We start from the raw sequence: 273617 nt of genomic DNA, 5'->3' as shown, positions 1-273617 counted from the left end.
ACCGATAGGTTAAATATAGGCCAGTGAAACATAAATCCCATGACCTATGCGCAGAAAGCCTGGGCGGGGCAGCGAGGTAAAGTGGGGGCCAGGCAGCGAGATTTTGCTGAGGGAACAACGCGAGACGGAGCGTTCTTTTCCCAAAACGCAGGCACTGATGATTTTTCCAAATAATGTGGCGCAATACCAACGAGATGTCTAATTTACCACCGACCAACTGCTTGGACTTATATTTGCACAGCAGGACAGGTGTGGGTCTGTTCTGAATGATTGAGAGGGGGGCAGTGGATGGGAGGCGGTGTGTGGAAATATCTTAAATATTGAAAAATGTTTTAAACCTATTTAGCATGTTTCTTATTAAATACATTGTTATGAATATATTACTAATGTCCCAGATTTCCAGCTTTCCTTTAGAATGTGCAAAAGCATAAAATTATCATTCTGATCAAAACATGATTCATGTTTTTGAAAATGTGTCTACTACAGTCCAGTGTCATTATAATTGTAAACTGTTGCAAAACCAGTTATGGCAAAGAATGGGAATGGGAGTATGTATATGGAATCTTCTACAAATAAACACAGGACAAAAAGTTAAGAGATAAAGAGTGGGGGCGGCACAGTGGTGCAGTAGATATCACTGTCACCTCACAGCAAGAGGGTCCCAGTTTCGTCTCGTATCCATGTGGGTTTCCTCTGGGTGCTCTGTTTTCCTCCCACAGTCCAAAGACATGCAGGATTGTCTAATTGGAGACTTTAAATGGCCTGTGGGTCTGAGTGTGCAAGTGAAAGGTGTGTGTCCTCTGTGTTTGATTGGCGACCTGCCCAGAGTGTATTCTTGCCTCTCACCCAACACACAGTGGGATAGGCTCCAGTACAGTTCCTAAATGTACAAAAACAGTGTTTTAATATTCAGCAGTGGAAAAACATACAGTGCCCTACAGAAGTATGGGATCAGTAGAGTGAAATTTGTTTTTTTTTAATATATACTTAAAGTATTTGGATTTGAGATCAAAAGCTGAGTATGAGACCAAGTACAGACAAACAGCTTTCATGTCATGGTATTTACATTTGTATAATTTTCACAGAAACAGCTGTCTTTGTGTTGAGTCCCCCCGTTTACTATCCCAAGTTCTCAAACTTTCTCTCCCCTTTGTTGTCTCTCATTTCCACACACCCCTAATACATTGCATGACTCATTTGGGTATCCTTTGATTCAACATACAAATTAACATCAGGAAGACTTCTTTAGCCATATGGGACAAATATAATTAGAAGCATATCAACTTACATTTGAGGCATATCAACCCAATTTATTTTGTAAACTGAGATTTAACATTTTAACCAAGAGCACTGGATCCAATGAAGATTATGCTTAAACAAGCCATTCCGTGAAAAGCATCTTTTTAAAATCCTGAAAGAAATTAACTAGTTGTGGCCAGGCTCCTGGTCCATAGTTTCAACTAGGTTTTATTAATGTGTGTGTGTGTGAGTGTGTGTGTTGTCAGGTTGTCATGGTGACAAAAACAATATAACAAAATAAGACAAAGTATGACAGGCATTCGGTGAGACAAGTGTGAATTAGTACTGACAGCAAGAAGAGCTTTGAATTGCTGTCAGAATTGGAAGGGAGATTTGGGAAGGGAATTGGACGTACATTAAAAGCAGAGATTCTTATCACCTCTTTTCTCTTTCTTTTTTTCTCTTTTTCAGGGACAATCATTTCATTTTTTATTTCAATGCTTATTCCATCACAATTTGATATATCGCAGTGGCTTTGGCCCAAGATTTTTCACCCATTTTTATTCTGGATGCTGGTATTTGACATGTCACCTCCTAAAAAGCCATAACTCTTGACCTATTATATACTGGAGCTTCTTGTGTACACTTCACATCATATCACTTTAATTCAGTAAATCAATTCCCAGATGAACAAGATTTATTTAAAGGGTTTTCTACTGACAAACAGCTATTGTCTGATTTGTCAGCTCCCATGTAAAATTTCTGCTCTCGGCCCTCTAGTGGCTGGACCCAGTATAACATTCCCTCCACTTTTCTGTTGGCCAACTTTCATCAGATTAAACTAAAAGTAGCCTTGATCCCACCCATATCTATAGACTAGTAGGCCTGGGATTCGTCCCTGTTATGTTGCAAGATATCTGACATTATCCATCAGGACTGAGTATTCCTTCCTGTCATGGGTGATGACTTCTTGGCTGATGGGGGTGGGATTGCTGATGGATTTTTGATGGTGTGATTAATTATGTGATGTGTCATGAAATGCATTGAACATAAATTTTATTGTGCACAACAAATGACTATTTTTTATTTATTGCTCATTTAATGCCCACTTTCCCCTCGAATATGCTTTCAATATACAAAATGCATTTTAAAACATGGCATAATATGGCTCTCAGGCATTTCTCTCACAAGCCCACATTTGTGAATCCCCATGATACAGTAATATTAATGCAAAACATTGTACATACCCTGATCCCCAGTCAGCAGTTCACTTCAGGAGATGCCGGTGGCTAGCCTGTTAAAGAAATTTATTTTTGCTATATACCTAAGGCATTTGCATTGTAGATCAAAAGATGGATTCAAGACAAAAATACAGACAACCAGCTTTTGTTTCATGGTATTTACTGTACATGCGTATATGTTTTGCCATTTTACAGAAACTATTGTTTTTTGTGTTGAGTCCCCCCATTCTCAGCTGTGGAAAAAGTAAGTTAAAGGATGACTGATAGGTATTAACTATTGCACAGGTGTTCCCTATGGCTGAAAACAACTCATATGTAAGCGAAGAGGACAGAATAATTCATTAAGAATGATAACACAGAACCTGCATATGTCAAGTACATCAGTTTGGAAAGTCTTGAAGAAAGAAACCACTGGTTGACTCAAAAATGAACCCTGTACAGGTTGGCCAAGGAAGACAACTGCACTTGCCCCCGACGCTGTAATGAAATAGTAAAATATTTTTTGATGGAAAATTTAGCCAATTAAATCGTAAATGACCGACTACAAAATATTCAGTCACACCTTATTGACATAATGTACGATTTAATTTTAATCGACCGCTTTTTAATTTGAAAATACGATGTCACGTTTCATTGTTCCTGGTTGGAAGGAGTCGACGGTCACGTGACAAAACTTAATAACTCCTCCCTCTTATCCGGTCAGTTTTCGGGGAATCCCCAAAGCGTGGTTATTCATCCAGCAGGTCTGTGTATTTACCCTTTAACGAAATCAAAACATTCGACGTTCTTCCATCGGACGATCGTGAAATAACTCCACGGAAGACGAGGTAGCCTCCCGCATCTGAAAGTCAACTGAATTTTCTGTTAGATATTTTACAATAACGTTAGTTAACATTTCACAAACTAGAAGTTGAATTAGCTGACATTACCTGGCCCACATTTTTAGTAAGCGGCCTTGAGTGAGGGTTAGTACCGTTTTATTACCCATGAAAACCTGGTTGGTCTACTTCTTGGTTAGTGAACTTATGGGGTGGGGGGAATCATATTTGTTTGGTAGTCAACGTTAGCCAGCAACATCTACGTTAGTTAGTTTAATGTAAACTTGCTGGTTAGATTAGCTTGTTAGCTAACGGCTACTTTTATTGGCCGTTAGTCTTTTGTATTAGGAGTAACGTTGGTGTAGTTCTGTTTGTAGCCTATCTGAAGTGATTTTAGCTAACGTTATCTAAATGATGCAATGTTAAATGGGTATGTTTGGCTTTGTATGTCTTGTCTCCTCGAGTCGTGGACGTTTAGGTGACGTTAGTAAGCTTCGACAACAGCAATTTCAAGAGCTGCGGTTGCTAATCTGTAATGTTAGCGTACTTTAACTAGTAAAGTTTGATTAACCAAGATATCGTTAGATAAAACCGTTTTCACAGTAAATGTTTTGGATTTATTAGCTTTTGGATACTAACGACCCCTTATGATCGCAGGTATAACAGGCCTCAAAACAAACTAGCGAAAATTATCACTTGTATGGGTTGATGCTAGTTTGCTAATTTAGCTCACGTTAAGAGACGACGTTTTACTCTGATAATTTAGGTCTCTTTATAGTTAGCCATTGGTATAGTTATGGGTTCGGCCTAATTTGTTGTAGTCAACTAGTTGGCCCTTTCACGTTTTTCTCTTCTATCTAATCAAATTGTTTTATAACATAAAACTGATGGCAGTGTGGAACAGGCACCCTACTTCTAAACAACGTTATCAAATAATCGTTCACCTTTGTTTTGATTATCTTTGCTGCTATTTCTCCTTAGTAGTGCAAGCCAGGAAACTTTGAAAACAGGATTGCCTGTTAGTGTTTTCGGTCTCTTAATTTTTTTTCCATGTTTGGTGATTCACACCAAATTTGACATCATGTAACATCCAGTTGCATTAATATTTTAAATCTGTTACATATTCGATTTGGTTGGTACAGCATGATGAGGGTGAAAATTTAGACAACTGCATTGTTCCCCGGTTTAAAATTTTGCAAGGTTGGGGACTGGCCAGTTATTGGTTCTGAGGATGCATGCTGGTTTGGCCAACATCAGAAAGCACCAATCCTGTCTGCTTTGAGCTAACACTCCTTACACTGAAGCTACGTTCAGCCAATCGCAAAACAAAACGGAGAATAAGAAGTCTTTAGAAAATCAGCACAAAATTTTAAACGAAACTTTTTGCAAGCGATTAAGATGTGCGACACCCAGTTGGTAACATTGGCTGGAAAGCTACGTAATATTAAGTCAACACGCTCGGTTATTTAGGTTGGCTAATTGGTTAACATGGCTAGAGTATTGAACAGCTTTGCAAGGGATACTAATTTAGATTCACCGAATCATACGTAGCTAGTCGTTAAGTAGTTTCCAATGCATGCAGGTGGCATGCTAACTAGCCGGCTAACTTTAGTTTATAGTTTATTAGTGTACAGCTGACGTTAGCTACCACAACTCACTGCTGAAGATTCTAGCTAAAACCAGCTGGGATTCTAAAAAAAAAAAAAATCTAAGATGGTTTATGCTGTGTTTTCGACACTTATAGCTGGTCAAAGCTGGTCTCTACCTGGACAAAGCTGGTAGAGTAAACTAGTGGACTAGCTGACTATATAGGCTGGTCAGCTGGGGAACATCTGGGTCATCCAGCTAGTAGTGTCACAAACACAGCTTTAGCCAGCTTGACCAGTTTAGGCTGGTTTCAGCAGGGCTGTTAGGTGTTGTATCAGGTAGATGCATGTTATCGCTATTCTACATTTGGATTTTGCGTGCAAACTACAGTAAAGCAATAGAAATGTTATGTGCTTAAATCTCTTTACATTGACAGCTCTCCCCTCCAAGTTTTCCCTGCTCTAACTGTATACTCTCACTAGCTTGGCGCTGCCTGCCTGGCTTGTGTGCTTCTGCGGTCAAGCACACGTGAGTGGAAGCCAACATGACTGAGCAGGAGGGGACTGGGGCCCTGGAGTACAGCCTGAGCCAGGACGAGACTTTTCAGGCCCTGTGGAACACTGTGTATGTAGCTCACCATGGATGTCCTCCCTCCTGCATGGCACAAATGCACACAATCGCATATCTGCCTGAAGGTGTTTGGTGGTCCCTTTTAGCCAAACTGACTTGCAAAAGGTGCATTTAATATAAGATGACCAGCACTAGAGCTGCAGTCACATTAGTTCCACTGTAGATGTGTCTGCTGCAAAACCTGGCACCGACTTGCATGGCTGGGAATTATGGGAGTTTCCCATCCCCAGTGGCAGGGATGTGGTCATTCCTGATTAATCAGGAAATACAAATAGTCAGGCCATGAATGTCTATAGGGCCCACTACTAGTTTTTGGCATTACTGCTGAAGGTTCTGCTATCAGCAGTGAGAGAGTGCTGCTCTTGCTGTGTGTGCTTATTGCATACCTTAATCCAAAGTGTCTGTCTGAAGATTTCCTGAAATACTGGGAAAATGACATCCCTGAGTGAATCGAGAGAAATCGCATCCCTTAGTGTTTAGGGCAGTGGTGCCCAATCATGTGTCATGGAGGGCCGAGAGTGGTTGGAAAGAAATCCTGAAAAATCACTTCACCTGTTGATTACACTACTGAATTCCCTCCTCTCTGATTGAAGGTGTGTTAATTGGTGAAATCAGCAGGTGTTGTAATTGGCTGGAACGAAAACCTGCGTACTTTCAAGTTTCGACCCTCTATGGCATATGATTGGGCACCACTGCTATCGGGTGTGTGAAGCAGGTTTTGCTCTCAGTCATGGTTTTATTTTTATTTTTTTATTAATTTCTTTCTAGGACTGTTCCCACTGAAGATGAGGGCTGGGGAAGTCTGGATAATGTAAGTGTGCCTGATGCACTGAATTGTGACCATTTGCAGTTCCAGGTGAAGTATATATCTGGAAAATGAATCTATTTTTGTATTGTGTAGAAATAGTCTCAAACCGTCTGCTGAAATATGAATGTATCAGCACAGAATCAGTTCTTTTGTTCAGCTTTGTTTGATTAAATATTGGTGGGTTGGTTATGTGTTACTTCTGAATGCAGTACAACTACAAAAGCAAACCCCACCATAACCTTGCATAAAGTGATATTGTACTCCGAGATATTGAGTGAATATTCAATTTAAAACTCTTCATTGGCTAGAAAATGTGTATTTATAAAAGCCTGACATCAAGATTTTAACCTTGTGATATACATGAGATTCTAGCGACATGGTCATATAGATGGTCTTATGTACGTAAACATTTGGAAAGCTATTGGCAAAACGATGCATCTTTGATCATATTCTCATAATTTATGACATTTGTACCGTCTTTGTCATGCTCTCGTAAAAAAAACATTTTGGAGCTTTTTTTGGATTCTGAAATCGCACCAATGTGTGAATTCTCACATCTATTCAAGAGCATATATACCAAACTGCCTTTTGCTGCAGAGATGGTCTATGTGATGCTTACCAATCATCGTAAAGTATATGTTGTGGGTCCTCAATCTTATCCAGAAAGGGCCGGTGTGGGTACAGGCTTTTGTTCCAACCAAGCAGTTACACACCTCATTCTACTAGTCAATCACTACTGTCTTTACTTTTGCTACTGTCTTTACCTTGAACAACAACCTGCATCCACAATGGCCCTTTCTGGATAAAATTGAGGACCCCTGGTATAAGTAAACGCTAGAAATGACCGCTGAGCACTACTGTTTGCAGATTCTGCTAAAACAACCGGGAAATGTGCCCACATTCCTAGTTGGTGTACATATATTTTACATCAGCTTACAGTATATAGATTTATTTGTCTGCAAATTGCTACATTATTACAGGACATAGATTTTACTTCACAATTATCAAATGAGTTCATTTGTAAGCCATCTAACTAGCTGAAACAATGTTGGATTTTCATGTACGTGACTTCCATGTGTGCAGTTCAAATTGTAAATGTATAATGTGGACATACCCCTAGGTGGCAGAAGCGGTACAGATTCATACATGTATATGACTTCACTTGGAAGAAAGTTTATTTAATCCATTCCCAAACCATGTAAGGGGTGCTTGAACCTGCACTAACACTATCCTGCAAAACCGGATGTTGTCACAGAGCATTTAAGTACAAGGAACTGTATCAAGGATGGCTCACTAGGCCCACATTTGTCCACATTCCTCCATGCCTCATTATACCCATTCTCCGGAGTTAGGAAATGCAGGGTTCCTAAGTGACTGCTTGTTGGTTAATAGATATGAGAGTTATGCTAACGCTAACATTGGAGGGGGACCCTATCTTTGAAAAGCAGTACCTGGTGGGGAGCCCTCTGCAGGACGGGTTTGATGAGAAGCTGTTTGACGTCCCAGCGACCCCGGCCCCCCCTCAGCCCTCGGGCTCCGCCCTGGACAGCGGGGCCCCCCCTGCCTCCACCGTCCCAACCACCACGGACTACCCCGGCGAGTTTGGGTTCCTGCTGCGCTTTCAAAAGTCAAGTACTGCCAAGTCTGTGACGTGCACCGTGAGTCCCCACACCTCTGTCTTGCAGATACGTGGACACCTGAATTGTGTGCACGCGCACGCGTGTGTCTGTGCGCGCTCATGTATGTGTGTGTCTGCGTGCGCACGTGTGTATATGTGAGTCACGATAGTAGTGTTTTATTCATTATTCAACACCAGTTTTATTTCTTTCCTTCAGTTGTCACACAAAAAAATGCAAAAAAAAAGAGACTTTGCATGCTACTCCAAATGGAGAGTAAATACATCTAATTGTATGTTTCAAAACTAAATTGCAGCAAAGTTCAGAATTCTGTAATGGAGCATAAATATAAACTTGGTGTATGGCAGAGTTAACCATTCATTTTTTTCCTTCCTATTGTTTTATCATTTTGTACGGTTGATTTTTTTTTATTTTTTAGAATCACTTAAAATAAATATTTGAATAATATTGGAAAGGAACATTTAGACTAATGGTTTGCCAAATGTGTTAGACATGTGTAATTCCCATTACTGCAATATTTCTAAACATGTACATTAAGTGTAGGACCATAATTCATGTCATCTGAATCAAGCATCATTCATTGTGGTTTCCTATGCCACGTATTTAATTTGATCTTTTTCTTAAACCAGTTCTATGTGTGAAGTAAATAGGAAATAATGATAGAATTTCCCGTAATACTTTATTGAAAATATGTTCACTACAAATCTCATCATAATTTAAAAAATAGTTTTAGGTCATAAATTTACTAAGCTGCACTATTGATTTTTTACTTTCTTTTTTTGACTATTAGCATTAACTAGTTGATTTTGTTAAAAAACCACTCGCACAGACCCCCACACATCCCGCATGGTCTCCATACAAAATTAAAAGATGGAAATCAAAAGGAAATACCTGTTTGAAGGCAGAAGTCCAATGGCGATACGGTCCTGTTCTGTCCATTGTCTGTGTGCCGTAGCATAGCCAAAGTCCATGATACGTGGCTTTGGATTGCGTTAACATCTCCATGGCGATTGAAGGGTTATAGGTGGGCGATAATGGGACATTGATTATTTGGAGGATGGACGGTATTGCCAGGGAAGGTCCCGTCCAGCCCCCCCGCCGTTTCGTTAACAGCCTATGGCGTTTAGCAAAGCATGGCGCAGACATGACGGGGCATGTCCTGCAGTTGCAAATTTTTTTTTTGTCTTTTTCCGGCAAGGAGGGGGTTAATAAAGTGCCACGCCCCCTCCCCCCTCCACGCCTTTGCCAATGCAGTTTCTCCATGTGCGTTCCATTGTCTCTCTCTTTCGGTTAATTTCCTTGTCGCATTTGTCATTTCTAAATTTTCTTTACTCATCGAAATGGAGAGATTAATATTTTATTCGCAAAGTTGCAGATATGTCTGTTTGGAGATGAAACTGCGCAGACGCAGACGCACACGCAGTGGTGGGATGTTTGGCGCCGTCCGCAGGGCAGCCCCCCTCTCAGCCATATGCAGTTTCCTCTTTGTGAGGGGAGGGGCGTGATTCTCCACTATGGCACTCGGCTGTGGGTCCTTCTCTGGCTGTCTGAATAAGGCAAAAATAAAACAACAAAAAGAGGGCAGACCATTCCATAAGAAAGGATAAATAAAAATGCAGGTGTGTGTGCATGCATACATGCTAGTTTATATTTCAGCGCAAGTGACAGGGACAGCGTGGGTCCAAACTGACTGATAGGAAACAGGAAATTCCTTTTAAAATAAATGTAGATCAATAAGCACAATCAGTTTTAGTTGCTTGAACAATAAGCAGTATTTAACAGTACATTTAAAAATAATTTATTGTAATTACAGTAGTGATACTTTGTCCATCTTGAATTATTTGTAGGTTGTGATTATCACGTTTTATTTTGTAGTTCTGTGTAGCCAATGGGAATATAAAATTCAGAACGTGATACATTCCTAAAGAATGCTGAAGGTAAAAAAAAAATGTAAAAAAAAGGTTTTGTATCAATTGGACTAAATGTATTTTTTGTTTTAGCAGCAGAAGTAATTGTAAAGTTAAATGGTTATCTATTTTCTAATGTGTGCAAACTGTGTTTGAGTCTTGGGGGGGAGGTCTAAGTATTGTACTGTCTAAATTACAATTGGGTATGCTCACAAATATGCATAATTTGAGTGAAAATTGAGACTTATGATATTTACAAGACATGCCCCACTAAAGCATTAAGATCACACAATAAGGGAATAATAACTGAAATATTGGAGAATAATGTATTTATATGTACAAAACAAGTTCCTGTTGTTGTAATTCCTTATTTCAACACATGACAAATCATTCATTAGCTAGCCTGTGACTCGGCTGGTTTTAAAGGAGCCCTGCTATAAGGCATGCCAGGACTTGTTTGAATGTGATGGGGGAGGGACTTCCCAGAAGAGAACATACATGTCCAGTTTGAGCGCTGGGATTGGAGCAGGGGTGTTTAAAAGATCATAATCCTGGGATGTCCTTACAGGAAAGATGGTAAAGGAAGTGGGATAAGAATAGGATATGACCAAAAGGAACCTTCAGATGAAAGTGTACAAGGGACTGCCCTGTTGATGTGGAATAAGTAGAGATGACAGTTTTGCATGCAGATAAGAGCTGGGCTATGGTGCCTACCTGTTGCTTTACCGAAGTCTGCGTGGTGCGCTGGCTAATGCATATATTGAGGCTTTTTCAGAAGGTAAGCAGTGGTTGGCTTGGCTGCTGTACACTGGTTTCTCTTCATATAATGCTTGTATTTCACTGATACATTTTCAGGTGTCTATGAGCGGGTGCAGTGAGGCTGAACAGTTCGGAGATGAGATTTGTCTTAAGCGTTCTGGAAGTCTAAAATAAAAGTGCTGAAGTCAAGCTGAATGTAACAAGCAGATTTGGGGGCTCCTGTCTTCTAGCTGCCATTTTCCTTTGCTCTTTGTGTCCAGGCAGTAAGATTTAGGGTGGAAATGATTGGAGAGTTGAGGCCAATTTTCAGGCCATTTGAATGCGCTGGTTATGTCTAAAGAAGTTTACTAATTTTTCTGCTGCGTGGGTGGGAGTGGGGGCTCAGGGGTGTTTCATTCATGTATAATGAATAAAGTGCAGTGCTTACTAATCATCTCAGAACAAATTCTTCAATATTGAACAGGCTGTTCTGCTGTCGTCCCGTCCCCCCCCCCTTGCCCCCAGTATTCGCCGGAGCTGAATAAGCTGTTCTGTCAGCTAGCGAAGACGTGCCCGGTGCAGATGCAGGTGACCCACACCCCTCCCCCCGGGGCCGTCCTGCGCGCCACCGCCGTCTACAAGAAATCCGAGCACGTGGCCGAGGTGGTGCGCCGCTGCCCCCACCACGAGAGGACCTCCGAAAACAATGACGGTAAAGTTGGTGAGAGGGAGACAAGCACACATGCATGCGCACGCGTTCGTTGTGAAGACCAGCGAATTGCAGACCCTCACCATCTTCAGCAGTCCTCGGTAGCCATTTTGTGGCAATGCAACTTCAGTGCAGCAGTGGCTGAGATGGCCGTTAATCTCATAGGAGTTTTAATTAAATGACTTGATTAAATAAGCCTGAATTAGGACTTTGACCAGCACAATAGGGTAACATCATTATTATAAGTGTCTGTTCTTTTTGGTAATCGTGGTAAGGAGATGCTGGGGTGAGTTTACTGCTGTAAGAAATTATGAGTGCCCTTTGCAGTTTCTGGACGTGGGAAGCTATACGAGTAATGAACATTGACTAGCAGAAGTGAATGCTGTGTTTCTGAACAGTTTGTTGACAGATTTATGATTGCTTTTTTACATTTGAAACCAAGAGCTGAAGGATATTTTACATGGTTTAATGTACAATAAATACTTTTTTTTTCTCTCAAAATTTGAATGCCCAGACATGCTGACACTAATGCTCATTGTTGTTGGTTGGTGAAGAGTGCAGTTGAGTACATGTTGTCCCTATTGGATACATAAATGTTAGTCAGTTTAACACTGTACATAGAGTGCATAGACGGAGGTGGAGAAAGCAACATGTCCCAATGTCATTTGGAAGGAGAATGGGAGAAACTCATAATGGAATCATTCAACACTTGCCTGAAATGCGCTCCTTTCCCCCTCCTCCCTGCCAGATTCCACCCCTCGTAGTCACCTGATTCGGGTGGAGGGCAGCCAGCGCGCCTGGTACACTGAGGACAGCAACACCCTCAGACACAGCGTCCTGGTGCCCTATGAGCCTCCACAGGTATCCCCCCACATCTGTGTGAATCTATGCCAGATCTGAGTGAACACCTTGGTGGAGGTGTTTGACTGTCTAAGATGTTGAACTTTAGTGTTGAGTGAACACTTGGAGAAGTTGCCTGACTGTTCAAGATGTTCAACTTATACAGTCAGCCATCCTTATTGTTACAAGCGGAAATTTGCTTTGGCAAATTGTGTCAAGTTAGGGGTGGGACCCTTTACTTTACTCAAACAAGCTCTTGCCAGCAGATCCGTATGTAAGCTGTAAGCTTTTTTAAAGAAATAACTGGCAAAGGGATAGGTCAAAGTGTGTACTGCCTACATGTTGAGGTTATTCCAACCCCCCAACCCCCCCTACAGACAGGCTAGAGCCATGCCAGAAACTTCAAAACACCTCCATTTTGTGTTGGAGGCTTTGAATTTCTACCATGAATATCTAGTGCAATGTGTGGTTGGACATGCTGTCTGCTGCTGGAATTGTAATCAAAAGGGCAGTTTTGATAGGACCTTTTTGCATTTGTGGGGCCTCAAAAAAGTAATGTGCACATTTGCTTCACTCCACAGCTGGGTTCAGAGTGCACCACTGTCCTCTACAACTTCATGTGCAACAGCAGCTGCATGGGCGGGATGAATCGCAGGCCCATCCTCACCATCATCACTTTGGAGACACAGGAGTGAGTTTGTAATGATGTATTTTCAGCTAGAGTTCTGTATGTCTGTCATGGACGCTCATCCCCTTTAGTGTGCAGCGTTGCCAAATGTTTTTCCATTGTATGTAATTATTGGTGGATATGACGCTAGAAATCGCTAGATGATGTAATGCTGTATAAGTTGTCGGCACATTGTGAAAATTTGGTTATATGCGTGTATGCATACTCCAGTTTACAACTTTTAAGCAGAGCACAGTACAATTAAAAAATGTATTATTAATACCTATCCGGGTCTACGTTTTTTAACCAATGCAAATGTCTTGATGCACAGTTCAGAAAGTTCTCCCTTTCTCCCTCCCACCTCTGTCGTCCCGTAGAGGTCAGGTGTTGGGCCGGCGCAGTTTTGAGGTCCGTGTTTGCGCCTGTCCGGGTCGCGACAGGAAGACCGAGGAGGACAACCACAGGAAGCAGCAGGAGAAGAGCGGCACCAAGACCGGCGGCGGCGCCAAGCGCAGTAAGAGAGGGACGGGGCTGCTTGATGGGGCACGGGTGGAGTCACAGCACCGCATTCCTTTACTCTGGGCTCATGCTTTAGTGACACTGAGTGAAGTCTGACAACCTAGTTTGGTTTTGTTCTCTTTGTTCTCTATCTTTTGTTGTTCTTCTTTTGAATGGTTTATATATTGAAATACGAATTAATAACACAGTATGTGAAAGTCAACATAGTTTGAAAAACAGAAGTGTGGGGAAAAAAATCACTGGGCTTGTTAGGTTATGGGTTTCAGTCTCCGGTTGGATGCTGCTGGTTTACCCTTGACCAAGGCAGTTAACCTGAATTGCTTCAGTAAATATTCAGCTGTATAAATTGATTTTATGTAAAATAATGTTATCTGTACAATTTGGTCTTGATAAGAGCTTCTGCTGAATGCCTCACTCACTCACATTTAGCAGGCTGAAGATTCTCCACAAGGGGGCATTCAAGTTGCTGAAATTTGGGGTGCTGCATAAGAGTGGTGCTTAACATTAATGACACTGTGTGTCCTTGTATTTACAATGTTCTAACTTAATATTCTTCTATTTGTTCTGTCCCAGGTGTGACTTTGAACACTAACCCTCAGTTTTCCTTCCTGTCTTCCCAGCATTCAAGGAGTCTTCCCTGCCATCTTCACAGCCGGAAGACAGCAAAAAAACCAAGACCACCTCCAGCAATGAGGAAGAGATCTTCACCCTACAGGTTAGAGGAAATTCACGCTGTGTCCTACTGTGCATGTCTGAAGGAATTTGAAGTGTGTGTGGGCATGTTTGTGTGTGCATGCATGTGTGTTTATGTGCGTATAATTGAACTTCTCCTGATGTAGGTTCGTGGGAAGAAGAGGTTTGAGATGTTAAAGATGATTAACGACTCTCTGGAGCTGAAAGACCTGGTGCCAGCTGCTGATCAGGACAAGTACCGGCAGAAGCTGTAAGTGCTAGTCTTCCTCTTCCTCTGTGTCAAATGTCCAATTAGCACAGGCACTCACACTGACGCACATGCACAAACATTTTATCTTTTCCACTTTGTCAATTCAGTAGAATAAGTTTAATCTGAAATGGGATTTTATCAAGACACTGTGCACCACCTGAATATTTTCTGATTTTCTGTTTTTCTGAATATATTCTTGTGATGGAACCACAACTGGTCCTGAGGACAAGGCTGTTAACTTCCCCAGTACGGAGAAGACAGATTGAAACAGAATTAAAGTGGAGATGAGTTGGGGAGAGATGGTGGATTTGGGAATAAAAATACGTTGTGAGTTCTACCTCAAGGGAAAACCTGTGTTGCAGGTTAAGTAATAGGCTAACCCCTCGTTCACACAGCGAGTGATTTGGTTGAGCAGTTGCTGGAAGTCCATTCATTCTCTGTAGATGAGTGATTGCCAGAAACCCAACTGGACTACTTGTGACAAAATCAGTGACAAATCAGTTTCGGGCTTCCTTTTTCTCCTACCAGTATGATACCATTTCCTGAATAATCGTTCTGCCTGACTTCACTCATTGCAGCTAAAAACTTAAAAAAGGACAGGCAGCAGTCTATATGGTAATTATGTGACTTGTTTTACCAAAATCAGTCACATTGACAACAAAATACAGAGTTTTATACACCACTAGAGAGCTGGCTATTTTTAGCAATCTATCTATCTATATCTCATTAGCTAGCCAGATAATAGTAAGTATTGAGAGAGATAGTGATCGCTAACTGGGTAGCTAGCTAGTGAGAGCGATTGAGAGATGCAATATCGCTAGCTAGCTAGCGAGATTGCAGTAACAAATAATTATCAGTCTCACGACGTAATTATAGAAACTAACACACAGCCTATATGGCAAGTATACATCTGATACACTCTGTGGTGCCAATATCTCTTCAAAACTGTGTCACTGCGTGAGACCACTAAGAGGGTACAACGGGAAGGTCTTGCCCCTCCCTCTGCCTAGTACACTTGAGTGATCCATCACAGAGTTGCTTGCTGTATGAACACGGGGTAAGGGGTTATACTGTGCGAAAGGTTCTCTCTCAAATCTTTATTTAATATTCCCAGTTTATATAGCTGGCAGAAGCTGGTTTTCAGGTGCCTGATCTGGCGTCCCCTCCGGACTGGCGTGAATTTTCCAGCGATCGCAGAGCTGCCTCGCCATGCCCCGCCCGCTGATCTGACACTCTGGGAAATGGTCTTTTCACAAATACCCCATGCCCCCCTCTCTCAGGCACTCCAAGAGTACCAGCAAGCGAGAGAGGGAACGCGAAGGAGTGGAGCCCAAGAAAGGGAAAAGGCTTCTTGTGAAGGAGGAGAAGAGCGACTCTGATTGAAGGGGGGAAGAAATGGAAACTGGGAAAGGGGGAGAGGATTCTGTTCCACTGCCTCTGATTTCTAAAGAACAACTTTGACTTGCTATTCTGGGTTGGGGTCAGTTCCATGTCAATTCAGTCATTTCCGAAGATTAATTGAAATTCAGCTAATTGACTGAACAATTCTCATTGAGCAAGGTGGGCATGTTTTTGAATTTGTGAACAGAATTTCCTGATCTGACCTAGTTGAAACTGAGTTGACTCCAACCCAGTTTGATATGTAGGGTGTAGGGTTGTGGGACACAGATTACTTTTTAGTGCGTTATTCGTAAGTCTGAATTAGCATACTTTTTAGTTCCCTTCTGTATTGTAGTCTGCAAAATATCCTTGGAGTATTATGAGAACTTTCCCAGCTCTTCAGAGTAAGGCTAATCAAGTGTACTGTTTCACTGCCATATTTTCCCAGATCTAGACATTTCTTTCATATGGTGTATCTGGATCAAATGTGTCCCGTCTTCTAATGACACAAGCTATTTTTTTTTTTTTTTTCTTTGGTGGGGGATTCGGGTATATTGCTTGCTGGACCAATCGTTTTGTGGCATTTTGATTTTCGTCAACACTTTGTTCCCCCCCAAACACTTCTCCAGCATTATGTAATACATTTACCCTCAGAATTACTATTGGGCATCTGTCTTTGAAAATATGCCGTACTGTACACTGCCATTTGTATACGATTAGTAAATAGTTGCTAACTTTCAACAGTATAGCTATAGTTACGCATACTAACAGTTCCTCTTAGATATCCTCAGATAAACATTTGCATGTTTTTTATTATTGTGGTCAAGTTTTACAACTCAGGACAAAGTCTGTGTTCACCTTGAGAAAGGCTTTGATTTGATCGTTTAAGGATGTTGCCTGTCTGTTTATTGTACAAAATGATATCCTCATATACCAAATCAAAGCTAAGACATTGTTCTTCTCCCTTTTGTGAAGATCTGTCATTTTTAAAATCTGCTGTATTGTCCAGGAGTGACTGTCTTCAGATTCACCTAGTCTTAATATACCAGTGAATCTCACAGTCTGTTAATATACACAGATACTGACCAGACATACAGCACTGTGGTCTTAGCAATGTAGTCGTCAGTGGAGGACCACAGACCAGGAACTGCAGAGGATAGAGGACGAGTAGTTGTCCTTCAACCGAATATGTTGTCAGAGCATAGATCATCTTTGCTGTTGCTCTTATCAGCGTTTATGCCGATTGAGAGATGACTGAACTCTCTCTTGTAGTACAGTTTTTTTTTCCCTACATTTAAAAAAAAAAAACTTTAGTTTGTAGATTTTTTAAAGATTTTTTCCCCCCCATTATAAAATGTTCTTGCCCACACACACACACACACACCACACCACACAGACATACAGATGGTGCACACAAGCTCATTTTATTTTCGTATTTTTTTATAAGTATACACTGCTATATGCGCAGGCGCACTAACAAAACATTTACACATGCGCACACACTTTTTTTCCTTCATTGCGGTAACACTGTTGTCTTTTTCAAGAAATAGAAAAACTAGAAATAAAATTTATGAAAAAAATATGTGGCTCTTTGTGTGTTTTCAACCAGTGACCAATGATTTGGGAAAATGTTTTTTAACAATGTTTTTTGTAAGTATATTTTGCAATGTCTTAAATTAGTATATTTCCCATATGTTGAAATGTATAGTATTTATATTGTAGTATATTTCATTTAAAAAAGGGACTGAGCCGTTACAACCATCGTGGCCACAGTCTAACAGTGCTTTAGAAATCTCTTGCCATTTTGCAGAAGGGTTGAAATGTCTCTGTTCTAATGGTGCCCCTGGCCTCAATTGCCTACTAAAGCTAGTCGGGTACCAGTAACAGAACCTGGGTTTCAAATATAGCAGATAACCTGTGGCTTCTTCCTTCTTTCACCCCGGGTTGCAACTTGTTGCATTGCTGTAATATCATTTGTACATTCAGGAGAGCGCCAGACTGCATGCTGAATTGCAGAGAGCTTGCATACTCTGCAAGCTGAACCACTGCACCACTGGTTGGTGCTGTGGCCAGTAGTGTTGACCCACACGAGTACTGGCTACAGCTGGTACCTTTTTATTCTCTTATACTTTGTGTAAACAGTGTGTCCTTGTGATATCCCTCATGAAAAATATGGAATGACCGTGTAGAAAAATATCCTTTTTAGTTTGCATTGCTGTTTATGCCAGTGTCAACTTTTTAACTTGCAATATTTGAACACAATACATGAAAGCAATGCTGCTTACTGTGTGAACTGGACTTAATGTGTTCATGGCTGTGGATAACCTTTACATAATGAGTATTGTACTTTATCGGACCTGTGTTTTGTAGTTGTTCCAATGACCTTCGGCATTCACTTATTGTGCGTCGCTTTGGATGAAAGCGTCTGCAAAATAAATGTGATGTAATATAATGCAATAATTCACCTCCCAAAAATGCATTGGAGCCCTCAAGTAATGAATATTTTTTCTTTTATACAATCCTTCCTTCCTACAATATTTTCTCATAGCTTTCCATGATTGTTAAATATCCTTTCAGTCAACCATTCATATTGATGCCAGTAAGAGATAGCAGTGTCAGCATTTCAGCTTTTGTGCCTGTTGTGCGCTGTGCCCCATCGGTCTTGCTCCGCCCCATGCGGCTGTTGGCTCTGCCATAGATAACCAACTTTATTGCAAGATATGGTGAACCCACTTGTCTGTGTGAGCCCAGCTGAGAAAGAGATTCAGATTATTCAAACAAAGTATATGCAAATGATATGATCAGAAGTACGTTTTTCTCCTGCAAAAAATCATCAGTATTAGATAGAAATGGAGTTATAGTAATATAGCTATGAAATGTCTGTTTAGTACAGTGAAGTTTAGGCGTACAGTATGTTCAACTTATGCTACAAACGCTAGTTATAGCACAAACATTCTACATTAAATTCTTGCTTGGGTCTGACCAATAATTCTGATGAGCTGATTTTATTTGTCTTTGTTGCTCATTTGATAATGAGGCCTTGCTGGTGTTTCCAGAAGTACACAAGTGCAAAGGTGCAAAATACAGACAGTGGATGGAGCCATGCATTCTACCCAGTCAGCATATTTCATCAGATAACAGTAGGACAGTTGTTCCACTAGAGGGTTTTCCAGGTTCATTAAATTGGTTCATTAAAGTTCATTAAAAAATAAACAATATAATTTCAGTTAAGCAGAACTTCTAATCTATAAATTTCTATTTTCTCAGATAAGAAAAAAAATAATTTGCCATATATAATATAAGACCAAAAATATACACCTCTGAATGGAAAGAAAACACAACGTCAACTCAAATAATGATCTCAGAGACGATGTATTCCTTTTATTTATTTTAGTTTTGCTCTATAGTCGTAGAGCTTTAGTTTTGCTCTGTACTCTGTTTTAACAAGAAGTGGGGATTGAAAATGATTGCATGTACAATCAGCTATAAAGGGAGAGATTTTATTTGGAAGGCAAACCAGCAGTATTTGGAATTTTACCAGGGTAGAAGGGCATCCTTTCCACCTCAGTTAACTGCTGAGGGACCTTTGCTGACTGCAGTGAATCACAATCTTGGTCTCCCATTAGAAACAGGTAATTTCCTCTAGTACTATCACAGACCATTGGTTTTACTTGGTTTGGGTTTCAGAGTACTCAGAGTTCTCATTCTCGTGCGTGGATGACCCTCCACGGTCCAGGATTGAATCCAGATTAGGCTGGAGTATGCAGAATTGGCGCTGGCGTCGTTCGCACATCACCTGCTTTGCAGTAAGACAATACATTATTTAACCCCATGGGGTAATTTGTCCTCTGCATTGAACCCAGTACTTAGGAGCAGTGGGCAGCCACAGTGCAGTGGTCTGGGACCAACTCCAGTTCTGAGGCCAGTGCTTTGGACAAGAGCAATGGCAGGAGTATACCTATCCTGACATCCATGTCATTTGGTGTGGGAGAAAACCATAGTATCTGGCAGAATCACATGCAAACATGCAAACTCCACACAGATGGATTCGGCCAGCCGAAACTTATACCCTTCTTGCAAGGCAACAGTGCTAACTACTATGCCGATCTGTGCACTGAGTCATAGTAATTGTTTGATGGCATATGAAAGTTACAGGTAATAGGAAAACATTGAACAAAGGCCTTGTAAACGGCGATTATAATCCCAATTCCAACCCAAACCCCATCACATTCCACCCTGTAGGGGAAAACCCAAACCCCATCCACTGCATGAATAAAGTTAACAATGGCCCCATGGTTAAGGATCAAAATGCACCTACGCCTGTTCTTTGCATCGAGACAGTGTTTGGTAATGTGGCTTGTGTTTGAAACTATGATAGCGCGAGAACATTACACTTTCACTTTGCTGTGCCTTCTGCTAGGCATACTGATAGAGGGTAGGAATGTTTTTAGTGCAAAAGAATTTAAATTTAGGTGGGGGTTTCACAACCTTAAACCTTGTTCTCTGGTGATTACGCACATGAATAGATGTGCACCGCCTCTCTCTGGGTGTGACTGTACCCTCTGACCACATGACATACATCTCACTGTTGCACACATTTGCACTGCTGCCTGGTTCAGCAAGGGAGTTTCCTTGAAGTTGCATGCACCACTAATTAAAAATCATTATAACCAGTTGCTTAAATGAATGCTAATGTGAATATGATGCAAGAGTACATTTCCATTCTTACACAGCCTGACGAAAATAGGTTGACTGAAAGGTTGCCATTATTTTTTGTTTGCTCATATGAAATCATGATTTCTGAAATGTCATGGCTGCTCCTTTTCTTTGGTTTTACATGGAGCCAGAGGGAGGGGTGCATCAAGACACAACATGAGAGGTTGTGGGGTTATGGGCTTCAGGCCATTGGGTTATGAGAGAGAGCGATCCAAACTGGGTGAAGAGACCGTGATGAGGGTACGCCCATCCAGCGGGGCGAAGAGCGGATAGAGCTTCTCGCGGAAGTTGTCAGTGAACGTAAAGATGTGCGACTTGTCATCCATGTTGTAGAAGGATATCTGGCCCTCCTCGTAGTCCAGGTAAACTCCCAACTTACGTGACACCTGATTCAGGGGGAGTGGGGTCTCAGGCTTGGTGCAGGCATAGAACTGACGAGTGCTTCGCCACAGGGTCCAGTAGCCCTCGCTGGGGATCATGGGAAAGCGACCTTGCCTCTTGGAGGACCCTGTGGTTAGCCCCACCCTCCAGTAGCCGTTGTTGGCCAGGTCTACTTCCCAGTAGTGCCGGCCGCTGGAGTAGCCCTCCCAGCCAAGGACGCATGGCCAGCTGTCGAAGCGTTGCTTGCTGTAGGTCACCTCTGCCTCGGCCAGGGCCTCCTGGACCTTCTTACAGTCATCAGAGAGCAACAGCCAGGGGTGGTTGGTCATGGGGTCCAGAGTTACATTCGCTACACAGAAGGAAAATGCATATATGTTTTGTTTTGTATTTAAGTATGTAGTAGATGCTCTTGTTCAGAGGGACTTACAGGTATAACTTTATTTTATATTTGTATTTATTTATACAATCTATTTTAAAGAACTTCTAATGCCCTCATTCACCTCCATTAAACATTCCTGGATTTCTCACCATTGTACCATTGCAGAGTTGAGGATTTTTCACAAAGACATTTATATTAGCAGAGTAGGGTAGCATAGACATTACATATCTCATAAAGCACATGCAATTAGTATTCCTGCATTTAAATGTCCTCACACTGGCAAAACTGAAAAAGTCATTGAGTGGGAGGAGCCTCAATGATCATGGTAAAAAAAGAACAAAATAGCTGTTTTTCTTCTGCAAACAAGAGGGAAATTAATTACCTTTGGCGCTGTAGATCCAGCACCAGACTGGGGACAAAGCAAAATAAGAATAATGTTTAAAAAATTAAGTATTTTACACCAAAATATATATTATATATAAGGTTGTATATAATATAATTATATGCTATATGTATTATAAATTTCATTAATAAATTAAACTGATAATCTATTAACTATATATTTATAATATTTATAACAAAATCATTAAACAGGGAGAAAAAAATAATTACCTGAATTTGGGATGTATTTTGGCATTCCTGTTAGGAATAAAAACCAAAAGTTTTTTGAATTAGATTGTCTTTTAGGGGCAGTTTAAATCAATAAATATATATATATACATACATATTTAAAAGGATAAAAATATTTCAAATAAACAGGTTCAACAAAAAAATATGAAAAATAAATATACAAATGGAATACAAAAGGTAAACATAGAAACAAAACAGTGAAATATTCCATCTATCCATTATTTAATAACCCACTTATTGCTGATCAGGGTCACCAGAACCCATCCTAGCATCCATTATACTCTCCAGTTAACCTAACCTGCATTTTGGGCTCTGGGAGGACACCGATGCACCCAGAGGAAACCCATCCGCACACAGGGAGAACATACAAACTCCACATAGAAAGGCCCCAGCCGAGATTTGAACCAGGACCTTCTTGCTATGAGGCCACAGTGCTACCCACTGTACTGTGCTGCCAAGCGTGAAATATAAAGTATCTTAATCACATTTAAATTGCAAGAAAGGTTGAGTTGGTCTGTATACATTAAAATTAAACTTAAAAAATGAATAAATTTGACTTTTGGTAAGATACCTTAGAACTGTGCAGGTGGTGTTTTGAGGTTAGACGATTAAGTAAAAGCATTGGAGTGAATTCAACTACATAGAATTGAATTGAAAGAGACCAGTCAGTCCAAAACATTTTCTAAGAAAAAAGAAAGTATTTACCTAATTTCCATGAGCGCTGCTTTGTTAACAACCATAGCTGGGGTACAACACCCTTAATGACAAAAAGAGATTCATGACAACCAGAAATAAGGAAATGTTTACAAGTCAGAGCACATCTACAGTATGCAATTCAGTATTAATCTTTCCTGCAAATATCATACTTGACAGTACTTTGTTAGAATTGCACGTATGAATGAGACTTTGAAAGACAAAGACCATCTTTTTAATAAATAGCACTCATAGTCAGAATACTTGCTTTGCACTAACGTGTAAGAATGTTAATATGGCTATATAAATTTAGCATAAAATGAACTGACAATTCATTTTATATTCACAGTTACTAAATTAATTAACATGGAAATACACATCAAAGGTATTGTATCATATAATAAAATCACAAACAAGATCATATTTTTCCCTAAAGATATTTATTTCACTTAAACAGTTTATTATACAAGGACAGTGCATATTAATCAGCTTTTAAATTGCAATGTCAATGTAAATGTGTTGCACTAATTATCTGATATGGATGTAAACACCTTCAAATTAAACTATATCCATTTCAAATCTTATTTCAAATCTAATCTAAACAACTGCATGAAAACAATAAAAATCGTGTCACTGGCCAAGTCCTTTTGCATTTACCTATTTAGTTTTTATTTTTGTTTTATTCATTTTATTATTTTTCCTTTAACTCGCATGACACATACTTCACTGCTTACAGCAATGCATTTGGACATTGGTCAGCCAACGCATTACACTGAAAGTAGCTGAAACAGGCCTTCCCACTAGCCATTGTGGTGGCAGTTAAATCCTTGCAATTGCGTTAAGAACAGCAGGGATCGAAGCAGGCCAGGGCTTCAGGTATCACCATCTTGTGACATAATCACCACCCACTGCTAAATTATTTACCGGGTCAAGAACTGAAACTAAAAGCAATTCATGAAAAACTTTATTTTATTTTCAGTTTGGCTTCAGTTTAGTTTCAGCTTTCCCCCACATCCTCTCTTTCTCATTTTTTATTCCAATGTACAAAATATCACTGTGCTAAGGTGTGGTTGAGGTAATTTTGTGAGGAAAATTACCTTATTGTCATCCTTCAGCAAGGACCATGTGATGAACTCCAGGAAGGGAAGAAGGTTTGCCAGTTTCCTCTTTCTCACTTCTAGCTGGTGCAGCATCAGACCCAGATCCTCCCTTGTCACACCGTTGACCTATGTGCCCACAAGCAAACACACACCTACATGTGCATGCACGCAATGCATGTGAGCATACATGCAAACACATGCACGTGTGCTGTACATGCACTCACAGGTGCACACACACACACAAACATAAATATGCAGACAGCACCACCCCTTACCTTGGATAGGCTCTGTAACTCTTTGGCCCACTCCATGATCCTCAGTTGCCCCTGTTGGTTGGGGTCCATGCCCTCAGCCTTGCTCTCCTGCTCCTCTGCTGCAACGGTCTCCTGTCTCCATGGACTCTGCTGAAACAGCTGCCACACAGTGTGAGAGATCACCAAAGCCACTGTAACTGTCAGCAAGATAATGCAGCATCAAAATCCAATTGTCTGCTCAATGAATTCTGCCATTACTGAACAGTGTTACTCTCTAAACCCCCACCCCTCTCTCTCTCTCTCTCTCTGTCTCTCTCTGAAGCTTCCCAGCATGCTCACCATGTCCACATTGTTGAGCTCGTCTGCCCACTTCAGGATGAGTTTTCGGCAGTCCTCCTTGCTGTGCTCAGTATGAGGGTCTGTTTTCTCTGCCTTCTTACTGCCTTTTCCTGTGTTACTGCCAGGCTTTCAACATAGCATTCCACATGTTGGTATAAAATTACACAGCCCCACAATAACCACAAGAAAGTCACTTAACAGTAAACAGGTAACACAAATCAAACCAGCCAAACAATGGCCTAACAATGGTATAAAAAAAATAGACTGGGGCAATTTCCCTTCGTGCTCCTTTTTAATTACCCCAATAATTTATTTGACATTTTCGCTGCAGGCTATACCCATGGGTACAAATGTATTGTTGTGGTTCAATGTACAAGCAAACACACTGGCCCTCCAAGACCAGAGTTATGCACCACTGGTTTAATTTGTGCCAGTCCTACTGCAAAATCATATCAGCCAGTATAATGCCCTGCTTTAAAAGTAATACATCTTATCACTTGATCCTGAGCTGGGACGGTGATATTTGTATGAACGATTTTGTGCCATCTGACTTACACGGATGTTTATAGCTTGGGCACTCATGACCCAGGGTCCATTGCACATAAAATAAAATGTTTCTATTAAAAACAGTAGTTTTCTCAGAGTGGGTTACCATGACAGTGCCCAGAGAGGTCCATAAATATTAAGAAGAGAGCCAGAATTATTTTTGATAAATGTTAATCATTTCATGATTCTTTTACCTGGGAACCTTAAGCTGAGATAGAATTTCAAGTAGTAATAAGCTGCACGAAAAATACAATAAAAAGCCATATTAATTCCTCCCAACTCCAAGCCAGGTGTTTAAAGGCTACTTGTTATTACAGGTCAAATAAGTTGATACACCCATCGTACAAAGAGCAATATGTAGATTCCTTGATAACCAAGAGGCAACAGTGTCAACTCAAAGGTCCTGTGTTGGATACTTACTGTAGCATCTGATATAATTGTCATATTTATGACATGCTTGAACTGTTGCCCAGTGCTTACCAAGCTAAAATGTAATTGGAAGCAATAAACAAAACTGTAATTCAGTCATAGAAGAGATAAAATCCTTATTCTACTGTATGTGGACTTCCATTCCACCCAATATATTGTAATGACAGTTTCTGTTTCTTTAAAATTCCCTCCACAGACTTGGCTAGTTTTAAACAGTAGAACCACCACATCTTGTCTTAGCTTTCAAATGAAAATAATCCACATCACTGAAACGTTGAAACATTAACTCAAAATGCATCCATCCATCCATCCATTTTCTAAAACACCTTTTTTCTACTCTGGGTCTCATCCCAGCATGCAGTGGGCGAGATGCAGGAATGAATTCTGGACAGGTCACCAGTCGATCACTGGGCCTCACACCATTAACTAACAAACTCATGGCTACGGACAATTTAGACTCCCTGATTAGTCTACTGCATGTCTGTGGCCTATAACCAGCGGGAACACAGTGAAGACATAGAACATTTAAGTTATTGGCTAAAAAATACACACACCTTGTGCTCAAGCCCTTAATTGAAGATTGAAAGAAAACCACAAAAACATAAAGTAACTCTGATGTACAGGATATATGTACAGAATAATTTTATAGCATTTATTCCCAATTATAAACATTCATTTTTATACTATTCCTTCCTTGAGTGCAGCGATCTCAGTTTGCAAGATAATTTAGAGTTGCTGCTATTTTTGCCTATAAACCAGCCATTATAAAGTCAGCAGATTTTAAGAAAGTGAACTATTTCTGTAAAATAATACCCCCTGATACTGAGAATGGTCAACACCCCTTAAATATTAATGCCTGAAGTTATTGAAATTATTTTTTGAACTTGAATTACAAAGTTGAATGAAGTTCTAAGACTATTCCTGTGATGTTCCTTGAGACTTAAAGATACAATTCAAGGAAAGTCCAGGAAAACTGATCAAATGGAACGGGAATATTTATCCCAGCTTTCCTAATATTCCAGGACCAAAATTTCCCTCCAAATCTGTGCTCTCTGTCCAAACTCAACAACACCCCAACTGGAATACTTTCTCGATAACCCCCTCACTCACATCGCTTTGCTGAAACCCAAAAAGGTTTCCTGTGACCCTGCCCACTCCTGGCCTTTAACCCCTGTCCCACCTTGCAAAGCTGGTCCACCTCCTTCTTCCACTGATGAATGAACTGAACACACTCCTGCAGATTGCGCAGGTCTCTCAGATCCTGTGTTTTACAGACATAGACAAAAGAGGTGCACTTATATTTACATTTAGTAATTTAGGAGAAGCTCAAATCCCAAGGCACTTACTGTAAATACAGTAAGTGCAAACCCAAAGGTTTAGGCAATGAGCAGAGCCCATTCCAAATCATCAGTGCCACACGTGATAAGCCAACATAAGCAGCATCATGGCTGTGACTACTGACCTGCACCTCAAAGATTGATATTAAGTCCATTTCTATTATTGTCCATTTTTAAGAAAATTCCTTCTGTGAGATTGACATGTATGGTACCATGATGTTTGGGACTAAGTCATATTTTTTTTCTTGATTTGGTTCTGTACTCCACAGTTTTAGATTTGTAATCAAACTATTCACATGTGGTTAAAGTGCAGAATCTCAGTTTATAGGGGGTTTTTGTTTCACTATGTAGAAATGACAGCATATTTTATACATAGCCCCCATTTTAGGGTAACATCTTTCACATTTTACAGCCCTGTCTTTCACATCTTTCTTCTTTCCTTCCCTTTTCACCATTTTACTCTACCCTTTGTGTAAATACAGATAATCTCTGTTCATTGACGCCCTGTACTATCCTCACTGCGTCACATTGTCCCGTGCTCGATCTCCTTCCCCCCTTCACACTGGCACCTTAGTCTTAGAGGCAGAGCTGCTGGTGCTGGGGACGCTGCTGTGTGCCTGTAGGTCATCCTCCAGGAGTGTCCAGCGCACGGCCCCAATGGAGTGGCTTTGGCCAGCGGTCTCCACATTCACCCGCATGCGGGGGTCCTCTGGGGAAAGCAAGCTAGTGCATAAACAGGCATGCAGCTATGCACAAATATCACACACGCACACGCATGCACACACATCACACACACGAACACACTTACACATGCGAGAACACACACGGTCATTCATTTGGACACATGCACACATCTGAATCCAATCGGGGGTGATGTGTGCGTACGTGCACACGTGTCTACAAATAGTATATATAAATTATTTTATTGAAACATTTGATTTAAATCGGTGTGCATTTTTATTTTAAACTGGAACCACAATACTCACTGATGTTTTTGTCTTTCAGAATACTCTTCATTGTAAACAGTGTAGTCAGTCCTCAATGTCTTTCATGAAGTATCTGCAAACAGCACAAGTAAAGCTATATATATATATATATAGTCATATATAAACATGTTGAAATGCATAAATACCTAAATACATACACTATTCTTTCTTTTTAAAATGTTTCAGTAAGAAGTTACTGCGAAACAGGTGTTTAAATGAATAAGCAACAAATAAGTAGCGTGTAGTTAAGAACACAAACTAATTTTCATATAGTAGTTTAGAAACCAGTCAAATCAAGTTCCCCCCCAAAAGAATTCTTCAACACAGCTTTCTAAATGAATGAGAACAACTTTCCTGGCTTTTTAAGTAAATAAATTACACTCACCACAGCTGAGGGATGAAAAGACAGACCCGTGTGCTGGAGAGCAGGGTAGAAGGAAATTACCAGCGAGATATTCGTGTGCAGTGATTCTTCTAGTGGTATGATATCACCATGATCTTTAGACTGTTTTATGACTTTAGCAACTGTCCTGTATAAACACGTGATTATATGATGCTCTTGCTCAGACCCTGGGGATATATTATACACTGGCATGAGATCAGTGCCCAGATTTACTAATACAAAAGAAATATGGCGCAACTTGGGCTGTTCGAACACTTGTTTCGCGTCGACTGGGGTCTCCACATGCTATGTTATTCCTGTGTTTGCTATTTAGTGTGGTTGCCTTAGGCAATCACACTACTATTATCCCACATATTATTATTATTCTTTCTTTCCACCCATTTTTTGGACCGCTACTCCTCCCAGAGTTTTCACACCACATACACATGTGCCATATGTCAAATTGACCGGCTTCTTTGGGAATCGTGTGCTATTACTTTGTGGAAAGTTTCGCTGCACAGTGTTTGATAAATATGACTTTTTATGGCCAATTTTTTCCCATAGAGATGAATGGGGAACGTGACGTCATACATATGTGAGCGGTGAAGTTACAGCATTGGTCGGCTAAGCACACTACGTTCTCACCAGCCACCAGAAAGGATATAGCTGAATGCGGAAGTGAACGCGATAAAACGGCATTCCAAATGCAAAATTAAAAATGAAAACGCTGTCAGCTAGGTATATCAACAAACATATGGCTTAGGCATACCCAGAAGTCCTCAATAATAATAGTATTTCACAATATATTACGCAAATTCGTTGACGACTTTTAGTCAAGTGCAGCGTCTTTGAATGCTAGTGCTAACAAAGAGCGAATGCATTTAATGCGATGATGAGAAAACTTTCGATTGATCTAAAACCGATATTCCAAAACCAGAAATAGACGTGTTATACATGGTTAGAAAGCTTATACTCTCACCTACTGAATAGATGAATTCTCAATCAAGCCAGACTGTACTAAAAAGGGCAACAATGCTGTCAACAACACGTGTGCAGCAGCTTCTGGTCCGGTCTTACTCCAGAAAACGATGTCATCTTGTAATACCACACATGTTGCTTTGGGTGTTCTCGAACTTTGTAGTACAATCTGGCTTGATCACTTGATCGATCCAATAGGTGACAGAATAAGCTTTCTAACTGTGTATAATATGTCAAATTTTTACTTTTGTAATACCGTTTTATATCCCCTCGTATGGGAAGTTTGGTCTCATTATAACTGCATTACGCCTTCAGTCTGTGATAGCATTGAAAGCAATGCTTTCTCACCCCAACGCGTTTGCTACAGTACACATCTCCACTTGCCTGTTGATGCACCCCTCGTTACAACAGAGGCTAGTAGTGCTGCCTACCGATACTTATTCACAGATGCTGTATTTAAATGAGTTAAAATGCAACTATTTTAACACATATTTCTCGCCTCATTTTCGTTCTTGGAAATTCGGCTTGGCTAACACGTAATAGGCTACTCTGTCTATGAGTTGGTCTCAGAGATAACAGATTAGACTCTGAATTACAGCCCAATTAAATGTTTTTAGTTGTGTGGTAAAAATGAGCTGAAATTCACGCAAAACCATAAGTCAATCAAATTAATCTCCCTAGCCCCGTCTTGCTTTTTTTAAAATGGTGCGATCACACAGTGTAGATATAGGGTTTTTCCAAGACCCTCTGAACATGCCAGCTAGCTTTATGATTCGCCGTCACTCGTCACCGCATACCACGAGTAAAACACTGAGATCTCAAGTTTTGATGAAAGGATCAATTAGCTCTGAATATATGTGTCGCAAATAAACTCGTTGCCGTGATGTTATAGCATGTACACAATACTCTGTCTCTGCTTATACTACAGAAACTGTTCGCTCTGTTCAGCACAAAGTCGACGTTGCGTTGGCGGCAACCACACTTCACAATTTCTGCAGGAATTGTCTAGTTGTTTGTTACTTTTTGAACCAACCTTGTCCTTGCCATTCTGTGTTGGCACAAACCTTAATGTTCAAGATGAAATTGTCAAAGTTTCTGCTTTTATATACAGGTGCAAGTGCTTCTGATAAATGTACACTTGATCATCAGCACCAGGTTCAAATTACCATCTTAATTGATATGGAAGCAGTAAGCTTCACACATGGCTTTTGCATGTTGGCATATTTTGAGGTTGAAAAAAGATGTCAAAACCGAGCATGTATGCGTAATGGTGAAGACTAGAAAAGGGTTATGTAATAAAAGTTATATAAAAGTTATGTCCTATTGAGTAAAACCATAGAATTGAAAGCGGGTGTACTTTTCACACCACAGCTTTAAAAATAACTATATAGTGAATACACAAATTATAAGTCAGATGTTCCCCTTTGAAAGAGGAAGTGTGCTGCTTCATTAAAGGCCAGTTGTAAAAAGATAAAAGGTCTGTTAAAAAAAAGCCATGAATTATGAATCTCTCTGAGGAACTGAAACTTCTTGAGAAAAGGCTCTGACCAAACTTCACCAAAAATCACAGACAGTTCTGTAGCAAGACAATGAGCTCTACATTTATTGTACCTGTTATATTTATACAGGTATTTTGCTCCATTTGTGCTTTCCTTGAATTTGAAAAAAAATCTTGTGAATGTTGGACTGTCAAACTGAGGGTGCCAGCATTGCTAAAATAACCCAACAAATCACCATGAGGACGTCATCTTAATGCTGGACTGTCAATACAGTCAGGACAACAATGATATGCTATGTCTGTGTGTGCATGTATCTACTGTTAGGACTAGGCAAGACAATGAGTTCTGCATTGAGTGTTGCTGTTATATTTAATGTGGCTTTAACATGGTTTTCTTGAATTTGCACCATCCAACAATATCACTGTACCTTACTGCCCTTACATTGCTATGATACCATATGATGTCATTTTACTGTAATGTTACAGTTGAAATACCATTATTTACCATATTTACTTTCCAACCTTGCCCTCTTTTGCCCAGATAAAGTTCATATGTTTATATACACACACACACCACACCCTTATTTAATCAATCCTCCCTCTATACCTGACCCACTGTATGAACCCAGCCCTGTCATAATATAATATAAATCTTATATTTGTCTCAACACCATTATCTATGCATAGTTGGCTAACTGGATGATACCCAGTTTTATATACCAGCCATCTCTTCTCTACGTTATCATTCCATTACGTAAGAGTTTAGTTTGTTTAAGTTTATTTACACACATGCCTATATCCAGGGAGACTTACAGTGTTTGATTCGTGCATGTTGTCACCTGTCAAAACAGACTAATTTGTTGCACTATGTTGAACTACTAAACTCTGGAGGCCATTCTTAATCAGTTCTCGAAGGTATGAGTATTACATTGCAAAATATTGTATGAAACCAGCAACTTTTTTTCTGGTGTCTTATTATTATTATTATTATTATTATTATTATTATTATTACTTGCAGTGGCACTTGCAGTAATGTGGAAAGTGACCATTTTACTTGCATTTTATTACTTTAATTAGATTTTACAATGATAAACCTTAGGATTACAGTATGCAAAGTATGCTGTTTGTTGAGGTAGACATACAATGTCTCCAGGTCAGCCATTGAGTAATCTTGACCTCTGAAGTAAGGTTAGTCCCAGTCTTTGAAGAACTGCTTGAATATCATTGTCTCTCGTCCTTGGGGGAAAATCTTCACCTGCAACAGCAGAGTTACACAGGTCACCCACAGGTGAGGTGTATAGGGAGTCCACCCAGGTGAGTCACACAGGAGAGTTTCATAGGTGGGGTGAAGAACACTCCCACACTGATTTCCTGGATCCTTCCCACAAATTCACAGCACCAATAAATAAGGATTTTATTAAATTAAACCAAGCCCTGCCCAATTTATGGCATAGACTGAAGACCCAGCTTTTCAGACTGCAAATCTGCTCCTCTTCAGTTATTGTCTGTCAATTTTTTGGATTTCCTTTTGAGATGTTACATGTGAATGTAATAGATACAGTTGTGCAAAGATAGGTTATCTATATAGTGATATTTACTTTTGTTTTAAAAATAATTGTTGCTTTGTTCTGTTAACTTTACACTTTTTGTGCCTCCAGAGCCTTCTTGGTGATACTGCACTTTTGTATTCCTGAGGCTAACAATGATGTTCTCTTCTTGTAAGTTGCTCTGGATAAGAGTGTCTGCTAACTTGTGAAATAAAATCACTGCTATGTAATATCACACTCAGGATAGCACTCTCCACCTAACAAGGCTGTTACATACTCTGCATAGGAAATAATGCCGTTTTACTACACACTACCACATGAAGATGTTATCATTCAATTCAGTGCTGTACAGATTGGCAGCGAGTCAGGACAAATCAAACGTATTTAACGACAATATACCAATTAACACAAATCTGATTCCTTCATTGTGGAGAATTTATGGAGTATTGTGTTGCGTTTCACACAGGAGTTTTCAGTGGTTTAAAATCAGTACACATTGACTCGCAGTATTACAATGTTTCATCAGTGATGGAGTATTATAAGAGTAATATTCTGCTGTGTGTGTGTGTACATGTGTGCATGGGTGTGCTTGTGTATGTGCGTGTGTGTGTGCACATCAGACACCTGTGTCTTCATTCTGGGGTAGTTCATCTGCTCGATAAAGTTTTCTGCCATCTTTAGTGCCTCTTTCTTCTCCTCTGGATTGGCTCCGCTCCCTGTCAATCAATATTGTTACCCAATCCGTGCATGAATATTCATCTGAACAAACTTAACGTTGATAATCAGTCTGTTCTTGGCTCATTCTTTAAATGCTAGAGATTTGAACAGAAGATAATATAACACAACAGGTGCTTAAACAGTGGCATAATTTTTTTCCATAAATCCTTAAACAAATATACCTTTCTCCTCATTTGCCCAATTTGAGCTCTTCCCTTCAATGCCTCTTTTTGAATCTTGCCCCTTTTACTCAAAGATTTCCCTCCTTTTGCCCATTACATTCTCCTTGACCTTCTGCTTCTCCATTTCCCGCCCATATCCTCTCTCACTCCTCTGGCCCCTCCAGCCTCTCACCTTTCCACACAAAGATCTGGCCGTTAGCCCCGTTGTCCAGGATAAAGCAGTCATCCCGGACCAAGAGGTCCTTCCCAAACGGACTCTTCTCTGACACTTTGGTCAGAGTCATTCTGCCCGTGGCATCAGACACCTGTGGACCGAATCACAATGCCAGTCAGTTTGTTGTGCATGTGAGTATTCTGCCTAACAGAGTAACCCAAATAATAATAACTAGACAATTCTTGCAGAAATTGCGAAGTGTGGTTGCCGCCAACGCAAAGTCGACTTTGTGCTGAACGGAGTGAACAGTTTCTGTAGTATAAGCAGAGACAGATGTATATTAACATCGGCAGAGTTATTGCACCACATCAGCTAATAACCTTCATCATCTGGATCAGTGTTACTCACGAGTTGTGACCATGACGGCGAATCATAAGCACTACTTCAGAGGTCTTGAAAACCTAACTCACTTTCGACATTTAAGCAGACAGGGCTAGAGATTATTGAGTTAGTTACGTTAAGTTCAGCTCATTTTTACAATTCAACTAAAAACATTTAACTGGGCTGCAATTCAGAGTTTAATCTGTTACCTTAGATACCAACTCATAGACAGAGGATAGCCTATTACGTGTTAGCCGACCCAAATTTCTAAGAAAGAAAATGAGGCGAGAAATATGTGTTAAAATAGTTGCATACAGCTTCTGTGAATAAGCATCGGCTGGTAGCCAGTACTAGTAACTTCTGTTATAACGAGGGGTGCATCAACAAGCAAGTGGAGTTGTGTACTGTAGCAAACGCGTTGGGGTGAGAAAGCGTTGCTTTCACCAGCTGAATGCGTAATGCAGTTATAAAGAGACCAAAGTTTCCAACTCGCTGGAATATAAAACGGTATTACAAAAGTAAAATTTGACATATTATACATTGTTAGAAAGTTTATTCTGTCACCTATTAGATTGATGATGTGTAGATCAAGCCGGTTTGTACTACAAAGTTAGAGAACACCCAAAGCAACATGTGTGGTATTACAAGCTGACGTCTTTTTCTGGAGTAAGACCGGACCAGAAGCTGCTGCACACGTTTTGTTGACGGCGTTGTTGCCCTTTTTAGTACCGTCTGGCTTGTCTGAGAATTTGTTTCATAAGCTTTCTAACCAGGTATAACAGCACGTCTAATTTTGGTTTTGGAATATCGTTTTTTTAGGTCAACCGAAAGTTTTCTCATCATCGCATTAAATGCATGCACTCTTTGTTAGCACTAGCATTCAAAGACGCTGGACCTGACGAAACGTCGTCAACGAATTTGCGTAATATCTCGTGAAATACTATTATTATTGAGGACTTGTGGGTATGCCTAAGCCATATGTTTGTTGATATACCTAGCTGACAGCGTTTTCATTTGTATTTGGAATACCGTTTTATCGCGTTCACTTCCGCATTCAGCTATATCCTTTCTGGTGGCTGGTGAGGACGTACAGCGGACCGCATCACGTGTGCAAAGCCGACCAATGCTGTAACTTTATAATTCACATTTTTATGACGTCAGAGCCCCATTCATTTTCAATGGGAAAAATTGGCCCTAAAAAGTCATATTTCTCAAAAACCGTGCAGCGAAACTTTCCACAAAGTAATAGCCTTCGATTCCCAAAGAAGCGGGTCAATTTGACATATGGCACGTGTATGTGGTGCGAAAACTCTGGGAGGAGTAGCGGTCCAAAAAATGGGTGGAATAATAATAATAAATATGTGCGATAATAATAGTGTGATTGCCTAAGGCAACCACACTAATAACAATAATAATAACAGCAACAACAACAACAACAATAATAATAATTTTATTATTATTACTATTATTATTGTTATTATTATTATTATCATTAGTGTGGTTGCCTTAGACAGCCACACTACTATTATCTCACATATTATTATTAGTGTGGTTGCCTTAGGGCAACTACACTATTATTATTGCACATATTATTTATTTATTAGTGTGGTTGCCTTAGGGCAACTACACTATTATTATTAGTGTGGTTGCCTTAGGGCAACTACACTATTATTATTGCACATATTATTATTATTATTATTCATATATTTTATTCTTTCCACCCATTTTTTGGACCGCTACTCCTCCCAGAGTTTTCCCACCACATCCACGTGCAATATGTCAAATCGAGCGGCTTGATCGGGAATGGTGTGCTATTACTTTGTGGAAAGATTGGTTGCACGGTTTTTGAAAAGTTTGAATTTTTGTGGGCAATTTTTTCCCATAGGGAATGAATGGCGGAATGTTCACCCTTGTGATGTCACAATGCTCGGTCTTCTCACCCTTGTGATGTCACAATGCTCTGTCTTCTAGCAGCAGTACTCTGGTCTCTCTCTAGATTTGAACATTCTGCCATTCATCTCTATAGGGAAAAATTGCCCACAAATTGTACAATGCCTCATTGGACATGGTAGAGAGTCCTTTGTCCATTGGTGTAGAACAGCCTTGCCCCCCTCCTGATTGGCCGATGTTTGATATTTCATAACTTTTGAACCGTTTGTCATAAAGAACTATGGGTCGCGTCATTGGACTCAGTAAAGACCTAGCAACCGTCTAGAACTCAATAGCAACTCCCTAGCAACACCCTAGCAACCACCTAGAACACCCTAGCAACGGCCTAGAACTCCATAGCAACCACCTATCAACACACTAGCAAACACTTGGAACACCATAGCAAATGCCGGGCAACACCCTAGCAACCGGCTATAACGCCATAGCAACCACCTAGCAACACCATAGCAACCACCTAGAACACCATAGCAACCACCTAGCAACACCCTAGCAACCACCTGGAACACCATAGCAACCACCTAGCAACACCCTAGCAACAATCTGGAACACCATAACAACTGTCCAGCAACACCCTAGCAACCACATGTTACACCATAGCAACAACATAGCAACACCCTAGCAACCACCTGGAACACCATAACAACTGCCTAGCAACACCCTGGCAACCGCCTAAAACTCCATAGCAACCACCTAGCAACATCCTAGCAACCACTTAAAATACCCTAGCAACCACCTAGCAACACCCTAGCAACCACCTGGAACACCATAGCAACCACCTAGCAACACCCTAGCAACATTTAGGAATACCATAACAACTGCCCAGCAACACTCTAGCAACCACATGGAACACCATAGCAACGACCTAGCAACACCCTAGCAACCACCTAGAACTCCATAGCAACCACCTAGCAACACCCTAGCAACCACTTGGAACACCATAACAACAGCCTAGCAACACCCTAGCAACCGCCTATAACTCCATAGCAACCACCTAGCAACATCCTAGCAACCACTTAGAATACCCTAGCAACCACCTAGAACTCCATAGCAACCACCTAGCAACACCCTAGCAACCACCTGGAACACCATAACAACTGCCTAGCAACACCCTAGCAACCGCCTAGAACTCCATAGCAACCACCTAGCAACATCCTACCAACCACTTAGAATACCCTAGCAACCACCCAGCAATGCCCTAGCAACCACCTGGAGCTCAATAGCAACCACCTGAAACTCCATAGCAACCACCTAGCACCACCCTAGCGACAGCCTAGAATTCCATGAAACCACCTAGAACTCCTTAGAACCACCTAGCAACACCCTAGCAACTGCCTCAGACATCATAGCAACTACCTACCACTGTTCACTCTGTTCAGCACAAAGTCGACTGCGTTAGCGGCAACCACACTTCACAATTTCTGCAGGAATTGTCTAGTTGCACATATTATTATTATTATTTCTTTCCACCCATTTTTTGGACCGCTACTCCTCCCAGAGTTTTCGCACCACATACACGTGCAATATGTCAAATCGAGCGGCTTGATCGGGAATGGTGTGCTATTACTTTGTGGAAAGATTGGTTGCACGGTTTTTGAAAAATTTGAATTTTTGTGGGCAATTTTTCCCATAGAGAATGAATGGCGGAATGTTCACCTTTGTGATGTCACAATGCTCTGTCTTCTCACCCTTGTGATGTCACAATGGTCTGTCTTCTAGCAGCAGTACTCTGGTCTCTCTCTAGATTTGAACATTCTGCCATTCATCTCTATAGGGAACAAATTCCCGCAAACTGTGCAATGCCTCATTGGCCATGGTAGAGAGTCCCTTGTCCATTGGTGTAGATCAGCCTCGCCCCCCTTCCTGATTGGCCGATGTTTGATATTCCATAACTTTTGAACCGTTTGTCATAGAGAACTATGGGTGGCGACATTGGACTCAGTAAAGACCTAGCAACCGCCTAGAACTCCATAGCAACCCCTAGCAACATCCTAGCAACCGGCTCTAACTCCATAGCAACAACCTAGCAACACCCTAGCAACCGGCTATTACTCCATAGCAACCACCTAGCAACACCATAGCAACCACCTAGAACTCCATAGCAACCACCTAGCAACACCCTAGCAACCACCTGGAACACCATAGCAACCACCTAGCAACACCCTAGCAACGACCACAACAACTGCCTAGCAACACCCTAGCAACCACATGGAACACCATAGCAACGACCTAGCAACACCCTAGCAACCACCTAGAACTCCATAGCAACCACCTTGAAACACCCTAGCAACCGCCTCAAACTCCATAGCAACCACCTAGCAACACCATAGCAACCGCCTAGAACTCCATAGCAACCACCTAGCAACACCCTAGCAACCGTCTAGAACTCCATAGCAACCACCTAGCAACACCATAGCAACCGCCTAGAACTCCATAGCAACCACCTAGCAACACCCTAGCAACCACCTGGAACACCATAGCAACCACCTAGCAACACCATAGCAACCGCCTAGAACTCCATAGCAACCACCTAGCAACACCCTAGCAACCACCTAGAACTCCATAGCAACCACCTAGCAACACCCTAGCAACCACCTAGCAACACCATAGCAACTACCTAGAACTCCATAGCAACCACCTAGCAACACCCTAGCAACCACTTGGAACACCATAACAACTGCCTAGCAACCCCCAAGCAACCACCTGTAACTCCATAGCAACCACCCAAAAACACACTAGCAACCGCCTGGAACACCATAGCAAATGCCTAGCAACACCCTAGCAACCAGCTATAACCCCAAAGCAACCACCTAGCAACACTATAGCAACCACCTAGAACTCCATAGCAACCACCTAGCAACACCCTAGCAACCACCTGGAACACCATAGCAACCACCTAGCAACACCCTAGCAACCACCTGTAACACCATAACAACTGCCTAGCAACACTATAGCAACAACCTAGCAACATGCTAGCAACCACCTAGCAACACCCTAGCAACACCCTAGCAACCACCTATAACTCCATAGCAACCACCTAGCAACATCATAGCAGCCACCTATAATACCCTAGCAACACCCTAGCAACTGCCTATAACTCCATAGCAAATGCCTAGCAACACCCTAGCAACCGGCTATAACTCCATAGCAACCACCTAGCAAAACCCTAGCAACCACCTGGAACACCATAACAACTGCCTAGCAACACCCTAGCAACCGCCTAGAACTCCATAGCAACCACCTACCAACCACTTAGCATACCCTAGCAACCACCTAGCAATGCCCTAGCAACCACCTGGAGCTCAATAGCAACCACCTGAAACTCCATAGCAACCACCTAGCACAACCCTAGCGACCGCCTAGAATTCCATGAAACCACTTAGAACTCCATAGAACCACCTAGCAACACCCTAGCAACTGCCTCAGACATCATAGCAACTACCTACCACTGTTCACTCCGTTCAGCACAAAGTCGACTTTGCGTTGGCGGCAACCACACTTCACAATTTCTGCAGGAATTGTCTAGTTATTATTATTATTTATTCCGCCCGTTTTTTGGACCGCAACTCCTCCCACAGTTTTCGCGCTACATACACGTACAATAGGTCAAATCGAGCGGCTTGATCGGGAATGGTGTGCTATTACTTTTTGGAAAGATTGAGGGGACGGTTTTGGAAAAATTTGAATTTTTGCGGGCAATTTTTCCCATAGAGAATGAATGGCGGAATGTTCACCTTTGTGATGTCACAATGCTCTGTCTTCTCACCCTTGTGATGTCACAATGGTTTCTTCTAGCAGCAGTACTCTGGTCTCTCTCTAGATTTGAACATTCTGCCATTCATCTCTATAGGGAAAAAATTCCCGCAAATTGTGCAATGCCTCATTGGCCATGGTAGAGAGTCCCTTGTCCATTGGTGTAGATCAGCCTCGCCCCCCTTCCTGATTGGCCGATGTTTGATATTTCATAACTTTTGAACCGTTTGTCATAGAGAACTATGGGTGGCGACATTGGACTCAGTAAAGACCTAGCAACCGCCTAGAACTCCATAGCAACCCCTAGCAACATCCTAGCAACCGACTCTAACTCCATAGCAACAACCTAGCAACACCCTAGCAACCGGCTATTACTCCATAGCAACCACCTAGCAACACCATAGCAACCACCTAGAACTCCATAGCAACCACCTAGCAACACCCTAGCAACCACCTGGAACACCATAGCAACCACCTAGCAACACCCTAGCAACGACCTGGAACACCATAGCAACCAGCTAGCAACACCTTAGCAACCACCTGGAACACCATAGCAACCACCTAGCAACACCATAGCAACCGCCTAGAACTCCATAGCAACCACCTAGCAACACCCTAGCAACCACCTAGAACTCCATAGCAACAACCTAACAACACACTAGCAACCACCTGGAACACCATAGCAAATGCCTGGCTACACCCTAGCAACCACCTAGAACTCCATAGCAACCACCTAGCAACACCATAGCAACCACCTAGCAACCACCTGGAACACCATAACAACAGCCTAGCAACACCCTAGCAACCGCTTATAACTCCATAGCAACCACCTAGCAACATCCTAGCAACCACTTAGAATACCCTAGCAACCCCCTAGCAACACCCTAGCAACCACCTAGAACTCCATAGCAACCACCTAACAACACACTAGCAACCACCTGGATCACCATTGCAAATGCCTGGCTACACCCTAGCAACCACCTAGAAATGCATAGCAACCACCTAGCAACACCATAGCAACCACCTAGCAACACCCTAGCAACCACCTGGAACACCATAACTGCCTAGCAACACGCTAGCAACCGCCTATAACTCCAAAGCAACCACCTAGCAACATCCTAGCAACCACCTAGAATACCCTAGCAACACCCTAGCAACCGCCTAGAACTCCATAGCAACCACCTAGCAACATCCTAGCAACCACCTAGAATACCCTAGCAACACCCTTGCAACCACCTAGAACTCCATAGCAACCACCTAGCAACACCCTAGCAACTGCCTAGAACTCCATAGCAACCACCTAGCAACACCATAGCAACCGCCTAGAACTCCATAGCAACCACCTAGCAACACTTTAGCAACACCCTAGCAACCACCTAGAACTCCATAGCAACGACCTAGCAACACCCTAGCAACCACCTAGAACTCCATAGCAACCACCTAGCAACACCATAGCAACCGCCTAGAACTCAATAGCAACCACCCAGCAACACCCTAGCAACCACCTAGCAACACCATAGCAACCGCCTAGAACTCCATAGCAACCACCTAGCAACACTCTAGCAACCACCTGGAACACCATAGCAACCACCTAGCTACACCCTAGCAACTGCCTATAACTCCATAGCAAATGCCTAGCAACACCCTAGCAACTGGCTATAACTCCATAGCAACCACCTAGCAACACCCTAGCAACCACCTGGAACACCATAACAACTGCCTAGCAACACCCTAGCAACCGCCTAGAACTCCATAGCGACCACCTAGCAATATCCTAGCAACCACTTTGAATACCCTAGCAACCACCTAGCAATGCCCTAGCAACCACCTGGAGCTCAATAGTAACCTCCTGAAACTCCATAGCAACCACCTAGCAGCACCCTAGCAACTGCCTCAGACATCATAGCAACTACCTACCACTGTTCACTCCGTTCAGCACAAAGTCGACTTTGCGTTGGCGGCAACCACACTTCACAATTTCTGCAGGAATTGTCTAGTTATTTTTATTTCTTTCTTTCCACCCATTTTTTTGGACCGCTACTCCTCCCAGAGTTTTCACACCACATACACGTGCCATATGTCAAATTGACCGGCTTCTTTGGGAATCGAAGGCTATTACTTTGTGGAAAGTTTCGCTGCACGGGTTTTGAGAAATATGACTTTTTATGGACATTTTTTTTCCCATAGAGATGAATGGGGAATGTGACCTCATACATATGTGAGCAGTGAAGTTACAGCATTGGTCGGCTTAGCACACGTGATGCAGTAGGTTTTAACCGGCTTCATCTACAGGAAATGTAGAATCCAGATGCGGTGCATATCTCCATTTTCGTCGTAATTACAGAAAACACACATTCGTAAACGTCAAATGATTTATACCACAATGTAGATAAAACCTTGACGAAGACGTACATGCACGGATTGTGTTGTTCAACCGAGGTTTCCTGGCGAATTAGCCACCAGAGTGGATATAGCTGAATGCAGAAGTGAACGCGATAAAAACGGTATTCCAAATGAAAAATTACAAATGAAAACGCTGTCAGCTAGGTATATCAACAAACATATGGCTTAGGCATACCCAGAAGTCCTCAATAATAATAGTATTTCACAACATATTACGCAAAATCGTTGACAACATTTCGTCAGGTGCAGCGTCTATGCTAGTGCTAACAAAGAGTGCATGCATTGAACGCAACGATGAAAAAACTTTTGGTTGACCTATAAAACGATATTCCAAAACCAAAATTAGACCTGCTATACATGGTTAGAAAGCTTATACTCTCACCTACTGAATGAATGAATTCTCAATCAAGCCAGACTGTACTAAAAAGGGCAACAACGCCTTCAACAAAACGTGTGCAGCAGCTTCTGGTCCGGTCTTACTCCAGAAAAAGACGTCAGCTTGTAATACCACCCATGTTGCTTTGGGTGTTCTCGAACTTTGTAGTACAAACTGGCTTGGTCTACACTTCATCGATCCAACAGGTGATAGAATAAGCTTTCTAACTATGTATAATATGTCAAATTTTACTTTTGTAATACCGTGTAATATCCCATCGTATTCGAAAGGTTCGTCTCATTATAGATGCATTGCGCATTCTTTGGAACAGTGACAGCAACATTTTCTCACCCCAACGCTACAGTACACAACTCCGCTTGTCTGTTGATGCACCCCTCGTTACAACAGAAGCTAGTACTACTGGCTACCAGCCGATACTTATTCACAGAAGCTGTATTTAAAATGAATAGAATAAGCTTTCTAACTATGTATAATATGTCAAATTTTACTTTTGTAACACTGTTTAATATCCCGGCGTATTGGAAACTTTGGTCTCATTAGAGCTGCATTACGCATTCAGTCTGTTGTAGCAGGGAAAGCAACGCTTTCTCACCCCAACGCGTTTGCTAAAGTACACAACTCCACTTGCATGTTGTTGATGCACCCCTTGCTGCTACAGAAGCTAGTAGTACTGGCTACCAGCCGATACTTATTCACAGAAGCTGTATTTAAAATGAAATGCAAATCTTTTAACACATATTTCTCGCCTCATTTTCATTCTTGGAAATTCAGCTTGGCTAACACGTAATAGGCTACTCGAGTTGGTCTCAGAGATAACAGATTAAACTCTGAATTACAGCCCAATTAAATGTTTTTAGTTGTGTGGTAAAAATGAGCTGAAATTCACGCAAAACCATAAATCAATCAAATTAATCTCCCTAGCCCCGTCTTGCTTTTTTTAAATGGTGCGATCACGCAGTGTAGACGTAGGGTTTTTCCAAGACCCTCTGAACATGCCAGCTAGCTTTATGATTCGCCGTCACTCGTCACCGCATACCGCAAGTAAAACACTGAGATCTCAAGTTTTGATGAAAGGATCAATTAGCTCTGAATATATGTGTCGCAAATAAACTCGTTGCCGTGATGTTATAGCATGTACACAATACTCTGTCTCTGCTTATACTACAGAAACTGTTCGCTCTGTTCAGCACAAAGTCGACGTTGCGTTGGCGGCAACCATACCACTACTATAAGAAGAATAAAAAATATTGAATCTCTCTCACTCTCCCTCTCTCTCTCTCTCACTATTTATGTGTGTGGAGCGCTCACCTTGAATAAAGAGGCACAATTAGAGACATCAGCTTGGGTGTCCTCCTCTGGGATGCTCTCTTTCAATTCTGGCATAGGGCCCAGAACCTGTCAGAGTAGTGAGACGTGACAATGACTAACAAACAATAACTATGTTTAAAAAAAAATGTATTTCTGCTTTATTCTGGTTTGTCTGACAACATCGCCACAATTAATTTTAGTGTGGTGTTCAGCAATTTGGACTTGGAAGAAATCAATGCTAAGCCAAATGAATTCAGTATTTAATGTAAACTACTTCAGTAGAAAATAAATACAGCAGTTAAGCCCTGTTACAGATGGAGCTTGTAGCTATACAGTGGAGTTGGTATGGTGGGCCAAGTCTGCCCTGGTTTCTGTCCCTGTGCCAGGTGTTTTTACCTGAAGCATCTCGGGCGTCTCTTCTCCCTCGCTCACGTCAAAGATGCGGGCCTTGCCATGTTTGTCCGCGTCCCGAATAAGCATGGAAATCTCCCGTGCCTTCTGTTTCTCAAACATATTGGCCTTGGAACCGACCCAGGACAATATTGTCTGAACCGGGAGAAACACTTGTGGTTATTACACTGGGCTTGTACTGAAGTAAAACATAATAATAATCTGGAGTGGTCTGTATTAAAACAACCAAAACAGAGTTTCAAAAGGCCAGGTTTTCTGAGCATCAATATATAGATTTGGAAAGTGGCTAAGGATTGTGGCTGGTTAAATAATTGAAAACATTAAGATATACACATCAGCTTTGCAAATCGCATTCACAGAATACAGAACAACATGTGGAGGTCCAAACACAAACCCTTTCCTGTTTCTCCTCTTTGTCCCCTTGTTCACACCTTCACCCCCTTACCTCTCCCAGGTCCAGTATGAAACAGTCGCCCTTGTTGAAACTCTTCCAGCTGAGTTCTACCTCCCTGGCTCGGATGTTTCTTTTGCCTTTGACCTGGTATAACCGGTGGATTGGAGCAGAACCAGACTGAACCTTCCTAAACCCTGACTCCACACCACCCTCCTGAGAGAGAGAGAGAGAGAGAGAGAGAGCTTTTTTAGCTGAATGGAAGCTGTAGAGGGAGAGAGAGAGGTTCTCTCATCAACAAAAAGGGAAAAGCTGCACCAACATATTCAAGCTTCTTATTTTCTGGCAGTTTTGGGGAAGCAATGTAACTGAATGAGAGATAAGAGATGAACAAATGAAAAGATTCTGACATTCCTCTCCCTCATGGCACCCCCCTGTGGGGATAAAATAAGGAAACAAATGTCACCTTACTGATATAGAAGAACAGAGGAGCTCCACCAAACACAAATCATGTTTGCAACAATAGAAAATGGCAATGGTGACTGATGGATAGTTTCTGGTAATTCCCAAATGAATCACCAAAGCATAGCCAGAAAGTGTCTGTCACCAGGTGGAAGATAGCATCACTGGCAGTTTCCCTGTTTAAGAAACCCTGCCCCCTCTAAACCTTGTTTCTCCACCCACCTTATAGCTGACTCCCCTGGGGAAGAGGCTCATAAACTCAGGGGACTCATAGCCCTGCACCTGTCGGTGATGCACGGGGTCTGTGCGCAGGAAGTGATCCAGCTGTGTGGCCAACATGGCACAGGCCACCTGCTCGTCTCGAGAGGACTTCTCACCTGTACAAAAACAGGCGGGGCAGCGAGGGACGGAGAGGGTAGGTGCAGGCATGAGGGGTGACAGTGTAGTAAAATGGTTAGGAAACTGGTCTTATAACTGGTTGCAGGTTCAAATTAATATTTTTTTCACCTGACAGCCATGCCAAAAGATTTGACCAAGGGATACTGGCAGATTCCCTTGTCTCAGGAATCTAAGGAAAAAAAGTCCTTCTCTTCTCTGTATGGTTTATGCCAATTTGTGATCTTTTTTGCTGTTTGGGGCTCCTGACACATTCCAGCACCTCGTAGACCAGGCACATTGCCCCACCTATGCATATGCTGCTGCCTAATCAGAAGATCTCGAAGCAGTACACAGAGCTCACTGCCAACCAAAAAAAGTGTGAGGTTGGACGGAGAGCCATTATGTGGGCAGTCAGCGCACTCCACTATTATCTCCTTACAGGAGCATGGGTCAGAGTCAACACAATCACCCTGATATACCCCCTGTGATCATTACCACACTGTTGGATGGAACAAGCAGCAAGGTCTCTGCTAAGAAGACAGCCTTGAAAAAGGTGCAGGGCTAGGAGTACAGTGCAAACTGCAGTTCAATACAGTTCAGTACTTCTCCTTTTTTGCACAAACTGTCAATAGTGTTGATGCTTCAGTTGTCACATTCTCCACCCAGTATAGGTCAACACTTAACATAACATAACATAACATAACATAACATAACATAACATAACATAACATAACATAACATAACGTAAGACGAGAACAGGCCATTCAGCACAACACTGCTCGTCTATTCCTACCACTAAACTGAAGTGAAGTGGCTCACACATGCACCAAGCAAACTTGTTTGGGCAGACTTATAGCTCTGCTCCATACAGACACTTCTTCTCAGAACACGTGCACAGTTTGAACAAGCAAAGGTTCACCACCTAGAACCTCTGGAGTAAACTAAGCCCGTATAAATCTACGAAAACTGGCACACAAACATGTAGCATTTACCATCGCTAATGAATTAAGGAACTGAGAGAATTGGCCAATCACCTAATGCAAACTTCCCACTCATTGATTCTCTGCTTTCAAAGGACCAAGTGATGTAAGTCACTTGTGAAATACAGGATATTGCTCTGAAAGAAAATAAGCATACTTATTTCAGACTAATTCTGATACCATATACTCATCTGTTTAAAGAAAAGCTGTGTATAGTATTTGTGAAACAAATAACAGACCAGAGTATACAAGTGGACCAGTCATGTAGACATAGAAGAGGCTGATTACAGTGTTACCAGGTCAGATAAATATTTCATAAATGATATGTTCTCTCAAAATCCACCCAAAAAGCAAAATTGTTGGCTGGGGATTATGTAGATGAGGTGCAAACAGACTTTTATGGAGGGGTGGGGCTGAGGTTTGAATTGAATTTTCTATACCTACTATACAAGTGTCTGATATGATTTTCACAGGTAGACCCACAATGTTCTGTATCATACTGTCTGATCATGCCCGCTTTGTTTTTTAAAAATAATACAAAAATCCAGTCTTTCTAAGGGGTGGGGCCAGGCTCTATGGCAAATTTGATGGATAATTGTCTAGCTAGTCAAGTGATTTCACATGGGATATCCTAGCCCTCAGCGGGCCATTCCGAAATGAGTTAAATACGTTTAGTTGTTCTGCAATGCCATCATACAAGGCATCATACCTACCGATCCACATGTGTAGGTCAGCTCCTTCGTCTCCACGGTTACTCAGAATCAGGTAGGAATCCCCGGTGAAGAAAGCCCCCAGGTCCGAGGGGTCCAATGAAACGGCCTTCATCTTCTCCACCCTCCAGCCTTTGAGACCCAGCTCCCGAGCCTCCGGACCAAACTGTCCCGGTACTACTGGGAAATGCAGCATTCTGCAGGACAGGGGCGGAAATTCATTATACTACACTATATATGCATATGTATGCAGTGATCCATCTGGACTGCTCTCTTGGGGGAAAAAACACCACTTCTGCAAACCAATGTGTGGTTTAACAGTGAATCACCAAGACAGTGATGGGTTAGTCATGCATCACGGGTCTTGCACCGTGAACACATCCATAAACTCACTAAATCATGCTTCTGTCTAAAGAGGCCAGGAGTGTTCTCGAATTCAAACTTATGAATGCCAGTAAGAACTTGTAAAGGAGGCACTGTTTTCATGACACAGACACACTAAACTGCTGGAGTTATGCTTCATGGAAATATGAACAATTGCTTTCAAAATTTCAACTTCGTCAGCAGCAGAGCCTTTATTTGCTCTTGAACACTGGCTCTGATCATAAAATTAGAAATCTAGAGAGCTAAATTAGACAGTGGTTTTAATGCACTAACACAAGGAGCTCAAAGCTGAATCAATGTCTACGACAACCCAATCAGTTGTAATATGTTGGAATCTGTATGTATGTATACATAACTAACATGTATGAGTATGTAGTAAACAAACAGCAGGTTAATTAGGAAAGTTAATTCTAGATATCAATCTTGATCGGAGAGCTGGATTGGGGAAAAATACATTTTTGCCTGCTTTTTCAACAATCAATTTGCCCACATATTCAGAACTAATAGATCCATTTCAAACAGTATTTACGTTAACTAAAACATAACTCCACACTCACATAGACGATGTATGTCTTAATACAGAGAACGCTACTGTAATACTCAGACACACTGTGTAACTCCAATAATGGTGAAATTAATTGTAGTCCTAAGAATGAGGTCAGCAGTAATTTTTTAATACATTCAAACACAGATTTGTTCAGTTTGTAAAAATGTTTTGAATTAAAAAATTCAAAATATGCATTTGAACAGGGAAGGAAACATTTTCAGAGGAAAAGGAAAATAGTGTCATTCTTACCTTTTACTTTTGCTTGTGCACCAAATCTGTGTGACAAATTTATCTGTGAGAGAAAGGAACTGATGGCGGAAAAGCTTCTAACTGTCCTTATGATAAGCTTCCTATCTTGGCCACAAGTCATACCACAGCCCCAACCCCCGCCCCCCCCTCCCCCATACAACATTTTTTAAAATTTCAATACAAGCTTGTGCAGTGTCCTGCGAACTTTTGAAGTAATAAGATAATCAATATCTATACTATGTAAATATGTTTTGTTACTTAGCCTGAATAGTTTAAATTGAACCAACCAGTTACATTACACCACAGAAGCTAATTGTGTTCTCTGCTTCACTGGCAGAGTGTCTGTAAAGTGGAAAATCTCAGTAGTTTCTGAAATACTCAAACCAGCCCATCTGGCACCAACAACCATGTCACGTTCAAAGTCATTTAAATCACCTTTCTACCCCATTCTGATGCTTGGTTTGAACCTTAGCAGATCGTCTTGACCATGTGTACATGCCTAAATGCATTGAGTTGCTGCCACGTGATTGGCTGATTAGATATTTGTGTTAACGAGCAATTGAACAGGTGTACATAATGAAGTGGCCGGTGAGTGTGTGTGTGTATATATATATATATATATATATATATATATATATATATATATATATATATATATATATATATAAATTTCCCATCTGTAGGTAGCACAGTTGGGTGGATTAAACCACTGACATGGCGATGCTGAAAGTAATCATCGCTCCCTGATCACAGACTGGGTTCCTGAGGGGTCCTGTAGCCAGGAAGCAACTGAAATTTCTTTCACATTTTTAAAGTTTCGTTTTACTTTTAAACCCCTTGATTTCAGATATTTTCATTTTGCAGTACATTTACTTTTTTTATTTATTTACCTAATAACAATTGTAAAACAGTCAAGAGGATATACAACAAGTGAAAGAATTTTACAAATGGTCAAGTAGTATTTTTACTTAATAAAAATTCAAAGCTATGAAATAAAATATTTTTAAAACCTTTTTTAAGAGTCTGGCTTTAGAAGTATATTTCAATTAATGGGAGGGGAAAAGCTATGTGCAAAGAAATTGACAAATTACCATAAATGCCCTGAAATTCCTGTTAGTTTCCATAAATACCCATTAGTTTTATGGAAAATTTCCCATTTTGAATATTCATGGAATTTTGCAACCCTCCTCTCAACAGCATGCACACACATCACACATGTATAATAACTTCATATTTGGATAATTGCCTCACAGCAAGAAGGTCCTTGATTAAAATCCTAGCTAGGGCCTTTCTGTGTGGAGTTATGCATGTTCTCCCCATGTCCGCAGGTCCTCCAAGTACTCCAGTTTCCTCCAACAGTCCAAAGACATGCAGGTTAGGCTAATTGGAGAGTCTAAATTGGCCCTGGATATGAATGAGTGAATGGTGTGTGCGCCCGGCGATGGACTGCCAAACTGTCCAGGGTGTATTCTTGCCTTTCGCCCAATGCATGCTGCGAGCCCGACCAGGAATAAGGACGGATGGATATGAGGACGAATAAGGATGGACGGATGGATATTTGGATGGACGGATGGATATTTGGATATATACACATGTATCTGTAATTCAGCTGTTGGAAGGTACTGGGGAAATATATTTGGTAAAATCACTTAGCAGCTTCTGTAAAACTACTGCTATGTTGAAAGGCAGTTACAGTTAAATGAAAATTTGAGCACTGCCTTTGAGTGCCCAGTCACAGGTCTGTGACAAGAGCTACATCTAGTGGCCAGACTTTAAATTGCATCTCAAGAAGCAGAAAATATTTCTACCAAGTTTCTGCATGGATTGATGTGTCACCATGATATCGTTGAGCTTGTGGGTTATAGATCCTGGAGTGTAAATATGAAACCATTTCACAGCAATGTCCTCATGTCTGAGGGCTGATTTGCCTGCTGGACTGCTTCTTTTGGAACCCATTTCCATCCTGTTGAAAATGTGGATGCAGAATCTCTTACCGTGGTGTCTCTCGACTCCATTACTGTTATTTTGAGCCTTGCTCTGGTACATTTGAGCATTTATATTTCCCATAGAGAGCTAGAGAGCTGCTCACTCATTGATGTGGCCTCTGCACTCCTTCATTCAAGCACTTCTTCCTTTGCCTATTTTGAGGCCATTCTTACTTAAATCTTATTGCTGTTAGCTATTGTAGCTGTTACCTTCTTATGAGACACAGGTGCAGACATGGAGCTGCTTTCCTTCTGATGATGATGATGTGCAAGTCTCCGGTGTGGTACTTTTTCTTCTTAATCATCTTTTCCATGCTAGGGTCCTTAGCTACGTAATCCATCCATTAGTCATCTTTTTCTCCCACTCTCACAGTTTAGGGGTGTGCATTTTGTAGTTCTCTTTGTAGCCTTTACGTTGGTGTATCAAACATACTTATTCAGCACTGGATACTGTAAACATGACTTAAATATACAGTCATAGGTTATTAAATATCTCCCTGGTGGAAATTCCAGCTACCAGCCTAAGATGGAGTCCAGCTGGAACCAGCTACCGCTCCAGCTGAATACCATCTGGTTGTCTGTACCAAGCTGCTCCACCAGCTGGAATGGTCTTGCTGGCATGGTTGCTATCTCATCCATCTTGTTGCCAGCTTGTCCATCTCCAAACCATCTGAACCAGCTTAAAACTAGGCTGGAACCAAGCTTCTAGTCTAGTTTTTCCATCAGGACTTGCAATAATATTTGATCTAGGTTATCTGTATCTCAACAAAAGGTATACATTTATAGAAACCTTGTTGTAACTAGGTAGCTGTTTTGTAGGTGACTTAGTTAATGCACTCGTCTTAACTAGTGCTTGTATTTTTGCATAGACTGCGTTGTTGCTGTTCTCGTTTGTGTTAGTGTTAATCAGTTTAACCTACAGGGTCCAAGTTGAATTATGCGGTTGTTCCCTGCACTTGGAACGATACTTCTCTCTAGGGTTTTCAACACACTTCCTGGTTCCTGGTTATGGTTATACACTTTGTTGTACGTCACTCTGGATAACAGCGTCTGCCAAATGCCTGTAATGTAATGTAATGCAATAGAAACCGGCAGTAGCAATGGGAGTGTTTCACAAACCCCATAATTGGTGGTTACATAGAGCTCTCAATCATCAACTTGTTAGAATCAACCAAAGTCATTTTTTCTTCCATATCAGAATATTGTGGCTGGCTCAAAATAAATGATCAGATCAAAGCACTTCCCATTTTTGGCTTTGTGAAGACTCAATTTCCCATCACTGTCTGACAAACATTTGCAGTACTGAGTTACTAAGAAGTTACCAAAACTGACTTCTTTACCTCAGGCTTACTAGGAATCTTCCATCTGCAGGCATTAAGTGGCTTACCTTGTAACAAACGCAATTCCCAGTATATTGGAAAAACTCCCTTATGATGTAAGGTTCATTACAAGGGGGAAGCCTGGCTTTTTTTCAGGGCCTAATGGTGTTCTTGTCCGGAACACAAGTTGTGTTGCAGAGCTCAGAGCTATCTCACAAAATAAAATCATCCTGTATGCAGGAGTGGTGAAAACAGCAACTAGCAAAACTGAGGTTTCATCTAAAATATTTTAATATTTTTAAGAATCAAAGCCTTTTTTAAGAGTCTCTCTTTACGAGTATATTTTAATTAATGGCAAAGAAAATAAAACAACCAAATCTTCTACAGAATGCACACACACATGCACGCCAAAAACTTTCCTCAAGCCTAAGTCTTTAGTTAGCTTCACACATCTGTTTCCTGCAGCACTACTTTTTAAACACATCCCTGAATCACAGGGATTTTTGGTTTTTAGTAACACACAGAAATTTAAGTGCACAACCTTTGCTCACATTTTTGCATTCAAAGGTCTGTAACCCTTCTCTTTTTTATTTATTTATAAAGAAATCATTTTCAGTTGGACAGGAAGGGGGGCGTATTTGAGGAGTAAGTGAATGTGGAAAACCTGAGAGACGCTTCAGCCCCCCTTCTCAGTGAAATCAGACCAGCTGGAATGTAGGTCACTCCTGTTCAAAGGGGTACTCTGTTTTGCAACTTACCCCATTAAAAATTCTCCTCAGGCCTATGCTTCAAAATTAAGAATTTTTGCATTTCCTATTCAATACATCGGAAACTTCAAATAAAATCACATGAAGTTAAACTTATACACCTATTTTTAGATCACCTGGCAAGTAAAATGTGTCAGCCGAGTTTAGTCTGCACGATAGGCTACTAGCATGCCACGTTTTCTGTCACCACAGGCGATAGGATGGCTGTCAATGTACATTCTTTACGGAAGGATTTGAACTGTTATTCATTCTAAAAATATCTAAAACAATCTCTCTCCATGTTCTTCATGAAGCGACAGCACAGTACCCAGCTGTTTCTGTGGGCTGGGGGACACGCTTCCTTGGAACTGAGCACTCTTTCTTCAACCCCAAAGCCGAACTCATGAATCATGTTGCGAGTTTAGAGAAATGCCCTTTGGGGATAGTCTGACAGCAAGCACCCCTCCCTATTCGAGTACAGCATTATGCCTCTAAATTTCATCTGACTGTAGCCTTCTTTGAAGCTAACTAGCCAACAGTTGCATTGATATGCATTCACTAAACCATTTCAGATTGAATTTAATAATTTACTTATTAACTAATGGATGGATAAACTAATGCAAAAGATGTAGTGATACAGTAATTCATTTATAAATACCAGAATCTACAATACAGTACTGAGGATATGTTTTATATTAATGCTTTCGTGGCTGGATCATTTTATTCTATCGACTATTCAAAACATATCCTACATTTGAAAATAAATTCAAGTTACGACCACGTTTCGTAACATTTTTGTGACATTGTCCTGTTGGAACAGGTTGGCCTATAAACTTCGCAACAAAAGCGCATGCAAACCCCACCCATTATTATTCTCCTCCCGTCCAATCAAATGGAGCACGACAAAGGATGAGCTACACTCAACAATTTGATTGGACAAGTCTGCCGGCTGCAGTGTGGGAGGTGTTCTATTTGACGCTGCACACGCAATTTGTTCGCGCTGACCGTACATGTGTGATGTAAAAAGACTAGGGGACAGCAACGGGACCATAGAGGACATAATTTGAATGAGAAAAAAACCTATTTCGATGAAGTGGAGCTAGATTGAAGTGATGATCGTTATTGCTTGTTGCAGTGTGGATATTTTTCTAGTCCCATTTTCTTGGGGTTGGTGTTCGATGTATGTTCATTCAGATGAAATTAGAATTGGAGAACAGATCGTCCTGTGATAGTTGAATCAGCACATACTGAGAATTAGGTAAGCGTTGTCTGGAAACAGCAGCCATGGATTTCATTCTCAGCGGAACGGCTGCTTGTGGGGCTTGCCTTTTCACGAACCCACTTGAAGTTGTGAAGACTCGTATGCAATTGCAAGGCGAGCTGAAAAGCCGGGGCTCATACCAAGTGTATTATCGCAATGTATTCCATGCCTTCTACACTATTGGTAAAGTTGACGGAATCGCCGGGCTACAGAAGGGGCTGGCCCCGGGGTTACTGTATCAGTTTTTCATGAATGGTGTCCGGCTAGGCTCGTACGCATTCATTGAGTCTTCAGGCTACATCCACACGGACGGAAGAGTCAGTGCAGCCAAGAGTACCGTGGCTGGAGCAGTCGCCGGCGTAGTGGGAGCAGTCATGGGAAGTCCGATCTATTTGGTGAGTAGCTATTAATCCTGCTTGCGAAATTACAGAATTTTTTATACATAACCCCGATTTGCTCTGCCAGGCCTGTATTGCAGCCATCTTCAGCTGTTTGTTTCGGGGCCGAGTTGCCTTACACTTTCTCTTCAGTATTAAACACATTTTCAATTGGATTTAGATCAAGTGACTGACTTGACTGACTAGTCCAGAATTTTCCAGTTTTTGGCTTCAAAAAAATCCTTGCAGTTTGATTGGAATCATTGTCTTGCTGTAGGACGAAGTGCCGTCCAATGAGTTTGATGGCATTTGCTTTAACTTGAACAAATAAGATGCTTCTGTACACTTCATAATCAATTCTGCTGCTATTAGCAGTTACATCAATGAAGACAAGTGAGCCAGTACCTGTAGCAGCCAATCATGCCATACATAACACCCCCACCACCATTTCTTACAGATGAGGGGGGTTCATTGGCTCTTGAGCAGTTCCTTTTGAGCTCCCTTTGCTTTGGCCATCACTCTAATAAAAAGTGAATCTTGGTCTCATCTGTCCAAAAGACCTATTTCCAGAACTCTGCAGGTTCTTTTAAGTACTTCTTAGGAAACTGTATCCTGGCCATCCTGTTCTTGCAGCTAATTAGTGGTTTGTATCTTGCAATCTAGCCTCTGTAGTTCTGTTCATGAAGTCTACCGCAGACAGTAGCCACTGACACATCCATGCCTGCCTCCTGAACCTGGTCTGTTGGACAGGTATTTGGGGGTTTTCTTCATTATGGTGAGAATTCTTCAGTCATCAACTGTAGAGGTCTTCCATAGCTTACCAGGCGCTTTCCATTTACTGAGATCACCAATGCTGTCTTTCTTCTTAATAATGATCCAAACAGTTGATTTTGGTAAGCCTAAGGTTTGGCCTATTTCTCGGACTGTTTTTTTCTTATTGCTCAGCCTTATAATGGCTTACTTGACTTTCACTGGTACAACTGTGGTTCTAATTTAAAACCAACCTCTTGTTGGTAGGGTACTAAAGTGAAGACAAACCAGTAGCCCTAGCTATGGCACATGAATGACTTCACCTTATATTCCACCTCGAAAAGCCACATAAAGGGCCGGTTTCACAAACACAGATTAAGCTCAGTCCTGGACTAAATTGAGTTTTGTATGGATAATCACCATTTAAAATTGAATTTAGGACTAGGCTTAATCTGTGTCCATAAAACTGACCCAAAATGTATTAAATACATACTGTTATTGTTGTGTATAAAAGACACTACATATGTTTTACTTTCAACTGCATATTAAATGTGAAAACTGAGCGAATCAGTTGTATTTAGTTAGAAAATGAAAATATTGACCTGGAATACAGATTGATTTAATGTTGTGCTTTGTCAGGTTTAATGTGCCCCCCAATATTAACATACCGATCTAGCCCAAGCATGTTTTATCAAGGAAAGCAATTAGGCTGTTAACCAAACTAAACTGAATAGGAACTTTTGTAAGCTGCTGTAAAGCTTTAATCCCTTTTTAAGTGTTATTCTTCACTTAAATAAGGTCAGTTTTGGTGTAATGCTATGCTGGAGAAAGAAAGGGAGATGTTACTTCACAGTACTACGAGTGTGTATAAATGGTCTTTCTGTGCTTTACAGGTAAAGACTCACCTTCAGAGCCAGGCCACCTCTTCCATTGCAGTAGGACACCAGTACAAACACCGGGTAAGGGTTTTTTCTTCTTCTGTCTCCTATAAGATAATAGCTGATAAATTAATCAGCCTTTCTCTCTCACACATTAAAACCCCGTCCATTCCCGCCATAGGGGATGTTCCACGCCTTCGCGGGCATCCACCGGGAGCACGGCATTCTGGGGCTGTGGAGGGGTTCGAGTGCAGCAGTGCCCAGGGTCAGCGTGGGGTCAGCCGCCCAGCTCTGTACCTTCTCTTCTTCCAAAGAATTAATCACTGACCTGCAGGTAAGGGAGAGACAGGATGTGGGATGGTTTTGACACATTGGTTTTGAGATGCTCAAAACTAGTTTTTAAAAGAAAAACTTTTTACTTTTAAAAGTGTTTTATTTGCTTTATATTAAACGAAGGGCGCGGTGGAATAGCAACCTGTTTGCATACTATACTATGTGTCAACCAAAACCAACGAACAACCAACGCATTTATGCCTGCATGGAAAATACATTACAATTCATTTGGGAAGCAGATGTTTTAAAGCAGTTTCTGGGATGGTAAACTATTGGGTGCAGCCTCCATCTAATGTCAGGGCCATTTGCTTGCTCACTGAAAGAAGATATTAGTGTGTATAGTGTCCTTTCCCCAGCAGTTTAACAACTTAATGCTTTCAGGCCTCCCTGTGTCAGCAAAACCTCTTGGTCTGTACAGTTTAAGGTTAACGTAGGATCAATGGTTAAAGCCAGAAAGCTTCTCTCCTGCATGGGAGACTGGCTTCCACACAAAGTGCAAAGAACCATCATACTGATTTACCTTATCAACCAGAACCCAATGATGGTCCGACCACAGCCCCCTACATTTCTAAGCAGTGCACATGTTTGACTGTACCTGCTGCAAAGCTGCCATTCTACTAATTAGATGCATGACAAAATGAACTGGTCATTGGGTGAATACAGGCGCCAGCCAATGGTGATCTTTCCAGAAAAAAAAAAGATTTTTGGATGCCCGCCAACATGCCTTAAGGAGGATCTAGAACCGGTGGCACAACGTTGAGGCAACAAGATTAATATTCAGCGACTCTGTTCTCCTGTAAAAGGCCTGAGGCAATAGACACTCCTACCTGTGGAGCCTGCCTTTCTCCTGTCTGTTTGGAGGCTTTCAGCCAGGCACAGTCACTGCTGTGACAGAGGGAGAGGAAAACTGATTCAGGGTTTGCGCACAACATACTTGAAGGGTGACTGGTGTGGGATTCCCGGTCAGCTCAGGAGCACCTCCATCTTCGCAGGTGTTTGCAGAGGGCAGCTGGCTTATAGCGCTGAGCGCTGGAATGATGAGCAGTGTGGTGGTGGTGCTGGCTATGACGCCCTTCGACGTGGTCAGCACGCGTCTGTACAACCAGCCGGTGGATCAGCTGGGCCAGGTAATTCTTTGTAAAAAACCCTAAAATCTCTTCATTGTCTCGGGGGGAGGGGGGGAATTATGTTTTTGAATAGCTGACGTTACCTTGATTTTGTGTGAATGGTTAGAAATTGGACGGGGGTGGCAGGGCTGGGGACAGAGGGGTTAATTAATACAGCTCCTCTAACGGGCGCACACACCACGCACATACTCGCATGCATCTCCCTTTGGCTGACTGTGTTACTTGTATCCACAGGGGAAGATTTATAGGGGATTTTCAGACTGCTTCTCCAAGACCCTGAAGAAAGAAGGATTGACTGGGCTATATAAGGGCATTGGGGCCTCCTACTTTCGTTTGGGGCCCCACACCATCCTGTCTTTACTGTTTTGGAATGAGCTGCGCAAGCTCTACCAGCCTTACAGGTAGCACAGACATGCAAAACTGCTCAGATTGGAATGCAAGCTATTTTCCAAGGCCCATGTTGAAAATCCAGAATATCAAGTATGAGGATAAAAAAATAATGGTTAAGATAATCAACCAATCATGCCCTCAAAGACTGGAGTTTTGTACAAAATCTTTAGAGTTTTATATTTGGCTAGCTTAACAGAAACTAGAAACTTGGAACTTTCAGGATTAAAAAAAAATATTATTTGGTTTATGTTTTTTTCTCATCCTTTTTTAATTGGCTCACCACCACCCTCCCTTGATGGAGGAGTTTTATTTATATAATGACAATATTTTGCATATACTGTATGTACGTATCAAAGGGGTGAAGCTGCTGCTCAGAACATCAAGATATCAACATTTACAGTCAACAAAAAAAAACAGAAACACTATTGTCTTTTTATGGAGCCCAACAACAAGGGTTTCCGTAAACAATGTTTTTTGTTTTTGACTGGTTCAGACAGTGCAATGAAGTTTATTTTAGATATTTATAGAAGCTTCTGATGACCTGCCAGATTTAAAATGGCTGATATATGGGGCTATTGGTGATTTTTTTTACAGGACTTTCAGAAATCAGCATTTTTTAATTGCAGCCCATTACATTTTGTGTTTTACAATTTTATTAGTGTGTAAAAAAGCTGACATTTTAATTGTTTATTATTATTATTATTATTATTATTATTATAATAATAATAATAATAATAATAATAATTTATTAATAGAATTTATAAAATTGACAGTCAAACACACTCCACTAATATTTGCTGTTTATCTCTGCAACCGATGTAGCTCCTGCTTTATTGCTCAATAGCTCGACATTTTCTGGAAATAGGAAACACTTACTCAGTAATGTTACCACAACTCTCTGGTTCTTGGAAATTGAATGCTTGTGCCACTTGAGAATTCAGAATAAACTACTTGTATGATATAAATATGTATATTTATACTTCATAACTGTGAACTAAATTGAATCACTTAAACTGAAATAATGTTTAAAAACTCCAAAAAATGAACTAAGATATAATTGTAAGCCATGGAGTGTAGCTGTTAGAGCTCTTACATGACACCTTTGATATACAACAGAGGTAATAAAATGGGGATGACAGCTGTCGTTTCTCTAATCAAAAACAGTTATACATGAGAAAAGTCACTATCACAGCTAAAGGATTAAAATATGAAGGACTAATTCTATTTAACTGAAAATATTCTGATTGTACAGGGGTTTCCGAGTGAATCAAACATTTTTTCCCTCAAAAATGTGCAGTATTGGCTGTTTCCAGTTGTTTCCTTGACTTCACTGCGTTGTCCTTTCCAAATTCCTTGTTGTGCTCCCTGGTATCCTCTGGGGAATTAAAACCAGGGATGATAAAACATAGATCTTGGAGCATGCATTGGACGAGATTCAGGAATACACCTTGGACAGGCTGCTGATCTATCATAGGGCACACACACCATTCACTCACACACTCATACCTATGGGCAATTTAGAGTTTTCAGTTAGCCACCTGCATGTCTTTGTACTGTGGGACGAAACCGGAGTACCCAGAGGAAACCCACGCAGACATGAGGAGAACATGAAAATTCCACACAGAAAGGCCCCAGTCAGAATTTGAACCCAGTGCTACCCACTGCACAGCTGTCTTATCCCTATTTTATTATTCCTTTGCAATCTATGTACAACAGAGATACTTTTCTGCAGTTTATACCAATTGAGCCACAATGAAAAGTGATTTCCTCTGGTCACAATATTATTTACGTTACTGTTCAGGTAAAATATTTATATGCTATAAATATTTATTTTATTATTAAATAGAGATTGCCCACAAATGCAAAATTACTTAAAATAATTAAAATGATTATCACAAAAGACATAATTTATTATTAAAATATTAATACATTTAATAAAAATATATTTAAAATTCTGAAATAAGGTAGTTCAAAAATATTTGAGTCTTTACAATTTTAAACTCAAATCAGTCAGAATGAATCCTACCGTAAATGACACTCCAGAATGTTTGGCCTCATGTTATATATTTAAACTAAATCTTCTTTTCTAAATAAAGAGCTTCTAGTATAGCTAGACGTCCCTGGTGCTAAGAAGTATGTGTAAAATCATTTGATTTGTATTCTTGCATTTAATAAATTTATCTTATTTGATTTGATCACAGCTTTTTATTTCACTACGCTTCAACTTCACTCAGATATTTGACATCAACATCCACAGTTACTTTTCATATTATTTGTGAAAGTAACTATTTTTACTATTATTATTACTTTACCTGTACTGTTGGCAACATTTTCACATATCATTTTTAGAACTGTTTATTCCAGGTCTTATATTGATGATGAACTGCAACGCATTTTTCCCTTGTTAGTATTTCCAGATGTTACAGAAGGCATACTTGTACTATGAACACGTATTTCAAGGAACTGCCATGCAGTATTAATTGGCTTATTGCATTGTATTTTTTTGAGAACAGTTCAGAAAGAAAGGGATGATTCAAGAATGAAGTATTAAGAGACCACTCATTTATCTGTGTAACTGTACATTATTTCAATTCTTTTTAACCATGTATCTTTGCTGTACTTTTAACTTGTTTTGACTTGTTGACATGCAAAAATCATGATCATTCCAATAATGTTTTTGGAACAACTTCAAATTGTACAAAATGTATTCCAGAGAAGGCTAGGTCTGACCTGTATTCTCAAAGCAGCCACCATTTTCTGTTAAACATCCAATGAAGTAGGTTAAATTTTGAACTAAACGAGTCACTCATCAGTCACGAAATGAGGGTGGTGACTTTCACTAAAAGTGAAAATATTTCAAAGCATTGTATCCATTGCCTTACCCCCTCCAAATGATTTACACAAATGTATGCCTGCACATTACTTAAAACAAATAGCTAATTTTTTTTACTTTTAAGCTTAAATGGGTTTTACAAGTGTTACTATTATGTACACCAAAATGGAATATAGTTTTGATTTAAAACAATTAATAATAAATGAATAATTAATGTTTTTGTTCTTGGAACAGAGTTTATTTTATTGCTTATTTATTTTATGCCTCACTAAGAATGCATGAGTTGGATACACATTCCTTAAGTGTAAACATTAGTTGGATCATATGACCAAACTGTACTTCTCTGAAGCAAAAGGGTAGATCGTGCAGGTTAGCATATGAGTGGGAGAAGTTCATCTATGAAGTCCAGTGTTGTGACCAAATTTTGCCAGTATGCCACATATCTGGCAAACCATGGGTAGAATCAGTAATAGGTTTATCAACCTAAACATGCCCGACTCATTTAATTATTTGCTCTGATAGATTTACCGTTACATTTCTGTAACCATTCATTATATCTTTACTATTACACAGGGGTTCAGGCCTTGTTTGGCCTAATGTTCCTTTCTGTGTCCTCTATGAAGCATCTTTGTGTCAATATCTCTGTAAAAAAAGGTGCTGTACAAATAAAATTGAATTGAACTGAATTAAATAGTCAAAGCTGTTACTGAACTTGTATCCATATCAACTTAAGTATACCAACTGTTAGTTTTATAATGCATAAAATAAATTACTTAAGGGGGCGAATGTTGGGGTGTATGAACATTATACCTAGTCAGGTCCAGAAATACTGGCATCCTTCTTATCACTGGAATTTGGGGGGGGGAGTGTCAGAAAATTTGACAGCTCCTATCTTAATGAAGAGTTGAAGTTTATTAGAAGTATACAAGCAATAACAGCAAGGTAGTGATATGATCTAGCAAAACCTTCACACACAACTGTCTCAATGGGTTCAGAGTCAATCAAATGCCATTATCAGGACTGAATGGCTTTAAATACCCTTTTTTTAGACATTGGTTTCTGAGGTGGGGAACAGAAATGTATATTCAAAATAATGCGATTTGATTTCAGAAAGCCAGTATCTGGCCTCTCTCAATAGGTCTGCCTATCAATATGGGGTCTGATATTCCTGTATCCTGAGGCCTAGCTAGGAAGCAGTCTATTGTAGTGTTAATCAAATCTCCTTGTTTAGAGTGGTTCTTGATCACCCACTCGCAATCACTATTCTATAACTGAGTACTATGCTGATCAGTGGTGACAAGTCCTTATAACCTGCATTGTTCTTATGATAAGTTGACCGAAACTATCTGGGCGGTAGACATGGTAGATTTGCCAGGGTTTGAGACTTGAATAGATAATCCTACCAAAGGTGTAAAATAAACCACATTATAATAAACCACATATATACCTTACACAAAAAACATATGGGAATACTTTACTTTTTTCCTTATAAAATAATTCTTTAATAAACTTAAATATTCATTTTCATTGACAGTTATACTATAGATGTTTTCCCCCCAGAAACACAAGAGAAAATATTATTGGGGCCCTAAAGATTATTTCAAATACAATCACAAGTTACATATCCAATAAACTGCTACATTACATTACATTACAGGCATTTAGCAGACGCTCTTATCCAGAGCGACGTACAACAAGTGCATTAGTTCAAGGTGCAGAGGTGCAAAAGAAACACACTAGAGTGAAGTAAAGATCGTAGTGACAGAAGTGACCACATAGATCAGGACTCCAACCCTGTAGAGTAACCTGTTCAGCAAACAACAATCCTGCCAAGTACAAACTATCACTGAAATCACATTTGCCTAATCAGAATCAGACAAAAACAATCCTGCCAAATAAAAACTAACGTAATCGTATTAGCCTAACTACGTACATTAGTTCACATATAGTGCTACATATGTTCACCTCCATAGCAACAAGCTATTTTTGAAGGGTTGCACAAAGAAAGCTCTTACTGAGATTAACAAAATCAGGCATTTTGGAAATCAAAATTAAACTTTTTGGCTGTGTACACAGTTGTGCCAACTGAACAGTTGTTTGAACAGTTTGTTCAAAAGAGGGATGCATATAAACACCTACCTTCAAATATGGTGGTAGATCACTGATGGTCTTCTTTCCTTCCAGTCACCCAGGGGCTAATTTTCAGATCAAGGGCATAATGAATTCCACCCAGTAACAGGGCACCTAAGCCAAAAAAAATCTTAGCCTTTTTTAAGGGGGGATTTATTTTGAATGAATTTGAAATGTGTGTTATTTTGATCGTTGTGATTTAATCATTAAGAGAAAATTACCATATCAGTAATGGTGTTATTTGTTTTCTACATTTTGTATCTTTATCAAGGGTGCCTATAATCCTGGATATAATTTACATGTTGTAAATTATAGACAAATAATTCATTTTAAAATCTAAAGGAATAATATGGCACACTGTGAAAGATCAGCAGTATAAACATGTGATGGGAGGTTTACAACCAGCTGCACATACTGTACCTAGTTTATTACAGAAACAATGGCCCATAGTGGCATATAACTTTGTGAAGCACACAGCTTTGTGCGTTCTCCCACATTTGGAAGTTAATACTCTCATCATTCTTTTCTGCATGGGGGGTGTCTTTCAAGATTACACTGCTGTGTCCACAGAGCAAGAGGACTGTCACAGTGATTTGAGGGGCATGAAACTGGTGTCATGTCACAGCTTTCTCAGTCGCCAGATCTGATGCCCCAGGCCAGTGGTAACCAGTCCTGTTCCTGGAGTTTTGCCATCCAGCCGATTTTCATTTCAACCATAATTTTGCACACCTGACTACTAATTAGCAGCTCAACAAGATATCAAACTGTTGAATGAGGTGTGTCAGGACAATAGATCTCCAGCAACAGGGTTTGTTACCACTGCCACTGAGTTGACTGACTTGCTTTCTGTGTGGTGTTGAATTTCTCCAAGACTCCCAGACAATGGCAGACTTTATGCAATGATTAAGTTAAAAAGATAAATTATTTTTCCTTTATTTCAAATTCTGGGATGTACAATCTTACTAGAAAAGGGCCACTGTGGGCACAGGCTTTTGCTGTAGCCTAGCGCTAAAAGACCAAATTCAACGAAACAATGAAGACCGTGATTAGTTGTTCAGTTGAATCAGATGTTCACACATTTCTCAGATTACACTGGACACCCCCACTCAGAAAGAACACTTTTCATTCATTGGATCCGTTTCTTTCCAACACAATGGCACAATTGAACGGACAGAGAGCACTGCATTAGCCAAGCAGCCACAAGCAATACACACAGACCTTATCTTCAGTTTTCATACGAGTGACCCACCCGTACCACACTGTACATGGTGTAACACATCGAAATTAAACACTACCAGTAAAAGTGTGACTGGAATAAAAGAGCTTGGACTCACAGCATCAGTCGCTTATCTTGATAGGTCTCACACACACACACGCATTGCATGAGAGGGACTTTATCAAATCAAACTACAGCTGGTCACCTGACAATGATATACAATGTTTGTGTACAAAGGAATGCCCCCCAATCAACACACGGGTGGCACTGACCGTAACTCTCAGTTCAGTCTGTACTTTTCAGTTTGTAAAGGATGTCAGTAGTCTGGGCTGTGAGCATGTAGCTGCAGGGTTTATAAAATAGGGGTGAAACAGTTGTAATATTATAAAATAGGGGCAAAACAGTTGTAATATCACCTTAGTGGATGAAAACAGAGGAGCTCTATAGAAAGGAAGTATGTCGGTAGCACACAATAATACACTCCCGACTATGATTTCTGCTTACAGTACATTACATGTATTTCGCAGACGCTCTTATATAGAGCGACTTACACAACTTTTTACATAGCATAGCATCCATGTATACAGCTTGATACATACTGAAGCAATGCAGGTTAAGTACCTTGCTCAAGGGTACGGCAGTGTCAAACCCGCTTATCAAACCTGTGACCTTTAAGCTACAAGTCCTTACCTATTATACTACACTGCCACCCACTGCCAGAAAGTATCCTCCAATCACCATCACTATTGTTCTATTTATTGTTAGCAACACGTTCTGTGATTGGTGGAGCTCTTCTCTATTTTCTAACATGAAGGTGAAGTCACAACTATTATATCCCTACTTCACGATCACAGGTTGATTGTCTCCTATCCAAACACGCCAGCGTCCAGGAGCCGGAGGGACTGCAGCAACTGTAGGAAGTCCTGCACCGTCCAGGGGGCTGCGATTACCACACCGTCCCCTGCTGCACTGCTGCTGAGAGGACTGGGAGAGACAGAGACCTCCATCACACACCCAACCCAGGGATGTGAACGGCTTCACAATTTTCCTGATTAAAATGAACCAACAAAAAAATTGGGAAAGCCCTCAATCCTGCCTGAAGAAGAGATTATGGCCTCGAAACGCGTTGTGGTGTCAGCACATACAGTGTACAGCAGTGCAGTTAGCCTTTCTTGCTCCTACGGCTATTTACTTGTTTCGTGCGGTTTAAGCCCAATAAATGTATTTCTTCAGCACTCAAGGGTTTTCCCAGTTTTTTTGTTGATTAGTTTTGATTGCCATTTAGGGAAATCTTGACTTTACTCCACTTCCTTATATAACTTTGATTAAACCAACAGCTGATTACAGGAAAGAGTGTTTGGCACTAAAACAAAATACTTGTGGGCCCAACCCATTTAGGGTTAGGGATTCAACCAATCACCTTATGCTCTTCAGTCAAAATACTGATTAGTTGAATTCGGTGTTGTAGTGCTGGGTAACAACAAAAGACTCCAGCCACACCAGCCCTTCTCAGATAAGATAGGAGACCCTTGACGTAGACCATTGGTTAAACTTACCTAATGCTTGAAGGGTCATTGAAGGTCACCAGAATGTCGGTAGAGAACTGTGGCAGGCGGAGAAGTCCCAGGTGGATATTTACTGTGTTTTTAGCCTGGGGGGGGGGTAAAATGGGAATACTGTAATAAAGCTGAGTAAACCATTCATTATTCAGACTGGCTAAAATGGTGTCCAGGAGACACAGGGGCAAAGAGAAGTACTTTTGGAAAGGAAGGATTGTGGTGAAAGGAATAAGATTTCAGGAAGTGGTGTCCTATCCAATAGGTTTACCACAATAGGAGGATTAAATGAAGGAAATTTTCCCCTCATTTGTCAAACTAAGGATACATTGTGCGGACTGAAAGGTAGCTGGGAAAACTAGTGACAAGGTAACTAGCTCGCTCCATCTTTTATTTGGTTACCTTTCTGTCCAAATGATTTATCCTTAGTTTGGCAAACATAAAAACTTTCCTCCTGGGAGGAGGAATATTTTAAAGGTGCAGTGCGTAGAATTGTGGCATCTAGCGAAATTGACTTGGCAGAAATGGAATATAATATTCATATGTATGTTTTAATTAGTGTATAATCCCATGAAAATAAGAATCGTTGTGTTTTTGTTAACTTAGAATGAGCTCTTTATATCTCCATAGGGAGTGGGTCCTCTTCCACAGAGGCCGCCATTGTTGTACCGCCATGTTTCTACAGTAGCCCAGAACGGACAAACGTCTCTAGAGAGGGCCTTTCGCGTTTTTTTTTCTTCACGTTTTTAATTTTGGTGAGTGACGCGAATGCACCGGTTGGAAGACAAAGAAGATGAAAGAAGAGACTGAGTGGTCATATATTGTCTTGGACAATCCGTTTGTGAAATATACGCGCATTTGTGATGCCTGGGTACCTTCCAAAATAGCTGTGCGTAATACCACACGTGTTGTTTACGGCTTTGTTGCCCTTTTAAGTACAGTCTGGCTTGATTGACAATCCACTTATTCAGTAGGTAAGTATAAGCTTTCTAACGATGTATAACATGTATAATTTTGCTTTTGGAATAGCATTTTATTGGTCAGCATAATCGAAAGTTTTATCATCATCACATTCACTTACGCATTCACTCTGGTAGCAGTAAAAGATACTGCACCTAACGAAACACTGTCAACGATTTTTCATAATTTCTTGGAAAATGCTATTATTATTGGGGACTTCTGGGCATAGTTAAGCCATATGTTTGCTGATAGACCTAGCTGACATTGTTTTCTGGTGTAAGACAGAAGCAGATAGAAATATATCATTGATTTACTGTCTCTGTCTCTATCTATTGAAAACAGATAAGATTTCATCATTGCTATGTAAGTATTACTACTCAAAATATTTCGGCTATATATGTTTTTTTTAAATTGAGTGCCTTTAAATAGGTTAGTGGTATTTTATAATGAGGATATGTCACACTGTAATGTAAGTGTTAGTTAGTAGTGTAATAGTTTTTGTGACGCATCATGTCTTTCTATGATTTACCATGCAAAGCAGCTAATGTTAGCAATAAAACGCTACCACAATGCAGAACAATTAACATTCATAATCGCTATCTACTTGTAAGCTATGACCTATAGTTTTACAGACTAAATAACTAAATACAATTTCTAAATCTATCAAGGAACATCACTTGACACTTGGCTACTCAATGCTGTTGTAGACGATTACATAATTTTTGGAACTTACAGGCCACCGTAGCTTCTCCTACGTCATTGGACAGGGAGGGGTGAGGGGAGGTGAGGGGGGGGTATTCAGTTAGTTGCAATCTGCAACCTCACCGCTAGATGCCACTAAATCCTACACACTATATCTTTAATTCTTAAATTGTGGCAAACCTATTGGATAGGTCACCCCTTCCTGAAATCTATCCCATCTAGACACAGCCTGGTACGGGGCTGTACAGAGATGAGGTGAACAGGAAAATTAGATTGAAGTCTGCCCCCGCCCGATCAACTGTGATACAGCCACCCACATGATATCTGGATGGGCCAAGTGCAGACAGAGGAAGGTCTGCAAACTTGCAAACTGCTTGCGAACAGTCCACGCTGGGGGCTAGTACACACTGCGCTGTACAAACTCAAAACACTATGTCTTTTTGTTTGTCTCCGCTTCGTTTTGAGTATACTGGCACCTTTAGACAGACTGACCTCTTCGTTGAATTTGGATACGCGCTGTGTGCCGGTTAGGAGAAAAGCACAGCTGCACTCCTGCAGGGAAAGCTGAGATTTGCTGAGGGGCTCCACATGAACCACCTCTGAGGACCCTGGACTCGATGCCTCATTGCTGCCGGCCAAGTCTTCGAAGTGGTACCTGGGAGACAGAATGAGGTGTTGAACCACAAAACTTCCTCTGGGGTCTCTGGTGAGACCAACAAGTGAATACAGCAACAATATGTTTGTTATTAAATTCAATACTGTTTATAATCCCTTAACACCTTTCTTACCTTACAAATCTGGTTCATGAATTTTTTTTAGATTTTAGAAGTCTGGGCTTGGGCACATTTCATAAGCCAGGTCAAAATAAATCAGAATAAGGTGCTACCTTTTTGGTACAAGAAAGCCAAAAGAGAAATATTTCATAGCAGACAAATGGTAGATCTCCAATTAGCTTTTATAAATTTGTTTTATTTTACTCCTGCAAAGACACACCTATCCATCTCTGACTGTGACCTCAGCAGTACCACATACATACGCACACGCACCTCATATAAAGTACCATGATAATCTCTGTTGTTCCTATCCCATGTACCTGGCAGCTTCAATGTCCTGCACATGAGCCTGGTACTCCAGCAGATCCACCATGATGCTTTGATCTGTCTGCTTATGGACAAACACTTCCTGGTTGTCTGGGATCTCCCTCACCTCACTATTGCCTCACAGTGCAGTCAGAGAAACAGAGGAAAAGACAACTTTATTAAAATATGCACTTTTTGAATAAATTACATATTCCGCCACATATTTTGATATCTCTGCTTTACAGTATTATCATCAAAGTTTCCATCCAAAGACCCTGTCTGAACATGTCCAATACCAAAATGTTTGTCAGAATATTTAATTTATTCTGAATATTTATGTTTACCATTGGGGATTTCAATCCCAGGACACACACACCACATAAAAGGAGACCTATACTAAATGTGGTGGGGACGGAAAATACAGAGATTGTAAAAATCACTCGTCAATATAACAGATTTTTTAATGTGATCTACTCCATAGTGAGGAGGACAAAGAGACAGCGTTTTGTACAAATTCAGTGCTTGCAATTTAACTTCGGCGCTTGAAAAAAAGAATCAATCACCTGATGTCGCTAGCACTGTGCGGAACGACAGCAGACAGTGCACCCCCGAATAGAGGTCGGGCTTCAGTTCCGTTATCGCTGATGCTCTGCATCTTGTGCGAACAGCAGGAATTACGACTTGCCCTGGCACAACATGGGAGAAATAAAACACTATATTAAATTATAAAAGCAATAAACGTTTTACTTTTAGTACTGCCGAGCCAGTCTTATTAATATGCCTATTAAGTTTTCCATATTACAGCACTGAGTGTTAACTTTAGGCCTCGGTGTCTCCTTATCATCAGCGCTCAGTCTCCACGCATGACTAGTGAGACCCTCGGAAATGGACACGTAGAAATTACATTAATTCTATTTAGCGCTTATTTTTGCGCCGTCATACCTATAGACATATATACGTCCATAGTCATACTGCGCAATATTCTCATAATGGTAGGGTGGTTATGACAGCAAGTTAGCCAGCCAATACAAATTTCTGAAGCGCATAGCAACATGGAGCCACTTGACTTCGTTTGCTAACTTGCGATGGCTAAAGCTAGCTAGCCAGCCCACGCAGTGGCATGCAATACTTTTTTTTCTTACACGTTTTTTAGAAATAACGTATAAGAAAATATCCTTAGTGGCCGACGTCACTCACCTCTATCCTGTGACAATGTACACTTAAATCACGAATATTCACAAACTACCCGGCTATCTGAATTACTGTCACCTAGAAGAGCGCGCGTCCAACTTAATTCTTCTCTTAAGAATGAAACTAGGGGTAGAGAATCGACTCACAAGGTTCGAATCAGTGTCAGTGTCGATGCAGGAATGCTTTCAATGTAGGGCTACGGTCCAGTACATTAATAGATGCAGGAATGATTTCAATGTAGGGCTACGGTCCAGTACATTAATAAATGCTATCGTGCAGTTATTGACTTATATGTGCAATGGTGAGCACTACAACTGTGCTAGGCAGACGAGAATCTGCAAGCTCCCAACATGTAGCTTCCGACTTTAGTGCTGCAGTAACCGGAAGAATTCCGCCCCTAAAGGCTGGACCCAGTATGACTTCAGCACGATTTCCCCTTTGGGATTGAATCATAACTGGGCAGTTTTTGATGCCTAATATAAATATTTCCTCTCATATTCTGATACTCAGTCTGCAATCATAATTTTATTCGGATACCGTTTTAAATGTACTTTTTGGTATTTTCATTGCCAAGATAAAAAACATTCTTAATGTTCCATCTTTCAACACAAATGTCTGCTTAGCTGACATCACCTCTCAGTTTCACTGTGTGCATGATATAGGTGTTTGTGTACCAGAAAGTCTAAGTATGTGAGAAGCAAAGATACCTGCACCAGGAACTTGAAGCTATGTTCTGGCTTTGACTAATATTTTTATGGACATTTCCACAATGAAATTCCAGTGGATATAGAAATATACAAACGTTTTATGCCTATCAACCGTGTCAAAGAAATGTCAAATAACCTATGATGCTGATGTTGTTGATTACAGTGGTGAATACGGTAAAGAGAAACCTATTGTTGAAATGGTTCTTGTTAATGAAATAATTTTTTTAAATTTTTTTAATTTTTATTTTTTTAATGGAGCACTTTTTAACAAGGAATACCCCATTGTGATCTACATTGTTTCACATATTAACAATATGCAGGGGTGCAAATAAAAGGTTAATCATACTTTCTAGTTAACTTTACACAGATACAAATTGAAGCCTGCTAAATGAAAATAAATAAATGCAAATCTGCATAAAATGCAAACAGGTATTCAACAACTATGTTTAACAGATTCCAATTTTTGAGTGGACACTTATCATAATTGCAGTGCTATGAACATTCCACAAAGTAATTCCAGAATTGTACTGTGATGGTAATACTGAATTCCAAAATTCTTTTAATAATGTATTGGACTCTGTATTCAAAAGAGGTTAATCTCAATTCCAAGAAAGTGCTCTCTGACGCATGCTTTATGAATAGGGTTGAGCTGACCATGGTGCTAAAACAATCCCATGTTCATAGTGTCTTGAGGTAGTAGAGCTGATCTAGGATCAGTTCTGCATTCATAATCTGTTTGAGTTAGATCAGCATATTTTGAATACCGGCAGTGATTTTGGATAAGTTTTGCCTTTTTATGACAATGACCCAGTGCGGATCAAAACATAGATGATGTTTTTTGTTGTGAATAATAAACCATTTATTTAGAAAGCAGCAATTGTGCTGTGATTCCCTTCTCAAGTATGATAGATAACAACATTATTATGTTTAACAATATTAAATTCCTGAGAAATGGGGACACTAATCTGACAAAGATTTCACCTGTTGTTGTCAATATTAAAAACATTCTGAACAGTCTTAGGTGATGATGGCAACTTCTGGTTATAATAATGATAATGATAATATTAATATGAAACACATTCATTAATTCAATACAAACCTATACAAACAAACAACAACTATATCTAAACATAGTGGGACAGCAAAACAGGATCAGAAAATGAAGAACTGAGACACCTCACAGGCCCATGCACGAAAGGTAGAAAGCAGGAACTGCAAGCTATATAGGGCACCAATAGATGTTGTGCAGTGCCTGGTGATTATGAGATTGGTCACATGAACCGAGCTCTTTTTGTTCCAGTTGAGAAATACATTTATAGTGAATCACTCTCACAACAGTAAGCCTACTTCTGTTTGGATTACATTTTTTTTCAATTTTTCTTTTTTGACTGCTATGTGTAGATTGGGACAGCGATTGACTCGCATGCACAAGGCTACAAAACTGGAGATACCGTAAGTTGATCGCTGTAAGAGAGTTGCAAGCTTGGGTGCATAGTTTCTAACTTGGAGATACAAAAGTGACAATAGCATAATTAAACAATTGAACTAAGAGGGCAATGGATTAATCAGCTCACCAATGAAAATACAGAGTAAACACATAGGAATAAGTTAAACACTAAATGCACTGTCAACACTGAACTATGTTCATCTGACATTAAAACAGTCTTAGGTTGTAGATTTTCTCTTTCTAGTAAATTGTTTGAAGTAAAGTGTTATGAAGTTAAAGCTTCAGGTGTTATGCATGTACTATCTACAGGCATATGCAAATAATATTTCCGGGGGATAATTTGTATTTGTTACTGCATATTTTGTGTTTGTTACTGTTATATTATTAGCATATCTGCAATAATATTGATTTCCACAGGAGATACACTTTTCTAGTGCTAAATATAGGGATTAACACTTACCTGTTCAAACCTAATTTAATATGCTGTACAATTACAATTCCAAAACTAAAACTCTACACTGTGAGCTCCAAGTCAGACATGAAAGCAAAGGCAATTGCATGTTTGTCTGGTTTGATTGACATTTACTGACTGGTGCACAGAGTGAGCAGTAAACTGCCAGACTACATGTATTGTCCAAAAATAAAAATAAAAACCTCCCTGAAATAATTTCAAATTCACATTATCTTTAAAAAGTTCACCATTCACACATAAATGTTGTAATGATATTGATAAATAAAAGCAGAAAACTTCACTATAACATGCTCTTATGGCAGTGTGACACACTGAGAGACATGTAATGGGGCTTAGTGTAAATGAGAGTAAACTTTCTATAAAGCAAATGTGTAAGTCTAAACATCTGTATCACAGCCATGGATTTGTTACAGGTTTTACTCGTATATAACTGCCTATTGCAGTCACCTGATGTTTACTTTCATGTTGCCACTGTTGAAAGTATCACAAGGGGAAAGACAAAAACAGCCTTCATTGTGCAAAATTCAGTTGGGAACCGAGAGTGCTGTAATTTCCTGTCTCGTCTGAGAATACCAGGCAAGATCAGACTATTGTCTTTAATAAAAAATGTGAGAAAATTTTTTTTTAGAAAAAATGTACGCTCATTTAAATTTGTAACACACAATTAATTGTGAGCCAAATTTCATTGACTACGTTGACCATTAAAAAGAGCATGGCACTTCTAATGACAGCAGAACCAGGTGTGTCACAGCACAAGAGGAACGCGTGTGTTCCTCTTTGAAATTGAGGTCGAGAGCGATGCTGAGAGTTAACAAATGGCTGTGGTTATTTAATTATTCATATTTTGTTTGTCCTTACACTTTTTCATCTTTACAATGATAAATCTTCATGGTGGATATATAGTTCTTCTTTGTCTTTTGTACAGGTAGTGAAGCCCAGCTGTTTTACCGTACAATCTGATTTGAGGGCAGACAAATAGAATTAATTTTTAAAATCCCGTTAAATATGATGTCCACCGAACGCCTGTTTTCCCCCAAACCCCCAAAACCAAGAAAACCTCCACATCTCAAAAAATCGCACTGCCCCCTGCCAGTAGGGAGGGGTACTACTGCTGTCACATCAGGCAGCCAAGTGAAGAAGATTGTGGAACATTTAAACCAGCAGGACAGCATAGTGGTTAGCCCGAAGGCTGAAGAGAGAAGTCAACCCCTCAGGGAGCCAAAAACAACCCCTAACACCAAACACAGACCCCCACAGCTATCCCAGAAGAACAGTCTCTCACAGAGGGAGAGAGAACAGAAGGTCAAGCAGAAAGAAGATGGAAAAGGGCACAGCATCCCATCTATGAATAGGCAAGGGGGACGGTCAGGTAGCTCCATTAAATTTTCTTGCATCACTGTGTATATCTACATTATGTTTCTTATACTTGTGTGATTATTTCCCATGGTTCCTAAGAGGACATAATACTAAGGATGTTGGGCGTTGTTATATTTCACTTTCAGAATTAGTGATATAGAGAAGTGGAAATCTGACCTAGTTCATGCACAGGAAAAGCATGCCAGTCATCTATTTCACTTTTTCCTTTCAATTCCCTTGCTACTTGCTGCTGCTTTCCACTACTTTCACTCTTCACCCCCCTTCTCTGTGCTGCCACAGTGTCAGGAGACAGTCTAGGTCAGAAAATCAGTTCGGAAAGAGGAAGTTTTAAGAAAAAGCAGAAAGCCTGAGTTATGTTTTCTAATGGTGGCAGACTAGCCATAGGGTCACTTCCACATGGCTAGTGGATTGTGGAAATTCAATGAGGAACAGAGAGAGGCTCAAGCACCACCAGAGTTCCAGTCATGAATAAAAGCATTTCCAGACCAGTAGTTTACAACTGGGCCCCTTGACTGATAATTCTATGGGGCCCTTGACAGAGGTTTAAAGTTTTAAAATCCTGAACTCGATTAAACATGAAAAACTAATTAACATCTGTAAAAAAAATCCCTTTGTTCTTGGTCTCTCTTTTTCTGCAAGCTCCAGATGGCATGGAGGTGGAGGCAGAGGTTCAAACACAGAACAAAGATGAAACCGCTCAGGGCTCAGCAGCAACCCCTAGCCTGCTCTGTGAGAACAGCTGCACCTGCTTCTGCCACCAACAGCGACCCAGCATGCAGTTGGTGTGGGTCCCTAAGGAAGAGGAGGAGAAAGAGAAAGAAGAAAGAGACACAGGAAGTGAAGGAGGGAGGCAGAGAAAAATGGAGAGAGTACCCTTAAGTGGAGAGCACATGGAGCAGAGCAACCAGGTAGAGAGGATGAAGGTCCAGCAAGTTCCGGATGCGACCACGACGGATGATAAGTGTCAGTACTCCAAGGCATTCTCCCAGATAACCACCCTGTATCCCACTAAATTCTATCACCGGTCTCATTGGTCTACTCCCATCTCTGGCAAAAGCATACACGTCCAGCTGGGTCCCAAGGTTACACAGGACACTCCGCCTCCTGTCCCTCCGAGAACCCCCCACCAATCAGACAACCTGAATCAAGGCTCTTCCTCTACGTCTCCCACGGCCAAGTTGGACCCCCCCACTAAAGACAACCTGTGTCACAGCCAGCTGCCGCCCCCGCCACCCAATCACCCCCAGCCCCAACACCACAGCGAGATCCTCAGTAGCCGCTGCAGTCCACAGTCAGGTAAGCACGGAGAAAGGTGCATTTTGTTATTCCCTATGTTTGTGCAATCATCAATTAATTCCATATACTTGTGCAATTCTAATTGCTTTCCCCATGCTTGTGGACACTCATTTCCTTTCCTGTGCTTATGCATAGCAAGTTCCTCTAGTGACCTTAATAGTCTTTGCTCATGTGGGTGTCAGAACAAAAAGCATTTTAAATAAAATAAATATATGTGCAGCTTATTTACAAGAACTTGATGGACATTTTATGTGCATCATTAACTCCGCTGTTATATTTACTCCAAAATATTACATATTACATTCCAGTTCATATTTCAGCTGTCTTCTTTCAACTTTCACTGCTATAAAGCTCTACAGTTCATTTAGTTAAAAAAAAAAAATGATTTTGGTTCACTGATTTCTCAGAACAACTTAGATTAGAGTACAGAATAGAGGGTGGGATCTGAAAATTTGCAGTTTTGGAGTATTGGAATGCAATATATTTAATGATAACTGTCCAAGAAGATAGTGATTATAATTAAAATGCAGTCATTCTGAATTTATTGGACGTGAGTGTATCATTACCAAACTCTTTTTCTCCAGAGAACGATGACAATGATTTGGATGGCTGGGAAAAAGTGGACCCAATCAGAGAAGAAGAGTAAGACTAGCTCTTTCTGTTGTCACTGTAAGGCACAAGGCACACACAAACACAAACATGCAGCACACACACAGAAGTACAAACAACATCCATCCCATTACAAACAAGTGGACACAACCAAAACAGACAAACAACCAGTGCAAGACACAGAAATAAGACCTATGCACACAGTTAAATATTGACACTTCCAAAAGTAAGACACATTGGCCCTACATTGTTTGACTTGAACAAAGCTGTCTCACTTTGAAATGTCGAACATTGTTCCTTTTTTTCTCTTTCCCAGGCCTCCCACATTGTTAGCTCAGAGTTTATCCACTGACTTGGAGTCTTGCCTCAATGATGGTAAAACTTGGTGTGATCATTCATTAGGAATCTAGTCATAGACAATTGTATCTGAATACATGAAAATTTTGTCTTCAGATGCAGACTATGTGTCAATTACAGATGCATAGTTGACACATCCAGCACTTCTTCTTCCATCTCTTCACTCCTCCCACTTTCACTCCTATCTCAGAACCTCTGTATCAGGAGTACCGCGCCACTGTCATCAACAAGGAAATCCAACATCAGGCAAAATCTGCCAGCATCGGTAGCACAAGTTCGAGTGACCAGGAATGGGGGGCAGGGGACCTTGGAAACAGTTTGAAGCTCAAGAAGGGCCCCACACAGAGCATTCTGTGGCAGGAGCTGCCATCCGTGAGGAACAGCGGGGTTCTGCCGTCCCTCAGCCCGGCTGATCGCAAACGGCAGGAGGTAAGACCGTTATGTGAAAGAGAAGACGAGAGAAATAATAATATATTAAATTGCATTTATGTAGCGCATTTCTGTAATGCTTTACATTGAAGGCAGGAAATCACCTCACCCACCCAGGTGAGTGATGCACTGCAGCCTTTTTACAACAGAATGCCCACTCCATTTCAGATATGGTGGAGAGGTTTATTGGTGTTATTGAACCAATGAAAATCGTTTGGGTGGCAGGCTGAGGGAGAAGGTCTGTGAATTTTTCCAGGACACCAGTGATCTCCCTTATCTTTGCAAAAAGTGTCATGGGGGTATTGTTTAACATACTAATCAAAACATAGCAGCAGCTGCAGTGAAGTATTCTTGCCACTGCATTGGGGTTTTGGGGCTATATTAATTCTGAGGGAAGATTGCCCCATAATCCACAGACACAACTTCCTGCAGCAATTTAGTTTTCTCACATTTCCCATCCAAATAATAACCCACCCCATACTTGCTTAGCTCCAGCCAATCAGCAGGAGCAGGGTACATGGAGACGTGGCTGAGAGGAGCAAGGGAAAGCTTCAGAACAATAATGCACTGTTGTGACGGTGTCTTAGGCCACACATTTGTGTTTGCTTTCTCTCTCCGACATCTCCCATCACCACCACCACCTCAGAGCATGTTTGAGGTGCTGACGTCAGAGGTGTCGTACCTACGCTCCCTCAGAGTGCTCACTGATCACTTCTTGGACTCACGTGACCTGGATGAGACACTCATCATTCGAGACAAGAAGACCCTCTTCTCCAACATCCTTAGCGTGCGTGAGGTCAGCGAGAGGTAAGAGACGGAGGAGAGTGAGGGAAGGGAGGAAGGGACAGAGGAGAGGAAGGGAGGAGGGCAAGGTGACCCGGGTAGGAAAGGTAGGCACAGGGCATTGCTGCCTTTACTGTTTCACCCGATTTCACTCACTTCAGTACGCAAAAATATACATGTGCACCAGTGGAAGAAAATATATTTGAAAAAGCAGCTGGAAATGCTCAGGTCAGTTCTGCGTTTCAGGTATTTGTTGGCGCCGCAGATGGCTGCCTCGGTGTGTTGACCAAAGCAAATTCCTCGTATGTGTAAATGTACTTGGCAATAAAATACGATTCTGATTCTGATTCTGATTCTGATTCCTCTTCAGGCCTTCTGGACCACATATCTCACCGAACATTACTACATGACCAAAAAATGTGCACTATGCAAGGAGCGTGCTATGAATAAAAAAATTTATGTACAAATGTACACAATTTAATCTTGAATCTTTATTGTGACCCTACTAAAACCAGAGTGCAGTTTCTGATTTTTCACAAACTGTTTCTCTGCTGCTGTCATTAACTGTAATAATTTTTCCTTCATCAAGAGAGAAGTGTGCCTTACAGTGAACATACATTCCTGGAGGAAGGGATGGAAATGGAAATAAGAAGTGAAAGGGAGAGTGTAGAGTGGTAGAGAGGAAATAAGCAGAAAGGGAGAAAATTGAAGGGAGACAGCGTGAAGTCAGTATTGCCAGTAACCTGTACCCGGCTCCTTCCCCTCTGTCCCACTCACAGGTTCCTGAAGGATCTGGAACAGCGTGTAAGCGAGGGCCCTGTGATCTCAGACATCTGTGACATCATCCACCACCATGCCCAGCACAGCTTCTCCCCTTACATCGAGTACATCCGCAACCAGGTCTATCAGGAGAAGACCTACAGCTCCCTCATGTGAGCACAATGGCTGAATAGTATAATGGAACAGGGCTGTGTTGCAAAACAAACACCTGAATCAACTAATCAATTTACAGTCTTACATCAAGACTTGAGTGAGTAATTTACTCAAGTATTTTAATGCTGGTTGGAATAACTGCAAAAATATGGCCCTTCTTGGATGAGAGTGGAGACCTCTGGGTTGAAGGAATCACACCATTACATGCTATATTTTGTCTATTGTTTTTTTTTTTTCAATGATGCCTGTAAAATCCTCAAGATGCAATGATTCATTGACATGACTGCGCTGTACCTCCGAATCCACTCCGCAGGCAGAAGAATGTGCAGTTTGTGACGGTGATTACTCGCCTGCAGGGGTCGCCAATGTGCCAGCGTCTGCCCTTCACCTCCTTCCTGCTGCTGCCCTTCCAGCGAATCACGCGCATAAAGATGCTCATCGAGGTGGGAGGGGCAAAGGGTTTTGATTAGGGAAATGGACAAGGAAATCAAACGTGACTCTGGGCCATTACTGTGGCCCAAATAGCAAAAAATAAATTACACACCAGTAAAATATTTTAAACTTTTGATTGAGATCTTTAGCTTCATCCATGCATGTAAACAAGGTCCTCTAATGTGATGAATATTGTTACATGACATAGTGTGATAAGGTACCAACTGCATCATAATATCTTATTGTGATGATTTCAGATTTATCAAGATTCCTGTCAATTGATATAAGTCATTCTGGATGATGTTTGCTCATTAGCATTTACATTTAGGCACTTAACAGATGCTCTGGTCTGGAGTGTTTTATACAAGCACGTGCATATCGATTTAGGCAAGGAGCATAGCTGGTGTCACCAGTGTCTCAGCCAAAGGTATCCGTTAATACATAAACCTACAGCATAAAGTTACTATTAGTTACTAGTAGTTGCACATTTACTTTACTGTGCAACTACTGTGGCAGACTAAAGGGATTTTGCGAAAGTATCACTTTAAGCAGCAAAAAGATTGAGGGTATAGTGTTATATATAGCATAGGCTGGGATGGTAAACTGATAATAAATGCAGTTTAGTGCTTGATGCTTTCAATCTATGGTGGGACACAGAGTGGCTTCTGACAACAGTAGTGAGCATACAGTATAACATGAGCTCATAATGTAAGATGCAATCTCATTGTGTTACCAGAATATCCTGAAGAAGACTCAGGAAGGGACCAAGGAAGAGCAGACTGCCTCCCAAGCGCTGGCCGCAGTATCTCAAGTGAGACCGTCTGCCTCACTGTTTCTGTGACTGCGGGGCTAAAGCACCAAATGAGACAGGCCACCTTGTTACCTCTGTGTCTTCTACACATGAAAATGTCCAGAGTTAATTCAACTTTAACAGTGTTCATTTGGCTAGTCCAGAGTGGGACCAAATGTTATCTGTTAGAGTTCAATTAACTCTGGACATTTTACTGTGTTGTACATACATAATTACACAAGTTAGTTTTAGCTTATGTAATTATGTACTGAAGGTCAGTGGTCTGAGTTGGCTTGAACGGTAGCCACCAATTTTAGCCTCAAATACATGAGACTGTGATTAATCAGAAGCAGTAACTGGCCATGGGTTTATTAGCAAAGCATGTCCCTGGAATTTGAGCGTCATGTTGTCAACCTGGGCAGGCACATTTTACAAGGCTATGAGCCTGACAAGTGAGGCTACAAATACCTGAATACAGAATAAAAACCACCCTAAAAATCTCAAAGTGGAGTGCTCTCTGTTTGAGATCTGGTGTCCATACACATAATAAAAATGTCTGAAAAGAAACATGAAAATTTGGTGTGGTAAGAAACATCCCTTGAGCTCATCAGAGCAATGTCTTTCCCAAAAGACATCAAAAGTAACTTGTCGGCATAGTTGGATGGCACATTAATACCATCATATCTGGGGGCAGTCTGAGTACCATTACGATACACTACCAAGAGATGTGACATGAAAATCTAGGGTTTCAGTGACTTCCAAACACCCCACCCCCACCCTCCATCGCAGATCATCGAGGAGTGCAATGCTCAGGTGGGGAAGATGAAGCAGATGGAGGAGCTGCTACACATTGCTCAGATGCTGGAGTTCCACAAGCTCAAGGCAAGCACAGCTTCATCCTCCCTTGTAGACTATAGAAGTGATTTTTTTCATTATATTTATTATATTTTCAGAATGTCCATATATTTACACCAGCGGTGGGTGATTCTGGTCCTGGAGGGCTGGTGTTGTCTGTAGGTTTTTGTTTCCACAAATTACCCTGGCTAAATGAGCTAATTGGCTGTCGGTTGTCGCCAGTGTTTGTTCACTTGTATATTAGATCACAATAAAATGTTTCTTATAGGGACACAAGGACAGACTTTGGCTGTCACTCATGCACTTATCAAGAAATGTCAGATGGTGTAAATGCCAAGGCTAATTAAGCAATTAAAGGAAGAAGTTGTCACGAAAACCAGAAACAGATACCGCCTATCTCATTATTTTATTTTCTAATGTATAAACAAATGAAAATGAACAAAACCCCTCCTATCCCCAGGCCATACCCATTGTCTCTCAGAGGCGTTTCCTCGAGAAACGTGGCGAGCTACAGGAGATGACCAAAGGGGGTGCCCTGTTCAACCTCCGCCCCAAATTTACCCCCATCTACCTCTTCCTCTTCAACGATCTCCTCATCTTCACCTACAAAAAGAGGTTAGCCTGCCGTTATTTCGCTTGTGGTGTTTTGGACAATTATGAATTTGACAAGGAGTATGTTAGCAGTGGACTATGTTCCCTCATAGACAGAGATGACCCAAAAAACAATGTTGTTATGACCCCAAAGTGCTCTAGCAGGGATCAAGCTCATCACTTAAACTTTAAATGTGTGGACCAGAGATGCTTGTAGCCCTAAAGAACTGCATAGATTGTTTACACCAGTGGCCAGAACTGTTAATAGGCATTGGTGTTGAATGATTTCATAATGAAGGTTATATTTTGATCAGCAATGTTCATTTAATATTTCTAATTTCTAAAACCACTTTATGGAATTACTAATGCAGCTACCCGTTATGAAATAAGCTGACAGAACCTTCTCCCGCGCCAGTTCGGATCGTTACATCGTGACTGATCATGCCCACCGATCACTGGTCCACGTGCAGGCCATTAGTAAAGAAAAGCAGGGCTCGGGGTTCGATCGCTGCTTCTGTCTGATGCTGTTGGAGAACCACCAAGGCTGCACCTATGAGCGTCTGCTCAAGGCTCCCACAGAGTAAGAACAACCCTGCAGTCTTAATAGCACCGTATGTAGAGACTGACATTCAGTGAGAGAACTGCCCTACAGTCTTCTCATGACTGTACACCGCACTTTATTCAGTCTCTCAGTTGTTTCTATTCCTGTGCATGCAGGTCTGATATGCACAGGTGGATGGCAGCATTTCCTAATCTCACTGGCCCCGGGAGAGATGAGGATGAAGTAGTGTATGAAGACTGGGGTGAGTAAGGATCACAAACATCAATGTTGCATGTGTGGGAGTGTAGTGTTTATTGGCTTTGCCCATATGCATGTAACGCATATGCATGGGCAGCTCTATTGATGTGTAAGTGTAACATGCTTGTGAATGCTTATGTCATGTTAGTTTATAACATTCATGCATGCATATACATGTGTGCACTGTCCCAGACTGCCCACAGGTTCACTGTTTGGAGCAGTATGTCGCTCAGCAAACTGATGAACTTGACCTGGAACCGACTGACATCATCAACGTCTTGAGAAAGACCAATGAGGGTGAGCGGAGCAAGACAAAAGAAAAAATTCTTAATATGGTTGTTTATCACACTTCCCACCAATATCATCTGCATCTGCTCTCTTTTTCTTTATTCTGCCAATCACATCTCTATTTGCAACTACATTATTCTTCCAACTCCTTCCCCCCATACCACCACACAAACATGAACCACCCCCCTGACTCACTCACACTTCCTCTCTCTCTTTCAGGTTGGTACGAGGGAATCCGTCTCTCTGATGGAAAGAAAGGATGGTTCCCAGCTAGCAACGTGCAGGAGATCACCAATGAGCATGTGCGGAGACGCAACCTCCGTGAACAGTACCATATCATCCGGGTCGCAGCGCAGACGAGGCCTACACAGGCCCACAAGCCTGAACCGACCCCAGGAGCGCTGTTCTACGCGACAAATAGCGAGGTGGCGACGCAGAAGGGACAGTAACGCCCCCTGGTGGCTATGTTAAGCATGCACATCAAGGCACTTGCGGGCCTGAAAAATCATCCATTACGGTGTTCCTGGATTCCTGCGATGACAGCCAAATTAACATTCTCTCTAGCCGGGATGTAGAAGAATGTGACTATATCGCTACATGTAAAATTCAGTATTAACGGTATTAAGTATGAATGCGTGAATAGGTCCCCCCATCTGAAACAGTGCCGTTTGTAGTTATACTGATTTTATACCGAGTGATGTTGCTTGGTCTTTGACCATTATATGCAGTATGTCCTGAAAATCCACAGAAACTGCGGAGTTGTACACAACTGAAAAGTTTTTGGCTCTGTTGTCGTGCTGCGGGGCCACAGTGATGTCGCATTGAGCTTATTACGGACAAACAGAGAAGGCACAAACATGCACATTTGTGAATTGAGGTAGGTTTATTATTCTCCGGAGGATCGCAGACGTCAGGCGGGGCGGAGCCAGGGCCCATGAGGGGCGGAGTCGGGACCTCCGCGTGTCACCATGGTCACCTCCGAGGACAGGAGGCCTTCTCTAACAGGCAGGACAAGGGGAGAGCTGTTATGTGCCAGCTCTGAGGCTTGTATTTGTGTCTAATAATCCCATTTTATTATTACTTTGTTGCATTACTCATACAATAAACATACCTTAACTATTCATCACTTTCAGTTGAGCATTATAACAATGCAGATAGAAATAATTTAAATCATTGTCATCATAATCATTTAGATATCCAATCACATTCAGTTGTGTTGTACTGATAATAATAATAATAATAATAATAAGCACATACTAGAAAATCTAAGAAAGTACCTTTTGCAGATCTGGCCTTCCGGTAGACCTTTCCTGGCCTTCTACCTTTAAGAAAGCAATGAAAAGATTAGACATACTGAAACCGTGTGGAGTAACAGCACCTTCCTTAAATTTGGACAGTGGAGCTAATGAAAGCACTGGCCACAGCCACGCCACCTCCTCTGCTAGCAGGGCGTCGCTGCGACCCCTCTCTGCGGGACCTGACGGTTCGTCTGTGGGATGAGGGGACCACAGAGACAGCCGGCCTGAGATGGTAGACTGCCCGACTGCGTTCATCATTCACCGGGTAGCGGCAGCTAACGGGAAGCCTGAAAAAAGGGGACATTTTAGCAGTGAAGAAGAAAGTTAAATTGCAGTGTCGCAACAGCAAATGGTTCTGGTGCTTCTGTAATGGTGTGTGTGTATTTTCCTTGGCTTGGGTGCACTCAAACTCTTGGAAGTCAAGGTCAAAATCAATTATCAAAGCCAAACATCCTAATGAGTGACTTTACATTGGTGTTTTCATTGTTGTAGTTTAAGGAGTGTAGTGAACAGATAATTGTCGTTTCACAACATAATTCCCAAGGCTTTTTGAAAAACTCTGGCCAAAGCTGCTTTGTGGAAGGGATCCTTCTAATATCACAACCAAGAAAGCATTATCAGTCCCATCCCTACCTACAGTATCATTAATCATAAAAAAAGAAGAAAAAGTTAATCAGTAGCATGAAGCTTGGATGAGTTTCACACCAAAAAGCCTTATTTTTTAATTGTAGGTGTGGGTGAAATGAAAAAGGTTGTAGCTCTCACCTGTAGTGGAAGTGAGGGTGGGTGAGAGGGTTCCCTGTGGGGTACAGGGCTGGGCTGTATCTCACTTCGTTCACATACACCACGTGATTCCCTTCAAGCTGGGGTGCAGGGAGGACGGAAGGTTGAATGAACACATGGAAGAAAGGAGGAGTTGGATTCAAAGATCTGTGCTGTAGCTGAGTCAGCCATTCTTTTTTGCTCTTAATGACTGAATCAGCCCAATCATTTGCATGATCTGACTTTTCTAGCAAAGTCAGGAGGTACAGTTGAAATGTTTTACTGTGGTCTGAACCAACATTATGCATTCAACTCTTAATAAACTTAAGCAAGAACAATTGGTTGGAACAAATACCAGGGTACTCCTGTGCCCCCCAAGACTGGGGCTGTGCACTCCAAAGTTATGGCCTTCAATTATGAATACAGCCCATCTTCTCAATTTCCAAAAGGCCCAGAGGGGCTTTGCTGACCCTGCCACTTAACACCAGCAAGTAGGAAATAGACAAAAGCTTCTAAATCTATATTCTACTTTCAAGCATAAATTCACTAACCCAGGGGTGGGGCACTATTCCTAGAAGGCTAATGTGCATGTAGGCTTTTATTTCCATCAATTACCCTGGCTCAATAAACTAATCATCTGTATACACCAATGCTGATGCACTAGACCAGGTGTGGCCAACCCAGGTCCTGGAGAGCCGCAGGGTCTTCTGGCTTTTGTTTCTACTCGCCACTTAATTGATCAATTAAAGCAGCTGATTACAGTTAACTCACCTCACCTGGTTTCATTTGTCTCAGTGGTTATTGTATTGCAGGTGAAAACAAAAACCAGCAGACCCTGCGGCTCCCCAGGACCGGGGTTGGCCACCCCAGTAACTAGACCATGGTAAAACATTCCTCCCGCCTGTTGTTCAAATTTCCTTCAGCTTAAAGGGGTCCACTCACGGTTCTGATGGTACCACAGGAGTCCAGAGGGAAGCTGAAGAGTACCCTGGTGTGGTCTGTCTCTCTGGGCCCACAGCTGGGGTCCAGCAAGGTGGTGTGTCTGGGTTCGACAGGCAGGGTGATGTGGGATGTGTCAACCACCAGAACCATCCACCTGTCTGGCAGGCACACTGTGGAGAGAGGATGGGGGTACAGCACTGAGCTAGATTACACCTGTGTACGGCTTTTGTTTGGTCAGTACCCCTTAATATCTTTACAGCCTAAAGAGACATACAGTTAAATAGATATTCAGACTAAGACAGAGACAGAGAGATCACATTAATAGCACAGCAATAGCAGTGATCACATGACACCTGCACTTATATGAATACATGGTAAAGTGGTGCAGTATGCAAACTAAGCACAAATGCATAAACATAACACATAAAAGAACAGTAAAACAAATACAAAGCAGTCATCTCTCTCAAGTCCCTAATAGCAGTGGGAAATGAAATGTCTACAGCTTTAGATCTGATATACTGACAGGATTTTTAATAATGTTTTTAATGTAATGCAACAATGTATATTACCCAGAAGCTCTCTGATGGGAAAGCAGCAGCGCTGGACAAAGGTGCTCTCCACGCTCCCCGTCTCCCTGTCCATGAGATTCACCTGCACACTGACTACCAGCCCACGCAGCGTAAGGTCCTGAGAGACAGAGAGAGAGAGAATGGGGAGAGAAAGAGGAATGAGCCTCCATATGGACTAGCTACAGCACTCGTCCAGAACTGTCATTAGACAAGTGGCTCCAAACAATAACATTAAAATATATACAGTATGTGCCCACACGCAAACAAGTTTAACCGAGCGCAAGTGTGCATGCGTCTATGAATAAACAGGGCTTACAAGATGCAAACTAAGAGAAGTCTAAAAATTTGCTTTGGAAAGACTGTCTGTTTGGTACGAGACAAAGTGGATGTCATATTCGTTATATACCATGGGTTCTTGTGCTCCATCACTTTAAAGGTCTGCTTGTCATTTCCCAATTCCAAGCAATTGGAGAGTGCAGCACTAATCATTGTTTATCACTGTGAAATGTTCCTAAGCTTGTAGCGTCGCCATTTGTAGCAGCGCTATGGCCCAACACTGATCTTAAGAACAGCCCCCCATTGCCAACAAATGACAACTCCAGAAAGCCAGTATAATAGCTGTCGATATGAGGAAAATATACTTTAGATGGTCTGTTGGGACATGATTCTGCTCACCTCATAAACCATGCCTATGCTGTAGAGGGGCAGCTCTAGGCTGTAGTAATCTTTCTGGGTCTCCAGCACATAGCCGCCCTGTTCCACTAGCTCCCAGTCCAGCTTGTGACCTCCAAGGTACACTGCCCACTGGGAGTCCAGGTTCCCATGATGCACCAGGATCTGTACACCTCTGTTTGTGCAGTTACCCTCCAGCCTAGGAAAAACTGGCAAGTGCAGTGGGAGAGGGGTGGTGGAGGGGTACAGGACAAGAAAGGAGGATAGGCACAGAACCATAATTGCAGCCAGGCTCAAATTGTTCTCAATTGTCTTGTGTTTTTTTGGGGGAGCACTGCCCAGAGATAAGCAAATGTACACTATAAAGTGTCCTGTTAGAAAATACCGCTAAAATAAAAGCGGTGTATAAACATGGCAAAAAAGATGGAGGTAAAGTTTTCTTTGCAGGTAGATATAAACCATACAGAAAAAGCCAGGAGATCATATTACATGTAAAATACACATCACAAATACATGTGTATTACACACTGCAGTACTGCTTACCAACATCTTGCAGATCACACGCCACAGCAGCAGGGTGATTATAAATGTCTCCGTGTGGTGAGATGAGCAAAGTGAAGGTTACTGCGAGCATGTACCTTCGGTACCTCCCACCTACATACTGAATAACAGTGAGGAATGGCTCAGTAACTGGGCAGCCTGTTATGTAACCCCCTACACCAGGAGTGTCAAACTCCTGTCCTGAAGGGTTTAAATGCAGATTTTTGTGACATATTTTCAATTAGCAGCCAATATACACCTTGGGATCGAGTTGTACGGACAAACAGTGACCTAAATGAAGTGCCTATGTTCTGAAAACACACAAGAAACCAGCAGACATTGTGGCTCTCCAGGAGTTTGAAATCCCAGTCAAATACTGCAAGAGATGCTGAATTAAGTAAGGAGGGGGTCTAACCACAGAGAAAAGTATATCCTGGTGTGTTGCGAGTACTGGGATGTACTATGTGACAATTCATTGAAAAAAATCAAACATTCACAGTTGCTGAGCAGGAAATGTTTTCAAAAGCACATGTTTTAAGCACATGTTTTTAAAATTAAAATACCAAGGAAACATAGGTGTGTCTGCACGGTTGTGTCTTCACCTTTTTGGAGATGAGGGGGTGGGAGAACGGGGCCTCCAGTTGGTAGGCGTGGGTGCCGTTTGGGAAGGACATGAGGGAGACCTTGAGTCCCAACCGCTCGGCTTTTACCCAGGACACTGTCTCACCCCCCACAGTGATGTTATGCAAGGAAACATCAGGGGCAAACGCACCCAGGGTAACCGAAAATACCCTTTCTGATGGAACAGTGTCTGGGGAAGGGACATAAAATCCAGGTGTTTCTTATAAAACATACTACAGGCAAAATGAATCAATGAACATTCATTATTTAACCTTGCATCTGTTATAAACAAAAATACTCATCATCATAAAATGTATATTTAATAGACTCACTATTGAGAAGCATGGGGGTCCAGGGAATGGGCGGGGTCCACAGGGGCCTGAAGGAGCGATGTTGGGTCAGAACCCAGCGGCTGTCCTCCCACTGGTGCATATAGAGCAGGTCTATGGAGTAGGACTGGAAGTACTGTCCATCAACCACATGACTCTAGTGGGGGGGAAATGACAGCCAAATTAATTACCACTGTGCATTTAAAAGAGCCAGTGAAACATTTAGTTCTCATTTTTATGGATGCAAGTTAACATACAGTACCTTCAGTTACTATCGGCACTATGTGCTGACAGATCTATTTGAATGAAGATAACTGACATGCTCCTCTGAGCTTGTCCAGGGAAGTGGCATTAGGATTACTAGATTTTGGGAGTAGGGCCAGTATTTCAGATAACATCTCAGAGAAGGAGTGCTGATCTAGGATCAGCTTTGTCGTTTTGTTCATAACATAAGGTCAGGCTATAGCCTGGGGAATACTTATCCAAGACCAGGACTCCTACTCTTAATGAATATGGGCCCTGATCTTTCAGAGGATGACCCAGTAGCTGCAGCACTGAGATGCAATAAACATTACCCTGTAAATATAAATAGCCTTTAACAAATGCCTGGTAATTCTATTGTTGTACCTTGACGTACCCCCCCTCAGCTCCGAATGGAATCCTGATCTCCACGATTCCGTCCCGTAGCCTGATCTCATAGCCTCTCCGCTGGATGACACAGTCACTCAGAAGGTGACCCTCTACCCCCACGCTTGCGCTCCAAGCGCTGTACCCAGCATGCACTAGAGGGGGCAGGATCTTTGGGAAAGTCCACAGAACATGTCCATCATCCATGACAGCTTGATCTTCAGAAACAGATAAACAGAAAAAAAATAAGACCGGGGAGGGTAGGCAAAATAATCTGAGGTTAATACCACAGCATGAGGTTGACAATCATTTGTCCTTATTTTACTAACACAGAAACCAAAATGTTTACTGAACATCAAGGTGGTGGGGAGGGAGGATGACTTGGGAAATTTTACAATTATTTTTGGTCTTTTGCTAAGGACTTGGCTTCAAGTCACACATTCTAAGTAGTTTGTGCCTTTTCTGTCTTTGTTCTCATTTAGTCGGTTCCACAAATAACTGCCTCCAATTTGTCTAAGCTTGTCAGATTCTTGAAATCAGCTACAGCATACGAGAAAAAAAACATACTTATAGGACAGGCCACTGAGATGTCCACCGTGTGAAGAGTCCAGAGGTGGCTGTAGAATATGGTTGCACTGACAGCCTCCACCTCATCTCCCCTCTCCTGGGAATGGAGATATGGATTTTGAGGAGAGAGTGGATAAAGTTCAAAATTCTCCAAAGGAGGTGAACCAAGGTTTACACAGGGTAGACGAGACTGGATGCAGAGTTAGAGTATGAGCTGCTAGACATGGATGAGCATTAACTTTTAAACACACGGGTCTCACAGAAACACAGCACTCCAGTACGGGTGCTCATCTCATCTCTAGAGGCCTGCAGGATATGCTGGACCTTTCACCTCAAAAATCTTAGGTGAAATATTGTTGTCTCATTGGCTCAAACTAATCAAATCATAGTCATTAAGAGTATGATTGGTTGAAATGTACAGTATTGTACTAAATAGTAATGATTGTCATTCTCCTCTGAATGTTGTGTGTTTATGATATATACAATCCCTCTGCATCTGGCTGACATTCAGGATATAAAAAAACAAATCAGGATTTCATAATTAATCAGAGGGGAAAAACATGCATCCCCAAAGACTGGAACCCCCTGCTCTACAGTGACAGAGACACAGAGACAGTGAATCTCAGGTGGAGACTGGGGGCCGATTGTATCCTGACCTGCAGTGTGTAAGATAAGACAGAGGAGTAGTTACAGCGCAGCAGGATTCGGTTTTCGGTGGCACTGATGTGGTACCCTTGAAGGTTTGCCTCAGCCACTGTTAGCGCCTTTTCCCTAGAGGGGAGGTCCCCCTCCCCCTGGGCATGGCCTGGCATGCGGAACAGCACCCGCCCCTCCTTCAGCCCCTCCTCCTCTGACCCCTGGAGGAAGTGACATCAGTCCACAAGAGCATGGGGTATGGATTGGGACAAGAGTGAAAAGGTTTTACTGTGGTCTGATGTTGCAGTGGATCTGCATTTGCGTATACAGCTGTTTATTAAATTAAGCCAGAATAATTTGTTTTAGGCTAGCAACAGGGGCATGTATATTGAATGATGTGTGCATAGGTTTACATGCAAATGTGAACAATCAGATGTTAGCAATAAGAACATTGTCCAACAATAGCTTGTCATTCGGTGGGGTGAGAGGACGGCACATACTGTAGAGGATGATGTCATCCCCTCCAGGCCCATTTGAGAATCAGGCAGTATCTGCTTCTCAACAGACACCTGCAAGACAAATTATGACACCAATACCCTGATTACTGATGTCAATAACAAGACAAAAAAAAGTTAAACTCAGTTTAAACTCCTATTCAAATTCAAATACAGAATGTTTTTTTGGCGTTAAAAGTAATCTTGCTGAAGTATTAAAATATATTGGTAACAACCTACCAACTGCCCCCCCCGCCCAACAGCCAAAAGGGTAAAGAGTAACCCTCTGTACCCCTTCTAACAAACACAAACATTCTAACCACATTGTGAACACGAAAAACAGAATTTAAACCAAACAAGACACCTGTGCTTCAGAATGCATGGGGACTGCAACTGATATAAATTTAAATGATTTATGATTGATTATGAATATGAATAAACGCATAACAGCAAGCATCTGTGGTACGAAGAAAATGTAAGGAAAAATGTATTATTAAATGCATATTAAGCAATGGGCCTGGAATCGATCAGAAAACAGGCTCATAAATGCTTACAGCATGGCCAAGTGTGACCTCACCTCCATGTAGTCCTCCTCACAGACAATCTCACGGGGGCTCCAGTGCTGCTGAAGGGGGCAGGTTAAAGCCAAAGGGTAGGAGGTCTCCTCGTCGTTGGCATTCTTGTTAACAAACCACACAAGCAGACGGAACTCCATGTCTTTCTGGAACCAGAGAGAAGAGCAACACTCTTCCATCTGTACTTTTTGGGGGCAGTAGCCAATAGTTAAAATGAATAAAGCACCTCACACATTATAGCCAGGCTGGGGAACCCTGTACCTGGAGCACTGGATCTATTTATTTTCTGACAATTATCTTTGTTCAATTAGCCATTATACAGCACTATACAACTATGCTGAGTTTTGGAACCATTAAGTAAACCACAGTGAATCGGTGCATAAAGGGACACAAGAATAGGCTTCAGCTGTCATTCATGAGCAGCTCATCAGTAAATACAGCTCAAATGCCAGGACATGCAGTAGACTGGGTGAATTAAATGATCAAGAGCAGAAGTTGGCATGAAATCCACGAACTGATTTGGGCCTCCTTGCCCAACAGATATTTACAGAAGTGCCTGCAGGGGAAAAGAAAGTGTCTGCAGGGAAACATCAAATAAGCAGCACTATAAATATGACAGAATCATCGATTCCTCCTCATGTTCTGGCAACATCCCCACAGCATTGAGCACTCAAAGCTATTTAGATTTAAATTAGCGCGCATATCATAAAAGTGAAGTACGGAACCCTGCTCTTGGCGGGACCTCAGGGCTTCATAACAATGTTGTGCACTAATATGGAACAAAATGGCTGGTCATCCCAGAGCAACACTCACATGAAGATCCACATAGCAGGCGAGGTATGACACTCGAAGCACCAGGTCTCCTTGCGAGTCCAACACCATGGAGTAACCGCACTCTGCGGCCTGCTGGCTGGTCAGGGAGTGCATGCCGCTACCATCTGAGGTGGAATGTGGATGGTAGAACATGCAAAAAATGCATTAGTTCAGGGGTGTCCAAACTCCAGTCCAGAGGTCTGCAGTGCCTGCTGGGTTTCAGAGTGTGTCAGCAAAAGGGATTAAGTGACTGATTGACTAAAACACATGTTGCCCACACGCATTGTTCTCAAGGCCTTAATTGGCTGCTGATTGAAACAAAACCACAAATACCTGCAGACACTTCTGTGTTAAATCATGAAGTACACAACTCCAGCCCTGAAGGGCTTGTGTGTATCCTGGCACAAATCAAGGTGCCCTGTTATGATAATTAAACCACACCCATCCCCTAAAGTAGTGAATGAGTATGCCTTGTCATGTGTCAACAGTTTTTACTGACCCCCTTAAAATGATTGAACATTTATAATGATTTCCCCCCAATTCAGGTCATTCTGTAGTATTCCAAAACACCAGATGTGCACTTCTGTAAGCACACAAACACACACACAGTGTCTCACCTTCAATGTCAAATCGAAACACTTGTCCAAGAAAGCTGGATTTGACAGTCAGTGAGAAATGGCGATCTTGGCACTCTGACCTGAACATCTCTTGCCAAAGGAAATAATTTAGAATTAACATTAACATTTACAATTGTTTAAAACTCAGAGTTCAATTGAACATAATTAGGGCCTGTATGTATAAAGTTTAAACAGGTGCTTTGTGTTTTACAGCTTGTACAGTTTTACCGCTCTCCCCCCACATGGCCATTGCCTGGGTTAACTTACCAGAGAAAACAGGGTCTGGTACAAAGGTAGATAAGACACACAGCAGGAGTATGCTGGGAGAAAGAATGAGTAATGAATTAAACAAAACAATAATAACTGTGCTTTATTTATTTCAGACCATTGATTGAAATTGATCTACAATGGCACAAATAATAATACAAAAGTAAAGAATTAAGATTTATCGATAAGATTTAAGTTTTAAGATTTGCAACAAAAAATAAATAAAGATATAAAATAAAACAAAAACATTTCTGAAAGACAGTAGGCCAGTTCGCCTATTTATTTAGAATTTCTACAGCAGTTGAGCAGCATTTCAGCCGCAGGGCATTTTTGAGCTTACAGTCAGAAAACATAATGCGACATTTAAACCAAATGTGACAACCAGTGTTTTATATAGATCATTTAATCATAACCATTAGCCTGAAGCTTTACGTTAGGTAGTATATTTCTGCGGTTTACTTACAAAAAAGCAAACTAAATAAATATGAATAAAATATTACAAAAATAAGATAAGTAACGACCAATTAGCGTTAATATTTCTGTTCTAAAGTTTTCTGAAAATATAATTAAAATATGAAATGAAAATGTAATTTGCACTAATAACTGTGCCTCAATTCTATCGATTACAATGAAAGCTAGGTAAGCCAAGCGCTTAAAAAGTAGCTTACCTGATGAGCCTTTCGTGGACGTTTTCAGTGCATTGATACATAATTTCACTGTTGTCAAAGTATTTCGAAAAGTTTCTTAACTTTCTTGTTAATTTTCTTCTTTTTTGAAATTAAATTTCGAACATGTAAATTAAAACGTTCTGTCGTGGGCTTAATTTCGACTGAACAAAAACACCTGACACGCAGCCTAATTGATGGTAGTGATTGTGCACGTGGTCTTGATTTTTCTCTTTGCTGTATTCCGAAAAAACGTCTCAGAAACTTCTCTTCACCAAAAGATCGACTAAACGTAATGAACATATTTATTTAGCCTACTACCGTTGTCTCTGTACAAGTTTTTTGTTCAACACCTGCAGAAGCTCCAAAATGGACACGTTTCTGTAAATTCCGGTAATAACTAAAATTTTGGTCAAATTAAGTGGCCAGCTGGAAACCCTTTAGCATGCTGAAAAGTCTTGCGCGTAGTTACCTGTCATACTTGTTAGCTTATGATACATTTGTAATAGTTACAGCCTTCTCGAGATGGAAAGAAACCGAAACTATATGTGGTACTAGGACCTCCAGTGGAGGTAATGCCAAGCGATGTACTTCTGCCCTGTGGTCCAAAGAGGGCAGTGAAGGTTTCGATTGAAGCCATAATTACCAAATGCCAATATCTAAAATACATGCGCAGCGATAAGGCACGACTGTGGTTCCTTCAAATGTGAAGTTGCTAGATGGGTATAAGAACCCAATACACATGTTATCAACGATTACATTCACATTACTGCTTCAGTGTAGCCATATTGTATATACATATGTAATTGTGTCCACATTTACGTCAAATACAATCATTTTAAATTACTGCATGCAAATACAGCAACGCCAGAAATATTTAAGGTATCGTTTCGTATAGCTACTTCTGATCCTCTGTTCTGATATGATTCACGAGAATTCAACAAAAATTCATTCCTGAACCAGATTTAAACGAGAGCAAACGAGAGGAAAATAAGCCTATGCGCAAATACGCAACAGGCAAGACAAATTAGAGAGTAATTTGAAAGTCTGTGTTCTACACAGGCTAAAGCCATTTAACAACCGTGCGTGGCACTGCTCCTCGCCCTCTTCTGTGTATTTGTACATATTTAAGTGTCATTAATAGCGACAGAATTTTCCATTATGACAGTGCTGAGATTGTGCTTACATTGGAATGATATTTCCAGAGGTGGAAAATCCACGTTCAGATCTAAATGGATTTGCTAACTGACATAATTCTTTAGCCCGGAGGTAGAACTAATTGGTGATATCAGCTGGCGGAGTTGATGGGTGGAAAAAACCCAGTGAGCACAAGTCAGAATCTAGACGTCTAGAGGGGTTAAAATCTAGGCTGAGAGATGTTTTTACATATAAACGGGCCAGGCTAGCTCAGGTTTTACCCGGATATAGATGGCTATGTCCTAGCAGGCTAGAAAACTTTCACTTTTCACAGGTCTAGCTTTTCACAGTTTTCTAGCCGACTAGGACATAGCCAGGCAATATATATAAATTGGCGCAAAACATGGTCCATTTATGTCAAAACATCTCTCTCCACCCCTCTAGAAGTCTATAGATTCCGTCTGTATTCAGGCTTGCGCTCACTGGGACATTGCCCTTCATACTTTCTGACTTCTGATCTTTCCACCTCTGGATATTTATTTTTGAAGCCTGAGTGGCGTGTTATTGGCACCAGCTGTTAGAGCAGTTAAGCGCATTTATTTATTATTTTTTGTAGGGGGGTTGTAATTGTAATCCATTGTCCACATATTTCCTGGCCTCATTTATTTCACCGTTAGATGCAATATCATCACTTTAAATGGCGAGATGTGCCACTTTACATTTTTATAGATAATTAGTGCATGGTATCAGATTTATTTTTGGTGGACCTGCATGAGTTTTCATTTGAAGTCATGAGATTAGCTAAAAGTGTAATAGATTTAAGTCTCGTTAAATCTTGCTTTGCTCATGGTCTATGACAACGGAAAGGCACCTACTATGTATCAATGTGCGATAGATGTTTTTATTTTCTTCATTGTCATATGAGAAATACCTTGACACGTACTTAGTTATAGATCTTTGAATCACGTTAGCTAAACTTGCCTACAGAATACTCAAAATATTGTATGAAAAAAATCAATAGTGATTAAGACGTTGCGGGCTTTGGGATTAAGTTTTTATGCTCCACTGTGTTCTACTTAAAAACATTAGGGGGCTCAGCTGTCAAAGCTTCAGTGCGAAGTCTTTGATGGAACAGCGTACATTTGTTTGCATTTGTTTTTGTTTTTGTATTTTATTAATTTATTTACACACTTTAGCTCGCTTTTAATATTGAATATATTTAAAGGCCTGTAATACAAAATGAAGGATTTTTTGTTATAATTCAGTGAATTGGCGACATTTAGTGTGGAGTAAGTCACGCATAATTCTACGGTTGTTGATTACCCTATAGCCCCAATTGCTATCTGCTCAACAGGAAGTAATTTATGTTTCGTGCAGTTAATATTGAACTGTAACGACATATGAGCAAAGCTAAACCTTTACGAATGAATAATGATAAATCAACAAGCAATATCGATTATTTCATTACGGAAATAACCGATATTGTCAATGTGTTTCCGCGCTTGTAAGAGGATGTAACAAAATAAGGTTTGCGCATACTTCTTTTTTTCCCAAAATAAATTATCCGTAGCATTGACTTCTAAAGACGCTGTCTCGCTCCCGATCCTTAAATGAACTGGACTTGACAAGTGGATTTGTATTTTGAATGACCTTGAGGATGGATTCCGGATTTCATTCCCGCTATTTCCACATCTTTAACAATCCCTTTAATATATATGTGTATATATACGTGTGTGTGTGTGGGGTTTAACTTTGTTTTGTTAACCACCTTCTATAATTTTGGTTCACTTTAGGTCCATCGCCTTACAGCTGGGTGAAATGCTATTTACCTTGTGGAAACTTTGCAGCACCCCTTCTCCATGCTCCCTCGCTCTGTTACACGCACAGAAGCGCGCGCACACACACACGCGGACAGAATAGTATAATAACTTACAAAAGTTAAGCTACCCATGGGAAAATCCTGAGTAATAAAATCAGATTAGCCCCTCGATAACAATATAATTTCCCTATTTTAAAACTATGGCCTAATATGTTGGTATCAAAGGGGCCTGATCTTCTTTACAATCCGGAGGTAGGGTAGTCTAATCAGTGGTGCCCTCTTTGTCGCGTCGATCATAATGAAATTAATGAAACCTTCCATTTGAAAGCGTTCGACAGTAATTGAAGATGGAACTTGATTTGCCGCGAGAAGATCTCGCTGAACCAACGTCGGGGGACTGTAATGCGTAACAAGATAGTCCACTATTATTTTGTTACGGTGCGCAACGCTACGTTCACGTGTCCTGGGTGCTTACATTACACCTGTTCATGATGATACTTATCAGCCGTCTTAACTGCAGCTTATCATCAGGCCTGTTTTGTAAAATGAATGTCATAGCCGTGCCTTACACCTCCGCTCACCCACAACGCTTTCGCTTGTCACATACCTAATGTTAAAGCCCGGTGGATAACCTGCGTAAACGATTGTAGTTGCTTAACTTTTCGTCATTTAAGCAATGTTTACTTTATCGATTGAAGCTGCTGCGGGTCACTGTTGGTGTTAACTGTTCTCAATTGCCACTCTTGTCTGTGACACTCCTATGTGCCTGGATAGGTTTGTATCGACGAGTTTTTATCGATGTGTTCCTTTTTTTGTATCACTGACCTATTTTCTGAGTACAGACTGTGACTACTTCTACGTCTGAGCAATTTCCTATGGCTGTAAAAACAGGGGAGTGTTCATTGATTTGGAGGAAGGTTGTCAACAGTCCTATACTAGCCAAGGGATCCTGTATTTCAGCCAAACAATAGTTTGGGATGCCCGCGTGTCTTCTATATATAGCACATTTGTGAATGATCTATCAAGTATGCGGTTACCCTTTTTGGCTGAACTGAATGGGAATTACCAAGTACAGTGGATGCATGGATGAATGTCTCAAAGCCCATTCATTGTGAAAATGTAGATACACTGATGGCATAGAGCAGAGCTTCCCAGCCCTGTTCCTGGAGACCTACCCTCCGGTAGGTTCCTCACTCCAACCCTAACAAAGCACACCGTATTGAACAGCTAGAGATCTCACTGAGCTGCTAATTTGTGGAATCAGGTGGGCCAAATTATGGTTGAGTAATTTGGGTGACAGGTCAGTAGATCTCTAAGAACGGGGATGGGTAGCCCCGGCATAGTAAAGACCTTCATGCTCGCATTAACACATTATATGTGTGCAGAAATGGCGATGTTTTCAGGATGGGGGATGCTCTTTTTATTTGAGCCCCTGCCCCAACAATGTCTGTGCATTGATGCATTAACACATGAAGTTAACAGATTAATTTTGACAGTCCTAGTATTTGTCATCTTAACCAGATTTGATAGTGTCATATGTAGCATGTTGCAGTATCAGGATGAAGGATATTCTCAACCGATGTGCAGTATCTGAGAAAAGGAACTGTTGCCTATGTTTCCTTTAAGATGTCTCACATTAAGCAGTTATGGTCAAGGTTCAAGGCTGCCATTGGATATGGAGTCATTGGCAACATAAAAATAAGCCAGACTTGCGTTCATGAGTCGAGCATGAAGGCTGGACGTTCTATATTTTATAATGAGATGAGCGAGGAAGAAAAGTAGTAGACTAGAAAGTTTGCCAAATTTTTTTTCTCATGGTAATTTTATTTGGTGCTCAACATTGTACGCACACATGAGGGAGGGAGAGAGAGGGAGAGCGAGGGAGAGAGAGGTGTAAAAGGAAGCTAGAACACGCCTCTTCTCACCACTGCCAGCAGAGTCAAATTCAACTCTAAGGGGCATCATTTGGACATTGCAGACTATGGCAATTGGCATACCCGGGGTCAAAAATACTCTCTTGAAAACAGCAGCAAAAATGTAATTTCAGTGGTTTTCACTGCTGTTGAACTCAGGGGAGGGTCATTTTTGACCCTGATGAAAACAGGAGGGTTAATCCGAGGTGTTCTTAAGTAGTTAATGTTAGCTAGTAGCATACTAACGTTGGTAATGTTGCAAACCTCAGCTAAATTCAGCAATATGTTATCTTCCACGATTTTTGTTGTGTTCCATTGATTGAAAATTGCAAGCACGTTTTTCTTTTGAGTGTGAAATATGATAATTCGCCCTACCCATCTCTCATCTCTCCCATTACATGACGTGCCTCCCAGCCAACACAAAATTTTCTCATAATGTTACTGGAATAACTGCTTTGTCAGTTTTGGTTATACATGCTCAAATGCCTGACTGACACTTCTGGGTGGGTGGGTGGGTGGGGTTTGGGCCGGTTTTATTGCCATGAAGATTATGGGTGTCATTAGCTTTGTGACTTTATCACTCTTCCTCGCTGTTACTTATTACCAGGTGGCACATGGAACGCTTGCTCTGTGGTGGTGACACCAGAGATAAAACAACTCATTTCAGTTGATGGAACACAAATAGTGTAAAGTTGCATATTTGCACAAACACATTTCACAGAGTTGCCCTCTGTGTGCATATCTGAAGTCTCGTGTGTGCACACTCTGATCAGTCATTATAATGACAGTTAGAATGAATTGCATGTAGTATTGCCATCCATTTTGACCAGTTCTAATACTGTTGTGATAAGAGAGCCCCACACCTACATTCTTTCTGGTTGTTTTTAGAACAGCCATTAAAGTGATTAAATTATTACTTTACTGATACCCACATCCATATCACTGGTATCAATGTTCTAGCACTAATATTACACAATGTATTCACAATACATATCCCTGTGTATTACTTTATGGACACCATCTTTATTGTTCTGGTATTACAAGCCAGTTTTATTTTAGCAGTCCATCCATTGCTCTTTGCTTGGCCTCACAGATTTACAACATTTGGATTTCATTACAAAAATTGCATTCCAAAAATGTTTTTTCTATTCTAGTAACTTAAAATATGTATAGGATTTTTTTTTCTTTAGCTTATTGCATGTTATATGTGGCCTACACAGTTTTAAAAAAGAGATCTTAAACCAACTATAAAAATGTCAGTTTAGCTGTAACATTTTATTTTAGTCTAAAAGGGATGAAATGTACCCTTTTCAGAGTTTTACATTGGATTGCTGTGAAGCTGAATACACATGGCACTGTGTTGACATTCATTTGTTACGACCCTTGTGGAAAACAATTATCTTTTCTAAACCCAAGAAGTACAAACAGCCATTACTCTCTTGCACAAATTATATTGTTTCTTGGTAAATGGTCTTTATTGGGGTCCAAATTCCACCCAGACCACATTTGCTTCTGGTTTGCATGTGTTTTGTCTGTGTCTCTGTCACCATGTGCTTGTGCCTCAGTCTCCTTTTCATGCTATGTGTGTGGGTGTGTGTGCGTGTGGGTGTGTGTGTGTGTCCAGGAGCTCGAGCCCTAACTGTAGTACTGATTGATTGGACCCTGATACAGAGACTCCATCGAAACTCTTGCACACAAAAACGCTTTGGCTATTCAAGGTTGCGTAAACCTTATATTTGATTAATAACTCACTGGATTTTCGTGCTCAGTTTATACACACACATGCACGCACACACACACCGACAAATACAAAACAATGCATATAAATTTATAGAACAGCTGTAAGTTTACAAATATTTTATAAATTTACTTGCCAAGTTCAATAATCCTTTTGGCATTATGTCACAAGATCACAGGGGGACATCACTACATTTGCATAGAGTGTTGGTCAGTGTTTGTCATCTGAGGATTACAATTTGAGGAACTGACATGTCCAGCAGTATTATACCATGTTTGATTTGGGCAGTCCAGAAATCTGTGATAACATTGAAGAGCTCTTCTCTACATAGACCTTCTGCTCAGGTTGAATTGTGTTCCAGATACACACAGGTTGACAATTGCCCCTCGACTGCGAAAATAGGGCCCTTAATGTTTGCTGAGCTAATAACCTACTGACTCAGTAAAGATGAGCATAAAAATATGTGAAATTAGCAGAGAGCACATGCAAAAATAAAGTACACATTTAGTTTTTTATTAGCCATTCATATAGCGGATGTAGTTTCCCAGCACATTTTGCTAAAACCTTTCTGAAGGAGTGCTTTATGATCTGCCCCTGCATTCAGCTGTATGTATTTTTTTTAATTGGTAAAACTTTTAATGGAGTATCTGTTGGATAAAAACAGACACACTTACAATTTCATTGTTTTTTTAAATTTTTTTATTTTACTAATAATGGTCATTCCCTGCATCACATGCTCCACTGAAACAACCACAGTAAGAGTGATTGATGACCTGGGGAAAGGAAGCAAGCCTGGACATTAGCTAGTCTTATTACAGATTAGATTCACCCCTGACTTAAGTGCACCACTGTTTGAATAAGGAGTTTATTCACCTCTTTATCAGTGGCTAATTAATAGACTCTTAACACTCACAGGAAAAGATCACCACCCAGAGAAGCTCCTGCTTACTTGGTGATAACAGGCAAGGCAAGATGGCTACTGTGCAATTTTGCCAGACCATCAGACCTGTTACCTGTTACCTTTTTCAGCATTCATCTCGAAGAATAATTTTTCCTTTGGTTGTTTAGCAGTGGTTGTGTTTTGGGAAACAGTGAATAAAATGCAATTTGTTGATGCTGCTCTTGCTGTTTGAGGAATTCAGAAATACCTTTGCAGAAAATTAAAAAAAGTGAACTGCACCAGAAATGAATAGATTTCCTAAGAACTGCATGTGCTCTAAGAATAACATTAAACACTAACAAGACTGAGGTGCGCACCATTGGACACAGCCTAGCTTCTCAGCTAAGAGCTGTAAAACCAAGGCTCTGGTAAGCCGACAGCCATAAACCAAACCTTTACAAGGGGGAGGAAACCGTCTGACATTTTCCTGTTACTGCAACAGCGGGGAGGGGGGGGGAGGGGGGGGGGGTTTGTAAGATTGTCCCCTGGTGAGAATTCTATGCGTCCCATGAACCCTGTCCATCTTGTGTCATGTTTCATGCATGGGCCAATGATGGATGTATCTGTGGCCTAACACTAATGAGAAAAGAAATGAGGGAGGCCTGCTGTGTTGAACTTTGACTCCCCTTGACATTTTTCCTGATTTATGTTTATAGTTTAGGAGATAAAGGTGGGTAAAACAACATTTATGAAAAACAACTCTACAGGCAATTCTGACCAGATCTTTTCTATCGAGCTTCATGCTTGTTTAAGGGGCTGGGGTTACACTTGCAAGCTGTGATCACCTTAGCTGGCCTGACAGTTATTTTCATCCCCTAGCCTCTCACAATATTTCATGCTGAGAAATTCAAATGAAGGCTTCCAAAGTTTTCCTTTTCCCCCATAATTAATCATTTCAAAATCACTCACAAACATAAGAATATGCATAATCATGAAGAAGGATGCATGATCATGAGAACGAGCCGCAGAGCCCAGCTAAGCCTGTCATTTACTTACTCAATAGATCAGTTTCAAACATTTACAAATGCTATAAGCTTTACTAATTTTACTAATTTGCTTAGCTGTCTGTCTTATCCCATATGCCCTATAATGTTTACTGTTTTAAATAATACGGTGGTGAAAATTCCATGCCAACTTCTGCTGTTGATTATTTCAATAGCTCAATCCATCATTTCATCTGACCTTTTTTTGATAATTTCACAGGCTACAGCTGCAGACTGAACATGTATCCTTGGTGAAAAATGTTTTACTATGGTACAATATAGAAGTGAACCAGCATTGGTGCTTACACCTGCTTAGAGAAATCCAAAATAATTGATTGGAAGAAAAAGCAGGATACGCTCCGGCCCTCCAGGATTGGAGTTGTGTTCCTCTGTTGTACTGGACTTCCCGTTGAACAACTGAAGCGAGCACCTCAAGGGTACAGTGACAGGGCTCTAGCCCACAGAACCAAGGTCCAGTACATCAAACTCTACACCCATTTCGAGACTTAGTTCTGGGGACCCACTGTGTATGCTGATTTTCATTCTAAGCCCAGCTGCAACCCCTGAATTATAATGACGTGCTAATTGTTTTTAATTAGAACCCTAAACGGTGTATGAAGAGTTTACCCTCTTAAGACCACATTGTGAATAAATGTCCTATATTCACATCCCAGAGCTTGTAATCAGTCAGATCAGCTTAATCTTTCAGTGCTACATGGAAAAAGGCAGAATTTTATTGCTGTGGAGGCCAGTGTCTGATGTATGTGCCTTTCTGCCCTGAGCCTTGTCATGCAATGTGAGCCTTGTTAATTTTATGGGACAGATGCCAGCTTGGAGACAGGAATGGTCTGTCTCTCTCTTTTTCCAGCCTATTCAGGGACGGCCTTCTTGTGTGTCTACATTTCCTAATTTAAAGTGGGAGGGGTTCCCCACACAGTTTCCTAGTGTCCTGCTGTTTGATGGACGATCCCACCTCCCCCCAATAAGCTCCCAAAGGGACCCAAGCACATACAGCCATTCCTGCTTTCTGCACACGCACCCCATCCAATGATCAGTCTCTCAGACCTCCGTAAACATCCCCAACATCCGAAAACATTAGTCCTATGGGGGAGGGGGTAAGTGGGGAAGTAGCCCGAATGATACGAGAAGAGAAAATGAAACCTGCAAAAGCACGAAGATGGTCGCCCGGGAAACTTGTGGCACTTCACAAGCTTGCGCTAAAAACATCCGCTTGTGTTCAGCCCTGTGACGGAAAGTAATGCGTTTCTGCCAAGTTTGACATCAGCCTTGGCTTTGGCTCAATGGGCAGGATTTACTGGCAGCCATAATGTCACCACAAGTCCATCTCTGTCCATCTCTGACACAACAGAAATACACTGGAGGAACTACCATGCAGACCTTCGGCTTTATGAAAAACTAACTTACAGCTATTTACATTACAAAGACATGGAAACACATGTTTCAGTCATCTTCTATTCAGATTCTTTCATACCTACATGTGTATTCTTAGTTAAAAAAAACCAAGTTTATGATTTTTGAAAGCTCATTAGCAAGTTTAGAAAGATAAATATTATAGGCCTACTTAGCCTTATATCACCCACTGCTGTATGTCAGTGAACACTAAAATTTGTTATGTTTAGGTTTTACTATGGTACATTTTTATTGCTTTTTCAGATTAATGCATGTCCCTTGTAGTCTACTAATGCTAATATTCCAAAATAAGAATTTTGACAATAGATGCCTCATCAATTCAATCTTACATTAATTAAATAAATAAAATCTTTTGGATATTGTAAATCCATTGTTCCATTGTTTTATCCATTACTAAGCATAAGATTTGGCAAGACCACCATGTGACAAATGGGAGAGCTACAGTAGTCCTACTGAAGGTAAAGTCTAAGTAGGATATGGTTACTATTGTATCCTTATTTTAATCCAACAGCAGACCACAACTAAACCGAATTGTAATGTAATGTGGCATTAATATTTTTTGTTATTTTTGTTTCATAAACATTTTGTGGGTTTAAATTCAACAATGTCAGAACTTACATTAAAAAAATGTCAAATTGCTGATTTTAATAGCTCAGATTTGAGGCATTTTGGATATACTACTGATCCTTGGTCTTAGTGAAGCAAACTAAGAAAATGTTTTTTTTTTCTTTTTAAAAATAATTAAATCATCACTCACTTTGAATTCTGAGGGTATTTTGGGTGAGTCACAGAAATATATAGAGCACTGAAACGTATTAATAGACTCTTGCTTAAAATAATTAACAGTGAAGTCAAGTTCAGGGCAGACCTTAAAGAAATCGCTTAGTCAAATAAAAATGGGGTCAGCGCGGGCACCCTTCAAATGAAATCCCACTTAGCTAAAGGACTGGCTGTCAAACAAAATTTAGACAAAAAGGGCCGTCAGGAGAAATGATCAATGTCCACCTTGCCTTCTTATTAACTGTTCTTGGCGAGGCACTGAAGTGTTTGCATAAATATATTAATTAACTTAACTTGTATCAACTTGTATTAGGCACTTGGACACGCCAGTAACCTTGTTGAACCCATTTAAGAACTTTCTCTGATATTATGTTTTTACATTCTATCCATTTCACAAAAAATTACAGAAGACATACAGTTATATTTTCAAAACATAAAAAATCACTTTACAAATGATTCCTAATACTAAACACTATGATAATACCTACAGTTAATACTAGAAATAGTTTATTATATGTTTTCATATTTAAAATAGCAGGATTGTATCACAGCAAAATGTTCAGTGTTAAATCAAATCCAACAGTACATTTCACTCTGTTAGAGTACATGATGGATATTGAATTCATGTTAACTTCTAGAACGCAATAAACACTGAACATCTTGGATCTGTGAAGAGATGAAAAAGATTAATTCAGTAACACGCACCCCAGTCAGGTCATAGGAAATGACCACAATGTCTCAGAGGAGAATATGATTCAGATATGATAGACAGAAAGTGTACCATCAAATCCTAACCAAGGTCCTTTCTGTGTAAAGTTTACCTGTTCTCTCTGTCCATGTGGGTTTCCACCGGGTGCTCTGGTTTCCTCGCACACACAGTCCAAAGACATGCAGTAGGTATGAATGTGTGCGTGAATGGTGTATGGGCCCTGCAATGGGGGTCTGTTGTCACCCACTGCATGCTGGGATAGTCTCCAGCATATACCACTACACCCCCCACCCCCACCCTCCCGGTCAGAAATAAGAAGTTTTGAGAATGGATGGATGGAAAATAGTGTACCATGGGTACAAAGTTGGGTAAGATGGACCAATGGACAATATTGTGAATAACAGAGGATTCTAAACTGGAATTGCCCCTAGGAATACCAAGGGATATAATTTCTGTCATGTTTGCTGGTGAGGCTCACAGAAATGGAATGAGTATAATATATACATATATAACAGAAATATAATTAGTACCAATTAGGAGCAGCACAGGCATTCTCTGCATGCTTCAAAACAGAGACTGAAGCTCTCGATACAACTGCGGCACCCTTGAAAAACAACCTTATCAAACCAGAGACAAAAAACATAATTTTCAGATGCCCCTGCATTGCTTTATGCCCTCAATGAGGCCATAAAGAGAGATTTGGACGAACTTGTCACTCCCTGATAGAGCTGAGCTAACAAGGATATCTATAATATGCCCTGACATCCATACCAATATGATAACAGAAATACTATGGGGTGGGGGCTGGGGGCTGGGGGATGGGTGATGGGGACAGGGGAGGTAGAGCCAAAATCTCTTAGTTGCAGCCTAAAATATTAACCTCAATGCAAGCACAGAGCTGGCACTAGTAACATCCTTACCATCACAGGACTGATGGCTGCTACTGCTTTGCCTGAGCATGGTTGAGCCAGTGTCAGGTCAGATCAGATCACAAGAACGAATGCACACATTAATAAATAACACAGAACAGACATTTCAGGGAGCTTCTGCCAGGTTGAAACCATTCCAATGACCAGTGAATAAACTTCACACTGCTGACTCAATGGGGCCCTTAGATAGAAAATGTGGCCAATAGGCAAGTCCTCAACCATATTGGGACCAAAGAACTCAAAAAAAAAATCCTTAATAAAATTAGAGATGCAGATGCATTTTCCTTGTAGTAATATATGCAGAAAAAAAGAGCACTGATAAACCCTTAATGGATTTATGATTAACTTCATCAAGGCCGTGTTTGACATTCTGTTCAATTCAAATCAAAATTCACACTTATTGAGTCATACAAGTTGACTAACTGAGCTAAAAGTTAGTTGAAAGGACTGTGGGTGAAAAATGAACCAGTCCCCCTTCTTTCTTGAGATGGGGTTTACTGTATTATGTGAATAAAGCATTTCAAAAGGAAAGATGGATTGATACACACATTCCTGGCAAAGCAAACAGCTTATGTTCGCAAAGGGCAGTTGTTTGAAAAATCTTTTGTCTCCCCTGAGACTTGTTAATGGCTAACCATTGTAAATATTAAGATTTCTTGCCATCAATTGATCACCTGTACTGAGTTCCTGGTGAAGTGAACATTTAGATGTTTGTTCTTCATTCTTTTCATTGGACGTATTCACTTGTGACACTTCACAAGGCACTATAGTAAATCAGAGACCCCCAAGCTACCATGTAATCAATTTCCTGATTTTTTAAGGAAGAACGACTGGCAGACAGCTTAGAAAACATTTGCAGTGGAGGATTAGGCGGGGTGTCGGGGCTAAAGTATCTCATTGAACTGTTTGTACCTCTTTTTCATCATAGAAAGTATGAGTACCTGATAAATTGAACAAAGGCCCCTCTAGCACCACAACCTTATCTCTAAAATTTCCTAACTGAATACAAGTGAGTGGCAATTCTCACTATAAACACTTTTTAATGAGTCCTGACATGGTGTGAATTTAAATGGGTACATTTTAGGCATATTTTGATGACTTCTGTTTAATAAAGGCTATGCGTCATGTAATTTTTGGTTTAGAATTTTAATCAGTTGTGTGTTTTATTATCTTAGATTGTTCAACTTGTATATCCAGTAATGTTCTCAATATTTCTTGAATCTGAAAAAAACCTCCTTTTGTTCATTAATTTACATGTATCATAGCATATTAATTAATACACAAATATAGTCTTTATTGATTGAACCTGTCTACACCATTAATGATTTTCCCCTTGGCAAACATTCAGACAAGCTTAAAATAACAAAAGAAGTATATAATTTTACAACATAAGAACTGAAAAAGCCTTTGCCCTTAGGCCTCTTTTTTCTTTTACCTTATATGTGAGGGCAAATTGTTTAACGTGTGAAGAGGCATCACTTTGGGCGGGAATAGCTTGTAGATAATAGCTGAGGCCTACTAAGGATACTACTATGGTTCATAGACTTCCATTTTGAATGCATGAAGTAAAAAAAAAAAAACCAGTAAGTCATGTCATTATACCGAATGTGTAGTCCAGAGTGCAATATAAAGACAGAACAGGTTCTATTTCATGCGGGATTGATGTCTGATTCCATGTCGAGGTCAGTACCCCATTCTCAAATACTTCAGTCAATTCCTTTTGCAGTCAATACATTTTGAGTGGTCCAAAAAAAGAGAGAATGAATAGAAGATGAATGCCATTGCAGAAGTGGTTGCTCTTTTTCTGGGGTTTGTGAGCTGGGTGATGGTTTGGATATCATTGCAAGATCAGTACTGGAAGGAATCTACCACGGATGGCAGCGTCATTACAACTTCCACCATCTATGAGAACCTCTGGATGTCTTGTGCCAGCGATTCCACGGGCATCTACAACTGCCGAGACTTCCCATCCCTGTTTGCTCTGTCTGGTAGGTCACTGTGTTATTTTAATGGCGATAATAGTAATCTTAGTCGTGATAATACCAATGAATCATATTTATGTACATTATTATGATTATTTTTATTATTGTTATAATTATTTCATTTAATATTGCAGAATATGTTATTATTTTCATTATCGTGAAAAATAAAATTTCAAGTAATATTAAATGATTTGTCGTTTTGGTATTATTATTATTATTAGTAGTAGTAGTAGTAGTAGTAGCTGTAGAAGTATTAGACACTAAATATATCTAAATATGTAAGGTTTGCTAAGTCTAATCACCTGATCATTTTTTTAATTTTAGATGTTTTTTCAGTACAAAATCCAACATGTACACACACTTTTTGTTGTAAAAAGATGTACAACCAGATTTATTGTTTTTATTCACTTTGTATTATACTAGAAGTACTGTTGCATATTATTTGATCAGTACATGCACTTGAAATGCAAAGCATGAATGCAATCAAAAATGTAACCATACTTTTATGGAGCCAATTTCACCTGACACCTCAGGACTCAGGTGATACCAGTAGTTTTATTATAAATTTTGGCAATGTTACTTATGCATAAATTAACCTGAATAATGATGTTCTGAAATTGTTTGTGTAGGTTCAGAGATTGCTACCCAAATTATATTTCAGCTTGGTGATTTTGTGTATTATTATTATTATTATTATTATTATTATTATTATTGTCGTTGTTGTTGCTGTTGTTGTTGTTATTGATTCTAATAAAATAAAAAAAAGTTATCATCATAATGACCGCATACGTATGCTATTCAGTTCAGTAGTTCAGTTTAGATGGCATGATGAGGTCACCAGAAAACGTGACTTCGCATTCTGTCAATTTTGTTAGTATACTATGATTAATAAATTATGGTCCCTTCAAAAGGAAATGTGCACAATGCACTATAATGCACAAGTGCAAATACAGTATGGGAATGTATAAGCTTTCAAGGACAACCCTGTGTTTGGTGGTCTGAACATTGGACTTTTGTGACGTTCTGTCCTTTGATAAACACCTGTTCAGTTTCGACCAAATGTACTGTGGAATAAGAGCAATTGAAAGAAAACGGGAGGGGTGAGGGGTGGGGTAAAGAGGAGAATTAATCATTGATTGCTAACTCCCAAACTAGCATCACATAGGGAATTGTGTGCAACAGTTCCACACAGGATTTTAAACTGTGACCGAACTCGAGCTCAGAAGGAGAGCGCGTGAACACCAACCGGGAGGAGATCGGAGAAAGTTGAGGCTGGCCAGCGAAGGGTATTTACTAGTGGGTTCTAAAAAAAAAAGTGGGGGGGGCAAAGACAAACTATTGTTTAATAGAGTAGCCTGTATTTTAACTACCCAAAATAAATAAAGCACATTTAGGAAAGAAAGAAAAAATATGAATTCCATTGTAGAAGTTGTAGCTTTTCTACTTGGTTTTTTGGGCTGGGTTATGGTCGGCGTCGCTTTACCGAATCGTTACTGGAAGGTATCCACAGTGGATGGCAATGTTATTACTACTTCAACCATCTACGAGAATTTGTGGATGTCCTGCGCTACCGATTCAACGGGTGTCCATAATTGCCGTGATTTTCCATCACTGCTTGCACTGTCTGGTACGTGTAGCTACATTCACTAAGACTTATGATATCATTTTCATATTTCGTATTTTTTTCCTCTCTTGTTAAGTTGAATGGGGGTTCCAGTTGGTATAGGCTACATGCTGTAGGCTAATATTGCTTTTTTATTGGATTCATATGACGCTTCTGCTCGTTTACTGCCATTGGTACCACGTAGGTATTCGAGAAATAAAGCCTTGTAAAAGACTGATTACCCCTGTAGTTAAGATGTGTAAGCTATTACAGTCTACCCTCGTGTCTCTGCGTACTATTGTAACATGGTTTTCAATGAAATTCACCAGAAACTGTGTGTGTGCGTGCGTGCGTGCGTGATTCTACCTATCTATCTGTCTATCTCCACGGTAACCAGAGCACTGTTCCAGGAGATCTACCATCCTGTAGGTTTTCATTTCAACCTGAATTTGGCACACTTGACACTACTAATTAGCAGCTCAACAACATCTCTAGCTGTTAAATGAGCTGTGCTTTGTTTCTTAGGGTTGTAAATAAAACTTTCAGGACGGTAGATATCCAGCAACATAGTTGGTTGCCACTGATCTATATGTATGTCCGTGTGTGCCTGTTTTATATGTAATGACTTGTCTGATAATATCTTCATTCTCACACAGGGTATATTCAGGCGTCTCGCGCTCTGATGATTGCTGCTATAGTGGTAGGGAGTTTCGGGATCGTCGCGACTCTTGTGGGGATGCAGTGCTCTAAAGCTGGAGGAGAAAATTACGTTTTGAAAGGCAGAATTGCAGGAATGGGAGGCGTATGCTTCCTTCTCCAAGGTAACAGCACACCCTTGGCTAGAAAAAGTGTTGCAGAAGCTATCATTTAGATGAAGCTTCTTAAAGTTTCATAACTTTTTCCTTCTCTATCAATGCCTCAGGTCTGTGCACTATGATTTCTGTATCTTGGTACGCATTCAACATCACCCAGGAGTTCTTTGATCCATTCTATCCAGGGACGAAGTAAGTTGAGCCGAACTTCCTTGGAGTCAGCAGGGTTTAACTATTTTTAGATGTAGCAGTGCTGCCCCCTGCAGTATGTGAAGCTTGACCAATTTTCCTTGACCAAAGTGACCGTTTTCTCTGGATGTTAGACATTATTTATGCATTAATAATGATATTATTTATACAGGAGATATATTGTGTTTGGAATGTTTGGAATGTTTTTCTTTTATGTGCCTTTCACATTGCTATACCAAGATACATGTATATTGTTTATAGTACAAGTTCAAATGTTCAGTGCTCATTTAGCGTTCAAGAGGGGTCAAATGTAATCAAATATAAAATAATATGGCTTTTTTCAGACTGAAACTTTGTGTGTGTGGTGTATATCTGTACTATAGCTAGTGCATGTAATAAAGGCTGACCACATTGGCCTGGCTGACCAAACAGGTCGATGTTGAACTTTGCATAAAATTGGCTATCAGCTGGTATATTATAGCATTTTTTTCACAAGCCAACCTTTTAGAGGTCATATGCATATCCTCTGGAGGCATAATATTACTACGCAAGCTGCTTTGGTGTTACAAAAATGGTATTTTTCTGTTTTAAACCACAAACCTGTAATTTCCACAATACCAGCCATTCTAAAAACTGGCAGGTTGTCAGAAACTTAGCTAAATATCTAAAACATAATTAATTGGAAACAAAAAACTGTCTTTGTCCACACAGGCCATATTTAGAACTGAAATCTAGACAGTATGTCACAACCACTTCTTTCACAACATTGTCAAGTTCTATCTAATGAAGCAAAGCTATTTTTTTTAAAAAACCAGGCCATTTTAATCTTTTTTCACTAGGGAAAGAAATCCCACTAAAATATCAGGTGATCAGTCCTCCTGTCCCATAATTGCATTGGTACAGGCCTTGGAACATCCATATTAGTCAAACTCCAGTGTGTAATGATTACAGGCCTTTCATTTGATTCCTGTATGGGCACATTTTAAATGTTCTCTGTGTTTTGTCGCAGGTATGAGATTGGGGAAGGCCTGTATATCGGCTGGTGCTCAGCCACTCTGGCCATCTGTGGGGGATGCTGTCTGGTGTGTGCCTGCAAAATGGAAACGACAGAGAAAGTGTAAGACCAGCGCCACACATGCCTTCCTTTGTATGTGATGTCACTGTGTGCTGTATGCAGTTCTCTTTCTTCTTCTTGCTTTTGCCCACTTTTGCTCTCTCTCTCCTCTCCCTCTTTTCTCAGTCAGTCAGTAACATTCTGTAAATGTGGTATTTGTGTGTATGTCATCCATCTTATGTGGAAAATACTGATATTGAACCAGACCCCTTTCACGTGTTCTCTTTCTCCCTTTTCCTCCCAGGCCTTACCCGTACCAGCCCTCCAGGGGCACAGTGTATTCAGGAGTTGCCCCATCACAAGTTCCCCCCAGCCAATATGGCAGGAACGCTTACGTCTAACGGAAGAGGTAGTACTTTGAACTTAAAGGGTCAAACCAAACTCCTCATCAGCAGAACAAAAGCAGACTGATCTGCAAACACCAAAGAGCTGCCATGTCACTGGATAGCTCAGAATCCTTTATGAGAATACTTCCGTCCCACATGAAATTGTCACACTTTCATGCAACCTCATAGTTATCATAAGCGATTGAAACAAGTAACAAGCCTTTAACACGTCCAGTGTAGTATCCTTCCAATGTCTAGCTCCAAAATATAGTGTATCAACGGCTTAAGTAGGCTAGTTGTTGTTTTTTTTTTTTAATTCACATAACATTTAGATGAAAACAAAATCCCTCATAAAAAAAGAAATCTTGTAAATATAAAAGAGGACCTCAATGCTCTTTTAGCCAGAATTCCTAGTTTTAGAACAAGACAATGATGCTTGAAGGTCTTGGTTTTTATATGGGTTGTAATGCATCAGCAACAGTGCGGTTAGATGTGTATGGAGATTAACAGTACAGTACAGGTGGCTGCAGCCCTTGAATGAAAGTTTATTAATTGGAGGCTTCTTGGAATATTCCTTTGAAATAGGGAAGCCTTCTGCACTATCCAGGTAACTAACATTCTCAAAATACTGCCGAAACAGCAGCTTCCCACAGCGACAACATTGTGACATCACAATGTCTTAGCCAAGAAGGATTCTCCATAATGGTTAACAATACAGCTCTTGTTCAAGGAGAGATTCAGGGATGTTTAAAAAATGTCTGTTAGATTTTTGTTTTAAATTTGATGTTCAAACTTACGTTTATACATTATGCTACCCTCAATATGTTATGAAGTAAGGAACCGTATTTTGATTTTGAAATAGCCTGAATAATTAATTTGACTTCTACATGAAATTTTTATTGCACATAATTTTCTGTCATACTGAACAAAATCTTGTTTTTAATATATGTATGTCAGTGTAATTTTTTGTTCAATGTACACAGTTTTTAAGTATCTAGGCAATGAATAGATTAAGGTCAAAACACTCACTAAAACTGTAAAGATTTTTAAATATTTGAAATAGATATTTGTATTTTTCTTTTTATACATGTTTATATGGATCTGAAATAAATATATTTGACTGACTACATTTCATGTGATTATATTAACACCCTAATGTGCATTAAAACAAGTTGCTGTCGATTTTAGCTTACATTAAAACAATTCTGGACTACATTACTGTACATTATTTAGTTGTTTTGCAGACACTCCAGTCCTTAATAAGTTTGGTACATTTTAACAGGATTGTATCTGAAAAGAGAGTAAGCCGGCTAGTTTATTTGGCAACATGATTAAACACATCAAATAATAAAATAATATCTGTTTTCAAATGAAAAATCTCAAATGAGAAAGTGTATTGACAGTGTGTTGGGATTATAAATCAGGAAATAAAATGAAAATAAAATGTGGCATTTTCTAAAAAGCTAAATACAAAAATTAAGATGTGGTGTAGTTGCAATGAAGTATATCTTTGTTGGATCTGACAACCAATGTTTACAGAAATGAATGTAATGAACTATGAAATTTCATGGTTCTGAAGGATATTTAGCTCAATAAAGTTAAACATAAATGGGTAACGCTTTACAACATGAGTACACAAGCTTAAATAATGCTGAACTAATGCATGACTCATCATGATTTAATGCATGAATTGATGCATGGTGTATCATGAGCTCTCCTGGCTCAATGTTAATATATGACTTATTAGTTCATGGGAGTACTAAACACTTAATGGATCATCAATTTATGAGAGGTAACTCAGTTAAAAAATATATTAATTAACATGTCATTACATTATCTGTAAACCAAGTAAGTGGCCTTCTCAGACCAATGCATTTGATCAGCCTTTCCTAAAGCAAAACAGTTCTGGATTCTTTTTTTGGGCACAAAGTATGGAGCTAGCTGCATGAGACTGGTTGGGGAAAAAAACTTAATAGTTCATTCTATCAATCAACCAAACTTTATTTATATAGCACCTTTCATACAAGAAATGCAGTTCAAAGAGCTTTCCAAAGAAATGTATTAATCATTAATCATTTAAATCATTTTTATGAGTTTAAAAACCTCAGTGAAATCCCCCCTTAACCTCCTGTGTTGTGATTGCTTTGCATCGTCAGCTGTGTGTGGATACTCACCACAGGGGGGCTGAGTCACGGCTTCTGAGGGGGGAGGAGCTGAAGGAGGGGGGGGGGAGGGGGGGCGAAGAAGGGGGGTTGCTGAAGAAAGGGGGTGGGGGGGAGCAAAATAAGGAGGGGGGGAGAGCAGAAGAAGCGGGGGAGGGACTGAAGCAGCTGCCGTCAGAAACACTCAGCACCCACCATGGCTCCATCTCCGTGCTGGAGTCACAGAGTAGCCATGGAACTATAGGCCTGTACCACAGGAGGGATTCTCTGATCTGGCCCTTGAGGCTCATACTAATTCCCATTTTCTTTCTTACCCTCTAATTTGAGACTGATGTAGACCATGGACACCAGGCAAGTGGAGTTTCTGGCCAATTGGTGAAATTAATCCATCAAATAAATATCAGGTAGAAAAGCAAACCAGCAGTTTTGTCTATCCTTGGCCCCTGTTGCACAAATCACGGTCTTCGTGGGCCAAGAACTGCTGATTTTCTACCCTCCTTTTATGTGGGAGTCAGGAGTGAAGACAGTCTGACCAATCAATAGCACTAATTGTTCAAATAATTACATAGGAATAGATTAGAAAACCAGAGCCAGATTTGTGTATCTATGCTGTAGACCAAGTGTCTCCATCTCTGGTCCTAGAGAGCCACAGTGTCTGCTGGTTTACATTGTTACACAGTGCTTAAGTGATCGGCTAAAGCAGATAATTACTGTTAGCCTATTTAACCTCATCTCTTGGGTCTCAACAGGTTGCAGATCTTAAGATGAAAACAAAACCAACAGACCCTGTGGCGCTGCAGGACTATTCATTGCAGACCCTGCTGTAGCATCTCAAACTGCAGTCCTGGAGTGCTGCAATGTATGCATTGTGTTGACTCTTTAGTCAGCCAGTGACTTACGTTAAAAAAGACACAAAAACCCGCTGATGCTGAGGCCCTCCTGGACTGCATATCCCTGCTATAGACAGTGATGCAGACTAGTTTTTAGTGCGCTTTGGAAATGAAGGCTGTGGAGATGGGTACAGGGTAGGATGCAGGCAGTGTAGCAATCAGTTCAGCTCCTTACTTCTATAGCCCCAGGGAACAAAACAGAGCCCAGCTGTGTAATGCGGTACAGAAAAGACTGAGAAAATAAGCCTTAAGTAAATCATTTTTTTTTTTTAATTCGGTGGAGAGGAAGACCTGATGCAGTGAGATATACAGTTACCTGACCCGGGGAGATAAACAGATTTTGCACTGTACTCCACAATTTTTTTGATTTTTTTGATTTGCAATCAAGCAATTTGTGTGGTTAAAGTGCACATTGTCAGTTTTTATTAAAGAGTATTTTATGCATTTTGGTTTCACCATGTAGAAATTACAGCAGTTTTTATACATTTGGAATGTCTATTCCTTAATTTCCCTTTTACAATTTTTTCCCTCCCTATTTGGAGTGCCGATTTGTATGTGTGTCCTCTAAGCCAATGGCTAATTACATGCTGTACAGTGGGGTTGCTGGCCACAGTTGTTGGTGCAGACAGAAGTTAGGTTCAGCCCATGAAGTGGATCACTGCATTGGGACCTACTCTTTAAATCAAATATACTACTGACAGTGCCTGCATCCCTTCAAGAAGATATTCCTAAAACAAGAACAAATGCTCCTTTCTAGAAAGTTCTTTAAAATGACATCTCTGTGCATGAAAGTGAACCAGAGAATTTCTAGGTTTGAAACTTTCCTAACAATGTTAATGAACAAAGAACATCCATTGGACAGGCTTTTTGGACGAATGTATTTACATTCAACAGAATTCCTTCAGTTCAACAAAACAACAACCCAAAAAAGAGGAATTCAAAAGTGAGTCTTTGGAGCCAGTGTGTTAGCAATCATATACTGCAGTATTCCATCATGTTTGTAAACAAAGGCCTGTGCTTTTGTAAATGTGAAAAATAATCAATTTTGAAATGGGAACCAAACAAAAAATATTCTTAATTTACTATCATCTGCAGCTTGTGTTAATGCTTTTTTCCAGTGGTAAAAATCAACAACATAATCAGACCCCAAAAAAAACCTGGTTCATATTATCTGCATAATCAGCTGATTTAGTTGTTCAATTTAGTGTTGAGTAACGAGGAATACCAGCAGAACTTGACCAGGACCAGAGTTACAGACTTCTGCATTCATGAATGATGAAAAGGTGGTGGTAACCTTGCCGAAAGCAACAGTAGAGGGTGCTCTTGCACAACACACTGATAAATTATTGTTCTTCCCATGAAAACATGCAACAGAAACAATAGAATTTGAGAGAGAGCTAGGAACTGCCTGCAAAAAAATGTATACCTTATGCTTTCATAAATAAAATATTAAATATTTGGATATCTAATCATAAAATGCTTAATCTGAAAATGTTACACTATTACAGGCTATAAGCTGCATCACTAGAATAATTGCTGAAGGATAAAATACCTTTGCAGTTTGACATCTGTGTTGCAATAACAACAGTCCAAGTAATCTCTTTTGGTCTTGTGTTATTTTTATTCTCCATATTTTCCTGTGCCTTTCTGTGGTTAATAGTGGTACACCATGTGTTGCAGCACATAGAAAGTGGTACCCATTCTATCACCAAGATCAAAATTAGACCATGCCATTGGCAGTGTATTCAAGAGTCTTGCAAGACAATGCATAGTTGACAATGATTGTATAATATTTGTTGAAAAATACAGAGTGAATGTGCATGTAGTTGAGTGTTAATTACTTCTTTTTTCTAGTTACTGTAGGTGCATTCCATCCCAGTTGGCTTGCTTATAATCTACTTGTGGATGATCACCTACAAGAGCCAAGGGTCATATAATCCTTCTGAAATTATATATCAGTTACTAGCAAAGTGGCCACATTGCTGGACAATCCACCTACTGTCTCGGTCAAGGAATAGGCTATGGCATTTGTTCCAATCACAAACTGGGAAATATGTTTTGAAACTTTGAGATGAAATTATTATTGAAGATTATGTTTTTCTCGATGCCAGTGCCAATTATTTTAATCGTTAATAGGCAGATACTTTAAAATACGATAGTTTGATTTTTGCATTCTACTTATTTACTTGTTCATAGCCGTCGTGTACACTCTAATCACCTTGATACTTTTCACTTGGGGAGGCTGCATTAAAAATTGACTCCAAAATGTCGTTTATATGGAGGAGGCATCCGAGTGGTTTCTCGAGGTTTTTCTAAGGAAAATGTTTTTCCTACTTTTTAAATCCAGAAATCCCTTTAACACTCCTCTGCTTTACCAATGACATCAAAAGTTATATTTATTTTAAATGTTGGATTTTTACAGTTCGTAATCCCTAGGTAGATAAAACAGCATAAACGTTTCTTTTTTAATCCTCGTTATTAAAAAGTTAATTTATGCGCGTCAGTAGACTGTCTGATCATGGCGGGTTTATATTCCGCCTCTGACCAACCCGCTGTCTCCGACGCACAATCTCTCCACTCCCTGCTCCTAAATAATTTTACACTGCGGTGGGGGCCTTTAAGAATACAGTATTAAGGCAGCCATATTTGTTAGATTTACATTTGACTCTGTCTGCAGTGCGGAGCGACGAGTTATTATGAGAACTTTTAAAAGAAAGACAATGTAACCAGGCGTGCCTGGCGTAAACAAATTGAATGAAGAAAATAAACGTGAAACAATGAAATACACACCGAGATATGCGTCACTTTGCTTGAAACAATGCGATTTTGGAAGGGAGGAGAAAGAGAAGAGCGATAGAAAGGAGGAGGGGGGGGGCGTTCTGAAATAATATAGTCAGCCATTTTTTATGTAAGGGATTTTTCTTATGGGGGGGTTGTTAAAAAATAAATATAAGGGCGGCCATCTTTATTCCTCTCCCTTGTAGTGTAAAATATGCCAGACCGCCCCCCACATTTTGTGTGTCGATTTGAATATTAAATTTTTTTTTTTAATTCTAGAAAGACACTTTATGTTTCTGAGCAAGAAGCGGGTGACAGGATTATAATGTGCTCTCCTCTTCGCTTGTGTGAGGAAGACGAGCGCATGGCGGTTAATTCCGAGGGAGGAGATTTCGACGAAGACGACGAGGACAACGGAGACATAGACGAGAACGCAAGCGACATAAACTCGCCGGCGGCACCTAGAGAAACTACACTAGCCACACCAGGTACAGTAAGGTCTCTGGCTAGACACGGGCTGCGCATGCAAAATAGTAACGTAACCCACAGACGCATGCAAAATTAAAAACAGCATCGGAAGCTTATTTTAAAGTGATATAAATTAGTGTGTTACGATGGACATCAGATATCAGTAGATTTTCTGTCACCTAGTGTTTTAAAAGTTAAAAGACAACTTAAAGCCAAACTTGACCTCGCCCCACATTTTAAGCGGGCTTTACTCGAAATACCATCCCCCTGTGCCTTAATCCAAAATTAACAGCGCCGATGCACGATTTCTATAGTTTGCACTTCGTGTGCAACAGCCCAGGTTTTAAACCAACGTTAGCGTATTCTGTCCCTAAATATTGTTTTCGACTCGTCCATACTTTACATTAACCGCACAGGAAGAGCGCGAGAGCGAGAGTGACAGTAGATCTGATCGGAATGTAGGCTACGTGAAACAGAAGTGGGGCTGTGACCCCACCTTGACCCAGACCACCACTGTCGCAGCACCAGCACAGTGACGGTTCAGGACTGAATGCAAAAGTTTACCGCTGCTCGGTCTTCCCACACTTAAGTCTATACGATGAGGAATAGTGTAAAATCAAAATTTCAATGCAGATCGCTGGTCTGTGTCAAAGAAAGAAAAGTTGTAAATATATTTTTCTAACTACGATAAATTGGCCAATCCTTTAGATTTAATAGTTTCATTATGCAGCAATGTTACATTTGACATCCATAAATATTTATCGCAGATAATGCCATGCATATGCTGAAATGGCTAAAATGGCAGAATCAAATAGCCTAATCTAATTACTGGGAAACAAAAATGGTCAGTTTTTGGTTTATCCTAATGTAATTGCTACTTGGTTACTTGATTTCATATGCTATACGATTGATCCGCTATACGATTCATAAACACATAAACCTAGCCTAAGGCGAATGAAATTGTTTTCAATTGTCTTGAAAAGAACGGAGGCTGGCATTTACTTAATCACATGATCAGCGATTTATAGCACATTCAGACAAGTCAACAAGGGTTTCGACCTGTCCCCCGATAACCCACATGCGAAAGTTGTGGTCAGTCTGCCGGTCGGACCGCAGGTGTGGGAACAGCGGGTGGGAGACGCAAAGGTTCACCGCTCTCCCTTGCGCGCGGCCTCAATCACCGAGCCCAGAGTGCGTGTTGCTGCCGCCTCTGGCTGTGCTTCGCGGCTTAACGGAGGAAGGCAGGCACCTTCAACGGCGGCCAGTGCGTGTGTAGTTTACCAACACTTGTAATAAAAAAAAATCATATTTTTTGGCGTCTGTGTGTCTACAAATGTGTACTCGGGGGAAAAATGGGTGTTCGTGAATCTGTGTGCGTGCGTGTAGCTATGCAGCTGCCTGCGGGAAAATAAAAGAGGATAACAATAGCAGTAAAACAGAATGTCAAAGCTTCATTGGGCTAGAAAAATGAAGAGAATCTCACGTTTTGCGATTTGTTTAGAAACTGCAGGGTATTCTGTAATAGCGCTATTAACAGGTTTGCCCGCCAAAAAAGAAATAAAAAAAATAGGTTAGCCAGAACGTGTATAAGTGTACTTAGTCATCTGTCTCCAGTGGTCTTCGTATTTTGCCACTGAAAAGAGGCATAAATGCAATGTTGTTCGTTTGTCTGGCAACAACCATTTTGTATGGTTATTTCCAGTATGTATACTCGGTCTCGGGGACCCAGTACTAGTTTTCCTTTCACCTATAATTGCAATCTCTGAATTTTAACGAGCGGTTAATTGTTCTTGTTCTTAATAATTGTACTGTCCAAAGACTAAGGACCACAATGGGAATACGTCTTGTGACATTATTGTGTTATCCCAATGATTAATATGCTGTATATACCTTGTGATATATTGTATTTTGATTTACAAATAAATGAAATCAATAAGTAAACCCCGTTAGCCACATTATGCCAGAAATAGCTATACAACTATGAAGAATAAATGCCCCTTATTCACATCCCATTTGGTTAATCAGATCCACTAATGGGTGCTATATGGAAGATGATTACAATAGAAAGAGGACATATATTATATTGATTCAATTGTAGAATGACAGTTAAAATTCTGTGGGGTCTTAATTGCTGGTCTGGCAACCTGACTACTGAAACTAGACGATTTGTGGAAAATGGCAGAGAGCAAATGATGAGGTACCCCTAAATTGTGTTAAAATACACAAGGGAAAAAAGCACATACAGTACTGTGTTTTCAATCACCCTAACCGATCAACAGATTGGCTGTAACAAAAGCCTGCATACATGTTGAGGTTCCAGGATGGGGTTTAAAAATCTGTGATCTTGTCCACCAAATTGAGAAGGGTTCACAAAATCGGAATTTGATATGGGTCAGTAATGAAGTAATCTGAACTCCAGAGACCATCCAGAGCAGGCTGCACAAAAAGGGCCGATCCATTTCAGGATTTTGCGCCAACTTCTGCTCTTGATTATTTAATTAGCTCAATCAGATCTCGATATGACATTTGAATAAGCACCAGCCACAGCCAGAGATTGCAAGTGTATCCTAAAGATTTTACTGTGCTCGAGTACAGGAGAGAACCAGCATAGTTCGTAGAGCTGTTCAGAAAGTTAAAGCTAAGGTAATTGGTTCGAACAAAAACCAGCATGCATACTGCCCCCCCTGAACCAGAGTTCTGCACCCCTGCTCTCAGCCTTGGTCTTGGGGGACCTGTGTGGCTTAAATTAAGAATTTTAACAAGATGTTAAATTTTCTTAACTGTGCTTTTCATGTTTTGAGGGATTATTTATCCTCTTAAGCCACATTATGTCAAAAATAGATATCTAGGTCATAACGAATAAAAGTCTCATCTCCAAACTGCTATTTTGCAAGCAATTACATAAAGAGTGGTAAAACATTTTTAACTGACCAAATTAAAGCCTGAGGTGAATCAATATGATTCTAATTGGTGGAGAATTAGACATGCAGCCTCTAAAACTAACCATTTGGGAGATGAAGAATTCAAAGACAAAGAAAATAATATCGAGCCAAACCTGCTTTGTAGCTTCAAGGAAAAAATTATGAAGAAGCTAAACACTTGTGTTCAACGACCTTAATTGAGAAAGAGATTGGTTGGAATAAAAACCAGCAAACACAGGAGACCCCAGAGCTGAGAACCACTGCTCTAGAGCAATGGTTCAGACTCTGTCTTGGGGACTCCGTGTCCATTCCAACCACAATCGCAACCCCAGAATTTTAACAAGATGTAATTTTTTCTCAATTAGGTGCCTTTCATGTTTTTCAAAGGGATTATTTGCCATTTTAACCCACATTATATCAGAAATAGCTGTACATTCCGTGAAGAATAAAATTCCCATGTTCATATAATGCTTATTGTGCTACATTGCAAACAATTACATAAAGCAGGTATACTTATGGTTCAAATGAAAGACTGAGGTAAATCAATAGACTCCTAATTTGGTTGTTAAACTCATGTGTTTCTTACGTAAATCTTGTTCAACTTATTAATATGGTGCAGGTTTGGCATGTCATCTTGTTATAATTTGCTTTGTCTTTCAATAATTCATTGTCTTCCAGAGGGTTAGTTTTGGTGGTCAGGTGAGCCTATTGATTCACTTCAGTCTTTAATTTGATCAGTTAAGAATAATTTACCTCTTTTTTATGTAATGTAGCACAATAAGCACAATGTAAACAAGGCAATTTTATTTTTCGTGGCATGCATAGCTATTTCTGACATAATGTAGCCTAAGAGGGTATATATAGCTAAACATGAAAAGCACCTAATTAAGAAAAATTAAATTGCTTGTTAAAATTTAGCTTGTTAAAATTCTGGGATTGAAATTGCAGTTGAAATGAAAACCAGCATACACAGGGGGGCCCCAGGACTGAGTTTGGGAACCACTGCTCAACAGAGTACTGTAGGTTATGAGTCTTAACCAATGAGGCTAGTGAGCAAATTAAACAATTCTTTGAGTCAGCCTGGCATCCCACATAAAAATATTGCAACACTTCACAAAATTTGTACAAATGTACAAATAGTGGTCATTTTCAGATATTACAATGTGTCTTTCTTAAATACACTGTAGTAAAATATATTTATCATTATGTTTTCAAAAAAGTCACATATTTCCTATATAATGCAGTGTATTCCATTTCCATAAAGGACTTGTTTGTAAATAATAGAATGCAATTTTCAGAATTTGTTGTGTTTGAAAAGGTTATGTGTGCAATATGTGTCTGAGGGAGTTCTGTCAGTTAGACAGGATGTGACGTAGCTCCCTCCTCTGCTCCCCACCTCCTCTGTTTCAGATGAAGCTGATGAAGGGGGAGAGCCCTCGGACAGGGATGGAGGGACAAAAAAGAAGAAGCGCGGCCCTAAGAAAAAGAAGGAGACAAAAGAGAAAGATGGGAAGCCGGCAAAAGGTCGCAAAAGAAAAAAGATTGTGAGTCGCACAATTTTGACCACTGGTTTCAGTCACTAGCTATTCATGTTGTTATCGTATTATCTTTCTAATATTAAGGACATTTAGACTAATTTCTTCATTGCTTGTTTAGATCACTTGGCTTTCTCCTAACTTCTGTACATCCTGTCCTTCCATATCTTTCTCTCTGTCTCTCCTCCCAATCATTCTTTCTCACTCTCCCTACCTTACTCTTTATCTCCCTCCCTCTCTCCTCCTCTCTCTCACTCACAGGACAGTGATGTAGACAGAGACTCTGAGCGGGATTATGGAGAGAACTCAGACAGTGGGGCAAGCGGCTTCACAGCTGATGGGAAAAAGAAAAGAAAAAAACACAAAGAAAAAAAGGAGAAGAAAGTCAGGCATAAGAAAACTGAGGACGGTGACAGCAACCAGGAGGATGTGGTCAAGGTGAGGGAGGCCCAGAATCAGGAGAGCAGGCAAAGTTTTCAATTAATTGTTTTTCGCAACTGTTTGAAAAACAGTTGTAGGGTTCAATTATAATAATTGATTTATATTTAGATCATGTTTATCATTATTTAGATCAACCAAAGGCATCATTGGAAAGATTTTTAGATAGCTATTCATATTAGTTAATGGTGGTCCCTTTTATTTCACTGCTTGTTTATTTTTGCTGGTGCTTGTTTAATTAAGGTGTAAGACCACAAATATGTGATTAGAATGCTCTTAACTGAACGTTGTAATGCTGATGTAACAATTACTACGGGCAATTGAAAGCAATGGAGTTCTAGAACAGTGACTTAAAATTTTGAAAAAAAAAAACATTCCAAAAACCTACTCCTGAAAGGGCTTGAAAGGCTCTTTCCCTGATTGTCTGACCCTTTCCAGCCAGTGGAACAGAAGTCATCAGGGCAGCTAGCACGAGACTGGGGATTGGAGGATGTGGATCACACATTCACAGAGGAGGATTATCACACACTAACCAACTACAAAGCCTTCAGTCAGTTCATGAGGTAGGGGCTCAACCTTAAGAAAATGGATGACACTGCAATATTCTGTAAATATGCTGTCTTTTTCATAAGTATAGTGGAAATGCTTTTACAGTAGTGTAATATATTACAACAAATTAAAGTGGCAATACTTTGTATATTTGGCAATATATTATGAAATTTGCAGTATATTCAATAATATATTTGGTATAATGTATTTATTTCAAATGTATTCCATTTCCACAAGCCCAGTGACCTAACCACGACATTACATTGTTTCCATGCAATTATAAAAAATTGGGGTATAATCTGTGTCTGCTCTCCTTCTTCCCTACACACAGGCCCATGATAGCTAAGAAAAACCCCAAGATCCCCATGTCGAAGATGATGACCATCCTTGGGGCCAAATGGCGAGAGTTCAGCTCCAACAACCCCTTCAAGGGTTCTGCTGCTGCCGTGGCAGCCGTTGCTGCAGCAGCAGCGGCCGCCGTTGCTGAACAAGTTTCGGCAGCAACTGCCTTCCCTGAGCCACCACCCCAACCCCCTCCGGTCCGCAAGGCCAAGACCAAAGAGGGCAAAGGTCAGCACAGGGAGAGACGTGGCACCAGTTCACTTAAGTCAATGCATTTGGAAAATGGAATTAAATATTTTGTCAGTTTTACAACATGCCTGAAGTGTTTTCTCATGAATCTTGCACATCTTTGTTTGTGTTTATCGAACCCCCCCCCCCCCCGTCCCCCCGTCCCCCCCACACACACACACACACACAGGCCCAGGGTATAAGAAACGCAGTAAAAGCCCACGCGTAATGGAGAAGAAGAAGGCCAAGGTCAAGAAGATGGCCCCTCTGCGCATCAAACTGGGAGTGCTGGGTGGCAAGAGGAAGAGAAGCAGCTCTGTAAGAAAGCATGCGCCTCAATGTGCGTGTGTGTGTGTGTATGTGTGTGCATCTGCATATGTGTGTGTGTGTGCACATGTGTGCGCATCTGCTTTGTGTGTGTGTGCATGTGCATATGTGAGCATGTGCATCTGTGTGTGTGTGTGTGTGTGTGTCCATTTGTGTGTGTATTTGCATGTGTGTGTGTGTGAGAGAGAGAAAGCGAGAGAGAGGGATTGCGTGTGAGAAGGACATAGGCCCCCATTTTCACTGCAAGATGCGACTTGTTAACTCAATTTCAGTAATTTCATGACTAACACACATCACGTGCAGCGTTGTACGAAAGCTTGAGTCTGTTTGAAGTGGCTAATGTCTGTCTCTTACTCAGAGTGAGGAAGTGGATGGTGAAGACTCAGAACAGGAAGACTCCAGTGTTCTCAGCTCCCCTGTTCGCCCGGACAGCGGTGGCCGGCCCACCAAGAACAAAAGAGGCCGACCAGCCAAGAAGAAGAAGAAGAAGAAGAAGAAAGGTACAGTGAGTTCCCTTGTATTTAATATGTTTATTAAAGAGTCACATAGTTATAGTTTATTAGTTCCGAACAACTAAATGAACAACTACCCATCCAACTATCCATTTATTTTCTAAACCGCTTATTCCTGGTCAAGGTTTCAGGGGTGGGCTGAAGCCTATCCCTGCATGCATTGGGCGAGAGGCAGGAATACATCCTGGACAGGTTGCCAATTTATGGCAGGACAACACACCATTCACTCACACATTCATAGCAAAGGGGAATTTAGAGTCTCCAATTAGCCAGCTGCATGTCTTTGGACTGTGGGAGGAAACTTGAGTACCTGGCAGAAGCCCACACGGGCATGGGGAGAACAACAAACACCATGAGCAACCATTGCTACTATTATATAAAAAGTATATTTCTTACTATTATATGAATAATATTTGTATGTATTAAAAAATGTACTTAAAAAAGTTGGCAATGTATCGGTTATGTCATGTAACTAAGTATATTTATGTGTCCATTTCAATCTCTCTCTCTCTCTCTCTCGCTCTCTCTCTCTCCCCCCCCCTTCTATCTCTCTATAGGTGCAGTTGTGGGAGAGGAGGGTGATGGCTATGAGACTGATCATCAGGACTATTGTGAGGTCTGCCAGCAGGGTGGCGAGATCATCCTGTGTGACACGTGCCCCCGTGCCTACCACCTGGTGTGCCTGGAGCCTGAGCTGGAGAAGGCCCCGGAGGGCAAGTGGAGTTGCCCCCACTGTGTGAGTAACTGCCCCAAACCACCCCCAAGTGCATCACAAACCTCCCAAACTGCCTCTGCACCTACTTCAGCTCCCTGCTATGCCTGCACCTACCCCCACTGTGTGAGTAAATTATTGCCCCATGTGCCCCCTGAACTTGCCCTCACTGTGAATCTATGCTGCAATTCTAGTTGCTATCGGGTTAGCTCACGGTCCTATAACCCTGAAGAACCACAGGATCTGTTGGTTTCTATTTTCACAGCAATGGCACAGCAACCATTTCAGACCCAAGTAACCGTGTGAGGCAAGTTAAGTACTGTATGTGATCGCCTGACTCAACTGATCAATTTAGTGGCCTTAAGTACTCCTGGAACAGTTTAGGGTACTTGTTTTTGTAAACAGAACTATGGAGTCACATTACTGTTCTACGTTATCAATGATTGAAGATCCTGAATTATTATTTCATAGATGTTTAAGTTTGTCATTAGTTCAGTCATAGTATGAATAAAGAATCAGTGGTACTGAATGGAATCCTTTGTGTTTCCGCTTTGAGCGAATTCTCTAGCTGTGTATAGGGTTCTCTCTTTTGTGTGATGCATTATTGATATGCATACAGTATATGTAAGTGTATATTGATACTGAAATGAATATGTAACCACCTCCACCTCCACCCCCCAGGAGAAGGAGGGCATCCAGTGGGAGGCAAAGGATGAGGACTTTGAGGAGTTTGAGGAAGAGGCTGAGGAAGTGGGGGCTGGGGCAGGTGCTGGTGCTGGTGCTGCTGCTGCTGCTGGGGAGGAAGAGGAAGACGATCACATGGAGTTCTGCAGAGTGTGCAAGGATGGAGGGGAGCTGCTGTGCTGTGACTCCTGCACCTCGTCCTATCACATCCACTGCCTCAACCCGCCCCTGCCGGAGATACCCAATGGAGAGTGGCTCTGCCCACGCTGTCTGGTGAGTGACATCTGTTCTGGGCCAATCAGGATTGAGCATGGGTGGGGCAGCAGTAGGGAGTTTTTTCAGTCAGCTAATGAGTATGTGGAACTCATAGGGTGTTAACATTATAGGTATGTCATAGGAAGGATTTGCATATGCAAATGGATCCTGTTGCATTCAAGCATACATAGAATTGGCAAGATGATGTGTTGTCCAAAAGAGTATTTGTAGATGCTTAGGTCAAAGTTGATAAAACTGTAGGCTACTGTTAATCACATTAATCTGTTTAAAGCTTCATTCTGTGGTATTATGCGAGTTGCACTCCATAGTATAACTTTGTTAGACTGGTAACACAGTATGTGCACTGCACTAGTTACAGTGGACATGCAGTTGTGCTGACTTAATTCTGCATGTGTATATACATTACACTTATTTTTAATAAGGGGGGATACAGAAAATGTGCTTGTTCATTAAACAGACATTATCTGACCATAACTTTCTCTTGTATCCCCCCTCTGTCAGTGCCCCGCAATCAATGGCAGGGTTCAGAGGATCCTCCACTGGCGCTGGGGTGAACCCCCTCCCCCGGTGCCCGTGCCCCCAGCCCCTGACGCCGACCCCCAACAGCCCCCTCCCCCTCCGATGAAGGGGCGCGCAGAGAGGGAATTTTTCGTCAAGTTGACAGGACAGTCCTACTGGCACTGCACTTGGGTCACTGAGCTCCAGGTGAAAGAGGAAGGTCGCTCTGTCTCTCTCTCTCTCTTTCTGTCTTATTCTCACTCTTTGACTCTCTGTCACTCTCTCTATTTGGCTCTGCCTCACTATCTCTCAATGTCTTTATCAAAAAAAAAAAAAGGAACTTTAGTGTGCTTGATTGGCAATATTTGCCAAAAACATTTGAAAAACTCATGAAACACAATTTATACTTCTGTTATCAAAGACTTACCTTATGTATGTGCACACATAGATGCATACATACATGCGTACATATATACCTACATAGATGCGTACATACATACATACTTGGGGTCTGCAGAGACAACACTGTCTATGTCTGTATCTGTTCAACCACCAAAATGATCTGTACCTGTATTTGGATAGAAAACTGAAAGTGGGTGTAGCTTAAACTGGAAGTTGTGTAAATGAGATAAATTACCAGTTTTCTAGCCTAATGTAGGCTACATTGGCATTATAGCTTTTGTGTTTCAAAACACCATAGTCATGATTTAACACCCACATACTGTAGCATTAATCATTAAATAATTTATTTCTAATTTATTTGTGAATTTGTATTTTATAAACAACACCCACCTAGGTGTTTTAAATACCATTATATGCTACTACATTTGATAATATTCTCTGTCTATTATCTGAGCAACACTAGTTCTAGCTCAAGCCCCAACCGACACTGCAGAAAACAGTACAAACTGTAGACTTAGTCAATGTCATAAAGAATAGGTTAGAAAGAACTCCATGCACCTAACATACAGACATAGAACAAAATGTATTTATTTATTTATTTATTTATTTAGGATCCCCATTAGCAATACACAGTGTGCAGCTAATCTTCCTGGGGTCCGAACATAAAATACATACAATAGCACATACAGTATGTGTTTATCAATGGAAAATGTGATTCTTTTCTGTATGCAGCACATTATCCAAGCATGTTCACATAGGGTATTTGGGTTTAGATACACACCTAATACGTTCACACTTACATGCTCCTCTCTTTACCATGTGTCCTACCTCTTCATCTTCCACTCCTCTCTTCCTTTACCCAGCTGGAGATCTACCACTCGGTCATGTTCCGGAACTATCAGCGAAAGACAGACATGGACGACCCCCCCACCCTGGAGTACAACTCAGGGGGGGAGGAGGAAGGGGGGAAGTGTGAAAAGAGACGGGCCAAAGACCCACAGTACGCCGCCATGGAGGAGAAGTTCTATCGCTATGGCATCAAGCCTGAGTGGATGATGGTGCACCGTATCATTAACCACAGGTGTGTGTGTGTGTGTGCGGGTGTGCGTGCCTGCATGCGTGTGTGTGTGCGTGCGTGCCTGCGTGTGTGTGTGTGTGCTTGCCTGCGTGTGTGTGTGTGTGTGTGTGCATGCGTGCCTGCATGCGTGTGTGTGTGTGCATGCGTGTGTGCATGTGTTATTTGACAGCATGTATTGTTATGAAATTAACATAAATTAGGATTAGGTTCAGGCTAAACTAAAATAAAATATTTGGCGGGTGGGGGATTGTTACATTGATGCTTATGTTTTAGCTGTAGCTTGACTGAACCATATTCCACTATGTTTTCTTTTGTACCTTTTTTGTATCATATGTGTATGTGTGTGTGTGTGCGTGCGTGCGTGTGTGCTTTGGGCAGTGTGGATAAGAAGGGGAATTGCCTGTATCTGGTGAAGTGGAGAGACCTGACCTATGACCAGTGCACCTGGGAACAGGAGGACCTGGATATTCCTGGCTTTGCCATTCACAAGGCCAATTACTGGAAACACAGGTACCACCGTATGCTGGAATCCCCCCATGCAAAGGGGAATACTCAGGCATGTGTGTGTCTGTAGAAATAACCCAGCGTGTGTGTGTGTGTGTTTAGAAATATGCCTGTATGTTGTGTGGATAGCTGCACTCCTGTGTGTGTGTGTGTGTGTATGTATGTGTATCTGTGTAAATAGCCATGTGTGTGTATTTCTAAGGGAGGAGGTGCTGAAGGAGGACCCAGACAAACCTAAGAGGATGAGGAGCGAAAGGAAGGAGGAGGAGGATGAGGATGATGATGAGTCATCAGGCACTCCTGTCACTGATGTGAGTCCACTACTCCTTAGCCAATATGCTGGCCCATTTTACATCAGAAAAGAAATCCCATTTTAGTACGGAAAGGAAAGATGAGTATTAAACAGAAATGAGTCACACTTTCCAATGTAAAAAGAAAAGTCAAATTGAAATACATGTTTCACTCTTACTGCCTTTGGGTCCATTTGAATTCAGCTTGTTCCAAAGCGGCCTGACAGTGACTTCAGTTTACTCTAATGGCCCGCACAGTCCCCAGATCTCAATCCATCAGAGGACCTTTGGGATGAGGTGGAACTGGGGTTCGCAGCATGAATGTGTGGCCTAAAAATCTGTAGGAACTGTGTCATGCTATGGAGTCAGCATGGACCAAAATCCTTAAGGAATGTTTCATGCACCTTGTTGAATCCATCCCGCAAATAATTCAGGAGGAGGAAGAAGGGGTTTATACTAAATAGGTTTACCTAATAAAGTGGCCACTAGGTGTATGTGAGAGAGACAACTGATTGCAGCTTGCTTGCTTGCTTGGCTAGCTAGCCAGTGACAACCTTGTAGCTAGCTAGCAGGCCCAATACTGTTTTTTCTCTGACTTGTAGCCATAGATTCAGATTAAATATTTGAGGTTGGTATAAATTTGACAGAGTTGCCTGCTCCCACAGCACCTGCAGTTTCTGCTGTGGCTGGAGCTAAAACTAGTCTTGCTCGGTCAATTATCAAATGTAGTCGTATGGATGATCATTTAGAACATTAGGGCAGTGTTGTTTGTAAAATACAGGTTTAAAATGAACCAATCTGGCATTATACTTCATGATTAAAGCTATTTTGGTGTTAATGTTATGTTTGTGTCCAAACAAAGATGCATATATAAATACAGATAATTTAATTGGTTGAACGGATACAAATACATCTCTGTACACGTCTACAGTTTCCCGTCATCCTTCTAACCTGTCTCTGTTCTTTCAATCTGCCTATGTTGCTCTCATCTTCCCCTTCCCCCTCATCTTCGCACTCTGCTCCTGCTGACTGGCTGAAGCTAAGCAGGTGTGGGCTTGGTTAGTACTTGGATGGGAGACCACCAGGGAATACTGAGTTGCTGCTGGAAGTGGTGTTGTGGCAGCAGGGGCAATTTCCCTGGTCAAATAAACCTCAATGCCCCAGTGCAGTGCGGACACTGTGCTGTAGGAGATGCCGTCTTGGTTGAGATGTAACGAGGTCCTGACTCTGTGGTCATTAAGATCCGACACTATTGCAAAGTAGGGGTTCCCGTGTCTTGGCTAAAATCCCAGATCTGGCTCTCGCAAAAACATGCCGCCTTATCATCCCCTGATTTAATTGGCTAAAAAATGTTCTCTCCCTCCAGTGGAGCTGCTTAGTGGCCAATAATAGAGGATTGTGGTTGTACTGGGCAGCTCCCAGGTGTGAATGTGTATGAGTGCGAAGCAGGGCGTTCCTGCAAAAGAGCATCTGTGCTCAGTGAACCTACCCTGGGTAAATAAAGGTTAAATAAATAAAATAAAATATGAAATCACATCACTCTACACCCATCTATGGCGTACAGAGGGCAACTGTAGATCGGCCCCTGCCTTCACAGCACTCTCCCTGACTGTCCCTCCTCTTCCTCCCCCAGCCGACGGTGAAGTATGAGGAGCAGCCCGACTTTGTGACGGTGACGGGAGGCACCCTGCACCTGTACCAGCTGGAGGGGCTGAACTGGCTGCGCTTCTCCTGGGCACAGGGCACCGACACCATCCTGGCCGATGAGATGGGCCTGGGCAAGACCATACAGACCATCACCTTCCTTTACTCCCTCTTCAAGGAGGTATGAGATGCACCATATGTACATTTACCGCACTGAGCATGCTCAGAGAAAGCCCCTAAATGGGTGGAACACTAACCCTCTTTGTGATCATTTCTGATAGTCTTTCAGTCTTAGTATGTTTTTTATTGGTCCAGACAATTATTTCAAGTGTACATTTGAGCTCTAAGAATTTGGCTGGCATATCTGTGATGCACTGGTATCCACCACCTCCAAAATCCCAGGGTCACACCAAGGGCCCATTTCTGGTGAGCGCCCCACTCTCCACCATCATAAACTGGGAGAGGGAGTTTGAGATGTGGGCCCCCAACTTCTACGTTGTGACCTACACTGGGGACAAGGAGAGCAGGTCCATCATCCGTGAACACGAGCTGACCTGCAACGACTTGTCCGCCAAGGGAGGGAAGAAGGCCTTCAAATTGCGGGTGAGGACCAAGGACCAAAATAAGCTTCTCCTCTCTTTCATGTATAACTCTTGACAGTTAGAGTTAGGGATAGGCAATAATACTCTAAAATGTATCTTACAAAATAAATCCATTATAAATGTATATCAGCAAAGTCTATTGTTGCATTTCCTAAGTATACAATTAAGTGTGCCATATAAATGCCACTATAGTAGGTGTAAATCATTAAAGTATATTGTTGCATTTCGTAAGGTGACACAAAATACAGTTTAACGTCTTTCCCATTTTGTGACATATTAGTACAATATAGTTGTGTATATATTACTGAGGAATTTGGGCAGATGTCCTGCAGAATTATTTTAGAACTGCAGCTCAATACATTAAGCTGGAAGCAATATTTATTCATTTTTATGATTTACGTCTAGAGTTTAAGTATTCATTTCTGGTTAAAATAGTCAGTGTTGGGATATGTACTGAAGGCTTTACACGTTGTTATCCATATTATCTTTTTCATATTTCTTGTTTCAGTTTATATAAAATGATGTGTTCTGTCCGGATCAGCAGTCAGTATGTTTTATAGGAAAGGGGATGACTGAGTAACCCTGCGATCCAGATACAAATATCTTACAGGCCATTTCCTATGGGCCTTGTGCAAGAAAACATTACAAAAGGGAGGATGAGAACAACCTTTACTTTCTTATCGAATGAGGTGGTTATCCTTGAAACTGGCGTACACATCTTTGCACAGTCCCTCTCCAGAGGCTATAAAGGCTCGCAGTAAATAATGGTTTTTTAGTACAGTGTTGACTCTGTCAGTAGGTGTGCTCTTTCTGCAGAAGTTAAGTTACTTATAATTGGATCTAGTGTGCACTGTTCTCCTGACTGGATTGCATCTTTATTACAAGACAAGTGTGGCTTTTCCCTTCTCCACCCAACAGTACTATATTTGCACACCTGCAGAGTGTTAATGACTAAATATATTTTCGTCCAACTAGTTTACTGATTTCCCACTGCGACACTCCCCTTTTCTGGCCAGCAGGAGGCGCCCATTAAATTCCATGTGCTCCTGACCTCTTATGAGCTGGTGACCATAGATCAGACCGCGCTGAAGTCCATCGACTGGGCGTGCCTGGTGGTGGACGAAGCCCACCGCCTCAAGAACAATCAGTCTAAGGTACTTTTGGAATTGTGTGTGTGTCTGCATGTGAATGTGTGTGTATTTGTGTGTTTCAGATAATAACAGTATAATTTCTCCCTGTCTCTCTCTGTCCCTCTCTGTATTATCAGTTCTTCAGGAAGCTGAATGACTATAAGATTGATCACAAGCTGCTACTGACCGGCACTCCCCTTCAGAACAACCTGGAGGAGCTTTTCCACCTGCTCAACTTCCTCACGCCTAACCGCTTCAAGTAATGACCGTTTCTCTCACACACGTGCATACACATGCATGCACGCACACAAACACACACACACACACACACACATGCACGCACGCACACACACGCACACACACATTTTTCAGTATCTAAAAAGAATGTGTTTAGCCTTTCCTTAATCTGCTTTTTTTCATCCTATCCTTCATCCTGTTTTTGCTCAACACCCCCCCCCCCCCACCCCCATTGGTACACTCCTTCACTCTTCCCGTCTCCTACCACCCCCTTCAGCAACCTAGAGGGGTTTCTGGAGGAGTTTGCAGACATCTCCAAGGAGGACCAGATCAAGAAGCTGCATGACATGCTGGGGCCGCACATGCTCAGGAGACTGAAGGCCGACGTCTTCAAGACCATGCCAGCCAAGACCGAGCTCATTGTGCGCGTGGAACTCAGTCCCATGCAAAAGTAAGGGGAGGGGGAGGAGCCACGCTCTATGTAGAAGTGAGTGGGAGGGGCTTAGGACCATCCGCCTGTAAACATGTACTCACAATGAGAACTCCTTTGTCTGAACAGGAAATACTACAAGTTCATCCTGACGCGTAACTTCGAAGCCCTGAACTCCAAGGGTGGGGGGAACCAGGTGTCCCTCTTGAACATCATGATGGATCTGAAGAAGTGCTGCAACCACCCCTACCTGTTTCCTGCAGCTGCCATGGTAACGATCCATATTTCGCTGCATCTACCATAGCAGCCACCTCTGTTTCCTGTATCTGCCATAGCAGTGCTCCAAACCTGTTTCTAGTAGCTGGCATATGATTGGGTCATATTGGGTTGGTAATGTCCTCTAGCTGTTGCAGTAATAACACATCTCTGTTTCCTGTAGCTCCCAAGATAAATACCTTCATCTATTGCATGTACCTGGTCTAATACTGATGTATGTATCTTTCCTGTATCTGGCACTGTAGTGGTCCATACCTGTTCCTGTACCTGCCATAGTATTGTCCCATATTTGCTAGCATTTGCTCTAGTGGGCGAAACAGCCCTATCTTTGCCTGGTCCCTATGGTTACAGTGTTGTGGGAGGACAGTAGGACAAATGGGAGAAAGTGAAGAAAATAGCGTAATGATGACAGATGTGGAAGGGAGGAATTGTAATAACATTTGGATGGAAACCCAGTCTCCAGAAGGTTGTGTAAGAAATTATTTCCTTTACATAACAAACAATGAAAGTTATATAATAGGAAATTACAGTGGAATATCAGGTTATCTGCTTGTCTCTTTATAACAGTTTAGAGTATTTTCCTGTTAATTAGGAGAAATATATGTTTGACTGCCACCTCCTTCCATTGATGTGGTCAATTATCAACTGTATTTGTCCCTGAGAACGAAAGAAAAAAACAGAGAGAAACAGATAGCAGAAGAAAGAATTGGCTAAGAAAGTAAATAATGAGAGGGTGACGGAAGGGTGGAAATGGTTGGATGAAAAAACCTACTAACAATATACGAATTGTGTGTGTGTGTGGGTGTGTGTGTGTGTGTGTGCATATGTGCGTACATGTGTGTGTGTGTGTGTGTGTGTGTATGTGTGTGTACGCGTGCGAGCATGTGTGTGTGTGTGTGTGTGCATATGTGCGTACATGTGTGTGTGTGTACGCGTGCGAGCGTGTGTGTGTGTGTGTGTGTGCATATGTGCGTGCATATGTGCTTGTGTGTGTGTGTGTGTGCGTGTGTATGTGTGTGTGTGTCCACATGTGAATGACGTCGTCTTTACTCCCTGTGTTTTATGGGGGTGTAGGAGTCTCCAAAGACAGTGAGCGGGGCGTATGAGGGATCCGCTCTCATCAAGGCTTCAGGGAAACTGCTGCTGATGCAGAAGATGCTGAGGAAGCTGAAGGAACAGGGCCACCGTGTGCTCATCTTCTCCCAGGTAACCTCCAAATCCCCAAGAAATGCTCTATCACTAGCTATGTTCCAGAGGTGAGAAAAACCCATTTTAGTTCAGCAGTTCAGCATTCACTTTAAAAATGTCAAAATGAATTTGCAGTTTAATCTTTCTCAGCTTGCAGCAGTGTATTTTCATCAGATTCCATGATGAGAAAGTCCAAAGAATGAACAAAGTTTTCAACTCTTGTAGTGCTGCCTGTGTTCATCCACATTTTTGTGAGAAACTTATAAGTAATTTTAACAAGTTCGTCACAGGACAGTGAATTTTCGGCAGCTTGAAACAGTAGTGCTATGCATGTTTTTGTCTTTATTTGACATGTTCACCTTAAAAAATACAGAAATGATCTGATCAAGAAAAATGACATAACAGCTAATACACTGAAGCCCTTGAGAAATGACCCGGTCTATGTGTTGCTGATTTACTGTTAGCCTTAAGAGTCTAAAAGATTTGTAAAATCCATTGCCTTTGAATTCTGTCTTGTTGTCAACATGTAAATGAAAATTAAGAGGACCATGTCTAGTCAGGTAAAATAATTGGTAAAAATTCTGCTATGTCATTAAGAAAAAACTGAGTTCTCTTTAGGAGGGCGATAGATTGTTGCTAGGAGCACATTCAGATGGTTATCGAGGCAAGGTATTCAAGAGATTTAAAAAAACAAAAAAATTATCTGCATATATAGTGGCTACTCCACCTCCTCTTTTGCCTTGTTTTGCATTATGATGAAAAATATGATTTTATGGGGAGCCCTCAACAGTACTGCCTCTTGATAACCTAAGCAGGTCCCTGTTTAACGTAAGAAATTAAGTTTGTGCTCAGTACAAATATCATTTACACGGTTTTATGTGTAAGCGGTCTGACATTTAAAATTGCCATGCTGCATAAGCCAGGCATACGATATAGATGATTTGAAATGAACTTTATTAGTATCATAGTCATGCTACATTGTCAGCCCACAAAGAATTATGTTTTCTATTTATTTAAATGACGAAATAAAGAGATAGAATTTTTATTTTATAACACCAATGATTTTACCAAATCATTGCCATAGAGCATAGAAGCAATAACTGTGACTCACCCATAATTCTCTTTACCATTCCATTTCACTTCCTTTAGATGACGAAGATGCTGGACTTGCTGGAGGACTTCCTGGACTATGAAGGCTACAAGTATGAGCGCATCGATGGTGGCATCACTGGGGCCCTGAGACAGGAGGCCATTGACCGGTTCAATGGTGAGGGACTCAATCTCACCGCCTCTGCTGTTGTCTGAGTCTTTCTCTTTGCTCAGCCACCATTCTTACATTAGGCCTTTATTACATTACATTGCATTCATTTAGCAGATGCTCTTACCCAGAGCGACTCACAATGAAAGAGACCATAAGTGTATCCTCCGGAGTTATGTGGGTAATCATTTTCAGACATGGCCATTTACATTCTCGCACCAGTGAGCGTAAGTGGAACATCAACAAAGCAAAAAATTCTGGTTATCATACAGTGTGTCAACTTATAACCACACTACAAATCATCGATTGATGTAGCTAACAACACATAAAACATGCTATTGCAATCCTAAATTCATTCTGTTCACCTAGTCTTGCCTTTCTTGCTACCTATGTTTGCTACATGTGTTTCTTCATATGTTCTGTCTTAATTTTTTTGATTGTGTGCTATATTTGTGATATATGCAGTGGACTTCACAGCACTGTGTGACCTTAGGATTTCTCTCTCTCTCTCTCTCTCTCTCTCTCTCTCTCTCTCTCTCTCTCTCTCTCTCTCTCTCTCTCTCTCTCTCTCTCTCTCTCTCTCTCTCTCTCTCTCTCTCTCTCTCTCTCTTTCTCTCTCACACATACACAGCTCCTGGGGCGCAGCAGTTCTGCTTCCTGTTGTCCACCAGGGCAGGGGGTCTTGGCATCAATCTGGCCACCGCAGACACCGTCGTCATCTTTGACTCAGACTGGAACCCCCACAATGACATACAGGTACTTACACTGACCGCTGGTCTAACAGCTTCATTACCAAGGAAACCATTTGCACACTGTACTTCCCCAAACCAATATTAACCACACTGAAGTGGTTTATTTTCATATGTTGCTAGTTTCAGTTGCAAATAGAACGACTTGGCTGTACATTATACTGTTTTTTTTCCAGTACAGGTTATAGTCACATAATCAACACCCTCTTAACCAATCAGAATTGAGTATTTAACAAAACAATAGTGAAATAAATTTGACTCTCACCCCCCTCCTTCCCAGGCCTTTAGTCGTGCCCATCGCATTGGCCAGGCCAAAAAGGTGATGATCTACCGCTTTGTGACCCGGGCTTCGGTGGAAGAACGGATCACACAGGTGGCCAAGCATAAGATGATGCTGACCCATCTGGTGGTGCGGCCCGGACTGGGCTCTAAGGCTGGGTCCATGTCCAAGCAGGAGCTGGATGACATCCTCAAGTTTGGCACTGAAGAACTTTTCAAGGATGAGATTGAGGGTGAGGAAACGGCAAAAGTTGGATAGAGGAGGGGGGATAGAGAGATAGAGAGTGAAATTGGTTTTGGAAGTGAAGGAGAGAAGGGTTTATAGGGGTAGACAGAGTTGGCAGTTTATTTGGGGATATTTGAGACTAATTTTTGGCTTTTGTACTACACCTCATTCTGTCCCACTGTCTTCCTCCCTCTGCCCTATCCCCTCCCCCCTTCCCCCTACACACTGCCTGCTTCTCGCTGGGCTCCTCCCATAATCCCTCCTTTGGCTCCTCCCCCTGTCTCCCTGCGTCCAGCTGGAGACAACAAGGATGAGGACAGCAGTGTGATACACTACGACAGCGTTGCCATCGAGAGGCTACTTGACCGAAATCAGGATGCCACCGACGACACTGACGTGCAGAACATGAACGAATACCTGAGCTCCTTCAAGGTGGCCCAGTACATGGTGCGGGAGGAGGACAAGGTATGTGTGTGTGTATACATATGGGTGTGACAGCGCTGACCACTGTGTATGTGTATGTGTGTGTCAGTACTGACCTATGCCTGCTTATCTGTGTCATTCTTGTATTCGCTCCCTCTGTATCAAAGCTGTGACTGTGTCTGTGTTGACCTGCCTTTCTCTGCACGTATATCCGTCAGTACTGACCCATGACCCCTGTCTCTCTCTGCCCTGGGGTCTGTAGATGGAAGACATTGAGAGGGAGATCATTAAGCAGGAGGAGAACGTGGACCCAGATTACTGGGAGAAGCTGCTGAGGCATCACTACGAGCAGCAGCAGGAGGACCTGGCCAGGAACCTGGGCAAGGGCAAGAGGGTCCGCAAACAGGTCAACTACAATGACGCGGCGCAGGAGGACCAAGGTACACACCCCTGAGGGAGGGACGGGAAAGGAGAGGAGAGGAGAGACACTGTGCTGTGTTATGTGACTGCCTCCCACCCTTACATAAATTAAACATACTGCAATATATAGAAATTTAGATTACGATATTGTGACATTTATAATATGTGAGTAAATATATGTTATTGGTGCTTTCTGATATTGTCCTGTATTCTTTAAAAAACATTGAAACATACAGTACAGTTGCCTCCAAAGTCATTCACACTCTTAATAAAGATAAGCAAAAACAGCTTACTTTTATTATTTCACCAATTAGTTCTACTTCCTGGTTGAAGAATTGTGCTAATTAGCAAATCCAGGCGATTGGAACAAAATACAGGAGAGGACTTTTACTTTCAACAAGAGAACAAGACAAGAATGACGTAAAATAGCATAGATGCATTTTATACACATGGGAATAGACACAGACCATTAACTGACTCTGGGAATGCCTTGGAAGATCAGAGGTTCACATTTCTGGTCAAGGAAACTTGAGAATGGTCAGTGTGTGATATGTGCTGTTTCAGCCAGCAGGGGGAGGTGTGGCTCAGCATAGCCTATTGACTGTGCACCACTGTATGTGCTGTTTCAGACTGGCATGCTGGTGTTTCAGATAACCAATCAGAGTATTCTGTGGGCTCAGAAGAGGAAGATGAGGACTTTGATGACAGAACAGAGGGTAAGAAGGCCCAGTTTGTATGGCACCTTAAATGAACTGAAGTGAATTACTCCTATGCATGTCTTTGTGATAATTAACACTGACTGTATATTGTGTATACATGTAATAATGTTTTGTAAATACCCAAGGCTTATTTGAGCTTCTGGTTTATTTTGATATTTTGTTTGTTTAGTTAATTTATCAATGTAGTTGATTTTTGATTTTATATATTTTAATATATATTTAAAAATATGAATTTCACAAAACACAAATTGGAGTTGAAAGGATGAGGAAGCCTTCTTGTTGTGATGAATCTGCTGGCTAACTCAATCTCTGTCCCCTTTTACAGGCCGTAGACAGTCTCGGCGTCAACTTAGAAATGACAGGGACAAGCCACTGCCCCCCCTGCTGGCCAGAGTTGGGGGAAACATTGAGGTAAGGCTCCTTGGCAGTGTGGTACCAAGAATAAGCTCACATACCTAAAAAGGACCGCCAAAAGGTTTTGGGAAAATGCAGTGTTCAAAAATTGCAAAACAGAATTGTAAAATTAATATGCTGGTAAACATATTTTGTGTAAGATCCAAGGCATTAGAGAGGGGAAAATTTACAAGCCTTTATTCTGTGGCCAAGAACACCCAGAACTTCCTCAGAACCAGCTGCTGATGACCAGTGCATTGCAGCAAGAATTCCTTAGTCATGGTCACCCACTGGAAATTGTTTTGTCCGACACTTTTTTTAATGTTGCAATTTGCAAGTCACTCATTACCGAAGAGCATCAGTAGTGGATCATTACCTCTGAGAGTTCTAAGTGCATTTCTCCTCTCAAAGAGCCTACAATTTTGGTTACTAATTTGGTCAGTTCTTTATTTATTATGATCTGGAATGAGCACTATTTCAAATACATGTATTTGAAATATGTATTTGCATGTACTGCATATGTAATACAAGTTGATTGCCTTTTGTTTTGGATGGTTTACACGTCTGCGTCAATGACAAAGAAAATTACACCGCCACCATTTTGATTGTAGTATATAGATACATTTGTGTGGAAGGTATTTTGTTTTTTACACAGAAACACCAAAAACATATAAAATTGTTCACAACGACATAATATAGTTCTATCTCTGCATTTCAGCGGTTTTGTGTAATATTTCCCCATGTATAGTAAAGGTATACTAGTTTTGTTGCAAACATTTTAGTGTATTTTTCCTATCTCTGCTTATTCCCTCTCTCTCCCTCCACCTTTTCTCTCTCTCTCTCTCTGTCTCTTCCTCTCCCTCTCTCCCTTCCCCCTCATTCTCTCTCTCTCTCTCTCTTTCTCTCCCAGGTGCTGGGTTTTAACACTCGCCAGCGGAAGGCATTCCTAAACGCTGTGATGCGATGGGGGATGCCAGCTCAAGATGGCTTCTCTTGTCAGTGGCTCGTTCGGGACCTCCGGGGCAAGAGCGAGAAGGAGTTCAAGTGAGAGCGGATGGGAAGAGTCAAAAAGTCATCAGCCAGGAGTTTTAGAATGTTTGCAGAGGGAATTTTGTTCAGTGTGATATAAAGAGTATTAAAATGGTGACTTTGGTCTCCAAGATTCAGCTTGTCAAATATTGAGTCCAGAGTACAAGACTGATCTGCTTAGCCATTCCATAACTTGTTATGGAAAGAGTAATATAATCTGTTAATCATTGTTTTGATGTGGGCTGTAGTTTTTACTCAGTAACATTCTCAGATTGAGACTCGCCTGTCTTGTGATGTCTGCTGTCCCCTTTTTCTCCCAATTTGGAATTTCAAATCACATTGATCAGTACTCATCATTGCAACCTCCACTGTCGATTTTAGGCAGTGCAGATAAGCATGTGCTTTCCTCTGAGGCATGTGATGTCAGCTCACACCACAGTTCACAAGTGGGGTTTGCACAGTTAGAAGACATCTCTTCACTTATTTTCCTCCCTCTGTCTCCTCTCATCCGTCCGCCCCACCCGCACCAGGGCCTACGTCTCCCTGTTCATGCGGCATCTGTGTGAGCCGGTGGGGGAGGGCTCGGAGACGTTTGCCGACGGCGTGCCGAGGGAGGGCCTTTGCCGCCAGCCTGTCCTCACCAGGATCGGAGTCATGTCCCTGGTCAAGAAGAAGGTCAGATACACTATGGGGGATGTAATGGGGGGGAGCGTAGCACAGAAAAAATACACACACAAACACACTCACACTGGTCCAGAAGGTCTGGAATAAGGGACTGAAATATTGGAATTATTTATGAATGTTCTAGAGCAGGGATTCTAAACTCAAATCCTGGAGGTTTTCGGGGTGGAAGGGACAGAATTGATGAACTCGGGGATAAAGCTTTTCAGCTTTAAGCTTTCAGTCTCTCTCACTCTTGCGGTATGCTGTTTTTGGTCTCAGATGCCTTCTGTGAAAAGAAGTATTAGCTGAATCTGTCTTGGTACTGGGCTAAAACACAAACCCTGTTGAAAGAATCCACACAGCTCTTTTGCACCTTGTTTGTTGTGGAGCTGAGCCTGCAGATACTGTGGCCCTCCCAGGCTGTAGTTTGAGAGCTCTGTGCTGTAGCTGTGGCATGGCAGTGATGCTGTGCTGGGGTTCTGTGCAGGTGCAGGAGTTTGAGCACATCAATGGGAAATGGAGCCTTCCTGAACTGAAACCGCTGGTCAGCATGGAGTCCTCTCGAGGGTCCTCCCCCGGCCTCAAAACCACCACCTCCACCCCCGAACCCAGCGCCAACACGACCCCCTGCACCTCTACACCAGGTAACACACACACACGCACAAACCAGGTAACACACACACACACCTCTACACCAGGTAACACACACACGCACAAACACCTCTACACCAGGTAACACACACACACACCTCTACCCCAGGTAACACACACACGCACCTCTACACCAGGTAACACACACACACACCTCTACACCAGGTAACACACACACACACACACATCCTGCACCTCTACACCATGTAACACACACACACACACCTCTACTCCAGGTAACACACACACAGCCACATGCACACACACTCACACATCCTGCAACTCTATACCAAGTAACATACTGTCATACACATATGAAATGATATGATGACACTTCATTGTCTGATTGCTCAGAAAAGCATAGCACTACAAAATACTTTAAATATTAAACATACGCACACATATCCAGCACAGCTACTGCAGGTAAACATATACAGATTGATCGGGCTCTGAGATAGATCAGAATCTGACCTGTTTGGCCTCCTCCAGCTACCCCCTCCCCACCTGACAAATCGGAGAAAAACGGAAAGGAGCCCGTAAAGGAGGGAGAGAGCCAGCCAGAGCGAGAGGCTGAGAAGGAGAAGGAGGAGAGCGAGAAGGACAGCGTTGAAAGCAAAGATCCCGTGGAGGTACAAGATCAGTGACATCAGCCTAACATTGCCATAAAGCAGGAATGGTGGCTATGGACATGAATCTTTATCTATAATAATAATATTAAACTACCACTTTTATTACTTCTACAAATACAATTAATCTATTATTATTAATACATTTGTAATAATTATATAGCACGAGTTAAATTAATTAGAAGTTCCTAAATTTCAGCCTTGCACTTTGTATCGCCTGTGCCTCTGCTCTAATTCTTAGTACTTAACCCCAAACTCCAGTCCCTGGAAACTAACATGTCTGTCACAACTCTCCATAAAGCCTCCGATCACCATGAAGGACGCAACACAAGCTTCGTCCCCCGGCCAAAAACCTGACACAGAGGAAGGGGCTGCGGTGACAGAGGAGGAGGGGAAGGATACTCCCCCAGCCCCCCCACAGGAGGAGAGGAAGGCAGAGGAGAACAAAGAGAAAGGGGGACCCGCTGACACCGAGAAGCCGGTCTCCGATACAGCGCCCCCTGCTGTAGAAGAAGAGAATCAAGGTACTGCTGCGGATAGCTGTCAGTTTAGTGCCTTCTGTTGTTCATACGACCATAAGAGCTACTCCTGTATTCCTCCGGGAAAGCGTGACTGGGATTTTCACAGTACTTTCAAGTGGTATCTGACCACTGATTTGTATTTGTGGTTGGAGACCACGTCTCCTGGTAGGAGAAACAGGAAAAGTATTTCAGCCCTTTTTAGATAATTTGTCATTCAAAGCTAAAAAATAAATCAAGGAGTTTTCTGTTTCCATGGCTCACAGGGCATTATGGAAGATAAATATTTAATCCTGACATACCTATCCGTAATGCATTTAATCCTTGTACGAAGATTATTACTTATAGGATCCAATTAGCAAGTCTGAGGGGGAGATTCTAATTCTATCCTCAACCCTCATATAAAATTCAGGTCAGTCCCATGCAAATTCAAAGTTGGGCCAAAGAAAGTCCAAAAGAAACGATACACACTGCATCCCGTTGAGTGCTCAGTAGTGCAGGGATGGCTCATCCCTTATTCTGTTTCATTGAATTTCTATGGTACCTACCTGTGCTGTGTCAGTCATTGCAGCTTGGATGTAGAAACAGAACATTTGGGCATTTAGCTGAGACTCTTATCTGTGTTACAAGCTCACTTTTTACAACTTCCACCGGAGGAATTCAGAAAAATCACAATTGGTAAAACCTTTAAGTTAAAAAAATAGTCAGGTGAACCTATGATGCTTTGACTGTTACTGCAGAGGTGGAAAAGGTGGAAGAGGAGGAGGAAAAGACAACAGATGAAAATGGCGACGAGTCAGCCGGAGTCTCAGAAACAACAGGTGGAAAAAACAAGGAGGATAGCCTGCCCTCTGATGTCAAGAAAGGTGAGCGACCATCCCCTTATCTCCCTCCTCACTGGCCATTCATCATCTGTCATGTGTTTCTCATTCAGCCTGTAGACACTGTTGCATTATGGGTACAAGAGTTTTCATTATTATTCTGATATAAAGAGGTTGAATCTTATGTTATATGAAAATAAATTTGAGCCCATAGTGCAAGGGTCTGCAACCATGGTCCTGGAGAGCCGCAGGGTCTGCTAATTTTCAGCATTCTCAGCACTTATTTTATGAATTAAAGGAGCTGATTGTATGGCAGACTCACCCGACCTGTTTTCTTGGCCCTCAACTGGTTGCTGATTTTAAGGTGAAAACCAAAACAAGTTGACCATGTAGGTTTCCAGGACCACAGTTGCAGTTTCCTATCATAGTACTATGTAAGGTTGTAATGCTAAAAGAATTAGGAAAACTACTTAAAATGTGCCAAACACAGCTGTAGATGTATGGGGCTTGGCTTGCCAAGTTGGCCCATCCAAATGTCTACTTTTACAGAGGAAGTGAAAGGTGAAAAGGATGCTGGGAAGGATGTCAAAGGGACAAAGGAGGAAATTCCCAGAGGGACCAATGGGAAGACAGAACGGCCACGCTTCATGTTCAACATCGCTGATGGCGGCTTCACTGGTAACTTTGCAGCAGCCATAAACGATAACAGTCTGGCGCAGCGTGTGGTTTGAGATTTTATTTTTCAATGTTCATTTTCCTGTTATTGACTTCTCGGTATCCGCATTGCCCACAGAGCTGCATGCACTTTGGCAGAATGAGGAACGGGCAGCTATATCCTCGGGGAAGGTGAACGAGATCTGGCACCGAAGACATGACTATTGGCTCCTGGCAGGCATCGTGCTGTATCCTTATTAAATGGCACTACAGACAGCTTCTACTCTAAAGCTAACATCATTAGCTTACTTAGCTTAGCCTATCTTAGCTTTACTAATTCGCATGATAGCTGTACACACAGTAAAATTTTAGTGTTAACTCAGCTCACATGTACACATGTATCAGAGTTCATTTAACATATTAACAACACTGTAGACAGCCTATGAACGTGCTGGCGGGTCATATATGTACAGTTTTCAAAAATATGCATTGCGCACAATACTGTGGCCAATTGAAAACACACCAAAACTGATATAATATTTAAAAAAAACACTTTTGAGGGAAAGTGAACTATCCCTTGAATATAAACATTATCTGTTAGGGACCAGTATAACTGAACACTGATAAAATGACCTATGTATCGCGCATGTGTTTACATCCACAGCTAATTTCCCACACAAGATCAGAGGAAAGTTATTCAAAGTATTTTTACCTGTGGTCTTTGTCCCTCCTGATGTCCCCCAGCTGTGCCCCCCCCACCCCCTTCCCCTTACTGGCCCCCATGTTGGTGGTTTTTGCCCTTGAGTCCCCATAGTCATGGATACGCACGTTGGCAGGACATACAAAACGACGTGCAGTTTGCCATTGTCAATGAGCCATTCAAGACGCAAGCAAACAAGGGCAACTTCCTGGAGATGAAGAACAAGTTCCTGGCTCGCCGTTTCAAGGTGAAATGAGACTCGAGTAAACCTATGTCACAAGATTGAGAATGTAGTGCTTTATGTCGTGAATGGGCTTAGCTCTGATTAGCTACCAAGCTAAAATTACATGTAAGGTAGTTGTAATTACCAGCAATTGGTGGTATAAAACAGTATCAACGGAGTGGTAAATGTAATTCTCTCTCTCCAGCTGTTGGAGCAGGCGTTGGTGATCGAGGAGCAGCTTCGCCGGGCAGCGTACCTGAACATGACCCAGGACCCCACCCACCCCGCCATGGCCCTGAACGCGCGATTCGCCGAGGTGGAGTGCCTGGCGGAGTCACACCAACACCTGAGCAAGGAGTCACTGGCCGGGAACAAGCCTGCCAACGCTGTCCTACACAAGGGTGAGAGAACAAAGGAGAGAGAGAGAGACGAGGGAAAATGTTTTTTTAAACATGGTTGCAGCACAAAAGAATGTTATGACATTGGGCTTGATTTCTATATAAATTCTGTAGCTTGATTTCTTCGAACTGCGTGATCTGTGGATAGAGCCCTGTAACTCTCAGCTCAGCGTTTTAAGTGTGGTGCGATTGGATGTTGTTGTAATTGCAGTGTTGAACCAGCTGGAGGAGCTGCTGAGCGACATGAAGGCAGATGTGACACGGCTACCTGCCACACTGTCCCGCATCCCACCCATCGCTGCCCGCCTTCAGATGTCTGAAAGGAGCATCCTTAGCAGGCTGGCCAACAAGGGGAACGAGGCCCACATACCGCCGGTACTTATATATACGTACACACACATACACATACACACACACGCGCACACCCACACAACCACAGTAAATACACTCAAACACACACGTCCACACAGGCGTGCACACATGCAGTTCCAAACACACACACACACATTCACACACACCAAAACGCACAGTAAATTCTCTCAAATGCACACACCCACACGGACGCACACACATACAATTCCAAACACACACACATGCAGAAACCAGTAAACACACCCAAGCACACCCACACACTCTCACCCCCATTGTATGCACACATATGCTCATACTGTACACACACACACCTGGTAAATACTGCATGCTGCATATCAGTTTCATACTGAATTATACTGATATCACAGGCTGAAATTGTATTTGACTGTTGTACTTACCCCCATCTCTCTCTCTGTGCAGCCTATCCCCCTGGGACCATATGCAACACCACATAATTTTGGGGCACCCTTTACCCCTGCCCCACCGGGAGCCATGTCTCTGGGGGGAACAAACTACAGCCACATGCCCCCTGGGTCATTCATATCAGGTCAGTGTGCTGAATCTCACATATGAGAATCACACTTGCTGACATGTGAGGTCAATTTTCAGATCTTAATCATGTGGAGGACAGTGTTCAGATATGAATTACATACAAGACCGGTGTGCAGAACTGCGTCTTGTGACATCAGCGCTCAGCTATGTTGACTTTGAAGCTGATTGTCCCTTTAGTAAAAAATATTTTTGGGTCAATGTGAAAGTGAGCATTGCCAAGGAACCCTGAAACTGTGGCAGCTGGTTATGTTGTAAGTTGCTCCTGATAAGAGCATCTGAATGAATGGAATGTAATGGGGTCTGTACAGTAGGATCAGGAATGACTTCAGAGGGAAAAGAAAACAGTTGTGCAGAGAAATGCAGTGGCTCAAGCCCTGAAAGACTGTGCATGTGCAAGAAAATAAGAGCAAGGTGGGGGTGATACTTCCCTGGTAGTTGATATTTACTGATATTCAGTCCCTTGTACCAATACCCAGGCTAGAGGGGTTTATATCAAACTGAAGTAAGGAGTTAGCTCGTTTTCTCATTAATCCTGCTTTGAGAGATACCCCTCATTCTATATGTGGTGATGTATTTAGATAATATCATAAATAGAACTTTACCATTGTATTTTAGTCAGATTGTGAATATTCAGCATCTTTGGAACTTTAGGAATGGAACACTGCTCAAATTATGGCAAAATGTCTGTGGAACATAATTGTTTGGGGACTGGGCTCATAATTAATAAGATGTGTTTCAATCCCCAGCTGGGATGTTGCAGTTATACCGTTGAGCGAGGTACTTAACCTAAATCCAGCTGCATTTGTTTTGAATAGAGGAATGTAATTTGTTCAGGTCGCTCTGGATAAGAGAATCTGCTACTTGCCAGATTGTGATGGATATGGTTATGTGTGTAGTGGGAAAGACACACATTTTTCACACATGCTGTGAGCATTTACTTATTTCACTTTTGACCCACCACATATTATTTGTACAATTGTCATGATTGAATTGATCATGTTAGGAATTTCTATCCCACTGATGCTCCTTTAGTTCATCACATTGTTGTGCATATGTATTCAAATGGGAGTTAACTGTACTTATTTTTAGTTGTTTGCATATTTGGAAGTATTATTGCTGTTGTGTGGCTATGGTTGTGATTATACAGAAACTTCTTTAATTAAGCTTCAGGCAGTGCATAAATAATGTGTGGATATAATGCTGCCTACAGCTGTTCTATGCATACCAATTACATTGGTGGAATTTTACCATAAGAGAAAAATGTTTTTTCATTGAGGGTATGGATTTGAAACTGAAGAAATGGCTGTGAATCCCTTAATTCAACCAGAGGGATATATGCAGAAAAACAGTCTACTTGTTTGAAATGGGCTCTGAAAAAGGCTTTGCTTTCAGAGAAGGGAAGGGTATTTCTGTGCCCTGCTTCAGGTATTAGAATGCCACTCTGTTGTGCATGCACTGACTGGCGAGATTTGGAAAAAAAAAAAACAGAGTTGGAACTAAGCAGCAAGCTGTTTAATACTATGCTGTGAAATTATGATGTAAATCAACTTGGGGTCCAACAGAAATCACACATGTTCCTATTAGATTTAAAAGTACTGTGTTATAATTCATTTTTCAGTGAATATTTTACTGTGCGCTACTGTATACTGATTTATCAAAGGGAACAAGTCACACATTGGTACCACATTTGTACAGCATGTGTGGTCCCTATTGATTGAACACAGAAACAAGAAAATAATATTTTCACTTCTCAGTTCAATGAGAAACACCAAAATATTTTTTTTTCTGAAAGCCTGATCTCAGTTTTTGATCTTTCATGATTGTTGATGACATGTTTATTTGTGAGATGCTAAATATTTCCTATGGCAGGCTCTCAGAGAACATGGTTTGCAGTAAAATGCTAAAGTTAGTAAAGAGAGTTTTACACTATGTATCTAGAATAATATATGTCATGTTATGTTTGGGGGAAAAGTGAGCTATCGATATATAAATACTGTAAAATCTGCTCAGGTTTAAAAAACTTTAAAAGTAATGTTTTTAGTTTTTGAAGGAGAATGCAACCATTTAAGTACAGTTATGTGTGTATGTGGCACAAACTGGTGCCTGATAAATGGACTGTGTGTATGTTTGTGTGTTTCCGTGTGCACGTATGCATATGTGAGGGATGTGTGTATAAGAAGATCCCCTGTTTAACCAGTCCCTGTGGATTTTGGTTGGGAGGTAGTATGGAAATGTGGTTAAATGGCAAGTAGGCGAGGGGGGGGGGGGTTGAGTTCGGGGGTTGATCCAGGGGTTGCATCCTGGGTTGTAACAGAGCATTTTTTGCCAGTCATGGAATTATAACGTCAATTCAAAGACTGCTCCCCTCCAGACTCCCAGGAGTGTTTTGCAACTAAAACGATCACTACTCTCAATCTAACACTGTCCTTTGACTGGTCAGTTTTCTTTCCCTAACATTGACCTTGTCTGAAATAATGACCATTTTTTCCTCACTGAAGTGATGCTCTCATTATATTTCTCCCTATTTACAGTTTTAGGGAGTTACAGTTTTTCTATATCTTGGCAAGTTTTTGTTCTTCTTTTTTTGGGGAAAAATACCTTTTGTCGCGAATTTTACCTTTAATCTTGGCAGTTTTCCTGCGGCTCTTGTGAGGAAACGATGCCACATATCTCGATCGCTTTTTTTGGGGGAACATTTTTCTTTTTCTCGTTTTTTTGGTCCTCCGTTCCCTTTTCCCAGTCTCTACAGTGTGCCGCTTGTCTGCCCCCCACAGAGGCTGGCACCTTCCTGAAGACCAAGGAGCACGACGTCCTGCAGCGCCAACGTGTGGTGGACCTGTGGAAGGACGGCAGGTCGGAAGGGGCCATCGGGCTGGAGCTGAGGATGCCCAAGTCTACGGTGCACAGCATCATCGTCAAGTACCGCCTCAGCAACACCGTGGAAAACCTGCCCCGCAACGGGAGACCCAAGAAACCCTAAGATATGGAGATGGAGACAAAGAGAGGGGGAGAGAGAGAGGAAGGGAGGGAAGAGAGGGCTGGTGTGAGAGAGCACAGGAGTAGGGAGTCCCAGAAACCTCTTTTACATGGATAGTGAGAGGGAGGGAGGGCCGATGTGAAAGGGAAAAAGGGGAAAAAAGAACTGGGAGAGAAAGAGGTGATAGAGGAAGAGACAGAAGGAGAGTAAGAGCCCTCTGGATGGACGTATTTGGTCTCTTCACTGATCCACATCTTCACCCAAACGCAGCTCTGCTCTTCTTCACCGAGGACCACCCCATTCCCCTCCTCTTTCTCCCCCCTATCTCAAATAACACCCACAGAGTGAAAGAACGGGACAGTGGGACATAAATATCTTTTTCTCTTTTTTGCTCAAGAATGATAAAAACAAAAATGGTTTGCAATCACTCAGATGGAGAACACCTAAGGCATGAAGACAGCAGGATGATCTTGCTGGATCTCCAAGCACCTGAAATGTGCCCGTCCTTTACCAAAGCTTTACATCCTCAGAATTTCCTCAAACAAACACAAACAACAGAAACTCTTCCTGACTTCAGGACCATGCTAAGGAATCTCTGGATGACCCAGTTACACGGAAGCTCAGGAATCAGGGATTTAACATTTAAGACTGACCCTGCTGACCCTTTCATCACATCTTTTCCCCTTGTTGGAAATGCTTATTCATACCTGTCCCTGGAAGGATCAAAAAGCTCTCATAGTCTGGAGAGGCATGCTGGGAGTCGGGAGCTTTGAGTCGGGAGAAGACTTGTGATATCTAGAAGGAAAGGATTAAGAGGAAACAGATTTTCTCCTGCTTCTGCAAAAGAGCCAATCAAACTGTTTGATAAAAAACAGAAACATCTCTGTCCCTGGGCCACTTAGGTGGGTCTGCGGGGGGCAGGAGGGTTGTCTGGGGTGGAAAGGATGACTCCGTCTGTCAGACCTCACTTTCCTTGTTAGATTACAGCCAGACACTCGGGAACATGATGAGAGAGTTTATGCCGAAGGAATGAAAGTTCAGATAAAAAAGTCATCAGCCAAAATGGATGTTTTCAAGAGCAGTTTTGTTCAGTGCAGCCAATGGCTGCTGTGCTCTCTGAGATTCAACATGTCAAATCTTGAGTCTGGAGTTTAAAGATGAAATGGATCCTCTCAACCAACTCATAACTCATGGTTATGGAAACAGTCATTTAATTTGTTAATGGTTGTTTTAATGTGGACTGTGTAGTTTTTACTTAGTAACATTCTAAAATATTTTTAGAATTGAAAACTCAGCATTCTTGTCTCAGCCACTGTTGCAATCTTGATCTGAACCAGGCTTAACACCCACACACTCACATGTGCGCATGCACACACACACACACACACACTCACACTCACGTGCGCACACACGCACTCACGCACACACACACACACACACTCACGTGCGCACACACGCACTCACGCACACACACACACACACAAACACACGTGCATGTACACACACACACATGCACACACACTCACACACACACAAACAGAGGGAACATTGGTCAGATCATAAGTACAATAACTCCCATTAGTGCTTCCCTACAGGAAGTTGTGTCTTACACTGTGTCTGCGCAGTGTGTATGTGTATTTATGTAAACTGTAGTATGTCATTCACTATTTTATACAATATGCAACATTTTCACAAGCAAGAAGTAGAATTCCTGCGCTAAACCTTTATGGAAAACCCTTTGAAAAGAGATATATACACACAGTATATGTTTTACCAAAGAAACTGTGGCAAAACTCTGTTCACATTGCCCTCGATATACCTGGTGGTATGCACACTTTTCTGTAGGACTCTGTTACATCAAGCCAAGTTACCCAAATGCTGTAGCCATCAGGGTATAACCAGTCAATGTCATATGACTGTAATCTTGTTTATTTTCCTAGTGTTTGAAGCAAGCATGAGACAATGGGTTTTATCCTAATATGATTCTACATTTTGAAGTCTGAACATTCGTTGGGTATCCTTGCCAATCGGAACGTGTTAGAGACACATGAGCTATGAGTGATGTGTATATAGGGGTTGGTGGGAACCATGTGTATGTATGTTTATTAAAGTGCTGTGACTCTTCAGTTAATGCATATGAATGCATATAACAGTTTTTATAAATGCTATATAACTCCCATCCATAGTAAAGTATTACTAAAATGTTGTCGCTGGGAAGTAAATAGCAGAAGAACAAACAACAGTACTGTATTTAGAAGTATGACAAGGAAGAATTTGTGGATCGGATTAAAACCTTCTTGTGAAACAACAGCATTAGACATTGTGAAGCTTATTCTCAAATGGAATCATCTGTCCTAGTAACTTGGTGAGACTGAAGTATGTCTTGGAATTTGTGGTAGCTACATACAGAAAATGAAAAGGAGCAACCCTGAGCCTGAACCCTGAACCCTGAACAGTCATACTGTTCTGGAACTGTTCATTTAGTATGTTTTTAATCTACTACTACTACTCAGTATCAGGACCTATTGAGCATGGGTGGGGAGATGTCCATCATGAATTATGCTGATGTATGAATCTGTCTTGACAGGCTGATACACTGTATGACCAAAAGTATTTTGACACCCCTTGGTCTTGGGCTGATTTCATGGTTTGGGCTAGGCCCCTTAATTCCAGTGAAGGAAAATCTTAATGCAGTGAAATTCTAGGCGATTCTGTGCTTCCAAATTTGTGGCAATAGTTTGGGGAAGGCCCTTCCCTTTTTCTGCATGACAATGCCCCTGGGCACCCAGTGAGGTCCAAATAGAAATGGTTTTGTCAAGATCGGTGTGGAGGAACTTGTCTGGCCAACTGCGAGCCAGGCCTAATTGCCTGATCAGTGCCCGACCTCAGTAATGCTCTTCTGGCTGAATGGAAGTCAATCCCTGCAGCAATGCACCAACATCTAGTATAAAGCCTTCTCAGAAGAGTGGAGGTTGTTATAGCAGCAAAGGGTGGACCAACTCCATATTAATTCCCATAATTTTTGGATGAGATTTTGGATGTCAGGTGTCCACTTACTTTTGAGGATGTTGTCCAGTTCCAACCAGTTTCCCCTTGCCTACTTGATGTAATGGAGCCTTAGTGTATGAGGACCACTTGTGCTGCTTAGGGCTGTTGGAATTTATCACTTGTTTTCCTGGTGTTTCACTAAGACTCATCAAGATGTATTTAAAATGGCCCCATTATTTATGTGGTCAAATTTGTGTTTGCTAGGACTATGAAAGACAAGTTAAAGTGTTTTGTAGGGTGGAAACAAGCTGGATTTGGAGGATTGTCGATCACTCTACTGCAGAAGTCTGCAACCCTAGTCCTGGAGATCATCAGGATCTTCTGTTTTTCTGTTGTTACTCAGTTGGTGAATTCAATTATAGCAACTGATTGCACAGTTAACTTACCTCACTTGGTTTCTTGGGTCTGAACTAGTTGCTGATTTTAATGTGAAAACAAAAACTGGCTGACCCTGCCACTCTCCAGGACAAGGGTTGCAGAGTCAGACTATTGCACATCTCAGAATCTGCCAGTCAAAGTAGTGGATTGGTATCTCTGTAATCACGACTGACAAACTCATGTTCAGGGTACAAGAATTCAGCACAAACCCTTGGTTGCCCCTTTTGTTGGAACGTCCCTGAATTTGAATTGTGTGAAAAGGGCGGCCCTCTTGTGACACCCATTCCTTGTCTACCTTGCTATCATACAGTATCTATAAATCTGAATTTGTGTGTTGATTTTCACATATTATCAGATCTATTGAATTTAGGATCATATCCATGCATACATAAATGAGGCCCCTTGTGAATGACTAGATGTCATAGTTTATTATGGTACAATGTACTGTTTTGTTGTTAGAATATTGCTTGTCATTTGAAATAGACCAAAGGCTCAATCATTTCTGATGAGTTTCTGTATTCCAACAAAAGCCAAAAGTATATTAGACACCAAGCAATAATAACTAAATGATGATACTAGTCAAATGCCTGTAATGTTAAAACAAAAATATCAGAATCAATAACAATGTGTAATCTGTGACTTTGAACCAGTCTCTTGGTTTTCAATTCATACTGTATCTGTCCACAAAAGCTGCTGCAGTTTTTATGTCATCTTAGTGTCACATACCTCAGTGTCTATAATGCTGATATGACCTGATACACAATCATGCACTGCCATTTAGATTTTAACATGTATTCTATTGTGACCCACAAGTCCATCTCAACTCCAGTTGGCACAGCCATTTGATTTGGCTGATGTTGGAGCACCTGTATGTGTGTTGTGCACCCATCTGTGAACACTGCCCCAGTCTCTGTACTATATGAGTCTCCGTGTCCTCCCCAACAGCATTCAAAAAACTTAACAGTTTATTTTTTACATTATTCTTTTTTCCTATATGTTATTATTAATGTATAATGTAAGCTTGCACATTAAAGGAAGTATCACGGCTGTTCCACAGCACACATCATTGGTATCATTCCTGCTGTCTTTATTCTTGGGAGTTGCTTTTGTTGATGTTGTTATGAGGTAAAAACAACAATTACAATGAGCATCATAATTCATTGGACAGCGATACATTTTTTGTTATTTTGGTTCTGTACTCTAGCACTTTGAGTTTTAAAGGATACAATGACAATGAAGTTGAAGTGCAGACTGTCAGCTTTCATTTGAGGGTATTTTCATCCATATCGGACGAACCGTTTAGAAATGATAGCACCTTTTGTACATGGTCCCCCCATTTTAAGGTACTACAAGTATTTGTTGAATTGGCTTTACAGATGTGTTTCGTTAGGCAGGTGTATTCATTTGTGTCGTTAGTGAATGCAGAAGAGAGCTGTTGATGTCTAGTCTTGATTCTAGACTTTGCAATTGCCTTTGGAGATTGTTATTGGGGTGTGACAACATGAGGAAGACAGCAGTGTCGATGCAAATTAAGCTGGCTGTCATAAGGCTTAGAAATGAAAATCAATTAATCAGGAGCATTGCAAAAACCCTGGGCATGCCCAAGTCAACAGTTTGGTTCATCATTAACAAGAAAAAAACAACTGGTGAACTCAATTATGTCAAAAGACCCGGTAGACCGAGGAAGACCACTGTAGTGGATGACCGGAGAATACTCTCTATGGTGAAGAAAACCCCCCTGACAACAACCCAACAGATCAAAAACACTCTCCTGGATGCAGGTGTAGATGTGTCAAAGTCTACCATACGTAGAAGTCTGCACCAGCAGGACTACAGAGGGTACACTACAAGATGCAAACCACTGATAAGCCTGAAGAACAGAAAGGTGAGATTACAGTTAGCTAAAAAGCACCTTAAAGAGCCCCAAGAGTTTTGGAACAAAGTCTTGTGGACAGATGAGACAAAGATTAATATGTACCAGAGTGATGGAAAGAGTGTGGAGAAAAAAAGGAAATGCCCATGATCCAAAGCATACCACCTCATCCGTGGAACATGGTGGAGGGGGTGTTATGACTTGGGTCTGTATGGCTGCCAGTGGAACGGGCTCACTTGTCTTCATCGATGATGTGACTGCAGACAGAAGTAGAACAATAAATTCTGAAGTCTACAGAAATATTTTATCTGCTCAGATAAAACCAAATGCCTCCAAACTCATTGGACGGCACTTCATCATGCAACAAGACAATGACCCAAAAAATACTTGTAGAGCAACGAAGGGTTTTTTGATGGCCAAAAAGTGGAAAATCCTTGACTGGCCGAGTCAATCACCGGATCTGAATCCAATTGAACATGCATTTTACATGCTGAAAAGGAGACTGAAGGCAAAAAGTCCCCAAAACAAGCAGGAACTGAAGATGGCTGCAGTACAGGCCTGGCAGAGCATCACCAGGGGAGATACCCAGTGTCTGGTGATGTCTATGCATTGCAGACTTCAAGCAGTCATTGCATGCAAAGGATATGCTACCACATATTAAAAATGATTACTTTATTTTACATTATGTTAAACTGTCCAATATTTTTTGATGCCCGAAAATGGGGGGACTATGTACAAAATGTTCTATAATTTCTAAACGGTTCAACCGATATGTATGAAAATACCCTCAAATGAAAGCTGACAGTCTGCACTTCAACTTCATTGTCATTGTATCCTTTCAAACTCAAAGTGCTAGAGTACAGAACCAAAATAACAAAAAATGTATCACTGTCCAATGAATTATGGTGCTCACTGTAGTTTGGATTTGATCGCATTCCAATATTGAGATTTACTCTGCCATTCTGCGTGTTATTCTGTCTCTCTTATTGTGTCACTCTCTCTCGCAGTGCTGAATGGTACCCCCATGGGGATGAAGAAGGAGAGGGAGGGAGAATTTCTGCTGGAAAGGAGGGAGCAGCGGAGTGGGGAGGTGATCTGCATCGATGACTGAGTCCAGTTCCCTGACACAATCCCTCGTTCACACACGCAAAGACGCACACACACAAACACACATGCACACACACACAACCTTCCGCCATCGTCGTTGTCACATGATGCACTCCTGACGTGCAGTACAGGAAGAAAGCCTCTTCACTGAGGCACTGTAGATCTTGGCAGCAGCAGGAAGGCCTCAGCTTTAAACAAAACCCGGGTCTCCCTGGAGCAGCCCAGCCCTGGTACTCAAATCAAGCAGAGATCTCAGTGTAGGCTCCACACAAACAAGAGGATCGATCACTGTCCTTGCATAAACAAAGCTAGCAGCCTAGTTGGTTTGCTTCGCCACTCACAACATTTGGGGGAAGATGCACCAGTCAGAAACACCCCCATATACACAGTAATATGTTAAAAAATGGTTTACATGAATAATGTCAGCATGCATTGATGTAGTCCTTCAAAACTTGGTTTCATTCTTAATTCTGACATGAAGTCTTTCACTGTTTCATAGTTAATCCTAAATACAATCTTGCAACCAATGGTACACTCTGGTACTCCCACCCCCTCCCCACCAGACCTTAACTGGATTGGAAGTAAAATCTCTTATATTTAGGTTTATAGGAGTTCTCTATTTAATGGTACATGTAAAAAAAAATATTTAAAAAAACAGAACCATTCCTGGACTTGCCTATACCTGTAAAATATTTTGTATCGTTAACTGTTTCCCTAAACAGCTACAAAAAACTCAGTAAATGTACATTTCCTGGATCACAAACGCACACATTCACCTTTTGAGTACACTGCTTCAATATTGCACGGGTAGTGTACCTTATTCCCACTCCTGGCACCCCTAAAATTCCACAACAGATGTTTCATCAGCTGGTGCAAGCCAGGAAACTAGCCCTCCCAAAACAAATACAATTTGGGATTGTATCCTTTTAAGACTGATTTTTTCTAGCGTGCTGCTTGCTTTTGAGAAACACATTAGGACATGTTTCTGTTCAGATTCTCTGCATGCTGGAAGTAAAGAGCAACTTTTGTGAAAAAACAATAAATACGATACATATTTGCATTCTGTAGGAACTGGCCATTAATGATCACTGCCTTTTTCCATATCCTAAGACCCGACAATTAATTTTGGAGTCTGTGGTCTTAATATCAAGAACCACATATTCTAATATTCTACTATGCTGAAATCGCATAGGGACATTCAATAAAAAATAAATAAAAATATGAAAATATTTTCACTGCGACATGTTTTTGCCATCCAATACTCTTGTATTATGTCAGAAAAGAAAAATACTTCAACTGTTTTCTGGGTCTCAGGGGGATATGTGATTAGGCAAGGAGTGTTATGGGTGGGTGGAGTGGATCCAGAACCTTGTTTTCCAGATTCTGGGTACACGTGCATCTGTGCAACATTTCAAGGCTTGACTGTTCTTCCCTCAGACGCAAGTCATTGCAGACAAGCACGACCCACTTTACACTAGTGCTACTCAAAAAATAGTAAAAGGGGGGTGATCAAAATTCTCCAGCAAATTTGCCCTTTAAATGAGCTATGATTGCTATTAAGGTTGGGATAGCCGTTGAGGTTTTCTGTCCCCCTGCTGAGAGGACTTCAAATGCCTTCTCCTATTTCTGAGGCTGCTCAACGATACCATCTTGTGGCAGTGGGGAGATTACCTGCCTACACTGGCCTGTTGGCGCTGGTTATTTTTCAACAGCAGGCTGCACCGTAGCCAGCCGTGGAAACAAGATATCGCTTTATAGAGGACACACCCACATGGTCAACACTGAAGACACCTTCCTCTCATCCCTCCTCGCTGCAGTTCTCTTCTGAAGCATGTACAATAAATCGCTTGTGAGCTTCGCTGGGGAAATATGTTGTGTATACACCTGTGCATCCTTCATTAAGTACTGGTGTTTTTTTTTTTTTTTTTTTTTTGTCCTGAGGCTCCCTAAAGATTCATCCTTAGTTCCTGTAAAGATTTCATGTTTGGTTTAAGGTTGGTGACAGAGTTGCTCTGGTCTGATTTATGATGTGCGTACTGGTACCTCCAAGTCATTTCAGTCAAGTGGAATCATTTTTTACTGTAGGCCAGTATATGTGCACAATAGTCTAGAACAGGGGTCTGCATCTGTGGTTCTGGTCTGAAGGTTTTTGTTTTTACTCAGCACTCAATTGATCAATGAATGCAACTGATTTTAGTTAACTCACCTCATTTGGTTTCATGGGTCTGAATTGGTTTCTGATTTTAAAAGTGAAGACAAGAAAACCAGCAGAGCCTGTGCCCCTCCAGAATTAGGGTTGAAGACCCTGGACTAGAAAATACATGGATGTATGAAAATTAGGGCTGTCAAAGCTTACGCGTTTATTTAAAATGTTCTATCTTTTCATGCAATCAATACCCCTTAATTAAGATTCAAACCAAGCATGCATGTTGTGTATGTTGTCAGTGTTTCCACAGGAAGATATCTACAGAGTTTCTGTGGGACATTTTAGAGGCATTTATAAAGTGAATTGCTTTGCATTTCCTTATAATACTTTTGAGCTTCTTTGAAAAAATGTTGAGTTCCCTTGATGCATGCACGTTTAACTATAGTAGAGCATCGTGCCAATGCTCAACACCTGACATGGGTACAATTTCAACAAAAGGCAGCTGAAATAGATGCTTTGGTCAAGGGGACTTTCTCAAAGGAAAGAGTATTCCAGCTTGGAGGAACTAACCCTACCCTGGTGACATTTTAATGGTATATTATTAACAGTAAAAATAGCTTTTATTCTGCACAACTTATATGGCTTGATGTTTCCCCCTTATTATTACATACCATATGCCGCAAATATTAAACAAGAAAGTGGGAAATTATTCCACTATTTCTTTATTCCTAAAATGTAGCATACATCAAGAAAGATGATATTCCCCAATTCCATTAATTATTTTTCAACTTTTCTTTGTTATATTTATTCAATGAATTGCATAAAAATGAGGACAAACAAACTTTAAAATTCTTTGCATGTTCAACTGTTCTAAAAATAACTCCCACGTCCAGTCTGGAGGTTACTTCCCTTGAACTACACTTCTTTTTGTTTTATTTGTCATATTTAAATTGAATGCTCACTAATATGGGTTTAACTTGAGGAAATCTTTTTAATAAAATCAAATACATTTAATCACAGCAAACTGCCATTAACTGGTCAATTGTTTTTCATTGTTTGACAGCCCTAATGAAAATACAGTGACACACAAGAGGAACAGTGCACACTAGCTGGAGGCAGCGAATTGGTTTGATTCAAAATGTTTTTCATTTGGAGGTTCAACCCCTGTGGCAGGCACTGTGCTTGTCATTAAAAACTGTGGTATCCTGGTTCTGGGCAGTTCAAAAAAACTCTGCAGTTTTACTTCAAATGCTGCTTTAGAACACTCTGACATTTGCTTTAAGACACTGTTGGTTTTCTGAAAAATCCTCTATTGTTCTTTACCCTCCAACCGTCCGTTTTCTAAAAAGCTCATTCCACCACACTGCTTCTTCACCCCCTGGACCTTCTCTTTAATGTCATCAGCGTAGATTATTAATCATTTAAGATTTCTATGACATTCTTTGCTTATTTAAGCCTGGTTTACTGTGCTTTCTTGTGTTTTCTATATTTTTATTACAACGATTGCCTTTATTGCTGACGCTGTTGACTTTGTCCTTGTTAGTTAAAAAATAAATTTCGGCCAAAACATAATAGTTAAACAATAGTAATATAATTGGCATGGATTTATCACTATTACTCCAAGTAAATTAACAATTCACTTTAATACATTTTCTCTTTGGGGCTTGTGAGTCAATATCTTGGAGAGTTAGATGGTATTTTCCCCATTGCTACCAAACAGTGATCAACTGTACACTCCATGCTAGAAGCATCTACTGCAAATTTATTTTTAGATTAAATCTGTTTCTGTGTTGGGGCATGTACATTTATCCATTGGAAAGATTGTGACAATAATGTAATTAAGGGTGAATGAGTATAAATGTCAGTTTGATTTAAAACCCGATGCCAGTATTTCATAGTGGAATGTACTAAATCCTCGATTCCCTATGAGAATTATACTCAACCAAGATGGTATTGATGAATAAGGACTTAACTTCCATTTTGCTCACAAAGCATGTAAATGCTATCATTTCAAGTTAACTGTCTGAAATAATTTGGCAGCACTTTCCATGTTTTACGAACCCCACACTAGATTACTTTGTCAAATGAAGCACTTTTTAAAAAATGTTCTCAATTGTGTCCTCTTCCCTCTTCATTTTTTATTTCTTGATATCAGTCACTGTGAGCGTTGTGGTGTAGAACAATCAAGTGGCAGTGAAACGTCTATAATGAGTCTCTTTTTCTGTTTGTAATAAAATCAAGATAAATGAACAAATCGCTGTGATGGCTGTGTTGTCTGTACACAGATGACAATAAGAAAGTGTATTTCCCATTGTTTTTTAAGAATTAAAGCAAGCATTGTATTGTGCAGTGTAGGTGTCAATTCCATTTGATTCCAGCCAATTCAGGAAATGAACTAAAACGAAGTACATTAATGAAAAATACTCAAAGCATAATAATAGCCATTTTTCAACTCATAAATGGAATTGCAATTCCTTTCCTAAATGATTCCATTGAAATGTTGACTGCTACAATGCAGTGCACTGGCAGTTGATTTCAAAAGTAAAGCACAATTTTGGCACTGTAGGCAATGACAAAAACGCAAAGACAATTTTCATTGCAGTCAGTTGGCAATTCGACCACTAGGTGCCACTTGTGATATCACAGACCTTTCAGACCTTTACAGGTCAGGGTAAACATTTTCTATTTGAAAGTCCACATTGACAAACTTTATGGTACATACAATTCAGTTCTGAAACCCAGAAGTGTTTCAGTGGCAATGAGTAGGGAGTGGGGCTTGTTACCATAAGGTTGCATGTTTGACTCCTAGCTGGGACTTCATTGTTGTACTTAACCTGAATTGCTTCAGTATACATACAGCTGTGTAAACGGACACTATATAAAAGATGGGGAAAATGCTAGTTTTGTAAGCCACACCGGATAAGAGTGTTGGCAAATTGCCAGTAATATAATGTACTTACACCGAGTAAGTGACCTGCAGTGTTGTTTTTGTCAAAGAAAATGACAAATTATTGTCAACGACCTGTTTTTTGATGACGAAGATGACAACGTGACAAAAATGCCTTTATAGGACGACAACGGTGACGAATTCATTTCGCATTTAAAATGACGAAAATATGACGAGATGGAAATAAAATAAAACGAAAACGACCAAGACAGAATGAGCGTTTCGCCTAGAAATACAATAGGCTATATTAGAAGAACTGTGTTGATACCATCTATGTTTGATACATTTCACCGATGAAACTCCTGCCGGCTGCCCTAACTCTAGGGGGGCGTGGCAAAATGTTTGATTTGTGTTGATCCAATAATAAGCATGCATTATAAGGTGCAGAAAACCAACTGGTCAATGCTGGTGGCAAAAACAACACTAGTGGCCTGACACTGAAGAGTGAGTTTTCTTGCTTGTGTGCTCAGCCGATTCAAATTAGAGTGGCTAACTTCAAATCAAACAAACAATTAACCTGCAGGTGGTACAAGGTCTTGTAGATATCCATTTGACCTCTGCAGAACGTGTTTGCCATAGTTGGCCTCTACAAATAGTGATATGAAAACAATACACCACCTTTAAATTCAGTGCATGTAGATATTAAGACATAACCCTCATTTAGACATCACTAACCATGTGTGACAAATAACACACAAATCTAATGCCGAAGTAAAATCTTTTATCAAAGCTAAGAGAGTATTACTTTTTCACATTACTGTAGATCAGGGCTGCCCAACCGGTTCCTGGAGATATATCGTCCAGAAAGTTTTCACTCCAACCAAACCACACCTCAGTCAACGGCTAGATCTCATTGAGCTGCTAATTAGTATAATCAGGTGTGCCTAATTACGGTTGAAACGAAAACCTACAGGATGGCAAATCTCCAGGAACAGGGTTGGGCACCTCTGCTGTAGATAATATGAACACTTAAAAGTATAAACTGAATCACTGAGCCTTTTGTGATGAAAGGAATCGAGGTGGGCACAGGGGGGCTTAAAAGTTAATTTCTGGGTGCTTCTTTCGCCAGTTTGTCAAGCGCTTCCCCATCAAAGCGGAGGAAGTGCCAGCCCTCAGTGGCGGTCAAGTCCTGGGCCCCCTTGGTGAAGTAGAAGTCCAGGGACGGAGTGTTCCAGTCCAGCGCTGACAGCTGCAGCCGCACGCACTGCTGTTCCTTAGCCGCCTGAACAAACACATGAGCTCGGTTATACGGCACATATTTCCTCCTAGAATCCTGATAAGGCTGAGGTACAAGGTACAGCGTAGCAGTGCAGTGTAATGGTTGAGAAACTGGGCCAGCAACTCAGATGTTGTTGGTTTCATTCCCAGGTGGGACTACTTTTGACCGTTGCACTTAACCCAAATTGCTTCAGTAAAATATACAGCCACACAATATATGGATTGTATGCAAACATTAAGCCGTTCAGTGCTCAGGGGGGGTTTTCACGAAACAGGATTACCGTTAGCTGGATAACTGCGCTGATAAAAAGAGCTGCTTCGGCTTATAATCTCAGTCCATGTTCCAGATGTTGGAAGGTTCCTGGTTATCATAACCATTACCTAACCATTACACTACGTTGCCACCCCACATACATTCTGATTCTACACAGGCCATGCAGTAAACCAAGTGTCAAACAGGTCCTCAAGGCTCACAGGGTCAACTGCAGTGTGTTTAGTGGGAGTTTAAACTTCAGGTTTAAACCTGTAGACCACAGAATTGCATTACAACTGGAACAGCTATGCAAATTTGTGATAAGGATTAGCTGTATCAGTTATAATGGAGTTATGTGGCTTAGAGATTTGAACCTGAGGTTAAAACTCCAGCAAGGCACATTGCAACCAACCTATAGTGTCAGCAGGTGTTTATGGTTTCCTTTCCATTTGCAGCCAGTTTAGGCCTTGGAAACATGGTGTGTGTTATTGCCTTAAAAAAAACTACTTACACTTCTAGTCAAAAAAATGGGCCAAGCATATGCAGTAGATACTACAAGCATTGTTTCTCCTGATTAATTTTCCTGTTGAACTCAATGGAAAAAAATATTCAGGAGAAACAATGCTTGTAGTATCTACTGCAATCTGGCAGCAGCACGGTGGTTTGAGGCTCATTTGATACCTAGGACCCTTGATGACTTAAAGCCATTTAGCCAACAAATGTGTTCCATACTGTATCAGCATAATTTACAGCTGAATCTAGTCCCACCCCCCAATTCACATAGAGATCCATTCAAATGCAAAGAGTTTTTGTATCGCTTGTAGGACAACCTGAAAATAAGATATCCAGACTCTGATGATGTTGATAGGTCACAGACATCAGGAAACCATGGCATGCAAATGATATGCAACCATATACAAAACATGACTCTTGTTTGACGTGTTAATTTGTCTACTGTATAAGTGAATTTCCCTGTTTCTAGCTTTTCCCCAAACAGTTCACTGCAGCAAAAGTAAACAAGCAAATGGTGGCACAGGAGGTCTCAGGAGTACATTTGTTTAATTCTTGCTAATTTTCTGACCAATGATTTGTTGTTAAGACTATTAAAAGCTTAATTTTTTGCCATTTTTTTTGCCCAGGAATGTACATGCCGAAAAAGCCCCCCCCCCCAGAATTTAAATACATATGGGGTCTTTAGTAGTTTTCAGAGCATAGTAACATTCTTGAAGTTCTGACAACACAACAAACAAGCTGGTTGAATGTACAGAATCACAACATATTGTACCAAAAGCTTGACAAAGATAGTTAATGGTATGCTCATTAAAGATGGGAAATTGGTTCAAAATATTGAATTTATGAGTAAATCAGCCAATACTCATGAAAACCTGGATTTATATACATTTTCTTTACATTTTTAATATACAGCAGGCTACTTGCAAGGTGTGTGCTACAGAGCCAATCATATGTCTTATGATGATATACATGTATGTGCATGTGCGTGCGTGGTATCACCCCAGCAGATGTACAAATATGTATACGTACAGAGTACAACCATTTTTTCAAAATAGCTCTCTAGATGCGCATTTATTTATTCATTCACTGTGTTGTCTGCTATTAAAAAAAGAACTATTTGTGCTACATCGTATGCTACTTTTTATTCATTTCTGACTATATGAGACAACATATTTTTATTTATTTGAAAAATGGTCGATACCCCTGCAGTAAACAGTAAAACGGTGCAAAAGAGATACACACCACAGCCACGTTGCTTAGTAGCGCCTTTCCAATACCCTTCCCTGCAGACACAGAAGAGAGATGAACGTGAGCTTCCAAAAGTACTCAACGAAATTACCTGTGCGCTCCAAGACACACCTTTACTTCATAAGTAATCTGAGCAGTGGGCACATGAAGACACAAGCATTCTTTCATCCTTTTAAAGCATCAACACATGCACGCACACACTTACCTCTGAATTCTGGCATGACATAAATGTCCTCCAAATACACTGATCGTCCTTTCCATGTGCTGTACGTGTAAAAGTATAAGGCATATCCCACCGTTGTATGTCCTGAACAAAAACAAAAGCATTACTTGATCATTGCGTTACTGCAATCCCAGGGATCTCTTTCAGAATCTAAATGGCAATTTCACTGACAGGCTTTACTTTACATACTGCCTTTAAATGATTTTCAGAAGTAAAGGACGTGCTCTGTGCACAAAAAATACATCTTCCAATTTTTAAAATAATTTAGTGGCCTTCCAGAGAAATTGAGAACCACTGTAAATGTCTTGTTGTACATAAATAATGAAATACTTTCTTTGTTAGAATATAACTTTTAAAAAATACAATTTAAAAAAACCTTCTTTGCTCTTGTGTTCCTCAGAAACCTCTGCAACAAAGCAGTGAAAGAAGGGGACTGCTGAAAACCCATCTTTCTCCAGCTCTGAAAGGAGACAAATGGAGTCATGGAATCATTAGATGGTTCTATTCCCTGATACTCCACCCAGGGAACTCAATAATCCAAGCCAAATCAGTCATTGGGTTTCATATTAATCAATCATTCCACATTTCCCTTCAAAACAGTTCACCTTCTTCATATTGTACCTTTATGTGAAATTTTCACCTGGTCTGGCATTTTCTCATATACAGCCAACTCCTGTGACAATAAATAATGCAAGTTTAGAAATCCTTCAAATAAATCTAAAGCAGCATAAATCAACTACACCATACCTGTTAATAAATTCATAGTTCAATATAGAACTCTTATTTATACAGAATTAATTTTAAAATAATTTGTAAAGTATTATTAATTATTTATATTTATGATAGTTTGTCCTTTCAATACAAATGCAATAGTACACACTTCTCTGCAGACAGAACATGTTCCAGAACATGTAACCCTACTGAAACGAGTTACTCGTATAACGCATTCATTTCTCTAGTAGCCTACTTGCAACTCGCATTGTAGCCAGGGAGAAATTGAGGATGGTCGTAATGATATGTAAAAGTCAAAGAAATAGGCTACAGGGTTGCAAACTGTTGTCAACTGAGTTGTGAGATTTCCCATTTGGTGAAACGGCCTCGTTATTTATTTAATTTTAAACTTTATTTAATAAAAGAAAAACATTGAACCTTTTGCAATATTTCAAATTTATTGATGGGAAAATTGCAAGGATTTCAGTGAATCCACAAAAATACTCAAAGAAAATCGTGCAGATAGAACAGAGATACGACTTCGATATTTGGGAAATCAAGTTTTGAGTAGAGTTGTGATGTAACCTAAATGCACCCAGAAAACCTCAACTGCGTGCAACCCAAGAGACCCGGTGTCGATACGAAAAATAACTAATTCGGTTCAATTAACCTTATTCGTTTATCACAATATGAAATTCCTCATGGTAAAAAAAAAAAAAAAAAAGTAGTCACATTGAACAGAATACCTAAATGGTCAATGCAAGAAGACGCAACTAAAAGTTTAGCCTAATGTTTCTTCTTTTCGTTTGTACATTGCTACGTTGAGAGAAAGCATTTTCGCCTTTTCAACTCTGTGTGGCTCGCTCACCATAATCATTCTAGACACAGCTTTGCAATCTTCTGGCTTGGCAGCACGAACTGCAAAATCCATCTTCAAATTCCAGCTTATCACAGCAGGAAGCACTAGAATTTACAAGCTAGCGATAACCGATAAGTAGCACCGAGGGCACACTAGCAGTACAGCCTTTTTTTCCTTTTTTGCAGCAGCTAGCACTCGAACTACTTCACACCTGCCGCAACCATCCTTCTTCTTTGGTTTTTATTGGCGGTATGTAAACTTAAATTAGTGCATTACCGCCACCTACTGTAGGCCTATGCATTACTATCTGGTTTAGTTCTATATATAAATAATATATAAAACAACAGCCCAACCCTCCCATATCTGACTCGCGATTCTTTATTTCCCTATATCCCTGATGTCTGACTCCCTCCAAATCCTTTCGCTAAAATTCCCTGTATTTCGTCCCCCTTCACATCCGTTATTCCCAAAACCTCCACCACCATCTTGACCCTCTCTGATTTCGTTTCTATTTCACTAGCACAATTGATCACCATCGCTATAAATGCTAAGAACCTTCTTCTATCCATATGCATAATTTCTCCGTTACATCTCACTTGATCTTTTCCTTCTGTTGCAGTTCTATTCTGTTCCTTCCTCACAGCTCCCGTCTCTGCCCTCACTCTCTTCGTTGCTTCTGCATGTTATTTTATTCTGCACTCTTGTTCTTTCCACCTCGCTTTCCCTCTTCCTTCTTTTGCACTGCTTTGCTCCCGCCTCATGATTTCCCACACAGTGAAAACATATTGCCTGGTCTTTAGACATTGTGCAATCCTCATCCGAACATCCATCTTTCCCCACACCTTCTACAAACTGCTGCCACGTGTCCATAATCCTGACACCAGTAACACCTCAATGCAACCCTTTCATATGCCCTCACCCTGTAACTAGCATAGTCTAAATAAATCCTCAACGGTAGTTCGCCTTCAGATTCTAACAATATTGAGCCACTTTCCTGTTCTTTACCCTGCCGATAACTTTTCATTCACCTCGCCCCGAATACTCCCTCCACCTCCAAGAAACAGTCAGCATCTACTGATACCGGGACCCCACTGATCACCCCTTTCCGCAGCGCTCTTTTCCTCATTAAAAAACAGACAACTTTTGTCGAACCAAATATTTTAGATTTAAGCGCTTTATCCCTCAATCTTTTTGACGGGCACTCAATTATTATAATTCCCCCCTGGTTACCCTCACTGCCCAAACTTCCCCAACCTCCTTCTTCACTAATCTCCTTATTTCATGGACGTCATTAAAAACGCCATTTGCTTCCCATCCAGACCCGGGCTTAACATCCACCTTCATCCCTACTTTAACCTTATTTTCATTTTCTATTCCTTTTTTATTTCCACCTTATACCATTTCACATTCCATTTCGTCCCTCCAACAAGGAGCGACCGAGTCGGCTGCAACTCTTAAAAATGACCGTTCTAGCAAACGTCTACAGCAAGTACAGCAACTCTCGTCTGCGCGATTTCCTAGCGCGCCACTTCGCCACAACTATCCTCATGCCTGAGCCATTATTAATAGCGGTTCTGTAACCCGGAAGTTCCTCGCCAGATTTCAAATGCTTTTTCCCCCACTGACTCTATTTTTTCCCAATTCCCGTAGTGTTTTCGACCTATTTTTTTTTACAGTCTATGTTTTCGACTTATGCCGAAAATAAGGTCAGTGGTTAATGTAAACCTAAGAAAGATTCTCGTTTTGTTCCACGATATAAATTATTATCTAAACTGTTCATTCTGAAGTTATTCTGTTCTGTAAATTGCTGTTTTAAAACCGTAAGCTCCGTGAAACTGGCCGGTTGGAGTTTTTCAAAATAAAAGTTAGGTAAATAAAATAATTTCTGAAATGCTCCACTCTGTGCAGCTCCAGGCTCTCTGCAAACACGCCGTATGTAGTGTTGTCGTTTTTCTTCTTGTTACTAATACAGTTGGATATAATTTCATACAGTATACTCATAATTACAAGATTATACTGCCATTGCTGCTGGCGTTTAAGTGTCTCCCAGGCACGCATTGCTATACACAGTCAGTTCACATTTACATACCTGATTACTGCAAAGACTAAAAATAGTTACCAAATGAAAGGGGGGTAACAATTTCTGTACAGTTACATAAAATGTGCTGTGGAAATGGTATATGGTAACACAGTGTTAGAATATGGGTGTCTGTATGCAGCCATACAAATTACAAATAAAACCTAAGTATTAAAGGTTATTGTAGCTATCTAAGAAAGGTCACCCACCGCAATGGCTGGTAAGAGTGATGCAGTTACACACCACTACCAAAATCTATCTGTATTTGGCTGGTAATGTTAAGCACTGGGCAGGAGGCAGGAATACACCCTGGACAGGTCGTCAACCCATTGCAGGGCACACACACCATTCACTAACACACTAATGCCTATGGGCATTTTAGAGTCTCCAATTAGCCTATCCTGGAGGAAACCCACTGGAATACGGGGAGAACATGCAAATTCCACGCAGAAAGATTAACCCAAGATGTTCTTGCGGTGAGGTGACAGGGCTACCCACTGCACCATGCCGCCCTGGGAAAGGATGTATAGAAGTCATAGTCTGAAATGTCATCTTAATCCCTGGGGGTTTGAACAAGTGTTGCGCGATTGTCCCACGGCGATGGGACGTGGGACAACTGTCTTTGCAGCTGTCTTTACAGCCTTCTGATCTTTATGACTCCACCAGAGTGCAGGCAATTGAATGATCAAAGTCCAGGGACAGTCAAGGTTGAACCTTACACATGTATAGCATGAACACACCGATTAAAACATATATTAAATAAAATATATTTAGATTTAACTATACATGATAAAAAAGGACAAACAGATCATCCCCCCCCCCCTTCCCAACACACATTTTCTCCAACCAGCCTATTCAGTGCCCACCCCCAGACCTCGAGCTGCAGAGAATCAGTTCTATGTGTGGGCAATTAATGTTAAGTGAGAGCCAAAACACTAAATAAAAATAAATAAATAAATAGGTCTAGGATATGATTACGTTCACATACTTAAATAATGGATTTTGCGTCTGCTTTCAATTTAACATATTTTCCCAAAACCTCTGGACCAACAAATAAATAAATAAAACTGCTACACATAATGACATTCTTGGTAGGAAAAAAAGACGATATTTTCTTTGGTTGCCAAATCAGCTTGGTTTTCTACATTGAGTCCAATGGGCTACAAGCTCTTTTCACTGCAGTGGCCCCTCCCACTTTCTTCGGTGAGTTTGTTAAATTTGACGGCGTTATTCTCCAACCTGTCCGGGTCCAGATATGTACGTATGCCTTATTTGCAAACAGGCAAACTTCTGTTTAATCGAAAAAGTACTACCTCGGTCTTGTGGTCTGTATTAAACTTGGTCTTGAAAATGGACTTCACAGTTCGTGCTGCCAAGCCAGAAGATTGCAAAGATGTGCATAGAATGATTAAGGTGAGCGAGCCACACAGAACTGTAAAGGCGAAAATTATCTTTATCGTACTGCAGTTTAAGAGCAAACGTAGGCTATAGCACAAGCGAGAGAAAAAACACCACTAAACTTTTTTGTGCAAATCAAACGCTTTATAACTGTTCTCATTTTTAATGTGGACATTTCCCACTGCTTCTATCAAAACATATGATCCTGTGTATGCCAAAACATTTAAAAATACTGTTGAATGCCCATGGTAGTAACTGAGCTGAGCAATATATCGCGACGAGATTTATCCAATGCAATGACGACCGTCACCACCACATGGTGTATTGCCTTTCTTTTCGTCTGTTTCTCTCTAATTGTACCTAACGTGGCAGTAAACAACCTTAGCCTACTTCAGAGGCCGCGTGAAGTGCTTCTGGAAAAAAAACGTCACCACTGTTATCTGTTAGGTAACCATAAGACATAACATGATTAAATGGAAGTTTGTATATGATTGACTGTATCGTATAGCAGTCGTTAAGTTTTTTTCTACTGAACCAATTCATGTGGCCTCTGAAGCGTGGTTTCATGGTAGCATCAGCTATAATTAAACAGAATGGTATTACACTATATTGTGGCGAAGCCTGTTATTGCATTCGATAATAATAATTGCGGTATATCGCCCAGCCCTAATTTATTAATCAAACTGAATTTAACGTGTACTGCTTTTAAACACCACTGCCAGTCATCATCTGTGCTTAATTGGTGTCAATTATTTTATCAACGTAGATGATTGAGATGATGCAAATGGGATACTTGTTGGAGAAGGGGCTTGACAGAGAAGCCATAGCGACCTCTAGCTGGCAGGACAAAGTGAGAAAATTAGGGGAGAGAAAATATTGGCCCAAGCTATGCTTCAGATTCATTTTAAATATTTCTGAACTTGCATTATTTGTCTTCACAGGAGTTGGCCGCATATGATAAAATGCCAGACCATGTTCAGACTTCACATGAAGGTACAGTATAAACCATATGAAATACTCTGAAGGGGCAAAACAATTGGGCCGCAGGGGTGCAGTGTAGAAACATGCTCATGTGAATGACTGATCTGAAGCCCAGTGGCTAATTTGGCTTGGGGTGAGTGTAGTGTAGTGTAAGGAGGAACGGAACCTTCTAATGATTCCATTTCTCCATTTCTTTGTTGACCATTTCAGATCTGGAAAAATATGGGTTTTCTGCAAACCCCGCGTTTCAGTGCTTTGTTGCAGAGGTCCCTGAGGAACACAAGAGCAAAGAAGGTTAAAAAGATTTCAATGTATATTTTAACAAGGAAATTATTTAATAATAAATGTATTTTTTAAAAACAGTGGTTTTCACAGTATGTGCAAAGTCCTTCATAGACAGTCCCAACGCATCTAAATAGCGAGATAAAGTGATTAAATGCAGTATTAATATTTAAAGGCTCAATATAAACAAATACCCAACAGCAGGTTCCTATAAAATGAACATTAAGAGCTTCACTATTTGTATCTAATCATCTGGCAGGCCAATACTTTTGAAAATTATTTAAAAGCCAATGGGTAAAGCATGTGGGTGAAATAGATGATTTGACTCTTCCTTGAGAATCAAAGTATTTTTACCATTTTACCAAAATTCAAGGAAATAACAAACTTCAAAACAATAGAGTGTATTACTTTTATGGTCTTAATGTTGATGCCAGCCTGTGTTTTCACACCCTCTATTATGGGTTTGTGAGGAATATGAACTGACAGCGTGAGTCTATTTGCTTTTGTTCAGGACATACAACAGTGGGATATATCGTATACTTTTACACCTTCAGCACGTGGAAAGGACGATCAATGTATTTGGAGGACATTTATGTGATGCCAGAATTCAGAGGTAAGTGTGTGTGCGCACACGTGTGTTGTCATGCATACACACGAGTGCATACAGTACATGTGTATGTACAATCAGTGTGTGGTGATGAATGAGTAATTGTGTCTATTCATGTGTTCACTGCTCAGATTACTTATGAAGTCATAAAGGTGCACCATAAATCCACAGATAATTTCGGAAGGTTAAAACGATTGGACTTTCACATTTATCTCTGTTCTGCATCTGCAGGGAAGGGTATTGGAAAAGCGCTCCTAAGCAAAGTGGCTGCGGTTTGTATCTCTTCTACACTGCTTTACTGTTTACTGCGGGGGGGGGGGGGGGGCGAGATGGTCAGTAATTTTCATATATCTACATAGACCCACATTCACTGCTGGTAATTAGAGTGCGTATGTAGCACACACAATATATCATGGTTGCATAAATGCCTAAATTTCACAGGTTTTTATGAGTACAGGGTGGTTTATGTCATTTGTACACTCCATAATTGGAGCCAATTTTTAATCTTTAATGAGGAACCCATCAACTATCTTTGTCAAGCTCAGTACAATATGCAGTGATCCTGCACATTCAACTAGCCTGATTGGTGTGTTGTTAGAATTTCAAGCTAAAGATCCCCGCATGTCTTCAAATTCTCCTAGGGGTTTTTTTTCCTTTCAGCATGTAAGTGGTTCATTTAAGTCGCTGATGGGCTAAAGGGTCCACACACCTTGTTTCCAAAGCCTTCCAAGGCCAATCTGCTCAGAATTGAAAGGAAATCCGTCCAAAACCTGAATGGCCTGCAGTCACTGTGAATCTTCAGAACCTGTCTGACACTTGGTTTACTGCATGGCCTGTGTAGAATCAGAATGATATGTGGGATGACAATGTAGTATACAGGTTAGGGACCAGCACTTGCAATTCAGAGGTCGTAGGTTTTATTCGTAGGTGGGGCACTGCCATTTTACTTGTGAGCAATGACATGAATTTCTTCAGTAAATTTGCAGCTGTATAAGTGGATTGTATGTAAAGAATGTACATTGTGTAAGTCACTCTGGATAAGAGTGTTGACTAAATTCCTAAAGTGTGACAATGAGGTGCTTGGAAACATTCTGGAAATACTGTCTACATTTATAAAACTTTCTGAAATACTCGTATTGCAAAAGAAACTGACACTGTCTCCAGTAATATTTATTTTTGTGTTAATTAAGAAATCAACATTTTCTAACTTGACTAATATGATGTGCACCAAAGTTCCTTGGTTGTTATTTCACTTGATCGCTTTGTAGATATTTTTACGTTATATAGCACTAGATTTTACAGAATGAGAAGTATGGATAAATTAGGCACCAGTGTATCCCATTATTTCTGTCCTGAATGAGAGCACATCTGGGGAATTGCTGAGCGTACTCATTCAAGTCAAATGTCATTCCAGCCATATACCATGCAGTTTACAGTGGAACGAAATTGCGTTTCACCTGGTAAGGCTTCACCTTTTTAAATGGCTCATTTACATTTAGCAGATGCTCTTTTCCAGAGCACTCCGCAAAGCTTAATTTTTACATGTAGTCCATATATCGTAGTTGGATATTTGAATTGAAGCAATTCTGGTTCATAAGTACCTTGCCTAAGAGTCTAACAGCAATGCCCCACCAAGGAATATGACCTGCAACCGCTGCATTACAAGCACAGTTCCTTAACAGTTGATCAGAGTTGTAGATGGTGTGCAAAGGCTGTGCGTGTTGTATAAAAGGGCTAGTGTCTCTTTGTTCAGGTGGCAAGGGAAAACCAGTGTGTGCACTTGCAGCTGACAGTGCTGGACTGGAACACTCCATCCCAGGGATTCTACTTCAGCAACGGGGCCCAGGACCTGACTACCATTGTGGGCTGGCGCGTGCTCCGATTTAATGGTGACGCACTTGACAAACTAGCAAAAAAAGACCCCAAAAATTAACCTTCAAGTCCCCGTGTCCATTCCATTTAATCCCAAATGGCTCAGTGATCAGTGATTTATGTTCTGCTTTCCCCTCTTTCTACTTTTTAATGTTTAGTGTTCATATGATCTTCAGCCGGGTGTCCTGGTTATTAGTTTTCTGTCAGCTCTGTAAACATGCCGTTTCACTACTGTACTTAAGCACAGTAAAATCCTTAATAGACACTTGCAGTCTGCAGTGGTAGCAGGTGCTTTTATTTTATTTATGTCAGATCAAGATATGATCGAGCTAATGAAATAATTAAGAGCAGAAGTTGGCACACAATCGTGAAACAGATTAGCCCTTGTGCATCCCAGATCTACAATGATGTGAAAAACACTCCCTTTTAATTCTATGGTTTTCCATATTAGGACATGACTGAACCTCATCTAGTCCTCACCAAGTCCTAACAGTAGATAAATCTGACCTCATGTGACCCATAACATGCAGATTTTAATTTGTTGTTAGTTATTCAACCAAAAATAAGCCAACATGCAGAAACCATATGTACCCCCTTACCATTTCCATATCCATGAAGAAGGCAGTTAGAACCAGGTGCTGTAAATAAAATGTGCACGATTGTTGACCATCAGGAAGTGCTGCCACCTGTATACAAAAGCAGAATCTTTGACAGTGTGGTCTGTGGCATTCAGGTTTGTGTTAACACAGCTTGCCAAGTCACATATGTCACATAAATGTAACATTATCAATAAAATGTTTAAAAATGATTTAGTGAATTGAGGAATATCATTATTTTTTATTTATGCAATATTTTAGGAATAAAGAAATTCAATAATATCAATGCTGGCTGTTTGTGAATTTTAGGCACAATCCTGTTCATGTGATTTGCATAAGGGAACAGCCATGAACAAGTGCAGATAAGAAACAAATGATGAATGTGGAAATGTTCTTACACACAGTTTACGATCAAATGTGATCGTGCACATTTCGTTGAGGCGCATTATGTTGGAATGCAGAAGAGTGAGCTTATTTCTGAGCAATGTCCCCCTGGGGGTCTGAAGTACAGCCCGACGATGCCAGATTTTTGGGTCCGATGCTGATCCCAATTTTGGAGAGTCCTAGCCCACCGATTACCGATGTTTTGACCGATATTTTGTCAAAAAGTGCAACATTTTCAAATCAATTTGAAAAACTTATATTTTATTAAAGTTTCTATATTTAAGAACATTTAACTTATAAGCAAACAAATAAAAATAGAAATAAACACACAAAGACCTTTTAGATAAAAAAAAGTAAAAAATGATATTAAATTAAATATATATATTAACACCATCTTTAAGTGTGTGAAATCAAAATAACTCCACACCTTGCTTTTACTCCTTTCTTTTCCAGCCATCTATAAAAAATTAATTTTAAAAAGTCAGTTTTCCAGTTTCAAACATGTATTTTTATGAATGTTATTATTATTGTTGTTTTTGTTATTAATTTGTTATTATTTCTTAGTATCTATTCTCAGTACATTAATTATATTTTCTTATTTTATTCCTACTACGTGATCTCAAAGAGTAAGACTATCTAGCGAGCTTCCCTGTCCGTAAGAATTCGGTGGTGAAAATAACTACAATGCGCTCTGACGCGTGACTAGATGACACACTCGCTCGCAATAACGCATTAGCTATTGACCCAGCCTCATTATTTCGTATTATATATTCTCAGTAAGTTAAATGACTTATATTTTCTTATTTTATTTCTACTACATGATCTCAAAGAGTAAGACATTATCTAGCGGAGCCAAAGAGTGAATCAAGTGTAACGTTAGATGAAATTAAATTGACTGGATGAAATACGTGAAAAAAACTACAATGCGCTTTCGTGCAGGTCACCCGCGCTAACTGTTGGTTGATTCACTTCTCCAACAGCAATCCTTCTCTCATGTTATCACGACAAAGCTAGATAACATGGCTTAAAATGATCCACGTTAAAAGTGTTTTATCGGCGTTTTTACTGTCTGGTTAGCTTGCTACGATGACGCGTGATAGATGACACACTCGCTTTCAATAACGCGTTGGCTATTGACACAGCATCATATAGTAGCTAATATCGTTATCTCAGATAAAAAAACAAATGTGTGATGCATTCAATCACCATTTTATTTTGGCTGGTTATTTATTTGAGAATACAGCGATGTCCTCTGGAAATGTAGATCCTACGCTGCTTATGTGCTCACTGCCACTTCATAAAGGCTTGCTAGCCAGCTAGCTTGCTAAAGTGAACCAAATATGTTAGCTAGCTCGCTCGCTTGATAATGAGGATTGATAAACATAGTGGTCGTATAAACGCATTTAATTAAAAAACTTTCACTAAATATACATACCTTTATTGCGGCAATCGAATCTGTGCAGACAAGTCTTGCAGTGGAGAATATTGGATGAGGCACGAGTGAGAAACGTCTTATTAGAGAAGTAGCGCGTCAGCTGCTGCAGTTCACACTTGTATTAGAGCTCCCTCTACTGGATAATTCTAGTAAATAGCAACCACAACGTTCGAACAGACAAGTACAGATAAATAATCATTGTTTTTTTGTTTATTATACTTACTAAAATATCGGGACACATCGGCGGCATAACTGCCGATCCCGATCGGCCTGGCCGATATATCGTTCGGGCTCTAGTCTGAACATACAGTATCTTCCTGTTCTACAAAAAACACTGATAATATACGCTCTTGGTGGATATTTGAATTGAGGGGTGTAAATTGAATTGAATAATGTTACAATCCTAATTGTGATTGGTTAGTTTCGGCTGGGAGACCATGTGGGAAATTGCTGCTGGAAGTGGTGTTTGTGGGCCAGCAGGGGGCAATCTTTCCTCTGGTTAAATACACCCCAATGTCCCAGAGCAGTGATGGGCACATTGTACGGTAGGAGACAGTGTCTTTGAGATGAGACGTTACGGCGACGCCCTGACCCACTTTGTTCATTGAAGATCCTGTGACACTTGCCACAAAATGTAGGGGGTCCCCAGGGGCCTTATTTTATTTGTTCTTTGTCTCCGAGGTCCTTGATTGATCCGGAAATCAATCGAGGTACGCCATCTTTAAGAACAAGCAAGGAAAGGAAGCAAGAAGATTAAATAAGCGACTGGAATGAACCCACGTTGACAATACATGATTTCAGATGTCAATGCCACATATTTTTTACCCTGTTTGGCCTTCCATATGAGAAAATGAGGCAAGGAAAGGAAGCAAGGAAATGAAAAAATAAATAAGCTGCTGGAAAGCACCCTTTGTTTCCACTGCGTGGCCACGACTGGGTATGGTGCAGTCTACTGTTAAAAATGACCAACGCCAACAGGCCAGTGCAGGCGGGTAATCTGCTCCACTGCCACAAGATGGTGCCGTTGAGCATCCTCAGAAGTTGGAGAAGGCATTTGAAGTCCTCTCAGCAGGGTGACAGAGAACCTCATCAATAACCCTAGCTCATTTAAAGGGTGACTTGAGTTAATTTCTGATTTGCCCCCCTTTGGATATTTTTTTGAAAAACAAAAGTGTGAAGCAGATTGTGATTGTCTGCGATGACTCGTGTCTCAGGGTGGAACAAACAACAAGCCTTGAAAAGTCACACACGTGCGGGTGTACCCAGAACCTGTAAAACAAGGTTTTAGATACACTCCACCCACCCCCCAACACTCCCTGCCTAATTACATATGGAAAACAGCATCAATGGCCAGTTCCTACAGAATGAAAATGATGCATATTTTAGGACCAAAATCAGGTTGTCCAAAATTATTTGTTGCCCTACCAGTGTGGTTGTATTTGTTGTTTTTTTGTACAGTTGCCAGCTGTGAACTAAACAGGAAATCTGAACAGAGGTGTGTCCTAATGTATTTCTCAAAAGCAACAACCACACTAGGAAATAAGTAAACAAAGTTTCTGTTCATAATCTTACTTCAAATTATACAATTGTTGCATGGAGATATTCCTGGACAATACTAAAATGTATTTGTTTGAGAGCTAGGTTTCTGGTTTGCAACAGTTTGTGAAACATGTATCATGGAATAGGAATAAGGTACACTATGGAATATGGAAGTTGTGTTCTCACAAAGTGTACAGTATGTGTTCTTATTCAGAAAATGTACATTTAATAGGTTTGTTTTATAGTTTTATAGTTGCGTAAGATAACTAGTTAATGAAACAAAAAAAATGTACAGGTGTAGGCATGTCCAGGAATGCTAGACTCATCAATGCAGATCACCGCTCCACACCTCTGTACCTCCCTTTCCAGCAGAACAGCAGGGCATGACTGAGTATCAGGTTATATCAGCATTAGAGACATCGAGGTATGGGGCACCAGGATGACATAAAAACTACAGCAGCATTTGTGGATATGGATACATGCAGAATAAAATGGCATTGTTCTCATTTGAGTAATAATACTAATAATAATAGATTTTATTTATATAGCGCCTTTCCAGAGCCCAAGCTCACTTAACAAAGGTACAAGGTTAAAAACAGCGAGTACAATAAATACAGAAGGCGAAACGTATACATAGAACAGTAATACAGAACGGAAGGCAGTACAAGATAACTTACAAACAACAAACATACGAAGCGAGGCAATAGAGAAGCTAGGGGTAAATTATGCTGAAGAGGTGGGTCTTGAGTAGGGATTTAAAAATATCAACACGCTCTGCTTCCCTGATATTCATTGGATGAGCATTCCACAGAGAGGGAGCAGCCACAGAGAAAGCCCTGTCACCAAACGTACGTAGATAGGTCTTAGGGATGGTGAGGAGAGTGCCTGAATTAGAGGAACAGAGGGTGCGTGGGGGAGTGTACACAGTTAGCAGATGAGTGAGCTAGGGAGGGGCCAGGTCATTGAGAGCTTTGTTGGTGAGCAAAAGAATTTTGTAATTGATACGTGCCTTGATGAGAAGCCAGTGTAGGTTTTTTAGAGTGGGTGTGATGTGTTGCCAGGTTCTAGTGTAAGTTAGCATTCTCGTAGGAGTTTTGGACGTGTTGCAGTTGAGTCAGTAAGGTATTAGAGAGAATTAGAGAATTACAGAAGTCAGGACGGGAGGTAATAAAAGCATGAATTAAGCAAATAATAATAATGAGTAATTCTGGTGTAACTGTCAAATCACAAATTACCACAAATTACTCATTATTCTTGATTAAGTTTTTTGTTTTAACATTTGATTGGTTAACAGCCTTAGTTTTAATGCCTCTGCAATGGATGGTGACTGACAGACTCTCATTAAAAACATATGTCAAAGGTTATGGATACATATGGTAGGAATCTAACGGTGTGACCTATGGAGAACTATAATTTCCTACAACCAAGGCCTTTTCCTTCTTTTCCCATGCTCACCAATTACACTCATGCATAGACTTCTTCCTGTTAGACAGAAGACTCATCTACAAAATAATTTCCTGTGAGTACCTTAACTGCGCTCCCACTTCAGTCTATATTAATCTCAACAAAAGTACATGCAAACTTTCTGTGGTTCGAGGGGTCATGTGTTTCAATCACCCCTAGAGCTATGCTGGTGGAAGCATAAGCTCCTGGTAAGCTTGTCCAGGTCAGACAAGTCAAAGGGTAGATGCCTGACTAAGTGCGATCCACTGGTCCTCCAGACTGGGGGTTGAACAAGGGTCTACAAAAACCCTGTCATGTAAATCCCTAGGTCACAGAAGCAGGAACAAAGGAAATAACTGCAAATATGTGTGCCTTCCTTCCTGTCAATTCAAGAGACTTGTATGACTGGCAGTGGTGAAAGCCAAAAGGAAGCTATTGACAAATATGATGGAAGTCCTGAATTGGTTCTGGAATGTGCATACTATGTAAGAAACTGGTACGTTAACACAGGTTACAGCTGAAATGAGACGCTGTGGCCTACACATTCTGGGGGTTAGTGAAAGCAGGTCAACTGGATCCAGAAGAATGAGAACTAGCAGGAGAGACAGTGTTGTGCATGTCCATTCTGCATTTCTTTTTTTTTTTAGATAAATAAAGTATATTTATTCTGGATACTCACAGGATTTTCCTGAAAAGAGCATACAAGTGACATGACATTCTTTTAGCAAACAGAGTAAATGTGAGAGAACATACATATATGTAACCGAGTTACATGAGTAATAGTGACAGACTTCACTATGCAAACATTCCCAGACTAGCACCTGGCCTTCCAAAAGTCAGCTTTACAGAGGTTCACTTTAGGCCAGATGACTGCATAGGGGCCAAGTGCTCCCCAATGTTTGTTGACACAACAGGATAACATGGTGTCAGCAAGGCTTCAAGTGGAATAACCTGCAACTGAGCCACACCCTCTTTAGCAATCAACCAAGGATTTGTACAGCTCACCCTGAGGGTTTCAGAAAGTATTTACATCAATCAGAAAAGAGTATGCACTATATCTGTAAGAGAAACAAAATGGCAAACAAACCTTTCTGATTGCTTCACCGTGTATTTTTGTTTTTTAGTTCACAATGACACCATATTCACACTGAAGTTGCTTCCAGAAAAACTGGCCTGCATTTTTCCAGAAATGTCCTGCCATCACTTTGATGCAGACAGCTTGAAAATATTTTGCTGACATTATTAATAATTACAACAATCTTATAATAATTCTGCTGTTTGTGCCATTTGTGTGAACACATTTGTATTCTACACTGGTGTAATTATGTGAAAATCACATTCAGTTTTTTTAATTAGACAGCTGACTAATAATAGATGTACGCACACAATATTTATATTTATCAAAATACATGAAACCTAATACAGCTTTGCTTATCTGGCATCTTGTCTGTCAGAGATGCCTAATACCAGTTAGGCATTTCCTTTTGTTCAAATGTATAATGCACAACATGTACCTGGTATCTACAGTAAAGTTTTGAATGAGGGCAAGAGGGTTATACATTATACAATTGAAAAACAGTTCTTCAATCTCCATTAACCACAAACAAATGTTTCTTGCATCTATTGGGTCAGGGTACTGACGCACATATGGAATGTAAAGCTTGTAACTGCTTTGCATGCATGCGTCACACATTGCTGCTGGGTGGCAAAGGTGCAAGACCTTTTTAAATAATATGGAAGTTTGTTTCAGTTAAGCACATGTTGCCCAAGGTGTTGCTCTGCACGGTATGGAACAGGGCCTTTATTACATCCTAAGGATTCAGTGCAATCATGATGTAGTCTTCACCTTTATGCAGTCATTGATACTCTTGAGGCTGCAGGTAAGAGATGAGCCTAAATGGGCTGAATGGGCTGTTCTCTTCATTATGTGTTCTTATGTTCTTATTCCCTGATTTGTATGCCCAGACTAATGGAAACACCCACAGCTGCTGTTTGCTCAAGCTGCCTAAGCATACCCTCTGTTAAAGAGAGTAAACATTTTGGCGTAAAAATTAGTCCATATGTAAAGTATCTGTGAGGGGCAGTTCCGCATAGTTCCTTTTTGCTGTAGTTACAAATTTGTGATAGCAATGTTCTCCCAGCACCAAGAGTTATTCATTGATCAGTTAAAGAAAAATGATCTCTTTTCGGTTTTGTCAGTACCATCATTTGGCAGTCTGTAACTTTTTCCATCCTTTAGAAATTGTATAGATATAATTTGCGACTAGGGTGGTATTATAAATGTATGTTGTTGTATATAAGAAATTCCTCATAAAGCTGATAGGTGTTTGGAGGCTTACTAAAAAAATGTTTTTTCTTTTTTATTAACAATGTGCAAAGGCAGTGGGCTTACACAGATCACCTTTCTTACTAAGCACTCTTGTGGTAAGACCTGTATGGTAAGAATGGGATTGTTACCTCAGTGACTTCCTTGATGTGTTTGCCACGCTCGTTTAGCCGTCGTGACTGGCCTTAAGCTGCCTCACACTGATCCTATCTGATATTTTGGCTTTTCAAATCCTGCTTTCCCAAAATAAAGAGTCACAAAAAACAGCTGCATTCCAAAACACAACATTCCAAACACAACTCATTCAACCTGTTTGAAAACAGAACAGGTGTGCATGGTTACTTTTCCTATAAATGATAATTATGATAGGTAAAATGCAATTATGATACTGAAAATAAATTAAATTATGACATTATTAATATATTCTAGGCCAGCATATAATACATGCTGTCTTTTTTGGTTAAACATACCAAAAAAAGGAGGTGCTCATGGAGGTTTTGCACAAGATTATAAGTTATTCTTCCCGTGACTCAAAACTAAAACAGAAGCTAACAGCAACGTGACAAGAGTAATCTTTTACTACAGTTCAATCAATGTCCCTCCCTCTCTTACCATTATGGACCAAGACTAAAGTCCAGTTTCTCTGTTCTCCTTTTTTGGAAGTCTGTGTAAAAAAAGTCACTGCGTCACTTAGGAGTGAGGTTATGAGATGCCATGTCACCAACTTGTTTCTGACGTAGGCAGGATGGCGGTCATGTGAATTGGGGAGTGTTCGTGAGCAGAATTCAATGCACTGGCAAAGGACAACACTGAATGTCCATATGACTGATGAGTTCTTGAAGGAAAAGTAGAAGATCTTGGTCTACGTTAAAGCATAAAAACACTGAATTGCTTTGACTTGACCAGTTTGGAGCATGGCCTAGGAGGCTATTGCCCAATTTACCAGTCATACCAGGCTTCAGAGTTCATATAGATATATATTTCACAAATTCAGAGTACCTGTGCCCAATACAATGTCCAGTATATATAGACAGGAGACAAATTAAAGGAAAAACCAACATAAAGAGTCTTATTAAGGTATTGGGCCACCGCAAGCCACCAGAACAGCATCAATGCGCCTTGGCATAGATTCTACAAGTCTCTAGAACTCCACTGGAGAGATGGAGCACCTTTTTTCCCAAAAGATATTTCCTCATTTGGTGTTTTAATGATGGTGGTGGAGAGCACTGTCTAACACGTCAGTCCTATATATATATATATATATATATATATATATTATTATATATATATATATATAATACGTATATGGACACCCCTTGGTCTGCGGGTGTTTTTCATGGTTTGGGCTAGGCCCCTTAGTTTCAGTGAAGGAAAATTTGAATGCTGTGCAAACAATCACATTCTAGACAATTCTGTGTTTCCCTAACATTTGGGGAAGGCTTTTTTCTGTTTTCATGACAATGCCCCTGGGCACACAGCAAGGCCCTGTTCATGTACACTCAAATAATGCATTTAAATTGATCATTTTCAGTTACAGCTATTGGCCCTTATTACCAGGTTTAATGCTGTTCCAGCTTCAAAAAGGCTCTCTTTTATCACTGGTGTATCACCATGCTCAAGTGCTGCAGTGATAGCTTGGAGTCAGTAAATTATGAATCATTCAAATATGAGCAGAAGTTATTGAGATTTCATACTTGTGTTCCATCAGGATATAAACAAAAAACACAATTCATCTGGTTATTCTGTCACGAGTTAAAGTTTTTAACAGCTACATACTTTTAGCTAATTTGGGTCCATCACAAGATGAAAATAGGTTATTTCTGAGTTTCCCTATATTTTGAGTAGGTGCACTGTAAAATGTCCAGTGTTACCTGAACTCTTAATAGATAACATTTGGTCCTACATTCTAGAGTGGGACAAAATGTTATCTGTTAAGAGTTGAATTAAAACTGAACATTTTACTGTTGTAGAGGGTCACAGAACAGAGAAGTTACATTTCAATTAATTACCTGTCTGTTCTCTACCCTCCCCTTATAATTACACGGTGGTTACTAATATTTGATTTCTCGTCTCTCATCTCATTTTAAAACACCTCAAATGATACATACATGGAAAATGCTCACATGCTCAGCTTTCTCAGCGTACACGCCTCCGTGCACAACGTCCATGCGACAGACAGTCAGGGTTCACTGTTGACAAGGATATCCTGCAAATGAAACCACACAGGAGACTCCAGAGAGCAGGCTACAGTACAACCCGTTGTGTTTTGTAAGTCGATTTTCCTGAAAGCGTCAGGTAAATTACGAAATTGGAATTTGTCTAACTACATTGCGGTAAGGCTTGCCTGGGCAATCTATCGTTTAATTGTATTATATAGACAGTATTTAGAATATTTGTTTATAAACATTTGTCCTTAGTTTACGCGCAGTCGCGCTCTTCGTTCACGAAATTTGGCTACTCAAAAGGAGATTGAGGATACTCCAGAAAGTCACTCACTAGATGTTGATGTATACAAGAGTAGCTCGACCTGTTCAACAGCTTTGAAAAGGTGAGTACGGTGCTACTGAAGAAACTGCAGCGGACCTTCAACCACAGGTAGCCTACACGGTAAGAACAGATACAAAGTTTTAAGTTATCAGAAGAATTGTTCGATCGTGCGCGACAGCGGGGATTGACCTGAGTGAGGCGCAGCGGGGTTCGTTATTTTAGTGGGAGAGTCTTGATCAAATTGTGGCTCTTCTATTTCAACCGTTGTAAACTGGACTGATTTTCCAAGTGGTTAATATGGCGATGGATTGACGAGACTCTTTCTGGTAACTTGCCATCATAGCCTACATGATTTAATAAACAATCAATTAATGCAAGAATGTACGGTTGCAGCAGGTAGGAGTACTACTGCCTTAATTAATATCAATCATTCACTTATAAAGTTATTAACGTGGAATTGTGTGGTTTTATCTCAAGGGTCTACATGGTGGTTTTTGACTTACGCATTTATTTTTTTTTACTGCATTTGTTTTTTCTTTTCCAATTTTGGAATATCGGTTTTGTCCATTTTATTGAAATGTGCCTCATTGAAATTGAATGCTTGTACTTTGAAATTTGGAATATCATTTCACTGTACTCATTGTTTTATTTGTCGTTGCTTCTTTGTTGCTTCTAGTATCATATTATATACTATAATTATTCTGAGCCTGTGTGGCGTGTTTCAGAACGGGGGCAGTCCCGCCTGTTTCTAATCTTACCAAGACAGCAACAAACTTCCCTGATACGGTGTAGTCTCAACCCGGGAAGAGTGTTTATCGTAGTTCAGTTACGTCGTCGTAAACACGCTTGATCCCCGTTTGCTATTCTGCACTGTGTTGTGTTAAGACAAGAACCTCGTTACAACATACACATTAGCCCACATCCGTTTAAATCTACGCTACACATTGGAGTTTCACAAAAGATTTTCACTGAGAGCATGCCATAAAAGCAATCTCCAATAAGTTTGAACAACAAACTTTCTTCTGTGCCACTTTGGCATTCAGCAAGTGGAAATAAACGTGAAACCATTTTTAAAAGAACATAAAGGGACATCTAGTGCTTTACACTTAAAATACCTTGTAAGTTTAACGGTAAGCAGATAATAGTGGGACTCATCCAATTCAATTGGCCTGTTTGTGTAGTGTATTTCAAATGTCAATTTACTAGTGTATACAGCAATCGAAGATATAATTTTACTGGATGTTATTTAAATTATGTTTTGAAAATTAATTGAAATATGCTTGATTTTCACTTTTTAACATTCATTTTATACATTAAATGAACTTGTCTCCATCTGGTGGATCAATAAAGCTACTTCTTTCTCTTGGACTGAAACATACCTACCCACTAGACACATGTGCATGCGCACTGAACTGTGCGCCATATTTCTGTCATGTCAAGACTGTAGTCTAATAGACATAAGTCTATAAAAAACTAATGTGATGTAAATTCAAATTGTGATTCTGAAATTGGCATAATCCCACTGGATTGAGGTTCTGTGAACCTGATTGCCAACGTGTACATTTGTATTTGGTAATGTGTTGCGTCACGTCATAATGTTGCACTGTATATAGCTTCATACAGGCCCTCAGGTTAATCAAGGTTTCATCTTTTTATTCCAGATCTGACCCGCGAATGAAAATCGTCTGGGAGCGCCTGTCCGCGCATCGTCACAGCCATGTCACTGGGCACATTTCACCTGATGCAGACTCTAAAGAAGTCCCCGGCCGCATTACGACGTCGGTTTCAGCGCGATCGTACTGAGAGCTTGTCGCACGGTGACCCTCTCTTCAAAGTGTACTACTTGGGGACTGAGAAAATATACTCTCTGGATATGGAGCAGGCCCGAGAAGCTATAGGTCGACTGCTGGGCGGAGTCCCAGCACCGGGGCTGGGGAAGCTGGCTAAGGACCATGCCCTGGTGGTGCGTCCGCGATACGTGGAGGTGAAGGAGATAGCCACGGGCCGCCAGTTAACGAAGACCTACCTGAAGGACATTGCCTACTGCGCGGCCGATGCCGACCACCCAAACGTTTTCCTCTACATCTGCAGGCAGCAGGGCCAGCAACTGCAATGCCGAGTGTTCTGGTGCAGCCGTGCCGAACGGGCCAAAAAATTGACCGCCTGCTTGGCTCATTCATTCCAGAGGGCGCTGAGCGACTGGCAGGACACAGCAGCCAATCACGCGCAGGCAGAAGGGTCCGAGGAGGAGGGTTCCGGAAGCACCATGTTTTCCGTTCACCTTGCGAAAGGTAGGGAAAATAAATCTGATCTAATCAAAGGTACATCAATGCTTAGATTATAATAATTTAAATGATATTACTCTATAATAAATATATGTACTGAATGAGATTTGCCTGCTTCTAACAAATTTAATGAACAAATTAAATTCTAACAATAAACATGAATCAAAAATAAACTAGAACACGATTAGCTTTATATCAACAGCCTCTATTAGGTTATATTTAATATTAAATGTACCTTTTAACGTATAAAACAAATTAATTTTATTTATCATATTGTTAGTTTTTGGAAGGCTCCTTCCTGTCAGGGCCCTTGCAGTTGTCCTAACGTCCCTAGCATACAATCCCGTCTACAAAGCTTCAATGCTGTATCATCTCATTAAGCATACATTTGGGGAGTTATTCGTTTTGGTTCTGCACTAAACAGTGGTAAAAATAAAAAATAAAATAAAAATTAATAATAATCATAAACTTCAACCAACCTCAAACCCTTTTGCTGTTTGGAACACTACATTCTCAGTTTCCCTCTTGCGCCAACTATGGCCTTAAATATATAGTAAGTTTATGTATGTGCTACTTGTAAGTTATGTATTAACAGCCACTATTGGAAGTGACCTTAATGAGTTGGCACCAGCTCTCTGTTGCCTTAACCTTTTTCATGCACTTATGTAGCAGGTCTGGAATAAGCCTAAATGTAAATTTCATGGTGTCTTCTGAATCTGTTAATAATATATATTTAAATTTGAGTGTGAGGGAACAGGGAACTGTCCTGTTTAAAAACCGCCTCCCCCCCTTTTTTTAGGTGGGTCTCTAGAGGACGAGGGGCCAGGCACCTGGCAGTCCTCTGAGAGCGATCATGAGGATGGTGAGCAGCAATAAGGGCCCTAGGACCGAAGACCAGGCTGGCTCTGATTGGCTGTAGCTTATCCAACCGGCCCAACAACATCCCCTGGGACTCCTGTGCTGTGGGAAATGTCGGGAAGGACTATAGTGAGACCGGGCAGGCTGATGCCTGCTTCCCACATTTTTTATTAAAGCCCTGTGAGAGCAGTCTGTGGGATCCTGTGGGATTTCTTTTTTTATTTTTGTGTTGGGTGAAGAGGTTGAAGGTGAAGTGCAGAAAGATACCCCAGACAGAGTCAGACCAAGGTTCAGAGTACATACAGATTCAGACGAAGCCTCAAACTTAAGGACTGTGTACATCTCCTTATATGGTATCGATGCCACTGTTACAAATGGAGAGTAAGGCTGTGCTCCTGCTGATGACTTGCAACACACATCAGGGTAAACTATTCCAGTTGTAGTCAGGAAGTTCTACCTGTGCTGAGGCTGTCATCATCATGGACGGACACTACAGAGATTACCTGAAAACTGCATTCAAACATAAAGGCAAGGCCAGGGGTGGCCATTTATGGCCCTGAAGGGCCTCTGTGTTTATAGGTTTTTGTTTCCACAAATTACCCTAGCCAAATTAACTAAACACCAAAACCTGTTCACTCGGGTTATACCACAGTTACACTTTTCATATTGAGACTTACGTATTCATGAGGAAATTTAGATAAATTTTCTAGTTAAATCATTAAGTTGCCATGAAATCCCAAAACAGATACAGGCTACCTTGCCCATCCCAGGGTTAGACTCAATATGACATTGCCCATTGCAGCTTAAAATGAATAATAATAGTTTTTTAAAAAAGCAAACATAATTTTGACAGGATCCTAAAAGCGACTGGTTACCAGCCTTTGTAAGTTTGTATTTATTCCACAACCAAATGACATTTGACTATAAATTGAATTTTAGTAGGTTTAGCAGATGAAAAATTCTGGCTACATTATTTCCCATTAACGCTGTTGTGAAACTGACCACGGATTTATTTGATTATGTTCTCGTATTAAGCTATATGTCATGTTGAGAATCTGAAACACATAATGCAATTAAAATGATTATATTATGATCACTATAGTTGTGTTCAGTAGAGCGTGGAGGACAGATAGTATGGTAAGGACACAATGAGATTACACACAATTAAGATCTCGCATCCATTTAATTTCTGTTCTAACCCACTGTATGACTGAGAAGGTCTCCCACACAAATTCCATTTTTTTCCAGTGTCAGTTTCTCGAAGATTCTGGCCAGTTACAGAATCACGACCACAGGCAGTGATGAAACCTGAATTACTACTGTATGCCAGTCTCTTCCTTTAAATGTGACAGGCAAATGTATGCAAAGACCGGCTGAATTAGATCAAACTGGAATCTTTGTTTCCTGTTCTTTGATAGAATTTTGTATCTCTAGTTGCAGTGTAATTCTAGAATACCAAGCAGTTTTTGTGTCCAATTCTGTTGTCAGATTTTTACTGTCAGTCATAATTCTATTATCCATTCAATACCTGTTTACAAGGAATCAGGCTGAAAACACTGCCAGGAGCCTTCACATTTCAACAGGGTTTACACTCTCCAGTGTTTGTACAGTACTGCAATATATTTCGATGTAAATTGATCAGCAGAAATCTAGAGTATTAATGTCTTTGAGAAATCATAAAAGGTGTTTCTCTTCACCTGTGTAAATTAACAAGACAAATTATTGGATAGTGTGATTTTTAGGTTTTTTTTAATGAACTGCTGTAGCTTAAAATGAGTAGTGTAATTTTTATTATTTGGGGGTCCTCATAGATTCGAGGGCATTTGGAGTGGTACATTGGTAACTGCCTTTACACAACAATTTTTCCCCTCATATATGGAGATCCAATATATTATGATTCTAGATTTGTCTTTTTGTGACAATGGAAGCCTGTTCTGATAACATTTTCAGCGTTGACTGTAAATATCAAGACATAACACTGACTGATTGTGAAATAAGGAACTGTTACTTGAAATGTACAATATAGTGTAATTTGCAATTATGCATTGAATAACAAAATGACATTACAAAATATGCAAATTGTAGTTTCTTTAGTCTCACTGGAATTGGAATGTGAATATAACCAACAGAATATATGAAGCAAAAGGGACAATATATTGATATGTATTGAAAATATGTTTTGAGTGCTTCAAACTATTTTAATCTGTTATTCAGTTTATTACAGTAACTTAAAAAAAAAATGTATGGCAATATATTTTTGTTGAACAAGAGCGTAGCAGCAGAAAACTTATCAGACTGTTAGGGCTGAAATACTATAAAAATAATTTTATTAGTGCTGTTTATTAGTTCATGGTTTTGAACCATAAAGCTCATCTGCTGATGCTCATCATCTACCAGTCAGTTAAGTAAGCTAGTTCTGGTAGATGTGGGGCATTTTATTTCTTATGCCATTTTTTGAGACTTGGTCTCATCCATGTATAATAGCTGGAACAATACTTGTACGGTCTGTAAGTCTTCCATTGTATTCCGTTCAGTTGCACATCATGCACTCAATGTGGGTAAAGCTTGTTTGTCCTGAGATGTTTTACACATTATCAATCTGGCGTCTCAAGTCATCTAGTCAATGAGGCTTCATTAATAATAGGAGCTACCATGTTATCAGTGACTGGCTGATTTGGATCAATCACTGTGTTCTCTGGTGAAAAACAGTCATAACTCATTAAAGCAAATCAGATATTGCCAGCTTCCTGCAGTTCCACTCATTACAGGGCCCATGAAACTTCACTTTGCCAGCACTAGTGGATGTTATTTAATGCAGACAGATTCAGAACAACTTGTTTGTCTTTGTTATTAACCACTCCTGCTTCCAAATGCATTAGAGCAGCATATTGTTACAGGATTTCAAAATCTTTCTGTTACCCTGCAACTTATATGTGTGTTTTCTATTATATGTTAATACCAATACATCAATTATTTAAAAAAAAAAAAAAAAATCCATCATTGATAATGGTATTCCATATTAGTGGCTCAAATGCTTTGTACTGAGGACTGCAGCTGTCAGTATCAGATTTTAAGTTTAAGCACATTTTTAGATGTGTCCACACACTGAATTATATGTTTTATGGATTAAACCTGTGGAACTAATACTAATATGATTGTGTCCATGTCCTTTTGTTTCCAGAGTTGTGTGCTTATAAATCTGACTTAATGTTTCATTGGGACTTTTAAGAGGACACCAATTTTCAGCAGAGAATTTATTTCACATTCATCGTAACAGGCAGGATTACTCTCATCAGTAGTACTAGTAACACTGGACAGAAAGCATGTAGCTTCACACTAACACTGGACTAACACTGAACCAATCCACCCTTAACTCAGAGCATGCAAACAACTGCAGCCGATTATAAATCTCATCAGCTGAGCTGCGAGGTTGTGCTAAAGGACTGTCCATGACCATACGAAACCTGTCTTGGTTGCCTCTGCAAGAGCTGCTCATTTAATCAGAAATAATGGAGTACACACGTGTACACACATGCATGCACGCATATGTACACATGCATGAGGGCACAAACACACAAATGCTGATGTTTATTCTGTGATCATTGCAACACACAACCGAATCTTGTGAAAAAGCCAGGAGCATAAGTGTGGCATTTACATAAGCAGGGCACATGGAGTTAAATCAATGTTGTTATCTGTGGTGGCCATATTCTCATATACAAATGAACTACGAATCAACAACATTCACACAGTCACAATCATATTAAAATAAGTTCTTTTTCAGGGTCATAGATTCAATTCATTTCATCCATCCATTATACATTTCACCATAAAGAACACTCCTTTTCAAAGCTTAAGTAAACATTTCTTGCAGCAATATAATGAAACATTTGTTATTCTTGTGGTCTCTAGTGTAGTCTATTGTGGGGTGTGAGGGAGTGAGGTGTTCCACCTTGAACGATTTGGGATAAAGCAATACAATGGAGCTGGCAGCTCAAAAGTGTAGAAAAAAAGTCACAAGTGGAAAGGTGAGGAAGCAAAGTGCTCTCTGTTATGTAGACCAATGATAGGCAGACTGAGCAAAGGTGTAAATGTTGTTTCAGGGGCATCCAATCCCATTCCCGAATGTAAATTATCAAGGTTTTTTTCCCATCCACCAAGCAAAATCAACCTTCACTACCCCCGGGCACTGCTGGTTTTTGTTTCCCAATAAAATCCACAAATGGCTGAGACCCACAAAACAAGAAAAATGATTTAACTGTAAGCAACTGATTTAGCGGATACATTAAGTGCTGAGAAACAGCAAAAACCAGCAGATCCTGTGGCTCTCCAGGACCAACTCTGGCAGATAATTGAGTAAGAAAGACTCTTAATTTCTGGATTCAGAAATAATTTAGAGAGAGACGACTGTGATCATTCAGGGTCAGGACTCCAGATTTACAAGGCAAATAATGGAACCCATGAGTCATGACCCCTGACCTATGACCCCTTGCCTCAGATATCATCATTGAATCCACTCCCAAAGCCACTCCTCCCACACACAGCCATACAAATGAGGGCACAGCAGCCTCCAACCAGCAGAACTCCCACCAGGATGTAGACCAGCGTAGTCATCCAGAACGCAAACAGATACAGGGTCTTGTGGCAGTACATGGACTCCAATGGACTATAGCTGGGGGCATATATGGAGTAGATCCATACGTTGCCTGCATTTAAGGGCAAAAAGGAAGAAATGCAACATTGGAAAAGGTTTTTTTTTTTTTTTTTGAACATGAAACTTTTTTCTGTAAAAAAAATAGCATATGATGCATACTTGATATAAACTTTAATTATAATTCAAGTATTCTTAAGTATAAAAATAGTACACTTCAGCATAGTGTGCAAAAACCAGCACACTATTTTTTCACTTGGGCTTCCTCATCAGCCAACTCCCCCCCCCCCCCCCCCTCCCCCATTACCCCGCATGAAAATGTAATACAGTGAAATATGATAAATTATGATAATTTAAATTAAAATGTTTTAAATAAAATTTTCTGAATGTACTCTATTGTATATTGCAATATCGGAAAGTGGAAATATTTTGTGTAGCAATGTATTGATAATACATTTTATATAAAGATACTGATAATATATTTTATTTCAATATATTCTCAGCACATTTCATTTGTGTTAGGGCTCACCCCTGCCCCCCTTCCTCACCAGCGATGAACCAGCAGAAGAGGAAGACAGTCAACAGGGAGTTCCAAGCGGTGCAGATGCTGCTGAGGGGGTTCTGCTCCCCTTCCTCGCTCTCCCTGGCACAGGGCAGGCAGGACAGCAGTGACAGGCACATGGTGAACACCCCCGAAACCAACACATAGATGGGAATGTAGGGCTGGGCAGGGCAATCCTTCAGATAAATTGTACCTGCGGTGGGGATAATGAAGTCTTAATGCGGGCACCAAGGTGCCATGCACCTATGGTCAGTATGAAATATTTATGAAGGGAACCGGGACACTCACCCAGAACAATTTGGACGATGGGTAAGCAAAGCATGATGAGTTTGGAAACCACTGGAAGGCGAATGAGAGGAAGGCAGTGGGTCATTTGCAACCCTTCTTTAGCATAGCAGTTTTTTTTTTCATACCTTAATATTCACACGCAGAGGGAAAATGTAAACACATGTAAAACAACATGTAAAACACAATGAAGGCAGGAGAGCATGCCGCAGAGGGAATACCTAACACAGGTGTGCTGGGCTTCGGGGTCTGCCGAATGTTCCGCAGAAGCATCCTGTCCTCCATTTTAACTTATGCAGACTGACCTGCAGGGGGCAACAGTGAGTCAAAAAGGGGCAGCAGGACACTTACCAGCTCAAGATTGCTGTATTAACCCACAGTTCCCGTATGGCACAGCTGATGTTCCTCATTCAATAGATTTGTTTTATATATACATTTACATATATATACATTTACAAATATAAGTAAAATGTAGACTACAATCCACATAAAAACTAATGATTATGTTAGTAATCAAGCTATTTATATTACTGAAACAGTGACGGACTGTGCGATGTGCATAGTTATGCATAAATGTACAGTTATGATGGTAACACTTCACTTGAACCCTTTGACTTAAGTCTAAAAAAACACTGTCATACACAACATAACAGCTGTCACAAGGCATAACAGTCAACTTTTATGTCATTTTAATCCTTTTGATACTTTTATCAGGAAATGTCATGACAGATGTTACTGTCAGGTGTTATGGTTCAAGTGACGCATTACTATTATGACATACACTAGATTTTTCTAAGAATTTTCAGAGAGGCTGATTGACCTACAGTGAGCCTGGCACGCGCACACACACACACACACAACCGTGCAGGCTCAATGGGGGACATTGTGCTGCAGCAGAGAACACGTTTAAAAATGCTGTTTGAGAAATACAATGCAACTGGAATGAGTGAATACTTAACGATTTACACAAAAACCTTGTTTTTAAAGTTAAATTAGGTATCTACAATGAACACGAAGGGTGCCCATGTTATCACTCCACATGGAATGATAACATGATGATTATCATAACGTCGGAGAGTGACAATTTCAGTAGTCACGTGTACAGTACATTGAATGAATGAGGCATGCACTGTATGTGAGAGGTATGAGTCTATGCATGACAGTAAAATTATTTTTTTATTTGTCGTAATGCGAGATTTGTGTCCTAGTGTGGTGAAAATGAATTCAAACATATTAACAGACTGAATCATCAAATGTAAAAATATAATGGAGTTAATGCTTTTCCTTTTCCAGTAAACATTTGTTACCAATTTAACCTGATAATCTAGGTAACTCCAGCTACCTAGTTGGTACATGGTAACATTAGCTAGTAGCTAGTTATTGAACACAAAATAAAATAAAAATGAATAAAAATACAACTTACAACAGTGAGTAGAAAATATAGCCGTGGTGAAGCAAATGGCCGTGTTAACAGCTACATCACAATCACAATGAGGAAGGCACTTTGACAGCATATAACACTTCCTAAATGAGCTTACTCCAGAATGAATGCCACATTGACGGCTAGGAAACCCAGTGACAGAGCTTGAACTGCTGGAGTACAGTACTATACATTGTGAACTGGAAATGACCTATTGTCTGTTCTGCAGAAAGACATTTCTGCAGACAGCCTACTTCCTCATCTCAGGCCACCAGCACTGCTGATCTCATGACTGCCTAGTTGTGATCACGAGATTAAACACCACAATAAGATCTAAATGCCTCCTAAATGTGAAACTGCATCCTCTAAATCTTTTTTTCATTTAGAAGGGAACTAGAGGAAAAAATCACTAATTGATCAACTGGTACTGGCTCTGTCAATCTTTTAAATATTACAGTACCCGTCATGGGCTTGAAAACTCCAACTTTTTTGCTTGCCATCTGACATTAGCCAACTGTTACCCAGTTAATGTTAACTCTGGACATGATGGTGAGGTTAATGTAGCCAATATGATTAGTAGGGTAAAACAAGAAAATGAATTGTATGCATATACTAACTCTATATGATGATATCCTTAATTCACTTGAATTCATTGTAGCTAGGATGGACTGAGAGAGGTGCTGAGATTAAACAGTGGGCCAGCAGACAGAACCACAGCTGAGAAAGTGTTACAGCAGGGAGGGGGGGTCCACATATGACTCCAGAATATACTACGCCACACATCTCACAACCAAAAATACGACATGCCCAATGCCTAATTTGGAGGGACTAGCTACTTAGCCATGTTCATGCAATGACCTCTGCAGCTAATTCAGGAGTGTAAGCATCTTTGCTTCATCTCCGAAACACGTGGTTTCACCAAACACTTCTTCTCACACAGTCCACAGCTAAAGCTTGCAGAGACCTGAGATGGAAGAAGACACTTCATGTGGAGCTTTGGCAAGCAGACCCCAGACTCCTGATCAACCAGTGGGGGTCACTAGAGAGACAGAGATGAAGCACAGACCCCATGCCGGTGATGTAATCACCAACTGTGTATCACCCTGGCAAATTAAATTCAATATAACTTGAACTATAACTATATCTATATAACTTCCCCACATGTAGAACTATATAACTATAAGTTCTACATGTGGGGAATAAAAACATAGGGCAGGATTACTTTATGGGTGGTACAAAATTAGAATGTGCACATGTAGAAAAAGACTTGGGAGTAATAGTTGATCAAAGCCTATCAGGGTCTGGTCAATGTGCTGTAGCAGTAAAAAAAAAAAAAGGCAACAGGATGCTGGGATACATAGCCAGGAGTATTGAGTATAAATCTAAGGCGATCATACTCACCCTATACAATACCGTTGTCAGACCACACTTAAAGTATTGTGTGCAGTTCTGGGCACCATAATACAAGAAAGATATAGACGCGCTGGAAAAGGTCCAAAGACGAGCAACCAGATTGCAATCTGTGCAATATGGGATCATTCTAGTCCTAAAATGGATGTCTTTAAAAGAGAAGCCTATATGCTTTTGGTTTTAATTATCAACTTCATGCTGATTCATATTTGTCACTTGTGCTACAGATTCAGTATTATCCAACTGGGGGTAAGAGGCTTGATCCCTTCATCGTTTCTTAGGCTTTTGCTGTTGTTGAGGCTAGAGTGTTTTCTAAATGGCTTGTAAAGGCATTTCTTTCTGTCACATTTTCTATACAAGCACAGCCTGACTGTTTTCCGTACTCAAGTTTAATAATCCATTTAGTCATGTAATAAAGTTGCCTAACGCTACACTAGCATGAATGAACAATTTCTGTGAAATCTCCAGTTTTCCTAAATATTCCACTAAATTATAATATACATATATATTTAAATAAAATGTAATTATTGATTAAATATATAACATTTTAGATTTGATAAACCCTTTAACATTGGTGTAAATGGCACTATCTACTCAATGTAAATACACAAACCCAGGTGCCAATAGCCTCTGCCTCTATTTACACCCAGTAGTAAAGTTATCATGTACATGCAGGTACAAGCAAGCATTATTCACTATGTAGACCTGGTTGCAAAAAGCAAACATTACTATGTACACCCAGGTGCAAATAGCATACATCATTATATAGCTATACCTGGATGCAAACAGTCTCTACCATAACTTTTACTTTTTACTTTACTTAATTATACTTAAATACAGCCTTTGTGTTCCCTTCTATTTGTTCCAACTTGGTTTCATCTGTTTGTGTTTTGTAATCTAGACATCTGATTTGCTTATCCACTTGTCATTTAGCCTATTATTAACCCATAAGAAATGAGGCACAACTTTTGTACTTGTTGGATATGATAATGTGGATTTGTTAGTTTCGTATTCATTTCCCCAGACATGTAATTGCAAGCAAGGCTGAAGTAAACTCAAGGTGTATACCAAAGCCAGCCAACAAGCTCAGCTAAATTTATTACAACATCACTGTAAAAAAAAAACACTGGTATCTTCTGTGAAGATTAATGAATTAAAAATTTGACATCCATCATTTTTCTTGCTCTGGTGTTTTGGATGCAATGTAAATGCTATGTAAAAGTTGTCTAAGTCACCCTGGATAAGAGTGTCTGCTAAATGCCTGTAATAAAATAAAAACGTTATGTTTTATTCTGGTGACATTTTCACATAGATAGAAAAATGAAGTCATGCCTGCATTGTAAGCTAAACATTTCAGTTTAAAACAATGTTAATTAGCTGGCTAGATACTGTTGCAAAATAGGTAAAAGGACTAGCTTGCGACTAAAAAGCTGAAGAAGTGTGATCTTGGTTTTATCACTAGTCCGATCAAACTAAAGCTTGGGCCAATGCACTGAGCATAAAGTCCATTCATCCATTTTCTAAAGCACTTACTCCTGGGCAAGGATGCAGGGGGCTGGAGCCTATCCCAGCAGACACTGGCTGAAAGGCAGGAATACACCCTGAACAGGTCACCAATCCGTAATTCACAATGTTCACTCACACAATCATACCTCAAGGACTATGCAGACTCTCCAATTAACCTAGCCTTCATGTCTTTAGGGACTTTGGGAGGAAACTCGAGTACTCAGAGGAAACCCAGGCACACACAGGGAGAACATGCACACACACAGAACAGCCATTGGTCATGTTCACACTCAGTACCTTCTTGCTGTGAAGGGACAGTGCTACTCACTGCACTATCATGCTGTGACCACTTCAATATTCAATATTTAAACTTGCGTCTTTTGATTAGTTTGATGCTTGTTTTATTTTGCTTTTTAATTTTTTGCATTATAATTGTGTGTTGGTATCAATAAACGTTTATTGAAGTCATTGTGTTTGCATCATTGTCAATTACAGCCGAGCTTCCCCAAAACTCTAGTAAGAAATATTTTGGGACAATTGTCTTAGATGGCTCTAAAATTATCTAATACTGCAATGGTTATGGGAAGCCAGGCCCCAATCAATAGTATTTCTCTTCCAAGTTATAGAATCTTGTTTCATTACAGCTAGGAGATTTGTTGTTGTAAATCATTGTACATCCAAGCTTTTAAATAATTGGCAGGACATAAGGGATTTAAGGATCATTTACTGCAAAACTTCGCTGTTTAAAAAAGCCTCCCATTTAACTGGAATGGAAAAATATTTATGCACAAAACAATTCAGAAATGTTTACATTAAACAAGTGGTCCTACGTGTTTTACAGATAAGCATAAATTTTCTCAATAAATGAGAAATAATACACTTATCGCCATTACACGGTCAAGTTTAAAAGACTAATTCAATGAAATGATAAGAAGAGTGATGATACTGTAACGCAACACCGCAAGAGTTACGCCGTCATTTCAAAACGGTCTTTTGCAAATTTTTTGCAATGACTGGCTCCGAAACATGAAAAACAGGTTGCACTAATCATTCCTGAGGTTAAAACGTTCAACATAACGTGCAAATTAGCTGTATACCGGTTATATTGTACTTATAAGTAATCTAACTCAATCCAGTTTTGAAAATGACATGCATCAAAGTTAGGTTACCGAGGTAAAGTTGGTTTCATATTGGACATTCAACGGACATTCACATTCGGCATTTTGTGCCTTAGTTAGGGACCGAGGTAAAAGTACAATCATAATCAGGGACCTGTGTGTTTCTTGACTTTTAATAAATTGGCAATCTATTACTTGTGAAAACCAAAGGTTGTGGAAGAAGACCAGGCATTAATAGAATAAGCTGCAATTCGTTTGAGGTGTTTTTGTCAAATATTGGCAAAGTTATTGATCTAAGCATATTACATGTATTTTTAATTGATTTCTGGAATTTTAATACATTTTTAATCAATTACTTGTGAAAACCAAAGGTTGTGGAAGAAGGCCAAGCATTAATAGAATAATCTGCAATTGGTTTGAGGAGTTTTTGTCAAATATTGGCAAAGTCATTGATCTAAGCAGAATTACATGTATTTTTAATTGATTTCTTGAATTTTAATAAATTGTGAAAAAACGTTGTGGAAGTAGGACAGATATTAAACAGTCTGAATGTTATTATAAACAACCAGCAATTTTAGTATTTATTAAATAAATAAAAAAGAATGGGAGGAGAAACACACAGGTTCCTGATTATGATGGTACTTTTACCTCAGTCCCTAACTCAGGCACAAAATGCAACGGACATTCACATTTCAAGGTCTTCCACAACCTTTGGTGTTCACAAGTAATAGATGGCCAATTTATTAAAATTCAAGAAACACACAGGTTCCTGATTATGATTGTACTTTTACCTCGGTCCCTAACTAAGGCACAAAATGCCGAATGTGAATGTCTGTTGAATGTCCAATATGAAACCAACTTTACCTCGGTAGTAAGGTTTCCAATCTTCTCCAGCACCGCCCGTATGTTCTGTAATTTTGTTTTAAGCATTGCGAAACGGTCCTCTTGAAGAAGTGCGAATGGCTTAATTTCCGCCAACTACTTAAGCTGTTGTCGTTATCTCGTCGGAAATATTACGATGTTGAACAGTCTTATAAAGCTCAATTGAGAAACAACTTTAGTAGTGGATCTGCAGGCAGCTGCAACAGATCTGCTATCAAAAATAAAACGTCTATTTGATTATATTAATTGGTGATATAAAGCCTTACTTTCAGTCTTCCACAAAAGTATTCCACTTATCTGACAGAAGTCCTGTGGGGGTTCAAGGAATCGAAGAAACACATTCGAATCAAAAACTGTTATTTTTCCGGTATGACTCACAACAATGCGTCAGCTTCAACAAGTCAATATTAGGTGTACCCAACAACGAGACAAACTTCGAGGACTATTGCCCATTATTTTTAGTAACTGCATATTTCAAAAGTACAAATCAATCTGTTTAGACCAACATCAACTCATACCCTAAACCGGTGAAAATACAAACAAAACAAAAGCAAGTCATGAAAAATAACTGGGTGACAATGTCGTAATCGCCAAAAAAGTCTTACCAGTTGTAGCTCGTCGAAGCCTAAGTGATTCCACCTCAAAAACCACAAGTAAACACTATGCAAAGAAAACGACAGCAATGCCGAACTGGAACCGAGTTCCAACTCTACAGGTTAGGAGCTCCAGCCAGCCTACCGCTTAACACAGGAGCACACAGCCCTACTTCCTCTTCCTTGATCTAACACGTTAGAGGAGAAGGGAATCTGAAATTTGCGTGTTGCTATCAGAATAGGTCAATATCCATACTTTGACAGATCATTTGCTTGTATCAAATTTTGTGTAGCCTATGCAACATTTCTTTACGAAACAAACAAATAAATAAATAAAAACTCACTGATCGTCAAGTCGAGCTGTAAAATCAAGTTCAACTACTTGGAATTTAGAAACGAATGTCCGAACGTGGCGATGCAGGCAACGAAAATAATAGCACCGAAATCGCAGACCACAGGTCTTTGAATATGCTATAGACTCACTCCTGCCTGTTGCGATAGAAGTGGTTCAACTGCCCCCTCGATAATTCGCAAATTTTAATAAAAAAAAAAAAAAAAACCAAACAAACAAGACAAAAAAAAGACAAAACAATATGCATTACAAAACACATGGATTACGAAACACCTAGGATGTGATGGTTCTGGAATGCTCGCGGTTTCTCTCCTGCTCTGAAATCTTTAACAGTTGACATTTTTCACACGCTTTTTGCGAGTCACGCGCACGCAAATGTTTCGGTTTGGTGGGGGCAAATTTACAATAGGCTATTATACAAGCAGTTTACAGCAAGCAGCCCGCATCTGAAATTTCGCCTGCTGCCTTTTATCCACCGTATCACACCTACGAATATATAACCATAAAACTTCAAAGAATTAACACACCACTGTACGGTGCTAAAACAGACTAAACATCTGGCAGGTCGACCATCTCTATAATCCCTAGGGCGCCAAAGGGCTCGAGGAGCTGACCGAAAACTGAATTATTATAATTGGCAGCGGAATGCGTCGTTAGTTGTTGTGACTTACTGTAAATAGTTTTTGTTTTTGTACTTTCCTTTCGTACCCTGTGAGATACTTTCTGTTTCACTCCTCCCCCATTATCGTGACTGCCTTCAACTCCCGGTTAGTCTACATGCCTGCCAGCTGACAAATCCCAGCATACAGTGCAGTGATCGGAATGAGTCGGCCAGAGCATAAAGTGTGGGCCAGAGCATAAAGTGTGGGCCAGAGGCCTTGTTGCTGAAAGTACAGAAAGGAAGAAAACAATACTCGAAGTGCATAGCACTTATGGACATTCCAGGTTTTTCCTGATCCAGATCAGCATTTTAAGTATGAGCTGGACGGATTCGAATCTGTAAGGTCACACTTCTCTGACAGGCTAGACTACATGTGAAATTGTTAAGAACTCTCAGCCCAAACACTGACAAAGAAAACACTGAACTATTAAAAAATTGGTTTTTATTTCTGAATATAAAAATGGATGATGACAATCAGGATAATGTAAACCATACAAACATCTGGGCAGTTTTTGACAATGAAAGTAGGCACACAAAACAAAAAAAGAAAAAATTACTTTAGGACCCTTGTTGCCCAATGTTTGCCAGTTGCCAAATGTCAATGAATTATTACCAGTCACCAGAGTAGAAGGAAATATTCATAGTTGCATCAATCTTTCCACTCCGCTTCCATGGTTGCAGTTGGTTTGTGTATGCATGCATGCATGACACGTGAGAGTGTGCCGGTTATAGAGAGTGAAAGAGATAGAAAGAGAGGGAGATGACAAGTAATTGCCAGTCTCTCATAGGCAGATAAAGCCACTACATAACTGGGCTTTCCCTTGCATTCCACAATTAATTTTCTCATTGACATTTACCAGATTAATGATTTAAATCAGATAATAGCTTGAATTCTGCCAGGCAGGACAATCCTTCTAGGATAGTGTAATTAACAAGTAAGAAACTATGATGAAATAAATAACTATAAAACCTACATTTGGTAATGGTACAAGGTTGTACCTTTTTCTTCACAAAATAACTATACAGGGCTAAACAGGTGCTTCTGGCTAATATGAGCTTTAATACGTAGCTATGACATGTGCATGAAAGGACTTTCACCATTTAAAAAAAATAAGTTTTCTTAGGGACATTGTAAATAATGTAAAATGAGCTAGAACTGCCCACAAATGGCAATTGTTAGCACAGGGTGAATATGGAAGAGCTGTCATCACTCACAAACCATCACCGGAAAAGAAATTATTGGAGAATTGCATGGGAAACCTCAAGGAGTGGAGCTGGCAGGCAAATATTTTCATCAGGCTTTTTGGGCCAGGGATTACAAAATAGGGCTAAGACAGTCATAGTGTCAACTTGCATGTTAAAAACTGAGAGGCTCCACTAATCATAAAGTACGCTGGTAACAAGTAACAAAACAATAGCCGCGTTTCCACCAAAAGTACCCAGAACTTTTAGTCCCAGGAACTACTTTTCAAGGAACTAAAAGGTTCCTTCAGCCCATTGTTGTCTGCGTTTCCACCGCGGTCTAAAGTCCCACGAAGATTAGGCAAATTAGCCCACTGATGTATGAAAAAGCGACGTTGTCGTCGGTCCATCTGTCCTATGATATCTTCTGTAACCCCATACTACCACCGAAGTAGCCTACATTATTTTCTAATAACCGGGACAGCCCGGAGGGGTTTACTCCACTTTTATATACAACGGGTTACCAACAATGACTATATGGTTACTTTTGTATTTATTGATTTTTATCAATTTAATCACCTAGAATTGAAATATTCTTCTGCAGCCGTTTGGGCATATTTTACCGTTGTCAAGGAAAACTGTCGTTGGTAGTTGAACTTGGACCGTTGTTATGCAACAAATAGGATATAACAGGCTAATAGTCAGATTGTAACTGTTTCATATATCCTCTCAAACACATTCATTATGTTTTTTTGCGAACATTCACTTTCATGTCTTGACATCCGAGGCGATAGAATGCATTCACATTTCCAATATAACTGGCAACAACAGCAGAAAACATGCACACGTTGTAAACAATTCGCTGTTTGATTACTTTCTCATCGTCAATTCCATATAGGCTAATCGCAAAATGACAAGAATAGAACGAAAACTCGGACTTAAAATTTAAATTATCAGTGGTACAGCCAACGTTTGCTTTCCTTCGAAGTTACTGCTAGCCGGGCAGTGAAGTGTGCCCTCCAGATGCGAACCATGCACCATAAATGAGTCCATATTCTTCCTGGTCTTTTTGTGGAATTGAAGAATGGCAGAGTAAAATTACGGCAGTCTGAAAAAGCTAAAGGGACGATTACTAGAATCAACCTGTTATTTTACCCTGACAAAAAGTGCGGAAGGTGATTTCCAGTTTGCTTTTACTGTATCACCAATGTGAATTACGCAGAACTACCGCATACCTCACATAACTGTATCAAACGTTTTGAGTCAATTACAACGGGCTAACAAAGAAAATCGGGAAGAAAATATTCAGCAACCGAATTAATCCGTTTGAATGTTTTGGTACGTAATATGCTGTCCCAGCACGAATGCTTAGCATTTTATAAAACGAATACTAAAGCAAGAAAAGAACAGAAGAGCATACGTTATAATTCCAAGACGTTGGCAGGCTATAACCAAAACTAGGCTACTGCGCCGCATAACATACAAGTTTGATTTGAAGTTATGAAAATAAATCGGTTTGCAGCTGCAGATTTTCAAACATGGCGGTTGAAACAAAACACTGCAAGTAGTCGACCAATCAGAAATTTTCAGCGCTTGCGCCCCACCCCAAAGGTTCCGGTACTTTTGGAAAGTACTACCCCCCGAGCAGGAAGGTTCCTAGTTCCGGGGTAAAGTTCCTGCGGTGGAAACGCGGCTAAAGATGACAGCGATTTTTGGATAATTTCTGTCTGTATTTCCTGGACCTTCTTTGATATCCAGGAAGTAGTATCCACCATCACAATGAGCATTTTGTCGGTAGTTATCAATGTACTCTGACTGGTGGAGCTCCTCTCTATTTTTTTTTAATTATTATTTTTTATCAATATGATTATGTCACAATTGTCTTATCCCCATACCATTAACACTGATTCTGGTGTCTGAATAAGGAGATCCACCCACTCCCCTCCTGATGTTCCTCAGCATTTTACAAAAGCCTGCCCCCCATCTCTGTCAGTTTCCGTCAGGCAGTGTGGTGGATGGGGGGCGCAGACCCCTCTCCCTTCATTCTCAATGTGGGGAGTGCGTCCTGGCCCCTGGAGGCCCAGAGAGCTCCAGTTTGACCCCGGACTCCAAAGAAAGAGAGGAAGCGGATGGGATGGGCTGGGCAGGGAGCAGGCCAGAGCTCTTGCTCTCCAGGGAAGACGAGGAGGAGGGAGGGAGGGACACAACAATGTATTTTTGGAGGGTGCGTGACCCAGCCACCCCACCAGCCCCTCCAGACTCCAGTTTGACCTGGGGCTGCAGTGTGGATGCAGAGCTTGGGATAGTGCTGGTCATTGGAGAACTGGAGCGAGAGGAACTAAGAGTGATCACCTGCAGGAACAGAGATCACAGATTCGAGAAAATCAGATTACAGACCACACACAGATTACTTATTAGAACAGATTATGTGACAGACCACACAGAAATTACAGTAAACTACATAACGGACTACACAGAAATTAGCCCAATATGTCGGAAGATCCTTCCTTCCTACACCTGATCTATATAGCATGGACGGGGAAACGAATGTGGTAGAAACCTGACCTAGTAGTCACTTCATAGCAATAAAACGATGAAGAAAAGAAGGAAGGATACTAATTCAGGGCATTCAGATGTAGCCAGGGTGTGTCGGTTTTTGTTTTCACCTTAAACTCAAGAGCCAGTACAGACTCAAGAAAACAGGTCAGGTGAGTACACTCTTTACGCAGCTGCTTTAACTGATAAACTAAGCAGTGAATAATAAGGAAAAACCACCATGCAGCCCTCCAAGACCAGGGTTGAGGGCCATAATTTAAGGTTATTCTAAGATACCTCTAAAAAAGAGGGATGGTTAATACACTGGATAAAATTAAGCTTTGCTAAAGACAGTAACAATACAATGTGCAAGTAAGTCACTTAAAGTTCAGCTCCAAGCATAGGGAGACTGACACGCATAAATAATACATATACCAGTGTGAGAAAATAGCTATTTTCATCCTTGCATATTCACTTCAGCAGAAGTTTTCCCATAATCCTATTTCAGTGAAAGAACTCCACTGAGTCAAGTTCAATTTGTCAAAAATGGCTACAATAATGGTGGCAATATCCATGGAAACAATAACATTACATTCACATTGGTACCTGCTGAGTGGGGGCCACCCCTGCACTGGTGCCCATGACGATGTACTTGGTTGCCGGAGGTGAGGGCTGGGTTGGGGTCCCAGGGTGGGCGGACGTCATTAGGGTGAGGGAGCTGGGCACTTTGATGATATTGGGCGTGCGAGGTCCCCCAGATATCCCCACAGAACTCTGGGAGACGGTGAGAGTGGGGCGTGGCTGCCAGAGAAATGGTTTGTTACAACTAAGTCTACAAATGCATGAATAGCAGTATATTTGCTGACAATTATTTACCCCTGTGATGATGATTTAGTCTGTTTCACTGACAGTTACTTGTGAGACATTGGTTACAGTGCCCTTCTGAATTACCCTTGGTAAAGATGAGCAAAAAAGCCTATGAAAAAATGTCTTTGTTTATCAGCAAATCTAACCTTTAATTGAAATTATTCTAAGAAAAAAAGATTTTCTCAAAAACAAATGTGTCTCAATTACTGGCACCCATAGAAATTCTTATGAACAAAATCAAACTGATGTCCATCCCCATTCATATTTTACTTTTTTAAACACACCGGAGTCTTTTGGAAATCTTAATTGTTCATCCATGACTTCCTATTTCACTTGGATGTATAGATATGAAGTGACATGCAAGCTAAACTCTCTTTCACTTTCATCAACATGGGGAAGATCCAGGACTGAAATGAGACAGGTTGTTGACCTTCATAAATCAGGCAATGGTTATAAAATAGCTCTGCTATTATGTCAATAATTAAGGTTCAAGAGGCAAACGTTTCTCCAAGGATCACAGTTGGAAAATTGCAGAAGATGGTTGCACCCTTGGGTCACCAATTCTCCAAAACTATAATTAGATGCCACCTCCATGCCAACAAGCTATTTGGAAGGCTTGCCAGAAGAAAGTCTCTGCTGCCATAAAACCACAAACGTGAGCAAAAATAGAGCTTTTTGGCCACAAACACTAGACGTGGGTTTAGCGTAAAAAGAGGCGTGGTCATGCCCAAAAGAACCTAATCCCCACTGTGAAGTATGGTAGTGGATCTGTGATGTTGTGGGGCTGCTTTACTTCCAAAGGCCCCGGGACCCTTGTTAGAATACATCATGGCATCATTGACTCCATTAAACACCAGGACATTCTAAATTGAAATCTGACTGTCTCTGCCAGGAGGCTAAGGGAGTATTAAAAGTGATTCTTTGCAGAAATGCCGGGAACCAGAGGATGAGGAGGAGGACGAACCGCCACTGGATGGACTCATGCAGGAGGTGGACATCATGGAAGGGGTGGCCTGTACTCCTCTCAAAGAGGAACAGCAAAGTGGCAGTGTTAAGACACTCAAGGAGGACCAGCGAGGGGCCAGCGTAAAAGGCCAATGAAAGTCCAACCACGAAGAAAGAAGTAAAGGAAAATTATTAGCAGGATCCCAAGTGCTAGACAAGGCCATGTAATAGAGACAGAATGTTAGAAAACGGGAAGACTAGATTAGACTAATCTAATGTGTCAGTTAGAAAGTAATGGAGGATTGTATGTTCTATGTAAATGCAGAAGCTGATCCTGATGTAATAAAGGACATGTGTGAGTTGCTTGGAGGAGGGGGTCAAGCAAAGACTTTAAAGGTTGTGAGTATTGAATTCAAGAGGCTTCTTAGGAGTAGGTTTTTGGGGAGATTTTAGGAGAGAGATTTTTGGAGCAGATTCCTGGTCAGTAGCAGTACAACCAATACAGACTTAGATCTTTGAGACTGAAACCTTTTCAATCAACTCCAGCCTTTTTCTCTAAGTAATGACTCTTTCGCTCAATGAGACCACAGGAAGGTGAGAAACAAGGGGGGTGGGGTTATTTCTTTAAATTATGGGATTAATATTGCGTTTATATCTTTAGATTTTTAGTAACATGCTTAGCTAGAGCTTTGACCCCTGGGGAAGGGGCACATATATAGCCTGAAGAAGCAGTAAGCTGCATCTTACCTATCTAGCTGTGAATGTGTGATAGGAGCTGAAATAAACACTATTCATATTTCTAACCAACTTTCAAATGTGCATAGATCTCACAGAAACTCATAAAGGTGTTAGAAATGGAGCCCATTACCAGTGAAGTCCTGACCTCCATACTAGGGTAGACCTACATTTACTATTAGTATTCACTCCTCTACATATAGAGCAGGTGTGGACTGGGTGAGTTGAGGGGAGCGGCCTTTCTAGCATGATTTAAAGAAGAAACCTGCAGCACAAAAGCACTACTCAGAGAAAGCTTAGTTATTGAATCCCTTTTGGGCCAACCTGCGGTCCATTAGTCTTTCTAAAAAGCTGCATGACAGGTTCACTGATAAAAGTTCACTAACCACAGAGTAAAGCTTTTGCAATGGCCATCCCAGTCCCCCCCATTGGAAACCTGTGGGGTGAGCTGAAGAGGACAGCCCACAAGCGAGGGCCAAAGATTCTGAAGGATCTGGAGAGATTTTGAATGGAGGAATGGTCTTGGATCCCTTCTTACGCATTATACGACCTCATCAAGCCTTATAAGAGGAGATTCAGTGCTGTTATCTTAGCAATGGGATGGTGCACAAAGTACTAAATGATGGGATGCCAATAACTGTGATAGGTGTTTCAGGATGAAAATGATTTTGTGTTGGATTTTTTTCCTGTGAACAATGGCAAACACAATAAACCTGTAATTTTCTCATGTTGCAGAGCATATAAACCATTTGATAAACAAAGTGAATGTTAGGTAGAAGAAAATTCATGATCTTACATTACAATCATGGTATTGATTGTGTTCTGCCAAAATAGTCAAGTAACCTCTGCTCTAGTTTGTGCAAGCCCTTACGGATAAAGGGGGAACTCAGAGTTATTCAAAGTTCAGAGTGATAACCACAATTATGAAAACACCTAGAAAACACCTAGAACAGGCAATTTGAAAACATCTAGAAAAACCAATATCTGTAAGTTAAAAAAAAAACAATATGGGTTGCAAGGGTCCTTGTGTGAACAAACTTGTTGTGTAAATACAATGACTCATCTTTTTCAGACACCCATTGATAACCAATGAAAAACCTTCACAAAAGCAAGGTCCAAGATTTGTTGACCATCTATTGTGTGTTCCCTCATTCATGCTTTGGAATTACTCTAACTTCTTCATGTGAGTGTGTTAGAGTTTTTCTCTGATTAATTAATGATTAAATATTTTTGAATACAAGAAAACGGTCTCTCTTCCTTCATGTTAAAGTGAGATTTCCACTACAGTTATCCAGCATTTTTTTTTGCTCACATTAATTGAGGGTGCCAATAATTCTGGAGGTCACAGTAGAAGTATAATTGACAGTTACCTGGGTGATGGTGAGGGTTGTTCTGTTGACCTGCTGGGCCTGCACCGCAGCCTGGGCTCGGGCCTTCACGACGTGGGAGCACAGCATTGTGCCAAGGTAGCCGTATTCAGCCTGGTACTGGTCCGCGATGTCTGGCGGTGTGCGTGTCTTAGCGAGCACAGTGGCGCAGTGTTTCTGTGCAGCCATGGGAAGGTCACCACAACACATAACAGAAAAAGTACTTCAGGAAACAGATAAAAAACATTTATCCATTGTGGTCGTACGTTCCGACACATTAATTGCCAATTTACTAAGACTGGTTCTAATGATATTACATTACATTACATTACAGGCATTTAGCAGACGCTCTTATCCAGAGCGACTTACACAACTTTTTTTACATACGGTGTATGATGATACAATCAAAGAAGCTGAACTCCCTCATTTGCGATATTTCAGCAGGAGACACCCGTTAAAAATCTTCATGAAACAAATGGCTACGGAAAAACCTGCTGACATTAGCGAGGCAGCCACATGAGAAAAAACTTAAACATTATGAGCAGGAAATAGTGGTAATGGTTAACTAGGCAAAGTGTTATAATGCCGTACTACAGCACAGAAATGCAACACCAATGTAGAGGTGAGACATTTGGAGTGACATCACAAACAAATGAATTAATTAGGCACAGCAAAAAGAACAGTAGATCATAAGAAAAGATGGCAATCGTATAAGGCAGTGTGAAAAACATTTCCTACAATGTAATGAAATTAAAAAAACACAGACAGTGGTCCAACTGAGGAAAGAATATGGACACCATCAGAACAACACCCCCAGCAAATGTATCAAGTTGTGGGGGTGGAAGGAATAGATGCCTGAATTTGTGATGGAAGAAGGCCGTTGAGCATCTGAAGGTAAAACTGTTACAGAATGTGGATTGTGAAATTCTGTAACTGCGGCCTATTTTAAAAAGATTTGGACAAAGTCATTCAAAATTTAAAAGTAACTTCACCACAGCAGGCAGGAAATTTGATCTCTGGGTGTGAGATTCAAGTTCCTTATTTACATCCTCCAGTAGTGAGGTGCACCTTATATCACTTCACAGTTTGCTGTTCAGTTAAAAGAAAGAGTGTAACTAAAGACCGTCTTGGATGAAAGACCCGCTCCTGTCTTATATACTGTTTTCCCTTAGTCCTCTGTGTCTCTTCCTTACTGATGACTGCTCCTACATTTGGGAGAGAGCTTAATATACCTTTTATAGAATGAGAGCAAGGCTACATCAGAGCTCAGCCAGCAAATTACTGCTTTCAAGAATTCTTAAAATCTCCAGGAGCTGCAATTAAGGCCTGCTTTAATAAATTAGACAGAATACTTGGCCTAATTCACAAATTATCCACCTTGTTTTAGTGTGTTCACCCCAGGTATAAATATGCTGAAACAAATATGTAGCAAAAGGAAGGATTAAATTTATCTTCGCAAAACACATCCCAATAAGGACGACCAATTGCAACCATTAGTAAATCTGATGTACGTATTTCAACCTTGTTGCCACCGCTTTTGCATTTGAAATGCAGTCACAATCCTTTAGTAAATTCCTTGCTTTTGGATGTATGGGTTTTTTGAGCATACCTTATATTTCACTACAGATCACCCTTGACACAATTTAGCATTCTACCGTACTTGTCAGTAAAATATAAATATCAATATTACATTGATATTTTTATGAGGCTAGCGAGACAGCAAAACAGTAATTGAAAGAAAGAGGATTGATGTGATATTATACCATAGGCCATTCACATTTTTATGCCAGTTTTCATGTGTAACTAAAACAAATGCACTGACTACCTTTCAGCTTCACAAACCTTGCCCCACCCCTCACCGCAGCTTCGCACTCATAAGGCTCAATCACTCTCACCAAAAGCAGGTTCTGCACATGCTCAGCTCCGATCTTCTCAATGTTGGACATGACTGGCCCTTCAGTCGCCGCCTTGATACGAGCGCCCTCTGCTGTCAACCGAGGGAGGATCAATGTCTTAACCACCTGGAGAAAACAAAAGGGAGAGGGCCAGTTATACATTTTTCTTATAAATTTGGTATCCAACATGGGGCAGAACATGTCCAATTTGGAATGGAAAGTCAAACCGCAGCCATGTTCATGCCGAGTGTAGACATCCACCATTTTCCTCACACATGGTGTTGTCAGCTGCTTCTTTTCACACCACAGACTATCGCTAAGCTTGCATAGAGTAGAGCTGAAGGAAGACCTTTCAGACGCAGCTATGACATCCAGTCCACAGGTTCCCAAATTACCAGCGGGGGTAAATAGAGTGATAAAACACGATCCTCTAACCAACTGAACCCTGGGCAACACTAACCACTATGTTTTCTGATAATACTTTTTACATATATGTAAAAATAAGAAAAACTAAACTGAGAGTACAACCTGCTCTTTGTGTAAGGAGCTGATTGCGCAAGATATTAATCAAATAACATAAGAACCAACTATACACGTTTTTTTAATATAGCAGCAACAACTAAATTTTCAGGTAAGTTTCTTACTTTTACATACATATACCTTGGTGCACAAGGGTTTTTTTGTTCTGCGTGAGGAAAACAATAAAAAACCTGTGAGAGAGGTACCCAAGAACTCCCAAACTCACATCTGGCCCAAGCTCTGACAGTCCACCAATGCAGCCATATCGTGTTGTCCACTGTGTCTTCTCATCCAACAAACTCTGAGAGTGACAGAGACAGAAGGCAGCTGAAGAGGCTAAAGGGTGGTGATCAGATACACTGAGAATGGGAGGGGAGGTCCAGACAGGACACACACTCACACACACATACAGACACACACACACACACACACACCTTAGTGAAGGTTTTGGTGATGCGGGACTGCATGTTGTTGGTGGTGGTGCTGAAGGTCTTGCAGCTCTGGGCCATGAGCCGGGCGGCGAAGTCACGCAGTGCCCAGTGGTTATCTACATCCGGCCTCAGACACAGCTGCTTACTCACAATGCAGGACACCACTGCTGGGATCAGTTCATGGAGCTGGAGCAGGGGAAGAGAGAAGAGAGAACAGGTTTACAAAGGTCCACAGAAAAGCAGGAGGAATTCCTACAAAGACTGTAGTGAAAGCAAGTGGTTAGGAATCTGGGCTTGTATCTATGAGACTGCAGGTTTGATTCCAAGATCACTGACACTGTCACTGTATCTTTGAACTACTCAACCTACATTACAGCAGGAAACATCCAGCTGTATAAGGGTCTACCAAATGTCAATATGTAAATGTACAACTTCTTAAATCACTGCCCACACATTTTTAAATCACTGTTCATGCATATGAATAAACACATGGGCCTGCCTCAGCCCCAGCCTTCTACACCAGGGCAAACAAAGAAAACTCACATATTTCTCCAAGTACAATGTAGGGTTGTCCATAAGAGCCTTGGCCATTCTCATCAGGTAGATTAAGAGAGCCAGGTTATTCTGCACCACGTTCACGCGCACCTGAAAAATGCCACAAGTAATTATACAGAAAACACTCTACACTGCTTTCCATGGCGCACGGTGTCGTTTAAAAATCAGCAAACAACATCTGGAAATACCAATAAAGTCTTTGCATATTAACTTTGCGGACATGAGGTTAGATATACAGACACAAGTACACAGTCTTACCCCTTCAGAGATGAAAGTGGTGAATCTAGGGAGCATCTGGTACAGCCCAGGATCCGTAGCTATACTCTGAAGAGCCTCCTAAGCAGAAAAACAGGGTAATTGATATACTGACATCACCTTTTTTACCCCCACACACTCTGAGTAACCCTCACAGAACACGCAACTGCTGCAGCAGTATAGGGATTATTCTGATTATTATACTCTTATTCACACATTTAATCTGATTCACCCCCAAGGATGGTGGTATTTGAAAGAAGCCTACATGAAATATTCATTTGTTTGTATGCATTTCATATACACTGCAGATCGCTTGCTTCTTCATTGCATGGTTTATACATCTGTGTCACCTGTGAAACAAACTATACCTTTCATTGTCATTTACAGACACATTTTGCCAAAGTCTCTCTCTCTCATATCCACACACAGACTCACCGCTCTCTTGGCTTCGCAGGAGCCCACGCAAGCCTCAGTGATCTCCTTATAGTACAGCTGCTGCTCCACGGACAGCTCGTGCGTCCCGCGTGGCTTCATCCTCATCAAACTCTTCTCCTTTCCTGAGGCAGAGAGGAAGGAGGAGTGTGAGGTAATAGAGAAAGCAAGGAAAGAGGAAGCAAATTCTACCGTGTTCTTTTCTTCACTCTTACATGGGTGATGAAATGTACACTGTGATACGTGCCACATTTAATGTTCACTTGCTCACCTTTGCCCTCAGCAGCAGCTGAACCCTGACCTTTGCCCTGTATGGTGCCCTCCTCCTCTTGTCCAGGTTTCACCACTTTAAGGGGCTCAGTGGCCTCTGCTTTCTGCATTTCTTTTGGAGCTGCATGAGAAGGAAGAGAGGATGAAGAGGAGATGACAGATGGTTGAGGAAAAAACAAAGGCAAAGGGGAACACAATATGAGAGTTTGAGAACATGAAGAGATAAAGAGAAACAAACATGCTGGAAGACAAGGATAACCATAGGGACAGAGAAGAATGGACAGACAGACAGACAGAAAGACAGGCAAAATCAGACAGACATATAAGGACATACAGAAAAGACAGACATGAAGACAAATTGAAGATAAATACTGATACAGAAACAGAGACAGAAGGATTTGGAGGAATTAATAATACGGATAAGAGAATGGTCTCACCCGGAGGCGGGTTCTCTGGTATGGCAGGCTGGACACCTTCAATACTTAACCAATGCGCTACAAGACAACAGGTGTAAAACAAAAAAAAATCAACAAAATCTGAAAGCAAGAGCTCAAATAGTCCCCAGACAAATGCAAACTAACTACAACTATTGCTAATACTACAGTTTCTAGCCTCGGCATTACTATGATCCATAACAGTGCAACTGTTTATAACATAATTCTAAAATAAGGCAAATATGTAGCTCTTCTTCAACAACATCAGTATCTTCATCAGCATGACAACCACCAATACTTCCACCAATTCTGTCATAAATACCAGCAGCAATATGAGACATACCCTTGAGTGAGACGTCCAGGGGCACTCGCGGAAGAGGTGTGTTGATGATGTCACTCAGGTCTACTTCCTTCTCTTCGTAGAAGTGCAGTTCTCGGCCACCTCCACTGGCAAAGCGGAACGGGATAAACTCTTGCGACTGGAACCCATACAGGGGCTTTGGAAGGCAAAACACAACATTCACTGTCACTGATCTGCCAAAAAACACATATACTGTATATACCAACACAGCAACGGTTAGATATGAAGCAAATGGTTTGAATATGAGGCAACTTATCTTTTTATTAAAAAGCACTGGTGGATAAAAATGACAGGCATCAAACAACCGTGTATCATACTTGGAGCTAAAACAATTTTTAAAATGGCCTTATGCAGAAAAAATGTTTCCCTTCTACATTGTGTGGCTGTACAATCTGTCAAGACTGCCTTACAGTTCTATTCCAAAGTCCAGGCATCCATAATTATATGTGCTGCTTTAAATGAGTCTGCAGGAATCTACTATCTATCTCTACGTACCTCCACATTCTTCAGTTTAAGGGCATGATCGATGTCACTGGTGGTCAGTTTGCGTCTTTTCCCGTGGTGCATGAACTTAAAAGCATCCTGGATAACACAAACACACACATACACAATTCACAGAGCAAACTGATATACATGTTCACACCTTGACATAGCGTATGGCATCCACTCATGAATGGTGTGTTCGGCAGCTTGTGTTACCAAACAGTGTTACCAACCAGCTTTGTTACCTGAAATATCTCTTTGATGCGGTAACTGACTTCCTCGCTCAAAGCCGCACAGCTCTCCTCCTGTAATTGCCCAACTCCAACGGACTCACCAATGGCCTTCATTGACTCCGTTGGCAGTACCACAGTGCACTGCTTCTGTCTCCGATCCTCTGCCATGGCAGCTGGTGGGGGAAGACAGAATCACAAATTGAAGATGGAAAATAATTAAAACGGACTAACATCTCAAATACTATATCTGGCACAAAAATCAACACTACAGCTCCTGCATACGAATGTGTCAGAGGTATTGGAAGATGTAGAAATTATTTCGCGATCAAACACTGGAGTGTGAAACTGTAAATAAACACTGATTTTATCATGATATACATATTTGCGCTCATCAAATCTTCCACCACATCTTCTGATGAGTTATAGCGGAATACATCACGTGTGCCTGCAAACATGGGGGGGGGGGGTTATTTTCCTTGCATACACCTATCAGCACAGCTATCTAACAGCGAATGTCTTAAAATAACGCTACAAATGCCATTGACTGATGTGACGTTACATTGCTTCACAGTTAAGACTAATGTTCGATTAGCCATCAAACGTCATGATATCTCCAGATTCTTTTTCCGAGCAGCTGCACAAAATTAAGCTGCTAGGCTATTGCTTTCATATTAACATAGCTGGCTGTTTCACTTACAATTAGGAAGCAAAAGCCAATAACCTACTTTAGCTACCGTTACGTAGCTAGCTAATTTCATAGGAAAGAATGGTCTTACCTTCGTTTAGCTAATTGTTGAAATCTAGTTAACGTTAGTTGTCAAGTTAACGTTAGCTAGTGAAACACGCACAGCAGTCCTGTGCTTTAGAAAATCAACTAACGTTCACAAGATACCGATGAAAATCATTGCCGATTTTTAGTGTAGCGTTACTTATCTAGCTTGTTATACATTTATGTTATGGAGGAACATAGGATAAGCTAGCTAGCTACAGTATGTTTGATTCTTGGATAGTATTGTCTAGACTAGAGGATCCCAGCTCCTTCCAATTTTTCTTAAAATCCGCCTTAACATTTTTCATGTGGTGGGTCCTTAAACGTCACATTTCATGTCCTGTTATTGAGCGCGAAATGAAATTACTTTTTAATTACGTAAAACACAGATAATAGCAAACGTATTTTGATCGAAAAGACAGAAAAAATTGTTCACATGATAATAGTAGAATCCTGTACTTAAACTAAACCTTTTTGTGCAGCTTCAAGGACGAGGTGGATGTTCTCACGTATTTCCGCAAAACGAGGTCTTTTTCATTGATCTAATTGGCCAGAATAGGCCAATGCAATGGATTCATTGTAAAGAAGGCGGATCTTGACTAAATATACCTTAAATATTTTTTATTATTAGACGTTTCAGCCTGAAAAATGAGTCAAACCTAACTAAAATTAAAATTGGTGTAGTTTCGCCTAATTATTGCTTATATATTTCTAAGATATTTTGTCAAACATTTCTCAAATAAGCCAGTTTCTCTAATAATAAAAGGCAAAAAGGCGGTGTAAGTCACTCTGGATAAGAGTGTCTGCTAAATGGCAGTAATGCAATGTAATGCAGGTAATGTAATGCATTGCCGGGGAAGAATTTAAAACTTGCGCTGTTACTGCAGGCAGACAGGAGGCGCCGGTGAACAGAGGCCTTCTGAAATCCCATTCCGGACGCACCTGGCCGACTAGCTGGCACAATCTGTACCTGCGACTGCGTGATGAGGATTTGATTCTATATCATCTAGATCATGAGGCAACGCTGCACTGAAAAGTTATGTTTTTTGTTATGGATGTCATCCGAGAGTCATAACGTTAATTTAATAACAGAGTCAAATGAATGGATGCGAAACGAACACATTCAAAACAACAAAATATAGGCTATGTACGCACATATTGTATGCACACATGTGGCTGATCTTGCTCACTGTATGCCTAATTGATTCATTTTTGACAGAATGGCTGCAATGGACTTCATGGGCCTACTTGCTAACATGAAACGGAAGTGTAATCAAAGACATCAATCAGTACGCAAATTCACATCTGGTGTTTCATTAGCTAATAAGAGGTTTTATCAAAGGCATTAATTTCACTACAAGAATGCTTGGTTTTCTGTGAACAGTGACGTATTTCCCAAAACCCAGTTGTAGTTTTAGCTAGACATTTCTTTTTTTTACGGACCACTGTAAGGATTCATGGGTCTGGTGAAGAAAGCACCATGGTTAACTGCATGTCTGTTCCTCACTTTTTTATCTCTGGAAAGGTGCCACGCTTTACCACCATATAGCCCTGGCGATGGCTTTCAACAGGAGCCTGAAGTTGTGAAGCCTCCGCCGGTCGAACGCCCTCCAGTCCCGCCAAAGACCCTTCGCAAAGGCCAAGATCCCATTGGAGACGGGAAAGTATATTCCCAAACAAAATCTATCACAATACGATGTCTCGACGCCTGGATGGAGATAGTCATAAACGCCGATCTGTATAACACCGGGGTACTAATCGATGGAGATGACCTGCGACTTGGAGAAGAGACTACGCCTGCATGCAGGGCAAAGCCGTCTGCAGCCGCCGAGTACAGCATTGTCGCGGCACTGAGCGACTGTGGAACCAGACATCTGGTATTTTGCATCCCTCCCTTTACATTGTTAATTAGCGTTTTTAGCAAAATAACGACCGCGGAACCTGAAATATCTGGTTAAATTGCACCGTAGGTAGGCTACAGGTCTTGGATTCGGTGCAGACGAACTGTTACTGAATCAGGATGTTAGTACACAGAAAACCCTTCTCACGGTGTCTGTCTCAGTATCAGGCTTATTGGGAAAATAAGTTGCTAGCCGTGATTCTTATACAATTAACATTGGCCACGCTCGGAGGTTGAAAATCCAGGTTCAGAAAGTCCTCTCCAGTATTTTGTTCAAATCGCCTGGATTTGCTAATTAGCACAATTCTTCAGCCAGGAGGTGGATCTAATTGGTGAAATCAGCTGGCTGAGTTCATGGGTCCAAGAAATTCAGGAGGACTTTCACTTTCTGACCCCTGGACTTTCCACCTCAGGCCAAGCTTTACGACAGCGATATCAAACTGAAAAAGAGGCCTCTGCTTTACGGCCTGTAAAATGCAGGAAGATTTGAATTTCTGACCTGTGTCGTTCCTAGATCGCAAATGACTCCTTAATCTACACAAACCTACTGATATATTCCCCAGTGCCCTCCACAGATGGCATAATTCGAATGGAAGGTGCTGTCATTCCAATTGAGTGCCACTACAGAAGGTGAGTTGGCATTTGTGCATTGTGACATGTTTGGGGAATTTCCTCAAAGTCTTTACAGTCTTTACTGTAAATTCATCCTTTTGCTATTCAGGAGGTATGGTCTGAGCAGTGGTATCCTGAAGCCAACTTGGATTCCTTTTACATCTACTCAGTCTGCTGGGGATGCCTTGGATTTTTCCTTGAGGCTGATGAATAGTCAGTGAAATCTGTTTCCTTTGTTGCACTAATTGCTATTATGGGCAGCATTAAACTGCTGTTCTATGGTTCACTTTAATTTGGCTCACTACATTCACTCCAACCTATAAAGTTTTGCAAGTCTTGGATGGATTGACTCCTGCTTGGTGGATGTGTCAGGGTCTGTAGTGTAACCAGACGCAGCAAGTGACTTGGTAAGAATTGTTCAATTGTAACAGCACTCCGTGATTGGATGTACCATTTGGGTTGATAATAGTTTATAATAAAATGGTACTTTTCTTAACATGAACACAGTCCTGCTTTTATCTGAAATCTGTTTAGGTGACTGGCTGTCTGAGAAGACCTCTGATGTTTACTTCTTGGGAGATATCATTTATATTGAAGCCTCAGTCACCTTGGCCTACCACATGCCGCTCCGGATGTTTGTCGACAGCTGTGTGGCCACAGTGTTCCCTGACAAGAACTCTGTGCCCAGATACTCCTTCATTGAGAATGGGTGAGGAAAAACCTCTTGGAGGATTGTTACCTTCTCTTTCAATACGGATGCTGACCATTGTGACTTTCTCCCTCTGAGGTATGATTTCTTATTTTTCCCTCCCCCCCCAGTCCTTAGATGTCTCAATCAGAGGCAGATGACTTTGGGTATGCCCAAACACATCAAGAGCTTTCACACTTTTGCAGCTAAAAACAGTAGAAAATGTTCAGGAATACAGCCAAATTATTGGACTTGGAAATGTGTGCATTCAAACAAAAACAGTATTCCCTGATTAGGCAGGAATAATCTAACTCCTGTTCCTAATCCAGGTGCCTGACAGATGCCAGGCAGACTGGCTCAAGTTCTCACTTCCTGCCCCGAGCCCAGGATGACAAACTTCACATTTACCTGGAGGCCTTCAGATTCCGCCAGGAGACCAGGAGTGCAGTGAGACCCCGACTTTGCAAATTGTTTGCATTCCTACAGTGGCTACCAATGCCTGACTCCCTCTCTTGTTCCTCAGCTTTACATCGCCTGTCACTTGAAGGCTGTGCCTGTCATGCACAATGCAGACTCCAAGAATAGGGCCTGTTCCTTCATCAATGGAAGGTGGGTTTGCTGGGCTCTGGCTATTCTAGATCCCCATATTCCTAGTGCTTTGTGGACTGGTCACTTGGACAGTGGGTCACGTCTTCTAAGAAATTGTGAATTTGTTCTGAATGTATTCATTTTCAGTACCAAAATACAGATGTCAAAGTATTGATTGGAATGGGCATATTTACACCTGAAGAGCAATTTCCCATGTAATCAACAGTAAACATTGCTTTAGTGTTCCTTTTTACTGACAAAGATGATTACTAGACCAAATAAACAGTGGTTCTCAAACTCGGTCCTGGAGGCCCGTGTATGCTGGTTTTCATTACAACCACAATTGCTATCCCAGAATTTTTAGCAAACTGTTAATTTTTCTTAATTTGCTGCGTTTCATGCTTTTAGATGGATTATTTACTCTCTGAAACCACATTATGGAAGAAATAGCTACCCATGCCATAAAGAATAAAATTAACAATTACATAACAGCTATTTTTTTAAATAAAATGAAAGATGTTCGTTGATAGGTTCCTAATTTGGTTGTTGAACTCGTGTAATTTCTTTTAAATTTTCCTAATCTTATTAGCACAGTGCAGGTTTGACTCGTGATTATTTGCTTTGTCTTTGAATTCTTCGTTGTCTACCAGATGGTTTTCTTTAGTGGTCAAGTGTCCACTTTAACCAATTAGAAGCCTATTGATTCATCTCAGTCTTTCATTTTTATAACTATGTTAACCTGTTTAACATCGTGCAGGTTGTAGCAGTTTGTAGGTTTGTGTTGTAATTGTTTACAATATAGCTCAGTATACCACAGTATTAACATGGGAACTTTATTCTTCATGGCATGCATAGCTATTTCTGGCATAGTGCGGTTTAATGGAGTCTGCAAATTACCCTTTTGGAAACCTGCCTTGAGATTGAAAAAACAATGCAGAATGCTCATTTTTGGTGGCATTGTCCGCAAACTTGAACCAGGATTTGTCCAGTGTTGTGGCTGTGGTCCCATTGTGTTTTAACCCAGTGGTAACCAACCCTGTTCCTGGAGATCTACCACCTTAAGAAAGCACACCTCATTCAACAGTCAAGTGTGCCAAATTAGGGTTGAAATAAAAACCTACATGATGGTAGTACTATTTGAGTACCCCTGCTTTAAAACATGAAAATGAGTAAAATAAGTGGAAAAAAGAAGTTGTGGAATTGTAAAACACAAATGGAAGGAACTGGGATACAGTACAAAGGGAAACCAGAAGGAGACTTTGAAATTTGAAATCTACCAAATCAGATTTAGCCATATGGATGGTCTTGTGACTAGAATGCTGCAGGTTCAAATCTGGAGTCATTGCGCTGTTATGCCCTTGAGCAAGGATCATAATCTGAATAGGCCCTTTGCAGGACTTGGTCACGTGTTTGAATACCACATGGTAATGCAACGCTAACTGGCAAGCTATTCAGCACCTTACGTGACTAGTTTATAAGGAGGCCAAGTGTGTCTTTCTAATGTAGTGATGGACAACGAGGGCCGTATCCATTTATGGTTTTCATGCCAACTTCAGGTATTAATTACTTAAATGCTGCTAAAAGGATTCACCCTCTTATTTCAGACTGACTTTTTTGTCTAGTGGTGGTCTTGGTTTTTGTGCCTCTGTGGATTGGTTGCAAAATGCAAAATAAGTTGACTTGGTGTGTGCTATACCAGGAGGGTTGCCTGCTGTTGTACCTGGACTTTATCTCGCAGTCCATCCATGTCACATTCCTTTCTCTCAATCGGTGTAGCCTGCTACATCAACTAATTGCTTTTATAAGTGTCACATTGATCCCTAATTGTATTAGTCAAGTGATCGTAACAATCCACTGCCTACATTGATCTCATGGGGATTTGTATTTAATGTACTGTAAGTTGAAAATTTTGGGTCACACCCCCTAAACTGGCATCCCTAGTTGTAACGAACACGCAGTAGGACCCCAGGACTAAGCTGGAAAAGCTCTGTTCTGTAATTAATGTTGACATTGTGACATTGTACACATTTCTTTTACAAATTCTGTTCCTTTCAGTTGGAGGTCTGTGGATGGGAACGACTGGATATGTGACAACTGTGAGACACCTAACATCTGGGAACAACCAATTCAGTCTGGTCACCATGGTAAACTTGGAATGTATGGTTACAAGGGCTATCGCAACAAACCTCTAGAAGATGGGGGCTCCTTTGCAAATTCCAAAAAGTATTTCTGATGCTTAAGCTTGCAAATGTGTGAAATGTGTTCTCAGAATTGGAAAAAGAGTTATTGCTGCAACCCTTGAAGGTATTTCCAAGTGAGCATGGTGGCATGGCCCCTCGACTCAAACAGACTGAGAGCAGACCTTTAGAGGCCAAAGCCTTGTGGGCCAGTGATGACGATGAAGGTATAACTGGCTTGGGGTAAACCTACTTGCAGATCTCTTAAGTGTAGTGAAATCAGTTCTCTGAATTGATCATGGAGACTACTGTGGATTCTGCCCCCCCCAAATACATGCACAGAAGCACAGGAAGGCCAAACAATGACCCCTGCATCAGAAGAGGGTATCAATCCTGTGGACTACCCAGGTGAACACAATGGTAGCTGGCCTGTGGAGTTCAGTGAAATGGATGCTAAGAAAGGTATTGGTTGTTGGGCACCCAATGCACATTTATGTCTATCTAGCTTTGCGATTAACTGAACTCTTACCTCAGAACTAGAAATGGAGACCACCCCTGGCCCCAGGGCGCCCCCAGCCAAACAGGAAAGTGACCCTGTGGACCCTGTATACAAAGAGGATGGTAGTAAGTATATAGACTACACTGCCTTCTAGAAGAGTGGTACTTTGGCACTATAGCAAATTCTAAAACATTTGGGATTTTAATCTTTATGGAAACTGACGTGTTTTTAGGCCACTTGGAGGACCCTTTGGCCAAAGAGGAAGCTGGTGCCTTCATAGATGAGGACGAAGGTAGTGGGATCATGGTATATGAGGGCAGGAAAGGTATGACTGACACTTTCAATCTGATAAATGTATGCAGAAGCTGAAAGCTATTTGACTTCAACGCAGTTGTATGTTTTCATTTTTTAAATGTTTGCAGCGTTCTGATTTGGATCATTTCTAGTCTTTGTGATATGTAGGGTCCTCTTATCAACTGCATAATATTGGTATGAAATTTTGATATTCTCACTTGAATACACACAAGTAATGTTTACCAGTTGGTGCAAATGCTATTTTTAATGTCCCGAAATGTCACATACTTTTAGGAATGGCAGTATGATTTTGTGTAGTTCAGCATAGTATAATTGTTAGGAAAATGAGCTTGTAATTCAAATGTGCTTGTGAGTTTGACTCCTACCCTGGGTGCTTACACAGCCCACTAGGGAAAGATACTTAAACTGAAATACTTGGATCAAAATAACCAGCTGTATATAAATAGATTGCGTGTTTTTTAAAGTAATGCAAATGAAACAATTGCATTGAAATGTATAAATGGATACTGTAACAAAGGAGCCCATTTTCAGGTATCATGGCTATTAAACTATTCCAGCATGTATTGTTGCATTGAGCAGGCACAGAAACACATTACAATACATATTTCAAATTGCAATAATACAATATCAAATTGTAGAGAATCTATTAATGTTGCCTTAATACCGTAAACAATTTTCCAAAAGGCCCAACATATTTATGCAGTTAACGGGACACTTAAGCTTCCACCCTGAGGGAACGGTTTGTGTCACTGGAGTGCTTGTATATTTGCAAACATTTCCATTGAACTTTGAGAGTTTATTGAAGACAATTTAGGCAAACCTGTAAATCTGCTGTAATATATATTCTTATCCCATATTTAATGAGAATTGCATACTTCTCAATCTGAATTTCTGGCAATGAATCTTTTTTTTTTTTCAGATGGGAATAATGAGACCACACTGAGCCCTGTGGCCCAGGACAGTGGCAATCCTGAGATTTTCTCAGTTGAAGAACCTGTTGGATCTGCAGTTCTTCCGAGCAAGGATGTAAATGCTACAGTTGTTCCTAGCTATGAAGAAAGCAACACCACAGTCCCTACTAGCGAGGATAAATTCAGCCCTGCTGTCCTTACAAGAGAAGAGGATGCCCACCCAGCAGACCCACCAGATCAGCAGACAATGAGCACAGAACTTCCATTGAGCTGGGAGGAGGAATTCAGGTCTATGTCCCTTTCAGATGACAAGGATACCAGCTTGATTCAATGAATGTACTTCTAGATGATAAAATGTGAATTGTTGCTAACAATAAAATGCTTAATGTGCTGCTTTGACTTCATTGTGCCTTAATGTTATGATTTATGATGACTATACTGTAATGTTGAGATTAGACTGGGTAGAGTTTATGGGCCACTTTAACATTAGATGCTTCGTATAACTATAAGGTGGAATATTTTAATGTAGCTAGAACCTATATGATGCCGAAATAAAAAATTTCATTTCACTCGTTCGTTCATTCAGCCGTCTCAACCATCTGAAAGGGTTGTTTGGTGAACACATGAACAATGGACGTAATGATAGTCGATGATTCTATTACTTAAGAGTACTGTATTGTCTTAAGCTGCTGCAAACCTGCACTACGAGCGTGCATCGGGATCGGGAATGAGGGAAGGGGCGCGACGTGAAAGCCAGAACGCAAGGGGGCCTCGATGACGCTTTACGCTGCGTTGGGCTCGCAGTGGAGAAAGTTTTGCGCTGTGCTTTTTCTTTAACTGTAGGATAAAGCGTTTGAGTTGTTTGTATAATATATTTATGCGAGTGTGTGTATTTTACCTGTTTCCAGAAGATCCTAAGAAATAAGGTACCGTCGGGACTGAGAGGGCTTGGTTTAAAACATTCTCTATTATCTGGCAAAAGTCTGCATAGCTACAAGACTGTTCCGTACATAGCTGGCTAGTTTTACAAGTTAGCTGGCGCTAACAGCGCGGCTTGATCCCTTCCAGACCTCTCTTCTAAATCCCCCTGGATAGCTTTGTGGAGCCGAAAAAAGCAGCTGGCGAAATGGCGGAAACAAAAATAATCTACCACATTGACGAGGAGGAGACGCCGTACTTGGTGAAGATTCCCATACCTGCCGAACAAATCACTTTGCTGGATTTTAAGCAAGTATTGAACAAACCGAATTACAAATTCTTCTTTAAATCCATGGATCAAGATTTCGGGTGAGTGCTTGCCAGATTGGGTACATAGCTTGCTGTCGAGATTGTGCGGCTTCCCTTTGAAATGACAAAAGAGCAAACTAGCTATGTAACTTGTTGGCTTGGAAACGTTAGTGTTGGCATGAAAAACAATGGAGAGCAAGCTGTGAAACTAACGTTATTTTTATTAATATGAATCGTTAGCTGGAAGGTTGAGTTTTCTGAAGTTGGCTAGCTAGAATAGTTTGCCTGATGTGCCTAACGTTAATTATTCTACTGATTGTCTGCGAAGAAATGTTTTGCGTTTTTTTGCATTAACGTATTTCCTTTCGCCAAATCGCGTTCTCTAACTGGACTCGGCTTGAAATGTTGAATGTCCTATAACATGTCACTAGCTGGCTAGGTCTACTTAGTACTTGCTAGCTAGATACAATGAGGAGGGGTAGCTGCCTCAAACTGGTCAGACGCTTGTAGTACAGCAACGTTACTGTACTAAGTTAATGAATCAAACTTCACCAATGATAAAAGTTAATGTGCCTCGCCCCTACTGGGATGAAATAAAACCACGTTCGTCTGCATAACCCTACTCTCAATTATTTAATTACATCTGCTGTTGGCTAGATCCTTAGAGTTTTGCCCCTTCCTCCTTTTTTGGGATGTAAGCCAAATTTTGTCTCTGCGGAAGCGACCTCTTCATCATGTTGTCAGTTCTGTGTTTTCAGTCCAAGGATGTTTTATAGAAGATAACACCTAGCAGTAAAATGGTCACATTCCTATTGCTCTCTTAAACAGTTGTGCGATTCGCATATTTCACGTTCCTGCATTTTGAGTGTGAAGAGGAATTCGCCATTGGTCAAGATGGCCTGTACTCGGTTCTGAAAAGTCATTAAGTTATTACTACTTGATTATACGCGCCCCATACTCGCCCCTGCTTAACTACATTGGTATGTCATCACACGGCAGTACAGTAGGCTACTGTACATTAACTTATTGAGTGATGCCGTTGATTATCTAGGGCGGGGAACTGAGGAAGCCCCATGCTGTGTGGCAGGATTGCGATGTTTAGTGTCAAAGCTACGCTTCGATTTTGGAATAGTTCTAATACAGTTTAATAACACACAACGTGGAACAGCTATGTATCATGCAGTGAATTGTGGGTGACCAAGGCGTTGTGTCTAAAGTGCGTGGTACTTTAACTCAGCTGTGCCTGGCACTGCACTATGTTATCGGATTTAGAGAGCTGAACAGAGATAGTTGAATACCATGACGTTAAACGAACAGACATCTTACTGAGGAAATGTAATAACTGGGTCCTGTGTGTTGGTGATTGTGTTTCACATGGGCCATCTTTGGCGGATGGATTGGAGGGGAAAAAATTATATAGGTATATCTGGTAATGAACATGGGACAACTGATTGGAGTTTTTAGGAAACATTTTAAGGACGGGTAGTATGGTTCTGCTCTGTATGGTTTTGGATAGGGCGTAGTGCCATGTGTTATGAAGTCAAGGCTATTTTGCAGGGTTTCTTAAGATTGTTCATGGAGAAGGAGAGGTGAGTAATTATGCACAGCCAGCGTTCACCCTGGCCTGCAGGCTTCTCACACAGATGTGCAGAACAGACTGTGAGTTCTGTCCCCAGGATTCTGGCCCAGTGTGCTGGTCCTGGACCCAGAGAAGCAATTCAGCTCTTACAAAAACCAGAGGAAGTCCTGTCACAATCCAAGCCAATAAATAAATAATACACTGGCCCTGTGTTTTGGACCAGGGCTGATCCTTGTGCTTTAAAACTCTGATGATGCTTTGGCTAAATTAATCGCGTAGTTTAAATTCACTGGTTGCATTGAACCAGTGCACATTGCAGCTGTCCAGGACCTGACTTTAGTGTGTCTGATAGCGATGGCATACTCAGTTTGCTCCACAGAAAAGGGGTTCAGGGATGTCGCTTGCTTAGTATATTAATTGGATTGGAAAACACAAATTGTTCCCATTTCCTACCCCCGCGATGGTACTTCCAGGTGACAGGAAGTCATCATAGTTTAGCGCTGGATTTATAATCTCAGAGAACCGCTGAGTCTGCCCCTTCAGGGTTTTGTCTGGCAAGCCATCTTGTCGCTTTTTTTTTTGCCAAAGGTTGCGCCTTGACCATGTATAATACAATTATTATTATACATTATAATACAATAATATAATTTATTGTATTATCTATTTCTGCAGTCTATAATCTATTACCGTACAGTCATGTATTTTGTTGTTTTTTGAACAGTTTAAATCCCACATTTCCCAAAATTGGAATGTGCAATGGCAACCCTGTCCTTTCACTGGAATGTCCTTGGTCAATTCAGGAGGGCACAAATTAGGCTAGATCCGATACCATATTATGTGAATTTGTTTCATTTCACAGTCTGCTGCAGTTTAGTTAGTTTCACAGTCTTCTGCTAATGATATCAACAGTATTTTGTTTTTGGCTGGACCACAACAGCGGGGCCAGCCCTACAAACGCGAATGTTTGTGACTGAGTGCGTGACTGAGTGAGTGATGAAGTTACACCATTGGTCAGCCGAGTTATGAAGTTACACCATTGGTAGGCCGGATCACGTGTGTTAGGTCCAGCCATATACTAGGTTTTGACCTGGTCTTGTTTTCTGTGTGCTTGTGAGTACCGATGTTTCTGAAAATGTTTCCTTTCCCATACCAGTGGCTTGTAGCACAATTGTTGGAGGGACTTTTGACTGAAGCCAAAACATGGCCAAAGCATTAAACTTATTTCCAAGGGAAGATATGTGCACCTAATGTTCCTCATATAGGCTATAATTATGTTTAATATCATATAAACCAACAGAGCGACTGTTCAGGCTGGGTTTCACAGACAGAGGCAAGCGCAGGCATATACCCAGAGGCAGGAGATTGGCGGATAAGAACACAAAGTAATCAGTGCACACATCTCTGAAAGGAAATCAAAGAGAGCCTGAAATGGCTGTTTGCGGCAGTTTCCTTCGGCTGGCTAATGCTAACTGGTTGGGATGAGTCAGTAGATAGGCAGCTCAGACCTCTCCAGTGTTTCAGATGTCTGGCTGCATTGCGTCTCCATGCTTTATCTACAGAATGCAGTTGGTTACCTTGCAATACATTTAGCAGACACTCAATGTGCAGGTCACTTATCCAGGGCACATAGAATGCATTTGTACAGCTGGATATTTACTGAAGAAAATTCAGGATTTTTCACACCCATCTGGGAATTATACCTGCAGCCTCAGGCTCACAAGCCCAGTTCCGTAACCTTTACACTACACTGCCACCCACTGTGGGTAAGGAGCAGTTGGCTCTCCTGATGGGCCTGTGTGGTCGTAATTAAAGTGGTAACGCGATCTGACTGTTTGTTCCCTGCTTGGTTCGTTCCTGCAGCGTGGTGAAGGAGGAGATCTCAGATGATGCTGCCAAGCTGCCGTGCTTCAACGGGAGAGTAGTGTCCTGGGTAAGACCGGCAATGAATGGAAACAGCCAACTGTGTGATTAGGAGTAACTGAATTACAGGAATTAATCTCCCACAGTATGTTACCCAACTGGTTCTGGTTCTCTGTGGTCTAACATTATATTACAGTGCTTAGATGTTTGTGTCCCCTGTTTTTTTATATGAAAATCGAACTGTCCTTTAAAAAAAAAAAAAAAAAAAAAACCAACTCTACCATAACAGGCATGGTTATAATATTGAGTTAGACCACAGTGTTAATAACAGTGGACAGTCAAAACTTTTTTCAAAACGAAAAGCAAGAAATGACAAGTAAGAAATTCAAACTAGAATTGGACTGCACCGGAATCACACAGTTTTACTGCAGGAAACTCTCCTCAGGGTGTGAGGCTCTGTTTCACCTTCTCTCCCTTTCTCCCTTGCTCTCTTGTCCCCTCCCTTCATTCGTTTCCCCCATTTCTCTTTCTCCATCCCCCCCCAGCTGGTCTCCTCAGACAGCCCGGTCCCAGAGACCCCTGCCCCGGCCGAGGTACGACCCGAACCCTCACCCCCTCCTCCGCCCCTCCCACCCCCTCCAGCAGAGAGGACGGGGGGCATCGGGGACTCCAGACCCCCCTCCTTCCAGTAAGTTTCTAGCCCCCTGATCTTATGCCATCTCCTCAAGAATCAGGCGATGTTTTCCGTCCAACTAGTAAAACCACCTTTTCAATGGGTTTTACATTTCAAATCCAGTCAGTGGTGCAGAACTGTAAAGTGCTGTAATAAGGGATGTTTTAGTATTTCTTAAAACGGGGGGGGGGTCTTTCATCGCAATCTGTGAAACTGCTTTGCTCATTCATTGAATTTGTTCGTATGGTTGGCTTTTCAATGACGGATTAGGATGGTGCCCGTGTTCTGGATGTGGTTGAATGCCCACCTAAAAAGCTGTTAAAGAACCAGAAGAGAGAAGGAGTTGTCACGTATAACTGGTTACTTCCAAAACAGATTAAGTTTCTTTTTTAGTTTTTTTTTTTTCATCACTGCTTAAAGTAATAATCTCAAAGATTTTCATTAAAATAAATGTCTTTTAAGTCACTATCTATCGCTGCATTGGGTAACACAATGGTGATTGAGTCTATTTTTATATTAATTTATACTATTATTATTATCATAATTCATGATTAAAAAACTTGGTGTCTGTGGCGACATTCCCGGGAGAAAATCACAAGCGGCGCACAGTTAGTGACGCGTTTTTCATCACCCGTCAGTGGTTGGTCCGCCAGAGAGCGTAGGCGAAGCTAACGCAACAGGCTCGCTCTTCAACTCACTTGTGTGTGTGCGGCGTACTGTTTTTTCCGCTGTCTACATGCACAATGTTACAATAACAGAGAAAGGGGGGGGTTGGGGGAGTTATGGAACCCTAAAAAGTTTTTGTGTAACATGAGAGATCATATTATTTATTGATGTAGATTTCGTATTACATTTAATGACAATGTAACTTTACTAAATTACATAGCTATTTGCACAGCTAATGCTAGCTACCGGACCATGTCAAGAAAGACAACATTAGTTTAGACAACGTTGCGCACAGTATCCATCTCTCATATCAGGTAACGTTGCGTTAGCTAGCTAGCTAATGTAATGAACACAATCTAATGTTGGCTAACAATTAGAAAAAAAAAAATGCTAGCTAACGCTACCGACCGATACCGACCTCGCAAACCGTCTCTCGAATGCAATGCTACCTTGTTGCAACGTTGTAGTGTAGCTAACTTAAGGCCAGTTCAGATCAATGATTCGCAACGAGACTGGGTGCAACTTGCAAAATTCCAAGACGTCTGATTGTAAACGTTCTAAAACCTCAGGGCAGGCAACGGCTCTTCTACTAGCCAGTTCACACCGCTGCAATTTTCTCTGCAACATTCTAAAACCGTTTTGCCTCTTTGCGAATCATTGATCTGAACTGGCCTTAACGTTACCGTTATTTACATTGCCATTGTTCATCAATATATTATAATGATCGGAATAAAGCCGGGGTATGTGGAGCAGAGCCGGGTGTGATTTCTGAAGACGTCATGCAGGAGAAAACTAAATAAAAGAATACGGCAGTATGGATTAGCATTGTTATTATTTTATTATGCTTCCTCATATGTTCCTTCAGCCTTTATGCCCTTTTTGATGAAATCTCCTTTGTTTTTGTTTTATTCTTCTTGTTCTGATTGCTAATTTAACACCCAGCTCAGCTTTATTCTCGAACAGTTTAGCTAGCAAAACCAGAAACACCAGGGGTAACATTTTGCAAGGCAGTTGTTTCAAAAATACCACACAACAATCATTCACGAAAAAGACTGCTTATTGTGCACGAGATACATAATTGCACAAGCCACAGAGAATCCCGCAAATTCTTCTCTGAAGTGTAAATATGTTTATACCGGGCAAAAGGTGGATAAAGAACGTTTGCAGAAATTTATCATCACTAATTCTACCCCAGGTTTGCTACGGCATTTTAACCCGGCTCGGCAGTGTAAAGACATCTTGAGTTCGCCTAATGTTAGACAACGAATGAGTATGTACATAACGTTATTTCATAACAACCGTTTTTTATTCAGTAAATAGTAAGTGTTATAGTTGGCGTGCCAGGCGACACTGGTTGGATCCGGTTGGATCTATGGGAAGTGAGGTCCAAAAACACACCTGCAATTACCGCTTCTCGCCATTGGCACCGCCATAGAGAACGAAACTTAAATCTTCGAGATTGTCACTTTAAAGACCGTGTGCAATTGAAATTATGAGGTGAAATGCTGGTAGTTATCTCACATAAAGAATCAAAGAAAACAAATACTAGACCTGTGATATCAAAGGGATAATTTCATTTCTGTTACAATAAAACTGAAAAAAAAATTATGTTTTTGATTGGCCTGTGTGTAATGAAGGATGCTTTAGATGTTTTGAGAAGTCCTGATGACCTGTAGGCTTTATAATGGCTGCTAACATGCATTGGGGGGTTTTTGGCCTGAAGAAAGAAAATACACTTCATGTAACTTCAACTACAGTTTGTATAGCGACGTACAGCAACAAAGTTATACTGGGTACTAGAGGAGGATTAAATATTGGTCTTTTGGAGATACTGGTGTTTATGTGAGCAACATGGTGATTTGCATGTTAACCAATCGCGGCGTTATGTCCATATAGTGTGCTGCCAATTAGAAGTGAACTTGAAGTGAATGTCCATTACAGTACAAATGTGCTGTGCCAGACCTGCCTCTGTCATGTTTGGAAATGAAATACTTTCCATCCAAAAGGAAATTGATTCATTTGCCTGTTTATAAATTTTCAGATGGTAAATGTACAGAAAGCTCCTGCCATTCAAGGTGACTAAAGCTGCCTAGGCTGCATTTGTGATTGATTGAAGAGGGTATTTTATTTTACACTGTACTTTACATATTGTAGCTTAGCATGTTGGCTGTGAAATATTTTAGTGAAGGTACTGGGGAACTAGTTAGTCAGTTGGCTTTTTGAGGACCATTTTACTCAGAAACCAATGTACTTGAATTTGTAAGTGAACATTTGGTCTGGTAGGTGTTTATTTAAGGTATTTCAGCTGATGTCTGATCTATATCAGAAATGACACATTTAACACATCTAGTCTCCCTTACTATAAATACACTGAAGTATAATAGGGGCGAGTTCTACCGCCATTAACATCTAGTTCCTTACTATAAATGCACTGAAGTATAATAGGGGCGAGTTCTACCTCTATGAAGTTACTTCTGTGTCTTTATTATGCAATCAAACAGAACAGATTTGAGAGCAAAACTTTCCACACTGCAATCAAAAAATAGATTTGAGAGCAAAACTATCGACACTGCAATAAAAAAATGTTTTATTGCCAGTAAAATTAATTTGTGATTAAAAATGTATTAATATGAATCAAAAACTTTTGTTTGCAAATCCAAAAGTTTTGTTTGCAAATCCAAAAGTTTCTTTGCGAATCCAAAAGTTTTGAACGCTGTTTTTTGCGAATCCAAGTTTTGAACTCTGATTTTTGCGAATCCAAAAGTTTTTGTGGGCGGGACCTACATTGAAAGATGTAAGACACGTCTCTATTGGCCAGTCTCAATAGAGTCAAACACTTTGTTGAACCCCATTCATTTTCAGTGTTTCCGAGGCACGCTCACTGGTAAGTTGATGAAATGACTGCATTTGAAAGTTTTGCTCTCAAATCTGTTCTGTTTGATTGCATAATAAAGACACAAAAGTAACTCCATATACCTCTACTTCTGTGTACAGCTCTTCACTGTTAATTGTTACACCATAGAATCACTCAGCCTTTTGACAGGAAAGTAAAATGGACAGTTTCAGATAATGTGACAGTGGTATAGTGAAAGATGCATAATGCCCAATGTACAGTACCATATCTTCCTATGAACTCTCCCTCCTGGTGATTGTCTTTTTTTCTTTTTTTTCAAAGCAAGTGCTGAAATATACACCTTACAAAAGGAGTCAGGAAAAACTGGTATTCTGTAGACTAAGCCACAATAGAAAAGCAGACCATCAAAAATAAGGACAGGTGATTACATTTTGAATGGTGTATTAAAATTATGTAAAATGATGCCAGATGTAATTAGTCCCAGTACCTTGGTTACACTAGTAGTACATGTTTTCTTTTTGACTCTCCTTTTATGAAACAAGTTTTTGGATGACTGATTATGCTGTGACATAGATTGATAGATTGCTAGTTAACTAAATGTAAATAGCTAACTAGCAGGCCTTGTAACTAATGTACTGGCTTGCTGATACTTTAAGGTGTGTGAGTGTGTGCATATAGTATAGAGTTAGGGATAAAGATGGCAGTCAGAAAAGTAGAGCCAGGGAAGAGAACTGCACTACCTGGAAATTTGCCATAAATGAGAAGGTAAACAAGTTTGCCTTCTCTTGGAAAATTTTTCCGCTACCAACCCTTTCATTCATAATTGTATTCAGGCATTTCATGGAACTTGCTTTGGAATTATGATTCATTCGAAGATGGAAAAATGCAGCCTGTTTATAATTTTAACAAAAGGAAATCTCCACATTTTCCCTCCATTTTCATGTCTCAGTAACCATTTGAGAGATCTTCCTTACACTGACTGCTTGTTTATAGTCAAACAATGTGCTGGAAGTGTGTTATCTGTTGTGTTGAGCATCACATTACATTATATGAGTTATCCAAATAATTAAAATGCTAATTTACGAATTCAACTTTTACAAAATTTTACAACTTCTCCTACGAACCTTCATAAGTTGTTCTGGATAAGAGCCCTTGGTAAATTCTTGAATGTTAAGTAGTGATGGATGTTTAATAAGGGATCAGAGGAACTCAGAAGCCATCTAACCCTGTGCCAGAGTGAGAGTCAGTGTGAATTCCACCTTGCTGGCAGACGTAGTGCATTGCTTCATCTGTTGCTTGTCCCTAAAAAATAAACAAATCATTAAGAAAAAAAAATCCTGTAGTAATGAATTCAGGGCACAGTCTAAGGCCCCCCCTTCTCCCCCATTCATGCAGCCCCAACGCGTCTGGCAGCGTGGAGACCCTGGACGACCGCACAGAGACTGAGTCTGTGGTGTCCGTCAGGAGGGAGAGAGAGAGGCCTCGGCGGAGGGAGAGCCTGGAGCAGCATGGTGAGGAGTCTGGCATTCTGGAACATTCTGTAACGTTCTGGAATCTGCTTGCATTTCCTTATGTCAGACCCAGGGTGGATGTTTTACCTGCAGTTTTACCCCCGTGCTCCACCTCAGACTAGGTCTGAGAACAGGTTTACAGATGTTTCTTTATAGATATCATCACTTTAGCTTTTAGCTACTCGACTTCTAGTCAGTTTTTCCTAAATTATGATAAGATGTTCTGCAGGTACATGTTACCAATTTAATGAGGTTTGCGAACACTCCGGTGCTAACAAACGAAAAAGACTATTAGCAATAGAGCCCGTGGGAAATAACAGTGTGAGCTTGAGGCATCTGGGATTATAGATTTGAATGACTTCAGTTACTAACAATGAAAGGAGAAATAAAATCCCCAGCACTGTGTTTCTTGCTCAACTCAGCCTTTCTCCTCTGTATTATGATACATTGCTCTCTGAACACCTGTAACCTATTTTAGGTGAGCCTTGCTCTTTATCAGTTACTAACAAACAGAAAACGACCCTCCCACCGACGCCCATTAGAAGGATCAGTGTGACCTTGATGCACAGCCTTCAGATGCATACACCCCGGCAATGCCCCATTCCCTCCGCAGCTCACCGTTCCGTTCTCTGCCTTCTCCCATTCCCATCTCTCGTTACCTCAGGGCCTCGAGCTAACGGACAGAGCAGGCTAGAGCGCCACCTAGCAGGCTACGAGAGTGCCTCCACCATCATGAGCAGTGAGCTGGACACCACCAGCTTCTGCGATTCTGACGAGGACGACACCATGAGCAGGTTGGAGTGCTGGGACAGGACTCTTTTTCAGCCTTTTTCAGTTTTATTTTCTTTGTCCTTTTTTGAATGTTTCGATCTGAAGAGAAAAACTGGAGAAAGTGATGTTCCAAAGCTAAAATGTTTTTCACAGAACTAAACAATTAAACTAATCTTTACAATTAGCATATCTGATATGTCAGGTACAGTTTAAACTGCAAATGCTTTAAGAGACGATGAGCACAGTGGGTAAGGAACTGGGCTTGTAACCGAAAGGTCACAGGTTAGATTCCCAGGTAGGGCACTGCCGTTGTACCCTTGAGCAAGGTACTTAACCGAAATTGCTTCAGTATATGTCCAGCTGTATAAATGGATACAATGTAAAAAATGCTATGTAAAAAAGTTGTGCAAGTCGCTCTGGATAAGAGCATCTGCTAAATGCCTGTAATGTAATGCAATGTATGATTTTATCCTCATTCAGGTAATCAGTTAAATTGCTTACACGTAAAAAAAAAAAAAAAAAAAAATAGTAGCAAAAAAATGGGCTAGATTGAAGCCTTTGATAAGATGTCCAGTTACTGGCACAAGTGGAGTCTACCTGGGAGTCTGAGATGGTATGGCGGTATAATTTCAGTTGAAACTGTTGAATAACAAATCAACCTGCTGCCTCCCAGGTTCAGCGGCTCCACGGAGCAGAGCACCGCCTCCCGGCTGCTTAAGAGGCACCGCAGACGCAGGAAACAGCGCCCTCCCAGGCTGGAGCGGGTAATGCAGCACACTGCTGTACCACAAATCAATTGGTTTAAAGTTTATTGTTTCTGCGTTTTTAAAAATATTATTTCAGTTTTTGTGTGTGTGTTTTGTGTTTTGATAGGCCCACATAATTTTATTTGCTTGAATAAAGCATACGTTAGATTCTGATTACCAGATGGCTCTACAGCAGTTTGTATACAGGGTTTGTGGTCTGGAAAATGCACTTCAAGTAACTCCAAAGTAGTTTGTAAAGCAATGTTGTGTTTTCAATGGCTGTACAGAATTTCTCTGTGGAGTTGCGAAAGTTACTTTGGTGGGAGGTTGTTCAGTGATATTGTCTTTTGAATTCTTGGTGTGCTAGGTTTTACCAGTCTCTCATTCAATTTTGTATTTAAATATTTTCCCCATGCATTGTCATCGACCAATGACAAAAAAAATAAATAAATAAATTATTTTGCTTTCAGGCATCTTCCTTCAGCAGTGTGACAGACTCCACAATGTCCCTCAACATCATCACCATTACACTGAACATGGGTGAGTGCTCTCTCTCTCTCTCTCTGTCTCTCGCTCACTTGCCTCAGCGGACTTTCACTCTTCACTTCCTGTTTGTCTCTCCAGAGAAGTACAACTTCCTCGGCATCAGCATCGTGGGGCAGAGCAACGAGAGGGGGGACGGGGGCATCTATATCGGCTCCATCATGAAAGGCGGGGCTGTGGCAGCTGACGGGCGCATAGAACCAGGAGACATGCTGCTGCAGGTGAGAGGGGAGGCAGTTGGGGAAATCATGCTGCTGATGGTGTGAAGGGCTGTGCTCACTCTTGAATGGGGAGAAGCTCTGATGAACACAAGTTCTCTTTCTAACTCTGTCTCTCCCCCTGCCTCTTTTCTCCCCCCCAGGTGAATGATATCAACTTTGAGAACATGAGCAATGACGATGCCGTGAGAGTATTGAGAGAGATTGTGCATAAACCTGGGTGAGTCACTGCCCCCTTCTTTCCTTATTTTATTGAATGATACTAATGAAGAAGCATTCTGATGCTTAATAAAATGTATGAATAATGTTAAAATAATGAAGAGTACAGTTCCAGTATGTATTTTCAGTGGCCTGTAGGTATGAGCACATTTCAGCCTGTCTATCCTTCTGTCTCTTTTGCTGTCTGTCTTGTCTGTCCGCTGAATGTGCTTTCTGTCATGTAACTATGACCAGGGATGGGCAAAACACACTAAAATGTATTCTGTTACAAAATTCCTTAAAAATAGGTTTATCCATAAACTACATGAAAAATGTTATATGTACAAATCTGATATACAGATTTTTAAACCATACAGAAAAAAGCTGAATAAACCATATTGCATGTAAAATGAAGTCTATGAAACGTGTGTACTGCCTTTCCTTGACTGTGACTCCTCCCTGTTTCTTAGACCCATCATCCTCACGGTTGCCAAGTGCTGGGACCCCTCTCCACAGGGCTACTTTACCCTCCCACGAAGTGAGTCACATCCATGATCTTGGTATTTTTTTATTTTCCTGTTTAAACAAGAAATGCTTATTACTGAAGAACTCGAAAAACTGAGATCAAGTATTATCATCAGTCTGTATTTTACTGTGAATTCTCATTGAAATTAAAATATCTTTTACAAGTGAGACCTAGAATAACAAAAGTACTATTACATGCACGTCCAGTCCATTGATGCATCTGCACGGCACAATGACAACATGGGTGAGGGTAACACCGCATTAGTACCTGCCGAAAAACCAAGAATATACCTTAAAATTTGCCACAAATTGACCAGCGTTTTGATGTGTGCTCCTGGTGTAGTTTGCAACAGGTCCTTGGTTATTTTGGAGCTATTGACATGGTGCTCATTTTATGTTGCCTTCACCTACATGTAAGACACACATAGCCATGAGTGAGAAAGGGCAACGAGGCAACTGCTCAAATTAAGCCTGGTGCACACTAGATGATTTTCAAATTTTAACCGACTTTAAAAACGTGGGCGACCACAGACAGATTTAACCGATTTTTATTATTTTAATCGTAAGAACGCACACACCAGACGATTCAGTCCAGACGCAGGACCACACACTTGCCGTTTATACTAAACGATTTCAGAGTGTCGATTCCAGGGACTTTGCGGAAATAAAAAAACTGATTCCCTGTCTCCATGGAGACCACAACGTTACAATAATTACATATATACATAATACAATAATATTGATACTTTTGTTGCTACGTGCAGTTGCCTAACCCCATCGAGTGTAAAACAATATCGTCCGCAGAGAACATCTTCAGCTTCGGCAAGCCAAAAAAAATTCTGTTGGTGACGCTTCCCGGTCAGCTCGCTCTCATTGGCTGTTGCGGGTTTCTGCTCAATATTCCATCGCTGTTCCTTTCACACTACAGGATTTCCAATCGTAAATATCAAACATGTTTGATATTTATGATTCGAGATCGGGGAGACTCCGATCCAGTCGGTAACATTAAGATTATGTCTGTAAACCCCTCACACTACAGGATCGTTTGGTCAGATAATCGGTTCAGATTAACCTCGGATTGGGAACGCCCCCGCGATTGTCGGGAAGAGCAAATCGGGCACAAAATCGGCCCAGTTATCCTCTAGTGTGGGGCCAGCATTACAAGAGAACAGAACATCATACACAGATACTACAACAAATAATGATCCTGTACGTCAGTAATATATTAGCCAGAGGATATGGCATGGGTATGTGAGTATTTCCTGATTAAATATGAATTCATATTCTTGATTGCTGTTTCTTAGGTACAGCTATACAGATGTGTATGTTTAATAGAAAACCAGCAGTTTAAATTGCTGAATGATTATATGCGTTACCATAAATGTAACCGCAGAACAAGATATTTGATTTCTGTTGTAGTGAGATGCAACTGCAGTGTTTGCTCTGAGAGCTTGGTGTGGTAGTGGTGGTCACACAGATGTCACTGATGACAGTTGTTCAGTCATTTCTCCATCTCTTTTTCAAATTCAACACCTGTACCCTTCTCATACATTCTGTCTCAATTCTTTTTTGTCCCCATCCTTCTACTCTGTCCAATCCTTCTCTACCTTTCCACATTCTCCGACTGCCTTCATCGTCCCATCACATTTCCTGTCCAATCCTCCATCTCCCATATCCCATCTCCCCCACTCACTCCCAGATGAGCCCATCCGGCCGATAGACCCGGCGCTGTGGGTCAGCCACTCGGTGGCGCTAACAGGTGCATACCCACCCTACCCTGGCAGCTCTTCTATTAGCACCGTGACCTCTGGCTCCTCCGTCACCGAAACAGAGCGTGAGTCTCCGTCTTTTTTTACACATTTTCAGACCCTTCTTTTATATCTAAATTTGGCGCCCAACTTTTGATTGAGTATGTCTGGTTCCCACCCTGATTTGGAATGTAGTAGCTATCTGCAATTGCAGTCACATTCAAGTACAAGCCCCACTGCCCATTCTAGAGAGTATAGACATCCACAGCTAATGAAGACTCATCCTCTCACTGCTCATTTCAGCTATAGGGTCTGAGAAGTCACTTCCAGACTTATCAACATCTGGCTGCAGAACAGAGTGACACAGCAATAGTTGAAATTTGAATATTGAAATGTAGCCCCCCTGGTCCACGCAATAACTCCAACCCCCTTTGCGCTCTCTCTCTAGGCTTCGATGATTTTAACCTCTCCCTGCACTCAGACATGGCATCTGTGGCCAAAGCCATGGCATCTCCAGAGTCTGGCCTGGAGGTCAGAGATAGGATGTGGCTGAAAATCACCATCCCCAATGCCTTCCTTGGTGAGAGAAGTATAGAATGCATAAAGCAGGGATCTCAAACCAAAGGCCTGGATCTCTAAACCTCTCTACCCCCTTTGTGTGTGTGTCTGTGCATGTGTGTGTCTCCAGGGTCAGATGTGGTGGAATGGCTGTACCATCACATCGAGGGTTTCCAGGACAGGCGGGAGGCACGAAAGTACGCCAGCAACCTTCTGAAAGCTGGCTTCATCCGCCATACCGTCAACAAGATAACCTTCTCCGAACAATGTTACTACATCTTTGGCGACTTCAGCGACTGTGAGAACTGTGAGTGGCAGAACAGCGTAGCAGGAGACATACTGCTTGGCCAAAAGAAGGTGCATGGGGTACCAAGTGTTTAAATAGCCCTCATTTTTGCAGGCTTCTGGGTTGCTCACTGGGTAATGAGTGAGAACCAAGGTCTTAGGCTCAGGAATCAGGCCCATGCCAGTGCTGACTGTGGCCGGCAGTCCCACAGGGGTGGTGCATAATTGGCTTTGCGTTGCCCAAGCGATATATGGGAGGGATTCAGTCGGGGGGGATAGCAGTGTTCATTGCTCAATCAACCCTTATTGACCTTCTAAGCTCCCATGGCTTGCCATCTGTACATGTATGAGTGGGTCTCCTCCACTCCCACTCTGCAAGTGTGTGGCTTATGGCTGCTGTGTGAAAAGAAGTAGCTGACTGCCTTGCTGGCACTGCCGGAGAAAAACTGAGTACTCTTCACTCTCTAAGCCGGCAGCAGGGGGCGTATACGTGCATGCTTGTACATATTTTGGGGTTTTGTTATTGAGTGCAGAGGCAGTTGTTGCTCTCTTTAGCTCTGTGCTGGTTACAAAACTCAGATGACATCATTGTTCCCCACCTTTTCTTGCTACTACTTTTCTCTTCCTCCTCTCTCTACTCAAGACATCGCCAACCTCTCCCTAAACGATAATGATGGATCAAGCGGAGCGTCGGACCAAGATACTCTGGCTCCCTTGCCACTCCCAGGAGCCACGCCCTGGCCCATGATGCACGCCTTCCCCTATCAGTACCCCAACCCTTACTCCAGCCAGCCACCTCCCTACCACGAGCTCTCCAGCTATAGCTATGCGCCTGGGAGTACGGGTAGCCAGCACAGTGAAGGTGCATTTTATGTTCATCATCTGTCTGATCGGTGTTCATAGTTATACATTACATACACACATTACAATTACTGAGCAGATGCTCTACATTCAGAGTGATGTACAAAAAGTGGAGAACAGTGCAATTTGAAATATGGGCAGGGATTCTGATGTTCTGACTGTGGTGGGAGGCTCATTCCACCACCAGGGAGCCAGAACATACAGGAGATGTAACCTGTAAGTGTAGGTATATGGGGAAGGGGAGGGGGGGTGGGAAGACCCAGATGCCCAGAGCTATCAGAAGGGAGGGGCCTGGAAGGTGTGTACGGTCTGATGATCTGTTGAAGATGTAATGGAGCCGCAGTCTGATCCGGTGTCTATTTGTCTTAGGGAGTCGGAGCAGTGGGTCGACGCGGAGTGAGGGAGAGAGACGCAGAGGGAGTAAAGGAGGAGGTGGAAGCACAGGAGGAGGAGGCAGGGAGGAGAAGTCCCCGGTGGGGGGAGGGGCTGACTCTCGCTCGGGCAGCGGCAGCGAATCAGAGTACTCTACCCGCAGCAGCCTGAGGCGGGACCATGGTTCAGCCACGCCCAGTGAGCACAGCCACCTCAGCCAGCGCTCCCAACACCGACTCCCGCCCCCTCACCTGGCCTACCCGCATCCCCCTGGCATGCCCCTTCCCTACAACCCCATGATGCTCATGATGGTCCCTCAGCACCCCCATCCACACCTGCATCCACACCCCCACCCTCACCCTGGTCTGGGACCCTCTCACTCCCAGCTTCCCTCCCTGCCCCCTTCCTCCACTCCAGGAGGACCCCCTGGTGCCCCCCCAACTCGTGACCTGGGCTCTGTGCCTCCTGAGCTGACCGCCTCTCGCCAGTCCTTCCACCTGGCCATGGGGAACCCCAGCGAGTTCTTCGTGGATGTGATGTAGCCAAACGTGCCAACTGTTCTCCCTTCCTTCACAGCTGAGGGTGCAGCTCTACCTTGATGTTTTTTTTTAATTATTAGAGCAATTATATGATTATTTCTGATTGAATCAGGATTTCCAGACCCTAAATCTCTGGGGGCCACTAGTATTTGGCTTCATTGCTGAACTTTCTCTTCTGCCATCGGCTGTCAAGAGTGCAAAAGCTTTTGATGTGTGTGTTTGTCATACCCGAGTTCTCCATTTAGGGTCTGAAATAGGTATTTCTTGAAAAATCTGGAAAAATCACACCTGTTAGAGAGCCTTGAAACAAGGGCAAAGTTTACCATAAATCTAGTCTCTGGATTCTTATTTCCTTTCAGATGTCTTTTTTGTGTTAAATCCCTGGCCATTTCAGTTGGTACCTCACTCTTCTTTTTGCTCACCATGTGACTTTGCAATAACCATTTGAAATATGAACCCTAACCAATGACGTGACTTCTTACCTCATGGATTCCTCCAGGACAAACATGCAGAGAAGCACCTGTGTCTGAGAGCAGCTGACCATTTGGGCCTGGAGCTATTTTTCCCTGCTCAGGGATGGGTTTCGTTATCTAACTGCAACACAACCACAGTGAGAAGAGTACAGCTAGGAAGTTTTAGAAAGGTTACAGCACAAGTGCAAACATTTCTTTTTTGACTGTTGTCCAATACACCTTAAATTACAGGGACTTTGTGTGTCCGCTAACAGTGTCTTGATGACCTGTGTACATTCTTATTTATGGTTTTATTTGCATAACTGTCACCGTGAACTACGATAGTGAATACTTGGTTGGCACAGGGGTCACTGGTGGAGACTGATGTTGATCAGCTAGCTGATTAAAACAAGCATCTTTAAAGCGAACAACCAAAATAGTTTGTCATTGTAGGAGTGTTAATGATGTGATACTTCATGATGGGGTTGTCCAAACATAGTCCTAGGGAACAATCTGGGATTTGTTTTTGTTCCTTGTTTTCATATTTTTTTATTAATCTTAACAGAATGCTAACTTGTCTGTTACCATTTTGTTTGTCTTTGGTAGATGCCACTTTCAGTAATCAGGTCTCTGGTATGTACTCTGGGTTGCCCCTTTGTCACTCAACCTAACACGTCCAAATTCTTTATGGTGTAACATCTACAAATTTGCATTTTATTTACCCAAGAGCTTATCTGACTGATTGACTTAAGTCTTAAAATAAACATGCTATATTAAATTTAATAATGTACCATTTCTGGTTGGAATGAAAATGCCCCAAAATTGAGTTCTGGGACCAAGATTGGAAAGCCCTGCCTGCCTTTTATGTGGTTGTATTGAATCCAAATGTTTTAAAACTGTTCTGAATGGGGGATAGTAGAGTGTCTTGTAGTTGATCATTTGTATATTTTTCTTTAATTGTACGGCGATGAAATACACTGCCCTTTTATGTTGAAGAAATTCCAAGGCACTGATGGTGACCCAGGTGGAGTGAATGAATGATTTTGTGACTTATTTCGAATGTGTAAAATTGTGCTTTAGGACACTAAATGGCAGCAACAAAAGTATGCTCCTTTACCTGAAGTTGAGGTGTTGTGGTGTCATTTCGACAATATTATTGGTTTAGCTAGGCCATTCAGGTACTGATTCCTCAACAAAACTTAAAGGGCATCAAGGATTGTTGCATGAAAAAAAAAAATGTAATCCAGTGAATGCGCTTTGGATGTACATAGCCTTGGAGATGCATGAATCATTTTCTATCCTCTGTGGATGTAAGAAACGTTATGAATCCTTATGAGCGCAACATCACTTACTTTGTAAGTCCAGCACTTTCTCTTAGGTGAAAGTGTAAGTACCTTTATGTAGAATGATTCTGATTAATTTCAGGCTCTTTATGTATATAAAATGTAGCTTTTTCTGCACATTTATTTTCATAGAACAAATCCAGATGTCCTTTTAAAGGAATGAGGGCTACATATTTCTGTCTGTATTGGAAAAGTGCATGTTTATCACGTGGGTGTGGCACCATCAATGACACTAATGATTCAGGTCACAAAAAGAGACTTGAAATAAATGCTACAAACATCTAACCAAAAGCACTCCAGAACAGCGTAAGACAAGTTGGGAAGACCCTTAATCTTCCTTCATGAAGTAAGACTGAAAAGAAAAACAAACCTCAAAACATAATTCAGTTATGTCCTTGTGCACCACTATAATTTTTGTGCTGAAGCTGATGGTGCTTTGATGATTGCTGTGGTGATTTAATCTTGGTGATTGTAGCATATTCCACTGGTGATGGAAACTTCATTGAATACATACTATGGCCCTAATCATTTCCCCAGAGTATCTGCCAGTGATTGAGTGCTGGTGATTTCACTGGGGAAATGATTGGAGTACCATGGCAGTTGCAGACAACTGGGTGCACTTCTCTGAACATAATTATTGTAATGTTGTGCAGATGCATAGTCATCTAATAGAACATAGGCTACTTCATAAAAGCCCATCTTGGAAATTATGAGACTAATAGTTCTCAAAAGTATTGTTGGGATCCTTCACTTTGTGAAATTACTGAGTGTTGTTTCAAGACTGAATGTTTTGATAGATTATTTGAAAAATGATTGACAGAGTAACGGATTACAATGTAATCAAGAGCTGCAGCCCTAGTTTTTACTCAGGAGCAGGTGGTGTGAGCAAGATGAGATGAGAGCAGGGAGAGCAGTCATAGTTTAACTTAAAATGTTAACTGAAAAGGGTAAACTACAGGCTACTGAGTTCCAGGATCAAATCCTGGCTGCGTCACTACCACATCAATAGTGGATGTGGTTGCCATGGTGATATGAAACTCATCACTTGACCAGACTTTTCTTTGATGGTAAACTGATATCTAGAAGATTTTGTAATTGTTGCATTTTATAACCATATTATGGTGGAGAGATCAACTTGCCATCAAAAGTTGGTTTTGGTTTGAAACTCCCTTTTAAAAATGATTAAAAGGGGGGAAAATATCCACTAGCTCCTTGGGAGGCATGCTGCATAAACAATGTTTATATATATTTTTTTAACTGAGCAGTCAATATGCTCAATCAATATTATGGAATGGCATACTACAGTAAATCAGTTCTGAAGGGCTCTGTAAAGCCGTAGGGTTCTTGTATAGTTGCACTTGGGTGTGCTGGAAACTTCCAGTCCTATTGTGGCAAGTCAGGAACTCCAAATGTTGCTCACTTGTAACTGGTTACGCACCACTACAGGTTGTACCAGAGATTTTGGAAGAGGTGAAGGGGGGGTCCAAATATGGTACTTTTGGGATTGCAGAAATCTAAGGGCATGCGGGGGGGTGGGGGGTGGGGGGGGCTTTTGAATAGTTTATACCGCTGATACACACTCTTGGTCTCTCTTATTTTTGAAATTCTTGTTTTATATATAAATATGTAATCACAGAGATAAAGGTGCTAAATGAAGAGAATTGTGTCCACGTTTCAAAGTGCTATATGGTACTGCTGCCTTGTGCATTGTTTTTCCCCCAAATTTGTTGTGCCAGTTTTTCACTTTTGAAAATAAATTTGTACTGGACATGAGTGAGTTCTCTTTTGTTTGGGAAGTGAGGATTTAGTAAGAAATTGTTTATTTTCTGAATCCAACGGTTCTGAGGCTCGGTGTCCTTAAAGATGTTCAGCTGTCTGAATACTTAACACAAGCGGTATTGTGTGAAAATCCTTAACCTAGATTTTAAATATATTGCAAATGATGTTACTTAATAATCCTGTGTCCTTCATCTGCAATGTTTTGTCTTTTGCTGCCTTAGCTAGTTGTCATGTTTGCTGCACTCTCACCAGAGAGCTCCCAGGATCTGTTGTGGAGATGCTCTGGTTTTTGAAACACCCCAGTGGCCTCGTTTATAAAAATGTTCTTAGATTTATACTAGACTTAGTCTTAAGATCATTTCCGATGGTGTGCTTACGTTCGATTCATAAGATACGGAGCATAAAAAAATAAAACCTTGTGCAGGTTGTAAGCAGCCCATTTAACTTACGCACCTGTGATCTATAAATCTCTAATTAACTTAAAATTGACAGCACCTGAACATGGCTTACAATCAGCAATTTCCCCTTATATAATGCTAGCACAAATGAGGGTTTAGTCAGGAATAACCATGGACCAAAAGAGAAAAGCAAACTTTTGAAGATGAGATCACTGATGGTAGAGGAGATTGAAGACAGGCAACACTCATTATTCGGTGGACTAAATAGCGGGTTGACAAACAAAGCCAAACACGTAGCTTAGGAGTGTCGCCACTGCAGTGAATGAGGTGGGGCAGCAAGACAGAACTGTGGCTGATCATTTCTTTTTCAGGTCTAACCTTGAACTGCAAGGGGAAAAAATAGCCATACATAACCAGCAGGAAAATCACTTGCATCAAGTCTAGACTTTGCGTAGAGAAGATCATTACCACGACAAAGTAAGGTTTTATAAATAACTACTTGTGGTTTTCTGTGCAAGTCACTTAAAATACTCAATTGATCCCAAGTCAGTTTTATAAATGAGGCCCCAGAACGGTCCAGTTTCACAGACAGATTAAGTCTAATTCTAGGACTAAATTCAATTTTAAAAATGGAGATTTAATACAAAAACAAATCCAGGACTACGTTTAATATGCATCTGCAAAATCAGCCCTCAATGTATTTCAGTATTATGATTCTTGCAGCCTATAACAGTAATAGAAACTCTACTTCCCTCCCCCCCCCCCCCAATTTTGGAATTTCCAGCTGTATTAATCAGCACTCATTGTTGCAACCTCTATCAATTCTAAAGAGTGCAGAGGAAGATGCTTCATGTGCAACAGGTGAACGCGCAGTCATCCGATTGACCAGTGGGGGTTGCTAGAGCACGAGGCATGGTCATCCCAGCCTACTAAAATCCCCTGGATGACACTGGAGCCAGATGTTCATCATTCTGTGGGACACCCATCTAATCAGCATTAGCATTGAATCTGGATCATGCCAGACTGTTTTAGTCCAGTGCATGGATGGACCCAACATAACAGCAGGAGCCACCCAGCAGCCCCCATATGAACTCCTATTGACTAACATTGTTTCCTGAGAGAACCGTAGTCTCATGACTGGCTGAAAAAGGTTCAGCCCATATGGAATCACACTGATAATCAGATACGTTTTAACAGCGCTCCTTTCCGTTTTACACCAGGGAAACCAACTGCACATCAGGCATTTAACCCAGCAGGAGCCTGGACTTCAAATATTTCTACAGTAAGGAATTCAGTTTCCTGCAGTTATTATAGTTATTTTTTTTCTAAAAAAAAAAAAAAAAAAAATTAGGTGTACAATTCACACTTATACCTAAGCAAAGTTATACCTATTGTAGCTCTCTTGCAGGAATGTTGTAAAGCACTTGTCTCTGAGTTTTGTAATGCACTTGTTGTAAGTCGCTCTGGATAAGAGCGTCTGCTAAGAACCTATAATGTAATGTAATGTAATATTACACTGGCCAAATGGCAGTAATATAGCAACCAACATTTTACAAGTAGACCAAGCATAGGACAACAGCACAAAGTTGTAGGAACACAAAGCCAGTCGCATGTCACTTTATTGGCGCAAAAGAAATCACTGGAGTTCAGTCCTTTTTGGCCACAGTAAAGGGTCCCAATCCCAAAGTATATAGAACACCTGAAACATAAAAGGTTATGAACCCGTTTAGTCAATCCATTTACTCCACACAAAAACATTGGTTGCAATAAACTACCATATAGGGATACCCAAAGCAGCTTGAAAAACCCCTGGTCTATAGACCTAGTGAGATGAGATTTAGTTGGACAGCCATTATCTCAGGCTTGCTGAAGGAGCACAGGACTTACCAGTATCGCTGCCCTGGCAGGTAGAGTCGCAGCAGCTGCACACTGCATCTTCACCATCCACACTCTGCCACCTGAAATCAAGCAATGCGATGCATTAGAATGCAACAAAAATCTTCCGAATTGGACAATTTTGGCCCAGAACATTCACTCACCGTCCATTAACATAGGAGCAGGCTTTGTTCATGGCATCAGTGCTCTCGGAGGCTGCAGTCACCCTCAGTTGACACGCAATATAAATCTACAAAATGTAGAAATGTGCTGACAAGTGTCCCAGTTTTAGATCCAAAACCAAATCGGAAGGAAACAAATACACTTCATAGGCTCAGTTCAGTGAGGGCAGGTCAGTACAATAATGCTCAAAGTTTCAACCCAAGCTTTTGTCCACAGCTCCTTGACAATGGCTTGGGCAGAAACAGTACTGCATGAGCATGCACTCACAATGAGAACCAGTGTGGAAGACTGGATATGGCAACTACAAATTGAGAAATTAAACTGCCAGGGTACACGGTGAGCTGGCGGCACTCTGAAGCTGAAATCAGGAACAGCCAAGGCACAGCACACTCACCTCACTCTCAGGGAAGCCCTCAGGGAACACAAAGGCATCCATCTTTACCTGGAGCTTTTCATCCAAGAACCTGGGCATGAACTGAGCATGGGATCCTTTAACATGAGCATCGGAGAGACACCTGGAGGCAAAGAAAAAAAATTGTCATTAAATAAAATGGCATTATACAAAATCTATTTTATTCCATTTTAAATCATGAAAGTGACAAAGCTCTACAGCCCACTAAGAGAGTAGGTATTGGGCACTGCTTATTGTACAACTAACATTCACGTCCAGGGCAAGGTTTCAGTTTAAAATCCAAAGCTCCAGATGCTCACCCATGGTTCTGAATGAAGGCATATCTGGGTTCAGAGTTCATGTCAGGATCCATAGTTGCAATGCAGGTGTCCATAAAGATTCGCAGGGGCACGTGGCTGGAAAGGCTGACCAAAGCTTCAATGTGCAAAAGCTCCCCAAACACATACTTTTTGGAAGAGCTTTCAGAGCGCCAATCAGCTGTATAGACAGATGTAAGCCCAGATGTAAGCCCAAATGAGTCCTCCAAATCCCAGCTCATCAAGAAACCCATCTCAATCTGATCCTAGGGATGCACCAGCTGCTGGTTTTCCAAAATGTAAATGCAACTGCAATTTTGAGTTGTTCCTAGACACTTGAAGGGAACATCTTGATTTAGGCAGTTCTAAACCCATACGCCACAGAACTAAACAGCTGTACCATCTTACATTGGCCAATTAAGTGAATGAGCTAGAAGCTGTTCAAATAATCATGTAGTGGTTATCGAGACGTTCAAATTTGCAATGAGCAATTGCTCCTGTACAGTAAAAGGAAGATGTATCCTCTAAAGACCACTCAAATTGCTTTAAGTCATGAGTGGCATATTCATGGCAGTCAGGTCATCCACTTATGTTCTATAGAAAGTCTCGAATGACCGATCAGTCAAATCTGTACTTATTCCTTGTCTGCTCTGACACAAATACCACACAAACAAGCGTAAAGCCCACATACAGGAAGCAGGAATGAGAACACTTTAATAAATCCTACCAGCCATAAGCCTTAGGGAGAAGTCCAGGAGATCTAGTGCAGCCACAGTGGAGGTGAAAGGGGCCCAAGTTGGATAAACTGCTTCACTGCTCACAACATGCCTCCTAAACAGAATTGGAAGGAAAAGGAAAGTCACACTAATCAGCTGTATTTAGACTTGTTAAATTGTATTCTGTTTAATTACCAAATGCTTTCAGTTTCACAATGTGGCAGAAGCATTCATACCTCAGGTAGTGGCATGCAATGGGAATAATGGCACTACTTGTCCTGATGATGCCACTGCTGGTGGGCATGGGAGATACACTCAGCACATTAGAGTAGACCAAGGAGTCCTCCTCGATCTATAAATATTGGGAAAGAATCATGTTGAGCAGGACCAGGAAATCATTTTTAAACAAACAGGGCCCTTGGTGTGGTCAGCATGACATCAGAACAGTGTTGTAGTAAAGTGACATAATTACAAAGGCAAGTCAAGCCTGAAGTTCAAGTCCAACTCACCCTTAAGCTCAAGTCGGGTTTAGTCTCCAGCACTCAAGTTTGATACCAAGTGCAAGTAACCAGGCCAAGTCCCCATTCAAAGTTCTCTGAATGAGGACTTGGACTGGTGGTACTCAATGTTCTGAAGAGTGTAATTACATTTTACAGAAACTACCATTTAAAAAAAAAAAAAAAAAAAAAAAAAAAAAAAGCGAAACACCGAATCCCCGTATTCAGCATGAATTTCCCATTATACAGGAACTACTAAACAAAATTCAAGTCAGTCAAAAAAAAAAAAAAAAAAAAAAACCAAATCAGCAAGCTTAAACCCAAAGTTTAGACTTTAGATATGGCAGATTAGTCAAATGTGTTTATTCTCCCACTTGCCATATTGTAATCTCAAAACAGAAGCAAGCTGTGAACAGACATCAACTCTTGCAAAATGATGAAGTGGTTATGGTAGGCTATCCTCATTAATGCGATGTCTAAAGTGGCGAAAACGATAGGATGTAGGCCAAATGCTAAGGCTCCAGACTGCGGCAAGGTGTGGACTAGAATTGTGGTCTACGGGTCGTACTTACGGTCAACAAGGTACCACATTCGTGCAGGCTTGCTTCGATCACATATTCAATGTCGCTGAACGCAAAAGCCCTACAAGAGGAACCCGACGACGGGTCTCGTCCCAGCTGCAACTCCTCGGTTGAAATACGAATTCCGTTGTTGTGCAAGTCAGCTTTCACGATTAAGGTCATGTTCTTCTCGTTACATAACAAAGATAGGGGAGCGCTCTGGTCCAAATGTTCGAACTTCTGAGCCTGTGGCTCGTTACGACGACCGGATTTGTGGCGCGTTTGGCTTCCCTCTTCAGGAGACAAGCCTACATAGTTCCCGTTTACGCAACCGCATAACAAAATTAAAAAGGTTACCCAGGAAAATACTTTATCCACTCCCATTGTGCCTTTGCATGTAGCTACAAAACGAACAAAATTCCACACCGTTAAAAGCATCAGATCAAGCTAGAACCCGCTAAATTTATACCTGAACCAATATTCCTATCAGTCTCTTATCCAATCATTAATGTCCACGTGAGAATGCATAGTCTTTGGGTCGGATAATTAAAGGCCTATTGATAGTTGAAAACTACCTCTGACTTTCAGTAAACTTGCGTATTTGATTGCATCATCCATGTACCACATGTTCTTCTTTTTCAAAATAAGCAAATAGGCTACATTCAAGTGACCGACTAGGCCTACTACTTTCATGTTTTCAGGTTAAATCTTTTAAATTAAGGTATAATGCATGTACGTGTTAAACTCGTCGGTAAAAGCTCATGTTCGCCATGTTTGTACACGTGATGAAGGCGGTTAAGCTTATTATAATACCATATTTTTCATTGGGTTCAAGTGTTCTGCGCTTTCCTCAGAAATGCCCGACCAAATCCAGGTTCAGAAGTTTCTGTGACGTAAGGTTTGAACACACTATGAAAACTTTTTAAAAATTAATGAACGAGAAATTAATGTGTTTGTAATTCTCTAGGGTTATGCCTATATATTTTTTGAGGTCGGCCTACATCCATCACTTTTGTTGAGTTAACAATATTCCTACAAACTTACATTAACATAGGCCTACATTGGAAAAATAGACAAATAGCCTATTATAATAACAACAGACTGAATAGCCTAAGTTATGCCCACAGTGCATTGGTGCCCCCTACTGATTCTTTGTGAATTATTTTACATAGGCTACTTTTCCCCAGACCATTACAAATGAAATAGACACGAACCTGACTGGCAAGCACTTGCCACAACAGCATTTCCATTCTGTGGTAAAGATGATTTGGTATACTGATGCTTAAGTACGGACACTAAGTTTTATCAACGAACAAACATTTAAAACAATTGCAGGTTTTAGACCTGCTAAAGAAATTGCACCTGGATATGCGGTAAAAATTGGCGTCAGTGAAGCCTACTGGCGACATCAAGTGGATCTAGTCGGTATTACGGTATATATATATATATATATATATATATATATATATTATTTTTATTTTTATTTTTATTTTTTATTTTATTTATTTATTTATTTATTTTTTCCTTTTCTTTCCTTGCTGTTATGAAGTCAAATTAAAACATATTTAAACAGGGTTTTTTCTAGCACACCTAACTCTCACTAATGTCAAAATGAAAATATTAACTTTTAAAAACATGAAAATGACATTATTGACAAGTATTCACCCCTTTCACAGCCGAAATTAGGCCAGGTTTTTCCATGTTCTTACTCTAAATACGTTTGCACAAATCCACCTGTGTTGATTCCGAATCCACCTGTGTTCAACTGCATCCCACGTGGTACTGAAAAAGTATGTAACAGTATCTAAATGTATGGTTTCACACAACACAAGTTTAGCTCTGCTAGGTAACTGGTTAAATATGTCAGAGGTTTGACTTGGACGTGAAATAACCTATTTACTTATAAATGATTAGATTAATAGATTAAATAATTCTTAATTTTCCGTTTTACAGAGATGTGTCCTTTTCTGCCAGAGGGGCCAGAGCTCTGGCGGTTTAGCCGTAGTTTCTCCCCTGTCTGTGAGAGCGTTTCTCCTCCCTGGGCTCTGCTCTGTGGCTCTATTGGGAGGGGCTTCGTGCGCAGCTTGCGGTTCATCGGGAGCTCTGCTGAGGGCGGTGGCTCTGCTCTGTAGAACAAGATGACCTTATATGGGCCTGATTCCAGCAGCCTTTTCACTATCTGCACTTCCTTTTTATGCATGCCCAGGTTACAGGTTAGCTGCAGGCTAAACTCAAACTTGATTACCTCATCTCGTTACCAGATTTTAAAAGAAGGATAATTGATATTTTGTCTGTGACCTGTTCTTGTTTTAAACCTTGAACTTATGTAACACTATTTTACTTTATGTGTTTTATCATGTTGGTTGTTTTATTGTGTGTGCTACTGTTGTCATTGTTGTTGTTTTGTATGCTGTTGTATACTGCTTTGGCCCTGTCTTGGCTAGGTCTCACTTGTAAAAGAGGTTTTAATCTCAATGTGACTTCCTAGTCAAATAAAGGTTTATTATATGCCCGTTACACTCTGGGTAGTGTGGGCTCGATGTGACGTGTAAGTGTTTTCCTAAGAATGGGCAATACTCCTTGTAATCAAACTTCCTACCATTGTCAGGTGTCAAACCCATGCCTTGTAAAGCTTTGGTATTTCTGATTGGCAAAGATACATCAAAATGTATCTTGTTACAAAATACTAAATACCCCCGAACTAAATGTATCAAAATAAAATACAAAATACTGGACCCAGAAAATGTACCAAGATAAAATACATGTATTTTGTATTTTCAAAATACAGCAAAATACATTTGTAACATTGAGTATTTGTTAAAAATGGCAGAACATTCAGATTTTTATAATGTACACAAGGCTCTGGTGAGAGTTTGAACCATACAGGAAGGAAGAACAGTAAGTAGAATGCTACTGTATATGCATATGCCTGGACTGTGTATGTACATATTTTACCCAGGCATAAACACACTTGCACACATATCCACACGTGCACACGAGAACACTCATACCATTTTCACACAGTATATCCTCAAAATGCCAGACAGATTTCACTTTACAGTTCAACCTTTCTTCTTGGACTTGAAATGAAGAAATCACTAGAAATAACAAGAAGCTGTGTTCAAACACGTGGATTAAATGCTTCAACAGAGCTTTCTTTTTTTACCAACTGCCTCCTTCATTTTTTAATTAATCTTCTGTCATTTAGCAATCAAACATGCACAGTATAAAACCTGAGGGTAAAAAGGATACGCACAAATCACCAGTCGTGGTAAACAAAAACGGTACTCAAGAAAAAGCATTGTTATTGTCACAGAACATGGTTCTGTGTTTCCGTCTGTCTTTCCTTGTTTGGGCCACCAGATGGCGGCACTTCTGTTTTGTGTCCTGCTCCCCCTGTTTAATTGTATTATTGCTTTCAATTGTTCTATCATTGTTTTTGGGTTGTCTTGTTTTCCCTTCCCTCTCTGTGGCCTGATTGTTCATGGTGCCCTCCTGTGTCTCGTCAGTGTCTGGTCTATTTAAGTTCCCTTCTTCCTTGACTCAGGTGCTGGATCCTTGGTTGTGTTTGTTTGTGTGTGCGCGCCTCTGATCATGTTTCTGCCCCGTGTGTACCTGCCCATGTTCTGTTTTCCATGTGCTTTTGGATTTTTGGATTTTCTTTGTTTCCTGTGTGTTTTTTTTTTTTTTTTAAGTTTTCCTTTGTTTTTGAGTTGCCCTGCGAGGCTTTTTGTTCCCTGCTTTAGTTCCTGTTTTGTAAAGTAAAGTCTGTTTCTATTCACCGTTCGGAGTTTTGTGTTTTTCCCCCTCACTTTGCGTTTGGGTCCTAACCCCCCACGCACCTGACAGTTGCATTATAATTATATTGACTCAAGTTGAAGTAAAAGTACTCATAAAAAAACTACTTGAGTAAGAGTGAAACCACTATTTTGTATTTTGAGTATTTTGAACACAAAATTACTCCACTCTAAAGTATCTTGCTACAAATGACATTTGAATTTTTTCAGCCCTGTCAAATACAAATGACAAAATACTCAAAAGTAATTGAAATACGTATTTCAAATACAAGTAACAGAAATACTGCCCTTCTCTGCTGACCACCTGCTTTGCTGTCATGTCTGAAAAGAACGCATGCTCAGGCTAGGTTGCAGGATTGCCAATAATAACCAGAAAGTCATTGACCATAAAGTGGAACATGTCTGTTGCCACCTTGCCTCAGAGCCTCTCTGGTTTCCTGTGCGACATGAGTAACACATTTCACATTTTCGTACATTTCCATGTCTCTGTTCACATTATGGCCAATTATCTGGGTCATAATATTTGAGCACAGTCTCCCTTATCAGACTGTTTTTAAGTTCTCGCCATTCCTTCCCATGCTAATGTGACCACTGCCATTTTGTTTCTGTTTCCTGCAAGCTTCTTTGTACCCTGGTGTTTGATGACATGTTAGGGATAAACCTACTCATGTAGTTGACTAGGCCCAATGCATGCAGTACCTCAAATTTCCTCAACTGCCCTCACTTTCTTTGGATCAGTCTGGACCCCTAATGCTGATCTCACGTGCAAATAAGCTCTGTCGCATCTAATTCACATTTCTGTTTATTCACCCTGAGCCCTGTTTTTCAAGCCTGTTCCATGTGCTTTCCTTAGCCTGGAATTATGTTCTAACAGACTGCTACCCCATGTTATGACATCATCTGGAAACACGCCCACTCCCTCCATGCTTTCAAACAGCTGTGTCACAGTTCTGTGAAATACCTTTGGTCCTAAACAAATCCCAAAGGGCAAACTAAGAAAACGAAAGGGCAAACAAAGTGCCTCCCAATGGGATATTGAAAGCGCATGACGTTGCACTCTCCTCATCCAACTTAATCTGAAAAGTAACATGCTTCTGCCACAAGGCTTGTATTGTCTGATATTTTGGGCAGTCTGTAATGCTTCCTTTTGATCCCCTCACTCAAGTCCTTTGGGTAAATGCATGTCCCCATTTTTTCTGCAATCACCAGTGAGTTAACCCATTCAGTTGGCTCCTCAATTCATTTCACACCTTGTTTCACAGGTCAGTCGGTCACTGCAGCTCAGCTTTCAGTCTGTTCCTTAGAGCTAAAGGCACCTTCCTTGCTGGGCGAATAACTGATTCTGCTTTTTCCTTGAGCCTTGAGCTGAATCACATGCAGTCCTGGCCGCTTGCCTATTCTACTGAATACGTCCAGCAAGTCTCTTATTCAAAGTCCTTGCACTGCCATTTCGTTATTTAGCTGTGGGTTCTGTCTGGCGGTGCAAGCTCTCTGTCCAAAACCTGTACTATTTTAATCAGCCCAAGCTTCTCATATGTATGTAAATCCAGCTTGCTTCATAATAAACACTTAATTCGCTGGAAAGTATGTCATTTCCTTTGCCAAACCACAAAGAGCAAGTTTCAGAAGAGATATGAGAAGTGACACTGAAACAGAACTTTATTCCTTTTGGCTAACTGACAGAAGAGGTTACTACTGGAGGTAACAGTCAACAAAACATTTCTTCAACAGGCAGATTTGTTCCCGTGGCTCAATGGGATCTGCTCAAAGAGGAAATGACATAGACAATATTTATCAAAACCCTATAAGTGTGGAGTCTCCTTACCAGACTTTTCAGTTACAACATCCAGGGAAGAATATCCAGAAGAGTGTGGGTGAGTTTTTACTGTCCAATGAGAGAATATTTCTTAGTGCAAAAGAAAAGATGCCAAACTACTATATATACACTTAAATGCAAAATATTGTCCTATTGTTTGTTGTTCTTGTTGCTGTTGTCGTTCTCTGTTGTTGATGTTCCCTGTTGTTGTTTGTGACTGAGAGAGCTCACACAGAAAATCTGTACTGGAAGCAAATTCCACCATCCTGGTTGTGTGACAATAAAAGTATCTTGTATATTGTATCTTGTATCTTTATGATAATATCTTCTACATGCCCACATATTTACAATATATGGCAGTACAGTCCATGAGGCTAGTTCTATTATTTGATAGGCAGACATAAATGTATATTGTCCTTTTATCAACAATAATATAAACTGCCCTGTGGTTTTGTATGTCAGGACCATATTCGACAGGAAGAGGATCAAGAATTTTAGTCATCGTCCTGTGTTTCATAAATACCCTGCTCCTGGTCATCAACCTTGTGGTATTAGGAGTGCATTGTGAGTAATAATTTAAGTTGGTATGCAACAATGACAGGAATTTTTAATGTTAAATAATTTTTAATTTTAAAATATGAATCTTTGAAAAAATATATAATATTAATTTTTTATCATGAGATATTTGGTAATGTATCTTAGAAAAAGAGTGGTAAGGAACTAAAGATTCTGTGAGGGCACAAACCAGAAAATAATGTAGATGACAAACAATTATGTTAGAAAGAATAGCAGAATATAGAATTATGAAAAATGTAAAGTAAGATGTGGAGTAAAAAAAGGAGGAGGTGGAGGTGAAAATAATGGATGTTAATTGTAAATCTGACAGTAGTTTCTCCTTCCACAGATTCCAAGTCTAATGCTGGTAAGAAGCCTTGAATCTTGTTCATCAAATGAGCATTGATATTTTCTGATATTTTCTTATCTGAAATATTTCCACACCTGTTTCACACCTGGGGCCTCATTTATTTTAAAAAAAAGTTCTTAGATTTATACTTGAACTTTGTCTTAAGATCATTTCCGACGGTGTGCGTACGTTCGATTCATGAGAGATACTGAGCATAAAAAACTTTGCTTATGCAGGTTCTAAGAAGCCCATTTGTAACTTACACACCTGTGATCTATAAATCTCAAATTAACTTAAAATTGACGGCACCTGAACATGCCTTACAATCAGCAATTTCCTCTTTTATGTAATGCTAGCACAAATGAAGTTTTAGTCAGGAATAACCATGAACCAAAAGAGAAAAGCAAACTTTTTGGAAGACGAGATCACGGTGATGGTAGAGGAAATTGAAGACAGGCAACACGTATTATTCGGTGGACTAAATAGTGGGTTGACAAACAAAGCCAAAAAGGTAGCTTGGGAATGTGTCGCCACTGCAGTGAACGAGGTGGGGCAGCAAGACAGAACTGTGGCTGATCTAAAAAAGAAATGGTCTGACCTTAAACTGCAAGGGGAAAGAAATAGCCATACATAACCAGCAGGAAAATCATTTACGTCAAGTCTAGACTTTGCGTAGAGATAAGATCATTTCCACGTCAAATTAAGGTTTTATAAATAACTACTTATATGTGGTTTTCTGCGTAAGTCATACTTCAGATCAAAATTGATCGTAAGTCCGTTTTATAAATGAGGCCCCTGATTAACCAAACACATAAATGTAGCTCAAGCACATGCTTTAAAATTAACATGAAATGTATTGTATTTGTCAGACTCTCCCTGGAAAGGCCACCTGTTATATGCAATAATATTTGCAGATATTTTTTGTTTTTAATAAAGGAAGAGTTTGAGTTCAGAACTGACTACATTACCCAAGGTGCAGGCAATGAGACTAGACCACTACTGTAATTACCCCAGCACTGCTGTAATTCTTCATTATTGTAGCCTAGCTCTTAAAATTCAGTTGTCATTATACTTACATTACGGCTTGTCTTTTTAACAGTATGCTAACTTATTGCACAATATTGTATTTTCACCAGCTGAGGAAGTAGTTGGTTGTCACATCAAGCTGACCATGTAGGCATGGCAGTAAATGTTTGTTGTTCTCAATAGTGCTACATGGTCATTGGACATTTAGATAAGATAAGAGGGATGGATTTGACTTTGGCTGAGTGTAAAAAAAGCATGGTGCATATAGGAAGCATTTGGTGAATGGCCTTGGAAGAATATGCTTCATAATTAGGGATATGTTACTGGGGGTCTGACATTATCCCAGACAGTGATCACTCCTTCCTGTTAGAATGTGTTTACATGCCTTAACTTTGTGATACGTTTTTTGTGCTACTGAGGCCAATTTCTCATTGGGTTAAGTAATCTAATTCTTGTTCTTGTTCTTTCTTTTGTTCTCATACACCATTTTGGATCATATCATCAAGATAACACCCATTTGGCAGGATATGGCCAAACGTACCTTCTGGATAACCAGAATGGTTAGTCTCTCTTAAAAATTTGATGATTTTGATGATGTCCAAACCTGGGCATACTTGAGATGAAATTTCATGTCATTCAGTGTTACCCCTGAAAATCTGTGAAAAAATGTTGTAATTTAAAAACTTTTATTGTATGTAAATACTTATTATTACATGCCTGTGAAAGGAAAGTCAGTCCGTATAACCAAAGCAATCAATTTAGTGTGACCAAAAATTCCAAGGGAGAACAAGAGTGCTGATGCCGTGGAAAAGATTTCATTTTACAAAATTATGGCAGAGTGTTCAATTTGAGCTCTTACTGCATCTTGTTTAATGTAATATAAAGGTAGCAAGGTGCAAAAAAGGTGGAAAACAGTGTACTTCTTTTAGATCAGAAAACTTAATCTAAAATTATGGTCATGTGTCGCGATCAATTTGCTTTCCAGCTTTCTTTATGGGTAATGCACAGAAAATAGATTGTTTTATTATATACATTATTGGTCACAGCAAATAATTGTTTGAATGAAGGGAGTTGTTCAACGTTTTTTTGATGATCTGTAAAAAAATAATAATAATAATGATCATGTTCTGTGTCACCATGCAGGTTTTTGGCATCTACGCGACAACATTTTTTATCTGTTTTGGCATGGCCAGGGGGACTGCCAGGAGGCTGAAAGCTTCTGCAACAAGAAAAATGCTACTCTTGTCACACTACGCAAGCACAACCGGGTATTTACAGACACTGCCACATGGAGTCAAAATAATGTGTGCATGTGTTTGTGTGAATGTATGCTGCACATACAAACACTCATATACGCATACTGTGAGGACCACTCTGAGGACACTACGTGGTTGTTTTCATTATTTATCAAGAACAAATGCAATTATGATACTCCAATTGCACTTCTTATTCAAGAATACCTTATTGAGAACAGTTATAAATCAACATGTTGACACATTTCCAAAACATTCATTTGAAATAGGAAGCTATGGAACTATTTGGTTTGTCCACTATGTCCACTATTGATTGTCACATGTATTATTCCATTCATATATGAACAAATGTGAGTTCCTGAAGCTCAGTATGCAAATATCCTAAATTACATATCCTCATAATAATTGAATTAATCTGCCATTCTCCCTGATAATCTTGCTACTGCTACTGGTCTTGCAAAATATATGCCTACACCCTGTTTTAAAAAAAAACATATTATTAAAAAATAATGCATTCTTGAATAAGAAGTATAAACTTCTCTTTGGTAGTGTTCTCAGACCTTTTGTCCCCGCTGTATATACACATTTAAGCTCATAAGCATATGTATAGATAAATTATATGATTACACAGGTATACTCATGCACACGCACACATGCATATGTACATACTTTACTGTATATACAGTGTATGAGTAAGTGATCTTTTGACCCTATAGGACTGGATGATATCAGTGGCCAATGGAAAGCAGTTGTGGGTGAAAGCAGATATCCACTCTTTTTCTGGTCAAAGCCCGGTAAGTCCCACTCTAAAGGTGCTGACTGGTGGGTGCAAAGACAATGCCTCCTTTTCAATCCTGTACTCTGCACATAAATGAAAGAAAGGATCTTGAATATGCCGTATTACATTAAAGTATGGTTCATCAAGTTTCATTTCCTCTGTTGGTTAGCTGGAGTGGTCAGCTGAGCTCTTCTGCTTTGTTCTCTGAACCAGGATGAAGAGGCCTGTCCCTGTGAGCTTCTTTTGGCCTCAGATCGCTTTGCTGCAGCAGACTGTGAGAACGTTCATAGCTGGGTGTGTGAAAGAGAGGAATATACTCCTACAATTATGATTGATCACCCAATACTAAACTGATATTGACTCCCGAACCAAGGGGTGTATTTCTGGATTTCATACTTTTTAATCACAATCATGCACACCTGATATAGCATGTTAGTCAAATGTATTGATTAAGCTCAGTAATAAGGCTGCATTGTTTTGCTTTGCATGGGACACTTTTTGAGGAACAGTGCAAAAAAAACCCCCAAAAAACATTAGTGAATCCCTATGAGGTGCAGTAATGACCTGGTGTACCCTTTTGGGATCCACTGATTATTTTCCATTTTAAATTGTAAGATGTTTCCTTTTCTCGTATACTTACAATATGTCCATTCAGTGCCAGTGGTACAATACAGTATTTTGACAAAGGTGACAAAGTCTTATTTAACATAATTAATACTTGCATAGGAATGTACTGAAAAAAATAAATACATGCCATTTTTTTGTTCTCTGGCACAGTGGTACAATTTATGTTTGTAAAATAAATGTATAATAAACATATAATTGATTATGTAGGCTATGAGAAATGTGCTTTCCAACATCTTCTTTTGTTTGGAAAAAGCATCTGCCAAAGAAATATAATGTAATGTAATGTCATTTCCAGGATATGAGCGATTTGCTATATTTATTTCAATGTCCAATTTCTAAAGTACTGTATTTTTTCCATGGCAGAAGAAGTGTTAGAGAATCTATTTTCAACAAAGACGTGGAAATATAAAACCTAAAATAATCGAAAAATAGTCCCAGCGTTCAAAAAAATAACATCAAATGCGATGAAAACTGAGTGAGTGCACATTTAAGTCAAAATTAGTGAGTAATTTCTGAGTGGTGCAGAATGGACTTACAGTATGATTATATTTTGTAAATGGCAATAGATGTTTCATTTATAAAGATAAATATGTCAATCTCACATTGTCATGATTAGAAATAAACACATGACTGTATCTGGGAATACATTTGTATGAGACACTGCGACAATTTCACCCATTACACCCATTTATTGTTTTTATTTATTACGTACTTTGGGCCCAACAGTTGTTTGTATTGCTCAGTAATTTGTTTTCAATCAAGCCAAAATTCTTTGCTCAAAGCTAATGGCATGCCAAAATCTGGGATTTAAATAACCGTTCTGCACTTAATAATTTGTCGAAGGAGTCTGGTAATTTATGAAGAATGAATGAAGAGTTATTCATCGTTATATTGTTAATATAAAAAAAAGACATTGCATATGAAAGAACAAATTGCTAAATGTCGCCAGTTAAAAATAGCGGTGACCAATGCATATACATATGTCTAATGAAATGATTAGACTGTAGCAAGTTTCAAATATCTGCGAAACCAATTTTTTTCTTTGGTGAATTTTTACATTTATAAAAATCCTTGAGCTCTTTAGCACCACAATGTGGTTTTCAGCATGGGATTGTCATTACACACACTTGGTTTCAATACTTTATGTATACAGTTTTTTTTTTTTTTTTTGTAAAAATTCATTGTCATATTGTGGGCACAGTTTTAACCATAGCAACTTGCTTTATATTACTCTTAAATATATATGTTTTGTGCAAATCGATCAAAGTATCTACAAGATACTTTTTAAGGTTTTTTTAAAAGATTCAAAATAGTGGAAATCTAACCACACTTTCTTTGTGGTTAGGATGAACATGTTCTCAGAGGAGTAGAATCTAGGAAAAAGTTTTTTGATTCTAGGTCAATGGGGTCAGGAGTTATGACCGGTTGCATTTTCAAATGTTTGCTGTAGTGCTTGTTGTGAAGTTGCCAATCTGGCCAAAATGACTGAATTACCATTTGGAGTAACCCTGTATCAATGTGCCAAGTACCATTTCCATAAGGGTATGGCTTCAGTTGTTCAAATACAGATTTGATATAATTGCTATTTACTATTTACTTCTGTGGCACATATACTCAGACTGTTTTATTAGTAAAACTAAAGGTAAGATAAAACTGAATTAGTTATCCTCAATATATTTAACAGACTTCTTTCTGGATCTCCCTCTTTTTTGTTTAAATTTACAGTAAAAACACAATATCAATCTCTTTGTGACATCATCAGTATTAGCTCAGCCTATTAGTGACATCATGATCTTAATTTATTCTAGATGTATTTTTGTAAGTCACAAAAAAGCAGTGCAGAACTCTAATTCATTCAATTTTTTTGGCACTTAAAAAAAAAGACCATGCCTTGTCATGGTGTCCAAAAATCAACACATGCTGGCTAATAGTAGAACTGACATTGCATCGACATTCAAATTCATTTCAACTAAAGATTCTTTGCAACCATATAAAAATCTCTGTTTCAGCATTTACAGTACCATTGCACAATCTTGTAAAGAAATGTCCCAGGAAGTGTCAAAATAATATCACATGATCTTCACGGAATTGTTGCTAGCTTCACAGAGCTTACCATTCCATGTTGCAATGTTGATCACATGACAGCAAAACAGAAGCTGATTTCAGAATGGGTTGTCTGGCAACAAAGCACATTCACTGTCAGCTGCCCGGCATTTTCTGTGCTAACAGGCCACCCTCATTGGTGCGATTGCAAATATGGATTGAGCGAATGACATTGATTAAGTCTGTTATAGTGGTTGAAACTGCTCAGTCTATTTTTGATACTATTGACAGGAAGCGAAGACTTAGTCAGACTTAGACAAGCAAGTCTTAGCTGTGGGAGTCCATTGGGGTAGGCCCTATGTCAGTAGAAGCACCATGGTAAGCACCATGCCAGTGAAATATTATTATCTATCATGTTCTTGTGGTGCATTACCCATAACATATTGTCTTGGTTGGTACTAGTCAGTTTACATTTAGTGCTTTATTGATGGTGCACTATCGCTAGTCTGGAAATATTATTAGCCAGGCCTGGCTCCGTTGCTTACATAACTGGTGGTTGCCCTGGATAAGAGAATGAATGTACTGAATGATTAAGAGCCTGTGTTTCTACTACTGAATTAAATGTTAGCCCTTTCACACCTCAGTTTTAGGACAGCTAGCTACTTGTGATATTTCATCCTACAAAGAACATCTCTGAAAGAAATTTCCACGAATTAATAGAAAATGCGATGCTCTATTAAAAGTAATGTAGTGCTGTGCCCATTCAGTTCCTTTGTGACATCAGCATCAGTGCTTTCTCAGTTTAGTCTGTGACATCAGTTTCACCTCAAGCTCAGTCAGTTTGTGACATCAGCATCTGCTTTCACCCTGGATCTGTCTGCCCTTTACCTCCCGTTGGCTCAATGCTGGAGTGCTCTGTTTACACATTAACACTGCAGCTGTAGTTTTCTAGCTTTGAGAGGCTAGCAGGAGGTACTACCTTCCCATTCCCATGGCAACTGCATAAGCTGTCCCACTCCCTAACCAGTCGATGCTGCCCCTGGTCAGTACTCCGTGATGAATTGTTGATCTAAGTGTCACAAAAATACCACTTCTACTATATAGTCAAGGGTACATATTTAATAGCCCTGGAGCTTTCAGGGGAAACGTTTTTTCTCTCAGTATTCTAAAATCTTGACTCTCACGAGTCACTGTGGTGATAAAAAATCCCAATAGCACATTTTTTTTAAGAGTAGGGTATTAATCTTGGTCCTGGTAAAATCGTTCACATTGGGCCAACCATCATTAATATAACAAACTATATCAATGGTCTGATAACAATAATGTCAAATAATTATCCAAAAACAATGTGTTTGCTTCCAATAAGCTCTTCCCATTTTAAGAATGTTTTGTCCAATATTTGGATGTGAGAAATGTTTTTTAGATTACGATTACGTTTAGCAAGAACATGCTTTACATTACATTAATTTCTGTCTTGAATGGTGAGAGACCAATTTTTATATATTTTTTATTTTTATATTGAGATTAATCATGAATTCATGTGTTGAGGTGAGACAGATCAGTGTAATGTGTTTGCTTCTTTGTGCCAGTGTCTATACACTGCAGCAGGGTTTATAAGACCTAAAGGCAGAATAAATAAATGATTTAACATTTAAAAAGGTTTTCGCTCTAGCAAAACCAATACTTCTACCAATTTCATCAATCAAGAAAGTGGTTTGTGCATGATTTTTATTTACTTGCATGTGCTAAAACCTTAAGTAAATTTGCCCCATGCAATGGCAGCCTTTTTACCCGAAACAATTCAATACACACCTGACCTATGAGCAAATGACTCGCAATCCACTTCACACTCACTTCCTGCAGAAAGACAAACAACACTTGGCACTGTTGTTTTTATTTAAAAAACTGCATTGTTTATCATCGGTATGCTTACTAGTACACTTTGAAAAAGACAGACACTTCTTGTTGTTTTGTTTTCTTTTTTCTTCAAGCAACAAAGTGACACTGTCTACACCACAGGCAAGGACCCTTATGATCTTATGATTTTCCATTTTGAACAATTGGCATGAACAGAAACAACACATTAGCCATTTCTTTTAACCCTACACCCTCCCCTCCCTTAAATTCTACTCCCTAATGCACAGAACAATATAGCAATCTATAAAGAGCATAAATGACCACCCTTCTCCTTTAGTTAATGTCATAACACATCACCATTATTATAAAAATTATTATTGTAATAACTATTATTATTACTATTAATAATAATTTTATTATCCTTATTTTGCCTTTTGTATGGTAACTTCTGTTTAGATTATTAAGTCTACACTTGTTCCAAATTATTATTATTATTATTATGCCTTTTGTATGGTAACTTCTGTTAAGGTGATTAAGTCTACACGTGTTCCAAATCATTATTATTATTATTGTTATTATTATGCCTTTTGTATAGTAACTTCTGTTAAGGTGATTAAGTCTACACTTGTTCCAAAATTGTTGACAAGGGTACTTTAAGACAATGTTTTCGTGTAAAATCTTTGTCTCCACATCACTTAGTTATGCCGTTTAGCCAGCAAACTACAGTCGTGACACAAAACTGCACTTCACCAAACTCAAAAATAAAGCATCTTTTTTGACACGCAATTCACCTGCTTCTAGAATGCAAAATCTTTGTACAGTTGCTGCGTATCTTTTGTTTGTCAATTAACTCTTAAGGCAATAAAGATAGATCAACATAACAGACCAAATAGATACACAGACAGGTGGAAACAGACAAAGATGTTTCACAATTTCTTTCCATTGATCAAATCAGAACAAAGTGAAGGGTAGTGCTGGTCAGACAGGAATCTAATAGATCCAGGCTTTGGAAGGGCAGCCCTATAATCCACACAAAATCTCCCAATGGCTGAAACCATCCAATCAGTTTGGTGCAGGAAATGGGGTAAAACAGTAGATTTGATAGTTTGATTCCTGCAGTTGTCTTAGCTGGGAGAAATATAAAGTTAATATCTTTATTTAGTTACGGAAAGCCCTAAACCACAGGGACTTCATACCTGTATCATAAAATAGTAGCTTATGAAATGTACTTTGTGCATGCATGTGTGTGTGTTGTCGATATGTGTACAGTCTGTATTTTGGCACTGATTTCCAGCAAAGGAATGTTAAGATATTTCTGTGCCTTAGGAAAAAGTCCCAGTTTATAATGCAGTTCTTTTGTATTGTCTCAACTCAGATCTGGGGATCAACAAAACTGTACAACCACCTGATGAAATGAATGCTGGGAAAAAATATATACATCTGCACTGAGATTCTTTAGCAAAACTAGTAAAACAGAGTTCAACACACATACAAGCACACACACACAGAAATCAGTGAATTATCCATCCCAAAAAATCTGATGCCAGCTAAACAGCATTTCACATTTGTGTGAGTGTGTGTGGTGTGTGTACGGCTTCACTGAAGACAGGGGAACACAGGCAGACACTTGCATGGTTTTAGCTGATGAATCACAAGGGATGCATAAAGCAAGTATAGATCTTCAGGCATAGAGAGAGGGAGATTGTTCCAGCATGTATGTGTGCGTGTGTTTGTGTGTGTGTGTGTGCACATGTTTGTGTGAGTACATGCAAGCGTGCCTTTGTTCTTGTCCTTGGAACCTATCAATATACACAGTGTATGTGCACCATGTATATGTTTGTGATGTGTGTTTGGTTGTGTGTGTGTACATGCAAGTATAAGTGCGTTTTTGTCCTTTGCCTTTCAATGTGTATAGCATGCATAGTGTGTCTTTGTGGCCCTTCGTGAGTATATGTAAACATGAGTATGCTTTCAACCTTTGAGCCTACATGTATCTTTGTCCTGTGTGTGTGTGTGTGTGTGTGTGTGTTTGTGAAAGAGAGGGCGACAGAGACAGAGAGAAAGAGAAAGAGAGAGATTGTAAATGCAAGCTTAAGTGGCAGGTGAGGTCATAACAACGGGTGAGCCATACACATCAGGGCAATTATGGCATGTGGCAAAGCAAAAAGCAACATGAAGCTACTCTTTAAATGTTCACAAACACAGTAAGGCCAGCTGAATGTCATTATTATTACTATTAACATCATAATTTTCAATACTCCTTAATGTAGTTTCATGTTTTTTTTCATTTCGTCTGACCATTTCATGATTTTCTTTGTTAAAATGGCTACAATCAAAAAATATGAGGCACTTTTTTAAAGTTATATGTAGCTATATGTATATTTGATCATTTTAAATATTTAATTTCTCAATTTGACTATATCATATTATATTACAAATTTTACAATTATATTTCTTGAAGTTCCCTTGCAAGTTGCAAGAAAAAAATGTCACTGGCTCCTGGTTGGCAGTGAGTCTTAATAATCTGTTCTGATTGGCTGCAGGCCTCAATAGGAGAGAGTCTTTTGGCACATATTCTTTCAGTGGCTGAGGGAAAGAATAAAACTTTGAAAGTGCTTCAAAGACGTGTCCAGTTGCGTATCAGGTGCCACACTCTGCAAAGACAAGAGACACAATGAATTAACATGAGATAAGGGTAAACAATAAGAGATGCTTTATGTGCAAATATTGCAATTTCAGCATTGGACATTAACAGTGAGTGTCTGTCATTTACACACAGAAGTGATAATTCCACCTTTCATAAAGAAAACAAATGAGAACTTTGGAAAAGATTCAGCAACATTCACATTCTTGTCTCTCAGGCTCTCCATCTTTTTAATAGCTATCGGACGTGAAGTTACACCCCAGAGTACAAACACATGGACAGAGTCAATCAATCTTTCATTTCCTGCTCTATCTCTGCACTTGTGGACAGATCAATTTAATGGTGCCCAGAGGATCACTGTATGTTTGTCTCATTCACAGTGTCTTTGTGTAAAACCAAACAAAATCTTCTGTTCCATAGACTCAGTCCTACAATAGCATGTTTTTCTTTCCCTTCAGTCTTGCCGTATTGCTGTGTCAATACAAATGCACAAAAACGTGTGCGTTCAGAAATTTAAGGAATTATGTGCATATAATACTGAATACAGGTGAATGTATTCACACGCACGCACGCACGCACGCACGCACGCACGCACGCACACACACACACACACACACACACACACACACACTTTAAACACAACACACTTGTTAAGTGGCTTTCACACTCACAATGAACCCTGGGCACTGATAATTGAGATAGATACACAAAGAGCAAATAGCCAAGGTGAATGAGAGAGAAAGGGGGAGAAAGATATTATGTATACATACACATATACTTAAATGTATTTATGGCTGCACTTTGTGTTGTTAATATTCTTGCTTGGATCTTCTTATTTTTTAACGAGGTGTGCAATGTACATGATGTGGAAATTATGGTTATTACTCTACGATTTTAGGATTTTACTCTGTGCCAAGGGTTCCTATGTGCATTACAGTTACAGAATGCTCTCTTTGCACCTTCCCATTTTTGTTTATTTATCGAGGAAAGAAACACACATTTTAATTTTCACACATAATGTAGCAAATTTTCCCATGCTCATTAAATTGTCAAAGAAATGAATCCATTGCAGCTCATCCTGTGCGATGGTTAAGGTATAATCACAACAAATTTGATGGGAGCAATGTGTCTGTGATTGGTTGTGGTGTTTAGTGTCTTATAGCAAAGAATGAGCCAAGTTGAATTTGTCTTTAGATAGAGAACAATTAGAAAACAATCTATTTTGCCAACAGAAAGGAGGCACTGAGGAAAAACCAAAACATTTAAAAAGGGAACTTTGCCTTAAAGTCAATTTTGATGGTATACTGATCTGAACTGATGCCAAGTACAACATGCCAATCATCTAAATATTCATCTCCCATCCCAGAAAAATCTGCCTGAGTGGTGCATTTCCTGTCACTAGGGCAGCCACACTTATTATAAACGTTGTAGGGATACGTCACTGATTCACAGACGTTTAGATTCAGAACACAGCAAGTAAAGTGCCTAGACAACCGCAATTTACCAAAATGATTCTAAATACAAACAGTAGAGGGATCAATAAAGTACATTAACATCGACTTACGGTTTAACATAAGCCGCAGCTGAAAACTGACCAGAAATTTGTAAAGGACACCAACTGCCCAATTTTCTGCCTATAATCTATGATAGAGAAACCGGCTTACATATCAACAGATAAATCAATCAGGTAATCATAAATAGAGCTCTTTTTTAGGGGCATCGCTCTCTTTGCAGCTTTCCCATTTCCTTTTGTAATATCAGTGTGGTAATTAAGGTCAGGGTTGTTTTCAGGAACACTGTGTGAGGGACGCAGCAGAGCCAGGCTCGCTATAGCACTGCGAGACACAAATGAAAAACGGCCATTCATGCCACTGCTACAGGAAAGATAGAAGCAGTGCCTTTCTTTCCTCTGAACCACCAGAGAGCAAAAACCAAAAAAAGTAAGAAGAATAATGCAATATCCCTTCTCCGTATCCTTCTCATTCCAACTCACAGGCTCAATCCAAGCACCGCACACTCAAATTTCCATCTTTCCTAGAAGCAGGTTTCTGCCACAATGAGCGTTATGTTGTTTTTACAGTTCGCCATTATCTTTATTGCTTTTTTTTGCCCAGAGAATAAGTGCCCCATTTTCTTTCCCAACTCCATCCCTCACATCACTAGCTTCTGCCGCTCATTTGAGTGTGATGCTTCGAGCTCAGGTTCCAGAACAACTGTCAGAACAGCAAAAATGTTCAGATGCAGACTGCGGACCCATCTCTACAGACTGCACCTCTGCCTCTCCACTCTGACCCTCTCTAGCTCTTTTTTTTCCTCTCCTCAACCCCCAATTAGTATATCTTCTTTTTCTGTTTCTTTATTTGTATATAGTATTTTAATGCTCATTAGGATATTTCAGTTCTTGTTTGCATATTTCAGTATTAGCTACATTTCAAATATTTGTTAATCACTGCTTGAATTCAATCTTGCTCCAACTGAAATTACACTTGAATCCTGCATTGCTTTTAAACACAGTTATTTACACACTGCAAAGGATTTTTGTCAAACAAAAATATCAAATAAAGGCTGAGTTTGGACTGCGAGGAGGTTGGTTTTTCCCGGGTTGCATTTTTAACTTTTGTTTCCTTTGCGCCCTGACAACACTCATCTCTGATCAGAGCCCAGCAGGGGAGCACTCTCTGTGACAGACAGAGGAACAAATGTGAGCAGGAGGGAACAAGGGATTCTGAGGACAACCCAGGTGGCTCGTCAGCCCCAGAATCCTGCCAGAGGTTCCTGTCAGAGCATCTTAGATTAGATACCTTGGATCCAAAGAGGCTCTTGCTTCATAAACAACGGTTAAACCACAAAAGTGCCAAAGTCAAAGTCACTGAAACTATCGACTGTTTCGCTACTTGCTTCACCTACAAAATGTGCTCAATGTACCAAAAAAAACCCAAAAAGCATTAACCTGACCTGGGATATATGCTAATTTACCATACTTTTGGGCTCAACATGCTTCTCTCTTTTTCCTGTTCCATCCCGATTTGGAAAGGTGCACATAAGCATGCACTCTCCTCCAGAGCATGTGATGCAAAGCAGTGCATTTCAGCACACCACAGTTCACTAGTAGGGCTCACACATTCATAAGGAAGACGCTTCATGTCCGAACAACAGGTGGCTGAATCAACCAGTGGTGACAAGGCACCATCATCACTGCTGACTGAAACCCCCCCCAAGGCGACGCTACAGCCAATCGTGCATCCGGATACAGTTGGCACTGGCAGAGTATGAATTCAATGCCAGACCATAGGCCCCATCCATGCCCTACCAACAGTGCCTTACCCAGCTTGGGGTCATTGTTATAAAAGGGTTGGGATGCTGTATGAACCGCATTCGCCAGCCAGATGTTCCTATGTGCATCGCTACATCGATGCCACTGCACTTTCATGGTGCGTAGCTGATGCCAGAGAACTCCACAAGCGTTCCGTCTGCACAGGGCTCGGCACGGGGCTCTTCCTCCCCTTCCCGCGGCACTTCACCTCCTCTTCAGCGTCTGCAGGATGTGTTAATGACTTTGGAGGGCTTTCCATCTCCCTCCTTTCCCTACTACCCACCCCTCCTTCATTTTAGTATGAGTCAGTGTTTTTTACGAACACTTATTCATCAAAGTTAATTTCTCCATCTGTTAAGTCGCTCCTGAAGGGAGCACCGTGTGACTGATGTTAATTAGACGGCAAACCTGCCTCACCTGTATCCTCAGATCGAGGGTCATCGCGGATAAGAAGCGGCAACCTTCAGCCGTCTCCAGTAGCTTTTCCACAGAAGAAACAGCTCTTTCCATCAATATTCCATGAAGCAGCCCGACCCCATGGGACTGGCCTTAGAGCCACACGTGGCTTTTCCTTTGCTTACAGGGAGGCAAACTAGTGCATTACAGCTGGATACTGAATGTTCTGATGTTAAGGAAACAACAGTGTACAACTAAAATTAACATCATGTGCGGCTCCAATTCATGAGCAGAAACACTGCATCAAGGTAGGCTACCACAGTTGGCTATAGTCCTGCTGAAAAATCCCTTGAATCAATGAGTTTCACTGATATAGGTTGCAGGCTGCGTACTACTTTTGCACTTTTTAAGCAAGCTACCTTACCTCAGCTGCTATCGGAACAAATGCAGTGTAACATGTGAATATGGGAACCAGCTAATTTATTACAACAGCAAACATATACACAGATGCACACACACACGTACATGCACACATGCACAGCACACCATGTTTAAGAGAAGGAAGTCATACTGATAATAAAGAAAACAGAAATTAAAGGTAGAATGGTGAAGATGGTATATGACTGATAGATGAGGAAATTAATCAATGCAATACCGAGAGATGAATGGAAGGAGTGATAAAGGCAGAGAAAGAGATTGGATGTTAGCATGAACTTTGAACTTCTCCGGCAGCACTTCTGTGACTCAACAAGTACCTTAACAGGAAAGTTTCAGTGATGTTAAAAAAGAAATGAAAAAGTGACAGGAAGAGAAGCAGAAAGAGACTGGGAGAAAAAAAACAACAGCTTCATTAGCATCACTAAGGAAACAGAGCAGACCAGGTGCTCTTTGACAAAAGAAAAAGTCCAAAAATACCCCTCTCCCATATGCTTTCCCCTCTGTATAATTACCCATTGGTTTTTGTTTCAACCATTCTCTGTCTAACCACTTCATTTAGAGATCAGTTCATTATAGGTAACAGAGTTGATTCACATCGTGTTGCTAAGACAGAAATCATAAATTTTATCAATGACAAATCAACAGTGAACTGGAGTTGCTAATTGGCTCATTAGCATAGGAAATACAGTAGAACCTCAGTGATATGGTCATAAACGGACTGATCAATTGAACTATGTGGAAAAACTGGAAGTAGCATATATACTGTATATCCCTAATATAAATATCCAGCACTAATTGACACAAAAAAGCCTACACAGTTAATTCAGCTCTAACAGAGTACATATGAGTCCAATAGGGATCATTTCTACCTGGTAAGAGTTGATTTAACAGTGAACATTTCACAGACTAATGTCCCCAACATAAGCAATATAATCTACAACATGCAATATGATGTACATATTCCAAAGCTCAAGTACAATACTATTTACTTATTAATACTATATACTTATTTTATTGGGTTTTTTTTCCCCCCACTTTGTCTTCACTGTTACACAGAGAGCAACTGATTAATATATATATATATATATATATATATATATATATATATATATATATATATATATATATATATATATAATACCTTACATGCATAAAAACATATTTGGCCAATAAAGTCTGATTCTTATTCTGATTAATTTGTGAATACTACTTTTTCTTGCTTAGAGAGATGAGATTTATTAAGGCTCCGGAGCTTGATTTTGTGATTTTACTTATCTAATCCTTCCAAATCCAGAGGCACATGGGGCTTTGTTCTATAACTACTCACGCACGCACGCACGCACGCACGCACACACACAGTGTGGTCTGGCTGCTAATGTCCAAGTGGAGCTACAGTCTGATACAGATCCTTTACAATGGAGGTCATCATTTCTCAGACCCAGAGATGGGAGTTGGGTGGGGTTGTGGGGGAGGGGGTGGGGGATTAAGGCCGTTTAAAAAGCAGTTTAAAAGCCTCCCCTTTTACATTCCCATGAGTGAGAGACTGTAGTATAACTGCTTTGCATAGAGAAGGGTGTGCAACTTATGCTCTGGATGGGTCTCTTGGTTTCCGGAGCTGCACACCGTCAGCAGTCATAATTCAATTTGACTGACAAGCCAGGTCATGTTTTATGCCTCCACCCCCCCTCCCCAATTTGGAAAGCCCAATTGTGTTCATCAGCACTAATTGCTGCAACCTCTGCTATGGATTTGAGAGAACAGAGACAAGCATGTGTTCTCTTCAGAAACATGTCAGACGTCGTTCTTTTAAATCATACCACAGTCTACAAGTCGGGCTTGCACAGATGCGCATCAACAGGCAGACCATGGGCACCTGATCAATCAGCAGGGGTTGCTAGTGCAATTAAACGCAGTCATATCGGCCAACCGTAATACTCCTTTTCCTGGATGATGCTAGTGCCAATTATGAGTTGCCCTGTGGGACTGGTGCTGGTAGGGTCCAAATCTAAAACCAGACCATGAGGCCCATCCATGCACTAGAACATTTATTATTAACCTTTATTTACACAGGGTAAGTTGACTTAGTACATATGCTCTTTTACAGCAATGCTCTGTCAATGCCATGTCGCCATTAACTTAACTTAATATTAGGATGAGTCATGCCATAATTCCCTGGGAATCTGAGTTATCTGATTAAGAAAAAGGCATCTACGAAGGAACAGTGTAGTGCTATAATTATGTATGTACATTATTTAGTAAATATTTATGTTTTCATTTAATTTACCGTGAAGTATACTTATGTGACATTAACAACAGTCTGTCTACGTTCCATATGTAGATGGCCACATAATATTATATCTGGACTAAATATTGACTAAGCATTACGTCTAAATAAATGTTTCCCATATGTCTTTCCCATCCCAGAAACCTTACCTGGTCCATCCTTGTTACTTTTCTGATTTGTCCGCAGCTCCTCGGACTTGAGGAAATCGATGCTGGCATAGGTGTTCAGATTTGCCCCAACGCTGCATCCTCCCACAGAACCCCCTCCCAGGGTTCCACTAGACCCCCCTCCAAGTAAAGAGGAGAAGAGATGGGGTGGGGGAGGGTGGTGGATGCCAGCAGGGCCTTCCAAAGTAGAACGGCGGCCCTCCTTGCTGGCAAGGTCTAGGTCGATGTAATTCAGGCCTTGCTCCACAGACAAAGCCTGGGCAGCGGGCAGTCCGCTCCCCCAGGTGGATGCCCCCACCTCAAACCTGAGCTGGTGTGCCACACCCTGCGTGTTGTGCTCAGGGAAGAGGGACATGGAGGAGGAGGAGGAGGAGGAGAGGGGTAAAGGAGAGGAAGTTAGGAAAGATTCGGAGCAGTGGCGCCGCCGTCCTTGGGGGTCTGCCCTGATCACCCTGGGGCCAGTCCGGTCAGGACTGGCTCCTGCCTTCCCCAGCGGGAAGTCCAGGCCTAGCTCCATGGCAGAGGGACGCAGGGTGGGACTGCTACAGCGAGAGGAGGCCGAGTCCAAACTGAAGGCCATCTCAGTGTAGTCTCCGGCAAGTGAATTGGGTGCTGCGGCAACAGGGGTGTTCCCTCCAGGCTTCCTCCGTGGAGTGTCTCCTGGCTCCGCCTCCCGAGGGGTGTGGTGGGACTCCTCCCGGGTCTTGAGGGCGACAGCAGGTGGGGTGGAGAGGGACCCAAAGGAGGGGAAGGTGACAGGGGTCAGGGAGAGGTGGGAGGATGATGGCGAGGACGAGGGAGAGGGCGAGAGCGAGGGAGGGTGGCCGAAGTCCATGTTGATGTATTCGGTGGAGCAGGCGGCACTGCCAGAGGGGGCCAGGGGTGCAGAAAGGCTCCGGGGGAGGGTCTGAAAGCTGCTCAGGCAGGATTCGGCTCGATGAGAGGGCCCCAGGGTTCCACGTGGCAATGACAGTATGGGGCCCATGAGCCCCCTATGCCCAGCTCCTCCGCCATTCCCCCCAGTAGGTCCCCCAAAACGAATGCTGACATACTCCCCAGGGTTCTGGGGGACGGAGGAAAGGGAGTTCTCCCGCACCCTCGGGAGGGTGCTGGCTTTGGACATGTCCTCGAAGATGCTTGCAGGGTGACCCCTCCTCTGCTGCTTCTGGCCCTGCTGGTTCTGCATCTTCCCCCCTGGACCGTGCCTTTGCTGGGATGTTCTCTCTGTGGAAGAGCAGCAGGCTTCCCCAGGCCTGAACCCCACACCCACTCTTACCCCGTGTGCCCTCGGTGTCAGTTTGTCCTCAAGGCTCTCACTGCTGGCCGAGCTGGAGGAGTAAGAGGAGGAGGAGGCAGAGAGGCGCCGTCCTTTCGAGGACCCGGGGGAGGAGTCTTGCCTGCCGGGGAACCCCATTCCACCCCTGCCTCCCACCCCAACCCCAGCTACACCGCCCCTGCAGCTGTTACTGCCATTGAGCCCTGCCCTTTTGCCCCGTCCCAGGCTGTCCTCAACCCTTGCAGACAGGGTGTGCTTATAAGATCTGGGTAAAGAAAAGTAGGAGGGGGGAGTTTTGGTAAGACCCTGCGGGGGGTGTCCTTCAGAGTTAGGTGGTGGCGAGCTGTTGGCGGAGCGGGCTCCGATGGGTGACATGTTCATATAGTCATTACCATTATCCCTCTTTCCTCCTATAGCACCACCTCTGCCTCCCCATACTGCCACCTGCTGGTCTGGGGAGCAACTGCTGCTGGGTGACATCAACATATACCCCTCAGAGCTGAGAGAGCGCATTGGCTGGGGGGGCGAGACGCTGCTGCTAGGAGTCATGGCCATGTAGTCATCCAGTTTGGGGCTGGAGTCCGAGACCGCAACAGAGAGAGAGAGGGAGATGGAGACAGAGGGGGATTTAACCCCTGGCAACATTGACATATAGCCGTTATCTCCAGCCACTCCTCCTTCTCCTCCGCCCCCTCCTTTCCTGCCTTCAGCCCTGGGGGAGGTGAAGGACTCCCTGCTGGCACTCCGGCACATGACGGTGTAGTCTTCATCCTCCTCGGCCTCCTCCTCTTCTTCCCTCCTCCTGTGAGGATGGAGCCGCCCCAGGGCCATAGGGGGAAGGGAAGCCCTCTTGCTGAGTAGCCGGCGTTCAGCTTCACACTCTCGAGTAGAGGAGCGGCGGAGCACCCTGCGGGCATGGCCGCGTGTGTTTCCCCCCGAAGCTCTGCCCCCTCCATGCTGCTGGTGGCCCATGGTGATGTAGTTGGAGGCCCTGCCCCCTAAGGCATGGCACCCCAGGCCTCTGGAGGCAGAGCCCCCAGGGAGATCTGGGCTGGAACCATACTCATCCGAGGAGCCATAGTCGCTGGGAGAGCCAGAGACAGAGACCCTCTGAGGGGCGCGGCTGAAAGGGGCTACGGCCATGCCCCCTACTAATCCACCCCCAAAACCAAACCCCCCACACTCTGATCCATGCCCCGAGCTAGAGGACAGGCTGGGGGCGGGGGATGGGACGGGGTTGGGGGTGTAGCGTACCAAGCTGAGTGGGATTTTGGCAGGGGTGGGGGCGCGGGTCGTCTTGGGCATGGGGGTTGGGGTTGGGGTGGTGGAGCAGGAGGACCCGTTAAGGCTGGGGCTGGAAACGGGTCCTACTGCTCCTCCTGCCGCGACCCTGCCCTCATCCACCCCCCTACCCCCAATGCTGGAGGTGCGCGACCTGGAGAACCCGTGGCGAGGTGTTGGGGAGGTGTTGCCGCTGTTGCCCCCTGTTGGCCCGGGGGTGTCAGTGCGAGGCCTTCGGGAGAAGCCGATCTGGCTGGGTGGTGGATTCGGGTGATGCCGTCGAGATGGGACACTGATAGGGTTGGAGGCAGTGGTACCCCCGCCAATGGCTGCCGCTGACTGAGACCCCTTGCTACGCTGCCGAAACTCCTCGCTGAGAGCCTTCATGGCCTCCAGCAGAGTCTCGTGCATGTGCTGTGCCACCACCGAGTCCTCCACCTGCATCCAGAACTCTCCGGGCCCTGTCACAGCTGAGCGGCCCACCTCCACAAAGAAGAAGTTCTCGGAGTGGCCGCAGCGGCGCACGTTCATCAGCTGCAGCACCACGGCTGGCACATCCGAGTTCAGCTTGATAAAGTTAACCGTCTTGTCCGTCAGGCACAGCCTGTAGATGCCCACCAGGTTTCTGGCTTGCCCCAGCCCCTTGGGCCACACTTTTACCTGCCACACCTCTTTAAATGCAGGGCCTGGGAAGGGAGTCCCGACCTCTCCACCACTTCCGCTGTCATCGGGCGTCTTACCTGTGGAAAGGAGAAGTTATTTATTTAGATCCACAGACTTTTTCTATTTCTTTTTTAACAAATTTTTCTTTCTTCTCCCAATGTGGAATTCCCATTTATATTCCTATGCTTTATGACTGCAATCTCTGCTATCAATTTAGACTGTGGTTGCCTGATTGACCAACAGGGGTTGCTGATGTGTCATGAGACACGGTCATCCCTGCCGACCGATCCCCCTCTCCCTAGGCAACTTTACAGCTAATGAAGTGTCACCTGATGGGGCTGCTGGCAATATTCGAAACTGGCATGGTCGAGATTCCATGTCGACCATGGGGCAGACATATACAGAAACGTACGCTAAAATATTAAATTATCATAAAAATGGATTACAAAAATATACATATACATTGTAAAACAGGATGAATTAGGTAAGAAAAAAATGAAAAAAATTTTCAATTTACATTTTCTAAACAAAAGAAGCTGTCATGATTGTGCATCAT

General features: G+C 40.9%; 18 protein-coding genes and 1 long non-coding RNA gene across 50 annotated transcripts in view; 10 read left to right on the top strand and 9 right to left on the bottom strand.

Moving 5' to 3' along the window:
• The first annotated feature begins 3149 nt into the window (after positions 1-3149).
• tp53 (tumor protein p53) lies at positions 3150-18140 on the top strand. Of its 7 annotated transcripts, none has more exons than XM_064351616.1 (11): positions 3150-3307; positions 5368-5509; positions 6284-6326; positions 7772-7981; positions 11131-11317; positions 12063-12175; positions 12736-12845; positions 13199-13335; positions 13961-14055; positions 14180-14283; positions 15564-18140. In XM_064351616.1, exons 2-11 carry the CDS (start codon positions 5430-5432, stop codon positions 15664-15666), a joined length of 1182 nt encoding a protein of 393 aa, XP_064207686.1. In that variant the 5' UTR covers positions 3150-3307; positions 5368-5429; the 3' UTR covers positions 15667-18140. The 7 variants fall into 7 exon arrangements, with proteins under 7 accessions (XP_064207686.1, XP_064207685.1, XP_064207684.1 ...); XM_064351615.1 differs by having other exon boundaries at positions 7769-7981; XM_064351614.1 differs by having other exon boundaries at positions 6284-6371.
• Positions 18141-19016: 876 nt separating this feature from the next.
• On the bottom strand, positions 19017-31564 carry LOC135263501 (E3 ubiquitin-protein ligase TRIM21-like). Of its 3 annotated transcripts, XR_010332481.1 has the most exons (12): positions 27839-30709; positions 27454-27526; positions 27037-27176; positions 26311-26391; positions 24156-24281; positions 23838-23975; positions 23560-23688; positions 22475-22526; positions 21752-21778; positions 21522-21548; positions 19294-21109; positions 19017-19247 (listed from the first exon to the last, which is right to left on the bottom strand). XR_010332481.1 is itself a non-coding variant. In XM_064351610.1 (11 exons), the coding sequence occupies exons 2-11, from the start codon at positions 27482-27484 to the stop codon at positions 20574-20576; spliced, it is 1287 nt and encodes a 428-aa protein (XP_064207680.1). In that variant the 5' UTR covers positions 27485-27526; positions 31454-31564; the 3' UTR covers positions 19017-20573. The 3 variants fall into 3 exon arrangements, 2 of the variants coding, with proteins under 2 accessions (XP_064207680.1, XP_064207679.1); XM_064351610.1 differs by lacking the exon at positions 27839-30709 and adding an exon at positions 31454-31564 and having other exon boundaries at positions 19017-21109; XM_064351609.1 differs by having other exon boundaries at positions 19017-21109.
• Positions 31357-47729, bottom strand: LOC135263504 (macrophage-capping protein-like). Its single transcript, XM_064351618.1, has 9 exons — positions 47613-47729; positions 46436-46629; positions 44587-44741; positions 43957-44118; positions 43497-43646; positions 43101-43187; positions 32930-33062; positions 32483-32574; positions 31357-31566 (listed from the first exon to the last, which is right to left on the bottom strand). The coding sequence occupies exons 2-9, from the start codon at positions 46626-46628 to the stop codon at positions 31501-31503; spliced, it is 1038 nt and encodes a 345-aa protein (XP_064207688.1). The 5' UTR covers position 46629; positions 47613-47729; the 3' UTR covers positions 31357-31500.
• Positions 47730-52650: 4921 nt separating this feature from the next.
• slc25a35 (solute carrier family 25 member 35) lies at positions 52651-58968 on the top strand. The gene is made up of 5 exons (XM_064351606.1): positions 52651-53318; positions 54944-55009; positions 55110-55262; positions 56254-56388; positions 56623-58968. The coding sequence occupies exons 1-5, from the start codon at positions 52947-52949 to the stop codon at positions 56791-56793; spliced, it is 897 nt and encodes a 298-aa protein (XP_064207676.1). The 5' UTR covers positions 52651-52946; the 3' UTR covers positions 56794-58968.
• Positions 58969-62644: 3676 nt separating this feature from the next.
• On the bottom strand, positions 62645-68805 carry rangrf (RAN guanine nucleotide release factor). 2 transcript variants are annotated; one of them, XM_064351607.1, is made up of 6 exons: positions 68452-68805; positions 67818-67940; positions 67269-67385; positions 66668-66830; positions 64514-64608; positions 62645-63941 (listed from the first exon to the last, which is right to left on the bottom strand). In XM_064351607.1, the coding sequence occupies exons 2-6, from the start codon at positions 67907-67909 to the stop codon at positions 63824-63826; spliced, it is 585 nt and encodes a 194-aa protein (XP_064207677.1). In that variant the 5' UTR covers positions 67910-67940; positions 68452-68805; the 3' UTR covers positions 62645-63823. The 2 variants fall into 2 exon arrangements, with proteins under 2 accessions (XP_064207677.1, XP_064207678.1); XM_064351608.1 differs by having other exon boundaries at positions 68592-68805.
• A 1591-nt stretch (positions 68806-70396) lies between these two features.
• Positions 70397-81731, top strand: LOC135263496 (ephexin-1-like). Of its 2 annotated transcripts, none has more exons than XM_064351603.1 (16): positions 70397-70604; positions 71997-72440; positions 73094-73744; positions 74329-74386; positions 74670-74728; positions 74901-75139; positions 75786-75946; positions 76702-76854; positions 77169-77298; positions 78024-78098; positions 78867-78959; positions 79393-79547; positions 79939-80103; positions 80241-80326; positions 80515-80619; positions 80830-81731. In XM_064351603.1, the coding sequence occupies exons 2-16, from the start codon at positions 72077-72079 to the stop codon at positions 81057-81059; spliced, it is 2724 nt and encodes a 907-aa protein (XP_064207673.1). In that variant the 5' UTR covers positions 70397-70604; positions 71997-72076; the 3' UTR covers positions 81060-81731. The 2 variants fall into 2 exon arrangements, with proteins under 2 accessions (XP_064207673.1, XP_064207672.1); XM_064351602.1 differs by having other exon boundaries at positions 73088-73744.
• On the bottom strand, positions 81088-92083 carry LOC135263497 (uncharacterized). Of its 2 annotated transcripts, none has more exons than XM_064351604.1 (19): positions 91608-92083; positions 90940-90992; positions 90673-90762; positions 90056-90180; positions 89245-89388; positions 88674-88742; positions 88194-88394; positions 87538-87634; positions 86971-87188; positions 86347-86500; positions 85996-86204; positions 85397-85514; positions 84857-85062; positions 84182-84299; positions 83613-83782; positions 82674-82771; positions 82044-82195; positions 81888-81928; positions 81088-81608 (listed from the first exon to the last, which is right to left on the bottom strand). In XM_064351604.1, exons 1-19 carry the CDS (start codon positions 91646-91648, stop codon positions 81441-81443), a joined length of 2472 nt encoding a protein of 823 aa, XP_064207674.1. In that variant the 5' UTR covers positions 91649-92083; the 3' UTR covers positions 81088-81440. The 2 variants fall into 2 exon arrangements, with proteins under 2 accessions (XP_064207674.1, XP_064207675.1); XM_064351605.1 differs by having other exon boundaries at positions 81471-81608; positions 81888-81932; positions 91608-92075.
• Positions 92084-105739: 13656 nt separating this feature from the next.
• Positions 105740-111133, top strand: LOC135263495 (claudin-15-like). Of its 2 annotated transcripts, none has more exons than XM_064351601.1 (5): positions 105740-105971; positions 108225-108389; positions 108491-108572; positions 109579-109686; positions 109928-111133. In XM_064351601.1, exons 1-5 carry the CDS (start codon positions 105755-105757, stop codon positions 110022-110024), a joined length of 669 nt encoding a protein of 222 aa, XP_064207671.1. In that variant the 5' UTR covers positions 105740-105754; the 3' UTR covers positions 110025-111133. The 2 variants fall into 2 exon arrangements, with proteins under 2 accessions (XP_064207671.1, XP_064207670.1); XM_064351600.1 differs by lacking the exon at positions 105740-105971 and adding an exon at positions 107139-107592.
• A 4601-nt stretch (positions 111134-115734) lies between these two features.
• On the top strand, positions 115735-158662 carry LOC135263485 (chromodomain-helicase-DNA-binding protein 3-like). Of its 4 annotated transcripts, none has more exons than XM_064351574.1 (40): positions 115735-116327; positions 120639-120772; positions 121025-121201; positions 121640-121764; positions 122082-122320; positions 122511-122638; positions 123006-123147; positions 123717-123895; positions 124553-124828; positions 125333-125536; positions 126595-126812; positions 127188-127319; positions 127516-127624; positions 129237-129428; positions 129650-129850; positions 130866-131003; positions 131117-131238; positions 131494-131667; positions 131776-131917; positions 132997-133128; positions 134260-134377; positions 135000-135124; positions 135398-135629; positions 135918-136087; positions 136308-136485; positions 137116-137181; positions 137510-137595; positions 138488-138621; positions 139137-139281; positions 139757-139913; positions 140410-140549; positions 140848-141070; positions 141805-141930; positions 142435-142563; positions 142679-142787; positions 143354-143486; positions 143668-143863; positions 144072-144235; positions 144653-144779; positions 147559-152253. In XM_064351574.1, exons 1-40 carry the CDS (start codon positions 116165-116167, stop codon positions 147762-147764), a joined length of 6291 nt encoding a protein of 2096 aa, XP_064207644.1. In that variant the 5' UTR covers positions 115735-116164; the 3' UTR covers positions 147765-152253. The 4 variants fall into 4 exon arrangements, with proteins under 4 accessions (XP_064207644.1, XP_064207642.1, XP_064207645.1 ...); XM_064351572.1 differs by having other exon boundaries at positions 137095-137181; XM_064351575.1 differs by lacking the exon at positions 147559-152253 and adding an exon at positions 154068-158662 and having other exon boundaries at positions 115736-116327; positions 137095-137181.
• Positions 158663-159966: 1304 nt separating this feature from the next.
• On the bottom strand, positions 159967-165470 carry LOC135263494 (thialysine N-epsilon-acetyltransferase-like). Its single transcript, XM_064351599.1, has 6 exons — positions 164295-165470; positions 163337-163388; positions 163092-163175; positions 162698-162799; positions 162487-162527; positions 159967-160482 (listed from the first exon to the last, which is right to left on the bottom strand). The coding sequence occupies exons 1-6, from the start codon at positions 164355-164357 to the stop codon at positions 160303-160305; spliced, it is 522 nt and encodes a 173-aa protein (XP_064207669.1). The 5' UTR covers positions 164358-165470; the 3' UTR covers positions 159967-160302.
• A 2083-nt stretch (positions 165471-167553) lies between these two features.
• On the top strand, positions 167554-172308 carry LOC135263490 (thialysine N-epsilon-acetyltransferase-like). Its single transcript, XM_064351586.1, has 6 exons — positions 167554-167775; positions 168702-168753; positions 168952-169035; positions 169535-169636; positions 169862-169902; positions 171384-172308. Exons 1-6 carry the CDS (start codon positions 167626-167628, stop codon positions 171561-171563), a joined length of 609 nt encoding a protein of 202 aa, XP_064207656.1. The 5' UTR covers positions 167554-167625; the 3' UTR covers positions 171564-172308.
• A 9086-nt stretch (positions 172309-181394) lies between these two features.
• On the top strand, positions 181395-185044 carry LOC135263491 (protein FAM43B-like). Of its 5 annotated transcripts, none has more exons than XM_064351590.1 (3): positions 181395-181493; positions 183374-184003; positions 184797-185044. In XM_064351590.1, exons 2-3 carry the CDS (start codon positions 183430-183432, stop codon positions 184871-184873), a joined length of 651 nt encoding a protein of 216 aa, XP_064207660.1. In that variant the 5' UTR covers positions 181395-181493; positions 183374-183429; the 3' UTR covers positions 184874-185044. The 5 variants fall into 5 exon arrangements, with proteins under 5 accessions (XP_064207660.1, XP_064207658.1, XP_064207657.1 ...); XM_064351588.1 differs by having other exon boundaries at positions 181423-181558; XM_064351587.1 differs by having other exon boundaries at positions 181443-181832.
• Positions 185045-188414: 3370 nt separating this feature from the next.
• Positions 188415-198452, bottom strand: LOC135263492 (transmembrane protein 272-like). 7 transcript variants are annotated; one of them, XM_064351595.1, is made up of 6 exons: positions 197295-197500; positions 196956-196998; positions 190575-190658; positions 190357-190407; positions 190055-190261; positions 188415-189561 (listed from the first exon to the last, which is right to left on the bottom strand). In XM_064351595.1, the coding sequence occupies exons 3-6, from the start codon at positions 190636-190638 to the stop codon at positions 189350-189352; spliced, it is 534 nt and encodes a 177-aa protein (XP_064207665.1). In that variant the 5' UTR covers positions 190639-190658; positions 196956-196998; positions 197295-197500; the 3' UTR covers positions 188415-189349. The 7 variants fall into 7 exon arrangements, with proteins under 7 accessions (XP_064207665.1, XP_064207663.1, XP_064207666.1 ...); XM_064351593.1 differs by lacking the exons at positions 196956-196998; positions 197295-197500 and adding an exon at positions 198306-198452; XM_064351596.1 differs by lacking the exons at positions 196956-196998; positions 197295-197500 and adding an exon at positions 197772-198103.
• Positions 198453-201131: 2679 nt separating this feature from the next.
• Positions 201132-213110, bottom strand: LOC135263487 (transcription initiation factor TFIID subunit 6-like). Of its 2 annotated transcripts, none has more exons than XM_064351580.1 (15): positions 213034-213110; positions 211807-211967; positions 211574-211660; positions 211061-211214; positions 210721-210777; positions 210285-210404; positions 210017-210138; positions 209585-209662; positions 209315-209416; positions 208775-208957; positions 208567-208641; positions 207822-207947; positions 205930-206103; positions 202619-202813; positions 201132-201829 (listed from the first exon to the last, which is right to left on the bottom strand). In XM_064351580.1, exons 2-15 carry the CDS (start codon positions 211960-211962, stop codon positions 201524-201526), a joined length of 1935 nt encoding a protein of 644 aa, XP_064207650.1. In that variant the 5' UTR covers positions 211963-211967; positions 213034-213110; the 3' UTR covers positions 201132-201523. The 2 variants fall into 2 exon arrangements, with proteins under 2 accessions (XP_064207650.1, XP_064207649.1); XM_064351579.1 differs by lacking the exon at positions 213034-213110 and adding an exon at positions 212571-213021.
• A 790-nt stretch (positions 213111-213900) lies between these two features.
• On the top strand, positions 213901-220652 carry LOC135263488 (uncharacterized). 3 transcript variants are annotated; one of them, XM_064351582.1, is made up of 12 exons: positions 213901-214440; positions 214978-215093; positions 215185-215288; positions 215610-215784; positions 216093-216210; positions 216287-216372; positions 218407-218495; positions 218621-218755; positions 218871-218990; positions 219069-219152; positions 219260-219352; positions 220262-220652. In XM_064351582.1, exons 1-12 carry the CDS (start codon positions 214021-214023, stop codon positions 220585-220587), a joined length of 1866 nt encoding a protein of 621 aa, XP_064207652.1. In that variant the 5' UTR covers positions 213901-214020; the 3' UTR covers positions 220588-220652. The 3 variants fall into 3 exon arrangements, with proteins under 3 accessions (XP_064207652.1, XP_064207651.1, XP_064207653.1); XM_064351581.1 differs by having other exon boundaries at positions 213904-214440; positions 219063-219152; XM_064351583.1 differs by having other exon boundaries at positions 214216-214440; positions 215027-215093; positions 219063-219152.
• A 144-nt stretch (positions 220653-220796) lies between these two features.
• Positions 220797-241550, top strand: LOC135263486 (segment polarity protein dishevelled homolog DVL-2-like). Of its 2 annotated transcripts, XM_064351578.1 has the most exons (16): positions 220797-221179; positions 221322-221540; positions 224920-224989; positions 225465-225607; positions 230508-230623; positions 231288-231417; positions 232068-232158; positions 232611-232680; positions 232765-232904; positions 233045-233121; positions 233570-233637; positions 235324-235458; positions 235821-235952; positions 236061-236237; positions 236859-237077; positions 237446-241550. In XM_064351578.1, the coding sequence occupies exons 2-16, from the start codon at positions 221380-221382 to the stop codon at positions 237988-237990; spliced, it is 2274 nt and encodes a 757-aa protein (XP_064207648.1). In that variant the 5' UTR covers positions 220797-221179; positions 221322-221379; the 3' UTR covers positions 237991-241550. The 2 variants fall into 2 exon arrangements, with proteins under 2 accessions (XP_064207648.1, XP_064207647.1); XM_064351577.1 differs by having other exon boundaries at positions 220797-221540.
• Positions 241551-243560: 2010 nt separating this feature from the next.
• Positions 243561-246942, bottom strand: LOC135263489 (zona pellucida sperm-binding protein 3-like). The gene is made up of 8 exons (XM_064351584.1): positions 246511-246942; positions 245678-245793; positions 245453-245556; positions 244729-244906; positions 244412-244532; positions 243999-244084; positions 243847-243917; positions 243561-243658 (listed from the first exon to the last, which is right to left on the bottom strand). The coding sequence occupies exons 1-8, from the start codon at positions 246934-246936 to the stop codon at positions 243606-243608; spliced, it is 1155 nt and encodes a 384-aa protein (XP_064207654.1). The 5' UTR covers positions 246937-246942; the 3' UTR covers positions 243561-243605.
• A 4998-nt stretch (positions 246943-251940) lies between these two features.
• Positions 251941-257334, top strand: LOC135263484 (uncharacterized). Its single transcript, XR_010332477.1, has 7 exons — positions 251941-252169; positions 252574-252675; positions 253016-253033; positions 254548-254601; positions 255185-255309; positions 256011-256088; positions 256286-257334. It is a non-coding gene; the product is annotated as an uncharacterized LOC135263484 (long non-coding RNA).
• A 3286-nt stretch (positions 257335-260620) lies between these two features.
• The window catches only part of LOC135263482 (insulin receptor substrate 1-B-like), a 19428-nt gene continuing 6431 nt past the window's right edge, over positions 260621-273617 (bottom strand). For all 3 annotated transcript variants that reach the window (XM_064351568.1, XM_064351569.1, XM_064351566.1), the window contains exons 2-3: positions 269824-273138; positions 260621-263253 (exon numbers count right to left, since the gene is read on the bottom strand). In XM_064351568.1, the coding sequence (XP_064207638.1) occupies positions 263240-263253; positions 269824-272929 (3120 nt within the window). In that variant the 5' untranslated portion in view covers positions 272930-273138 and the 3' untranslated portion in view covers positions 260621-263239. The remainder of the gene's footprint in view (positions 263254-269823; positions 273139-273617) is intronic.

Source organism: Anguilla rostrata, chromosome 9 (genome assembly GCF_018555375.3).
Source record: "Anguilla rostrata isolate EN2019 chromosome 9, ASM1855537v3, whole genome shotgun sequence".
Taxonomy (NCBI): Eukaryota; Metazoa; Chordata; class Actinopteri; order Anguilliformes; family Anguillidae; genus Anguilla; species Anguilla rostrata.
This window is presented reverse-complemented; position numbering and strand designations above follow the sequence as displayed.

Excerpts from the sequence above, each read along its gene's own strand:
- tp53 (XM_064351611.1), top strand. The coding sequence starts at position 5,430 with ATGACTGAGCAGGAGGGGACTGGGGCCCTGGAGTACAGCCTGAGCCAG. Across the intron at positions 7,982-11,130 it reads CCAAGTCTGTGACGTGCACC|TATTCGCCGGAGCTGAATAA; the intron begins GTGAGTCCCCAC and ends CCTTGCCCCCAG. Across the intron at positions 14,056-14,179 it reads AAGAGATCTTCACCCTACAG|GTTCGTGGGAAGAAGAGGTT; the intron begins GTTAGAGGAAAT and ends CTCCTGATGTAG.
- LOC135263501 (XM_064351610.1), bottom strand. The coding sequence starts at position 27,484 with ATGAAGAGTATTCTGAAAGACAAAAACATCA. Across the intron at positions 26,392-27,036 it reads GCTCTGCCTCTAAGACTAAG|GATCTGAGAGACCTGCGCAA; the intron begins GTGCCAGTGTGA and ends TGTAAAACACAG. Across the intron at positions 21,779-22,474 it reads GCAGCGCTCATGGAAATTAG|GAATGCCAAAATACATCCCA; the intron begins GTAAATACTTTC and ends TATTCCTAACAG.
- LOC135263504 (XM_064351618.1), bottom strand. The coding sequence starts at position 46,628 with ATGCTGCATTTCCCAGTAGTACCGGGACAGTTTGGTCCGGAGGCTCGG. Across the intron at positions 33,063-43,100 it reads ATTGTGCCTCTTTATTCAAG|GTGTCTGATGCCACGGGCAG; the intron begins GTGAGCGCTCCA and ends TTCGGTCCACAG. Across the intron at positions 32,575-32,929 it reads CCAGATCTTTGTGTGGAAAG|GGAGCGGAGCCAATCCAGAG; the intron begins GTGAGAGGCTGG and ends ATTGATTGACAG.
- slc25a35 (XM_064351606.1), top strand. The coding sequence starts at position 52,947 with ATGGATTTCATTCTCAGCGGAACGGCTGCTTGTGGGGCTTGCCTTTTC. Across the intron at positions 55,010-55,109 it reads GACACCAGTACAAACACCGG|GGGATGTTCCACGCCTTCGC; the intron begins GTAAGGGTTTTT and ends TTCCCGCCATAG. Across the intron at positions 56,389-56,622 it reads CGGTGGATCAGCTGGGCCAG|GGGAAGATTTATAGGGGATT; the intron begins GTAATTCTTTGT and ends TTGTATCCACAG.
- rangrf (XM_064351607.1), bottom strand. The coding sequence starts at position 67,909 with ATGCAGAGCATCAGCGATAACGGAACTGAAGCCCGACCTCTATTCGGG. Across the intron at positions 66,831-67,268 it reads CAGGACATTGAAGCTGCCAG|GTACCACTTCGAAGACTTGG; the intron begins GTACATGGGATA and ends TCTGTCTCCCAG. Across the intron at positions 63,942-64,513 it reads AATGACCCTTCAAGCATTAG|TCCTCTCAGCAGCAGTGCAG; the intron begins GTAAGTTTAACC and ends TGTCTCTCCCAG.
- LOC135263496 (XM_064351602.1), top strand. The coding sequence starts at position 72,077 with ATGATGTCCACCGAACGCCTGTTTTCCCCCAAACCCCCAAAACCAAGA. Across the intron at positions 75,947-76,701 it reads GTGCGTGAGGTCAGCGAGAG|GTTCCTGAAGGATCTGGAAC; the intron begins GTAAGAGACGGA and ends TCCCACTCACAG. Across the intron at positions 80,327-80,514 it reads AGTAGTGTATGAAGACTGGG|ACTGCCCACAGGTTCACTGT; the intron begins GTGAGTAAGGAT and ends GCACTGTCCCAG.
- LOC135263497 (XM_064351604.1), bottom strand. The coding sequence starts at position 91,648 with ATGTATCAATGCACTGAAAACGTCCACGAAAGGCTCATCAG. Across the intron at positions 87,635-88,193 it reads TCTTATCTTACACACTGCAG|GAGAGGGGAGATGAGGTGGA; the intron begins GTCAGGATACAA and ends CTCCATTCCCAG. Across the intron at positions 82,196-82,673 it reads CACCCTCACTTCCACTACAG|GCTTCCCGTTAGCTGCCGCT; the intron begins GTGAGAGCTACA and ends CCCTTTTTTCAG.
- LOC135263495 (XM_064351601.1), top strand. The coding sequence starts at position 105,755 with ATGAATGCCATTGCAGAAGTGGTTGCTCTTTTTCTGGGGTTTGTGAGC. Across the intron at positions 105,972-108,224 it reads ATCCCTGTTTGCTCTGTCTG|GGTATATTCAGGCGTCTCGC; the intron begins GTAGGTCACTGT and ends ATTCTCACACAG. Across the intron at positions 108,390-108,490 it reads CGTATGCTTCCTTCTCCAAG|GTCTGTGCACTATGATTTCT; the intron begins GTAACAGCACAC and ends TCAATGCCTCAG.
- LOC135263485 (XM_064351572.1), top strand. The coding sequence starts at position 116,165 with ATGTGCTCTCCTCTTCGCTTGTGTGAGGAAGACGAGCGCATGGCGGTT. Across the intron at positions 123,896-124,552 it reads AGTGGAGTTGCCCCCACTGT|GAGAAGGAGGGCATCCAGTG; the intron begins GTGAGTAACTGC and ends TCCACCCCCCAG. Across the intron at positions 138,622-139,136 it reads AAGAGCGAGAAGGAGTTCAA|GGCCTACGTCTCCCTGTTCA; the intron begins GTGAGAGCGGAT and ends CACCCGCACCAG.
- LOC135263494 (XM_064351599.1), bottom strand. The coding sequence starts at position 164,357 with ATGGATTTTGCAGTTCGTGCTGCCAAGCCAGAAGATTGCAAAGCTGTG. Across the intron at positions 163,176-163,336 it reads GGTGAAAATTTCACATAAAG|AGCTGGAGAAAGATGGGTTT; the intron begins GTACAATATGAA and ends GTCTCCTTTCAG. Across the intron at positions 160,483-162,486 it reads TACTAAGCAACGTGGCTGTG|GCGGCTAAGGAACAGCAGTG; the intron begins GTGTGTATCTCT and ends GTGTTTGTTCAG.
- LOC135263490 (XM_064351586.1), top strand. The coding sequence starts at position 167,626 with ATGCCTTATTTGCAAACAGGCAAACTTCTGTTTAATCGAAAAAGTACT. Across the intron at positions 168,754-168,951 it reads TGTTCAGACTTCACATGAAG|ATCTGGAAAAATATGGGTTT; the intron begins GTACAGTATAAA and ends TGACCATTTCAG. Across the intron at positions 169,903-171,383 it reads TCCTAAGCAAAGTGGCTGCG|GTGGCAAGGGAAAACCAGTG; the intron begins GTTTGTATCTCT and ends CTCTTTGTTCAG.
- LOC135263491 (XM_064351590.1), top strand. The coding sequence starts at position 183,430 with ATGTCACTGGGCACATTTCACCTGATGCAGACTCTAAAGAAGTCCCCG. Across the intron at positions 184,004-184,796 it reads TTCCGTTCACCTTGCGAAAG|GTGGGTCTCTAGAGGACGAG; the intron begins GTAGGGAAAATA and ends CCCTTTTTTTAG.
- LOC135263492 (XM_064351593.1), bottom strand. The coding sequence starts at position 190,638 with ATGGAGGACAGGATGCTTCTGCGGAACATTCGGCAGACCCCGAAGCCC. Across the intron at positions 190,262-190,356 it reads CATCGTCCAAATTGTTCTGG|GTACAATTTATCTGAAGGAT; the intron begins GTGAGTGTCCCG and ends TCCCCACCGCAG. Across the intron at positions 189,562-190,054 it reads CTTCTGCTGGTTCATCGCTG|GCAACGTATGGATCTACTCC; the intron begins GTGAGGAAGGGG and ends CCTTAAATGCAG.
- LOC135263487 (XM_064351580.1), bottom strand. The coding sequence starts at position 211,962 with ATGGCAGAGGATCGGAGACAGAAGCAGTGCACTGTGGTACTGCCAACG. Across the intron at positions 211,215-211,573 it reads TTAAACTGAAGAATGTGGAG|CCCCTGTATGGGTTCCAGTC; the intron begins GTACGTAGAGAT and ends TGCCTTCCAAAG. Across the intron at positions 208,958-209,314 it reads CATTGTACTTGGAGAAATAT|CTCCATGAACTGATCCCAGC; the intron begins GTGAGTTTTCTT and ends CCCCTGCTCCAG.
- LOC135263488 (XM_064351581.1), top strand. The coding sequence starts at position 214,021 with ATGGGTCTGGTGAAGAAAGCACCATGGTTAACTGCATGTCTGTTCCTC. Across the intron at positions 215,094-215,184 it reads ATTGAGTGCCACTACAGAAG|GAGGTATGGTCTGAGCAGTG; the intron begins GTGAGTTGGCAT and ends TTTGCTATTCAG. Across the intron at positions 216,211-216,286 it reads GCCAGGAGACCAGGAGTGCA|CTTTACATCGCCTGTCACTT; the intron begins GTGAGACCCCGA and ends CTTGTTCCTCAG.
- LOC135263486 (XM_064351578.1), top strand. The coding sequence starts at position 221,380 with ATGGCGGAAACAAAAATAATCTACCACATTGACGAGGAGGAGACGCCG. Across the intron at positions 232,905-233,044 it reads CAGGAGACATGCTGCTGCAG|GTGAATGATATCAACTTTGA; the intron begins GTGAGAGGGGAG and ends TCTCCCCCCCAG. Across the intron at positions 236,238-236,858 it reads CTTCAGCGACTGTGAGAACT|ACATCGCCAACCTCTCCCTA; the intron begins GTGAGTGGCAGA and ends TCTCTACTCAAG.
- LOC135263489 (XM_064351584.1), bottom strand. The coding sequence starts at position 246,936 with ATGCTTTTAACGGTGTGGAATTTTGTTCGTTTTGTAGCTACATGCAAA. Across the intron at positions 243,918-243,998 it reads TGCTCCTATGTTAATGGACG|GTGGCAGAGTGTGGATGGTG; the intron begins GTGAGTGAATGT and ends GCTTGATTTCAG. Across the intron at positions 243,659-243,846 it reads CTGCCAGGGCAGCGATACTG|GTGTTCTATATACTTTGGGA; the intron begins GTAAGTCCTGTG and ends TTTATGTTTCAG.